The sequence below is a fragment of the Podarcis vaucheri genome (genome assembly GCF_965113315.1).
Source record: "Podarcis vaucheri genome assembly, chromosome: 1".
Taxonomy (NCBI): domain Eukaryota; kingdom Metazoa; phylum Chordata; class Lepidosauria; order Squamata; family Lacertidae; genus Podarcis; species Podarcis vaucheri.
In genome coordinates, this window is record NC_138759.1 from 85,749,405 (window position 1) to 85,971,039 (window position 221,635).

The following is a 221,635-nucleotide window of genomic DNA, read 5'->3' on the forward strand; positions in this document are numbered from 1 at the left end:
GATAGATAGATAGATAGATAGATAGATAGATAGATAGATGATAGATAGATAGATAGATAGATGATAGATAGATAGATAGATAGATGATAGAGATAGATGATAGATGATAGATCGATCGATAGGTAGGTAGATAGATAGATAGATAAATAGGCATGATGATGATAGATGGATGATGATAGATGATGATGATAGATAGATGATAGATAGATAGATGATAGATAGATAGATAGATGATAGATGATAGATAGATAGATGATACATAGATAGATACTGATTTTATATAGTCAAATGTTTTTGCTAACCTATCGATAACCAATCATCAGATACAGATCTCTCACCATTATTCTATTGGAAAATGCACATGAATGGAGCACTGGATAGAGTTCTAGGAACAAGGTATGATATCTCACAGAGAGTCTCTCCAAAAGCCAACATGTGGGGCAGATGGGTTTAAATAATCAGAGGAGGAGTTGATAAAAGTAAGGAATGGAAATCACTGTCACATAATTATTATTATTATTATTATTATTATTATTATTATTTATTTATTTATTTATTTATACCCCACCCATAAAACACCCAGAGTCTTATACAAAGCTTTATTAGAACCGCCCCCCAGAATTATGGAGGCATACTGTGAGTAGAAACGTTGAAAGTGGATTATGTAGGTTGGGTGGGAATTGCACTGGAGGCTTCCTTTCCCCTGCCGAAATGAAGAGTTGTTTGAGTTATAGTTACGTTTCTATGTTTCTTCCACAGAAGATGCACCATGTGGGTGGGGAAAAAAAACCCTGTCCTCAATAGCTGTACTGATGTGAAGAGGCAAACACGGACCTTCATTGATTAACTAGATTGAATTTCCATCAAGCGGCCAACGAGGAGAAGAAGAAAGAGAGAGAGAAAGAGAGCCCACATCTACTCATCACAGATTTTAATTGCCCATAAACCGTATTAGTCAAGTCATTGTAAAAATGCCTGAGGGAAACGATAGCACCATAACTGAATTCATTCTCCTGGGACTAACAGACAGGCCAGAACTCCAAGGTGTTTTGTTTGTGGTGTTCCTGATCCTGTACTTGATCACAGTCATAGGGAATTTGGGCATGATCACGCTGATTAGGGTTGATGCCCGACTGCACACTCCTATGTACTTCTTCCTCAGCCACCTGGCTTTCCTGGACTTCTCTTACTCCTCAGCCATCACCCCAAAGACACTAATAAACCTTTTGGTTGAGAACAAGGCCATCTCACTGAGTGGCTGTGCCGCTCAGATGTATAGCTTCATTGCATTTGGGACTACCGAGTGCTTCCTTCTGGCAGTGATGGCCTACGATCGGTATGTGGCAATCTGTAAACCCTTGCTCTATAGCGTCATCATGTCCCGACAGCTCTGTCTGCAGCTCCTTGTCACTTCTTACCTTTGTGGCTTTGGGATTGCAATGATACACACAAGCTGCGCATTCCGGCTGTCCTTCTGTCACTCCAACGTCATCAAGCACTTCTTCTGTGACGTGATTCCCCTCCTCAACATCTCCTGCACTGACACCAGAGCGAATGAGATCATTCTGTTTGCCTTCTGCATCTTCAACGGGCTCTTCATCACATTGGAGATATGCATTTCCTATATCTACATTGTCTCCGCCATCTTGAAAATCCGCTCCTCCGAAGGGCGGCGCAAAGCCTTCTCTACCTGCGCTTCTCACTTGGCCGTTGTCATAATGTTCTTCGGGACAGCGGTTTTTATGTACATGCGCCCCAGCTCGGACTCCTCGCCAGACGAAGACAGGATTGTGTCAGTGTTTTACACTGTGGTGAATCCCATGCTGAACCCCTTGATCTACAGCCTGAGGAACAAGGAGGTGAAGGATGCCTTGAAAAGGGTGTTAAACAGGAAAAATGTGTTTTTCTCATTGCAGAAAGATAAAAATGCACTTAAAACAACTGCTTAAAATGACCTGACTCCTTTTGGTACATTCTTTTTCACAGCTGTAGAAAAATGTTCGCAATACAAGTATGGTGGTTCTATAATGTTCTTACTAGAATAACTTCAGGCCCTTTTTTCCTTTATTACCTAGAGCCATTTCCTACAGTTATCAAAGATAATTCATGCAAAAGTGAAGCAAATGATGCTTCTGTTGTTAAAATGTGCAGCTGCAGAAGTGACAGATGATGGTATGCATGTTTTAACGGCAAGCATATTTGTTGGAATCAGCCTCTTGACTTCATTCAGGACTCTTACTACTCCTGGCTTGGTCTCTCCACCTTTTTCCCCCTTTCTGCTTCTATCATTTTTACCAGACCAAGTAAGAGCTGTTCCAAATATTGGAAATGACGTGATCGACAACCTGGTGCTGTGCCAAAAAAAATTACTGTTCTGTAAATAAATAAATAAATTGCATTCAAAAATTATCAAAGGGGAAGTTATCAAAGGTTTGGTGTAGGGAACTGTGCTTTCCATCATTTCTTTACTTTCAGTGAAGAACCACAACATTGCCCAATGGTTGAACTGTAAAGAAGAACAGGCTCTCCAGAAACAAATGGCAGGGTTTTGTTTGTTTGTTTGTTTGCTTGCTTGCTTGCTTGCTTGTTTGGCACTTTCCATGGCATCTTCACCTCAGCAGAGATTGTGATCTCCTATGTGTACATCATCTCCACGATCTTGCATATTCGCTCTTCAGAAGGCAGACGCAAAGCCTTCTCTACCTGTGCCTCTCACCTCACAGCTGTCTTGATATTTTATAGAACCACAGTGTTCATGTATGTCCGACCAATTTCAAGCTACTCTCTGGGATGAGACAAAGTGATCTCTGTGTTCTACACAGTGGTGATCCCCATGCTGAATCCCCTGATCTACAGCTTGAGGAATAAGGAGGTGAAGGATGCGCTGATGAGATTCTCAGGAAGGCTGAAGTTTTCTCAGTAAGCAAATGTTGTACATGAACAGAAACCCTGGTTAGAATAGATTGTTTCATGCATCACTGGTACTCCTAACTGTACAAAATTGAAATAAAACAAAAAAAATGTGTTTGTTTTTAACATTGGTATACTGTCCAATAACTAACATTCTCTGGGTGGCAAATATTACAGTTTGAAAAAAATGTAAGATGAGAATCAATGGGGAAAGCAATGAATCCATATTTATAAATAAAAAAATAGAAGAGATAAAATAACCAGCTGAAAACTATATAAAACAGCATTTAAAAGCACTAAAAGATTGTAAGAATTCAAAATACCTGGGAAAATAAAAAGGTATCAGCTGGTGCTGAAAGAGCAGGTGAGCCTTTCTGGAGAGTTCATCCTGTAATTGGGGTACATTGCCAAAAAGACCCTCTATTCAGTAACCACGTACCACAGCTCATTTAGTGGGGGGCAACCAGAAAAGGGTCTCTGAAGATGACTTCAAGTCCAGATAGGCATATATGGATGGTTGTAATAATCAAGTGAGCTGGCCCCAAACCATTTAGGGCTTTAAAGGTTAAAATCAGTAGACCTATTGAAATGAATGGGCATGACTAAGTTAGGTTAATTGCAGTGGTGCGGCTCTGCGTAAAAAATAGTTGAATATCACTTGTTCAGATTTTATCAAATGCTGCATTGTGTAAGAAGGCACTACCAATGGTGACCCACTTCGTTGTGGGCCCTTGTGCAAAATACAGTTTGGACACCCCGTTTAGTTGGATTATACAGAGCAAAGGAAGCAGCAGGATAGGCAAATAGTTCATTTATGAAGCAGAAAACCCATTAAATAATAAAAAATAAAAAACTCACAAAACAGATGTCAAGAAGACCAGGTCTCCAAAACCTGGGATTCAGCCCCTTGTCAGTTTAGCAGGTGCCAATTGGACAGAGATGAAAAAACAACCACTCCTGTAATTCAACTAGCCTAAGCCAGGAGACTCCCAGACTTTACCAAACAACCTCAAGACTCCAAAAAAGCAACAGCTAAGAACCATACTCTCTGCCTTGAGAGCCTTGAGCCCACAAGGTTACTCAGTAGCAGTTTAACCAACAGGTCACTTAACTGGATCCACCACCATGGCTTTTCCCAAGAAACCACACCAGGATTGTAGAAGTAGATTTATTGACATAATTAAAAGTGACAGCAAAAAAGACAGAACCTGTGTGCCAGTGAGAAATATATTGTTAAAAAAATACTGTTTAGAGCCGCGGTTCCCAACGTGGGGCACACACTCCACAGGGGGGCAATATAGAAGCTTGTTTAGACCAGGTTAATGGCTTTTTAGGCTTCCGCCACATGAACAGGAGTTCACTTTTTGAATAATAAGAATTATATATCACAGGGGAGGGCGTCAGAATTTTACAGATGCTTAGGTGGGGCATGGCCAAAAAAAAGGTTGGGAACCACTGGTTTAAAGCATAAAGTACAATTGGGAATTATAATACAGAAATAAAACAATAAAGCTGACTTAACATAGCTCTAATACATACCAAAAGAGCCCTCTCTTAAGAACAAAACACAAAGGTGTCAGTAAAGGTATGAGGCACAAGACAAAGAAATATGGGTAACTTTATACTACAAGGCCTAGCAATGCAAGAAGAGTTTGTCCATACTTCCTCCTGTCACATCCTAGAAAGCATGGGACTAAGTGATTTGCTGCTTGCCCATTGATCCAAGCAGCTTTCCTTTTGCCCCACTGCTTTCCCCTGGAAGACCCACTCTTTAGTGATAAATCAGAACAAATGACAATCTGTGCAAAACCCAATTTCCATTTGTTCCAATTCAGCGCTAAAGATTGGGTTTCCCTGAAGGAAAGCAGCAGGGCAAACAGAGGCATGGATGAGCTTGCAGGCTCTTGAAGTTCTTGAAGTAAGTTCTTGAAGTAAGTTCTTGAAGTAAGTTCTTGAAGTTTCCAGAACTTCCAGAGTGAACGTGTTGTCACAGGGCTCATCCCCACTTCCACTTCCTCCACCACTTTCCCATAGGGAAACCCACAGTTTATCATTGAAATGGAACAAATGGCAATCAAGTTTTCCCCGGATAGTCATTTGCTCCAAATTAGTGCTAAAGAGTGGATTTAACTCTTAATACATAGCATGAGGTAGCATATCTTCATTTCCTTAAATAATGCCACTGTTCTTACTGGGAAGACAGCATGTGAGGAAGTGGAGATTATCTCTTCAAGGGATTTTTTTAAAAAGTTTCTGACTGCACAGGGTGGAAGGGTAGAGTAATCTCCATTTCAACTGAGGTGGGGGAATGAAAAGATAACCCTTCCCTCCCCACACACTGACTTACCTGCCAGAACCTGCTTGTAACTCACACGTCCCTAACATGGTGGAGTTAGAATATTTACAAAGAAAATATACCCAAAGAATCTGCACAGCCAAGACTATCAACCTTATTAAATGTGCATGTGAGCTTCTGTAGACCAAAGGGTATTACCTGCATTGTATAGCTAAAGGGGACACACAGAGAGTTCCCTCCGATCCTCTGTTACTCCAAGTAAGCAGGAAAGGAATTGAATGAGCAATTCAAGAAAATGCTCAGAGTTACTGTGTGTTGTGCTCGCAGTCGTTAGTAATCATTAATATAACTGACAAAGACCTTTTTCTCCCTTCTTGAGCCTTCATACAAAGTAGTGAGGATTGGGTGCCAGTGAGGTTGGAAAATATATCATTTCACCTAACTTCAACCCTGCCAGTTTTGACTGATTTAAGGTGCAATCCAATGTATGTCTATTCAAAATTAAGTCCCACTGACGTACAACACCCCGGTAAGGATATAAAGGGATCAACTTAGATGCTGAGAATGAACTTGATGGGGAACAAAAGACCATCATGAGGAAATTAGGGTTCTCCTTTTGCCCTTTAGCCCAACAACCTTCACCAGGGCCCCCTTTACCTCTTGGTTCCTCAAACTGTAGATCATGGGGTTCAGCATGGGAGTAACAATGCAATAGAACAATGAGGCAGTCTTCCCCTGCTTAGGTGAATAGTGGGACCTAGGTCGCAAGTAGGCAAAGATGGCTGTCCCATAGCACAGGGTCACCACCACTAGGTGGGCTGTACAAGTGGAGAAAGCTTTGCGCCTTCCCTCTGCTGTACGGATCTGGAAGATGGTTGTGACGATGTACACGTAAGACACCAGCACAAGAAAGAAGGGTGTGAGCAGAATGAGGACACCAGCTCCCAGCATCACAGCATCTCCCGCAAAGGTGCTAGAGCAGGCCAGCTGCTGGACGGCTAAGACTTCGCAGCCAAAATGGTTGATGGTCTTCCTTCCGCAGAATGGCAAGTGCAGAGTGAACACCGTCTGCAACAGGGCGTTCACGAAGCCGCAGAGCCAACACCCGACTGCCATCTGCATGCAGAGCCGTTGGTTCATAAGAACATTATAATACAAGGGATGGCAGATTGCCATGTACCGGTCGTACGCCATGACAGCTAGCAGGATGAATTCGATTCCTCCCAGAGACAGGGAGATGTACATCTGTGCCATGCAGCCCACAAAGGAGATGGTTTTGCGCTCTGCCAGGAAGTTGGACAACATCTGAGGAATGATTGTGGTGGTGTAGCACATGTCCAAGAAGGAGAGGTGGCTCAGAAAATAATACATAGGTGTGTGCAAGTGTGGGTCCCCTCTTATCGCCAGCATGATGAGAATATTCCCTGCCAAGGTCACAAGATACATCCCCAGAAAAAGAGCAAAGAGGACTTTCTGAGTTACCGGATTACTGGTCAAGCCCAAAAGGACAAACTCCATGTTCCATGATAGATTACCACTTCTCATATTGTATCCAGATTCACCTATGATTGATGTCATAGCAACAACAAAAAGAGATGACAGTGATTTAGTTTTCCTAATAATTAATATAACAATTGCATGCCTGGAGAAGGACAGAAGTCTATCTCTTTTAGCTTTCTGTGACCAACAATGGCCAGCTTCCCAAGCAAAGCATTATAGGAATTGCTGTCTCCTACAAATGATCCCTCAGTATCTCATAATGACACATGCATTGATTCTGAATAGGGACTCAGCATGGTGCATACAGAAGCAGAGCTTTGCATGAGAAAAAGTAGGGAGGGAAATAACAACACTTTACCTAATTACTTTCTCCAAATAAGATTTTTATATAGATATAGATATCCTGAATTTGATATACATAAGATACCTATGGAACAGCAATTTCTTAATTTTCTTCCCTTTTAATTCAATGCAAAATCGTAAAGGATCACATTGTCTCTGAAATCAACAGAATTCTTGGGATTTAAGCCAGGATTGATGAAATGCTCACCTCGTCTTCATTCATTCAAAAAAACTAACAAAAAACCTCTCAGAAAAGAAAAAAACTACAACATCCCAAGGCAACTTGTGGCATTCTTTGGAATTAAAATTGTAATATAATAAAACACAGCATAAGAAATAAAATAAGCAATTAAAAAATCAATTAAAAGCCACACAGCATCTAGCACAGGGCATTACTGTTGCTCCAACAAGCAGAAAAATCAGTGGTATCTGGGGGTGAAAAGTTTGGGAACCACTGATTTAACCCATGTTATACTATCAAAATACATTTAAAAAAATAATTCCCATAGCCAGATTCGTCTATTATATTTACCTTCCTTTTGCATTCTAATGTTACCCAAAATGTTTCAATAATCATTTAAATAAAGCAATAAATTTATTGATGCCCAGCCCTGTCAGCTTTGTCTGATTCACAAGTCAAAATGAGCAGCGATGGCCAGAAGGTAGATTTGGGTCTACTTATAGAACTCTGGGTTATTTCCAATAGATCAGCAAGGGTTTCTGTCATTATGCCTCCCAATTGTTTAACAACAGCAAACAGCCAAAGAATATTTTGTAGCTAAATTAGGCTGCTGAAATGAAGAAAGCTAATGGGACTAGACTTCTGTCATTAGCGTCAGCACTGTGTGCCATCTTTACAGAGTCAAACAGTGTTCAGGGCAGCTTACAACATGTAAATATTTACATAATTACATGAATATATCAAAATGTAAGTGGTCATAAGCAATACATGAAAACACCACCACATCATTTGTAATAAGGTCAAACAAACAAAATTTACCCATAACAGCAAAAATTAAGCACCTCTAAAATTAAATATCGACCCCCCCCAAAAAAAATAAACCTAAACAATACTTCCATCCCATTAGTCTTTAGCCATCCTGAACATCAGGTCCTATAGGAGTCAAAGGTAAAGTGATTTTATGAAAGGACTTGCAGCCAGTTCTCTTCTGGTACCGAAGACCAAGAGGCAAAGTTGGCTCAGAGTCAGCCTACTCTCTAATTCTAACAGAACATCTTTTGCACATGACTCTAGTTGGTAAATCTTGGGGTAAATCTACTAAAAAAGTAAAGTAGATCCAAGAACCCTGAAATTAGCTCATCTCTGATGCAAACAACACAGTATATGAGCTAGCCCATCCATCCATAGATGGATGGATGAACCTGCCAGTGATTTCCATGGTAAGTGTGGATTTATTCAAGTCGCCATCCATGCTTATAGCAAGTGCTGTGAATTAGATGAGCGAGTATGAATCTGGATTTGGGGTCCCTTCACTGGCAGTGTGTGCTTAAAATATTTTTAAAAAACCACCATGCAGGGTTCTATCCAACAGAATATACTTGGATGGAGTAGACCCACCCAAATTAATAGGTGTAAGTTAGTCATATATACATATATATAAGGTAAAGGACCCCTGGACGGTTAAGTCCAGTCAAAGGTGACTATCGGGTTGCAGCGCTCATCTCGCTTTCAGGCCGAGGGAGCTGGTGTTTGTCCACAGACAGCTTTCTGGGTCATGTGACCAGCATGACTAAACTGCTTCTGGTGCAACAGAACACCGTGACAGAAACCAGAGTTCATGGAAACGCTATTTACCTTCCCATCACAGTGGTACCTATTTATCTACTTGCACTACCATGCTTTTGAACTGCTCGGTTGGCAAGAGCTGGAACAGAGCAACAGGAGCTCACCACCATCACGTGGATTCGAAATGCTGACCTTTCAAATGGCAAGCCCAAGAGGCTTAGTGGTTTAGACCACAATGCCACCTGCGTCTCTAAGCTAGCCATATACAGTCATACCTCATGTTACGTTTGCTTCAGGTTGAGCGTTTTCAGGTTGCGTTCCGTGGCGACCCGGAAGTACCGGAAGTACAAGGGCAGACGCACAAAATGACGTCACATGCATATGCAGAAGCGGCAAATCGCAACATGCGCATGCGCAGGCACAGGTTGCGTTCTTTTCAGGTTGCGAATGGGCCTCCGGAACGGATCCCGTTCACAACCAGAGATACCTTCATTCATTCATCGCAACCACTGTACATTCATTCCAATGGGCCTACTCTTTGATGTACATTCTGCAAGCTTCTATGTTTCTGGTCAGAAATGCAAAAAGCATCTGGGAGTGAGCTCTTCATACCTGCACTTCTGGCTTTCTGGTCTCTAGAATTTCCAGAAAGTGTTCTCAGTTTTTCACCCCATATGAAATCTGTAGGGCCTTTGAGATTGGTTCCCACAAGTCCAATTACAGTATTTTCCCTCTGCACAGCACAGCATATTTCACTTTGACTTTGGTTCTGCTTCTGTGCCAAACATAATAAATTGATTAATGCCTTTTTCATAGTCCTATGCAATGCACCTAGCTCAGTTGCTAGAGCATGAGACTCTTAATCTCAAGGTCATGGGTTCGAACCCAGCGTTGGACAAAGGATTCCTGCAGTGCAGCGGGGTGGACTAGATGACTCTTTTTTTCTAATAAAAATTTATTAGATTTTGCACAATTATAACAAAAACCACAAAGCAGAATGACACACAAAAACAGAAAAAAGAAAAATACATCAATGAACGAAAGAAGAAAAAAGGAACAATAAACAGATAAACAATAACATCAAACTTAATTCTTTACAAATCCAACCTTTTAAACATCTTGGTTGACTTCCTCTAGTCCCTCCCTTCAGAGTTTCCTTGTAGTTAAAAGTAACAGCTTTCCAATATCATTATTAAACTAAAACAATTTCCAATTATAGTCCATCTTACTCACTTTGCTTAATGTTCTAAATCCCGTTTATTTAATTATAACTTAGTTTAATCCAAGGCCTATTTGTTTCTTTCAAGTAATTTCTATTTTTTTATATTACAATATTTATTCAAATAGTCCTTAAATTTCCTCCAGTCCTCTTGAAACTCCTCTTCTTTCTGGTCGCGGATTCTTCCAGTCAGGTCAGCTAGCTCCGAAAAGTCCATCATCTTCCACTGTTGGTAATTCTTGTGTTTTCCAATTTTTAGCAAGTAATATTCGGGCGGCCATTGTGGCATACAAGAATAATTTAACATCTTTTTTGTTATTCCAAGAAGAAAGGTCTCTGGTTTCTTAATAAATCTACCGGTATATTTCAACATTTTTTTCAGTTCATTATAAATCTTCTCCCAGAAGTCTTTCACCTTGGGACCAGTCCACCACATATGGAAAAAAGGACCTTCTTTTTCTTTACATTTCCAACAAAGGTTATCACTATTGTGATAAATCTTTGCTAGTTTTATAGGGGCCAAGTACCATCTATACATCATCTTCATAATATTTTCCTTTAACATCGTACATGCAGTGAACTTAACCCCTTTCTTCCATATCCTTTCCCAATCCTGTCTGAAGCGACATGAATGTCACACCTCTTAGTCTTAACCATGCAGGGGTCTTTTACCTTTTACCATTCCCTTTTCTTTCTATGTGCCAAGGACTATACTGAAGCAAAACCACTTCTATGTGGCCAAGTGCTTTTGTCAGGGCATCCTTCACATCCTTGTTCCTCAGACTGTAGATCAGAGGATTGAGCATAGGGATCACTACTGTATAGAACACCGAAGCCCATTTGTCTTGGTCCAAGGAATAGCTGGAGCTGGGCCGAAAATACATAAAGAGCATTGTCCCATGGAATAGCCCAACGGCCGTAAGGTGAGAGGCGCAGGTAGAAAAGGCTTTCTGCCTGCCTGCAGTGGAGTGCATTTTTGTGATTGTGCCTAAGATATAGATGTAGGAAACAAGAATCATGCCAATGCTGCCTCCTATAATGAAACTAAGGAAGGTAAATATCAGAATCTCATTGATGTATGTGTCAGAACAGGAGAGTGCCAGTAGGGGAGGTATATCACAAAAGAAATGATTGATGATATTAGACCTGCAGAATGGTAGCCGGAATGTACAGCAAGTGTGTATCATTGAATCCACGATGCCCATGAAGTAAGCTACAGCCATCAGCTGTCTGCACACTCTCTTGGACATAAGAACCGAATAGTGAAGGGGCTTGCAGATGGCCACGTACCTGTCATAGGCCATCAAAGCCAGCAAAAAGCATTCTACATCAGCAAATAAGCCAAATAAATATAGCTGTATAGCACAAGAATTATAAGCAATACTTTTACTCTCAGCTAAGAGGTCAGCCAGCATTTTGGGAGCAATGACTGAGGAATAACAGAGGTCAACAAATGAGAGGTTGCCCAGGAAAAAATACATGGGGTTGTGAAGCTGAGGTTCAACACAAATTAAGACAATCATCCCAATGTTCCAGATTACAGTGATGACATAAATCAGTAGGAAGACCATAAAAAGAGGGAGCTGCATTTTTGGATTATCTGTGAATCCCCGAAAAATGAACGCTGTTATCACCGAATGGTTTCCTTTATCCATTATTTTTTGCAATGGATGCTGAGATAAGGACGTTTGCTTTCTCTGAAATTTTCTTTCTGACTTTTCCTAGCAAGGCAAGAAAAAAAAACACAAATGTGCTTTTTAACAGTTTACTTGAGTACAATCCTGGAACGGGGGTTATGGGTTCACATCCTATTGGGTTCACACCATTTTCATATATCAGTCCCATTGTAAAAAAATTTGCAATGTGTTTGAGCTGTGAATGTGGTGGATGTAAATGTACTTTCCATCTCTTGGGAGGCGTGCAATTAGTGCCAGCACCATCCATTAAGAGTTTGGGTGTAATCTTCGACACCTCCCTTTCCATGGAGGCGCAGATTGCAGCTATAACAAAGGTGGCATTTTTTCATGTCCACCAAGCTAAGCAGTTGGCTCCTTACCTCTCTCGCTCTGACTTAGCCACTGTGATCCACGCGACGGTCACCTCCAGACTTAATTATTGTAACTCTCTCTACGTGGGGCTGCCCTTGAGACTGACCCACATACTCCAGGAGGTGCAGAATGCCGTGGTGAGACTCCTTATGGGGTCCTCGCCGTGGGATCACATTCACCCAGTGCTATACCAGCTGCACTGGCTCCCAGTGGAGTACAGGATCAGGTTTAAGGTGCTGGTTTTAACCTTCAAAGCCCTATACGGCCTAGGACCCTCATACCTATGGGACCGCCTCTCCTGGTATGTCCCACGGAGGACCTTACGGTCTTCAAATAAAAACATCTTGGAGATCCCAGGCCACAGGGAGGTTAGGCTGGCCTCAGCCACAGCCAGGGCTTTTTCGGCCATGCCCCCGATCTGGTGGAACGCTCTGTCACAAGAGACTAGGGCCCTGCGGGACTTGACATCTTTCCGCAGGGCCTGCAAGACAGAGCTGTTCCACCAGGCCTTTGGCCAAGGCACAGTCCGACCCCCTCTCTTCTTCTGTAATCCTCATAGAACTCTAGCCCAATGGTTGCCATTAAGTTGATTTTGAATTGATTTTAGAATGAATTGATTTTAGAATGCATTTCAATTAATTGATTGTGATTTTATGTAAACTGTGTTACTTTTATTGTTGTTAGCCGCTCTGAGCCCAGCTTCGGCTGGGGAGGGCGGGATATAAATAAAATTTTATTATTATTTATTATTGTGGTGGGGATCTGTATGCACAATAAACATGTATGCATGTGTCGGTGCACATATACAATGGCCACAACCAACTTTGGCATATTTCCCACAGAGAGATGGCTTACCATCAGTTTGGCCCTCAGGATGAAAGTTAGTCACCCCTGATTTAAATGGTACAAATATATTATTTATTTCATTGCATGTAATTCTCATTATTTTTACTAAACTGAATGATTTTTATAAATGTGTAAAGATAAAAATAAGCACTGTAGAATTTCCCGCAGCTGAAGTGAGGCAATAAACAGTGTGGAGAGTCAGAGTGACATTTAATCACTAGAAGACTCAGTTCTGCTCTTTTAAGTTGTGTACAAGTAACTCAATCATATTTGGCTGTTAGATTGGGCTCAAGATAGATTCATAGGTGTCAAGGTCTTGGGTGTCCAAACACCCACAAAATTCCCCATATAGGAATCAGACACCTACAAAATGCAGCAGTGGGCACATGGGACATCAACTGCACATGCCCCCACAGTGTGCACGGCCCCAGGCACCCATGGTTCCAGAGCCAAGCCAGTGTGCCTGGATGGATTCATGTTTCAGAATAGTCTTCATGAAATAAGATTCTGAGAAGAAGAAAAGGAGGAGGAGGAGTTTGGATTTGATATCCCGCTTTATCACTACCCGAAGGAGTCTCAAAGCGGCTAACATTCTCCTTTCCCTTCCTCCCTCACAACAAACACTCTGTGAGGTGAGTGAGGCTGACAGACTTCAGAGAAGTGTGACTAGCCCAAGGTCACCCAGCAGCTGCATGTGGAGGAGCAGGGAAGCGAACCCGGTTCACCAGATTACGAGTCCACCACTCTTAACCACTACACCACACTGGCTCTCAGAGAATGGTTTGGGAGGATTTTGAACCAGTCTGGATTTGGTAACTCTCAGTAATCAAGCTGGTCTGTGATGTTAATGTTCTCAACATAAAATCCCACATGGTTCACCACGGTCAAATGATTGCAAACAGTTACCTCAAAGTGGCAAAACATGTAAGTCTAGCTTTAGATTTCTGCTCCTCAATTAGCAAACTTACCTGGAGTATACTGTGTGGTTTCTTCTCTGCTTTCAGAATCTGTAAGTAGACCAAGAGGTCTTAAATGCCATTTGGTGGCTTCTGGGATAATGTCCCTGAGGCACCTGAATGCCCCTGATCCTGGGAATTGCATACACTGCTGTGTGAATATCCTAGCAATTAAACTTCCTATTTTGTTTTCATAGATTTTTTAACCTGTGGGTTGCTTGCCTCCCTGATCACTTTATAGTCAGAATCAGCTAACCAGCTCTACTGACAATTTCGCATATATGCCTCTGTAATTTCCATCAACAGTAGTAACTAGCTCCCCAGTCAAGGGCAACTAATGAATGCTACCAAAATGGCAAGGGAGGTGCTTAGCTCATACTATATGGAACACATCCGCAACCAGATCTAGTGAGACAATCCAGGGAAAAGAAGCAGGGTAGAATTTTATTTTATTTTTAATTTCAAATAACAAGATATCTATATCTTCAGGTTACAGACTCCACTAACCCAGAAATAGTACCTCAGGTTAAGAACTTTGCTTCAGGATGAGAACAGAAATTGTGCGGTGGCGGTGCAGGAGGCCCCATTAGCTAAAGTGGTACCTCAGGTTAAGAACAGTTTCAGGTTAAGAACGGACCTCCGGAACAAATTAAGTTCTTAACCCGACGTACCACTGTATAAAAATCTTATTTGGCGAATGTAATTGGGTAAAGTGTTATTATTTCCCTTCCACCTTTTTCTCTCATGCAAAGCTCTGCTTCTGTATGCACCATGCTGGGTCCCAATTCAGAATCAATGCACGAAGAAGAAAAAAGCACGAAGTGTCAGGCATTAGAGAATCCACCAACCCCAACCCCCCACGGCAGGTTGCCAGGAATGGATAAGACAAGGAAAAGTTCTTACCAACTGCTTTTTATTCAATATCCACAAAGATAGGCTTGGAAATGCAGCCTCTTGGAATAATGACATTGTCCCGAGTAATGACCGTGCCTCACTTAAAATGGGGGGCGCCCTTTGCGTGGACGCGTGCAGCCCCTAGATCTGGAGCGGCCCCAACAGCATAGGCTTGGCTTTGCCTTCCCTCAGGTGGGATACCTGGAGGTCTCCGCCTACCTCAGTCAGTTGTCCAATCCCACCTGGGGGAAGCGTTGCCAAGGAGACCAGGCCAGGTAGGGGAGGGATTACCTGCCCACACAATAGAGGGAGGATCCTACCTAGGAATCCACCTCCTCCCTCTCTCTCTTCATGCATCATCACTACAGGTGCTGAGAAGTGTCCTCTGCCTCTGAGCTCTCTGCTCTCCTACTTTCAATGTTCACTGGTTACTGGGAGAGGGGGGGTCTGGAATGCTTCCTATTTTTTTTAAAAAAAAATATTGGATTTTCAAATTATAACAACAATTTTTCCACAAAACTTAACTGAACAATTTATATATCCATATTTCTCTCCCCCCCCCCTTTGGCTTCCCCCATATTTCTGTATTGATTTATTAAACAAATTCTATACCCTGCTGATTTTACCTCTTCTATTGTTGTGAAAGTTTAGTCATAACCTGCCAATGGGTCCAAGTCTTTATATTGTCTTTTTATATAGTTTAAAAATGGTTCCCACTCCTTTTTGAAATCGATGTTGTCTCTCTCATGTATCCTCTCTGTCAGCATAGCCAGTTCCGTGTAGTCTATAAGCTTGGCTTGCCATTCTTCCTACATTGGCGTTTTCTCTGTTTTCCGTACTTGTGCTCATAAGATTCTTGCTGCTTTTGTCACATACATAAATAATCTCCAATTTCCCTCTCTTATATCATGATCTAAAATTCTGAGCAGGAAAGATTGTGGTTTTTTGACAAATTTTTTTAGAATGGAATGCTTTCTAAAGACACTGTGACCGTCAGTTGTCACCCCTCTTCTCCCACTATTTCCCAGCTTTTCCCCTCATCTGCCTCTGAGCTGTCATCTCCCTCAAAACCCTGTTGTAATTCTGAACTGTCTTCTTCATCTCTGGAAGGGTCAGGCTGGGGAGGCAGTCTCCACCATTCCTCCTCTGCCCAGTCCCTGACACGCAGTTTAAAAGTCCAAAGTCCTGGGAGAAAAGGAATGTTTTTGCCTGGCACCTAAAGGTGTATAATGAAGGTGCCAGGCGAGTCTCCCTGGAGAGAGCATTCCACAAACAGGGAGCAACTGCAGAAAAGGCCCGTTCTCATGTTGCCACCCTCCAGACATCTTGTGGAGGAGGCACACAAAGAAGGTGATGAGCCAGTAGATGCTCTTGCATTCACTGAAGGACCATTGCTTTAGCAGATACCTCTGTTAACAGGGAGGGAAGGGAGTTTTGCCAATTTGCTCTCCTCCTTGCAGCCCCTTTCCTCTTCTGGGAGACCACCCCACACTCTGGAGCCAATATTTAGGGGCACTGGGGACTATAGGAAATAGGAGGTGTGTGTGTGTGTGTGTGTGTGTGTGTGTGTGTGTGTGTGTGTTCAATTAAGTTTTACTTAAAGTAGACTCAGGGTTTGTCCACTTTTCCACTTGCCCCATGCCTTGAAAGCAGGGGTTCAATCAGTTTTCTCCTTGCCCTACTCCTTTCCTAGGGGGAAAAATCTCACTCTTTAGTGCTAAATCAGAGCAAACATCCATCTGGAGAAAACCCAAATTGCTGTTTGCTCTGATTGATCGCTAAAGAGTGGTTTTCCCCAGGGGAACAAGAGCAGGACAAGAGGAAGTGTGGCTAAGTCCTCATTGGAATTAATGAGGTGACTTTCAAAGAGGATTAGACAAATTCATGAAAGAGAGGGCTATTGATGGCTACTAGCCTACTAGTCTATAGCTATGCTCTGACTCCACAGTTAGATACAGCATTGCTTCTGAAAACCAGTTGCTGGAAACTACTCTTGTGCTTGACTCCTGCTTGGGAGTTTCCCTCCGGCATCTGGTTGACCACTGTAAATACAGAATGCTGGACTAGATGGGCTATTGTTCTTATGTACACGCACAGAGCCAGTTCTCATCTTCCTCTGAATGTGTGGAGGTTGAAGATGGAACCAGCAGATGTGGTCCCACTCCTCCTCTACACAGACAGACTATGTGAGTTGTGTTGACATTTGTAGCTTAGCCTATAATGTCATAGTGGGTCTCCCCTTGGGATCCCAGTGAACCAAACTTGGGATGATTTTGGAAATACCTCCATGGAATTATTATATGTAAGCCTTGCACAACACAGTGGGGAAGAATCAGAGCTAGGAAGAGTGGAGCACAAACTTTGCTTTCAGGTCTCCAGTTCATTTCCTAGTTTGCTAAGTAGGACTAGGAAGGACCCCTGCTTGAGACAGTGCCAGTCTGAGTAAATCAGGAGTGGTGAACCTGCAATCCTCCAGATATTGTTCTATTATAATTCCCATCCGCTCCTGTCAGCATGTCAGATATTTTCTCTGTATCTGGTGTAACTAATACTTTGTGCTTTTTTCTGGCGGTACACACCAGTACACATTACTGGCACTTTTTTTTCACCTCCTTCCCAGAACCCGGGAAGCTTCTGCCCAGAGCATTCTCTGGCAGGGTCCCTTGTGTGGTGAATACAAGCACCTTTTCTTCTAGAAAAAAAAAGTACTGAGACAAATGAAGCAAGGGCCTGATTCAGCAAATGACAGCTTCCTATATTCCACATTTTGCAAAGAAAATTACCATCTTGGTAACATTCAGTGACCAACATTTATCTGAATCTGTGAAGATTTCATAGAGCATCAGTGCAATAGCCCTTGAGAATCAATTTTATCACTTTGTTTGGTGAACATTAGAAGGAATCAGGAGATTTGATCACAAGGGATATTCCACATGAGAGAGGTCTCTAAGAGCCATTCTATCACTGTGAATGCTGCTTTAATATCAGAAATTTCAAGATCACTTCTACTACGCTCTTGGTGTGGACACAAAATGGTTTCCAGAGATCCCTAGCAAATGAAAAGATTATACCACCAATATCCATGTTGTTTAAAATAATTCAGGAATGCCACAGAACAAAAGTGAGTCAATATTATATTTACTTATGAGCGATAATAAATGTTTTTTGCAATGTGTAAACTGGGCACTACACATGAAAGGATGTGCATATCTCCCTTGCTTTAATCTATTGCAGAAAATGTGCCCTAGAGTAACACATCAAATACAGATTTGCAAATTGTGAAAAGCTGGACTGTATTGAGCAGAGGGGGAAATATTGAGCAGAGGGAAAGATTTTCTCAGACTTCTTTATGTCAGACAATTTTTGATTAAACCTGGAAACAGGACACAGTTTGCAGCTTGCAAGAGAAGTGGCACGAACCTCAGTTATCCACAGTGCATAAAGCTTTTCACAGAATCAGAATTGTAGAGTTGGAAGGAACCAAAAGGGTCATCTAGTCCAGCTCTCTGCAATGCAGGAATCTTTAGTGAGATATAGATTCTCCTTGCAGGCTTCTACTTATATAGGAGAATAGCTGCTTTATACCAAATCAGATTGGTGGTGCATCTAATAGAAGAATGATTCCTGAATCATGAGGCAAAGGGGTGTAAAGCAGGATCTGTACATGGTGGCATAGGTTAAATTGGACACCCCTGATGCATGCTGTGGTGCTTGAGGCATTTAAAAAATGCAGGCAAGTGTCTTCTGAAAGCAATAATGATGTCTCTAAGTATACCACAGTGCCATAACACTAGAGTGGGGCTGTGGAAGAAGGGAGATCATACGCCACTGTGGGAAGAGAGCAGAGAGGAAGCTCCACTATGACTGACATAGCTTGTAATGAGAGGAGATGATTTTACCAGAAAAAATCAATCCCTTTTAGTACTTTCCACCCCAAACTCACATTTAAGGGTACCTAGCACTGTAGCTATCCTTTTGAAATTTGACAGGATTCATGCCCACAGAGCACTTTCCTTCAAACTTAATTTAGTTCTGCCCCCATTTTTTTTTTAAGTTATAGACTTTGCCTGTAATCAGACAGGCTTCATTCACCATGAAGGGAGGCCCAAGTGCCTGCAAATTCTATCCACTTCTGTCTCATCCAGTCAACCTCATGTCTACCTGCATTAGCATTGTGCTTTTCTTTGCCACCTCCAGTAGCAGCCAAAGAATTCTGCTCTCAAAGCTCCAGGCTGCAAGCATGCTTCCTTACCAACTTAAACTTTTTCTGAATTACAGATCCGATTTCATCAGCAAAGTGGATACTATAAACAGATGATAGACATAGCAGAGAAATGGATAGCAAAAACCATACAAAGGTAAATGAGTTTGTCCTCTTGGGATTAGTGAACAGTCGTGAACTGAAGCCACTCTGCTTTATTGTGATATTAATTATTTATTTAGTCACCCTGACCGGGAATGTTGGGATGATCTTCCTAATCAGGATCGACCCTCAACTCCAGAAACCAATGTATTTCTTCCTCAGCCATTTGTCCTTCCTAGATTTTGGATATTCCTCAGCCATTGCCCCTAAAATGCTGGAGAATTTTTTAGCAGGGAAGAAAACCATTTCCTACAAAGGCTGCGCTGTGCAGATGTATTTTTTCGTCTTCTGTGCAAGCACCGAGTGCATCCTCCTGGCAGCAATGGCATATGACCGGTATGTGGCTATCTGCAATCCTCTGCTGTATATGGCTACTATGTCTCCCAATATGTGTTTTCTGATGGTGGCCGGATCCTACCTGGTTGGCTTCATGAATGCAATGACCCAAACGATTTCCACTTTCATGCTATCTTTTTGTGGCTCTGTCATCAACCATTTCTTCTGTGATGTTCCCCCACTATTGGCGCTTTCCTGCACTGACACAAGCATCCATGAAATGGTTCTCTTTGTATTTGCCACAGTCCTGGGCATATTCACTTCAGTGGAAATTGTGGTGTCATATGCCTTCATCCTGTCTGCTATCCTGAGAATCCACTCAACAGATGGGAAGCGAAAGGCTTTTTCAACATGCGCCTCACACCTGGTGGCTGTCACTGTCTTCTATGGAACAACGGTCTTCATGTATCTGCGGCCAAGTTCTAACTATGCCATGGATCAGGACAAATGGGTTTCTGTCTTCTACACTGTGGTGATTCCCATGCTCAACCCCTTGATCTACAGCCTGAGGAATAAAGAAGTGAAAAATGCCTTGAGAAGATTTCAAACACTGAAATTATCTTTCAGGTGGCGCATGAGAAGCTTATAAATACTAAACTCTGACAAACTGAGCCATTTTATTGAAGTGTGTGATCTAATGCACTGTTAAGAGTGTTTAAGATATTGGAGGGATAGAAATAAGTAGTGCTAAATGCAGTGGCTTGTATGCAGGATTGTACCCAAAACACTCATGTGAATAAATTAACCTAGACAAAAATTACTATGTAGCACACTGTAGAATAAGTTATGATTCTGCAACTTCTGTAAAGATACGCATGACATGAAGAACTGGTCACCCTTGATTGCTTGAGCATCTGGGATTCATGAAGGAATGCTTGCTGGACACCTAACACACACAAAGAACACTGTCCTGACCAGCTGAAAATCTAGGTCTTACTTAATGGTTTTCATTTTTAGTGTCATAAAATTATAAAATCCAATAAAATGTTTTTTAAAACAAAATCTGGTTCTTTCTGTACTGAAATATGGCATGAATAAATCTAGGTTTGCCTTTCATACTTTCTTTTAGGAAAATATATTTTAAAATATTACCAAAACCTGAACATTTGGGGGAAGAATGAGAAAAGCTCCCAACCTTATACATCATTATTTAGGGAAGTTTTTAATGTTTGATGTTTTATCATGTTTTTAATATTCTATTGGGAGTCACCCAGAGTGGCTGGGGAAACCCAGCCAGATGGGCAGGGTATAAATAAATTAGTAGTAGTAGTACAGTAGTAGTAGTATCTGGTGATAGCACTTTGAAAGTCAGCCTTATCCTTAAAGCAATACTTGGTTGGTGTATTTTTATTTATTTATTTATTTATTTATGCTTATTGGTTTTAATTCAACACATTTGTCAGGGTGGAACAAATCTCTAGTCCAGCACATTCCCCCCAAAAAATGAGAGGTGCTCAAATGGAGCAATTTAACTTGAGTACTGAGGCTGAGGTGAACTCCACTGCATAGAAGGTGAAGGTAAAGGTAAAGGGACCCCTGACCATTAGGTCCAGTCACGGACGACTCTGGGGTTGCAGCGCACACTTTACTGGACAAGGGAGCTGGCATACAGCTTCCAGGTCATGTGGCCAGCATGACTAAGCCGCTTCTGGAGGACCAGAGCAGCACACAGAAACACCATTTTTACCTTCCCACCAGAGCCGTACCTACTTATCTACTTGCAGTCTGACGTGCTTTCGAACTGCTAGGTTGGCAGGAACTGGGACCAAGAAACGGAAGCTCACCCCATCGCGGGAATTCGAACCACCAACCTTCTGATCAGCAAGCCCTAGGCTCTGCGGTTTAACCCACAGCGCCATCTGCCTCCAAAAACAAGCACAGACCTCACCCAGCCAGCAGAAGGTTGGAACATACTATCATCCTACATATTCAGTGTTGTCACACCCTTGGGGTGCTGTCCAATGAAGAAGTTCCATTTGCTCAATGATTTCCATTGGCACCATAGAACTTTTTCTCCCTCTTCTCTCCCTGCATACCCTTATACTTCCCCCAAATCTGCTCCAGAGGGCTGGAGAACCCCCAGAGCTTATTTACGGGATGGACATGGGAAGTGGAGAGAGAAGTTAAGTTCCATTGCACAGCCAGAAGCCTTTGCAATAACAGAACTATTTTATTGGTTGCCATCCTTTGATCTGGAACTGGCAGCAAGGAACACTGCATTTATCCAAATCATGGACTCAGGTCAAAATTGGCTTTATTGTACTATTTGCTGCTATGTTGGAATACATGACATGAAATGAAATTACTAGTGCGCTCAGCGTTTGGTCAGAGTTTGAGCTCTGAGCTGCTTGAGACAGACTCGGCACCTGGAGAGGCGAAGCAGGAGCAACAGGAGGTGTAAGTTGCCCCTACTCGGGTGGATTTCCCGGGAGCAGATGCTCAGCAGCGCAAAAAGGGGTTTCTCCACACTAGAACTGGACATTAAGATACTTTAAAAAGAAGAAATTTAGGGGTGAACCTCAGCGCAAGGGAGCGAGACTGCCCTCAGGTGCCTTCACCTCCAGACCCCATGAGCTAGCGCTGGACTCTCCAGTAAGATATTGACACAAATTCAAGGAGCGTTTCCCCCCCCCCCCCATATATACAGTGAGAAAGGGGTTATTTAAGCTCCAACAATACATCAGAAACAAAAAAGGGGGAACTAACAAACAGATAAAATTAAGAAGTTGCGAGTGGAATGCTAAAAGGGGGTCATCCCTCACAACAGAAATTAAAACTGCAGAATCGGCAGTGCAGTAGAGATCTTGAGGGGCTTCTGTGTGCTCCCAAAATAACAGTCAACCCAAGAAGTGTCACTGGTGTTTGGAGTGGGGGAACGGTTTAGACCAGCTATACAGACGACAGAAATAAGGAGAGCTCTTTAACAGTGACTTGCAGAGATCTAGAGAGGTGAGGAGAAGGCTGGAGAAGTAAGTCAGCAGATTGAGTGGGGTGGGCGGCGGCCATTACTGAAAGACTACACTGGAAAAGACTTCAATGAGCCGCTTTAACACCAGAGAAAGATAGAGTGAGGAACAGCAGGAAGAGCGACACAGCAGCCACTAGTGGAAGAAAAAGACATAACAGCCAAGAGACATAATACTCAAGAATAGTAGGAAGAGCGACACAGCGGCCACTAATGGAAGGAAAAGATATAACAGCCAAGAGGAAATGTATATAGCCATACCCGCAACACCAATACTTGCTTAGAGGAACTGTAAAGCATAAACATCAGATACAAATAAAGGGAAAAATTAAAATTCCAAATATATCCAGCATAAAGATAAAATTAATTACTCATGAAAATTAGATCTAATTAAATTTCCCACAGGGAAACTCCCAATAGTTTTATCTTTGGAGACTATATAGAATCCGAGCCAGAAAAGCAGAATCGAAAGACAATTGAACTCAATCTCAAAATAACCAGCCATCCAAAAATATCCAAATACCCAAATGGGTTCAAAGAGAACACAATCAGCAATTGGCCAAACTTTAATTGCCAGCCAAGCAAGGAGAACTTTGGTGGTGGAAGGTGAAGCAAGTATGGATGTAAAGGATTTGATTATTGCCATGCAGAAAGACTTAGGAGACAGAATAAACTCAGTAGGCGGAAACATAAAATCACTGGAAGAGAAAGTAGTAACTATGGGCAATAAAATTGAAAAAAAAACCTCAGCTCTTATAATGGACCTTACACATTAAATGAACCAACTGACAACAAAGAATAAAGAAATTGATAAGACAGTGCAAGAAGTGAAGGCAAAGACATTGAAGCAAGAAGAAATAACCAAAAAGATGGAGGCTGAGCAAAAAGAAATGAAAAAAAATCCAAGACAAAAACAAGGGGGAAATAGAGGACCTAAGGAAGATGCAGGAGGAGATTTGGGACGAATTGGCAGTCCTTGAGTTGAGAGAAAAAGAAATGCTTCTCCGTCTGAGAGGAATACCAGAGAGCCAGGATGAGGACATTTTGACAAAATTATTAAAAGTCCTGGCGGACTGGTTGGGGGTCCAGGAGGAGGACTTATCACTAGATATTGATAAAATTTTCAGGATAAAACTACATAAATCAAAAATCAAAAAAGAACCAGGAGACTGCCTGGTCTTCTTGAACTCAAGACTTCTCAAAGAAAAAACATTATTGAAAAGTAGAAGTAATGCCTTATGTATACATGACAAAGTCATGGAAATAATGAAAGAGGTCCTGACCCACCTCCTGAAGAAAAGGGAAAACTACAAACCCCTGACAACTGCTCTAAAGAAAAACAAAATTTTATTTAGATGGTAATTCCCCAAAGAGTTAACTTTTACCTATAAAGACGCAAGACCTTCAGATCGGCAGAAGAAGCAGACTCTTTTCGTAAGAAAAACTGGAAGGACTTGGGGGGGAGAAACCACAAGAAGCTGAAGAAGCAAGATTGTAACAGAACTGGAAAATAGGACTTTATTTTTAAACTTTAATTTTGAAAAGGTGACGTATGAGCATTAAGACTTTATGGCACTAAAGTGCATTTCTTGGAACGTAAATGGGCTAAACAGTAAACTTAAAAGGAATAAAATAAATCACGTATTAAAGAGGAAAAAATGGGTTATCATATGCCTACAAGAGATCCATATCTCCAAAAGTCATACAAGGGTCTTACAGAATAGAAACCTGGGTCTAGAGTTTATTGCATCAGGAACAGAGAGAAAGAGGGGTGTTGTGATTTATGTTAAAGCAAGCCTAGACCCCCAATTACTTTTTATGGCTGAAGAAGGTAGAACTGTAGGAGTGCGGGTTACTATAGAAGGGGGAGGATGAACAATAATAAATCATTTTTTAAGGAGCTGGGAAAGATGTTATGGAACTATATTGAGGAGAATATTGTTCTTATGGGAGATTGGAATGGAGTGGTCTCAGCTGAATGGGATAGAACTTTTAGAGGGAAACTTACCAATGAAGGTAAACTACCGCTCTCCTTTTTCCAGATGGTGAACAATTTTGACCTCTATGACTCATGGAGAATTAAACACCCTAATGGGAAAGATATTACACTTCTCGGAAGCTAAAAAATCAGGGGGGAGGTTAGATGCTATTTGGATTTCTAAAGGGCTGGCCCTCTTCTTAGAAAAAGCAGAAATTGTGGGAAGGACTATATCAGATCGTAATCCAGTAACAATACATATGGAAATTTAAAAGCAAACAAACGGAAGGTGGAGGATGAACAATGAGATATGGAGAGACGAACAATGGGTGACGCAAGCAAAAAACAAGTTAGCGAAATTTTTCGAGATAAACAAAATACAGATATAAATGTAGTTTGGGACGCAAGTAAAGCGTACATGAGGGGTCTTGGAATACAACAAATGGCTAGGCTGAAGAAGAAAAATGGCAATAACATCCATGAGCTAACTAAACAGATAAGAATTAATGAAAAAGAATTGACCAAAAATCCAAAAAGTCATGAAATATTACAAAAAATAGAGATATAGCAATCCCATATCTCTAGAATATTAAATAAGGAAGTAGAAAATAAAATTAAATGGGCAAAACAAAGGTATTTTGAGTCCACCAATAAGCCCGGCAAGTTGTTAGCATGGATGATAAAGGAAAAGCAAACCAAAAAATTATAAATAAAATTCTGGACCAACCCAGTAAAAATAAAACTAATTTTTTTAAACTTTTATAAAGATTTGTATAAACAAGAACAATTAGATGTTAATAAAATGGAAGAGTATTCACAACAAAATAAATTACCAAGAATTGAAAAAGAAGTTGAGGCCCTAAACTCCAATATAGAAATAGATGAAATAGCACAAGTAATAAAGAAAATGAAAAGTGGCAAATCACCAGGTCTTGACGGAATTACATTAATGTACTATAAGAACTTGGAAGAAGTAATCCTCCCTATATTACATAGAATAATGAATAATATATTGGGAGGAAAAGATATACCACAATCATGGAAAGAAGCACTGATCACTCTAATCCCAAAACAGGGAGTGGAGTTGACAGACATGAAAAATTATAGACCAATCTCCCTGTTGAATACAGATTATAAAATCTATACTGGATTGATGACTAATAGACTAAAAAAGATTCTAAACAAAATAATCAGCAGAGATCAGGTGGGTTTCTTACCCGATAGACATTTAAAGACAATACAAGAATAATAATTGACCTTTTGGAGTATGTGGAAATGAAACCAAGTAAAAAGATGGCCATGTTATTGGTCGATGCAGAAAAAGCTTTTGATAGAGTATCATGGAATTTCCTATTGGAAACCTTTAAAGGTCTGGACATAGGAGGGGAAATAATTAATGGAATTAGGGGGATATATGATAACCAAAAAGCAAATTGCTAATAAATAACAAGCTCACCGAAAAGTTCAGCATCGAAAGGGGGACAAGACAGGGGTGCCCTCTTTCCCCACTTCTCTTTATTGCCACCTTGGAACCACATTTAATTGCAATAAGAAAGAATAAAAACATAAGAGGAATTAACCTAGGAACTCTATGTTATAAAATTAAAGCCTTTGCAGATGATGTAAAACCCAGTGGGAAGTATCAAAAAAATGCTTGCACAATTGGAAGAATATGGGAAGGTCTCTGGTGTATAAGATTATGCACCATTTGGAGAAAGTGGATTGAGAGAAGTTTTTCTCCCTCTCTCATAATAGGAGAAGGAGGATATCCTGCTAGAAGATTCAGTACCAACAAAATAATTTCCAACAGCACATAGTTAAACTATGGAATTCACTCCTGTAAGAGGCAGTGATGGGTGCTAACTGGGATGAAAGGGGGTTATAGACAAATTCATAAGATGCCTACTAACCCTGATGTCAACTTTCCCTGTCAAAGGCAGTTGTGCCGCTGAGTACCAGTTGCTGGGGAACACAAGTGGGGAGTGTGCTAGTGCACTCAAGTCCAGCTTGGGAGCCTCCCAAGAGGCCTCTGGTTGACCACTCTAAGAACAGGAGGCTGGGCTAGGTGGACCATTGACCTGATCTGGCAAGATTCTTCTTATGTTCTTAACTGCTACCAGAAGTCACTGGCGGAGGAAGAGACGTGTGGGGGGAGCGCACTGCCCCCGGCAGCACGATCCCGGCAGGGTGTCATCGTGGCTGTCTCCCCCCACTTGCGCTGGGCGCCACGCCCCTATGGGTGGCACTGTTGGCATACAACCAAGGAAGCGGGGGCAATTGGCAGGCCCCCAGCTGGCTCCATCCCACTGGCCAGTGTCCCAGACGAACTCCAATCCTTGGTGCAGCAAGAATCAGCGACCCAAACTTCAAAAGCTGGGCATGCTCTAATCAACAGATATAACGCTACGCAACAGAGGTGGCAGAAGAGTATGTGTGAGCATATTTACAAGCAGTTTATTCAGCATACATCAGGACAAAAGGAAAACATGTCCGATCTTCTTCGTGTCCAAAGCAAGACAGCAAAAGCAAAAGCTATACACAAAATGGAAGTTCCCAGCAAGCTGTGCTGGAGTGTAAACAGACATGTGACATACAACAATTCCACACATCTGTTCTTAAGGTGGAACGGAAAATTCCAACAGGCACGCTGCGCCGCTACGGGTGGAGCGCCACGCCCCCTGGACCGACGCAACGGCCCTATGGGCAGCGCACCACGTCCCCAGGACACACGTCAGCCCCGCCCCTGCCTGCTCTCCACGATGCCAGAGCATGAAGCTCCGCCACTGCCAGAAGTTTGGCTGTTGAATCCCATTGATCTCTCATACCTGCACCCAGGACCTAAGAAAGGGTGAGAGGGAGAAACATGCTTCTCTAGTCCTGCTCAAGCATTCCCCTCATTAGATTAGCATCCCCAAAGTGGAGAAGAGAAGGGTTCCACCTGCTGATCCCATCTCTGCCTTTGCATCCCCATCAGCTGCATCCCTTGTTGTCCCTCTACAGAGGACTATCTGTAGAGGGCAGCGCGATTTCCATGCATAGACTGTGATGTGGAACCCAGTGCAAACAGAAATCCACATCACAGGATGAGCTTAGACCTATAAGGCAGGATCTCTGCTACAGACAAGGTCCATAATGCCTCGAAGCAGAGGATAATATTTACTCTACTCTTCATCCAAAATCAAAGGTTCCCACAGCAGCTCACAAATATCAATAATACAATCTAAAAAGGGATAACACGAAGGAAGAGGGTATGAGAAGAATGGGGGGGGGGACAAACTCAGCACTAGTTTTTAATTGCAGCATTCTTGGAACAACCTGCTAGAAGGGAATGAGCTCAGGAAGCTGAAAGTCACTGATCCCTCTGCTGAGCTTATAGAGAGCTTCTACAATTCCATCTCTCCCCCTGCTGTAGCTTAATGGAAAGGAAGCAGCAGTCTGACTGGGGGAAGGGGGCAGCTGTTTAATAGTCCCACTTCAGAACCTTCTGAATAGCCTCTTGGCAAGCAGGAGAGCTTGACTGTAAGGGGCAGCTGAGCAAATGTGCGGCAAGGAATGCTTGCTTTGTATCAGCAAGTCCAGAGACTATTGATTGATTGTCACAATTCAGCATGGGATCTCAACTGTACAAACTGGAGTTTAAAACAGATTTCATAGCATGATTCATAAGAAGCACTTCATTATCTTTAAAATAACTCTGCAAAATGCACAAAACTGTCATGGTTTAATTACCATGCTCTGCAGACAATACTCCTGAGATCTTATGGTGCCATATCCTTCAGAGGTTATGCCCCAAGGGCTCGAAAAAGGAGCATATATAGCATTTTTTCCAGCTTAGGAGCAAATTGTGAATTCAGAGAAGGAAAATAACGGAGCCAAAGGTATGTTGAATGGGTCTGCATTTTTGTTCAGAAGACTAACTATCACAATTTTATTTTTCAGCATTAGTTAACTAATATTGAGGCCCTATGTGGCAACAGCAACAGACCATATGCACCACCTGATGGCTAACTGAATTTCATGGAGCAATCTGTAAGATTACATTTTTATACATTTTTGCCCATCTACTAGGTCTTAGGTACCATTTATATAGCATTTTCATATAATTCTTTCTTTAAACCATAACATGCTATAAATTTTATATCCGTGTTCCACAGTCATTCCCATGCTTCCATTTCTATATTATGACCGGCATATTTGTGTGTTTTTTAGATTCAAGAAACATAGCCTCTGTGCATACACAGAGTCCTGTCCTTAAGGCGGAGTGGATGTGTGCAGATACCTTGAGAGTACTGAGTTCTTTTTGTTGAAACTAGGAGAGATTCCTTTCACATCCATCCATCCACATCCTGGATGGCTCCTTCATCCAGGCAAAAATGTTACTCTTTAACCAGACCTTTGGCTGATGAACATCCAATGCCATTTTAAAATGTGTTCAGGAGGGAGGGGTCACTGGGTTGTTTTTTGTTTTTGTTATGTATTTTGATATTGTGATTTTATGTTGTAAACACCCTGAGACCTGCACGTACAGGGCAGTATACAAATTTGTTTGTTTGTTTAGAATCCTGACAGAAGCCGAGGCATTCAGCATCAAATAAGGAGGGGGGTAGAGTTCCTTCCCCAGCTGTGTGTTAGTTAGCAGAAGACAACAACAGATGAAAGGAAAGGAGAGAAACAATGGCCCATATTGTTTCCTGATACAGGTCAGTGACTATAACTGATTTTCATCCTCTGAACATTTGTTCCCATGACCACCTAACAGTGTTTCTTTCTAATTATACGGTGCTGCCCATGTGAAATTGACACCTTCCTTTCTTTATTGTCGTAGCTGCTGACCTACTTTTGTGGTGCCTGCTTTATTGAAAAGCCTGTTGCCTTTCTTTCCCTAAGCACACTGAGTTCTGCAATCCAGCTTCTGCCTCCTTCCAGTACCTAACGTATTGCAAAGAGATGTCAGATGGTAATGAAACCACGGTGACCCACTTTGTCCTCTTGGGCTTTGCCAGCAGCCCAGCTATTCAAGTCGTCCTCTTCATGGTATTCCTGATGCTCTACAGCTTGGTTCTGCTGGGGAACATTGGGCTGATGGTTCTGATCAGAACCAGCCCCCAGCTCCAATCCCCTATGTACTTCTTCCTTAGCAATTTGTCATTGGTTGACCTCTGCTATTGCTCTGTGATCGTCCCAAAGATGCTCGTCAATTTCTTGGTAACAAAAAAGGGTATTTCGTACGCCGGCTGCGGACTGCAGTTTTATTTCTTCTGCACTTTTGCTGACACAGAGTCTTTCATCCTCGCTACCATGGCATATGATCGGTACGTAGCCATCTGTAACCCACTTCTTTATACCGTCATCATGTCACCAAGGCTCTGCTTCCTGCTGGTTGCCCTCTCTTACCTTGGTGGTACATTGAGTGCCCTGGTCCACACCTGCTTTGCCTTCAGACTCTCCTTCTGTGGCCCAAATGTCATTAACCACTTCTTCTGTGACCTCCCATTGCTTCTGAAGCTGTCATGCTCAGACACCTCCCTCAATGAGCTCCTGCTCTACACATATGGAAGCTCAGTGGAAATCATGTCCTCCATCATCATCATAATCTCCTACGTCCTCATTGTCATCTCGGTCCTGAAGATGCACTCTGCTACGGCAAGAAGCAAGACGTTCTCCACCTGTGCCTCTCACCTGACCTCCGTCATCATCTATGAAGGGACACTCCTCTTCATCTATTCCCGCCCCAGCTCCTGGTACTCACCCACCTCTGACAAATACATCTCTGTCTTCTACACCATTGTTATCCCTGTACTGAACCCCTTAATCTACAGTCTGAGGAACAAAGATGTGAAGAATGCCATCCGGAGAACAATAGTCACTAAAGTCTTTGTTCGGGAGTCTCATAACTGAGAGACTCTCAAAAGAAGAATCATAGAAATGTATTTAATTATTTATTTGTGGGGAGCAATTGTTCCTTGTTCCTGGAATGGCTTATGCCCAGTCAGTTCTAACAAGACAGTCCATAAAGTCTAAAAGACAAGACACAAAAAGGGAAAGGTGTGGTGCGGTACAGTGTGGGGACAAATTCAGGCACCAATTGTGGGCCCGGGTACAGGGACATTGTGGCCAATGGGAGGGAAATAAAAAGGCATGAGACAACTGGTATTGGGTTCAAAATGGCCACAACTTTATTGATTGCAAATCAAAACTTGATTAAGTAGGTTTTGGAGAAGGCATCAGATATGTATCCTGAATCAACCACCCAGCCTTCTGGTTTATTATTTCATCTGGGTTAAGTGTCACCCTATGACAGACATCAGATCAATCCCTCCAGGACTGCCATTTTGGATGGGTGCTATAGCCCATTGTCCCTCATCTGGGCTCCTGGACAAAGCACTCCTTCCTGGATCCCTTTAGTGGGGTACTGTCAGGGGCTGGTTGGATGCAGAGGAATAGTGGAAGGAAACAACTGGGGAACCCAAAGGGAAGAAGGCTCAGAGCCCAGGCAGACCCTCCAAGTGTCCCTATTTTCCAGGGACATCCCTGACTTAGAAAAGCCATCCCAGTTTCTGATTTGATCCCAGAATGCCCCACTTTTCCTTAGGATGTCCCTATTTTCATTGGAGAAATGTTGGAGGGTATGGAGTTATCAGACGCCCCAAGCCATTTGAAGGCAATCCTGTATAGTTTTTTAATGTTTAATGTTTTTAATGTTTAAATATATGTTGGAAGCTGCCCAAAGTGGCAGGGACAACCCAGTAGTATGTGTGGGGTATAAATAGTAAAATTATTATTGTGGAATGGGACACCCCTATTTTCATCTGAGAAATGTTGGAGGGTATACCCAGGATGTGGTGGTGGGACAACAATGAGTGGTCAGAGGAGACTGGAAGGAGGAGGTGTCAGAAGCTGAAGATGTAACAGGAGTTAGTGAGCTGGGAGAATCTGTGACAGGAGTCCAGAAGTAGAAGCAGGAGAGTGGGATGAGGGAGGCCAAGAGGTAGAGATGAGTCAGGCTGGTGAAGAAACATGGGTGTCTCCCCCTCCTGCTGTGACAGGCTCCCCTTCCCCACCCTCCCTCAGTCTCGCAGGACCAAGAGAGGCAATGCAGACATGCAGGCAGAATCCCAGATTGCTTGGAGAAAACCCTGGTGTAATGATCTCAGTCAGGCAAGCAAGCTCCAATAAGAATTAATGAGTCTCTGGCAGTTTTATGTACATTTATTTACAATTTACACGCAGAAAGCGGCTCCAGGCCTGCTGCCATTAGCTACGAGTTGGTCACCCCCTCCCTGCTATCAAACAAAGATCCCTCTAAACACTGCCCATTTCCTGGATACATAGCAACCCCCTCAATGTCATCTATCTCCTCCCCTCCCTCTGCCTGTGAGCTTTCCCAGCCCTTGGTGAGACAAGAGGACTTAGGCAGCTGTAGGAAGGCAGGTAGCTTCAGTCTCCCCAACTGCCTCATAGGGGTGTTGTAAACAAAATCTGCCCTTATTCCCTTATGGGGTACGCAAGAGCCCTTATAGAGTCCTTTGTAGGTTCTCCATTGGCAGGAGAAAATAACAGAGGCCAACCAGAGAATATTGTGAAGCAAAGCTAGTAAGCCTGATCTTTATTAAAGCTGTTGCAACATGCAGGAGGAGGACCCAGAACAAAGGTATGCCCGCCCTTATATAGACATTTTGAAATTCCCTGCCCTGGAGCTCCAGACCACCCCTCCATACATCATACATACATCACAGAAGGGGCGTAGCCCAAGACCACCCCCCACAAACATCATACCTACATCACAGAAAAGGCGGTCTACAACAAACATTTGAATGTTGTTGTTTTTCCTGTCTGCCATTTTATCTGATAATGCCTTACCTGATTGCCTTTTCTGGTAGTCTGGCCATTCCTTTGAGATGGAAATTACTTAATTCCTGAGACAATAGGAAGGTTCCCTCACCCCCTCTCTCCTTGCAGAGAAACATTTGGTCAGTTTGGGAGTCAAAACGGTATCCTGTGCTGCTTCAGAAATGTGGTGTATATATTTATGTACGTGTTTGCTGGTGTTATGTACTGAGTTGAATAGGATCCAAAATACAGCAGTCTGATTGGTCCACAGTAGCCACCCAATCCAGTTCCAGGTGGAAATGAATCTGCAACCAGATTGGCCTACAGAAGAATCCCGGAATTAGCCATCACGTGGGGCCCATTGTGCAAATAATGTATATAAAGCAGACATTCTGGGGGAACTTCCATTCCTCCTCACCACTATGAGCTGAATAAAGAGCATGAAATCCACTCTTGACTCTGAGTATATTTCACTGGCGATGAAGGTGGGATCCCGCTGAGCTGACCGCCGCACACAACACCGCAGTACCACCACCTGCCGCACCGCTGCCTCGTACCGTGTATCCAGGCTTCAGCTCCAGGCTCCAAGGAACTTAGAATGGCAACCGACAGCAGCTTCTCGCCATTCAACCCAGCATCAGGACACTGGGTAGCGTGCACCTCCCGTTTCATCTTCCTCCTAAAAGCCAAAGGGGTCACCAATGAAGAAGACGCCAAAAAGAGGGCGATATTCTTCAGCATCTGCAGAGAGGAGACATTTGAAATCGCCTGGGTTCTCCTTGCACCTGAAGACGTCGCTACTGTTCCTTACAAAACAATAGTGGAACGGCTGAAGAGGCACTTCTCACCACAGCCCTCAGTGGTGGCGCGACAAAATGTCTTCTACGCAAAGCAGCAAGCCCCTGGAGAAACCAAAACTGGGTTTGTGACTTCCCTCCACCAAACCGCCTGGTTCTGCAACTTCTCAGAGTTGGATAACATGCTTCGTGACCGCCTCATTGGTGGCCTGAAGGATGAGAAGCTTCAACGATGCCTCTACGCCAAGAAGGACCTAACGTTCCAGGTCGCTCTGGAGGAGGCCCTAGCAACTGAAGCTGCCGAGAGGTCGACGCAAGAGGCATGGCCGAGCCTGCTGCCCCAACCGAGGGTCCACCACACCTGCAAAAACAGAGACACTGAGATAACGTGTGCATATTAATATAAAATGCAAATCTTGTTGCCAATGCAAGAGGCATCTGAACCACCATCTTAAAACACCAAGGTAGTGTTTGTTTGTTTGTTTGTTTGTTTGTTTGTTTGTTTGTGTTTGTTTGTTTGTTTGTTTGTTTGTTTGCCCAATTATCACTACTTAGGTTCATGATGTGATATCTTCACAAAGGAAATGATCATCAGAGGGCTGTGAAGCACAAAGAGGACAAACAGAACAAATTTGCTGCTGGTGGGTCCTACATGGTCCAACTGGATTTGATGAGGAAGCTAACAAAGTACAATTTGTTACATGCCATCATGGACTGAAAAAGAGTGCATGCCTTAGTATTTTGGCAGAATCCACGAGCCTTGCCATTGATTGGTGGCGAGGTCTCACTATCATTGACAGGAAGAATCCAGACCAGGGTGTAGAAGTTAAAGTAGACCTAGATAGTTGAAACTGACTATACAAAAATCAGAAGGGAAGTTTTAGAGGTTTCTTGCATGCAAGCAGCCAATTAAAATGTAATTATTAATCAAAACAACCATGGATATCTGGGGTATTCAGTAGCATCAGGGATGATGTCCCAGGTGCCTAGCAGCTAGCATTTAAGGTCTCTCCCCCTACTCAGTTTCTGAAAGCAGAGAAACCTCCCAGTCTGCATCTCAGGTAAGTTCACTAAATCAGAAAGAGATATTTAGCGTATGGTTCTGCTATAGCATCACCAGACCTCTGGTAAAGGGTCTAAAGCCCTCAGTCTGTCCTCCATTGACACTGTTCTTCAAAAGAAAAAAACTCTCTTGCGGACACACTTGAAGAGCCCCACACTCCAATGGATGAAGACAATAGCAAAGGTAGGTGGAACAAACTCAAGAAGACAACTGTTGGGGTTGAAATTTGGCCACAACTTTGTACATTAAAGATATAGATAGGGTTGTCATATGGATGGGACTCTGGCGTGGGCAGCTTGGGCTCGGCAGTGGCTGAGGGATTCTTCGGCAATTGCCCTTAAAAAAGCTCAAGAACTTTTTGCGTATGGATTTTTACCTCTTCAAATATGGCAAACCTAAGGTAGACTTTGCTCAGGCTTTGCGGGTGTATATACATTATCAGCCTCCCAAAGGAAGGCTGAAACAGGGATGTGCCAGGGATGTGGACCACAACTGGTGTTGTGTTGAACTAGTGCAGTTGAGCTTGTGATGGCCATTATCTTGAATCCAGGACTGCTGTTGTTTCTAAACAAAAAGGAAGTTGGAGGAAACTGTCAAAAACACAAATCTTCTTTCTTCCCTTCTCAAGGAAAAGTCAGGGAAAAGAAAAGAATCAACCTGAACCCAGCACTGATTGAGGGAAATGATGGATCAAGGAAATAATTCTATCATAACAGAATTCATTCTTCTGGGATTCACAGATGATCCAAAAATGCAGCTCCCTCTTTTTATGCTCTTCCTACTGATTTATGTCATCACAGTAATCTGGAATGTGGGGATGATTGTCTTAATTTGCACTGAGCCTCAGCTTCACAACCCCATGTACTTCTTCCTGGGCAACCTCTCTTTTGCTGACCTCTGCTACTCCTCAGCCATTGCTCCCAAAATGCTGGCTGACCTCTTAGTTGAGACCAAAAGGATTTCTTTCAATGCCTGTGCTATACAGCTATATATACTTTCCTTTTTTGTAGATGTTGATTGCCTTTTGCTGGCTTTGATGGCCTATGACAGGTACATGGCCATCTGCAATCCCCTTCACTATTCAGTCCTTATGTCCAGAAGAGTCTGTGGACGGTTGATGGGTATGGCTTACTTCATAGGCATGGCGGATGCAATGATACACACTTGCTGTACATTCCAACTACCATTCTGCAAGTCGAATATCATCAATCACTTCTTCTGTGATGAGCCTGCTCTTCTATTGCTCTCTTGCTCTGACACATACAACAATGAGCTCATGTTATTTGTCTTGTTTGGTTGTATTTTAGCCAGCAGCCTTGGCATGGTTCTTGTTTCCTACGTCTACATCTTGGGCACAATCGTGAGAATGCGCTCTGCTGAAGGCAGACGCAAAGCCTTTTCTACCTGCGCCTCCCACCTTACAGCTGTTGGGATATTCCATGGGACAATACTCTTCATGTATTTTCGGCCCAGCTCCACTCTTTCCTTGGACCAAGACAAATGGGCTTCGGTGTTCTATACAGTAGTGATCCCCATGCTCAATCCTCTGATCTACAGTCTGAGGAACAAGGATGTGAAGGCTGCCCTGACAAAAGCACTTGCCAACTTAAGGCTTTTGGAAGGGAGTCTTAAGGCTTGCAAAGCTGTGTTCTGATGACCCCTAGTATTGATAAGTATCTTATCAGGGCTTTATCAGAGACTATATCAGCACTGGAAGAGATACTTCCTCATATCTGACCGCGGATGTTTTAGTATTTCAAGCAAAATGTATGGCCACCCAATGCCACTGGCCCCTCCCCACAGATTTGAACCTGCCCACCGCCACTGCCACTGCCCCCTCATATTGTGCTGCCACCGCTGCCCTCTTGCCAGCACTGCCATAATGCACCTTCAGGCACAACAAGGAGTGTGTAGCAGCAGGGGCACAACCACAGAGGCCCAAGCACAGGCAAGGAGGTAAACAGTGTGCTCTTCGGGCCCAGATCCACTGCCTGAGACAACTGCTTCACCTCACCTCATGAGGAGGCCAAACCTGTGCTTCCTGAAAAGACAACTTTCCTGCTACTTAAAAAAATGAGTAATCTTCCCTTTAAGCACCCCTTCTTTTGTTCTTCGGTTTAAGAATAATGCTTCATCTGTGTGGAGAACTGCAGTGGTGGGCCCATTTTCTTTGAAATGACTGTGCCGACCACTGCCATACTTTCTGTGCTATATGTGGCTGCAAGAGGGCAGTGGGCAAGTCCCTGAGCACACTCAGTTCACCCAGAACAACTTTGAGGCCCAGCAAGCTTGGCCACCACTCACACTAAACGGTATGTTTGCTAAAACACTCCCCAGAATTTTCTACAGCAAGCAGTGGTTCCTTGACAGGTAATGTGGAGACGTCTCCCAGAAGGCAGAAAGGAAAAACCACTGGCTGTACAAACCATACAATTTTTTTTTAAATGCCCATGTCTCTTCTGTCTTTTTCGAACTATCTTGTTAGTATGTTGTAATCCAGCTATTTCCTCAGATTCTGTCTGTCCCCAGGGTTGAGCTGATTTGAATCACTTCATTTCACTGGGATAGACAGGCAAATGCTAAACTGTACCCTGTTGAAATGAGTCAATGAGGCTTAAAAGGTTCTTAACTTTGGCTGGATTGCACTCTATTTTTTAAAGAAACATGCTTTTGCAGTTTGGTATATTTGATTGATTTATCTATTTTTGCACAATATTTGCATGCCATTTGATTGTAATAGAAGTTCAAAGCATTTTACAAAATATAGATCACTGCTGCTCCTTTGCTCTTTAATGGTGCCCCTAATCAGCCATCTCAAACTTGGGGTGGGGGTTTAAATTTCATACTTCAGGAGCCGAATGACTTCGGCTGACCATGTGACTCATTATATTCCAAGGGTTGAAAGAAGATAATAAAATAAAAATAAAAAAGCAAAACAAAAAACAAAAACCCAACAACCCAGAACCCTGTACATATTTGCTTTCTCACACCACCATGTCTCTGTGTACCTAAAGCTAATCTATGCAAATGAACTGACAAAATAAAAGATGCCACTCTACTGTGTTTGTATTTTGATGGGTTTGTGTAGCTTTAGCCTATATACTAATAGCAAACTCATTCTTCAAGTGTGACTCCTTATGAAGTCAAAAGGACCACACCTACCAACAAGGCGGAGGTATCAGCAGCCTTAGGGAAAACCCAAAATTTTAAGATGCCAAAAGGAAATGCGGAGGAGGGAACAGCGCAAAGAAGACTGGGCATGATCACGGAATACTGACTGATTGTTGTGCAGGGGAAATGAAATCTTGGGGGAAATAGAATGGAGTATCCTGGGGAAAGGAATGGCTGGCTGGCTGGCTGGCTGGCTGGCTGCAACACTGAGCACTCCATACTATTCAGACTGCAACATTTTGTTGCAGCTCATACTTGTTCTTCACTATTCGATATCTGGGAGAGGCTAACTAATTTTTGTATGATGTAGTTTGTCATAGTTCACAGTTCATAACAATAAAACAATGATCAGGGTGGCGCTGTGGTGTAAACCACTGAGCCTCTTGGTTTTGCCAATCAGAAGGTTGGCAGTTCAAATTCCTGCAATGAGGTAAGCGCCTGTTGCTTTGTCACAGCTCCTGCCAACCAAGCAGTCCAAAAGCATGCCAGTGCAAGTAAATAAATAGGTACCACTGCGGCAGGAAGGTAAACAGCGTTTCCATGCACTCTGGCTTCCATCACAGTGTCCCATTGCGCCAGAAGCAGTTTAGTCATGAGGCCACATTACCTGGAAAGCTGTCTGTGGACAAATGCTGACTCCCTCGGCCTGAAAGTGAGATGAGTACCACAACCCCATAGTCGCCTTTGACTGGACTTAACCGTCCAGGGGTCCTTTACAATGACTGCTGCAATTGACACAAGATAATATCACTAAGGCAACTATCTGTAAACAAACAATAAACATCCATAAAAATGGCAAAAGTAGTTTATTTCAAAATTAGATTTTATCTTAAACAATTGCAAACACAATAATAAAGAGTCCACTTGTAATATACCAGTGGTTCAGTGCTTGATGTCATTCCGGTAATCGGACATTTCATAACTAAAGAGCTTAGTCATCAAGCTGTCAAAATCAGTTGTAACAGAATTGCACTGAATTAACAAGTACTGTAGAATAAGGAAAATTAAAAATAGTTTGAGAATGCATAATTAAGACATACCTTTGTAGTAAATAATATACAAGTGAAGACATTATGTAAACACTTAAAGCAGGAGTATATCTACAGGAATAAAAGTGAGACAATAACTAGTCTATTTGCACATCTATAGTTAATACCCCCAGTCCCACTAATACAAAAAATCTCTATAGAAACTTAACTATCCTCATCTGCATGTTTCCATTGGGAGGAGCAAAGAAGGAGGACGGTGTCCTTCAGTTTGTTAAACCTCCTTAGGAAACATGGGTGGGGCGGAGCTCTGCTAGGGGCACCACGGAAGATGGCCGACAATACCATCTCTCCAGCTCACATGAGGTAATTAAGAGGCTGAGATGGGAGTAATCAGCCTCCCAGGTTTCTTCCCGGTGGAAGGGAAGATGCAGTTCATCTGCAGCTGCCCACAAACCACCCCCGAGTTCAAAAAGAAGGAGGGGGTGGGGGCACTAGATGGAAAGCCCTCGAGTGAGCTCGGATCTCCTGGACGCTGTCTCTATAAGTGCTCCAAGTTCCATTTCTTAAGATAAAAGATTGGATATAAGATTTATGGACATGCTTCGAGCGAAGAAAGGGTATTTTATCTGCTAATTAAGCCAGCCACTGAGATGCTAAGAGTGACAGATTGGAAGAAAGATAACATCAAAGAACAACAGCTAAGTCAGTATGTTGAAACGGAATGGAAAGGAGGGGGGGATAAAACTTTTTCTTTTCCTACTACGATACTACCTAACACCCCCCCCAGAAGAACCGTCTTTTACTACTTATAGCAAGTGAGATTGGAAAATATAAACTGTATCGAAATAACATTAACTAAAGCCTTTGTTTTTCGAAATATTTGGAAGAAGATAAAAGACTCTCTTGTGACGCACTACTTAATCGGGATCCGCCATTATGAGACAGACTGTGTTGCAGAGATTAATAGTCATAGGGGGAGCGAGCTCTCACTTTATTATTATATCTGCATCTCAAGTTCGCTTTAGCAAACCTCCCCTGGAAAGATTAAAGTTTGGTGCAACCTGTCTGAGAAAATAAATGAGCAAACGCCTAGATTCTATTTCATCGGAACTGAGATAAGATGGCGTCTGCCACCCGAGAAGGACTTTTGGATGAATTTGGCATAAATACCAGCGTGTGAGGACATACTGCAAATAAAAGACTTACCAGCTGCAAAAAGGGGGGGGTCATACAAAGTTCACACAAAAGTATAATATTGTACATTTCAGCTCGCCTGTGGAAACAACTCAGAGGCTATGAAAGAAGAAGGATAATAACAAAGAAGATTTAAAGATGGGACTAGTGGAAGCGCTGCTTTCCCCACCGCCAGCCTCCAAACCAGGTTGGGGAACAACGGGAAGGTGGCGCTCCGCCTCCCTGCTGTCCCCCGAGCTTGTGGGACTGGTGGTGGGGAGAAGCGCTGCTTTCCACATGCCAGCCTCCAAACCAGGTCGAGGAACAACGGGAAGGCGGCGCTCTGCCTCCCCACTGTCCCCTGAGCTTGTAGGGCTGGCGGTGGGGAGAAGTGCTGCTTTCCCCACCGCCAGCCTCCAAACCAGGTCAGGTTTGGAGGCTGCTATCCGCAAGCCTTGGGAGCCCGGCAGCAACTCCCACCAGGCTCCCAAGGCTTGCAGATATCTGCCCGAAGCCTGGGGCGCAATGTGCAGTGCTTCGGGATGCAGGCTGCTGTCCGCAAGCCTTGGGAGCCCGGCGGAAACTCCCGCGGGCTCCCAAGGCTTGCGGATAGCTTCCTGAAGCCTGGAGAGTGAGAGGGGTCGGTGCGCACCGACCCCTCTCGCTCTCCAGGCTTCAGTGAAAGCCTGCATTCACCCCATAGGACGCACACACATTTCCCCTTCATTTTTGGAGGGGGAAAAGTGCGTCCTATAGGGCGAAAATGGTACTTACTTATTTGTCTGACTGTTTGTTTGTTTGTTTGTTTGTTTGTTTGTTTGCCCAAATACCAGTACTTGGGCCCACAATGTCATTTCACAAAGGAAATGATGATCTGAGGACAGTGAAGCACAAAAGGACAAACATAACAATTTTACTTTTGTTCATGCTTCCTCCTGCATTGTTCCACTGGATTTGTAGAGGAAGCAAACAAATTACAATTTGTACCATGCCATCATGGAATGAAAGAGAGTGCATGCCTTAGTATTTTGGCAGAATCTGTCTGAGTTGTCATGGCTTGGTGAGGAGCTCTCAAAACCATTGACAGAAACAATCCAGACCAGTATGTAGAAGTTATACTAGACCTATGTAGTTAAAATTGACTATACAAAAATCAGAAGGGAAGTCTTAAAGGTCTCTTGCATGCAAGCAGCCAATTAAAATGTAATACTCAAAACAACCATGGATATCTGGGGTATTCAGTAGCATCAGGGATGATGTCCCAGGTGCTAGCAGCTAGCATTTAAGGTCTCTCCCCCTACTCAGTTTCTGAAAGCAGGGAAACCTTCCAGACCACACCTTAGGTAAGTTCATTTATTCATAAAGAAATATTTAGCATATGGGTCTGCAATAACATCACCAGACCTCTGGAACATGGGGCTAAAGCCTTGAATCTGTCCTCTATTGTTACTGATTTTTCAAAAAAAAAAAAAAAAGAGAACGGCTGAAACAGGGATGTGCCAGGGATCTGGAGCATAGATGGTGTTGGGTTGAACTAGTGCAGTTCAACTTGGGATGGCCATTATCTTGAATCCAGGACTGCTGTTGTTTCTAAACAAAAAGGAAGTTGGATGGAGCGGTCAAAAACACAAATCTCATTTCTTCCCTTCTCAAGGAAAAGAAAGAATCATCCTGAACCCAGCACTGATTGAGGGAAATGATGGATCAAGGAAATAATTCTATCATAACAGAATTCATTCTTCTGGGATTCACAGATGATCCAAAAATGCAGCTCCCTCTTTTTATGCTCTTCCTACTGATTTATGTCATCACTGTAATCTGGAATGTGGGGGTGATTGTCTTAATTTGCGCTGAGCCTCAGCTTCACAACCCCATGTACTTTTTCCTGGGCAACCTCTCTTTTGCTGACCTCTGCTACTCCTCAGCCATTGCTCCCAAAATGCTGGCTGACCTCTTAGTTGAGACCAAAAGGATTTCATTCAATGCCTGTGCTATACAGCTATATATACTTTCCTTTTTTGTAGATGTTGATTGCCTTTTGCTGGCTTTGATGGCCTATGACTGGTACATGGCCATCTGCAATCCCCTTCACTATTCAGTCCTTATGTCCAAAAGTGTCTGGGGACGGTTGATGGCTATGGCTTACTTCATAGGCATGGCGGATGCAATGATACACACTTGCTGTACATTCCAACTACCATTCTGCAAGTCGAATATCATCAATCACTTCTTCTGTGATGAGCCTCCTCTTCTATTGCTCTCTTGCTCAGACACATACAACAATGAGCTTATGGTATTTATCTTCTTTGGCTGCATTTTAGCCAGCAGCATTGGCATGGTTCTTGTTTCCTACGTCTACATCTTAGGCACAATCGTGAGAATGCGCTCTGCTGAAGGCAGACGCAAAGCCTTTTCTACCTGCGCCTCCCACCTTACAGCCGTTGGGATATTCCATGGGACGATGCTCTTCGTGTATTTTCGGCCCAGCTCCAGCTATTCCTTGGACCAAGACAAATGGGCCTCGGTGTTCTATACAGTAGTGATCCCCATGCTCAATCCTCTGATCTACAGTCTGAGGAACAAGGATGTGAAGGATGCCCTGACAAAAGCACTTGCCAACTTAAGGCTTTTGAAAGGGAATGGTTTTGCCTCAAAGGAATTGTATGCCATGTTTGTAAAACTGTGTTCTGGGAATCCTTAGGATTGCTTACCAGGGCTTTATCAGAGAGGAAATCAGTACGTACTGGCAGAGATACTTCCTCAGGTCTGGCCCCAGATGTTTTGCCACTTCAAGCAAAATACACTGCCACCCAGTGCCGCTGGCCCCTTCCCACATATTTGAACCTGTACCCTGCCCACAGCCACCACCACTACACCAATAGGACATAGCACACATGGCCTCCACCCTGCAGCAGAGGAAGCCACTCAGGTGACTGGGGCAGCGCGCCCAGGGGTGGGGCGAGCCGCACATAGGGGCAGGGCGATAGTGGGGCAAGCCTCACATAGGGGCGGGGTGCACTGCAGGGCCTCCAGAGTCTGCCTGCCTCCTCCCATTCTACCACCCTACAGCTGGGGGGGAAGGCAGCAGGTGGACCGTTTGGGCAGCGCAGAGCCTGTGCACACCCAAGCCACCCCATCTCTCCCACTAGAGACGCATGGCTTGGGCACGCTGCAGGCCCCGCGATGAGTGCCGCCCGGCATTTCGTCATCGTCATCCCCCCCCCCCCAGTGATGACACCCGGGGCAGCCTGCACCCACCGCACCCTCCTTCCTCCACCATCCTGAAAAAAATCCCTTAACCACCTTTTAAAAAATTATTCTTTGGTAGATTTGCAAAAAGAAAAACACACACCAGTAAATAAAGAGAGGGGCAAGATTAGACACAAATGCACAAAGCATAAAAATAAAAAAGTCAAGGCTCCTTGTGCTCCTCTCCACTTCCCCTTTCTTCCCGCCCAGGACTCCCCTGCCCTCTGCCTGACTCTCAGAGCCAGTGCCACCATCAACTACCCAAGGAAGGAGTCCAGCGGCTAAGGAGAAACTGTGGAGAGGCAACAGGATGCTCCCTCATTGCTGCTGCCCAGGACAAGTGCCAGCTCATTCTCCTCACCAACCTTGGTGGGCAACAGCACTGGCAAGGGGAAATAGGGACATTCCGGGATCAAATCAAAAGCCGGGGTGGCTTTCGTGATTCAAGGACTGTCCCAGGACACTTGGAGGGTATGATATCTTCTTTCTCATACCCACCTTTTTCTGTGTACCTAAAGCTAATCTACACAAATGGACTGATCCAATAAAGGATGCCGTTTTAAAGTGTTTGTATTTTTGTGTGTTTGTGAAATTTTATCCTGAATGCTAATAGCAAACTCATTCTCCAAGTGTGGGTCCTTATGAAGCCACCACCTACCAATAAGACGGAGGTATCAGCAGGCTTAGGGGAAACCGAAGATTTTAAGATGCCAAAAGGAAATGCAGAGGAGGAAACAGTGCAAAGAAGACTGAGCATGGTCAGTAGTCATGGAATGCATGGGGAAATGAACTCTCAGGGGAAATGGAATGGAGTATCCTAGGAAAAGGAATGGTTGGTTGGTTGGCTGGCTGTCTGGCTGGAACACTGAGCACTCCATACTATTCACTCCAGACTGCAACATTTTGTTGCAGCTCACACTTCTTCACTATTCTATATCTGGGAGAGGCTAAGTTTTGTATGATGTAGCTTGTCACTGTGTCCATTTGAGATAGTTTACAGTGATGATGAATCCCACTGAACTTCCTTGGGCACTTTTTTCTTTTTCTTTCTTTTCCATTTCTTTCTCTCTCTTTTTCTTTTTGGTTAATCCTAGGTCTTGGTTATAATATATTCACAGCTCATCATAGCTCATCAATTTAGTTATGAAGCTATGAAGAGCTGTCAACATATAACCTACACCAAGACCTTTGGCATAAGATGGCAAAGAAATCTAATGGGAAACAGTCCCACTTGCGTGTTTTTCTTCCCTCTCAATGATTCTTGATCTCTAAAATATTTTCTGTGGAAAACAGTTCCCCTTTGAAACTGGTGTTGTACTATTAACAGCATTGCATTTGCCCTATGGTCCTCTGCCCTGTTGTCTCAAACTCTTAGCAGACCTTGCAGCTTGGTGGACTGGATTAGAATCATCACTTACACTTTCTGGAATTTTAAGGCTTTATTCATGCAGGATCTATTTACAGGATGAGTGGAAATGAGAGGGAGAAAATAACAAACATTTTGGCTCAACAACTTGAGAGAGAACAATAAACAAAATAGCTCAGCTTTTATGGGTGGATTTAACTTTGACAGAGAGCTACAAACAAGTGTTGGCTAGATTGCTTCACAAGCAGTGTCCTCTAGTGGTTTAAAGTAACACATGCATTAAAGACAAACTCAAGAGAAGGAAATGTATTTGCTTTTCTCTAACACAATCCCTGGATTAGAGAAATTTACAAGGGGATACCAAGGGGAAAGAAACTGTTTTGAGCAGGATGTCATGCAAACAACACTACATAAATGGGAATGCAAACACCTTCAAATAAACATTAAAGTCAGGTGTGGATGAAGCAGAGGAACAATTCAAGAGACTAAGGGATTCATGTCTTCCTTGTTCCCTCATCACTATATTTCCTCTCCCAGAGCTCATTCCCACTGACATGTTCATCTCCAGATGACTACAACATCACATGTGTGAATGGGCCATCAACACAGATAGAACTTTCATACCCATTGGGATTGGTGGGGTGGAAGGCAGAAAGGTTAACCACAGGTGAAACCAGAGGCAATAACAGGCAAAGCTAACTCTTCTAGTTTTGCTTCCATTCTGCCCTCTACAATGACAATACTTAGAATAAGGAGGATGAAGTACCTCCTCCTGGGCTGTTGTAAGAAGGCAAGCAGGTGGAGGGCTGGCTGAAGATGGACTGGGGGTTGGTGGGGCAGGGCCCCATTTGCCCAAATAGACCAGCCATTGCTGGTTATGGCTTCTAGCGCTGCAGCCAACCTACGTACATACACAAAACTTAGTTATAGTTACTCAAGTCCACAGTATTAAAATAATCAGTGAGGATTTATATTTTTCCTGATCAGTTTCCTTAGGGCATCCTTCACCTCTGAATTCCTCAGGCTGTAAATCAGGGGGTTCAACACGGGGATGACGAGAGTGTAAAATACAGAGACTCTTTTGTCTGTGTCCATTGAGAAGTTGGAACTGGGCCGGAAGTACATGAAGAGGATGGTGCCATGGAACAGGGCAAAAGTCGTCAAGTGAGAAGCACACGTAGAGAAGGCTTTGAGCCGGCCTCCTGCAGAGTGTATCCTGGTGATAGTTATGATTATAAAGCCATAGGAGGTGAGGATAGTCACAATGTTGGACGCTTCAACCAAGATGCCAAAAGTTAAGAGAAGCCACTCATTGAGGGATGTGTCTGAGCAGGCAAGAGCCATCAGGGCAGCCAGGTCACAGAAGAAATGGTTGACAGAATTCTCCCCACAATAAGACAGTCTTAGAGATGCACACGTGTGTATGAGAGAACTCGTGATCCCCCCAACATATGCCCCAGTGAGCAGCCAGACACAGAGTGCCTTCGACATGATGACTGTGTAGGACAATGGTTTGCAGATGGCCACATAACGATCTATTGCCATGACAGCCAGGATGAAGGACTCCACATCTGTAAAAGTACAAAATGTGAAAAACTGGAGAATGCACCCACTGTAGGAAATGGCTTTCTTCTCCACCAGGAAGTTCAGCAGCATTTTAGGGGCAATGGTTGAAGTTATGCATGCATCCATAAATGAAAAGTGTGTCAGAAATACGTACATGGGGGTATGGAGCTGGGGACTGCTCCTAATCAAGACAACCATCCCTAGATTCCCTATCAAGCTAAAAAGATACATGACAAGAAATACTACAAAAAGTAATGTTGGGTTTCCCATAAATCCTTGGAGAATGAACTCTGTCACAGTGGTGCTATTTCTCTCCATCATTCTTCTGAGCAATCAGAGCTCTGCTGAGTAGGTGAGCCAAATGAGGTGGCATCTTGATGGGCCATCACTGTGTGAATTAGCATTTGAAGAAATCCTTGACGATTGCCCATGTTGTTCTCACTTGATTGTGAAGGGATTTGTCTGAAAGGCCACAGGAATCAATGGCATATGGTTCTTTTTATAGCCCATTATAAACCACATCACAGGAAGCTGCCTGAAACTGAGTCAGCCGATTGGTCCATCAAGCTCAGCATTGCCCACGCTGAAAGACAGGAATGTTCCAAAGTTTCAGGCAGGGGATAATCTCAATCCCACCTGGAAATAAGCCAAAGACCTTATGCAGGGGTAGGCAACCTAAGGCCCATGGGCCACAAGCAGCCCATGGGGGTTGTTTAACCAGCCCACGAGCCACCCCTGAACCAAGCCGCCCACTTGGCGAGTCCCCGCACGCTGCGCTAAACCGGCACAGCTCAGTGCGGGGACTCACTTCCATGGTGCCAGAAATTGCATCTGTGCAGACGCAGGAAATCACGGGCGGGTACACTCACACTCATGCGCAATCCGGCCCACAGAGGGATCTCCGCTGGAGTGAACCAGCCCAGGCGACCCCTGACCTTATGCATGCAAAGCAGATTCTCTATCACTGAGATACAGCCCTCCCCTCATAATGCTTTCTGCTTCTATCACTGCCTGTTGAAAAGGTCCTTTCTGCTGTATGTCTCATTGAAAAGATACAACATGCATGTATATGTCAAAGGGAATATGTGTGCTCAGAAGCATGGGATATTTACCCTCCCACTCAGTATAAACACCTATGTTTTCATTGTGTTTTTTAAAACTATAAATAACTGTTTTTTATCCTTCTGTATTCTATTTTAATAATGATTATTTATTTCATTTATTTATTTATACCCCGCCCATCTGGCTGGATTTCCCCAGCCGCTCTGAGCGACTTCCAACAGAATATTAAAATACAATGATTCATCAAATATTAAAAGCTTCCCTAAACTGGGCTGCCTTCAGATGACTTCTAAAAGTCTGATAGATGTTTATGTCTTTGACATCTGATGGGAGGGCATTCCACAGGCCAGGCACCACTACTGAGAAGGCCCTCTGCCTGGTTCCCTGTAACTTCGCTTCTCGCAGGGAGGGAACCGCCAGAAGGTCCTTGGCACTGGACCTCAGTGTCCGGGCAGAACGATGTGGGTGGAGACGCTCCTTCAGGTATGCTGGGCCAAGGCCATTAGGGCTTTAAAGGTCAGCACCAACACTTTGAATTGTGCCCAGAAACATACTGGGAGCCAATGTAGGTCTTTCAGGACCGGTGTTATGTAGTCTCAGCGGCCGCTCCCAGTCACCAGTCTAGCTGCCGCATTCTGGATTAGTTGTAGTTTCCAGATCACCTTCAAAGGTAGCCCCACATAGAGCACATTGCAGTTTAGCCCAATACATTGTTTTGTGAGCTACCCATGTTATGGGACACTTATATATTATTGTTATTATTATTAGTTAGTTTTTAGTGTTTTTAAGCACTGAAGCACATAACTGTTCAGAATAGTTCCATTTCATTCAGCCAAAGCTCCCTGTTAATAGAGAATGGGCTGCCTGACTCACCAAGTGAAAAGTTTGCAGTTTTATATGCTAATACTCAATCCAAACTGACTTCAGTGGGCTGCTAGCTAGTCAGCTGAGTGTATGCAAAAAGCTTGCTTTTCTTCATGGGGAAAACAGAGCTGCAGAATTGGGCTGGAAACATCTGACCAGTGTAATAACACAAGGATATTACAAGCTCACTCTGTAAAACTAAGTGCCCCAGGGAATTCTGCTACTAACAAGGTAACAGCCAAATATTTCCCCCTCTTTGCCAAATGAGCAGGGCAATGTGGGACAACCATGGTGTCCTGCTTGCAGTTACAGATAAATGGGAAAGAAAGAAGACAGTCTCTGATGTCCTAAGCCTGGGTGACAGCCAGGAGCTCATCCTCCCTGCCACAACCTCACAACTCGGACGTTCACTCGCTTCCAGTGAAGTGCTGAAATGTGAGCTTTCTCTGCATGGGAGTGCTTTAGTCGTGTCCACATTTACTTCTCCGCTGCTTAACTGGCTTTCAGCAGCATTGGATGTTATTCCCTGGTCCTAGCCAAGATTCTGGCATAGCCTGGGTAACTGAAAATCAATTGTTTGTTGGTTTGTTACATCCACATCTCACATTTCCTCCCAGAATCTTAACCCAAATAGTAGGTTAGACATAAGGACAGCAAACTGTTACTTACATGAAAATTTGGATTCCAAATAAATGAAGATTGGTGGAGTTCCTTCCTTAGAAGCTTGGCTAGGCAAGTGTTTATCTAGTACCGCTACAATCTTTAACCATCCATTCTTTCCACTTTCCTACAAAAAGATGGAAGTGTCTGGGTCTGCCACTCCAAACCTCACCAAAAGCACTGGAATGCAGATCAGGTCTTTGTTAGCTCCCAACCAGTGATTAAGAAACATTTTTAATAATTACGGCACTTAATTGTCAAAATCACTAAGCAATTTCAAGATACAGCATGGATAATTATTTCTCAGGCACTTCCAGACAACCTGTTTAATGATCACTCAGCCTGATTTGTTTGTGGAAGGATTCGACAAGATTGCACCAAGCAAGTGCTACCCCACACTTTCCAGTGCATTTTTCCATCACAAAAAGTCTGACCTTTCAGGAAAGTACCGGTAGCTTTGTTGTGCATGAGCTCCAAATCAGTTTTAACTGCACAGCCTGAATTTGCCATGGTGGGACTGAATCCCACCCCAAAAATAGCAGCAGTCTGGAAGCACTCTTAGTTGATGTAGAATCCCATTTCAAAATATGAGAATGCATTGCCTTAATTAACACTGAATGCTTTACTGCTGCTACATCAGAAAGAAGAGGCTTTACAAGCAACTTTTAAATCTGGGGAGCTTTTGAAGGTTTTCTTTCCCCCATTTAATGGCCCTAGAGGAAGCCAATTAAATCATGCTCAAAGTGGTTGCATGTTGCACAAGTCCTTCAGAGAGTTTGTGAATACCAATATTTTTTTTCTCACTTTTCCCACAGGAACATCCATTCATTCTTCCCTGAATTATCACATTTTGTAGTCACCATGTGATAGTTCAACACAGTCCTCAGTAAGTCTTTAACATGGGGAGTATAAAAGCATGTTGAAATCAATCAGAACAGAATTTCAGGGAATTAAAATGAGTCTGATCTTGTGGATAAAAGAAAGCCTGGGGGAAATCTTTACTAGAAGACCTCTGGTGGAGTCTCAGTGTGGGGACCACAATGAGCCAGACCTGGGTTTGAATGTCGCCTCAAGCGAATGTCTCGGAGAGGGCGAGATTTTCTTTCCTCGGTTCTCCTCCTTCCTCCCTGCCCCACATTTTTACAGTATGGTCTGGGATCCTTTCAGCTGCTAATGCTATGTTGAGGATTAAATTTGGGCCCTTATGCCAAGAACGCGAGATGCTGCCTTACATCCCATCAGGCTGTTGGGCTACCTTAGTTCAGTATTGACTACATCTGACTTTGCCAGCATGGTTCTTGCAGGTGTCATGGTGCCCACCATATGCTGCTAAGGTGCCCACCACTCATCAAGTCCCATCACCCATCCAGCAAAGGAATAATGGGGCGCTCACTTTAAACTCCCAATTGTTCCTTTGAAGCGCTACCCTTACCCATCCCACACCTGATGTCAGGTATGGAAAGGGTTGCTGTGGGTTTTCCAAAATGGCCTTGTGAGCCAAATAGGGAGAAAGGGATTTCAGGATTTAATACTGAAATCATCATCATCATCATCATCCTATAAATTGTGTGTCACTGTTTCCCAACTTAACCCTTTTACATGGTTTGTATGTATTGCAGTGTTTTATGCATTGTGACTTGCTTTGTTTTTATTGATTATAGTTTAGTAATTATTTATTGCAATTGTTAAGAGTGAATTTCTGTTTAATCATTGTTTGCTGATATATAATTTCATTGTGCACTGCTATATTCTAATGGATTATTGAATATTACTTTGTTTGATATAAGTTGTATATAAGTTATATTTTTATTATGACTTTTTTGAATTGGATTAGATTGTTATAATGTGTGTGATCTTTGTTGTTTCTTCAGCTTGTAAACTGCCATGCATATAGTAATATAGAAAGGCAGTATACAAATTAAAAGTTAAATGAAATGAGGAAGGCCGGCGAGCTAAGTTTGGCCTGCAAACTGGAGGTTCGCCACCTATGTCTGAAGCATTCGGTATATCTGTAGTGGAGATAGGCTTCCGGCTCACATCCACTCTAGATCCTCATAAAAAATCTGTAATGTGTTCTCTGCTGATGTCCAAAGTATTATCTGAATTTGGAGTGGGGGGCTTCAAAAGGGGGTGTTTCTGAATTATAACTCCTTCTTAAATAATATTTCCACACTAAAGACAGGTTTGATCTTTGTTGAGCATGCCAATCGAAAGGCCAGATGATTACAAATATTCCAAGGACAGGAGAACTAACCCAATTTATTTTGGCTTCCCAAGCCTCTGTGTCTTGCTCCACAGCTTCTTCATGGCATTTTTCATCTCGTCATTCCTCAGCGAGTAAATGATTGGGTTCAACATAGGCGTGGAGGATAGTGTAGAACAGAGCAAACACTTTATCCACTGCTAAGGTAGTAGAAGGGCAGACATAGATGAACAGGCAGGGCACAAACAGAATGAGCACCACAGTGATGTGGGAAGCACAGGTGGAGAGGGCCTTTTGCCTCCCCTCAGAGGACTGTGTGCGGAGGGTGAATAAGATGACACCATAGGACACAACCAGCACCAGGAAACATCCCAAATCAATCATCCCAGTGTTGCCAACAACCAAGGCTCCAACAATGTGGGTGTCACTGCAGGCCAGCTTGAGCAAAGGGTAGATGTCACAGAAATAGTGGTCAATCTCATTAGGCCCACAAAAGGGCAGCTTTATGGTGAGGATAGTCTGCACCACTGAATGCACAAGTCCTCCCAGCCAAGTGGCTACAACCAGCTGATGGCAGACTTGCCTGCTCATGATGGCTGTGTAGTGAAGGGGTTTGCAGATGGTGACATAGCGGTCATAAGCCATCACTGTGAGGATAAGGCTCTCAGTGCAACCAAAGATGTGCACAGAAAAGAGCTGAGCAACACAGCCCACAAATGAAATGGTTTTCTCCTTGGCAAGCAAGTCTGCAATCAGCTAGCTTGGGCACCACAACAGATGAATAGCAGATGTCCACAAATGACAGGACAGAAAGGAAGAAGTACATGGGTGTATGGAGGCGCTGGCTGGACCGCACAGTGACCATGATCAGAAGGTTCCCCAGAACAATCACTAAGTAGCTGAGCAGAAACAGGAGAAAGCAGGCTTGTTGGACCTGCTCATTTTGGGATAGTCCCAAGAGGATGAATTCTGTCACATTATTAGTGTTCTCCATCAGCATAGAGGTGGGGTGCAGTTTCACCCCAAACAGTCCAGAAAAATAATTTGTGATTGTTTCAAACCTATCTGAATGAACCTTCAAGGAAGCTGATCTCTCTCTTTCCCAACTGACCACAATTAGATGAAACATGTTGATTGGCAATGTACTGAGCCAAAAGAATACGAGGCACAAAGTGAGTGAGCTATTTGCTTTGATTTAACCATTTGAGCTTAATGCTGGTACACAGGCTTCCAGAGTTCTTGCTTCTTTTTCTCAAATAAGAAATATGTGAAGGTCAAAATCTTTCATAGGAAGGATTGGCAAAGAAATAATAATATATATTTCCCAGCTTACCCTAAGGCTACAGCCAATGCATACTTACTTGAGAGTAAGTCTCAATGGGGCTTGCTTTTGAGTAGACGTGTATGCTACAATCTGTACTATTTGTTTAATGAGCAAACACACAAGTAAAAATTACTAAAATAGAACCAACACAGCTTAAGGGAAACTGCCTTTCCAGATTTCAGTGTAACAATTAGCCACTTCTGTAAATGCAAGCAGAATATCCCTGTCCCCAGTGTTCATATGAGAGTGATAAACTTGCATCTCTTGTTATTTCTCACTCCATAAATACTTTTTTGCTCCATAATTTTCTCATGGCATTTTTCACCTCTTCATTTCTCAGTGTATAAATTAAGGGATTGAGCATAGGGGTGATAATAGTGTAGAATAAAGCCACACTCTTGTCCTGCGAAAATGTGGTGGGAGGCCTCAGGTAGATGAAGATGCAGGGTCCAAAATATAAGATCACAACAGCGATGTGGGAAGCACAGGTGGAGAGGGCTTTTAGGCGTCCTTCGGAAGAATGAGTTCTCAGCATAACTAGAATGCTGATGTATGAAACTGCCAAGACAAGAAAGCTGGTCAGAGATATCATGCCACTATTGGCAATGACCATGAGTCCAACCATGTAAGTATTGGTACAGGCCAATTTCAGTAAAGGGTGAACATCACAGAAATAGTGGTCAATTTCATTGGGCCCACAGAAGGGCAGCTGTATAGTAAGGAGAGTCTGGACTATTGAATGAAGAAACCCACCTAGGAATGAGCCTGCCACCATTAAACCACATACATTCTTGCTCATAATAGTTGTGTAATGGAGGGGTTTGCAGATGGCTATGTACCGGTCATACGCCATTGATGTGAGAAGGAAGATCTCAGTGCCACCAAAGAAATGGATGAAGAATAGCTGTATTATGCAACCAACAAAGGAGATTGTCTTCTTCTCAACAAGGAAATCTGCAATCAATTTGGGAGCAGTAACAGAGGAGTAGGAGATGTCCACAAAGGAGAGGTAACTAAGGAAGAAATACATAGGAGAGTTCAGACGGGAGCTGCTTTTTATGGTGACTATGATAAGTAGATTCCCCAACACTATTGCTGTGTAGAAGACCAGAAAGAGCCCAAAACAGGCTTTCTGTATGTTTGGATCCGGGGTAAGCCCCAAGAGGATGAATTCAGACACATTGTTTCTGTTCTCCATGAAGTCAGCCAAGAAGATGATTACAATCCAGAATTAAAATAACCTGCCATCAGACAAAATGAAGTATAGAGTCAACTAAAAGTGATATTTTTTATGTAAACCTGAGAAAACTGTAGTTGTTTTTTGTGACAGTTCAGAAATCTTGTGGGATGAACCTTCTTTCATTAATTCTGAACAACTCTGAGAATCCATTGTTGTCTGCAGCTTTGCCGCATACTGCAAAGGGCCAAACTATACATGACACTGCACACACCACTTTGAAGGACACCAAGGTTTTTTTAAAATGTAAGAGCAGGGGCAGTTTTCATTGGGATCACAAAACATTGGGGAGAGGGTAATCCACAAGCCCAATGAAAATCCCACTCCAGGCAGTGCTATTAGTCTTAGTGAGAAAGTTTCCATTAGCATCTATCAGAGCTTTTTTCCTAATACCAGGATGGCTCACAGCTGGGTAGAGAAGGGTTAAACTTCAGCTCCCTATGCATTGTGGTCCCAGTGAAAAATGTGGATTGGGGGCACACATACTATTAAAATGTTCAAATGTCTGATGTGCTTCTGAGTGGTGTTTTTCATCTCACATGCAGTTGGTCCCTAAAATCTCCAGTGTACAATGGACTGTGCACTGTTATGGGGAGTACTGACTAGTTATGGGGAGAATGTGACCAGGGCAACAAACAATCTCTTTGAATGCATTCCGAGGACTTTGCCTAGAATTAACTGGCATTGGAATCATATTTTTATAGATAGAAGCTTTGTGCCTTTAATTAAAAGATCTTTCATGACTAATGTTTGACAAACTTATGCCATCAGAAAGGACATCCCGTTTCTCAAGTTATGAAACCTGCATTACAAGATCAAATTAAAAGTTCTTCTTTGTATCAGGGTCTTATAGTATATAGGAATTTGGGGGCATGCACATCAGTGAAATTTATCATAGGGGCATGTTGTGCATGGTGTGACAGCAATACATAATGTGCTGTATCTAACACTTGATACATCACCAGTTGATACATCACCAGAAAATCCACACCAGTTGCACATTTTTACTGGCATGCAGCTGTTTCAAAGACAGGAACCCTACGAAAGGGTGGAGGGGACATGGATTTAGCATTAATCACATTTGAAGTTTTTGCCCACAACCATCCACAGGCAAAACCCTCCCACCTTTTCCCACAATAGCAAGAGGGCAACACAAAAAAAGCAACATGGCAGCATTCTCACCCCGATGGAATGTCACAGTTTTTCCTAATGGAAGTTCTGTTCCTTCAAAGAGCTGAATGTGTCATCCCAAAATCCAAAAGGTTCATTGTATTGCAGTGACAAGGAAACTACCCCTACTGTATCTTTGAAGAAAAGTAACTTTTAGAGTGCAAGTGGTCGGGGTACTGAAGGGCACGCAGTACCAGCACACACACCCCACCCAATGTTAAAAGTGTAGAACTTACTTTAACAACTTCATGGCGAGTAGCAGCACCTTTTATTCTATTTTTTTAAAAAAAAAAGCACTAGATACAAACATGCCTAACAAAACCTCCAACAGAGAGCCTTGCCTGGGGAGACGGAACCAGTGGAATGTCATTCATACACTCCTTTTACTGGGCCCTATGTTAACTTGGTTCTGTTGGGATGTATAAAAAAATCTGTACTCGCTTTCCACAAGGAAATAAATATTGTCGGCAGTAAAATAGGAATAATAATTTGATCATTTCCCAAATTTATATACTGCTTTTTAGCCTGCTTTCTTCAAAGCAATTAATGAATATTTCTCTTACAGGGATTTTGCGAGAATAAATGAGATGGGGAAATGCTGTTACCTTCCCTTGCCCTTATGGCTAACAAGACAGGCTATATATAAAATTAGAATAACAGGGGGAACAAAACTTTGAGTCCTAACGGGCATTTTATTTTATTTTTTTGCTTTAATCAGCAATCTACACACTTAAATCAATTGTTGCAGCCCTTCATTTATTACCTGGATGGCCTTCCTTAGATGCAATGCAGCAGGAGACCAAGTTTGTACGGGGCCCTCTCTTTCTCTGACTGTCTCTGTCTCTCTGTCTCTTACACATGCACACATGCACACTGTTGTGCTCTAAGAACCTAGAAGCATGTGGCTTTGATCAAGCCCTCTTAGCAAATCACTAAGATGCTTAATAAGCTCCCAGGAGCATTGAGATGCCTTCCAGTGGAAAATGAGTCATTAGAGAAACAACTCAACTTTTTAAATGCATAGGTTTGTATTCAACCAAGCTGTACTCGGAGCAGACCCATTGAAATTAATGGCCCCAAGTTAGGCCCATTAACTTCAATAGGTCTACTCTGAGCCGCACTAGCATGGGATACCATAGGATACAAATTTCAAGGAGGCATTTCGAGTTCTATCAGCCACAATGGCCATGTGTCCTTCATTGCAGAGAATAGCCCTCCATTTGAAGGCATCTTCTCTTTGAAGGGGTGACTTCTTCGAAACATAAAGAACCATAAGATGTGGAAGTGAGGAAGGGAGTGAAGTTACCTATCAACAGTTAGTATTGAACATACTGAACAAATGAAGGAGATCTGTAAAAAAAAAAAAAGTTGGAGGTATGAATGTCTGTATATTTCCAATGTCTTTTAATAAAATGGGGGGAATAGCAATTTTGGGGGGAAATGCATTGATCTTGATTTAGCAAGGCAGTATGTAGGTGTACTGCATTCAAGTTAATGCTGTCCTGAAAGATTTTCCCACTATTGGGTGGCACCAGGTAATGCTTCTCTAGTGGATTAAATATGCCAAAAAGTAGACTTCAGGTGTTTCACCATTAACCTTGAGTCATTAGGTTGTCACACACTTTTTTATTGCAAAAATAAATTAATTTAATTTAATGAACGGGGGGAAATATTTCTACAGCACAGTAAAGATAATATGGGGAGGGGAATTCAGGGCATACTCTAAGTATGAAAACTTTGTACAAAAATGGAAGAAGAAGAAAACAGTAATATCAGTTTCAGCAAGAATTAGGAAAAGTCCATTTAAAGTTTTATATTGGTACCACACACCCAAAATAAGCTGCATATATGCTGCTGTGATCCCTTACTTTTGGAGAAAAAAATGTAAAGGCATAGGCTCTTCCCTGCATACATGGTGAAGTTGAGAGGCGATACACAAACATTAGGAAACATTTTTCTAGAATGTAGCAAAATGGCAGGTCACCACATTGAGACAGAACTGTCCCTGGAACTTTTAACCATCTTTGATGGGGAAAACATGGATCTCCCTCACAAAGTCATGATGTCACTTATTCTGGCAGCAGCCAGACTAGTGGCAACACTAATTGGAAATCAGATGAGTGAGGATCAATAGATACGATTTGGCATATTGATTTGTTAGATAAACTAAACAACATAAATTAAAGCGACTAGACAAGAAAACACTATAGATGGCTTTTAAGGTCAATGGCAGGAATTTTTTCTATGGACAAAATCCCAATAAATCCCAGACTCCTGCCACCCATAGAACTCTCTGAAGTCTCTTGTTGGAATAAGGAAAATTATATTGAATATACTGATAATCATAGAAACTGCTGCTGATTTACAACATAAGCAAAAATGTGCTTCATCATCCTTTGTTGTTATTGATGTCATTTTTATGGAATAAAACTTCAATAAACTGCAGTGAAAAGATTTTAACTATCAAAACATATTCAGATCAATACAACCCTGTAGAAGTCATTCTACAAAGAAGGGTGGACAGACTTAAGGCTGGGGAGATTTACTTTGTTTTTACTTTCTAAAAATTGATTACATTTCTATCCCACCTTTCCAAAGAACTCAAAGTGCTATGTGTGGTTCTTCCCTCCTCCTGATTTTATTCTTACAACCACCCAGGATAGGCTGGTAGACAGTGACCTCGTCTCCCAGGTCCTAGTCCAACACTCTAGCGACTGCACTACAATGGAGCCCAATACAGTGGTGCCTCGCAAGACGAAAATAATCCGTTCTGTGAGTCTCTTCGTCTAGCGTTTTTTTCGTCTTGTGAAGCAAGCCCATTGACGGATTAGCGGATTAGCGCTTTTAGCGGCTTTTAGCGGCTTATCGGCTTAGCAGATAAGCGGATAAGCGGCTTAGTGGCTTAGAAAAAGGGGGGGGAACCCGCAGGAACTCGCAAGACATTTTCGTCTTGCGAAGCAAGCCCATAGGAGATTCGTTTTGCGAAGCACCTCCAAAACGGAAAACTCTTTCGTCGAGTGAGTTTTCCGTCTTGCAAGGCATTCGTCTTGCGGGGCACCACTGTATCTGCAAATGGCTGCTAGATACAAAGCAGCAGCTCAGGGGCCAGCGCTAATTGAGATAATCTGCATATCTAAGCACAAATTGACATCTGAGTTACTTCAATCAGCATCTTTAATATCATAATTTGGGAATAAGAGGGAGCATTTTTGTTGTTGCTATTACTACAAATTTGGGAATCAGAAATTCTTGCTGGTCTACTGCAAAACTATGACTAGATTCCAATCTACCTTCTACTCGGCCCTTCCCTAAAGCACAATATCCACTGCTTATTTTAATCATTGCAACTCACATGGCTTAAATGAAAAAATATATAAATGTCACATTCTTCTTCTCCGTCTTGAAATCGCTTTTTGGCTCCACAATTTTTTCATGGCCTTCTTCATCTCCTCATTTCGTAGTGTGTAGATCAATGGGTTGAGCATTGGTGTGATCACAGTATAAAGCACAGCCACAGTCTTGTCTTCTGAGAAATTACTGGAAGGACGTATGTACATAAAGGTGCATGGGCCAAAAAATAAAATGACTACCGTGACATGGGAAGCACAGGTAGATAGAGCCTTGAGACGCCCTTCAGAAGAGCGATACCTCAAGGAGACCAAGATGGCAATGTATGATGAAACCAAGGTGATAAAGGAGCTCAGAGCAATGACTCCACTATTAGAAACCACAATGACACCAATTATGTAGGTATCTGTGCAAGCCAATCTTACTAAAGGGTGGACATCACAGAAATAATGATCAATCTCATTGGGTCCACAAAACGGAAGTTGATTGGTGGCAATTGTCTCCAGCAATGAGTGCATGAGCCCTCCAACCCACGAGGCTGCCACCAGCTGCCCACAAACCCGCCTGGTCATAATGGTGGTATAGTGGAGAGGTTTGCAGATTGCAATGTACCTGTCGTACGCCATCACTGTGAGGATGAAGCTCTCAGTGCAGCCAAAGAAATGGACCCCAAAAAGCTGTGTCATGCAGCCAATGAAGGAAATGGTTTTCTTTTTGGCAAGGAAGCCCGCAATCATTTTGGGGGCTGTAACAGAAGAGTAACATATGTCTACGAAAGATAAGTAGCTGAGGAAAAAATACATGGGAGAATTCAAGCGGGAGCTGAAGAAGATAGTGACAATGATGAGGAGATTTCCCAACACAATGACCAAATATAAGAAGAGAAAGAGCACAAAACATATTTTCTCAATCTGTTCATTTTGGGTGAGGCCAAAGAAGATGAACTCTGTCACGTTGTTTATGTTCTGCATCACCTGCAATGAGAAGTGATGAGTTTGCTCTGTAACGTCCGGTGTTAATGAGTAGTTGAAATCCAGAAATATATTGCATGGCAAGCCTGACATCAACTATAGTGTGTGTGTGTGTGTGTGTGTGTGTGTGTGTGTGTGTGTCCCCACTCACCCCCAAAACAGCTATTACTAACCCATTTTTTTCTGCTGAGATAATCAGTGGCATTCTGTAGGTGATTTATAGAAAAGCCGGTCAGTTTGCATTTTTTAGTGCAGAAAGTATTGATCTTTCCTATTCTAATTAATTCAAGAGGGTTCTGGAAGCTTCTCTGTGTGAAAGAAACAAGCAGAAGGTTCATGGTGTTTGGGTCGTTCCTTCAGAGAAGCTGAGTACAGCTGGCTTAAATTGGTTCTCTTATCTCTTTCTGTCAAGGTCATGCTGACTATAATAAGAGGCCAGAAGGAGCCTGGGTTTCACTCTCTCCTTCGATCTCTTTTCCGTCTGGTGTGGTGTTCTGTACATAGTATGCTTAGTGTTAAGGTTCAGACTTATTATAAGTTATTGTAAGTTTAAGTTAAGTCTGCTGCAACTGGAATTCTTATGGATGGTGCCAATCCTGAATGTATTGGATTTGTGACCATTATGCTCATTTGCCTTCAATAGCAGTAAAGCTCTGCTAGATGAAATACAATTGCCTCTGGTCTATTTTTGGGGAATCCTGCAACGTGTTTAAGTTATTACTCTGCTAACTATACATTGGAATCTACTCTGGATCAATATTGAGTATAATTCCATGGCAAAGCCTTCTATAAATTCTGGTTCTCTTTGTCTTGGAGTAGAAGAAATGCTTGAAAAAGCTCTCAAATTTATATACAGTTCTGCTTAATGGAGTGCCTTCTAACAAAGCTTTTCTATGAATAAGCTAAGAAACCTTTCCTGCAAGTTGATCTGCAAGGGAGTAAGCACCCCACCCAGCAAGCCGGAGCGCTTACTCAAGAGTAAGTTCTGCGCCTTTCATGAAATCTCTTAAGGGTGCCTCCAGACTGTCAGTATTTTACAGGAAGGATTCAAGTGCATACCCAGAAATTCAGGTTTCCACAATTAAAGCGGATTAAAGTGCTCTGTCACCATTGTGCAATAAATCCAATCTAAACATAGATATAGATTTTTGAGAACTCATCCTGATTTGCTTGTACAAAACTGACACAGAAGTTAGGGCTCATCCACACTTCTGCTTGCTCTGCTGTTTCCCCCCAGGAAAACCTGCTGTTTACTGCCAAATCAGAGAAAACGTAAATCGAGTTTTCTCCAGATTGACATTTGCTCTGATTTAGTGCTAAAGAGTGATTTTTCCAGAGGAAAGTGACAAGGCAAAGGCAAAAGCACTCAGTCCTGTAACTGGAAAGCATGGGACAAGCAGAAAACCACTCAGTCCCTTGCTTTCCAGGCATGGGCAAGCAGAAGTGTGGGCAAGCCCTTAGATTTTGGCAGGGCTTTACTGTGCATCCATCATGATTTGTTTCGACACATCATCTCTTTAGTCATTTGTTCATTCCACACTTTTCAATGGATTTACCCATCACTTTCCATACCACAGAAAGTCTGTTGCTTTTTTAAAAGCAGGTTCATTGCACTAGGGCAACAGAATGTTTAATTCACTTTAATTGCACAAACCTAAATTTCCTGTTTTGTTGTGGGATGCTTCCTGCAAGCTGATGGAGATATGCAGGAAGGGTGTAGAATGAATGAATTAATGGAAAGGCATATAAACACTCCAAAAGCAAATCAGGATAAATGCTCCCTACAAATAAATCAGTATATTTAGGGTTGCCATATTCTGAGGAGCAAAAAAGAGGTCACTGTGACAACTCTCATTTTTAATAATGCTACTATATGTAGGCAATAGAAGCTATAATATATTGCTGAGGGGGGCAGGAGAAGAGAAGAGGAAAGCAAGTCTTCAGCCACCAGTTATGTCTATGTCTCATCAAGAAAGTATAGCCAGAGACATTTTGGTAATTTTTTAAAAAAAATCCACCTGGACAGAAATTTTACTCCTGAAAAAGAGGACGTGTCCTGGAGAAAGAGGACACATGGCAACCCTAGTATGCATCATAAATCGGTCATATGGAGGTACCCTAAGACATGTGAAACCTCACAGACTTCCCCACTTTCCTGTATTCAAACCCAGAAGTGGCTTCCTAACCAGAAACTCTCCCCAATATTTTTTCTGTGTTACCTCCCTGAAAAATTTAAAGGCAAAGATGTGCAAATTCAGCACAACAGTACTCATTAGTTCTCAGATTGATAAGCAAGCAAACAAATATGTTCTGTTTTGAGTCGAGGCTGCAGAAACAGCCTTTATTTTCATTTGTACTGTAATGAGTGCACAACTTGGAAATCAGAGGTGAGAAGCAATTAAGTATGCTTACCCTGTTGATTTCAAGATGAATTCATTTTATTGCTGCAAGCCTGCACTAGAGCAATGGTGAAGTTCATGACATTTACATCATCTACAAGGTTAGAGCTTCTTTACCAACCTTCAGTGCCACAGGATTCTTGAGTTTAAACATTTGTGTTTTCAACCCAAGGAAGAAAAGCTGTGCCACCTAACCATGTATGAAACTCAGCTTCTTCTTGCACCAAACAGGAAGCTGTAAGAAGGAATTACATGTATATTACTGCATCTTACAATCATCTCAAGCATACATACTTGGTTCCAAACACCTGGAGACCAACCACTCCTTTCAGCAACAATTAAGTTCCACCAGCAGTCTTGTCCTGGGAGGCCAAATTATTTCCTCCAAAGGATACATAACTATTAGCTTTGTGGACTTCTTGCCAAAGTTGATGTCATATCACAATGTAACTACTACTTTATCTGCAGCTTTTAATTAGGCCTAAGGGGGATGCATCCACAACTTTTTCTGAATTGTTCCAGGATTGTCTGTGATTCATAAATGAGGTTAAGAACAATGGCTGGCCCCACTCCAACTTTGTAGCCACATAGTGGCCAGGGCTGCATCTATTCAGAGCCTTCTTCAAAAAGCAATGATTCTGCCAAACATCTGTTCAGAGAGGACAGAAGAGTGGGGAATAGTTTAACCCACCAGATGACTTTCTAAACATATGATTGGCCTAATCCAGCATGTACATGCACATGCATTTTCTCATTCTGCTTTGGGTACATACGGGGCATCTGCTTCTCTTTGCATTTGGTCCCTGGCTGGATTGGAGTGACTATGGACTGCATATTTATATAATGCCTCCCTCAACTTCCTGATCTTCTGCTGGGGTAAACTGGAATCACTTTACTAAACACAAGTTTAGGCTGCTATTACTGTATATGTGCTCATTAGCAAGAAGCACCCAAACACACTCCCACATCCAACTTAGAAGCACATATTAGTAGAGTTGGAAGGCACCACAAGGGTCACTTAAGTCCAACCCTCTGCGATGCAGGAATCTCAACACATGGTCCCCCAACGAAGTTGAAACCAGACCTGACCCTGTTTGGCTTTGCAATTGTGCTAGCAGTTTTATTGCTGCATCACTAACCATAACTGGACCTGTCAACTGCCTCTGGCTAGCATGCAAACTCCCTATCCAAACCTCCTCTCCAATCCCCATTTACTTAGTCACCACCTAATGGCCAAGGCACCTCCACAACCAACCTGAAAGTGGGCAGTACAGGAACAGCCGCTCAGTTAACTTGATTGGCTGCTGCTGCTGCTGCTGCTGCTGCTGCCCAGGAGGATTCCCCTGCTAAGTGCCTGAGGGCTCCAGTCCTGCCACTCACCACTTGGTCTAGGGCGGGGCTTGACGGGCTCCATAAAGGACTGCTGCTGCTGGGCAAGGAGGACTCCAGTGTTTTTTTGTTGGTTTTTTTAAAATTGCTGTTATTTTTTACCTATGTCATTTTAAACTGTGATATTAGTGCTGTATTCTTAGTTTTAGATTTTGATTTATGTGGAAATCGATTTCTTTTTGGTTGTGTCTTTTTTTGATGTGGTTTATTTATTGTTTATGACTTTTGTAATTATGACACCTAGGAAATAATACATGGGAGAATTCAGGCAGGAGCTGAAGACGATAGTGACAACTATGAGGAGGTTTCCCAGCATGATGACTAAATAGAGGAAGAGGAAGAGCACAAAACATACTTTCTCCAGGTCTTCATTTTGGGTGAGGCCAAAGAAGATGAACTCTGTCACATTGTTTATATTCTGCATCACCTGAACTCCTCATCTGTGACTAGATCACCTGCAATGAGAATAAATAAATTTGCTCTTCTACTGTTATTGAGTAGTTGAGATCCAGAACATACTGTGGAGGCTGATATCCACTACAGTGAACATAGTATTTATGCATTTTCCCCACTCTCCTGCAACACTACAACCTCTCATGTTCCATTCTGTTCACTTCACTGCATCATAGTTGCAATGCCCTGCAGTGCCCCTTAAGCTTGGCACCCAGGGTGAGAACCAGTCGTGCTGCCCTACATCTGCCTCTGCTTCTAAACAGAGCTTTTCCATGACTAAGCTGAGAAACTTTCCCTGCAAGTAGATCTAGAAATGAAGTAGCACTCCAACCAACTGCTTTGCCCAGCAAGCTGAAGTGCTTACTGAAGAGTAGGTCCCATGTCCTTCATGAAATCTATGACAATTGTCAATATTTTGCAGGAGGAAGCAATTAACTATGCTTATCTTATTGCTTTGAAGCCTAGTTCATTTTATTGTTGCTGGCTGAGCAACTCTGGAGTTCATGGCATTTAAACCACCTGCAACATTAGAGCTTTGTTATCACAGGATGCTTTAAAGTCTAAAAAACACTGATGCTTTCAACCGAAGAATGAAAAGCTGTGCCACCTGACCACATATTATCTTCAGCTTCTTCTTGTACTCAACAGAATGATGTAAGAAGAAATCATCTTATTGCATCTGCCAGTGTTCTCTTCTATGAATCTTCTTGCACTAAACTGTGATTGAAATATTTAAGGTCAAGTATACATAAGGGTTCCAAACACAACTACTCCTTTCATCAACAATTAAGCTCTTCCAGTCTCTTCCTGGGAGGCAAAGTTAGTTCCTCCAAAGGATATATAACTTTTTGCTTTGTGGAACTTTTGCCAAGTCTGATGTCACATCACAGTTTAGCTACTCCTTATCTGCAGCTTTTAATTATGCCCAAGGGGGATGCATCCACAACTTTTCCTGAATTGTTCCAGGATCCTCAACTGCATTCTACTATTCCTCAATTGTCTGTGGTTTCATAAAATCAAGAGGTACAGAGCAATGGCCCCACTCCTATTCTGTAGCGACACAGCAGCCAGGGCTGCATCTATATGGGGCCTTCTGCAAAAGGCAGTGATTCTGCCAAACATCTGTTCAGAGAGAAAGGAAGAGTAGGAAATGTTTTAGCCCACCAGCCCACTTCTTAAACATTTGATTGGCCCAATTGTTACTCTTTGAAGAGTGCACAGCCCCAGCAGTGGATCAGTCTGCATTCACAGCATCTGTTAGCAAATGTGTTTCCTTGTTCAGCTACACATAGGGGCATCTTCTTCTCCTTGCATGTGGCCCCTAGCTGAACTAGAGGGAGTATGGGTTGCATAGGTATCAATTTCCACCCTCAACATCCTGATATTCTGCTGGGCTAAACTGGATCAGGCTAGCTTTTTCCTCAGATGCCCCTGTCTCCTCATGCAAGCCCAGTCAAGCCAATATAGGAACATAGGAACCTGCCTTTTATCGAATCTGACCATTGTTCCATCTAGTTCCGTTTTCTACACTCTTCTTTTTATGGTTGCAGCTATTTTATTTATTTTATAATTGCATATTCTATTGTTGCAAGCTGCCCTGGGACCTTGTGTTAAAGGACAGGTTAAGCAGCTCATAAAATTAATAAGGAATAAATATCACATACTCTGACTTGCAGCTGCTCTCCAGGGCAGGGGCAGACCTTCGTGGTATGCTGTCATGTGCAAGGCCATTTGCACCCACATGACACAGGCTGAAGCCGAGTTTTGAGAAGGAGGAGACCTCCTACTTCCTTCCTGAAGCCAGGCAAGTGCTTACCAGGCTTTGAGAATGCACCCTCCTTGGGTCATGCCTTTTTATAGTAATCTACAGGAATGGTGAGTAATGGGGGATATAGCAGAAGTGTATAACCATATTCATGGTGTGGAGAAGGTTGTTAAGGGAGAATTTCTCCTCTCACAATACTAGAAAGCGGGGGAGATCCATTGAAGCTGGATGTTGGAAGATTCAGGGCAGAAAAAAGGAACTACTTCTTCATACGGCTCATAGTTAAATTCTGGAAATCTCTCACAAGAAGTAATTGTTGTTTAGTCGTTTAGTCGTGTCCGACTCTTCATGACCCCATGGAACAGAGCACGCCAGGCACTCCTGTCTTCCACTGCCTCCCACAGTGGAATCCCGCAGTGGAACCCCTTCATGGATCACTGCCTTGCCATGGCGAAGGAGCTTGCATAACTCAGAGAAGCTATGAACTATGCCAAGCAGGGCACCCAAGATGGACAGGTCATAGTGGAGAGTTTTGACCAAACGTGATCCACCTGGAGCAGGAACCGGCAAGCCACTCCAGTATCCCTGCCAAGAAAACTCCATGGACAAAGACAAGAAGTAATGGTGGTCACCAACTTGGATGTCATTAAAAGAGGAGAAGACAGATTCATGGGTCATAAGGCTATTGATGGCTAGTAGCCATGGTGGTTATGTTCTAGCTCCTCTGTTGGAGGTAGAATGCCTCTGAATACCAGAGAGAGTACTGGCATCTGGATGGCCACTGAGAGACCATAAGGCCAGACTAGATGGGCCTCTTCAGCAGACTTCTTCTTACGTTGTTTTGTTCCTAGTTGACATCCCAAAGTTCACCCTTCATACTCTTCCCTGGTGCCTGGAGAAAAGGGCAATTTAAAACAAAACAGTGCCCTTATTGCAGTGCCCTGCCCTCCTTTCCACCTTCCCCTCCCCACCACCAACCCAAGCAGCTCCTGAGCAAGCATTTTCAAGAAAAGTTCCTTTTAGTTTTTAGGGTTTTTTAATTTAAAAAAATTAACTCTCTGCAAAAGACTGTAGTGTCCTAACATAAAAGTCACTGTCCCTCTGCAGATGAGGCAATAAAGCCTCTTGTCATTTCAACGCCACACCTCTTTCCATGAAAGCATTTAGGTTGGGCTGCCATATGTCCCGGACATTACTGGGATCTCAAAGGCAGAAGTGATGCCTGGGGGGAATTCGCAGAAGGCAGTGGTTTGTCCTGGATCTTCAGTTTTCTTGGTGTTTTCCTTAAAAAAAAAAAAAAAAGTTCAACAGCTTTCAGGTTTTCTTTTATAAAGCTCAACAATTTTGGTGGTTTCCTTTCATTAAAAAAAACTGAACAACTTTCTGGTTTTTACTTTTTGAAATATGCCAACCCTATTTTTACGTACTAACGAATATAATATTTATTTGTTTATTTTATTCCATAAAAATCATATACTGATTGATTGTTTTAAAAAACTCAAAGCGGTTCATAATATACTTTATCCTGGTGGCCTGCTCTGAGTATAATCATATTTATTTGCATAGATAAGAACACTAAGCAAGAACACAAATGTATGAGTCCTTCCTTTACTAAAATATAAAAAATGAAACCATATCAGGAGGGAACCATTCCTCTCCAGATTCAGATCTAATGGCTGAGCCCTGTAAAATCATAATCTTATTTCACGCTTTTTAATTAACCACCCCAAAGTACTTTTTTCTTGCTCCATAATTTTCTCATTGCATTTTTCACCTCTTCATTTCTCAAGGTGTAAATCAAAGGGTTGAGCATAGGGGTGATAATGGTGTAGAACACGGCCACACCCTTGTCCTCTGAGAACGTGGTGGAAGGCCTCAGGTAGATGAAGATGCAAGGCACAAAAAATAAAATCACTACCGTGATGTGAGAGCCACAGGTGGAGAGGGCTTTGAGGCGCCCTTCAGAAGAACGAGTTCTCAGAGTGACTAGGATAATGATATATGAAATTGTCAGGAGAACAAAACTGACTAGAGAAACCATGCCACTATTGACAATGACAACATACGCAACAATATGAGTATCAGTACAGGCCAATTTCAATAGAGGGTGGACATCACAAAAATAATGGTCAATTTCATTGGGCCCACAGAAGGGGAGATGTAAAGTGAGGAGAGTCTGTACCATCGAATGTGCAAATGCTCCCAGCCATAATGCCCTCATCGTCCAATTGCATACACTTTTGCTCATAATAGTTGTGTAATGGAGGGGCTTGCAGATAGCTATGTACCGGTCATACGCCATCACTGTAAGGAGGAAGATTTCAGTGACACCAAAGAAGTGGAACACAAAGAGCTGTGTCATGCAGCCAGCAAAGGAGATGATTTTTTTCTCAACAAGGAAGTCTGCAATCAGTTTGGGGGCAGTAGCAGATGAGTAGCCAATATCTACAAAGGAGAGGTAACTCAGGAAGAAATACATGGGAGAGTTCAGACGGGAGCTGCTCTTGACGGTGGCAATGATAAGTACATTCCCCGTTAATATTGCTGCGTAGAGGACCAGAAAGAGTGCAAAAGAGGCTTTTTGTAAGTCCTGATCTGCGGTGAGTCCCAAGAAGATGAATTCAGACACATTGTTCCTGTTCGCCATGCAGTCAGAGGATACGGTCGATTACAACGCAGAATTAGAACAACCTGCCATTGTACAAAAATAAGGAACAGTGTCAACAATGAGGGTTATTTTCGAATACAGCAATGAAAAAACAACACATCCACAAACTAGATGTTAACATCTGAAGTTTCCCGAGGATTCACATTCTAAAAATATAAAATAAGATATTTCACTCTGCAGTTAATCAATTTGTATTCAGCAATTCAAGAAAGGAAATCTAGGAGGTGTGGTAATTCAGCTGCAGAATGGTTCATTGGGGGAATAGTCCATAACTTGGGATGCAAGCGTGCTATTTACATTTCTAGATTTAATAAAGTCTTACAGTCAGCTATAAAATACATTTGTTGTCAACATCTGTACAGAAATCTGATCCTTTATTCATTCACTTGCTTTCCTTATTCTGAACAGCCCTGTTAACATCGCCATAGAATACTGTCGCTCTCAAATCAGCCACGGAGACTGCCATGAACAACCTAGTAATGCATGTATTTTCAGGTGCCACTGATGTTTCCTTGTTGCTGTGTCACCTCCCTTAATGCAGCTATTGCCAGTGGTATACTAAGGATAGCCCCTACAGTGATGATGGTTATCTATTTTTTAAAAGTTATTTATTCGAACAAAAGCATACACTTCAACAGCATACAAAGAAGAAATCAGCAAAGAAAAGCAACAGAGCAGAATGAAAACTAGAATCAAACATAGACATGCAGACAAAGTACAATTTTGGGTCATTTTATTCACATTCCCTGGAAAATAATTATCGTTACTGGTGATGGGGAGTTGTTTAGGGAAGCTTTTAATATTGGTTAATTGTTGTACAGTATTTTAATATTTTGTTGGAAGCCACCCAGAGTTATTAAATTAATTCCTACGAACACCATCTCCCCAAAAGTGGAAATACGTGTCTTTGGGTTTTTTACATTTTGGAGACATTTTTACATTTTTGCATTTTGGAGACAGACTGGGATTAATGTATGAAAATATTACCAGCGTATAGTTCCACCTAAAGAATATATTGAGTAGAGTCTTGAATCTTTACTGTGATTGATTTCACAGATACCTTGTTCCTTATCATTTCCTATTGGATGATGTCAATATCATAACCCAAATACTTTTCCCAACATTTTTGTGATCCGGTTAGATCAATAAAAGAACAAATGATCAATGCTTTCCACACTAACAGCAATGGTCACATGAGACGAGGGGCTTAGTGTTGGGCTGTGTAACATAGGAAGCTGCCTTAGACTGAGTCAGATCACTGATCCATATAGCTCTACAGCAGGAGTAGGTAACCTAAGGCCTGGGGGCTGGATGTGGCCCAATAGCCTTCTCAATCCGGCCCACAGACAGTACGGGAATAAGCGTGTTTTTACATGAGTAGAATGTGTCATTTTATTTAAAATGCATCTCTGGATTATTTGTGGGGCCTGCCTGGTGTTTTTACATGAGTAGAATGTGTCCTTTTATTTAAAATGCATCTCTGGATTATTTGTGGGGCCTGCTTGCTGTTTTTTACATGAGTAGTATGAGTGCTTTTATTTAAAATGCATCTCTGGGTTATTTGTGGGGTATAGGAATTCATTTTTTTCTTCAAAATATAGTCCAGCCCACCACATGGTCTGAGGTACAGTGGACTGGCCCACAGTTGAAAAAGGTTGCTGACCCCTGCTCTACAGTGACAGATGATGGCTCTCCAAGGTTTCATACAGGGGCCTCTCCCAGCCCTACCTGTAGATGCCAAGGATTGAACCTGGGACCTTCAAAATAGATGCTCAACCATGGAGCTATGTTCCTTACCATGTCCATATGCCCTGTTGCCTTTTAGAGGGGATCATCAATGTCAAGTCTGAAATACTGGATCAGCTGTTAGGCAGCAAATGGGGCTCTGTATGGACAGCTATTGTCCCACAGTCTCTTGTTTAAGTCATTGTTCTTTGCATCAGGGCCAAAGAGTTCCAGTCCAATGCACAATGTATTGGGAATAAGGCCCATTATTGACCCAGCAGAACTTAATTCTGAATAAGCATTGGATTGGGCTGGACAACCGGAAGCAAGCAAGCCCAGTATCATGACCACCTCAACCATGGATGAGGAACCTGTAGCTCTCCAGATATTGTTGGACTCCAACTCCCATCACCCACAGCCACTATGGACAGTGGTTAGGAGTGATGGGAGTTGTAGTCCAACAACATCTGGAGAGCCACAGTTTCCCCGTCCTTGACCTAAGCAAGCCATTCAACATTTTTGTACAACCTTCTTACCATGGTCAGAAAGGAAAGGACACATTTTTAAATGTGGTTTTTATTATCCTCTTTGGGGCACATATCAAGAACCTGCAGTAGCAGAAACATTAGATAACTGTGTGAAGTTATCTGTCAATCAGTGACATTGCCAATATGGGCAGAGAGACTCAAAATATCTCTTTTCTTGCACCTTAGTTGCCTCTTATTGATCATGATTTGAACCTCTCTTCTTCTTTTTAACTTACCCTTGTTGCCCTCACAATTTGCATTTAGTTTACCACTGAACACTCATGCCTGAAATAAGAGACCTGGAATCTGACAAAATGTTAACCATGTGATTATTCCAGTTGCCTCAGGATAAAGGAAAAGAACCCATAAACTTTTACCCCTTCCCACGTGTTCTGAACCCATCGTGACTTTGCCAGAGAGGGGGGTGTAATGTCACATCAAAATAAAATGGAATTTTTAAAATGGCACTTTGAGGAGTGTTTTAAGAATAAATAAGGAAGTGTTGTATGTACCTCGATGCAGCATTAAAGAAAGAAAGAAATGAACCATTTGGAAATCCCAATCAACATTTTCTTTAGTGCAATAATAATCAGTGATCTGTACGCTTCATTACTGTATCTCGCCGTTCTTACCTGGGTAGTCTTGATTGAGGAGTGTCCTTTAAGGGCGCTGCTGGGCTGTCGCTTATCTTCAGGTGGGATTCAACCACATACCAGCAAATTCAGGTTGTGCAATTAAAGTTCGTACACAACAAACCCAACCCCCACCCCACAAATGCAGACTTCTGTGATAAAATGTGCTAGAAAGTATGTGAAAACATTTGCCTGATGCAATGTTATATAAGCACCTCACAAAGAAATCAGCATAACCGTTCCATAGAAGGCAGATGTTGTGTAACTCCCCTGAAAAATTTGTGCAAAAAATAAACTGGTCCTCTGGAAGAGATCCTATTTCACGATCTGCCAGCACTGACAAAGTTTCCTTTATACCTTCTGTGACCAAAGTTGCTGCATCTCTCTACCAAGTTTATCTGTTCTTTGCTTCACTGAACTGCTCTGCAATTCCTCCAACTGACATCTGTCCCAGTGCTGGTGACGCTGGCCAAACCCCCCTCTTGAGAGCAAAAGACCAGCTGAAGCTATTGACTCGATATATTTATCTCAAATCACTGCTGCTTCTACAAAATCTTTGGGAAGGTTGTCACTCCTCTCCTTTTTCTGAACTGAAATATTTGCACGTGATAATGCTCTGCAAGGGCACATCATCGTCATCAATTTAGTTAATAAGCTCTCAAAAGAGTATAGACGTTTCCCAACAGAAAAACGTTCATGAGGAAGCAATGCAAAACTTTTTTTTAAGACACAGGACAGAAATATCAATCAAGGTTTTGTTTTTTTCTATCATTATCCCTTTTTCATTTTTAGAAGTTAGAATAGAAACTCCAGAGTTTAGTTCATTCTCTGATGTTTAAAATCAAGGCAACTTGTGGACTTCCGGGGTGGCGCCACCTGCAATGGTGGACTCCCTCTGAACTGGAGGGACCAGCTCCGCATGAAACGGGTCTTTTCCGCTGCGGCGAAGCAGGGACCCTTCTGGAAATCACAGGCGGATGAAGCCTGTGACCATGGGACTTCTTTTCTTTTCTTTTCTTTTCTTTTTTCTATTTTGTAATTTCTTGAAAATCTTAATAAATATCTTATAAAAAATAAAAATAAAATCAAGGCAACTTGTGACATGATGGACATTTATAAAATGATGCATGGCTTGGAGAAAGTGGGTGGAGAATGACCGCTCCCCGCTTAAAATGGGGGGCGCCCTTTGCGTGGACGCGCGCAGCCCCTAGATCTGGAGCGGCTCCATAAGCATAGGCTTGGCTTTGCCTTCCCTCAGGTGGGATACCTGGAGGTCTCCGCCTACCTCAGTCAGTTGTCCACTCCCACCTGGGGGAAGCGTTGCCAAGGAGACCAGGCCAGGTAGGGGAGGGATTACCTGCCCACACAATAGAGGGAGGATCTTACCTGGGAATCCTCACTTGGCTCCAGAGCTTCTCCCACCCTACGCACCCTCAGTTAATGTCTTATTTTGCAGGTTAACTTTCCTTCACGGGTTTTGCAGGTTAACTTTTCTTCACAGGTATGCGGGCGCTGCTACGTTAAGGTCGCTGTTAAAGGGCTGGAAAGGAATTTCCCTGCATTGGCAGGTTTCGCCTTTCCCATAGCAAAACGTCACAACTTTGGCAGTATCAGGCCTTGGGCGGAATCCTTTAGTCCATCTTCCTCTTTGCTGCGGCGATACCAGGGTTCCCTGTTAAAGGGGTTTCTGAAGGGAGGCTTTGACCGTATGCCGAAAGGTCATCATTGCTCTCCCCTGCGGCAGCGGCGTAACGGGGGCGGCTATCTCTGCTTGAACATATGTTCTCCAGAGCCGGCCCATCCCCCACACACACACTGGATAACCCTGATGCTCCCTAGGTCCCCGGCTGGGGACCGGGGAGGGAGAACGCCCAATGCCTGAGCCAACGTCTACCCACATTTGAAATTTAATAAAGTTTTGGCCAATTTAATCCCATAGCATGTTGTCTTGAGTCGTTATTCCACATGACGGGGAGGACCGCTCGGGATCTGGGGACTCTGCCTGTCCACGCAAAGCTTTTTCTCCCTCTCTTCTAACACTAGAACTCATGCACAACCAATGAAGCTGAATGTTGGAAGATAGGAGAAAGTGCCTGTTTAGACAGGAGCCCACAGGATGCAGTGATGGCCATCAACCTGAATAGCTTCAAAAGAGGATTAGGTAAATTTATGGAGGACATGACTACCAATGGCTACAAGCCATGATGGCTATGTTCCCGCTTCACTGTCAGAGGCAGTATGCCTTTGAATACCCATAACTTGGTTTTACTATGTTTTTATATGTACTGTAAGCCACCCAGAGTGGCTGGGGAAATCCAGCCAGATGGGTGGGGTATAAATAATAAAATTATTATTATTATTATTATTATTAAGCACAGTTCTGTTGCATTTGTGCCCTGTTTGCAGGCTTCCTATATGCATCTGCTTGACCAATGTGACGACTAATTTGGGCTTATAGAACCCACAGCAATACAGGAAGGACGTCATTTCTCTCCAAAACCTGGTAGAGGAGTTGAGTGAGAACACGCATTGAATCCTATCTCAAATGTGTGCAGAAGTTTTCCTTCTGGTGTTTCAGTATCTAATGGAGTTATCCCCTTACAAATGAACACATTTATAGACAGTACACCAAAGTAGCAAGTGAAAACCAAGGTATTTATTTTTGATTTATTCATTCATTCATTCATTCATAGCATTGTTATCCTGCTCTTCAATCAGAAAAGGCTCCCAGAGCAGCTTACAAATGTCAGTGATAAGACAGTCTTGCCCTCAAGTTTACAATCTAAAACACATAACACAAAAGGGATTGGAAGTAGGGGACAAATCCAGGCACTGTTTCTTAATTACAGAGTTCTTGTAAACACCAGCTGGAATGGAAAGAGTTCAAGGAAAGGAGCAGCTCAATTTTGTTGGTCTTTCCATGGAATGGCTGGAAAGCCTTGCAATCCTATCTCTCTTTTCGTCTTGTAGCCTGATGCAGAGAACAGCCAGTTCTACTGCACTGGGCGCCAAGCCTAGGAGGTGCCGCAGGGCATCACAACTATGACGTAGTGAACTGAGCAGAGTGGAGGCAGGGGGTGCCAAATTTTGGGCTCACATAGGACACCACTGACATTTGAAAGACCAAAGTCCGTGCCTGCCTGGTGGAATTTGTTTAGACAAATAATCCTTTCGAACTGGTTCATATTGCTTTTCTATTCCGGTACCCAACCAGACTTAGCTGATGCTCCTGCTCTAATCAACTTAAATCTGCCACTGAGTGTGGCAATAACACTTTGCAGAATGCACCTGGGGAGGGGGGACACCAGAGTCAGTGGAATGAACTGGCAAACAGTATGGTGACATTTTGAATGGCTCACCAAATCAGATTTGGTTCCTTCCATCACTCCACTAATTTTCTTCTTCATTATTTCATAGTACAGTGGTGAGAAACCATCAGGACCTTCTTCTTTCTCCCGTCCTGCACCTCAGTTAGGTTTGGAGAAAATCTGCTATTGGAGGCAATAAGATGCTTTTTTCCCAAACCTAAACACAGCACAGGGAGACATTTTTATAGGGGCTGCTGAGGGAAGAATTAGCGCTTTTTCAATGGTGGGACAGAGAGAGAGAGAGAGAGAGAGAGAGAGAGAGAGAGAGAGAGAGTTACTTGTGCAGCATCTACAACCATTCCTGGACAGGGCTAGTCTTGCCAGGGTGGCACATGAATTGGTAACCTCATGATTAGACTACAGTGGTACCTCGGGTTAAGAACTTAATTCATTCTGGAGGTCAGTTCTTAACCTGAAACTGTTCTTAACTTGAGGTACCACTTTAGCTAATGGGGCCTGCCGCTGTCACCACGCCACTGCCGTGCGATTTCTGTTCTCATCCTGAAGCAAAGTTCTTAACCCCAGGTACTATTTCTGAGTTAGTGGAATCTGTAACCTGAAGTGTCTGTAACCTGAAGTGTCTGTAACCCGAGGTACCACTGTACCCATGTGCCTGGTTCAGAAGCTGCAACTAGTTCAAAGTGCAGCTACCAACGTACTGAGTCACATAGTTGTACACACATTACACCATGTCAGGAACATTCCTTCCCAGAGTGACAGAGAGGGCTCCGAGGACCAAGGAGGGGTGGCAGGCAGAAAGAGACAGAAACTTGCTTTATTCCCATGCGGAGAATGAGATGAGCCCCTCCCGTCCTGGAATGCATGTCGTAAATTCCCAAGACAGTGTAAGGCAGGGAGAGGGGCCACAGCTCTCAAACCCGTTCTCAGGGGAGGAGGGGCAAACTGGGCAAGCTGCTCCTGAGTCTCCTTGTATTAGGAGGAGGAGTAGAGTCCAGGCTTGGCGTCAGGCCAACAGAAGGAGGGCAGCCAATGGAGGATATCCTGTTGGCGAAGAGCCCACCCTTCAGTGGGCTCAACTGACCCATCTAGTGAGGAAGATTGAACTGTGTGCTTGGACTGAAACTACTGTGTAAATACAAATAAATCTTGGTATGAGAGGGAGATCATAAATCCTGACACACCAGAGCTTAGGAAGAACTTCCTGACAGTAAGAGCTGTTCGACAGTGGAATTTGCTGCCAAGGAGTGTGGTGGAGTCTCCTCTTTTGGAGGTCTTTAAGCAGAGGCTTGACAACCATATGTCAGGAGTGCTCTGATAGTGTTTCCTGCTTGGCAGGGGGTTGGACTCGATGGCCCTTGTGGTCTCTTCCAACTCTATGATTCTATGATTCTATGATTCAGAGCTGAAAAATCTGCACCAGCTGCGTTTTTACTACTACAAGCTCATCTACACACCCACTTGTCCCATGCCTAGAAAGCATGGGTCCAGGCAGTTTTTTCGCTTGCCCTGTGCTTTCGGGGCATGGGTCCAAGTGGTTTCGCCCCACTGGATTTCTATGTACCTTATTTAACTAAATTAATGACATAAATGATGCTAAAATTCACATTTTTGCTTTCTCACTTGAAGTCACTTTCCTGCTCCATAGTTTTCTCATGGCATTCTTCATCTCCGCATTTCGTAATGTATAGATCAATGGGTTGAGCATCGGGGTGATCACGGTGTAAAACACAGCCACCGACTTGTCTTCTGCAAAGTCACTGGAAGGGCGTATGTACATAAAGGTGCATGGCCCAAAAAATAAAATGACCACCAAGATGTGGGAAGCGCAGGTAGACAGAGCCTTCTGACGCCCTTCGGAAGAGCGAGACCTCAAGGAGACCAAGATGACAATGTAGGAGATAACCAGGATGATGAAGCAGCCCAATGCAATCATCCCACTATTAGCCACCACAATGATGCCAATAATGTAGGTATCTGTGCAAGCCAGTTTCAATAAAGGGTGGACATCACAGAAATAGTGGTCAATTTCATTGGGTCCACAAAAGGTGACCTGAGTGACGGAAAGGGTCTGCACCAATGAATGCATGAGCCCCCCAACCCATGAGGCTGCTATCATCTGCCCACAAACCCGCTTGGTCATAATGGTGGTATAGTGGAGAGGTTTGCAGATTGCAATGTACCGGTCGTACGCCATCACTGTGAGGATGAAGATTTCTGTGCAGCCAAAGAAATGGACCCCAAAGAGCTGCGCTATGCAGCCAATGAAGGAAATGGTTTTCTTTTCTGCAAGGAAGTCTATAATCATTTTGGGGGCCGTGACAGAGGAGTAGCAGATGTCTACAAAAGATAAGTAGCTGAGGAAAAAATACATGGGAGAATTCAAGCGGGAGCTGAAGAAGATGGTGACTGTGATCAGAGAGTTTCCCAGCACAATGGCTAAATAGAAGAACAGAAAAACCACAAAACAAATTTTCTCCAGCTCCTCATTTTGGGTGAAGCTGAAAAAGATGAACTCTGTCACATTGTTTATGTTCTCAGCTGGAGATTTGAGTTCCATATCTAGATCACCTGCAGAAATAAATAAGGAAGATGCTCAGAAACTGGCATGTCATTTTCAGGATCCCCCTGGTTTTATGACAATCAGATGGTGGAGGTAGCAGAGTGAAGTCAACCATAGCAGTCTCTGGCTATATATATATATATATATCTCAATGCAAGTAAAAAGTGCTAGCATGCCAGGAAGGAAGCCTTGCCATGTAACTCCATATTAAAGGGATGGGGAATCTGTCACCCTCTGTTGGATTCCAACTCCCATCCAGCACGGACATCCCTCAATGGCAATTGTACACAAATTAGTTAACTAGGGTTGTTGTTTTTAAAGGAAAGAGGATTTAAATCAGCAGCTCCTTAACAGTAACTGAACTCAGGAAGGTACCCTATATACTCAAATATAAGTTGACCCGAATATAAGCCGAGGCACCTAATTTTACTACAAAAAACTGGGAAAACTTACTGACTCAAGTATAAGCCGGTTCATCACACCACAAACCTGGTGGTGGTGGCAGCGGTGGAGGAAGAACAAGAAGCCTGAAAGGGCTGCTTTCGGGCTGCTCATTCCTCCGCCACCACCGCAGACAGCAGCAAAGGAGGAGGAGGAGGAGGAAGGAGCGGCCCAAAAGGATCCTCACTTGAGTATAAGCCAAGGGGGGCTTTTTCAGCATAAAAAATGTGCTGAAAAAGTATGCTTATACTTGAGTATATACAGTATTTCAGCTTATTTTTCACTTTCTGAATAAGCAGCTGATTTAAATCCCCTTTTCTTCTCTCTTTTTAAAGTTACCCATTAACTAATGCATCCGTAATAGTCAATTCTGCTCTTCGTTTATTTGCAAATCATACAGTTAGAGCCAGGGCTGTCTTAAGCATATGTGGCGCCGGAATGCAAAGATCCGCCTGGCGCCCCCCCCCTCCAGGTTGCCCAGTCCCAGGCATGCAGGAGGGCAGAGCCGGCTGACCGCCTCAGCATCTCGCTGGCTTGGTCACTCCCGAATTCACAGCACAGAGCTGCCCACAGCAGAAGAGCCCGCGGTGGCAGGCTCTTCCCGGACTTAACTCTCAGGCCCCCTGAGAGCCCGGTGCCCGGCACCCCTGGTGCCTATGGGTAAGACAGCCCTGGTTAGAGCAGAAATCCTCAAATGTACCTGGTGCCTTAAGTTTACAGTATTATTTACTAAAGTGAAATAAAGAGGCAATGGGAAAGAAATAAAGGGCTTGTCCACACTGTAGCAAAATGTGAATTTGCACCTGCTTGTCTTGCCATTAAAACAGTGGTATCCTGGAACTTTTCCCCAACCCTTTAAATGGGGGAGGGGGTAGCAGTCTTAGATGTTTTGGACTTTCCAAGAACAGAAAGACACTGCGTTTAGAGCAGGGCCAGATTTAGGTTTGATGAGGCCCTAAGCTACTGAAGGTAATAGGGCTCTTTATATGTCCAGCTGTCCTTTGTCAACAACAAATTGTCACTGTTTTGTGTTGAATATATGCTACATGGTAATTTATGGACCTAATAGGTATCTAAATCCATTTGCTATCTGTAGATTTTATTTTATTTTATTTTTATCTTATATTTTGGAAATGTACATCCAGGTATTTTTTCTTTAAGTTTTTTGGGGGCACCCAAGAGAGTGGGGCCCTAAGCTATAGCTTGTCTAGCTTATATGTAAATCTGGCAATGGTTTAGAGAGGGAAAGTTCTGAGACAAACACTGGTGTCTTGTGGATGCCCCTACATTAATAGGAAGACAGGCAAGTGTAAATCCATGTTTTGCTCCAGGGTGGGCAAGCCTGAGGAGGAGGAGGAGGTGGGGGAAGAGTTGTCAGAAGAGAACTGGGATAGAACCAGAGCAAGGCATCCACCACCCAATGTCAGAACACATTACCTGGCCATTTTGGGCTTTCCACAGATTAAAAAACCTCTGCATTTAAAGGTAGGGAGGTCCAGGACAACAAATGAGAGGAAGAGGGCATCATGTGCACATACAAAAATTAATGAGGAAACAAACCAGAGAAATAGACATTTTTCTCTAGTGTGAACAAGCCCCTAGAACGTGCTGGTTTTAACCTGGGATTTTTTGCTGTGCTTTTGTGCAACTCGGTGGTGCAGCTAGAAAATTTTAGACACTGAACTTAATAGGCTTCATGGAAGGGAGGGGATCCTTTCGCTAGTGACATTTATTACTTCACTTTCAAAGCACACAATTAACATTTTTCTTTCCTCTACCTCCACTATTGTTATTCCATGCTTGGCAGCTGCTTCTACATTCCTGATATATTAGAGAGAAAATAAAATGTTTGCCCATCTGAGAACAGCAACAAAAAGACTCTGCGCACGTCATTTCACATTTTGAAAACTCAGTTAAATCATAGCACCATCATGAGATTGTGCAATTAGGAATGAAGTGAAGTTTACTTACTGCTGCAAAACAAATAGGACTACTCCAAACTGGAACAAAACGTGGTCCCCATCCCAGAGTTCTTCATGACCTTCCCCACTTTAAAGGCTGGCTTTTTCTGATTCATACTTTCCAAGGATTCTAAAGCCCCACATTTAAAGAGGGAAATGTCCAGGACACCACTGAGATGGGGAGGGCATCATATGGGCCCCCTATATTAATGGGGAGCCAGGCCAGTGCAAGTCCACAATTTGCTCTGATGTGGACAAGCCAGTTTACTTGGGAATTAGCACTATTCTGGATAAAAATTGTAATATGCATGCCTAGCCAGCTACACCCCGATTGTAATTTTAAAAAATAAATATGGGTGGACCACAGCATGCTATTGCAGGGACTGATGCCACTTGCCACTGCTGCCATCATCTGCCACTATCTGGGTGGTCATTTGGGGACCCCTCTGGACTTCACCCCCAAGGTCAGGCATAGCTGCACTCCTGATGTTATTGTTGTATAGACCTGTAAAGCTAATCTTATAGCATGTTCCCTTATATTATTAAGAGCTGTCTGAATAAATAATAAATCTGTTGTGCATTTGGGAATCTAAGAGATGTTGGAAAGAGAAACTGGGCTGAACAGCCAGATTACCAAACAAAGAGTGCACACACACACAGAGTCCCTTTTTCTCCCTTTGAATGTCTTAAAATAGCAGCCAAAGTTAAGCACTTTTAAGTATCATTGAGTATAATAGGCTTGTTTAGGAATTTGTCCACATATACATATACACATACACATACACATATATACAGAGAGCTTAAAAAGAGAGCACATCCCTTCTGCAACAGTATACCTTACTTGTATTTGCAGCTGTTGATAGCCTTGTGTGGTTCTTTCAAGGTTGCCTTTGGAGTTTCTCACTATCTTGACATAGTGAGTTGAAAGCAAAAAACATCTAGACTAGGGGATATGAAGCCTGATTCAGAGCCATTCACTTTTATGGCACTGGATGGTAGATGGGCACAAGAAACAATAATCCTGAAATGCAGAATTCTCTTCTTCATTCAGAAGAGTAGTTCATAGTAAGGAGGACTCTTCTAAACTGAATTCCTTCATTAATAAATTAGCTATTCTGTACCAAAGGGAGGGTGACTGAGCATCTTCAATGATTACATTTTTATATGCAGTCATGGAAAAGCATAATGGTTTCTCAACTTCCCTCTTTTGGGGGGTGGGAGGGGTTGCGTGGAGATGTTCCTTTGCCTTCATGTGGCACTATATCAAATCTACCCACTTTGAATCTCTGGGGAGGTGGAGTGATAGGGCAGAGTGATGCAACTATCCAATTTGCAGAGTATGACGTGAAACACGTCTGATGCTAACAAGATAGCCTGGATAATAAGATCCCAGGGGCCACGAGAAGCGCAAGAGGGACACCAGCCAAAGAAGGACTAAACTTTGTGCATCACTTTTCAAAAGTATTTGTAGCAGCAGGCTTTGCTTCTCTCTTTAACTCCTGGTGCCCAGCCTTGAATGTGCTTGTGGAAAGTTATTCTATCAGTGTACTTCCCAAAGCCAGACCACAAAAAAAAGTCATGTGGTGTAGATTCTATGTGCCTAACAGTTGTAAGTCAACTCCATACCATCCAACATTTCTCTGATGAAAATAGGGATGTCAATAATAATATTAACAATGATCTTATTATTTATACCTTGTACGTCTGACTGGGTTGCCCCAGCCACTCTAAGTGGCTTCCAACATCTATTAAAAAAACAATAAACATTAAAAAGCTTCCCTATACAGGGCTGCCTTCAGATGCCTTCTAAAAGTTGTATAATTCCTTATGTCCTTGGCTCGGGGGTCACCTAACATACCCGCCAACATTTCTCTGATAAAAATAGGGACAACCTAAGGAAAAGCAAGACGTTCCAGGATCAAATCAGAAACCAGGACAGCTTCTGTAAGTCCAGGACTGTCCTTGGAAAAGTTAGTAGGAAGAGAAACTGGGGAGATAACGGAGGTCTAAGTAGCTATGAGAGCAGGATAGACAAGATGGCAGGAGGGCTGAGATTCATTTTTTGATTCTAAATGAACAAATATTTGGCTTTAATACCAGAAAAGGAGGTGAGGTTTCTCAGGTCCTGCAGCTATCTTCAATACCACCTTGTTTGTGGCATCAGCTTTTGCCAAAGGATCAAAGGTGTATAGTTTCCTCTATTGATTCTAAGCAATCAGCCATTGCCATAAGCAAAGCCTAAATTCTTCAGTCAAGGACTAGGAATCTGAAGTTACAACAACCAGGTCCACCTGAAGCTATAAGTGCCCACTCCAGTTTCTTGCCCCAAAACAGAAAAATGGAAATGGAGAGGCGTTAGCCAACATTTGTCAGCTAACATAGACCCTCCAAGGGTCCCTATTTCCCAGAGACGTCCCTGATTTAGAGAAGCCATCCTGCTTTCTTTTTTTTATATATAAAATATTTATTGCAAATTTTAAACAAAAAACAAACCACCAAACATATACAATACCACCACCATACAACAAAACAAAAAAAGCAGAAAAAATTTAGAGAATAGACATAGAACGGAAAAAAAGTACAACAAAATCAATTATCCATAAATCATATTTTCATAATCTTTGGACTTCCTCACATCACCCTTTCCTGCATTCTCAGTCATATAATTATAAGCAGCAATTTATTACCTTATTTCAATTCTTATTTTGTAGTTCTCGAATATTATGTCCCAAACTTTGAATATTTTTATCATATACTGAACTGCTTAACTTAAACATAATATTACTTCAGATTTCATCATTTTCTTAAACATCACTTATTCTCATATATCTTACAACTAAATTACTGATGCCGTGTTGTTTTCTATCATGCATTCTCTTAGCATTCATACAGCTTATAATGTTTTTGTAAATAGTCTTTAAATTTTTTCCAGTCCTCTTCCACCGTCTCTTCTCCCAGGTCTCAAATTCTGCCAGTCATTTCAGCCAGTTCCATGTAGTCTATCAGTTGCGTCTGCCATTCTTCCAGAGTGGGCAAATCCTGTGTCTTCCAGTACTTTGTGATGAGTATTCTTGCTGCTGTTGTTGCATACATAAAGAAAGTTTTATCCTTCTTTAACACCCCTTGGCCGACAATGCCCAAAAGGAAGGCCTCTGGTTTCTTAAGGAAGGTATACTTAAATACCTTTTTTAATTCATTATAGATCATTTCCCAGAAAGCCTTAACCCTTGGGCATGTCCACCAGAGGTGAAAGAATGTTCCTTCAGTTCCTTTGCATTTCCAACATTTATTGTCGGGCAGATGATATATTTTTGCAAGCTTGACTGGGGTCATGTACCACCTGTATATCATTTTCATAATGTTTTCTTTCAAGGCATTGCATGCCATGAACCTCACTCCGGTGGTCCATAACTTTTCCCAGTCAGCAAACATAATATTGTGCCCAATGTCCTGTGCCCATTTTATCATAGCTGATTTGACCGTTTCATCCTGAGTATTCCATTTCAACAGCAAGTTATACATTTTTGAAAGTACCTTGGTCTTAGATTCTAACAGTTCTGTTTCTAATTTCGATTTTTCCACCTGGAAACCTGTTTTTTTATCCAAATTAAAGACCTCCCTGATCTGAGCATAATGTAACCAATCTCGCACTTTATCCTTTAATTTCTCAAAACTCTGCAGTCTCCAAGTATCTCCTTCTTTTTCTAGTATCTCCCAATATTTTGGCCATATGGCCTCCATATTGAGTCTTTTCTGAGCCTTGGCTTCCATTGGTGACAACCACCTTGGGGTCTTGTTTTCTAATAAGTCTTTGTATTTTATCCAGACATTAAACACTGCCTTTCTGACAATATGGTTCTTAAAAGCCTTATGATTTTTTACCTTGTCATACCACAAATATGCATGCCATCCAAAAGCATTGTTAAACCCTTCCAGATCCAGGACATCAGTGTTCTCAAGAAGAAGCCAATCTTTCAGCCAGCAGAAAGCTGCAGATTCATAATATAGCCTCAAATCTGGCAGGGCAAACCCCCCTCTCTCCTTAGCATCAGTTAGTATTTTGAATTTTATTCGGGGCTTTTTGCCCTGCCAGACAAATTTAGAGATATCTCTCTGCCACTTTCTAAAACATTCCACTCTGTCCACAATCTGTAGGGTCTGAAACAAAAACAGCATTTTTGGCAATACATTCATCTTTATCGCAGCAATTCGGCCCGACAAGGAAAGTTTCAATCTTGACCAGCTTTCTAAATCCTTTTTGATTTCTGACCAGCACTTTTCATAATTATCCTTAAATAGATTCAAATTTTTAGCAGTCAAATTGACCCCTAGGTATTTCACCTTCTTAACCACATTTAAATCTGTCTCTTTCTGAAACCTTTCTGATTCCAAAGTTGTCAATTTTTTTCCAAAACCTTAATCTTTTGCTTGTTTAATTTGAATCCCGCCACCCGACCAAACTCATGAATCAGTTCTAAAACCCTTTTTGTACTAGATTCTGGCTCCTGTAATGTCAAAACCAAGTCATCTGCAAAAGCTTTAAGTTTGTACTGTTTGGCTCCGACCTGAATCCCTTCAACCAACCGGTCCCCTCTAATCATATTCAAGAGCACCTCCAGGACTGAAATAAATAACAAAGGGGAAATAGGGCAACCTTGTCGTGTTCCTTTCTCAATCTTAAACTCATCTGTCACCACATTGTTAACTATCAATTTAGCTTTTTGTTCTGAATAGATTGCCTCTATACCATTCTCAAACCCCCGTCCCACTCCCATCCCTTCCAAATTTTTCTTCATGAACTTCCATGAAATATTGTCAAAGGCCTTCTCCGCATCTATAAAAATCAACACTGCTTTTGTATTAATGTTTGTTTGCAAAAGTTCCAAAATATCAATAATGTTCCTAGTGTTGTCAAACAAATGTCTACCAGGGAGAAAACCTGCCTGATCTTTGTGAATTACTTCATTTAACACTTTTTTGAGTCTACTTGCCAAAATATCTGCAAAAATTTTGTAATCCACATTCAGGAGAGAGATGGGACAGTAGTTCTTAAGTTGTGTCTTTTCAGTTTCCGATTTGGGTATCAATGTGATGAAAGCTTCTTTCCACGATTCCGGTGCCTTCTTCCCCTCCATAATCTCATTGCAAACCTCCATTAATGGTTGTGTCAAATAGTCTTTCAGTATCTTATAGTACTTGGAGGTAAGCCCGTCTGGCCCTGGAGATTTGCCCAATTGCATATTCTGAATGGCACCTTCAATTTCTTGTTGTGTTATTTTGTAGTTCAAGGTTGTCCTATTTTCTTGAGACAGTTTTGGTAATCCATTTCTTCTAAAAAATTGATCTATCTCAGTCTCTTTTTGCGGCCCTTGCGTATATAGTTGTTTAAAGTATCTCTGGAAGCACTTTCTAATTTCCTCGGGGTTCTGAATGTTTCCCTCTTCAATCTCTAGATTTGTGACCGTGTTCAATTTTTGTCTCTTTTTCAACTGCCAAGCTAGCAGTTTCCCACATTTATTTGCTGATTCAAATGTCCTTTGTTTCATCAATTTAATTTTCCATTCAACTTCCTGATTTATCAATTTGGAATATTGTGATTGATAAAGTTTAATTTCTCTCAGAATCTCCAGTGATTTTGGTTTCAATCTTAACTTTTTCTCACCTTCCTTTATTTTCTCCAAAATCTTGTCCTTTTTCTCATTCTGTGCTCTTTTCTTTATCATGTTCTGTTGTATCAGAAACCCCCTCATAACGGCTTTACTTGCATCCCAGATTACTCTTTTTTCCACTGTGGTGTTCAAATTTATTTCAAAATAGTCCTTCAAAGTGTTTTGGGCCTTCTGAATAATCTCTTTGTCTCTTAACAAGGTGTCATTCATCTTCCATCTGAAGGAGCCGGTTGGAGTTAGTCTCATATCCATCTTTATTGCGTTATGGTCGGAGCAGGTTTTTGGGCAGATTTCCACCTTTCTAGTCTTAGGAGCCAGGCCTCTAGTTATCCATATTTGGTCGATTCTTGTCAATGTCAGTTGGGCTTCAGAAAAGAATGTTCCTTCTCTTCCTAGGGGGTTCTTTGTCCTCCAAATATCAATCAAGTCCATATTGTCGGTTAGTTCAAAAAAGGTTTTAGGTAGTCTGCCATCTTTTGTCAAGCTTTGGCTTTGTGACTTATCCATGTTTGTGGACACCACCCCATTCATATCTCCCATCATAATGATGTTACTATAGTCCAGATAGTCCAGCATTGTCTCATGCAGCTTCTTGTAAAATTCCGATTTCCCCTCATTTGGTGCATAGATTCCCAGTATCAAGAACTTTTCCCCTTGTGTTTGTATTTCAATTGCCAAAATTCTTCCTTGCTCATCTTTAAAAAGGAATTTTGGTGACAGGCTCTCCTTTGCATATATCACCACTCCTCTCTTCTTCACTCGATCCGATGAAATAAATTCTTGGCCTAGTCTCTTGTTAATTAGCACTTTTCTGTGGAGCCTAGTCACATGTGTTTCCTGCAAGCAAATAATGTCCAATTGTTCTTTCTTTAATAAGTGGAATATCCTTCTCCTTTTTTCCGGGGAGTTACAGCCATTAATCTTTTACCCAAAGGTTGCCAAGCAGGTCACAGTGCCATATACAATATTAGATGCATAACTTAATAAAATACACAAGCAAGCTTTTTAAAAAAATAAAACACCTTGGTTCACAGCAATACTTCAACCAGAACAAAATTACTTCTCACATCTCAGAATAAAGCAGCAATGATACTCTCCTGTCACTCAAAAGCCCAGCAGAATGAACCCATGGAATATAGATCCATGCAAACTCTGAGTTTGTTGGTGGCAAATTCATTGCAACAAGCACTGCATGAGCCTTAAAAACAAAGCATTAGCACATGGTGGGCTTATCCACACTTACCTTTTTCCCCGTGCTTTCCAGGCACAGGTCCTCACTTAAAAGCTCCATTTCCCCCATCCCCAGGACAGAGAAAGCTTGTCTCTTTTTTTTCTTTTTTTTTAGAAGAAGAGTTTGGATTTGATATCCCGCTTTATCACTACCCTAAGGAGTCTCAAAGCGGCTAACAATCTCCTTTTCTCTTCCTCCCCCACAACAAACACTCTGTGAGGTGAGTGGGGCTGAGAGACTTCAAAGAAGTGTGACTAGCCCAAGGTCACCCAGCAGCTGCATGTGGAGGAGCAGGGAAGCGAACCCGGTTCACCAGATTACGAGTCCACTGCTCTTAAGCACTACACCACACTGGCTCTCAGAAAGCATGTCGTTTAACCAATGCTTTTTTTCTAGAAAAAGAGGTGCTGAAACTCACCATGAATGTCTCCCTTGTTCTCATATAATGCCAATGGTGCCCATCTGAGTGGTGCCAGAACTAAATTCTGAAGAGCTCTGGCTGAAAAAAAGCCTTGTTCCTCTCTTCTGTTTTTCCTCAATATGGCAGCAAAAAACATTTTTTAGATCCTCTAGCTGGCTGAGAGCAGATCTATTTATTGTAGTTGCTATAACCTCCTCCAGCAGAATGTGCCGGAGAAAGATTTTCTTTAATTAAGGCGGCACGGATTGTTGCTCTGACTCTTAAAGGCATCCACTTTTCAAATGCTTTCTATGATGGGCATGGCAACTCAACAAGTCCCTCTTGAGCAAGGCTTGACGTTATACCTTGATGTGTCATCTGGAGACTCTGGGTACTCTCACACTAGTCATTTTCTCAAGAAGCAACTTCATTCACCTGGAAAAATTGAAATGAGATCACAGATAAAATGTTCCATTCCAATATCTCTATGTTCTCCTCCCATCTTTTAAATTATTGGATAGTGCTCACCTTTATGACTTTCTGTTCCTTGGCAGCGCCCACCTTTTACAGGTCAACTGGCAAAGTGCTGTTGATTCACCTGGCATGGAAGAGTGAAGCACTTTGGGCAAAAGTACTTTGGGCCAAAGCACTTCTAGCAAACTTTAAACCAGACACTTGTATTTTGAGAGGAAAGGGATCTGCAGAACTCCCACTTAGAATGCACTCCTGATCTAAGGGAGCTGGACCAGTTTCCTACTGAAAATCCTTGCCTAAGTTCCTACTATTTGCCCCTGAAAATGCTTGTCACAATAAATGTCTCTTTGGGGGGCGATTAGGGGGTTCAGCATGAGACCAACATGGGGCCCTGATCTGGAGACATTCTAGTTTTGAGCCACATTGTTGCTGGAAGTGGCCAGTTACACACACCTTATTAAAAGTGTACTGATTGCACTGTGTAATTTGGCTCTTAAAATAAGAGTTAGTTACAGTGTGAGTCTATACCTGTCTATTCAGAATTAAGACACATTGAGTCTAATGCGGGTTATTTACATGTAAGTGAGTACAGGATGGCAGCCTTTGTTAGTTACTGCTTTTTAATTGTTTTATTTGTAATTTTGATATTTCATGCAAACTGCTTATACGTTTTGTTACATTCAAGCAGTATATAAATGTTGTTCAATAAAGAGCAGATCAGCAGTGCCAGGGCATGCGTGGCAAGCGCCAAGCATCCCGGGGGTGCACGTCAAGCACCGAGCGTCCAGGGGGCAGGGGCGGGGGGGGCGGCTGCGATGTCACCCCCCCCCCCGGGATGGCAGCTTGGGTGGACCGCTCCCCCTGCCCCGCCTTCATCCATCAGTGCAGATCAGAATGATTTTAACCAGCATTGGTTTCTTGTGCCTCTGCCATTATATATCTGCAGTGGGATCCCAACCCCCATGCAAATGTGTATATTTAGTTTGCACTAAAATGCAAATGAATATTCATGAGGATTTTTTAAAAAAAAAATGCAAACTGATGTCAGAATGTGGAAAACTGAATAGGAAAAATGAGAAATTGAGAGAAACGAAGATTGACAGATTAACCCATAACTTAACAGTGAGCAGTGACTGATTACTTCTAGACATTTCTGAATTAGGCTTTCTGGACCTATTCCAAACAGATTTCCTGCCTGGTTTCGGGACTGAGACCGTTTGAACAATCTGTGTCTGGAAAGAAACAGGGGAGGTGTGGGCTTGTTGATTCATCTGGGGTTACTTATGAAGAAAATGAAAATTGGAACTGGGTGTTGTCAGAATAAAAACAACACCACACACCAACCCCCGCATTCCCTCTCCAAGCAGTTTCACGTCAAGCAAGAAAGGGAGGTTACAAGTTGGAACACTCTGACAGACAGAAAGAAAGGAGAAATCTCGTAAGACAGCTCTGTAAAATAGGAGTAGGACCAGTGAAAACCTGCCCACCAGTGGAGTGCGGCCAGTGGACTAGGAGGACTAGGCTAATCCCCTAAACCAGTGGGGTGCCTTGAACAATGGTCTGGCGTGCCACGGGCAACACTGGCCTCTGTCCCTCTTTCCTTCCCTCCTTGCATCTCTGCCTCCCAAAGGCTTGCACAGCTGTTTGTTGCAGCAGTCCTGGCTACAAGCTCCTCAGGCAAATGGTGCCTCTGGTGCTTCCCAGGCCCCTGTGGGGCAGTGTGAGGAGGCACCTACAAGTCTGGCTTTGGGAAGGAGGCAGAAGGGCTACAGCATCCTGTTAGAGCCCTGGAAGCTTGTGCCTGGCTTTGGGAGGGAGGCACAATGATCATGCACATGATGTTGACCTCCTTCCCAACAGCCATCGCAAGCTGGCGCCTCTGGCCCTAACTGTTCCCCTATGAAAAATTTCACTGCCTGCCACTCTTGCCCACATAGATTGTCCAGAAGCATCTGGTAATAAATGGGACCAAAAGCCACTGAGGTCACTGCAGAGATTCTCTATCTGTCCATCTATTTATCTGTCTGCCAATAAACTACTTCCTGGAATACCTTCATTATTACTTCCTGGAGTATTTTTAAGTATTTTAATTTGCATAGTTTCTGCAGGTAACAGTGTTCAGCTTTTGTTGTGCAAGGGCATGGGATTATGGCATTTCCCTTCCCACTCTTATTTCAAAGCTATTTTTGTCTTTGTATCAGAAAGGCACCTGACCAATTTGGTTGCCAATAAATATTGCTGCGAACATTTCAGAGATCATGGTCTTTCCAACGAGTGGCTCCTGTCCAGGTTTGTTACTTGTCTTACTTTAAATGTTGTGATGATCCTATGCCCTTTTAAAATGTGGTTTGGGGTGTGTATTATTGGGTTGTTGTTTTTATTTTAATTATGTAATTTGTGGTTTTATATTTTGATTTTATTCTGTGAACCACCCTGAGACCTCAGGGTATAGGGTGGTATATAAATTCAGTAAATAATAAATAATAATGGCAGAGTGCTCATAGTCCAGAAAATATTGCAATTTCACTGCTGAGAAAATGGGATACCTCTGCAGCAGAAGTGTTGCCTTCAGGAGAGATGTCTAGATCCCCTACAACTGATGACTGCCAGCTGGGTATTTGAAAGCAACATCTGGAAAGCTCCCTGCAGAGGAAAAGGGACTATGATACCCCATAGTATGCCTAGAGCTCTGGTGAAATCAGTCATGCTCAAGCCTTTGCTGCCATCATGTGGCTCTGTTTTATACAGTTTCCAGGGGAAAATCTGTGTTCGTCAGGTACAGCAGTTGAAGCACTTTAAATGTGGTCGTAGTTATTGCTGCAGAGCTTTTATTTTGTTTATCTAAAAATATGTATGAACAACTTTTATGAGCAGAACTCTTCAAAGTGGCTTACTTGATGTAACAGATCTGTAGAAAACGCAACCTAAGAACGAGACAATGGGGACTTCTGGCGAGGCAAGATGGCCAACGCCACGGCTGCACAGAGCTCCTGAGAATGACCTGCACCAACAGCATTGGCTGGCTGGTCCCCACACTGCCAACACTGCTACCACCGCAATTGGGGGGGAACCAGGGGTGCCCAACGCAACAACCAGGGAGGCTGTGGGGAGCCCCTAGCTCCCCCCCAGTGGCCTTGAATGCGCTGGGACCGAGAGCACCCCACTGACAGCCCAGCAGAGCTCTGAGGCCTCTGGAACCAAACAGAAAACAGAAAGCAAAAAGGAGTCGTCCACACACAGCCAAGCACCAGCTTGCTGACACCAAGAGAGAGAGGTAGGAAGGTACCGGGAAACTACTGTCTAAAAGACTTCTACAAAAACAACAAACCCACACCAACACAAGAAATACAAGACAAATTAGGGACACCCAAATCTCTTGGCTAACACACCATCAACTACACGCCTTCTTAAACAATCCAGCAGTAAAATCAGCAGCCACTAGGCCCTTGACCACCTTCGAAAAACTTCTCCTGACAGCAGAGGAACACGGCAAAGGGATGGTATTCACAATATACAAAATACTGCTCCAAAATCCCACAACTCCCCATGATGCAATCAAAGAACAATGGGAGCATGACATAAGCTATGAAATCAACCCCACCCAATGAACTAGAATGTGGTCTAAACCTCCCTTTAAGTCCATATTAGCCAAAAGAAGGAAACTCACTCTGAAGTAAACTGGTCCCAAGCTGTTAAGGGCTATTTTATTTTATTTTATTTTATTTTATTTTATTTTATTATTATTTTAGAAAGCACATACACTTCAATAACATATAAGAAAAAAGGAAGAAAATACAACTGAATTAAAATTAAACATACATACAAAACAAATTTGAGTTGTTATGTTCACGGTCCCTAAAAATAATTATTAGTATTGGGAGAGGGAGGGTAGTAACATTATTTTGCTAACTTTTAAGTATTTTATTACATATAAAATATGAATATTTGAAAGATACAGAAACAAAAAATGACTAGCCCTTTCAACATCAGATGGTTTAAATTATGGGCTTTAGATAACAAAAAAGATAACAAAAAGCACAAGGAATTTTATGACCACATGATGGCAGCAACATCCCAGAGAAAGAATCTCTTAAGGATCTTCAGCTTGGTTGGGATCTATGAGTAAAACTTTTTAGGACTGTGTTGCCTCAATGTCTCCAGAGTGCACAGCCATTCAACTGAAGGTTTCATTTGCCACTCTGAAGAGCAGCTTAGTATTCTCCCCATTCTGAAGCTGATGAGTAGAGAGGAAATATTGGTCTTGCCGTTCAATATGTGGTGAGTGGGCAGGACTCATAGTCTTGGTATCAGATAAGTTACACTGAGCTAGTGTGAGTCACTGCACATTCTACCTTGGACTTTGGCTGTCCTGATTGTTTTGGGTGACTATAAAGGAACTGTTGGTATGAATCGATTTTATGTTTGGCAAGTTGCAACCAGGAGATATTGTGTTGCTGTTTCAAAGGCTAGAGGCTGCAAGATTGTCCAGGTTCACCATTGTTCCCCTCGATCATATTCCTCTCCTACGAACTGCATTCCAATTCTGTCCCACTTAAGGCAAGGGAGGAGGGTGGACAAAAATACTGGTGGAGGATCAAGGCAAGAGAAGCTCCATCTGCAGGATCTCCTGCTATCTCAACCCTTCTTGATTCTGAATAATCTGTCCTCCCAGGGAATACATAACTGCATAAGAAAGATGGTTTCTGGGCAGACCATCCATCCCTGACCATTGGCTATGCTGGAAAAGGTGTGGAGAACCTAATCAAAGGGGAGGGGGTTCAAATGTATATCAAGTGGATGTGCTGTGGTCATGAGCCTATTTTGCCCACCCCTTAGGAGTACAGTGGTGCCCCGCAAGACGAATGCCTCGCAAGACGAAAAACTCGCTAGACGAAAGGGTCTTGCTGTTTTTCGATGCGCTTCGCAAGACAAATTTCCTTATGGGCTTGCTTCGCAAGACGAAAACGTCTTGCAAGTTTGTTTCCTTTTTCTTAACACCGTTAATACAGTTGTGACTTGACTTCGAGGAGCAACTCATAGAACACGGTGTGGTAGCCTTTTTTGAGGTTTTTTGTGATTTTTGAAGCTTTTCCAAAACTTTTCCGACACCATGCTTCGCAAGATGAAAAATTCGCTAGACGAAAAAACTCGCGGAACAAATTAATTTCGTCTTGCGAGGCACCACTGTACCATGCTGTTACTTTAATTCCTTCCCCCCCCCCTTGCGTGCACACTTAACAGTCTGACACACAGCAACATAGCAAGTGAAGGTATATCTGCCATGGATATGAATGGAGGGAGCTTCCTCAGCTGCATTTCTGTGCACTTAAGCTGGTGTTCAAGGGTCAATAAAAATGTCTCTCTTGTTGTTCTAGTCTTCAAAGAATACCTATGATTTGAAGAATTTGCAGCAAAGGCAAAATTTCACCAGACACAACTATTTCCATGCACCTATAAAGCTATAGAACAGTGGTCCCCAAACTAAGGTCCATGGGCCGGATAAGGCCCGAGGGACTCGTTTATCTGGCCCGCAGCGCCCCCCACCGCCCGCTGCTGCCACCTGCTATTACCGGTACTGCGCTGCATGGCTGCCCACTTCCGGGTCGGAGGAGCACCAGAAATAGCTATTGTGCATGCACAAGCATTATTTGTGCATGTGCAAGCATTATTTCCGGTGCGCCTCCAACCCGGGAGTGCACCGGAAATAGCGTGTGTGCACACGTATGGGCACGCGCTCCCCCACCCTCCAGCCCGCAGCATGATCAGCGCTGGAGACACCAGCCTGAGGTGCAGTAAGTTTGCTGACCCCTGCTATAGAAGCCCACATTCAGCAACCCTTATTTCATCGGTGAATAAGTAATTGTGTTCATAGACAGGTGTCAATTTACAAAGCTTTACCTTTGTAAAGCTTCTTATGGCTGGAAAGTAGGGTGCAATCTGACTGGTGGCCTTTTCTTTTGAAGTCCTCCTTCCCTCTGAAACCCTGGTGATATTCTGTGCTACTCCCAGTCAGAAGAGCGCCACTAAAATCAACAGGCTCGAGGAACTGACGTGCATTAATTTCAGTGGGTCTACTCTGAATACAACTTAGTTAGTGATCACCCTTTGGCTGTGACTTTTAAACAGAGCAGTATTTTATTCCATTTCTTCAAGGGAAGAGGTTGGAGGATCAGAGCCTCTGTGCTTAGAGAGAAATAAAACACTGCTTGAGAGCAACAAAGAGCAGGGAAGGTGAGTGGTTAATGGCCCATTAATTTGAACAAAGCAGTTCATTCATATTCAACTCAAAGTAGTAGGCAAGGGCTGAGCAGGTATAAACCAGAAGCCAATCTTATCTGGCCACAGTCTTCATCATACAGAGGAAGGAGCTCTTTGGAAATGGGCACACCACCATTCCCATAGACTCCTTCATAGGTCTCGCCTGCTGCCCAGCCTGCCAAAGTAAGTTCCCTCCTAGGGAAATAGAAAGCAACCAGATGCTCCCTCAAATTTATAGCAGATAAAAAGACTTATGTGGCATCAAAGCGCTGGTGAAGATTTAAGTTTGAATATTCAATTAGCTCTGTGCAGGTGGCACATGTGTCTGTATATAAATTTGCACATGTACTGTTCGCTGTGTTTGTGTGTCCATAACAGAGTATGCATGCATTTTTACACTGGCATCAGAACAAGGATCAAATGTGATGGTACACAACTACACAAAGTGCATGCTTTTATCTATATCACTTCTGTTCCTCTGTGGATTTTGTTGAGGATACCATTGTGTGCTACACCTGTGCACATGTGTAGTCCTGAGTGTATGCAAGATATGGGCATGAACAGGATTTAACAGTGTTTAATCGATACATGGGTGATGCCCCCATCTTCTTTGCTTGGTGAACTGTTTGAAAAGCACTTTGCCGATATGTGAATTTCCCTATCTTCCATTCTATTCGTCATCACCCTGAGGGTGGATGCTTCTGGGAAAGTGTCCCTGTTTACAATCTCCACCCTCTGCCAACCAATCCTTTCACATTCCAGCCACACCTGCTGTTCCACATTCACCCTTGGCCACTCTCTCCCACTGACCTTGTGCTGTGAGCCTTGATTTTTAAATCTACAGCAAAGAAAAGAGTCAAGCTGCAGATCTCGGCGTGGAAGAGCCCTGTTGGAGAAAACTTGTTGGAGAAAAGAAGTTATCTCATCTGCCGTTTCCTTGGGTCGTTGCAAAAGATACCCCTTTGTAGGGCCCTGGGGGCTGGTAGAGATGCAAAGAGGCTTAGAGACTCCAGACCAGTTAGGTGCCAACCGGGAGACTCCAGGAATCCCTGAGATCAAAGTTGTTGTCGTAGGAGATGGAGGCTGCGGAAAGACATCGCTGCTCATGGTCTTTGCAAAAGGAGACTTCCCCAAGGTAAGCCCTGTCTATCCACAGGATTGCTACCACCAATAATATGCTTGTTATTTGCCATACTATATCCTGTCCAAGGAAAACTGTCCAACTTTCAAAGTGGGTTTGGGTTGTTGCTCTTTTTACTGCCCTGAGGTTATCGTTCTGGGAACCTCTAAGATAGGGGTGGTGGGGAAACCTTTTTCAACTCAAGGGTTATATTCCATTCTAGGTAAGGTAAAGGACCCCTGGACGGTTAAGTCCAGTCAAAGGTGGCTATGGAGTTGCGAAGCTCATCTCACTTTCAGGTCAAGGGAGCCGGCATTGGTCCACAGACAGCTTTCCAGGTCATGTGGCCAGCATGACTAAACCGCTTCTGGTGGAACGGGACACGGACAGAAACCAGAGCACATGGAAACACCATTTACCTTCCCTCCATAGTAGTACCTATTTATCTACTTGCACTGGTGTGCTTTCAAACTGCTAGGTTGGCAGGAGCCAGGACAGAGCAACCGGAGCTCACCCCATCACAGGGATTCGAACCGCAAGCCCAAGAGGCTCAGTGGTTTACGCTACAGCACCACCCGCATCCCTTTACCATTCTAGGTAACCTTCCAGGGGTCACATGTAAGAGTGGGTATCAGGGTCAGGTCAGCAATGACTCACAAGATGTCTGTGAAGCCTTTATTCAAAGAAACAAAAATGGCTCAGCCCTAGTGAGCACAGCTACCCTTCCCACCAGGTCTTGCCCTGATGAGGCAGTTGCGAGGACTAAAGGTCCCTGCCTTCCCATCGCTCTTTAAGGCTCCTCCTCCCCAGGTTCATTCCCAAGCTATCTGAAGCTCGTTTCTCTTGTCTCTCATTGCTCCACCCTCTTCATCCCTCTGTGGGTTCTGGAAGTCCGGGGTGGAGGGGAGATTGTCGCAATAGGAGGGGGAGACCCCATGGCTTCTTCAGCAGCCTGCCTCCACTCAGCCTCTTGCCTCCCCTCCTCTCCTGCCTCCGCTTCTGCCTCTAGACTGCTCTCTGCCACAGCGTCTTCCTGCTCACTAAAGCCTGTTACCACTTCAACTTCTGGCACCTCCTCCTTCCAGTCTGCTCCCTCTTCTTCCTCTGACTACTAATCATGCTCCCAGCACCAATTCCCTGGCTCTGAACCTTCGTCCTTTGGGAATTCCCTTGGGGGTTCCCCAGCTGGAGCCTCCCACCACTCCTCTGCGTCCAACCGGTCCATGACACCACATGACAGAAATGGGCAGGGCCAGAGGCAATTGTGGGTGGAGCAATTAATGTAAATACTAGCTTTGTGCAGGAGGCTACACTCACCCATCCCTCTCTGTCAACCACCCAGGCAAGGAAAAGGCATCACCAGGGCTTAAGGACACATTCCAGTCTGGCAAAACTACCCAAGGAAAGTATGACTGGTGACAGGGTGGGGTCTGGGGAAAGGGTGTGTTTAATTAATTATATTTATTAGTTTTATACATTTATGTATGGGCTGGGGAGAGTCCTAAGGGGCAGATAGAGAGGCTGGGGGTGTCACCTTTGGTCTCAGGCCTGAGTTTCCCCAACCCTGATCTAACATGGTAAATTCTACCAACAAAAACAAGGCAAACAAGCTTCTCTCACCATCTCCTTGGAGTCATGGGTAATGGGACCCTTGGTACTTCTCTGGAACAAGTTCAGTAGGGAAAACTTAAGCTGTGGCTAAGAGTACTACTGGTCAGTGTCACCAAACTTCCTTTCACAAAAAAACCCCCATTTATTTAGTTGCCAATACTGTTGCTATACAAAAGAAGAATTTGTCTGGTGTGCATTCTCCAGTGGTGCCCACTAGGGGTGGTTGAGCGGGAGGCAGGAGCCAGAATCAAGGACAGGGAGACCCGACTGATTCTAGTTCTGCACCCATCCTCCTCTTTGCTGAGTTGCACCTGAGCAACCCTGAGGCTAAGGAGGAGGAACCTGATAACCAGGTCCCCACCGATGGCTCTTTGTAAGCACAGGTGGGAACTGACTGAGAGCAGACTGAGGGTGATGGGTCACTGCCACATTCTTCCTAATGGAGCAGTCACCTCTGGTGTTCTCAAAAGGTAAGCCCACCTGGCAGCAAACACAGTACATGGATCGGTAGCAGATGGTGGGGTGGGATGGCTGTGCTCACCTGACCACCAGACTTTTCATGCTGCTTACTGGGAAGGAGAAAGGGAGGAGTGAGGCCAGTGTAGTGCAAACACAGAAGCAGAGACAATCTCATGCTCCTGCCAGCACATTTGCACTGCACCAACCTCACCCCTTCACCTCCCAGTGAGCAGCAACAATGTGGCTGGCCAGAGGTCAGGTGAGTGGCAGTGCCCCACCAGGCCATCTGCTCCTGACATTGAGCGAAGGCTCGTTTGAGCGAAATGTTGAGGAAAGGGATGCATGATAGTATCTTGAAGAAAAAATGTTGGAATGGAGATAGAATACAAAACGGTCCTTTCTCACAGACAAGGCAAAAACATCTCTTTCTCACCTTCCTCTTCTTCTAGGTTTACATCCCAACAGTATTTGAGAAATATTCAGCCCCCTTCCACATCAACGACAAGCAAGTGAATATCAGTCTCTGGGATACAGCAGGTGTGTGCGTCAGGGTAGCTGAAGGGGAGGGTTATGGACAATCACATTGGAAGGTGACATATTATCAGGTCATATTATGGTGAGAATGGGTGTGCTGTCAAGTCGTAGAGGCATCATCAACCAGAAGAAAGCTGGGTGTGACACAGATTTCTGCATATTCATTGTGGCCACTGAGATCTGTCGGTTGGAAAGTAGGGTTGCACTTTCAGAAGGACAATTGATTTCACTATGTCAACTATACAATTATATCAAAATGTGCTTTCCCTTTTGCAATAGTACATTTCTTACCATGGGCTAGCCGGGGGGGCAGGGCTTAGGGCAGAAGCCCTAGACCCCGACTTAGGAGCATACCAAGGTGCCAAGCGAGCACCTTGACTTGTGTTGTGTTGTGTTGTGTTGACTTGTGTCAACAGCCCAAGCCATTTGGATATTCCAGTGATTGGCCAGGGCTTTAATAGGAGCGCCAGTCATAGCAGCCAAAAAATCCCCGCTTTCAGTGTATTTGCATTATTTTAAATGATCATACGCTACATTTTCTGTGTTGCTGATGAGACTCCTTTTGGTTGTGTGAAGTGATACATACATCAAACAAACTAAACCTAAATTAAACTTGAGTGAGGTGTTATAGATGCTACAACCTCCCTGACAGAGATTTTTGTTCAAAGAGGCAGTATCAATAGATTGTTAAAATGCTTGGGTGGAACCCCCTTCCCCAAAATGTCACACAGGTAGTAAGTATTACTCACTTAGGTGGAAACTGCATTGGGAAAATAAGGATGAAAACTCTGGTTAAAGAATACAGTATGTGGAATATTTTTTCAAAAGAAATTCTCTTTTAATGTAGAGTAGAAAACAGAACAGAAGTTGAACTTAAACATGTAAATAAAACATATCTTAATATTTGGAGGGCTGGCTTATTTATTTACTTACTTACTTACTTACTTACTTACTTAATTGCTTACTTACTTACCTCCAAAAGTCCATATTTTCATGGTACAACTTCCTGGAAACCTTACTGAGCATTTTCTTGATTTGTTGCAGGGAGGTTAGATGACCTTGGCTATTTAAAGAGCCTTCAACCCTCCATTGTCTCCGGAGGTAGATGGATGCCAACCAGTTCTGATTCTTTTGTAGGGAGGTTAAATGATATTGCATCAAAGCAGGTGTCACCCACCCCCACTTTCCAGTGCATTTTCTGATCACTTTTCTTCTCGCAAAAATGTCAATCTTTTGGGGAAGTTGGTTTCTTGAGCAAGAGCTCCTAATCAGCTGTAACTGCACAACCTGAATGTACCGATACTGTGTATATGACTGGATCCTGGTTTGTGACTAAAATGTTTCCTTCCAGTAGGTGGCAGCCCAACCAAATTTGCACACACAATACCTCTCCTGTTAATTGAAAGCACATTCCCCCCCCCCCGCAAAGAATTCTAGGTATTGTAGTTGGTTTAGAGCTGCTGGAAATTGTAGTTCTGTGAGGGGTAAACTACAGCGGCTGAAACTTTTTGAAAGAAATAATGTGCTTCGGCTGTGCTTTAAAAGTATAGTGCGTACACAGCCCCAATATGAGGAAGAGAACTTTCCTGTAAATACTGGAAATCTGTTCTGTTAGAAGTCGTATTTTAAAATTTCTGAATTTCCAGAGTTGCTAAGCAGGGTCCTGATAGTGCTTAAGTGGATCATCTGAGACAGGTTTCTGAGGGAAGACAAAAGGGAAAGCCTCCCTCACTCCCCTCCCTGCCCTCAGGCACATGTTCTTATTATGAAGGTATCTTTTAAGTGATAAGGATGATAAGATTAACAAGTTAGAATGCAATGCAGCAATATTCCCCTAAGGAAATGCAAGTGGTGGCATTTTTGGCTTGCTTAAGTATAAATTAATCAGATGTTAATGGCTCAAACATTCCATTTAAAATTTCGTTTTCAGTAGGAACCTGTCTCCGTGCTAACCATGCAATCTTGCAGTAGAAAGGCTGAATTGAAATCCTCTGATTAAAAAAGGTCTAGCCTGATGGACTTGTAGAAGCCAGTTGGCCCTTAACCTGTTAGACTCAGGTCCAACCATCTGTTGTTGATACAACACCACACTTTGACTAGTGTGATCGGCAGAGTATGCGCAGCTCCAGCAGATTCTTCCAGCACAACATGCAGAGTCTTCCTGCTTTCCAGTAGACTGCCATGTCCAGAGTTCCTGGTTAAGACAACTCCTTTCTCACTCAGTTCAGTTCAAAGTACAGTGGTACCTCAGGTTAAGTACTTAATTCGTTCCAGAGGTCTGTACTTAACCTGAAACTGTTCTTAACCTGAAGCACCACTTTAGCTAATGGGCCTCCTGCTGCCGCCACGCCGCCGGAGCACGATTTCTGTTCTCATCCTGAAGCAAAGTTCTTAACCTGAAGCACTATTTCTGGGTTAGCGGAGTCTGTAACCTGAAGCGTATGTAACCTGAAGCGTATGTAACCCGAGGTACCACCGTATAAAACGTTTATTGTCTCATGGCACAAGACAAGCATAAACATGCTAGCTACGTTAACTGATGCTGGTACATCATGAACTAATCTACTATAAAATACAATTATTCTGGTCTTAGAAATAAACATTTCAAAGATACAAATGGACAGAGAGATCCACTAGCACTTTGCCATGCTAGCTCACCATGCTATAGCATGTAACCTTCAGTTTCACAACACTGATGCTTTGCACTGAGTAGTGAACACCTCACACTGCTAGCAAAAGCAGTCCTGGCTTTATACCACCAACACCACCCCACTGCACATTCACACAATCCTTAGAGAAAGGGACGGTGGGTGAGTTGTGCTTTAGGCATTTATCCCTGGACTGTTTCTAACCACCTGGCTCCTTCTCTAAGCAGAACCCAGTCACAGAGAATGTGCAGTTCAGAACACGGCCCAAGCATTTAGTGCCATTTCACCCATATTTTTTTCCAAATTACACCAGCATAGTTGTTAATATTTTGGACAGTGAAATGCAACATGGAAGGGGGATATTTATCAAAAGCATTTGTCCTCGGCAAGTAGCATTTGCATATTGCACTATAGAGGTGAAAGCAATGCGTACAACTTTGTCTCCACTCCACCTAGGGCAGGACGATTACGACAGGCTCCGCCCCCTCTCCTATAATGGGGCTCATGCAGTTATCATGTGCTATGATGTCACCAGCCCTGCCAGCTTCAACAACATCCTCACAAAGGTAAAAAGGCCATGCAATAACTAAGCCAAGGCTATCTATGAACTCAGTAAGAACAGCTGCCTCTGGAGTCTATGGAATAGGTGATATAAGAATAATGTGATATGATAGATAGATGTAGATATAATCTGCAGATTTGCACCCAACATTGCTCAGGAATTTTAAGATACCCAAAAAATCAGTGTCGTCTTGAAAGCTCCAGTCCACCATCTTGATTCAAAATGGCGTCCAGTTGTACCCTAGCATCGATTAAGCACACAAATTTCCTGTGTGTGTGTGTGGTATAATCAAATTGGTATGCCAAGTTGGCATGCACACACACTACAGCATTCCTGAAGCATTGAAAGAGGGGAAGTAGTTAATAGGAAAGGCATCATTTAGCAGATATGGGTGCCTTATTTAAGGAAACAATTCATTTTCATATTAATATAGTGAACAAACTAAACATTTTAAGTTGTGGTTCTTCAGAAAAACCTCTATTAATTTCTCTGCTCATTTATATATCAGGATCCAGCCCCTCACCACCATGTTACTTTCTCTCTCTCTCTCTCTTTCTCTCTCTCTCTCTCTCTCTCTCTCTCTCTCTCTCTCTGTGTGTCCCCTTTTAGTGGTACCCTGAAGTGAACCATTTCTGCAGAGGGATTCCACTCCTGCTTGTTGGATGCAAGACAGACCTAAGAAAGGACAAGGTTCTGCTAAGGAGGTTGCATCAGGACCATCTGGAGCCCATCACATATCAGAAGGTAATACAATCAGCAGATAGCTCCTCTGCACCAGCCTCACACTGGCAAGAGTCAGCACCAATGGACTTCCACACTAAACAATATGAATCCCACAGACATGTCTCTGGGACACAGCAGACATGTTGTTGTTTTTACTTCTGCCCATATGGTCATTCTTGCCAGAGCCCCATCCTTGCCAGGTGCTGGTAATGGGGAGTGAAGCTACAGGGAACCAGGCAGAGGGCCTTCTGGGTAGTGACACCTGCCCTGTGGAAAGCTCTCCCATCAGATGTCAAGGGAAAAAGCAACTATCTGACTTTTAGAAGATATCTGAAGGCAGCCCTATTTAAGGAAGTTTTTAATGTTTGATGTTTTATCGTAGTAATAATAATAATAATAATAATAATAATAATAATAATATTCTGTTGGGAGCCACCCAGAGTGGCTGGAGTATAAATATAAATTATTATTATTATTATTATTATTATTATTATTATTATTATTATTATTATCATTTATTATGACATTCTCTTCTTCTCCTCTTTCCCCCTCCACACACACCTTTATAGGGAGAGTCTTTGGCCCGGAATCTCCATGCAGTTGCCTACCTTGAGTGCTCAGCTCGTTTCCATGAGAACATCATCGACGTATTCACAGAGGCTTCCAGAGCAGCCTTGAGTACCATGAAGAAGAAGAAACGCAGGTGCAAACCCAAAAGGACTTGCCTGCTTTCCTGATAGCCAGAGTAGATCAACATGTCAGCAGATGGATGGAACCAACAGTGGAGGATTGGTGGGGTGTTTGGCAACTGCCCAGCACCCCACACTTTAGGGAGCCCCCAAGTCTTGTACAAAATCCTGCTTGCCTCCTTTATGGTCAGTCATTCTCAGCAGGATTTCAGTTGAACATAAACTTGGGAGAGGCTGCAATTACAGTGGATTGATTGAGGACTTTGCTTCCAAGGAGGCTCAAAACAGTTCATTTCATTAAACAGGGTACTAGAGAGTTTACTTTTAAGTGATCAATCATTATACCATTATTTATCAGTGATCTGACTACCATATGTTCCTCCTACCATGATATTATATGAAAACTTTTATATTTTTTTAGATTTTTAGGGTTTCCTCGACATAACAATTTGTTTCTTTTTGTTTATGACTTGTATCTGTGTATTTACAATGTAGTGTTAGATAATGTATTCTTGCACACAGTCTCCCTCCATTTTGATTCAGGCATACCTCACTCAAGGGCCCTCTTCCAGAAAACACGAATCCCGAGTTCTGACACCAGTGTTGCACACCACCCCAATCTCTGAGCTGTGCAAAATTCCAGGGGTTCCAGGTGCTTTGTCCAGGGTCCATGTTTCATTTTGGGAATGAGGCACATAAGAGACTGTGGTGGCTTTATGATATATAGTATATGTATACAAACTGAGCCTACGATGGAGGGGTTCACAGCATTAACACTCCAAGAGGGTCTTGCTTCTCCCATAGGTGCAGCCTTGGATCCAAACAGACATCAGACATCATGCCCTGCCTGCTACTTCACTTCTCCTGGTCACATAACTCCCAACACTGCCACTCCAAGTTTTGGCTTTATCTGTTGGGGGAAAGGTCCCACTCATTTGCCATCTCACCCAAGCACCTTTTGATCCTTTGTCGTATTAATGGTTCATCCACCATGCTACCACCTCCACACAGGAGAATAGCTTGGCTTAATTAGCTTTGGACACTTGCTAATTCTAGGGGAATTAGAAATATCTCGTACACAACTTCATACGTGTCTGGCATCTAGTTTTAACACCCTAGCTTTAATTAAATTCTAACAGCTACTAGACCCAGCAAATTACAGATGTCTAGCATCCACAAACTCATAATATTCTCCACTCCAGTTGTATTAAAAATTGACCACAATGAATGTATTATGATACAATTGTATTTCCACTGCAGTTTCATGTAAAGAATCAAGTGAAATTTTATGCCTGACTTGCTTTCATTCCTTTAAGGGGCCCCAAATGACTTTCTTGCCCAGGTTCCCCCAAACCTTAGGGGCACCAGAATGTACCAGCTTAAAATCAAGCCTCCAAGATCTAGTGACTCGATATCTGCTTGCTTTTAGCAGCTGGCTTAAGTGAAGAAGATTAGTAGATGGTCTTAGCTTCTGGATCTAAATGTCATGGGAATCAGGTAAAGACCTCCCTCCACATATTCCATTTGTGTTTATACCAGGCCTAAAATATGTAAACCCCACCAGCCAAATGCAGCCTACCAGCCACTCAATATGCCTCCTGTTTTTGCTGTCTGCCTAAGATTGCAAATGGAGGAGTTGTCAAGTGCCTGGCATGCCACAGGTAGCAAGCAGGCTGCAACCAGCTTCTTTAGGACAGGTTTACACCAAACCTTAAAAGAAGAAGAGGAGTTTGGATTTGATATCCCGCTTTATCACTACCCGAAGGAGTCTCAAAGCGGCTAATGTTCTCCTTTCCCTTCCTCCCCGACAACAAACACTCTGTGAGGTAAGCAGGGCTGAGAGACTTCAAAGAAGTGTGACTAGCCCAAGGTCACCCAGCAGCTGCATGTGGAGGAGCGGAGATGTGAACCCGATTCCACAGATTATGAATCTACTGCTCTTAACCACTGCACCACACTGGCTCCCACCTTCTAAATTTGTTGTCCACTATATCCACCCAAGTGCTTATGTCTTCCATGTTGTTGATTGTCAACACTGTCATTTCCAGAAAATTATGTTTCCTGAGAAGCTGCAGTAGAGGTTGTTAATTTCACACATTTTTTTTCATCCTTTCTGGGACCTGATTTTGCCTTTAGTCAATTTAGGGATCTATAATCCTCAGACAGAGTAGCTGGCAACAACTACAAGCACCTGGCCACAATGAGTGATAGTATTCCAAGTCACCCAAAGAACAGGTTTTCTCTGCTACTTATAAAGTTTCACTAGATATTGACCAAAAAGTATGTCTGTTCTGAGTTACTGTTTTTTAAAGTCACTACTTTGTTTTTGTACACTGCTTTGTTTTTGCCCTGGGGATTATCTAATACTTATTTCCCCTAAATTGATTTCTGAATTTTGAATTTTATTGTTATTAATGTTTTTATACTGTATTTTATGCTACTTTTACAATTAAGTGTTTTAAATTTGTTGTTAGCCGCCCTGAGCCCAGTTTTGGAACTGGGAAGGGTGGGGTATAAATTATTATTATTATATTATTATTATTATTATTCGTCCCTGAGCTTTCCGATCAGTTTTGCCATTTCAGCTTGATTTGCCATTCCTCTCTGGTAGGGGCTTTGTCTTATTCCATCTCTGGGCTAATAGCATCTGTGTCATTTCTGTTCCTTTGGGATGTCGGTACCTACCATTCCTAATAAAAAGTCTTCTGGTTATTTTACAAAAGTTATTTTAAACATTTTTTTTTCAATTCATTATATATCATTTCCCAGAAAGTCTTTATAACTTTGCATGATCACTGCAGATGATAAAAGGTAACTTTTTTTCTTTACATTTCCAGCAGGTATTTTTACTTGTTCTATACATTTTTGCTAGCTTACTAGGAGTCAAATACCACCGGTACATCATTTTCATGTAATTTTCTTTTAGCGTAGAACATGCCATGAATTTCAAATCCGTTTTCCATAACCATTCCCAGTCTGAATGTTGTGCTCCAAATCCTTTGCCCAGTGTATCATTACAGATTTAGCCTGTTCATCTTTTGTATGCCATTCCAAGAGTCACTACTTTGGAGAACATTCTGGGCTCCAGAATGATTGAAGAATGGAGAAGGATGTTTATATGCTCTCAGCCCAACATTTGTTCAATGGTATGCACTGGATTGGGGTGGGATAAGAGTTGAATATAAATTTAACAGAAAAATCCATAGCATCTAGGGCTAGAACTTTGGAAACAGTTACTGTACTGGACAGCACATTCCAACAATATGACCTTGAGGTGGAAATAAGTCAAAGCTCATTGCATGGCAGCTGAAATCATGTGATGAGGCAGCCATGCAAAGCCTCCAGTCATAAGACAAACTCATCACAATAACCACCCATAGCCACACACACACACAAACCCAGGGGAGAGAGGATGGAATACCACTGAGTTGGAGGCTATAGACATCAATGAAATGGAAAAGATCTCAGTTCAAATCTTCAGTTAGGCACAACGCTCTTTGGATGACATAGGACAAATCATAATTTGTCAAATGAGGCTATTTCATAGGATTTATCTGAAAATAAAACGGGATAGCCCCCAAGCAGGCCATTCTGAACTCCTTGGAAGAAGGGCATGTCATATAAGGTGCATTTTAAATTAACTTCTATCCCTGATTTTTAAATTAAATAAAAGTATTTAACTCTTTTCTCTGTTTGTTATGCTTCTGAAGCTAATAGGTTGGGCAGATGCAGAAAAGGACAGAGCTCCACCATCTTTAACATATATCCTGGATCCAAACCACTTAGGACTTTATGGATACTAATCTACTACTGGAACCCAGTGCAGATTCAACAAAAACAGATGAATATGTTCCCAAAAGCAAACCCCAGGCAACACTCTGGCTGCATCATTTTGCACCAACTGAAGTTTCAAACACTTTTCAGGGGCAGCCCCACCTAAAGCACATTGCATGAATCTAATCTGAATATGATCACGACATGAGGCGCAATGAGGCAGTGTGTCTGGCTGTTAACCAGAAGGTTAGTGGGCAGTTGTGGGCAGAATTCCTGCCTTGCAGGGGGTTGGACTAGATGACTCTCGGGGTCCCTTCTAACTCTGGAATTCTATGATTCTATGGCTCTATAAGTCACAGTGGTGAAGCCTGCTTTTTTGCAGGAAAGAGCACAGTTGGCACACTCACTTAAACTGGGCAAAAGTAGTGCTGGCCACAGCCCACACCCAACAGTCCAGGAGTATACAATAAAGGGGCACATTCAAACTGCAAATGTCATTCAGTGTGAATACTTTGCAACTCCATCTGCTGCACATGTAACCTTGCACTGATTTCCCTGTTGACCAACAGCACCTCACCATGCTCAGACATTGGTTTCCACAGCATCTCTAGAATGACATAGAAAAGAGAGATAGGCCTGAGTGTCTCCTGCATATTATTGATAGCACCCCATGCCAAACAGGTGTCCCCCAAAATCACCTTCTGGGCCCTGCCCACCTAGGTAGGACTGCAGTCATCACAAAACAGTGCATCCAAGCCCCATCCTGTCCAAACAGCACAGGAGTCATCAATTAGTCCCATGGATTTAAAAAGCGTGCCTGCAGGGGCGTCTTACCCATAGAGGCTAGTGGTGCAGGGCGCCAGGGCACCAAGTTCTGGAGGGTGCCAGGGAAGAGGTGGAGGCTGGACGCGGCGCGTCCCGGCATCAGCTCGCCGCCCTTGCCTGCCTCCGCCATACTGCGTCGAAGCAGCACTGCGCTCGGAGCCTCCGTCTGCCGTGGCCACCATGGCACGAAGCAGCCAGTTGAGCTAGGACGCACCACATCCAGCCTCCACCTGTTCCCCGCCAGAGGAGCCGCCCTCCAGCTGCTGCCTGCCTCCTCCAGCCCCACCGGCAGCATCATCCTTCCTAAAAAAACTCTGGGAAACGGCGGGGGGGGGCACCGGAGGGAGCTTTGCACCACAGCGCCAGATATGCTTAAGACGGTCCTGCATGCCTGGAACTGCTGTCTTAAGTATATATTTTGTTAGCCTGCAATCATTTCTAATTGACAGAGAGAATAGAACCATACGCAAACCACATGGAAAGTGCTTCCATTCATGCAAACACCTCCATTTCTGGGATTCACTTCCAGGTTCCCGGCACTGCACGTGTGTGTGTTGTTGTGCACAAATAGAGCACATGTAAATGGAGAGTTGCCTGAAGATGTGTTTCAAGGTAAAAAAAAGGCATCAGTGAGGGAAACAGCTTTATCTTCATGGGGAACAAATTCCACAAGCAGGAAGCCACCACAGACGAAGCCCTATGCCCACATCACCACATACCAAGCCATACACATTGATGGGACTGCGAAATGCGGCTCCTCTGCATTCACATGCACAAATACATAGGCACATTTTATACAGACACACATAAAAGAGTAATACTAGTAATAATAATAATGATGATAATAATTTATTATTTATACCCTGTGGCAGGGACGCGGGTGGCGCTGTGGATAAAACCTCAGCACCTAGGACTTGCCGATCGCATGGTCGGCGGTTCGAATCCCCGCGGCGGGGTGCGCTCCCGTCGTTCGGTCCCAGCGCCTGCCAACCTAGGAGTTCGAAAGCACCTCCGGGTGCAAGTAGATAAGTAGGGACCGCTTACCAGCGGGAAGGTAAACGGCGTTCCGTGTGCTGCGCTGGCTCGGCAGATGCAGCTTGTCACGCTGGCCACGTGACCCGGAAGTGTCTGCGGACAGCGCTGGCTCCCGGCCTATAGAGTGAGATGAGCGCACAACCCTAGAGTCTGTCAAGACTGGCCTGTAAGGGGTACCTTTACCTTTTACCTATACCCTGTGGCTTCTAACTGAATATTAAAAACACAATAAAACATCAAACATTAAAAACTTCCCTAAACAGGACTGCCTTCAGAAGTCTTCTAAAAGTCAGATGGTTGCTTATTTCCTTGATATCTGATGGGAGGGTGTTCCACAGGGCGAGTGCCACCACCGAGAAGGCCCTCTGCCTGGTTCCCTGTAACTTCGCAATGAGGGAACTGCCAGAAGGCTCTCGAAGCTGGACCTCAGTGTCCGGGTTGAACGATGCGGCTGGAGACGCTCCTTCAGGTATACTGGGCTGAGGCCGTTTAGGACTTTAAAGGTCAGCACCAGCACTTTGCATTGTGCTTGGAAACATAATACTAGTCCTGGGAATAGGTAGAAACAGTGATGTTAATTGGATTGGCATTGCTACAGGCCACCCCAATCTTTGCTAAGCAGGAGCAAGTTTCCCAGGGTCTTGGCACTTCAGCAGGGTTTTTGTTGCTTTGGAGCAAGGCAAGGTGGAGTCTGTTGTGTCTTTAAGAAATATGGTTTATTCACAAATATGTACACCTAAGTTTTATAAAGGGAGTGCAGAACAATATACTCCAAGGATGTCTCTTGTCGCTCCCTTCATACCTTACGCAAGCTTGGTTGCAGAGCAGAAGCCAGCCATGCTCCCCAGACTCTGGGTGCAGCCTCTCCCAGCAGCGCCAGACCAAGGACATTGCTTTGCACGCAGTTCCCCTGCACAAGGCGCTGAGCTGAGGGAGTGCAAAACTGAGAAGATCCATAACAGAGAAGTTCTCTGTTACAGATAGGTAGCCGTGTTGGTCTGCCATAGTCAAAATAAAAAAATTCCTTCCAGTAGCACCTTAAAGACCAACTAAGTTAGTTCTTGGTATGAGCTTTTGTGTGCATGCACACTTCTTCAGATACACAGAAGTTCTCTATCACCATATTACAAATGATCACCAAAGTCCGCTCATGTTTTCAGCCAGTGCTTCATGGAATTTCTGGCCCTCTCTTCCTCTTCCCCAAAAAGTTTCGCTCCAAATACAACTCAAGCCTCCTGTAAAAAGGGCATATTTTCTGCTATTGTCCTTTACAGTACTTGCTAACACATAGCTGGAGGACGAACTCCACTCCCCTTTGTCTGACGCTGAATAGCTCACCCTTTGTCAGGGTAATGACCCCGCCATCACCTGTCTTTGTTCTTTGATAGCACCTCTCTCAGCCAATCTCCTGAGGAAGCCGGCTTAATTTATGTTAATCTTTTAGGCCTTTCTAAATCCATTGATCAAACCCCACATTTACTTAATGCCATAAATTATGGGGAGGACCTGGCACCCAGGAATTTTAGGGGATCCTTGTCCCCTGGAGACCCATAACATTATATTTGAGCATGTGCCCAATGTCCACAATGTTTCTGGGTAAACTGACCTAGTCATCCCCACATTCCTGTGGAATAAGGCAGATAAATTTTTAAATGAAACAGCACTACAGCTTGGGAAGGTCCAGAGCTCAGTGGCTAAGATTCTGTGTAGCTTGCAGAAGGTCCCCATTTCACTCACCTGCATCTCCAGGTGGGGCTAGAAGAGATCTCTGTTTGAAACCCTGGAGAGTCACTGCTAGTCAGTGTAGACAATACTGAACTGGATGGCCCAGTGTACGAGATAGGCAGTCTTAAAACCCAGCATTATTTACTCTTTTTTAAAAGAGAAAAACCTAAGCACTATAGATGCAATATGTTAACTTGAAGCAACATCCATCTAAAACACTGCCAGATGGGCTTTTAAAAAAGGCATAGGTATTGGAGACAAAATGGGAAACAGAAAGATGGATCAGGTTTTTACATAACCTGTCAGACTGGAGAACCAAGGAGTGCCTCCTTTGATGCATTTAAAGCTCATTTGGCTGTAGCCACACCTAAGAGCTGAATTCGCCTTTCAAAGTCAAGCAGTGGCAAAGAAATGTAGAATCTGAAAACAAAAATTACCAAAAACTGTTTAAGGGAATCTTAAAAATTAGTACATTGATTGCAGTATAAACGTTTTTTTAAAAAAAAAGTTAACCTCTTCTCTATCTCCAGTTTCTTACAAGTTTCACTGAACCCAAGATACTGAAGAGATAAGGCAAAAGCAAAAATGGCTTTATACTACTCTGGCAATTGTTTCGCAGAATACGAACTGTAAGGAGAGTCAAATTAAACATTCTTGTGATGCTAAGAGCCCTTCTCATCAACCTGAAATTCTACACAAATAGGGCACTGTTGAGATCTGTCCCTTTAATTTCTTTATTTGTGAATTGCACAGACAACCAAATGTCGTTAGACATACATTCCAGGTTAATTTTAAACAATTCTGATATATGATCAACCTAAACAATGTTTCAACGAACGAGGACCCTCGTTTTCTTAAGTGGGCATGAGATTTGATTGATTATATCACAGTCCTAAACGCATTGGTTGGTTTCGACAGAAAGTTTTTTCGACAGAAAGTTTTTGTTGCGGTTGGGAGGGAGGTGTTAATTCTATATTACCGCAGGCATCGTCTGTCAATTCATGCATTTCAACCACACTGAAACCCCCAGCCGTCATGTTTTTCACAAAAGTCTACGGATTGCGATCAAAATCGGGATACTAAACAATAGAGCGTATCATAGTTTAAGTAGGGTGCAATCTGCACATGTCTAAAAGTTTTGGGGGTTTTTTAAAAAAATACTTTACTCCAGAGCAAGTTCCACCGGGACGTGCTTCTACTTAGATACACATAGGATGTGGTTTGCTCCGTACAAAATAGGTCGTCATAATTTGCTGTTTTACCGAACTCTATTTATTGTATAAACTAATGTATACTCAGTCTTCTTCAAAATTTAGATCCACGCCCCTGTGCTTTTCAACATATTTTACGTTTCGTAAACGTAATCTAATCAAACTAACAAAAGCCTGATTTAATCCAAACTGAACAGCCCCTCCCCTGACTTCTGCCGGGGGGAAAAAACCTCCAAAAGATTAGGTTAACTCCACACCTTTGAGGAAATTTATCTCAACATTACCGTAACTGACGCTGAAGTAATTATATACTGACAACAGCCAGCTGCCAGGATGCATTTGGTTTCTGATATTTAGTTGACAGTGTGCACGGCCCTTTGATACAGTTTTTTAAGGGGCTTTCCGCGCGGTTTCTGGAAAATAAGAGTACTGTATCCCTTTTCTGCACCACTTTACTGTTTACCACCGCGGCGTGACGCCGAAAAAGAATATTATCACGGCAGGTTATGTTAGATACAACAGAGTGAGCTCGGAGGAAGGCGGGGAAGGTTTTTTTTACTATCCTGTCCTAAACATACCTACACGTGGTCAGCCCAACTGAACTGCTGCGAGATTCGTTTAAAAACTTCAGTCTCAGCAAACCGGACAGGTCTCCAAACCAGATACCCAATTTTTTTAAGTCACTCACTCCCTTGTCCGAAACAGAGGCATAAACATAGCCTCTGGCAATTGTGGGCTTGGTGGGTGGGGATGCCGTTTCCAGAAAAGATAAGAGGACATTCCACCCCCTGCAAAAAAAATAAAAAGATAAAGCAACAATTCTTGCAGCCGATCTGCTATTTGTTCTCTCTGCAAGGCAATGCCTTGGGATGTTTGATGCCCGCCGTTACCTGCAGAGCCACTCTGAGCAGGGCATGTCCCCCCAAAAGCCTCGTATCGCTAAATGGGCCTAGAACTGGGAACTCCCTGTGTCCCCTTTAAAACAAAACAGAGTGTGGAGGCCTCTTTATCTACACACTTTCAGGAAATCCGGCCCTTAAACTTCTTACTCTGGATTAGTTCCATTGAGAGCAATAGCCCTAATCCAGTCTGACTCTCAGCACATGAAGAGGGACCGCTGCCTACAGTCGCTAGCGCCGGGCAGACAGCTGCCGTTACTGCGCACGCGCCAGAAACCGTATTAGTATTTCCAATAGGCAAAGCAACAGAAAACTACAGTTTTACGTAAGACTCCGGTCAAGCCAGAAGGGTGACCAAAAAAAAACAAACCCCCACACAAAGGCGCATGCGCCTCCGCTGCCTGACTCTAGGCCAAAAAGAGGTAGTCTGCGCTCTCGCGCTTGCGCAGTTAGGCTGCTCTTGTTTCTGGGTGGGGAAAATTACGCCTGCGCATGGTAGGCCCCTGCCCGTAGGGAGGGGGGTCAGCGAGAGAAGGATATGTCGCGCAGGCGCAGTATGGCGGCCTTGTATGTGTGTATGTGAGAGTCTGACGGGTTCAAAATGGCGGCGGCTGCTTCTATGTGAGGGGAAGAGTCTGGGGGTTGTGGGGAGGGAACGGGTGGCGGTGTCGGACGGGCGCCGGTGGGTTGGGGCCCCCAGCTGCGCGGTGCTGGGTCGCAGCTCCTTGGCCCCAAGAGGCGGCGCGGCGGTGCTTGCTGGCCCAGCGCCTTGAGAGGCTGCGGTCGCGTCCCAGGGGGGTGTTAGGGCTTGGGCTCGGGTTCGAGTTAGGGGAATGCGCGTGGGGCCGGCGTTGCTGAGCCCGGGTGGAGCGGGGGGCTGGGCTGGGCTGGGTGGGGGCATCTGAGGTGAGCCGAGTGGGCTGAGCTGAGGGGTGTGTGGATGCCCTAGAAAGGCAAGTTGTGGGACTGGGAAGGCTGGACGTGTAGGTGAGAATGGTCTGGATTTGGGGCACAGGGGTCCAGGACCTGCAGCCCAAGAACAGCGACTGAGAGCTGATTTGTTTCATGACTGGATGGAGGTGGGGAAGACTTTCTGTAAGGGCAGGAGCTGGAGAGAGAGTTGCTTTCCCTCCTGAGGAGTTATGGCTCTGGGTTCCCAACTTGGAGGGTAGGGTGAAGAGAGAGTGTAGTTCTCAGGGCAACCCCCTCCCGCCCAAGGCTGGCCTCGCTGAGAGGAGCTGAGGAACTGAGCGCCCTCCAGAGCCTACCTGATGACGCCCCCTTTCCCCAACAGTGGGATCGGGGTCCCTTCTTTCTGAGGGGCTTATAGCCCATTTTGGATGCTAACGTTCTCCAGCCTTCAGGGTCGAAGAGTAATTCACTTGGGAATTAATTGACTTTCCGGCTTTTCTCCTGCCCTAGGAAGGGGCAAAGGAAAACCAGAGACCTGGTAAGATATAGCGATATTTCTGTTATTTAGTTTTGCAAACAGTCCTATACAGTATCTCGTTCTTTCCCTTTTGCCCTGTGGGAGTCAGGGTGCCTCATTGCGTTTATGCCACTACAAACAATGAGTGATATTCTACTGCTTAAAATGCAGACAAAGTTTCTGCTTGCGCTGATTTGTGTCTCTCTTCTGCTGGAATGGAATTGAACTGGCATGTGGGGTGTTGATCCTCTGCGTTTTACTGACTTTGGGACTTTTGAGGCTGTTTGGAAAGAGAGAGGCACACACAAGGCTGATTTGGAATAGGAGGTGGCAAGTAGGAGCTTCTGAGTTTCACTTACCCCACCCAAAACCCTCCTGCTACTGTATACAGGAAGCCCACAACTTACGCGCATTTAACTTGTGCACATTCAGCTTTATGCGTGTGGCAAAAAAATTAAATAAAAATTAAAAGGGGGCCGGGTTCCAGGAAATTGACTTTGGCAGTCCCACATGCCATTGAACTCAGTGTGATTTGACTATACTGTACATGATTTTGGCTTTAGGCATAATTCCCAGAATGTAACCCCTCGTAAGTTGCAGGCTTACTGTACTTGAAAATGTAAACAGAGACCATTTAGGCAATTTTGTATTGGCTTTAAATCGAGTTATGTTGTGGTCTGTATCTTATACTACTTGCTTAACCCATGCAAATGTTAAGCGGGTGCTGAAATGACTGTTTTCTGGTGATTGACTGCTGACCCAGTCTTGTAATGTGTCTACCACTAAAACAGTACCACCATAACTTATATACACCATTTTGGGGTATGCCCAGGATCCATATTATTTTTTATTTGCTTGATGCATAAAGTACCTTTACACTGGCTTCTCTAAAATTAAATGTTCCATTCACTAACTTCTCCTTAACTGAGCAATAAAATAGTTGTGACACACATGTCCTGACTGAGATACAGTGGTAGTAAAGGTGTGAATGGACTACAGCACATATGATGGTCTTCTGTCATATATTGTGCCTACACTAGCCAATTAAAACATTATGCTGTTGAACGTAAAATTCTGCTGTAGTTGGTGTCTGACTGCATTTGGTCAGACTAGATCTAGGTTATGCCATAATCAGTAGCAGAATTCTGCCTCTATAATGGTGGGTAACTCTTACAGTATTCAAATGAACAATGGATTGCATACTTTTGTCTTCTCCGCATAGAGTCAAACTGCAGTTTCAACAAATGCTGAGAGGGGTCCTTGGTTGCGGGGTGCAGTAATATAGTAAACTGAGCCCTCTGTATTGATTCCATTGTGTTTAATCATGGTATCTCTGTTGTTTTGAAACATTTCCTGGGAAAATTCCTATAGGTATTTCCTGACCAAACTGAGCATGTTTGTTCTTTAACTGACTTTTCAATTCATTTAAAAAGCAGACACCGCATAGAATACTCTGTCGCCACCTAGCATGTATATTTACTTGGGTACTTGACAAAACTATGAAAGTATTGCTTGATGTTAAAGTGTGGATACTATGAGACTGATTCCATTGTGGAATAGCCATATCACCACTTGGGATTTTTGTTTTATTTGAATTGACCCTAGTTTTTAAAAATGGCCATGGCTTAATCAGGTCCTAAAAATTAAGTCATCCTGTTACTTCATAGTCATTGTTAATTTTCCATTCTTGATTCATGACATTTCATATTGTTGATAAAACCAAGGCAATGAAGAGTTAAAGTGGAATTTCTAATCTGTTCTGCTTCCTTATTCTGGTATCTTTAGGAGGAAGAAGAGGAAGACAGCAGTTCTGATATCTCATTCTCGCTCTCATCAGAAGAGTCTGAGATGGAACCTGAAGAAGAGCGGGTCCGTTATAGCAAAAGGCTGGTCAGTATATACTCTTATGCATAGTGTTTCTACCCATAACTTTTTAGATCCACTCTAACTAAAAGAAACAAAAAAAAAATTGTAAATAATTCCCCAGTAGTGTTAATAGGCTCGATTTCAAAGTTTGTGATTTAGTAGCCACTTCAAGCTCGTCATAAATTTTAAAATTGTGCTTCCAGAGGAAGAGGAGTGTAGTAAGGCTACTAAAAGTTTCCTACAGTTGAATACAGCAAAGGCTGACTGAGGTGATGATGGTTAGCAAAGCTGGAGGTGACTGAGCAAGAATGTGGACACACATGTTTGGCCTCCATTGTGCTTTCAGTTTTGCAGTCTTGGATTATCACAGGTGTGCTATCTTGAATTTAATACTGTGTCCAGAAGCTCAGGTTGTGGTGGTGTCAGAGTGCTTTAATTGACTACATCTGGTGTGAAAGCTTGGGTATTTTGTCCAATTTGGACCTGGTGAGTTGTTCATGTTTGTACCCTTAAGGCTAGTTCACCATAATATATTTTGTGGAGCTTACCTTGAGGATGAGTCAGAAGCTTCTCAAATGGTATACTGTGCTGCAGCTCATTTCCTGAGAAGAGTAGGTTTTATAGAGCATAGTATACCTAATGCTCCAGTGCTTGTTACTGCAGAATCTATTAGTGTCCAACATACCATATGAGGGGTTTTATGGGATCAGTTTCAGTTATGACAGCCTGATGATATGAACAAAGTGTTTGAAGCAGTGCATCCAAACAGGGCTGGTTTCTGAAGTGCAGACAGTCACCTGGTCAGCAGGAGTTCAAAGCAGGGCCCTTCACAAGGCCCTTGCAAAGAGCTCTGTATTGTGCTTTGAAGTACAGGATTAGCTGACCAGCAGTGCTCCAGAAGCAATTGTGAAGGATTACTGGCAGGTGGACATCCTCACCCACCTGACAGATTTGGACTGTGGGGGTGAAGGTAAGGATCTGGCCTGTCAGCTGGATCCAGTCCCCCACCCCTGGAGTAATCCGTAGTTATGTGATATGGTCTGCCCGGCTACTTGAAGGTGGTGGTGGTGGTGTGATCTTTCCTGAAAAATCTTGCCTTGGATCCAATGGTATGTGGCAGCTTGGGCCTAATTGCAAAATACCCTATTTCAGAGGAAGGTGCTTGCTTGAGAGGGTAGTAGTGGTTTAAATACAGGTGTTTCTGTGTGAAATATATTTAGCCTTACCAGTCTGGGTTCCAACCTGGCTTAGGGATTGAGTTGGCCTTAATTGCACTGATGGGTGACCTTTATAAGGTGAGGGAAAGGAGGGTTGCAACCCAGTTAATCTTTCTTGATCTCAGCAGCTTTTGATATTAAGCTTAGTATCTTTCTGGATCAGCTCTATGGTTTGGGGGTTGGAGTGTTGTTCAGCATATCTGCCCAGCTTGATTGCAGAGTAGTACTGGGTGACTGTGTCTGCCCCCTAGCAGTTATTCTCTTGGATACCACTGTAAAGTACTTTGTCCTCAGTGCTATTTAACATCTAAGTAAAGCCATTGGGATTTAGAGCACAATGTCTTCAGTATTATTATATTTATCATCATCATCATTAATTATTAAATTTATATACTACCCTTTATCAAAAGGTCCCAGGGCAGTGTACAACATTACAAACCTATTTTATGGAGCATAAGATTGAAAACATAAAACAAAGCATAGTTATAGGCAGCATCATAATAAAATAATAATAACAGTCCCTCTGTCCCCACAACTTTAACAGGCCATAGATTATTTAATGGCCTAAGGTCTTGGTAAAGACGAATGTTTTAGGCTGGTACCTAAAGACATGTAGTGATAACAGCAGGTGAGCCATTCTGGGGAGAGCATTCCACAGATGGGGAGCCACCACAGAAAAGGTCAGTTCTTGTGTTGTCATCCTCCAAACCTCTCGTGGAGAGGGCCATAGAGAAGGGCCTCTGATGACAAATGCAGAATCCAGATCAGTTCATATGGGGAAAGGTGGTCCTTAAGATACACTCAACGACTGATTTAGGCATGTCCAAATGATGCGTGGTTGTACACAGAACCTGGAAGTAGCCCCCAAATGTCATAAAGATGACACAAAAAGGGGGCAGGGTAGAACAGATTTACACATGTTCCGGTGTATGCAGGGGTCTGGAATGTAACCCCCATGCAAAATGAAGATTGCCTGTATTGCAGTCTTGAGCTGTGTAAGGCTCATGACAATTGACTCTCCTTCTCTCTTACATCTGAATCTGGTGGCAAGTTCTGAGCTGATATCTAAATGCAGTTGTGTGCTGAATGGATGCCAGTAGACCTTGACTGAATCCTGACAAGGTTATGGATGTTTCCCTGCCTTTGAAGATTTGTAGTCTGGAAGTACTCATCTTTGTCACAAGAATCCTCATTGGCTAAGAGTACATTCTACCAGCTTTGGTAGGCTAGATAAGGACGTCCCTGTTAGGGGTTATAGGTTCACATTGGTCCATGCATGCATTGGTAATCTCAGGACTTGGTTATTGTAATGCACTCTATGCAGGGTTGCACCATACCAAACTCTACATAATCTGTTACTTCAAGAACATGGGATGACCGTCCCCATGCAGTATAAATAGGAAGGAAGAAGTGTAAATGGAGAATAATTGAATTGGAAGTACTTGGTGCTTGGCTGAAACCAACACATCATAGTTATTATTGAAATTACAGAACTGGAATTTGACCTAATTACTTCCAAGAGATATTCAAAGACACTCTTAGTTTACTGATGTGTAACATATTTAAGTCTGTCTTGATTGTTTAAGCTTACAAATGTAATCAGGCATTTTGTTTCTTGGCATCTTTCATTGTTTGTGTATAGGCAAATTGTATTGCCTTCAACACCCATATTTGTGATTATGATATGTGTGTAGTGGTGGGAAGCTATATGTGCTCAGTCTTTATGGGTTTGTAAAGCTGGGTTTGTATAGGCTGGAGGAGTGGAATTAAGAAATGGAAGTGTTAATTGTACAAGTTATGGGAGGTGGGTTCATATTAGGAAAGAAGAAATGAGAATAAGATCTGGTAGCAAACATTTCCTTTTTAAAAAAAGAGTGGACGGGATGGCTGTACAGCAGTTTTGAAACATTCTAACTTCAGAGAATCCTTTTTATATTGGTTTGTCTGCTGAGGTGCCCTGTAGCAATGCCACAAAGCATATGCATGGCAAAGGACTCCTGAATATGTTTAGTGTGCTCAGCTTAGTTCACTTGATATACAGGTTTCTCCTGTTAGCCCTAGTGGTCAAACCACACCAATTGTACTGTAGAATGAATTTGACATTGCTGCATAAACCTGCACCATGGCATTAAAGAAGTACATTGATAGTACTGAGCAAGCTTTTCTTTTGGTGACTGTTGTCCTTTGGTAATCTAGTTGTCCTTTAGTAAGAATCCTTAGCATGTATCTAGGAACTACAAGATTTCATAGGACTGCATTTGAAAACCATTCAAGAAAGTATTGTGGTAAAATAAGAAAAAGGAAATTAAGTTGCCCTGAACCTTCAAGATAGGCTAGAGAAAGCAAATTAAAATATATTGATTGTATCTGTCAAAATACTTGTATCTGTAGACGATTGATGGGATAAGATTTTATACTTGTTGTTGACGAGTTTTCCATATAACTTTCAAGAAGGGTTTATTTCAGCATTCAGTTGTGCCTGAAACTAAAAACTGTCTTCCACAAATACCAAGTGGAGCTATCCTTTTATGTGTGCATTAGGAATATTGTTAAGTGGTTAGCCAGCAGAGATAAAATTGTTTTAATGGACATAGTTGAACTATTGTAAAGTTGAGGTTTGTTTGTTGAGTTCTTTGTAACTGTAGCTAGCTGATGGTTTCTAATATGTCGATAAATTTTGAGTTTCTGCAAAATTGGACTCTCATTTTTAATACTTACCTGCTTTCAAATAGAAAAGTATGTACCTAGTTAGCTACATACAATAATGTTGTGCCTAGCTCTTCAGATAATACAGTGGTACCTCGTATTACGTACCATCCCCCTTACGAATGCTGCGGGTTACACGCCCCTTGTTGAGAATTTGCCCCGGAATGTGAGCGGAAGTCACGCTCCAGCTGCACAGCAGCAGCAGGAGGCGCCATTAGAGAAAGTGCGCCTCATGTTACGAGCAGTTTCCTGTTACGAACGGACGTCCAGAACAGAGTAAGTATGTAACACGAGGTACCACTGTAGAAGAAAGAAACCTATATAATCCAACTTTGGTTTGCTCAACATGTTTGGCCTTGGAACCAATTTTGTTTCGGGTATGTGAAATTGGTTTTTATATGGAATGGATTATAGTATTCTTACTAAATGCCTCTACTTTATTTTCTGATCAGGTGTCCATGCCTCCCCACCAACCTTGTGATTTTTCTTCCCCTCCCCCCCTCCCCCCAAAAGCTCTTGCTTTTTATCCCTCCAAACCAGGTTAAGGATAATCTTTGGCACATGGACCATATCTGACCCAACACAGTTCCTACCAGTGATGCCGTTATCCACAAACAACACCCATCTGCCATTGAATGTGGCATCAGTTATGGGGCAGGTAGAGATGCAGCTGGACTAGCATAGCTGATGTCTGCAGAAAGCAGCTTTGACAGGTCAATGCTCAATGCATGGGAAGCAGTGCACAAAACACTTTGCAAGCTTTGTGCTCAATGGATCCCAAGTGCTTGCCAACCAGCTGGCTGTTGGGTGCTTGGGAAGCACTATGTGAGGTTGGGGGACAACCCCACCTGTCAACCACTTGGTTTCACAATGGGTTGTCCTGTTGACATGTCAAAGTTGGCCCATAAGGCTCTAGCTTGCTGGATCAAAAAGGTTCCCCTCCCCTACTCCAGATTCTCTGAACTGCTACCAAACATATTCTCTTGAATCTTTGGGACTGCAAAAGTATAACATTATATATGTGCTTTTTATTGGACCAACCTGAAAAAGGGTAATTACAACTTTCAAACTGGCCAATTTGACTGGAATTGTGGACTAAGAGATAAAATTGTGCAAGTAAAAGAAAGAAAGATAAAGAATGTATTTTAATTTTTCCAACAATATATGCATAAGAGATATAAATGAAGTTACTAGAATGCAGTAATAATGGACACAACCATATAAAGTGATGTCTGCACTTCAACTTCATGTGACCAGCAATAATACTGAAGGCCAGACACATTTCAATCCACAAGGGGTCTTTCTTAATGGTCAATAAATGTACAAATTTCAGTGTTGTCACCAGAAAGAAATCATATGGCTGATTTATATAAATAGTTGACCTACCTCATCCTTAGAATTTTTATACAATTAAGTCGCAAGCTGTATAGCAAGGATGTCCAACCGGTCGACCACCAGGTAGGTTTGGGTCGACCATGGGCGATTTTTTCCCTTATCCCCCAAAAGTAAACTCAATATTTTTGACTTGCCCCTCTAAAAAAAGGCTAATAACTCTTTTACTTTCCTCCCTTAAAAAGCTCAACAATTTTGACTTTCCTCCCCCCAAAAACATCAACAACTTTGACCTGACCCCCCATAAAGGGGTAGATCACTGCCAGTTTTTTATTTTGTGAGTAGATCGCAGTCTCTTGGGAGTTGGACGTCCCTGCTGCATCTTCTTCTTCTTTGACGATCACTCGTAGCCGAGTAAGATTGTCTTCCATAAACACAGTTTGAACAATGAGTTTGTAAGTGACTGTGGAGGCCGATTCTGGATCCACACATCCTTCCACAGTGGGGACATTGGTTTCTGGGCGGGAGTTGATCACGGTGTGGATTTGCCAAGCATGCCTTCCTCTTAGAACATTTCTCCCTTGTGTCCTGCGTTCGAGTGTCTTCAAACCCCATGACACCTTTGGTAAAGGCTGTTCTCCAACTGGAGCGCTCGTAGGCCAGTGTTTCCCATTTGTCAGTGTTTATACTACATTTTTTTAGATTTGTCTTGAGACAGTCTTTAAACCTCTTTTGTTGACTACCAGCATTACGCTTTTACATTTTTAAGTTCGGAATAGAGTAGTTGCTTTGGAAGACGATCATCAGGCATCTGAACAACATGACCACTCCAATGAAGTTGATGTTGAAGAATCATTGCTTCAACACTGGTGATATTCACTTCTTCCAGTACACTGATATTAATTCGCCTGTCTTCCCAAGTGATGTGTAAATTTTTTTGGAGACACTGTTGTTGGAATCTTTCAAGGAGTTGGAGATGGTGTTTATAAGTGGTCCATGTTTCACAAGCATATAGTAAGGTTGGTAGTACAATAGCTTTGTAAACAAGCATTTTGGTTTCCCTGTGAATGTCCTGGTCCTCAAAACACTCTGCACTTCAATCGGGAGAAAGCTGCACTCGCAGAGTTCAGGCAATCCTGGATTTCAGCATCAATGTTGGCCCTTGTGGAAAGATAATTGCCTAGGTTGGAGAAGTGATCAGCATTTTCCAACGTTACACCATTGAGTTGGATTTGTGGTGCTGCAGAGGGGTTATTTTGTACTTGTTGGTGCAGCACTTTGGTTTTTTGGATGTTGAGTGATAGGCCAAGCTTTTCGTAAGCTTCTGCAAAGATATTTAGGATGGTTTGGAGGTCATCCTCTGAGCGTGCACACACTACATTGTCATCAGCATACTGAAGCTCTATGACGGACCCCGCTGTATAGTTTAGTATAGAAGGTGGTATATTTCTAGTGCTCAGTCATATATATTTCTAGGGCTTTCAACAGGATCTCTACTTGGCAAATGTCAGCCATCCAGTCCATCTGGCAATTCACTCCCCACCCCCCCTTTTAAAAAAAACTTCATACCCAATTTTGTGCCTAAGTTACACTTTTGAGGTTGGGTTTTCTGTTTTCTTTTCTTTGGATCTTCTTTACTGGGAATGTATGCATTAATCAGGTTACAGTACTAATTTTCTGAAACAGTGCTGTTTAGAAATAGAAAATTTTGCACTCAACATCACTGAGACATGCCACACACACACACACACATTGCAATTGTCAGAGTTCTGAGCTTACTAAGATGAGAAATAGTGAATACATGTATGGGATAATAGGCAGACATCTTGAAGAATTGGTTTTGAGACCCAACTGCCAGTCAAGTTTAAAAGTACTGAGCTAAATAGAGCTATGGCCTTTCCATTATACACAATAGATTTTTGTGTGGAATAGAAGAAGCAGGAGACTGCATTGTCTTGTATTTCTTTCACATTTCTACTTGATAACTGAATTGGAAATTCTCTTTCACTGGTGAAGTGAATGTATTCATTTTTAATTACTGATACAGTCTCTTATTAATCATTGGTGGACCTTGCAGAGCTTCCTACGTCACAAGTACTGGTCTTACATGTCTTTAACTTTGATCATAGGCATTTCCATCTGAAAGATTCAGCTGCCCTGATTGAGGACCCCCACCCTTTTTCTTCTTCTGTTGGTGTAAATGTAGCTAATTTAGTTTACATTCACATATTGATGTCCTTCAATTTTTTTGGGAAAACCCTAATCACTGCTGTTAAAAGAAAGATGTGTCTTTAGATTTTAGAATAAAAAACTACTAATGCATTGGGGGACGTGGGTGGCGCTGTGGGTAAAACCTCAGCGCCTAGGACTTGCCGATTGCATGGTCGGCGGTTCGAATCCCCGCGGTGGGGTGAGCTCCCATCGTTCGGTCCCAGCTCCTGCCCACCTAGCAGTTCGAAAGCACAATTAAGTGCAAGTAGATAAATAGGTACCGCTTTCTAGCGGGAAGGTAAACGGCGTTCCGTGTGCTGCTCTGGTGCCAGTTCGCCAGAGCAGCTTCGTCACGCTGACCACGTGACCCGGCAGTGTCTGCGGACAGCGCTGGCTCCCAGCCTCTAGAGTGAGATGAGCGCACAACCGTAGAGTCTGTCAAGACTGGCCCGTACAGGCAGGGGTACCTTTACCTTTAATGCAGAATATTTTCTGTTCAGTAACACAACCAATGAACAGAACTCCACGCATAGGACATTCCTGCTGGAGGAAGAGGAAATGTGATTTTTGCTTCATGCTCCCTGAAAAGTTTGGTTGAAGGAACCTCAAAAGAACAGTGTGAGTGAGTGGTGGTACAACAATCTGAAGAGCAAAGGGGAATTAGTTTAAGTCACCCTCTCTCCCTCAGCAGAAGCCTCTCCTGAATCTCAGTCTCTTTCACAAATGGGACACTCTGGATGCAACCCATTGACTTTCTATCAGCTGAGGAGTGCTAGTTTCATTTGCCTGAAGCTTTTAGTATGGAAACAATAGAACTTTTGTGTTTAAACAAAGATTATGTGCTAGCATCAAATACAAAATATAAGAGAAACCACCTAAAGGTTTCTTTTCCATAACGTTTTTCTCAAACAGCTGGTCAAAGTGGTGGAGACTTTTCAAGAGTTTCAAGTCCTAAATACTTCCTTTGCTGTTCTTTCATTTAATCGGTGGGTAAACGATAATCTGAGATTAAATGAGGAGTTGAATATTTGCATTTATTAATCAATTAAAGGCATAATCCAAGCTGACAGCTTAATGAACCAACATTACCTACCACTGGTGCATTTGAATCGCTGTTGCACACACCAGCCATGGCAGAAGGTGGGAACAAGGCAAATCAATGGGCCAGCATGGAACTGGTGCAGCAGTTGGGCCTGGTGTCAGCAGTGTGGCTGTCTTGGTAGGCTCATTTTGGAGCTTTCTGCTGGCTGCTGTTGATGGGGATCCCAGCAGCAGCAGTTCTGTCTACCTACAAAGCCGGAAACTTTACATCATCAAAGTGATGCTGGCAGCACTTTGCAGGCAAAGACTGGCAGGTCTCGGCAGAGGGACACCACCTAATTCGCTTACCTCCAGTCCAGTTCAAATGGGGTTTAGATTGCCCCCTAAAGTTTATGGCACTAAAAAACATCTAGTCTTCTTGCTGAATGTAATCTTTTATACTCGGGGTTCATAATTAGCAGGGCACCAGGTGCATTTTGCACCTAAAGAATCTCCATTTGCGATCCCCTCCACAAGTCTGGGTGTCATTTGTACAAGGCTGGCACTCAAAGATTACTGAAACGTATGTGCTTTGAAGCCTCAACGCATGTGTTAAGGATAGACAATAAAGGAGGTAAGGAGTTTGTTAAGGAGTTTAATAATGAAGAGTAGAGTGTGTTGAAAACTGAAGTTTGGTACAAATATTTTTATTGTAAAAACCAAATTAAACATGTATTAACAATTTCTGCTAAAATGTGATATTAACAATGAGTCACTTATGTGAACTGCATATTAGTTTACACTTATCAAAATAATAACTAAAAAGGGTTGCTGACACACACACCCAGTGGCAACTAGACATTGTTTTGGCACCCACAACCCAGGTCCCAGGAGCCATTTGGCTCCTAGCTTTTCTATGCCAGTTTATACTGCCATAAAAAGCTCAAATTGCTAGGCACAAGAATTGTAGAAATAGGAGTTCAGAAACAGAATCTAGAAGTCTGGAAGCATAGACGATTTGAGTGCTTAATGTGTGTATTCCTGTTTACTTTTAATTTGGGGAAATTTCTCAAAGGACGAAACCTTCTCAAAGGTGTCCCCTGCCTTTTGGACCTCCTTGTAAAACTTTCTCAGGTGTGATGCTGAAAGTAGATCTTAGTTAAAGGTCTCTTGTTTACATCCAGCTATGTTTCTACAGCAACAACATGCACCCACATAGCAAAAAAGGAAATGTTCCCTATCCAGGGATTCTTTGAATCTCTAAGGAATCTGCAAGATCTTGACAAAAACAAGATGACTTTGAAATTCTTGATTAAAAGCTTGGGCTTAAAGGATGCAAAAAACATACTAATGTAATGAAATACGTTTGTGGGCTTTCTGGAAGCAGAACACAATTGGAAAACTTTACTGATCTTATCTTAACCTAAAGATTTGGGGGAGGAAGGTTCAATAGAAAATGGAGTGAACAGAAAAGTGCTGAGGAATATTGTTTGAATCATCCAAGCAGAGTTCTGAACTCTTCATGTATGCTAGGCAGTGTGATGTGGTGTCTACAACAAAGATTTGTACTTCCATAAATAGGTAAAAAAAATGATATTTACCTTGACCAATGCCAGGACACGGTGCTAGTCTCACTTACAGAGGATTTCATACATTGGTCACTTTGCAAAATCAAAGTATGTCTCATGTCTTATTTGAAAGCATTGAACTGTCATGGGGAAATGTCATGGGTTTTGATTTCCTTTTTAAGATGGGCCTGTCAATTCCATGCTATTCTGGTGCACTTGATAGTTTTTGGAATGAACAATTTTGTCAGTAGAAGCATTCATTTTTCGGGTCATGCTGTCTGTCTTGAAGCCCTAGACAGTATTCAAGCTTAGTTAATTACTGATGGTTATTGTATACTAAACAGGTCTGCTCAATTAGCCACCTGTTATTTTATCTAGGTGTGAAAGCTGGCAGCTAAGATGATAGTCTGACCCAAGAATGTGGCATGCATCCTAATTAAACTGTATCAGACCTAATCAGGAACAGGTCTTGAATGCAGAAATGACATGCAGGTGTTTCTTAAAGTCAAGACAAGCAGTGAAAATGATTGGTAATCCTTCAGTTAACTTCTCTTAGGAAAACTGCTTCCTTACTAGTGTCTTAATATAGGCGTGTAATTTCTAGCTTTAGGTTGCGTGTGCCATATTACTCTCTATGTCAAGAGTAATATAGGTATATAACATGGATATATTTGTGTGTGTGCGCACACACACAGAGAGAGATTATATGTTATTTATCCTGGTAATCCTGACATAGGTTCTGAAGTAACTGAAGCATGTGTGAGGGGTCATTTGGGTTAGTATGTACAACTCTTACAGATACAGTGAACGCTCGGGTTGCGAACGTGATCCGTGTGGGATGCATGTTTGTAACCTGCAGAGTTCGCAACCCGCAGCAGCACATCTACACACGCGTGGGTTGCGATTCGGTGCTTTTGCGCATGTGCAAAGCACGATTTAGCGCTTCTGCTCATGCGCAACCGCGAAACCCGGAAGTAACCCTTTCCGGTACTTCCAGGTTTCGGCAGTCCGTAACCCAAAAAAAAACAACGCAACTTGAAGCGTCTGTAACCCGAGGTATGACTGTATGTTGTTTCGAATGCTATAGATTGCAGGGGATTGGACTAGAGGAGCCTTGGGGTCTCTTCCAGCCCTACAGTTCTAGATTCTATGTATACAGAGGTCTATTTATGCAACAGGACTTCCTCTCCTTTCCCTGCAATGCTCTCAAAAATTGCTCTGGAGGGTCCTCCTACCCTCTGGAGCAGATTTTGAGGTTGCACAGGGGGTTGCCTAAGCAAGATTGTGCAAGCAAGATTGTGCTAACAGGACAGCAGCATCGGATGTGAACCTGAGGTCTTTTCACTTCATTCTATTCTTTAAGAGTACTTTGCTTGTTTGGGTCTCAAGAAGGCAGAGAAGTTGTAAAAGCATTTTGATCATAAGGAATGTACCCTTCAGTAGAATGGGGCAAGTCAGTTGATCTTCTGACTGTCCCACTTTGTGTATATTCAAAGCACTGTAGAAGGTGAAGCATTTGATGGCATACCAAGAGGTCTGCAGGCAAACAAGTATATCCTTTGCCTCATTTAGTATGGAGAATCCATAAATAGGATAAACTTGAAATTAAGCGTGTAGTGTAGTTTGTCAGCTTTTTGCGATGGGCGATGCTCTTAATAGCAGAAAACTACATCTCAGTGCCACAATAAGCTAAGCTGATGCTATCAGTGACAGTGTGCAACACAGGAGACAGGCGATACTGGGACCTGTAGTCTCTTTAAAATTAAACTGTTAATATTTCTGCAGTTCACAAGTCAGTTTTTAAATGGCCATGTCATTTCCTGCGTAGCTTCTAAGCAAGGGTGTGACTGCTTATTTGGCTTTGTAACTTGTTTTGTTTTTTTGTTTCCACATTGTTTGCTTTGTTAAAATTACTGCATGTATGTGAAACCAGTAAATGTCTGACTATGCAAAACAGAATATAACAATTTGCAAAAGATCTTTTGCATCCAATCTTGTATTTAGTGGATTTTTTGGAGCAATTTTTTCCCTGACTGAATAATGGTCATTCACCACAGTGACTTGCAGAGACGTGAAGCTGGATGGGCTGGTCAGCTTTGAGTTGCTAACCTTCCATTTCCAGCTCTTTCAAAATAGCCTAGCAAGTTTATAATTGAACTGATGATGCAACAGAGGAGTTAGTTAGTTTTCCCCTGCAGGAGAAATTTAGCTCAGCAGTATACTAGATAGACACAGTTACCGTATTTTTCGCTCTATAACACGCACCCGACCATAACACGCATGTAGTTTTTAGAGGAGGAAAATCCGTAGGCATGCCACCCATAGGCATTCCCTCCATAACACGCACAGACATTTCCCCTTACTTTTTAGAAGGAAAAAAGTGAGTGTTATGGTGCAAAAAATACAGTAATTCTGTCAAAATAGAATGAGCTGACCAATTCTTTTCTGGGCCAGAATTGCTAAATACCTCAGTACCTGGTTCAGTCTTAGCATCTTCAGATATGTCTGTGTGAGTGTTTGAAACTCCCATTGTTCTAGGTGCATTTTGCGACAGGGAATCATTAATGGTGAACAGCTTCTGAGCTCCGGGTGCAGTACTGTGCCCAAGATTTCAGATTAAAACTGCAGAGTGGAAGGAAAGGAGGACCCTTTTCTGCCTCCTCACGTCTAGCTACTCTCTGAAGACTGGAGAAGAAACCCTCTTAAGAATATTATGGGGGAGGGGAGGGGAAGGACTAGACCATGTGAAAAATGAACATAATATTTTAGCTGCAGTTCATTCATTTTCAGCTTGTATTCTTGTTATAAAAAGGCACGCCTAGACATTCCATTGTTGCACCCATAACCTAGCTGTTTCTAGCACTGGTCTGTGTAGATTTTCAAACTTCCCCATCCTGTAAGAAAGTGGGGGGGGGGGCTTACATGTATCCCACTCATGTGTGACTGTGCTTACGCAGGTCATAAATAAATAAATAAATAAATAGACCTGCCCTTGCTTGGGACTACTGCCCGGAAGTCACTTGGGGCTGCCGCCCAAATGAGGGAAGGCAGCCTTTAAGTGACCAGCAGTGCGGGGTGAGAGATGCCTTCTCTCCACCTCTGCCGCTCCACCACGTGTCTGCACCCCCATCTAGACCATCACAGCTACTTTTGCTTTTTATGCACAGAAGTAGCTTCACCCTCTTTATCTCTTGCCATGTGAAATTACTAATCCTGGTTTTATCTGGAAAACGTCCAAAAACTGTAGTAAAACTTGCATTTCAAGGTGTATATCATGAGAACCAGTGAAGTGTAAGTGTTAGTTTTGGACTATGCCCATTGTCCTAGGAGATCAGGGTTTGAATCCCTACTTAACCATGAATCTCATTGAGATCTACCGCCAGTCACTGTCCCTCAGCCTAACCTATCTCAAAGAGTTGTGATGATAAAATGGGGAGAACCATGTACACCACCTTGAACTGCTTGGAGGGAAAGGTGGTATATAATAAATATAATAAATAAAATTTGTGTGTGGTAATATTAGAAACATGATTTAACAAGCTGATAAATCCTGCAGGAGACATAAATTCATATTTAAATAGATCCATGCTCATTTAAACACAAGTGTGCAAATAACCAGTTGCCCAGGATGGCTACATTTTCCCATTAATTTGGACTTTAGAATCCAAGGAATATTAGCCTTTTGGTTAATATATAATATGTTGAGCTTTTATAGTTTCAGGGGAAACTAGGTAACTGCAATGTGAAATACAGTGGTACCTTGAGTTACAAACGCTTCAGGTTACAAACGCCGCTAACCTGGAAGAGTTACCTGGAGTTGAGAACTTTGCCCCAGGATGAGAACGGAAATTGTGTGCCAGCGGCAGCAAGAGGCCCCATTAGCAAAAGCACGCCTCTAGTTAAGAACGGTTTCATGTTAAGAATAGACCTCCGGAACGAATTAAGTTCGTAACTAGAGGTACCACTGTACAGCCACTGTGGATAAATGTGGCCACTAGGGGGTCCAGTAGCAACATAATACCGTACTGAGCAAATCCTTTTACAGCCCAACTTGAAAAAAAGAGAGAAATAAGGAAACATACCTATATGGACAAGGCTAACATAGTAAAGTATCTGTCTAGCACTGCTGGAAGGAAGGTAGTGCCTAAGGCAGTGTTTCAGCGGGAGTATGGCTTAGGCTGGGTATATCAGAAAGAGGAGCTATGACTTAACTTAATTAGTCACTTGTTTTTTAATATTACAGAGTTGAGTCCAGACTGAGTATTTGCAGGAAATAAACGGCTTCAGTCGAAGTGTTTGTACCTTCACACAAATGAGGCCCTCTTCAGGAAACCCTCATCCAAAAATTGCTCAAATTATTTTAGTGTCTCAAATCTTCCTAAGACAATAGACTTGGGTGGAGAAGCTGTGGCCCTCCAGATTTTGTTGGACTCAACTTCCATCAGTCCCTGCCAGCATGACCAAGGATCAGGGATGATGGGAGTTGTAATCCATCATAACCTAAAGATCCATCCCTGCAACAGACTGACTTCATCGCAAACGTAGGCATTTCTGGATTATAGTTAATTTTCGTTTTACTACATTCTCAGGTCCGAGCTTGATTTGGTACACTTAGCTAATGATGTGCTTCCAGAAATGCAATTGGTTAATACAGGGTGAGTCCTTTAAAAGAGGCCCCATGAATACAGAGTACACATGTTCCACAGGGCCTCTTTTAAAAGACTCACCCTGTACATCTTAGGGGGCCACCAGATTCTGGTACAGTGTTTGCAGAATTTAAGGGAAATAAAGAAAGAATCCAATTTCTTTGGAACTATCAAAAATCTGTCGATATGAGCAGGAAGTATAATACCAGGATGTTACCATCTTGTGTTGCCATTAGCCCCCATCATGCTTTCCTGGAAGAGGCATTGTGTGAATAAAAGGGCTGTGCCACCTTTCCTCTGGGCCTACCCTGATGACACATGGCTTTTTTTGACCCTACCTTCTCTGTCCACACATTAGCATGGACATCTGAGGCAGGGAACACAATGTATGTAGACTTCCCATTTCAGGCCTCCACATTAATATGTATAGTGGTACTACAGAGAGCCATGCATCAGGGTGGAACTTGAGACATAGCCATTGGCTCACTCTAGTAGTGGGAAAGGACTATCATTCAACATCAATATGAAGTCACACGGAAAGAGCATTCAGATAAGTAATTGCACGTTTTTTAAAACTGATATAATTGTAAACAGGATCTCTTTACGGAAGGTTGTATTGATTTAATCACCTATGCTCAAGAAGAACATGCAAGCACATGTTGTGCATGTACATTGCATATCTCAAGAAACTTGCTGTCATCTAGCTGTTGGGTTCAAGACAATGGCTCCTCCAGTTCTCACCTGTCACTATTTCCACAGCGTGGTGCTATGAGACGACGTTATGAGGATGATGGCATCTCAGATGATGAAATTGAGGGGAAACGAACATTTGACCTCGAAGAGAAACTTACCACCAACAAATTTAATGCCGATTTTGTGGTCTTCATGGAAGGCAAAGGTAAGCATCATGCCAAGCTACCTTTCTAAGATTCAGATATCTGTGAGCTCTTTTTCCTATTGCAGTAATAAGCAACAAGTGTGTTTTGACTCTCTAGATGTGCTTAAGCACCGTGTGTATTGGAACTCCAGCTTCCTATTTTAAAAGAACCAAATTGATATGCATCATGATTGCATAGAGTATTTGAAAATAAATTGTTCTACCTCTCACGTTTTACACTAAAGCATGGCAATATGGTGAGGTGGACTTCCCTTAGGCTTGTGTAATCTTGTTTTTAAGCAGAACTCCATGGCCTGCCCAGCGTGAAGAACAATTACAAAAATGTATTTTAAGAACTTTTATTGTAGTTTCATTTCATTATTTGAAATATAAGAGTGCCTTGTGAAATAAATCACAATTTTTAGGGTTCCAGGTAGGAAACAGGAGCCACATATATATATTCAAGATTATATTGTAAAAAGATAGTGCCCTTTAAGAAACATTTATTTTATTGTGGTCACTTATTCTCACAGTAACCAGAAATATAGGTACTTCTGAAACGCACTATCCATACTAAATGGTGATCCTGATTATTATGTGATATTAATAAGGCGGCTTGGGGAAAATCTGCTAGCTATTTATCATCTAAATGAAAAGTTATAGATATAGTTCGGATTCTAGGAGCAGGAAGCTGGTGGTCTCCTAGAGGTCTGTCAGTAGTATACCTTGTGATCCTTATTGACATTGTGCCCACCAGTGCAGTGTAGTGTACAGATGTTATTTTCACAAGGAACTGTGGCCAGCCAAAGGCAATGATACCATTTTTTATGCATCTTTCTGTGACGGACCCATTGTGATCCTTTCTAATATTGGGCTTAGTCATGGGACCTCTATCCAGACAGCAAAATGGGGCCACCCACAGACAAGACAGTTCTGCATACAAGGTGGATTCCCCTGGGGTTGAGGAACATTTGATTCATGTGAGTGTTTTAAACTTTTTGCGTTCAGTAGGTTACCTGTGAATGGGCTGCATAGTGAATACTGCTGTTGTGAATGTAGAAGGGAAGGATGGCATATAGAAGGAAAAGCTTTTTAGAACTAGAAATGTCCCTTTCTGAACTCAAGAGGACTTAACTCTGGGAAAATTCATTGCACCTAATTTTGCATTTTTACTACTTGTGCATCTCCTTTGTTGTCCCTTCTTGAGGCACCTGCTGGACAATGTTGTCCTTGAAAAATAGCATCAGCTATCACTTAATGACTTGCATTACTGTGGGAAATTCTGTATGAAAATGTTTTTGTTTTTTTTTAATTGGTCAGTTCCTCAGCTGTAGATAGGAGCCAAGATTTGGAATAGTTCTGAATCTGCTCCTTGGAAAGTGTACCACTTTGGAACGCAGCTGATTGAAATGTCTTTAAGTGAATGAGCAAGGGAATAGAGAAGGATTGGAATACTGTTTTGCCTTTCAGCCTTGAAGTAGCAATTGGCTGAAATCCTTGCATAAGACCATCTGAAAGCTAGAGTGGATAATTTGGGTGGAGAATCAACATAAAGGTTTTGTGTCAATGTCAACCCTTTGATTAACCAGTATTATATATGTATGCATGAATCTGAATACTCATAGATGTCTGCCAAATTAAGGGTCATGTGGTTGCAAGTGAATAATCTATTGCTCTGGACAGTGCCACTAGCATCCTTTATACTTTTTCTCCCTTTTTAAAATACAGCTTTTCCCCGGTACCTTCTTGTCAGCTGCTAGCCTCTCTTAACAAATGTTGTCTTCTCTCCTCCCGACAGACTTCAATGTGGAATATATTCAGCGTGGTGGCTTAAGAGATCCATTGATCTTCAAAAATTGTGATGGACTTGGAATAAAGTGAGTATTGATGCAAAGTGTTTGCCATTAGTTAAGTTGTTCACTGATGCTAGTAAAGTAACCCTAATCAGGACTGGTGAAATGATGGGATATAATGGGACAATTGCCTCAGGCAGTGGGCACAAGGGATAGCTAATTGGCATCTCACAGGCCCCTTATTTGATTAATTATTGGCTTGGGCAGCCAGCTGTCAACCCGGCATGGCTCTTTACCACCCCTTCTGCCACATCTTCCCTGCCTTGCTCTGAGAAAGGATGAAGGTGTGAGGCCTTCTGGGTGTTGTGGCCAGAAGAATGCCTGACACCCAGATCAGTTGGCGGCAGTGGCTGTTTTAAAATGGGGGGGGGGGATGTAAAGTTGCTTGTAACTTTAGAACAAAAATCAAAACCTAAGTTTAAAACTGTCTTTCTAGATGACAACACAAACTCCTGGCAATCTTGCTCAGAAGGCCTCACTGTGAAAAAGCCCCCTCCCCCCCAAAAAACCCCCCACAGCTCTTCTTCTGAACAAGATAGGAAGGGGGTGGAGAAACTGCTGGCACTGCAAATGCAGCAGCAAAAAAAAAAAAAATTAAAAATGTATGAGAAGGCAGGGAGGAGGAAAGTGAGAGGGAAGAAGCCAGCACAACCAGCACTGCAAAAAGCAGTGGAGTACCAGCCTACCTCAGAGCAGTCCCTTGTGTGCAGAGCTTGACCTCAGTATGCAGCAAATTTCCCAGAATGTGTCTCCTATATAGCTGTACAGAAGCTTCTAATTCAAATTCAGGATTCCATCCCAGCCAGTGGGTTAAATATTGAATCTCAGAAGCTGCAGTCATATTGTATCCAGTCCTGTTTGCTGGCATTTTCATCCTTGTTTAATCCCCACTATAGTAATAATCTTCTGACTCACTGAAAGATAGTGCGGCAAGGTCCTTGACTCGCAGCATGTGTAGTGAGCCTTCTGAAGTTGTACCTTCCATAAGGACCTAAGCCGGAGGTTTTCAACCTTTTTCGGTCCATGGCTCCCTTGACCAGCTACATTCTTTCTGCGGCACCCCTGTGGGGCTCAGGAACCTAGTTATGTCACCCCTTGCCTGCGGAGCTGGGAGCCTCTCACCCTTTTTCGAACACCCTCCCTTGTGGAATGTTCCCTCAGCCTTCTCTCCCGTCTCCTTGGGAGTTATAGGGGCAGCTGCTGCTGCTGCCTCTGGTCTCTGAGCTGCCGCCCCCACTTCCCCAAAGAGAGGTGTCTCCTCACACAGCCCCACAGGGGCCTGTGAAGCACCCCCTGGCCAGCCCCAGAGGCCCCATTTGCCAGAGGAGCTTGTAGCCAGGGAAGCTGCAACAAACAGCTATGCAAGCTTTTGAGAGGCAGAGACGCAAGGAGGGAAGGAAAGAGGGACAGAGGCCAGTGTTGCCCACTGACTATCATTCAAGGTACCCCAGGGTGCCACAGCACACTGGTTGAAAACCATTGACTTAAGCTGTGGGCCCAAAATGTTCCCTCTTGCTGCTTTAATCATGGGACAGAATACAGCCATGGTTTGTTCTGCTTTCAAAGAACATTCATTCATTCATTAGATTTATATCCTACTTCTCAACTAGAGTCCTCAAAGTGGCTAAAAGCATTTCTAAAACACAACAGATACCAAGAACCACAAGCACCTTCCTTGCTTCATTTTCCTCCCAGGATAATCTGGCACAAGTAATTGGTACAAACATGCCAGCCTGCCTTGCACTGATGCTACATGGCTGCAGCAATTTTCCATCTGCAAAGGTGTTTTTTAATTACATATCTACACACTGCTGTCCAATATAAAATATTACTGCTACTTACTACAGCGGCTAACTACAAGGAGTTAAAACAATAAAATGCACACAGTGGTGTGGGGAAAGTCCAGATAAAATACTGAGTAAAGATGGCGGAAAAGCCTGGGGAAAATAAAAAGTTCTGGTGTCTGAACAACAGCAAAATACGCACCAGGCAAACCTACTTGGTGATAATTCCACAGCTTGGGTGCCACAACTGAGAAGGTCCTCTCAGATACCACTTGCCTTGCCTCTTTAGGAGAGCCAGACAGCAGTTCTGGGGCAGGTTTTGTGAAGGTATGTGTATCTAGGGAACGAACCCATGTGGGGCTTTAAAGGTATGTTCTAGTACTCTAAATTCTGCTTGGAAATGGACCAATAACCAGCAAAGATGTTTAATCACCTGTGAGAGATGTTCCCAGCCAGAGGTCCAGCCCAGTAGTCTAATCTGTAGGTTGCTAGCCAGTGGACAGATTGAGGACAGGCTATCAGGGAGGGGCTGCAGCTGGCACATTTTTTTCAGTTTAGAGCAGTACCGAAACAGATGCACCTATAGTTGGAGAAAAGAAGCTCTAGAACTGGCTAAGACCATGTTAGGCAGTAAGTATAGCGCTCTCTCCCATCTGTATTCTTGAGAATTATTGCCCTTTCGAAAGTGAGCCACACTTGCAGTGACAGCAAACAAAGATGGGGGCACAGGATTTGTATGTTTCCACATTTACTCTTTGAAGGCTGAAGCAAACCAATGAAGTTTTTATAGTTCGTGTCTGAAGTGCCCAGGATAAAATTGCATGGTGAAGGGCTATTGGGTGATTATTGCATTAATATTTTTTTTTTCATTTTACAGGATGCCAGATCCAGACTTCAGTGTGAATGATGTACGACTCTACGTAGGTAATTATGCACTCCTGTTTTTTATAGCTCAGAGTATCCGCTGTGTGTATGAACAATCTGAAATCTGACATGGAATTTGGTTTTCGTTACACAGAATTTTTTTTATTTAAAAAAACCTGACTTTGTGGGAAAATAGCTGAAACTTCTTCAAAATCAGGGGGTTTTGAGCGGATAACCTATACCCTGTCCTCCCATACATTCTTTAATCCTTTTTCTATACTCTGGTGTCCCTCCCACCTTTCCTACTACAATTTCTAGCCAAAGTAGCCACATATTTCTGTGTCCTGATAGGGAGTCGAAGGATGGTGGACGTCATGGATGTAAACACACAAAGGGATATTGAGATGACCATGGCACAGTGGGCACGCTATTATGAAACTCGAGAGGAGGAGCGAGAGAAGCTGTATAATGTCATCAGCCTGGAATTCAGCCACACACGGCTCGAGAACCTGGTGCAGAGGCCAAATACAGTAAGCAGAGACCCTTGCCCTGCCAACATCACCCTGCTTTTTCCATTTCATTTGAATAGATATGGGGCTTCATAAGTTTTAATTTGAATTGTTTGAAGAAGGGAATTATTTCACATCCATCTGGGTAAATTCCAGTCAGCTGATTGATGCCAATTAGTTTTTACAGATACCTTCTGGTTCCTAACTAAATGCACCTGTAACACTACACTTCAAATACTCATAATCATGTAGGGTGACTTAGATTCTCATATTTACCAATAGCCATCAATGTAAGAGAGGAATCCAAGATGTAACACATACTTTCAATAAAATCATTAGTGCTAATGAGAAATAAAGACGCTGTTTACAGTGGTGAGTGAAGTTAAGTTTGTGTAGTATGAATCATCTATGTGGCAGCGTAAGTTAACTTTTAAGGATGATACTTTATAGTACTGTGAATTTTGTGAGAAGAATTCAAGTAGTGCTGGCTAATTTCTAGCCAAGCCTTAATTACTTGAATCTTGTCCCTTCATTAGCTCAGTAGCAAAGTTCTGTATACATTGGCTAATGTAGTTCTGCGTAGTCATTTTGAACATTTTAAAGCTGCATGCTGTCAGTGCACAGGTTCTTGCAAGAGCTTACACATTTAAATACAAATTAGTGTTCAGCAGTATCTCAGCTAGCTGCCCTAATTGAGTATAAATGTTGCAGGTTTTGTGATGTGAAGAAGGGAGAGCAAACCAATCTCCTTGAGTAAGTCATAGTTATGCAGTTAGCAAATGTGAGGGAAATGGCTTATTATTTTTAGAATGGTATGGATTCTTACAAACATGTAAACATTAAGGGCAGCTAGAGCAGAACTTTTCATTCCTGAATAATTACTTAGATGCAAGGCCATTCACCATGATTCCATCTTCTAGTCATGGTTGTAGTCTAGACTTTGTAATAAACTTTCATAGGAACTTGGGTGACATAGAATACACTGCTTGTAATGAAACATTGGATAGACATTGTACACAAGTGGAAATAAATCTGCAGAAGCCGTTTTACAAAATGGCCACAAGCCATGCTCTTGCAGCACCACTCCATCATGCAAAGATGCATTTACCACACCTATGACCCATTCACTCACCCCAGCTCGGCTAGCTTTAATAAACCAAGATGGACAAGGAGCTAATGAGCATGTGGTCAGCACATCACTGCAAGCATCCTGTCCACATCCTCTGACTGCATTTACTAGACCTGATACCAAAAGACTGGGCTGGACATTACATTGGACATCTCAGTAGGCATCTAAATTGCTACGTAGTCAAGTGACTTTATCCTCAAAGTGTGCAGCCATCCAGTTATAGCTAGACACCATGTACCCCAGAGGTGTACTCTCTGTTCGGAAGTAAGTAGCCTCCAGACCACATGGAACAACTCTGCCAGACAGTTCCTTAACGATGCAATGGGGGCAGTGGAGTAGGATGTCTTTGCTGCCCTCACTGCCTCATGGTAGACCAGTTAGGAGCCCAAACCAGTTAGGAGCCCTCCAAAGCGAGATTTATTTCACTTACGCTCCAGTCCTTGCCCAGTCCATTTCATCATCCACAGCTCCTTAGTATATCAAGGAGCAAAACAGACTCCACTGCACCAGAGTAATTGTGTCAATGGCTGTATGAGTCTCTGTTTCCTAGTGAAACTAGGACATAAACAGGATCACGCACTTTATCCACTGGAAAACCCGCAAAGCAGTGAGGAATTCAACAGATTCCATTCATATCGGGGAGCAGACTACCCTAACTGGTCCCCCACCCTTGCAGGGGAGAATCATTGCTGCAAGTCCAAATCTCACCAGGAAGTGGTCTGAGAATGACATGCCCCACCCCCTTTTCCAGACTACCCCGTTCAGCATGAAGCAAAGACTAAATCAAGGGTATGTCCTTCTCTGTGCATTGCACCAATGATCATTTGAGACAGGCCCATGGTTGCCATGAAGGCCATGCACTCCCAAGCAAGACTTGAGGCATCCTCAGCATGAATGTTGAAGTCACCCAAAACCATAGTTCTGGGTTCCTCCAACATCATGCCCAAGACACCACTGGCCAGCTCAGCTATGGAGGCTGATGAGCAGCATCCCTAGCCTTTGGCCCAACACCAGATTGCAGGCCCTCCAGTCCCACTCCAAGAAAGAAGGCTTTCCCAGTAGTGGTAAGTGAATTCCTGTGGACTACAGCAACAGCTCCGCACCCACTATGCCTGTCTGGGCTGATGTTGCCCCAAGTACCCAGGTGGCCAAAGCTGAGTCAACTCTGGCCCACCCAGGTGTTGGTGATGCATCCATGGTCAGCCTGTTCCTCCACAGTAAGATGATGAATTAGCATGATGTATCCTCACCTCCAGGAGAGTGTCCACTATAACATAGGAACATAGAAAGTTGTCTTCTACAAAGTCAGACCTTGTCATGCTTGGTATTTGCTATGCTGACTGACAACAGTTCTCCAGGGTTTGAGAGAGGGAACTCTCCCAGCCATACCTGGCAGATATAGAACCTGGCACCTTCTGTATGCCAAGCAGATGCTCTACCACTGAACTACACTCCTCCAATTGTCATCTTGTAGAGAACCCTCATTTGGAGATGTTGGCATATAATTTGTGTTGGCCCAACGCTTATTTTGAGATGCACAATCCTAATTCTTTATTCTTGCTTTCCCCTCTACTATTGGCATTATAATATAATAAAACTAATGTACATATAACTTGTGAAGAACTGAGACATCTCAAAACATGTAGCTTGACAAATTTTATGGATGTAGATGTCATAATTCATGAGAGAAAGATTGCTGGAGGATGGCTGGCAGCCACTTTGGGAAATGGCTTTCACAGACTTACGTCGACCAGCATATGATGTCTACTCAATTTTCTTCATTCCAAACTGTCATCTTGGTCATCCAACTGGAAATTTCTGTCAGTAACAACTTTGCTATGGAAAGCTATTACAGAATCAGGGCCATGGTTGCATAATTAATTGAGACATTAATAAGCTGAGTACTCATTTCATCTAGGGGACGCGGGTGGCGCTGTGGGCTAAAGCCTCAGCGCCTAGGGCTTGCCGATCGAAAGGTCGGCGGTTCGAATCCCCGCGGCGGGGTGTGCTCCCGCTGCTCGGTCCCAGCGCCTGCCCACCTAGCAGTTCGAAAGCACCCCCGGGGGCAAGTAGATAAATAGGTACCGTTTACCAGCGGGAAGGTAAACGGCGTTCCGTGTGCGGCTCTGGCTCGCCAGAGCAGCGTTGTCACGCTGGCCACGTGACCCGGAAGTGTCTGCGGACAGCGCTGGCCCCCGGCCAATAGATGTGAGATGGGCGCACAAACCCCAGAGTCTGTCAAGACTGGCCCGTTCGGGCAGGGGTACCTTTACCTTTACCTTTACTCATTTCATATCTGATACTTCAGGAATTTAAAATATATGGAGATCATAGTGCAATACTGTATTTGTAGCTAGAGAGTATGAGGTAAGTATTACTGATAATGTACCTCAAAGTAAGTATAGCATTTTATATTCAGTTCATTAAGTTATTTTGACTGCCATTAGCAATTATGTTCTGTAGCAATGAATCCTCCTAGTATTTCTGCTGTCTAAACTTTGCTCTAATACCTGTATGGTTTCAGGTGGATTTGATTGATTGGGTTGATAATATGTGGCCAAGGCATCTGAAGGAAAGTCAGACAGAATCAACAAACGCTATTCTGGATATGCAGTATCCCAAGGTGCAGAAGTAAGTAGTTTCAGATGTTGTGTGTAACCACCTATCCACCAGGGCGAGATTTCAGAATGAGGTCTCTGCTAAAGCTGCCTCTCCTTAATATAATGCCCAAACTCTTTCAGTCATCCAAGCCAGAAACGTAAAGGTTGTTTTTCCTAACATGACAGTGATACAGAACAGCCCTGCACACTATATTGTCGAAAGGTTATCTTTATTTGATTGAAAATATCAGGAATTGCAATAATAAAGTGGAGGTGGTTCCTGTTACAACATTGTTGGGATGTAGTTCCCTGTTGCCCCTGTTCTGATGCAATAGTAGCTGTGCCCCATGGTGGTCATTTAGATCAACAGCAATTGGCATGGGGGTCAGCATCCTGAATGTGTAAATTCTGGGTGATTAGTGCTTTGATTCAAAGTGCCAGTCACCCATAAAATACTGTCAGCAAGCACTCTAATACCAAGCATTTATTCCATCTGCATAGAAATGCAAGATTGATTGGACTTGAGTTGCAGTTTCATATTGCTGATTTCATTTCAGGTACTGTCTGATGAGTGTCAAGGGCTGCTATACAGACTTCCATGTAGACTTCGGTGGCACTTCAGTGTGGTATCACATCCACAGAGGGGGGAAGGTATTGTGACAATCCCAGCAAGTTGCTCTGTTTTGTGTGGGAGATTGTGCAGAAGGATATATTTTTTAAATGCTTAACTAAGTAAAATTGGAATTCCGTTTCTCATTTGCCTGCTGAGGTATCCCAAAACACTGGACCCTGTGAATCATGAAGCTGTGTCTGCTTTGTTCAGAAATCCTTCAGTCTGGCTTCTGACTAAAAAAAAAAAGGAAGGGCAGGGAGGGTGAAGGAGACATGGGAAAGGTTCTGTTGTGCTTCTAGAACACTTGCCCACTGCAGAGCTGCTGTATCATTAATTGCTTCACTTTCATGAACCACCCAGGGAGCCACATGCAGCTCATTAGCTTGTGTTTGGGCACTGTGCTTTAGAATCAGGACAACTAAGCTTATTGTACTGTTGAGTAAGATTCCCAGGTGGATACAGTGTGTAACTAACGGAACATGAGCAAATTGAAAGGGAGATGTATGAGTGATTAGTGAAACAGATGTATATTAAATCATTTGCGCTGCTAAACAAACTTGAAATCATTATACTGGAAAAGCAGGATATACATACTTTGAATCAAATAACATCCAATCTTTTTTTAAAAAAATAACATTGAAAATATAAGAGCTCACTGTATTCGCTGGTATGCTTTAAAATTTGGGAGGTTGTGTCCAACTAAATCACTGCATGCACATAACAATTGCTGTGTAGGCAACTGAACTTCCTCTCCCTTTCATCTCCTTGTGTACCCTCCAATCTGCTCTAGGGGTTTCCAAACCCTTAGAGCAAATTTAGGGATCTTGAAGGGGAAGGAGAGCTTGCAAGATTCCTAGTCCATCTAGTCTTTTCTTCCTATTTCTCTTCCATTAGTGGTCACAGGCCTTTCATCCAGCCTTGGTCTGAGGAATTAATTAACATTTGTGTGCATGGACACATACACACACACACACACACACACACACACACACACACACAGTATTACAAGCTTGTCTGTGAAAACATTCAAAAGCTGTGAACATTTAAACACACATTTCTAGACAATCCATGTTATCCAAACTTTTGTTTCCACCCACCCACCCTTTTCTCCCCCTAGTCAGAAATATAATTTTTGGCACCTCTGCTTCTTTGTAGACAACAGGTACTTGTTTCTCTAGCTTCACCAGTTTAGAGAAGTATTCCTTGGTTTTTGTTGCAAATAAGGCATAGAGATAAATTATCAGTAGCTTAATCTGGTCTCTCTCACAAACTGAGGCATTTCTGAGGATTACACATACGGATTACTTTTAGAAACAACAAAGTGGTTTAGGTACCATATATCTCATAATATTTGGTAGGGCATGTTCTGTGTACTTGAGTGGTTAGTGTTTGTGTGCATACAACTTCCTACTTTTTAAAGAAATTTGAGGAAAACTACAACGCTGAGCTCTCCAATAATTCTAATTCTGTTAGTGTGACTACTAAATATTCCTCATTCACTTTATATAAACAAACCTTTGCTTTGATGGAAATAAGTACAAAAGGCAGGTAATTTGTTAAAACTCTTGAACGCTGAAGTAGAAATTGTCTCTGTAGGCATGAAAATAAATTACTTGATTCTGAATTGTAATTGCAACTTCCTGTTCTATTCATTTAATACTGAAAGCATAGTGTGGTTACTGCTACAAAATGCAAGCCATAAAGATTCACCAACTCACAGCCTTCATTATGATTTGGGGTTTTTAACCTTCTGATTTGTGCACTGCCTGCTCTTGGCACATCTTATTGCTGCAATGACTCTCATTTTTCTGAGCAGTGTTGGCTGTGCACTGTTTGTGCAATTGAAGTTTCATTTTAGTTTGTGTGTTAATACTAACCACTCAATCCAGGCGTACTATACTACACTTGAAAAGCAATTTCCACATAACGCAAAATATTGAGGCTGCCTCTTACGGTAATGAATACTGCTGGCCATTAAACAGTTAGCATTCGCAGCAAGGAAGGCACATATAGAAAATAAACGATGTGTTCTGCGCTATAGAGTGGAGATGTAGGGGGAGGTTAGTCTGTGGTACATACGAGACAGATAGTGCTGAAAGATTTTGCCAGAAACCTAACCTTAAGGATTCACTACTTGGAGGAAGAGTGCTGAAAAATTAGGGAGGGAAGGTTTTTAGGTAGAGTAGTCAGCATGCAACAAGGCACCGATGAAAGGTAGGATGAGACAGCTCTGGGACAAGTAGTTTTAATATACCTCTTCAGTTATTTTTGTCCATGTTGCTCCAGCAACATTTGCTGCAGTCTCAAGGAGTGACCCATACTTTCCCCCATTTCCCACCCCTGCCAAGAACTGAACTTAAAATCAGGGATCCATGGTTAGCCTCCACTGCATGTTTGGATATACGCCAGATAGTGCTGAATTTCCCCCATCACAACTGATATATTTATCAGGGTAAGCACCAGTGCACCTAAGCTACTGAGTAAAGTGCTTTTATTTGGGAAGGTGGGCTTTGTCGGCCAATTGTTGCATGGTTTATATAGCACTGCTCTTGAGTTTCTTTTAAGTCTGGCTCATATAACAAAGCAACAAATGGATCTCAGCAAACAGTAGGTTTTCAAAAGAGAAGGTTTGTTAAATCTATCTTTTTCCACTTGTAGGTCTTTTGGTTAATTCCACCCACTCCCCAGAACCTGGAGTTGTATGAAAACTGGCTGCTGTCGGGAAAACAAGGGGATATCTTTCTTGGTGACAGGGTGTCAAATTGTCAGCGTATTGAGCTCAAACAAGGCTATACCTTTGTCATACCCTCAGGTAGGGTAATGCAAACAGAGCTTAAACTAATTTTCTGTTGCCAAAAATAAATGTGTCCATTGAAGCATTAGAAGAGTTATTTCTTGCAGTTTGTTTGTTAGCCATGTGGTTTTGAGCTTTAACTATTGTTGCTCCTTAGACCCAATGAGGCTGTTAACTACATGGGCAAATCTTATGTATGGGAGAGGACTTGAGAAGAATAAACAGTAGATCAGAGACCCCAAAAACAGTATTCCCTTTTCCAAGATCATTGGAATCAATTCCTTCTTGATCCTGCCTTTGAAAATAAGATGGCACGCATTGCTGAAAAGGAGGAAGAATCTTGTAGCTTTTAGTAGCAGGAGCTGAGATTAAGAGTAGGCCTGTTTTTCAGAAAGCACAACTCTTAGGATACTACAGAAATCAGCTTTAGTGGCACAAGGTTCTCCATTATGCAACATCAGAAAATCTTAACCTATGGGCTTTTTGCTATCAGGTTGGATCCATGCGGTGTACACTCCTATGGACACCCTGGTCTTTGGGGGTAACTTTCTGCACAGCTTCAACATCCCTATGCAGCTGCGGATCTACAGCATTGAAGACCGCACACGGGTAAGCGGTTTCCAAAAGTTTTCAAACCTGGATAACATAGGAATTTCAGTAGCAATACTACTAGCTCCCCGCAGAATTTTCTTTGCTCACTGGTAAATGAAATAGACAATTTTTATCTCTGGGGAGCATATGCAGTATTTTTTCCCCCTCTGCTGTGAAAACTGGCAGTTTATTCTGACACTGCTATCTTGTTCAATCCATAAGAGGACCCATCTTTGTAATTCCATGACTGCTAAATTTTCTTAGGAGCCTTGGTGAGGAAAGATTTTTGACAACATATATAGGCTTGGATCCTGAATCTCCTTTCACTGGCAGAGTGTCCTGCGAGCAGAGTTCCATTTATGGGATGCTCTCGCCAACAGAAAGAGCAGGGTCTGAGCTGGTACTGTTACAGGTGGCACATAATATTTGTTCCACAGTTGTAAGAATTCTATCTTTTAGTGTGGTGGCATCGACACTTTGGAATTCCGTGCCTACTGACATCAGGTGGGGGCTTCACTGTACTCTTGTCGGTACCTGCTTTAAGGAAATTGTTTAGGAAAGCCTATCCAGACACGTAGATGTGGACATGTTTAAACCTCTTTTATTTTGCTGTTAATTTTAAATGTTTTGGCTGCTTTTATTGATAATTTTAATATTTCTTGCAAACCACTGAGAAGTTTAACTGCAATCAAGCAGTATATACATTTTGGTAAATAAAGAATAAATAAAGGCTCTTCTGTTTGTAGAAGGGAAGGGAAGATCTAAATGAGTGTCTGTAGCAGGGATAATAAACGCATGGACCACATATTGCCCCTGTAAAGTTTTTTGTGGCCTACAGAGACCCCCCACCTTGATTTGTTGGTTGTATCACCAATGTAATAGGCTGAAAATTCCACCATATTCCACCTTTTGTGTTTCTGGCATTTGAGTGCCCCACAGTTAGTCTCTGGTGTTTGAGTCCAATCCTCACTCCCCAAATCAGCAGGTTTCTACAGCTGCTTTTGCCACTGTTCTTTGCCATGTAGCTATAGAGTATCAGGCTGTGATGCTTGCAAGATCAGCCCATAAAGCTATAGTAAGCCTTGTAGCCAGCAGCAGTTTGGACAATCAGGAGAGAACGTATTTCTCTGTCAGGCATCTGAGGAAGCCGAAGCAATCCGTGGCAGATGATAGAGAGGCAACATAAACAGATAACTTAATTGAAGGTTGGCAACTTTGAGAAATTGATTAGCTTTTCTGGTTGGAATGGGGGTGCTTTGCTCAGCAGTAAATAACAAACTAACTGATGAACTTCATTATTGAGAGGGGAGAAGTGGTATTTTTATTTCCCTAAAAGGGAGTGAATGGTAATGGGATGGTTTACAAGGGTGTGCAACTAGTAGCATTTTCTAGACTCAGCCTTCTCACTTCTTACACACTGACAGGTTCCAAATAAATTTCGCTATCCCTTTTATTATGAAATGTGCTGGTACGTACTAGAACGCTATGTCTTCTGCATCACCAACCGTTCCCACCTAACCAAGGACTTTCAGAAGGAGTCACTCAGCATGGGTAAGAGTTATTTTCCTGTTATTTGGCTGTCATTCTTCTGTCAGTTTCTAAAAACACTTTGCTTCCAAGCTAAACTCTCATCTGGGTTGACATTAGAATAAAAAGAATCACTTGTTTTGATGCCTTCTGACTTCAGCAAAAGTAACCTCTTAATTAAGCATTTTCTCCAAGATTGGTGGAATATGCCAGAATACAGATTACATATTTCTACAGTTTGTAGTGGTTTGTGTTCCCCATTGATAGGCAAGTGGCAAATGGGTCACAGCTGCTGTGTGCTGTATTTTCCCAACTTTGAAACGCAGCAGAGTATTGGCTGATACACTTGCATGCTCACTCTTTCCAAGAGTGTGTGCACAACAGCTAAGGAGCTGTACTCCATATCCCCCACTGTGGTGGCTGAGTGAATAGTACAAATACTGAAACACCTTAATTCTCCCCAAAGCTGTTCCACAGGCAGATCTGCTCAATTATCACTGTTCTACCCTTTACATACAGATATGGAGTTATGCGGCTTGGAGTCAGGCACTGTGGAGGAAGATGATGCAGCAGCAGAAAAGGAATCGCGCCGCCCTGTCACTAGGCGGTCGGTCCTCACTAGCCCTGTAGCCAATGGTGCTAATCTAGACTATGAAGAACTAAATAAAGGCTGCCGGAGTTTGCCAGATCTCAAGAGAACTCTCTCCATGGACTCAGAGTCCAGTCGAGGCTCTCACAATGGCCAAGCCTGGGACACTCATAGCAACAGCCCTCATAAGGGCAACAAGGTGCATCTGACCCAATTTGAGCTTGAAGGTCTGCGTTGTCTTGTAGACAAGCTGGAGTCTTTACCCCTACACAAGAAGTGTGTACCCACAGGCATAGAGGATGAGGACGCCCTTATTGCAGATGTTAAGGTATGTTGTAAAGTCAAGAGTTATCTCATTTTTGTGTGTAGCACTTTTTCCCCAGCACCTGTGACAACCCACCAATGTTTGTTTACATGGGCCGTGTGCAAGCCTAAGTGATTTGTTGCTGTGGCCAGTTTCTCTATTGGAGTTGATCAGCTGCTTATGCATCTGTTAATATTGTAAAGTTATCTAGCATGGCTCTGTGGGTGTGTTGGGCTCTGCCACCTCCGTAGTGTGTGAGCACAGTCATCAACTGGATTACATTTTTTACTAGTGCTTCACTTCTGGTCCTGGGCCATACGAAGTTGTTTCATGCCATTGGGAGTTGAAGAAAGACTTGCCCTCCCAAGCTTTATCCATATGAAACAATGCACGTTGATCAGCAGTGTAATTATATAGCCTCTTGTCGCTTTCTCTGTGTGAATCCCTGAATGGTAATGAGGTGCTTTGAAAATGGCTCTGAAAATCTCTCTTGAAACTTGGCCCTCTTGTTATGGCTTCTTTGGCTATGATTTGTTCCTGACCTTGTTTGTTTCCATGTTACCAGAAAGGTGTACACACACCTAACACACTTGCATAAACATCTCACTAAATCAAAATTTCCAAAAGTATGCACAAAAGAACTTGACAGATGAAGTGGCAGTAATCACTATCTGTCCAAGGGTTTGTTTATTCTTCAAGAAAGCAGAAGGCAAGCAGTGTATCCACAGCTTCATTTTTTAATAAGTATCTTCTTCCTTTGGTCTGCTTACACACTCTTCTTTCTCCTTGCGCTTCTCTATCAGGTGTGGTGGCATTGAGGAAAAGATGGGCTTACTTGGCCAAATGGGCTAGCAAAACAGCTTTATCCAACTCAAAAGGCATCAGGATTGAATGCTGTTCTCTTTATTGGAGACTTGCTGGAAGAAATAGATAAGGCTAAAAATGGTAGAACCATGAGCTACTTACCTCCCTGGAGGGAATAAAAGCTGTCACTTATTCACCTTTCGTTTCACTATAGTACATGCAATGTTGTCTGACCTGTCTGTAGAAAAAAGGTGATTAACCCCAAGGTTTCCAATGGAAAGGGAGCACTCAAACTTGACTGGGGTCATAAAAAGCCTAGCACAGATAGCTTGTGTGCTCACATGGCAGCACTGTTTCACTTCTGTTCACTTTGCTACAGCTTGCTTTGTTATAGAAACCCATCCACCTGTTTCAAAATGCCAACAGAAGTAAGAAAATTGAGACCTGGCTGTAAAAAAAAAAATGCTTTCTTGATCTTGTGCATTTATGACAATTCTCTAGCATGCTAAAGCAATGTCCAGACTAGAGCAGGAAAAGTGTTGAACATTTTCATTGGCAATACTATGTACAGGCATTTCACTTCTCCATAGCTTCTATAGGATGTCCCCTTGAATTCAGTCAATTACTGATATTTATGAGACTTGGGGCCGCTTCATACATTACCCTTTGTAGGTAAGGTACCCTTTGTACTTGGGTACTTAATTCCAAAGTATAAATACATGCAGATATCATCACATATAAGCAGTGCACACATGTATAAACTTCATATCTTGCCAGCAAATTACACAGGAGCTGGACTCTGATTCTGAATGTAGATATACTTGAACACCATTTTGAAAATAAATGCACTTGGACACCATTTTATAGATTCACAGAATCATAACATTGTAGAGCGGGAAGGGCCCCTGAGGGCATCTAGTCCAACCCCTTGCCGTGCAGGAATCTCAACTAGATCATATATAACAGATGTCTATCCAACTTCTGCTTAAAAACCTCTAAGAAAGGAGAGCCTATCACCTCTCATGTAAGTCTGTTCCACTGTTCCAAAGCTATTCCTGTCATACATTTCATTTATGTAGGTTCTGAAATCTGCTCCAAACAGGCCTTAAGGATAAAATGGAGGAAAAAGGTTGATAAAAGGCATATCAAAGAATATAGGTATATTTCATATTGGCATGGTGCAAGGTGATGTGCCATTTGGCAGCTGTGACACACAGAAGATTGCAGCTGTGAATGTGAGCACTTTTAATGTCTGAGACTGGCACTTTTTTAAGACCCAGAGAGCTTGTAACCTAGTGCATATTTGCTCTACCATTTGTGGTAGAAGCTTTACAAATACTTGACATCTAGCTTAACTACTTTTATTTCAGCTTTTAATGTGTAGGCGGAGGTTATAACCAGATAGTACTCAACTAGTCAGTTATGCCAGTTCACCTAGTAATACCTGTTTGACTGGTCTAGCACCTGCTTATCGTTGCTAGTTGCCGTCTCAAGTTTGCTAACACATTGAATTCTGAAACCTACAAAAATGTTGGGTGTGTGTGTGTGTGTGTGTGTGTGTGTGTGTGTGTTAGAGAGAGATCTTGCAGCATTGAAGAGGGTAATTCAGACGTCTTGCTTAAATAGAACGTTGCGGTGTCTAGGTTGGAGGAGGCGGTCTTAAGATTTCAAATAGATTGAATAGCTAGGGGGTTAATATGTTGCAACAAAGTATCTATTTCCACCTCTCTGATGAGGAACGGCATGGACACCTTGGGCATGTGCCTTCTTCTGAGTTAAAACGTCATTGTGGGTGTTGAGAGGGCGTCGTCGTTAAGCGGCAGTTGCTTCTGGGGGCTTAGCGAGGTAGGGGGGCATGGAAAACGGGGACGTAGCTGCAGCGCACCGGGCGGGTGAAAAGCTTTCTGTGCTGTTCTCTATGAAGTCTGCCCCAGCCAGCCCTCGGGTGCTGGCCCCGGATTCTCCAATTGCAGTAGTGGTGGGGGAGGGGGGGAGAGGCTGCCTCGGCTGCCGCCACGACCAATCAGCAAGCAGCCAGCGGCTTGGCCCGGCCCCCTCCCAACTCTGCAGCAGAACGGCTTTGCCGTCCTGTTCCTGGCTTGGTTTTCTCGGTCTCCTTTCTCTTCTGCCATCTTCCGTTGCAAAGCATTGCTGGGAACTGCATGTGGGTGACGCAGCAGCATTGTTTGCGGGCGCAGGAAGCTTCCGCTGAAGGGTTCTGGAAGGAACATGCTGCTGGCGCCGGGCAGCCGCTGGTGCTGGCGGAGTTGGGATCGCGCTTCCTGAGCCGCTCGTGTGAAGGAGGAGGATTGTGCTGGAGTTAAAATTACATAGTGGGGGGAGGATCGAAACCGAAGCCCTGCAACTTGGCAGAATAGAAAACAAAGGGACTCGGAAACTTCCTCCGAGACTCTCGGCACCTTCCGTGGAACGAAGCACGCAAGGTCAGGCAGACACGAACCTGGGGGGGGGGGGTTCAGCAGGGTTCCGCCGGCGGGTGGGGGAGGGAGAGAGCTGCTTCCCACGTCCGTGCAGGATAGGATCACCCGGGACTCCCCTCCCACGGTTCCCCTCTGCGTTTGTTTGAAGGGTACTTTCCATGGGAGGAGTTCGTAAGCTTGGAATGCAAGGACTCCCTTATATCGGTTGTTACAGGGTCGGAGCCCGCGTCTTCCCTTCCCAAGTTGGTTTGCATTCTTTGGGTGTTTGGGAACGGCACGTTTTCTACTTCAGATCAGTGATAGACTTTCGGGGCGGGGTGGGGGCTACTCTTTCCTAACATCCGCGTGAGTCGGTGAAGTTGGGTGTTCCCACCCCCGGAGTTTGCACGTCTGTGCAGCCACCCCTAAAGTGCCCCAGGCTGGTGCATATAGTGCGTTTCCCCTTCTGCCCCGTGAAGCATGTGTCTTCATGCCCTCAAATGCCGACCTTTCCTCATAAGTAGACGCTGTAAGGGAGAGGGTGGGGCTTGGGGACTGCACATTCTGCTGGGCTAGCCGAACAGCCACTTCCTTCCACCCACAACCTTCTCTTGAAGGGTGGAGAAGCAGCTGTAAAGCGGGGTGGATACAAACTGATGGTGCTTCTTTTTAAATTAAACCGGATTTAAGTTTTTTATTTTTTTGAAAAATCCAGTTACTTTACAAACATTTAAACTGCAATCCCACACCCATTTACTTGAGAGTAGACCCCATTGCATTTTGTGGACTTGCTTTTCAGTAGGTAGATAAATATTATATTAGCATCTATCCTGAGTCAAACACATTGAGTTGCTTTCTTCCCTCCCCCGTTACTTAAATTGAGGTGCTGTTCTATTTAAAATAATGATCCAGTTAAAAAATGTGGGGGGAAAGTCAGGCATTAATAAACATTCTGGCTGATTAATTACTAGCCCTTGATTATGGAAAGCTCTGGACATTTAATCTTAAATGCTTTTGCTTGGTGTTGTTACATGCTGGTAGAGAGCCAAACATTCTTTATCATAATGCATTTCTTTAAGCAGATACAGTTTGCAGCAGAAAAAGCATGTATGCTGCATGACCAGGTATTTTGGACTGTGTTCCCTGGGTAATAAGAAGACTTGCTCTATTTAGTTGTAGACAGATGTTTTAATTGTTTGCAGCAACCAATTAACATTGCTTATTTAGGAACCATTAATTGGACAGTTGGAAACTTCATTTTAAATTGTCGTTGTGAATTGGACACCTATCTTGGTGACTTTAAATTAATCTGTCCTACTGGAAAGCAACTTGCCTGTATAGGCAGCTTCAGATGGGAATATGAATCCCCTTTCTCTGGTAAGTGCCAGGGAGAGTGAGCCCAGCCCATGCAGTGTTCTTTGCCTCTTGGCAGCTAGAGACACTGCACTCCCTGCACACGGGGATGCCAGCAACGTAACCATAGTAACCTCAAGTAAATAAAGCACATCTGAAATGGCAGTCAAGAGTGGGTGGGTAAGGTGGACGACAGAATCAGGAACAAGGCTAAAAGAGCCAGGCGGGAGGAGATGCTGTCTCAGGATGGCAACCACATTTGCTAGAACCTGGTCATTGGTTGGTGGCATAGAAATTATCTAGCCCATGTGTGAGATAGAAAATAGTATGGCTGAGAATACTGTGTTTCTGTGCTGTTTTGAGAAGTGTAACTTCTGGGATAAACATGGGCATACTGGTTGGGTGGAGGGCTTTGCTCCATTGTGGAAGAGACCACACTTAACCCAGACCTTCATTTCTGATCATGTTTCATCATATTATTTTCCCTAACACAATGACTTTAAGTGTGTGAGTCATGAGGCAAGGGATCACTGGTCAAATCTAATCTTTGTTAGGTATCCTTAGGCAAACCACATCTCTTGACCCTCATCAGTAACATGGGGACAAGAACACTGATCTGCCTTCCAGAATTGTTGTTAGGATTACTAAGAAAATGTACTGAATTATTCTGAAATACCATATAAGTATAAAAACTGATTTTTATTTTCTTAACCCTGCTATAGCTGCTGCTGGAGGAGTACGCAAACAGCGATCCCAAACTGGCACTTACTGGAATTCCTATTGTCCAGTGGCCAAAGAGGGATAAGGTAAATAATGGATCCATGACTTAACTCAAATAGCTTGGAGACTTGGTGGAGGGAACAGGAGTTCTGTGCTGGAAAGTGTTGTCAGTTGACAATAATAGCCTCATAATTTAAACCAAAGAACCTTACACCAGTATAAGGTATAAGGGCAGTAGCAGAGTAGGTCTGGGCACAAATCACAGGTATTAAAATGAAGTGCAGTATAAATATGAGGATAAAGAAATCAGGAGGATCATGATCATGGCTTCACTTTCTAGGAGACGTGATTGCCCAAATCCAGAATTGGTTAATGATAAAACACAAGTTCATTATTTAGACATTGTGCCTCTGAGATCAAAGTCCTAATTCTTTCCATACACAATCTTTTCTGTTCCAAATTCCTGACTTTAAACTTCATGCATCTGTCATCTGAATCTCTTCTGACAGATTATTGTTTCCTTGGTTGATTATATGAGCCTCCTAATTTTTTGCTGTCTTCCCTCCCCCACCAATGACAGCTCAAGCTTCAGGCTCGGCCAAAGTTAAGATTACCTACCATCCCGATCACCAAGCCACACACCATGAAACCCGCGCCACGGCCAGCAACTGTGAGACCTACAGTCTCTCCTATAGTGTCTGGTGCCCGCAGAAGACGGGTGCGATGTCGTAAATGCAAGGCCTGTTTGCAAGGCGAATGTGGCATGTGCCACTACTGCAGGGATATGAAGAAGTTTGGGGGGCCTGGTCGTATGAAGCAGTCCTGTGTACTACGGCAGTGCTTGGCGGTGAGTCCTGTGGTATATTGGGTGGGGAAATTGCTTATCTCTGTGGAAGGCTCTAACAGTAGGGGGTGAAACCTGTCAAACGTCTCGAAAGGCAAAAGAGCAACTAATGAGGTTGATTGAAAAGCCTTGGGAACAAATGTGGTTGGCACTGGAAAGTAGTTAATGTCCTTCAGTGCATTCTATAGAGGCAAATGGGGTTGGGGAAGTGGGATAACCATCCCCTGAAGCTTAGAAGCAAGCCTGTGGTATAACTTCCTGTTTCACTCTTCGTTTGCTTTGTAGCCCAGACTGCCTCACTCTGTTACATGTTCACTTTGTGGGGAGGTAGATAAGAATGAGGATTCACAGGACTTTGAGAAGAAGCTAATGGAGTGCTGCATCTGCAATGAGATTGTTCACCCAGGTTGTCTACAGGTAAGAAGGTTTACTTGACTCATCTCGATACAGGAGTGTCAAGAACAGATGCATTCCTGGAAATCACCTTTGTGTGTTTTTCCTCTGCAGATGGATGGGGAAGGGCTACTGAACGATGAATTGCCCAACTGCTGGGAGTGTCCGAAGTGCTACAAGGGAGATGAGTCGGAAAAAGGCCAGGTAAGAAATGGATTATCAAACATTGGCACATGCCTTCTGTGTTGCATGCTACTCTTGGGTAATGAAGAAGCACACTGTTTGCACCTAGCCTGTACCTAAGGCATTGGGGAGAGAAGGTTCTTTGGGTATCCTGGGTGTTTATCCTTGTGCACTTTGGGAAGGCTTAGTAGGAGCCACACGAGTGTGAGGTGAGCACTAGGAGAGCCTCTTCTGTTGAGTAAAAGAGTTCCACCTGGAAATGAGCACTGGTGACACCATACAATGTTAACTACATGATGGAGCCACTTTACAGCTTTTCCACCGCCACCTTCTTGGCATCTACAGAGAGCTCATCAGCACATGAACTGTAACATCCTGCTGGAGAAACAGTTCCTGGAAGGGCAGCAAAATCAACTTCCATCAACCAAGCAGTGGACATGTTATCAATGGCAGAAACTGACAAGACTGCCCTGGGAGAAATACAATTGCAAGATCCTGCGTAGAGTTGTGCCTGCTGCCCCAGCAAAGAGCATCCCAGTGAAGGCAAGAAGGGGTGGGGGTAAGGGACTGGTAATCTCTTATTACCATCACAGGAGTTATTATGATCTGGCATTCTGTTAGAATAGTGCCCTGCAGCACTTCATTCCAGCCTTGGGGAACTTGGACCATGGCAGTCAGGGGCCTGTTTCTCCTACATGTTTAGTGATGGAGATCTGCTAAATAAATAAATAAGCCATAGCTTAGCAGAGTGAAGAAATTGGCTGAACCCTTCCCTTAACATCTGTTTGAAAATTGAATCTAACAGCACATTCTTGAATAGGTAAATTAAGATGGTGATACAAATAAACACTGCATGGTTCAAGTCTAGTATAACAATTGACTCGTTCCTCACATCAGCTACTTATCTTCAAAGTTGGGTGCATGTGTGCATCTAGTGTTCTCACATGTATTCTGCAGCTTGGTGACATTTTATTAGATCTACATAACCCTTCAGCTTTCACTAAGTGACAAAGTCCAATTTCTTCAACCTTAATGTAGCTAACGTGAGGGCAGTTTGGAACAGAGTTCATACTATAGCCAAATGAATGGATTCAAATGGTATGGGTCCAGCATGTCCTTCAAGGAAGTCATCTGGGAAGAGAGACGGTACTTCCAGTAACTTCACTTGCAGGTGCTCTGGAATGCCAATAGGATTTTCTGGGCCCAGTACACTCACTTTATGTAGGTTGGGACCTTTTGCCTACCCATAAGCTGACAAACTGCTACCTATATACGTACTCTAAGTAATTGTAGAATTGCAAGCTTTCATGTAGTATATTGCTACCTAATTATTTTCTAGACTAAATTTTTTGTTTGACTACTAGCCGGGCATAGTTTCTACTGAGAGGTCCCATTAAGTTCAATGGGACTTACTCCCAGATAAATGGCTATAAGTTTATAGCCTAGTTAGGTAAGGAAGAGGAAGGAGACTCTCCCCACACGCCATTCTTTTTAATGGACCCTAATTAAATCATCCAAAAATATACTCATATCACCTCTCTACTTTGCTGGCACCATTATTGAAAATGGTTGTGTGTTTTTTTACTGGTGGGAAGCGAGGAAAATTAAGTAAGATGGATTCAATTTACCGTATTTTTCCATATATAAGTCCATCCTTTTTTGCTAATTGTTTTGAGTCAAAAACTGGGGGTCGTATTATACACGGATGGTGAATGCGCTCTGGCTCCGATGGGGTGGCCTAGGATCAGGATCGGGCTCTGGTGCAGGTGGCCTGGGATCAAGCCCAATTTCTTAATTTTGTGTTAAAGAAAATGGGTTGTTTTATACATGTCGGCGTCTTACACTGTATTGGCCCGAATATAAGCCGCACCCTAATATAAGCTGCACCTTTAAAATTCAGGGGGGGGCGGCGGAGAAAAAAGAATATCCGAATATAAGCCACTCCCTTAAAATTTCACAGGCACTTACACCCATTCCATTTTACTGTATGTCTGTTTCAATAGCGATATCGTAAAAGCCAATTTTTGTAAGGTCACATACTTATGCCGCACTTTAACTTTTCACAGTCGGAATTTGGAAACAAAAGGGCAGCTTATATTCAGGCCAATATGGTACATGGAAAAATACGATACTAACAAAGGGCCAAAGACAGCCTTTAACTACCTAACCACAACATCACCACTTATCTCGTCTCATGTAACCTTGTTGCAATAATCTGTCCCTTCAAAAACACTACACTGTTCACTTTTTTTTACTGATACAGAAAACAAAGTAGTTCTTCTGTCATTTTGGTTTTAGGAGACCAGTGTGGGGAGGAACTCCGTCATGATTAAGACTGGTGTCCTATTTTTAATTGCCTGGGAGTGAACCCCATTGAACTCGGTGGAGTTTACTTTTGAGTCATCATCTGTAGAATTGTACAGTAATATGGCTACCCTGATATATTGCTTTCAGAAAACTTTGCTTTGAGACTGTAGGTGCCATACATAGAGCATACTTCCTCCAAGGACTTGAGACTCCCTGGGGATGATGATCGTTTCCATTCATGTCAATGCAGGCTCCCATTGGCTTTCAACAATTATTTTAGGAATTCAGCTTAACTATAAATGCCAGAAAATCTGTGTTCATATGTCGTGACAAGAATGTGTTTGCATTACATACGTAGACCCTGATGTCAATAGATTGTGTGCAGCTGCTGCATTTTATGTAAATTTTGCTTCAAAGGGAAAAGGATAAGCCTGAGGTTTACAAAGGGATACAACTTGGAAAGAGCCGCAATTTTAATAATGCATTAAGCATTTCTTTCAGACATCTTCTGCAGTGGTAGAGAAACATTGTCTTTGATCTGTATCATTGTAAACTTTGTTTCCTGTCCCTCTGGTGTAGCTAATCCATAAACTAAAGTACAACAATGGTATCATCCTAAAGAGTTTTCTTAAGAGAAAAGTGGCATGTAGGTTAGCCCAGTTTGTGTTCTTCCTTGGCTTCTGCAAGTTCATTTGTCTACAGGAGTGGTGAAAATTTACAATTCTTGTATCTGATCTTTTAACATACCAACTAGATCAGGCATATGATCCATATGTTTTTGAACATCCATGAACCCCAGTCAGCGTGGCCAGTGGTCAAGGATGCTGGGAACTGTAGTCAAACACCAGCAGGACACTGTGCTGACTAGTGGGTGGCATTCAACTAAGTTTTACTCAGAATAGACTTGGTGAAATTAACGGACCTGACTTAGTCATGTTCATTAATTTCAAAGTTAGGTTTGTTAATTTCAATAGATCTGTTCAGGGTGAAACTTAGCTGAATTACTCTCCACCCCAATGTTTCTAACCTAAAATCTCTGAAGTAGGAAAATTAGTAAAGCCATTGCCACCACTATTTTAGAAGAGCTTATTTACGTTAGGACTGTAATAGTGTTTATTAACTAAGAAAATAAAGACATGCTAAATTTATTTTAAAGTTTTGTCTTGCTTTCCTTTAAATCAACCCCATAAATATTTTTATCAGCCCTAAAGATACTGAAGCACTGTTCATTTTTTGTTTGGTTGGTTTTGTTTTTAAGCTTGCCTTCTAAATGCCAATAAAGCTGGATGCACTGTTCTCTTTGTATCGTTTTTTGGAGATGAGATTGAGAGCAGGGCTGTCCATGTTCATCTCAGTAGTGGGTCTGGGGAAGCTGGCTTCTCTGTGAAGTATACTTAAGCAACCCAAGCTACTTAGAGCTTTATAGGCCAAAACGAGCACTTCACATTGTGCCCAGAAGCAAATGGAGAGCAAGCACAGTTTTAAATTCTGGTGTCCTGCACTTTAATAGAGTTGGCTATTGGAAAAATGGAATGACAGCAAAGAGTGTAAATTTCACTTCCTTCACTGACACTAGTGTGAAAGTAAAAGAGCTTATAATAATGAGCATCACCCACTCTGATGCATTTTACTTTTAAATGGAATGCATTCTACCATATAAATTTCAAAATTTAACTCCCTCCTGTGTTGGTCTTTACAATGGTAACTTGTTGCCACTCGCTTTGCAGAAGCGGAAAATGGATGATGGCGATGATGACACAGTCCAAGCCAAAGTTCTGCGTCCTTTGCGAAGCTGTGAGGAACCTTTGACTCCACCACCACATTCGCCTACCCCAATGCTGCAGCTAATACATGACCCTGTGTCACCACGAAGCATAGTGACACGGTCCTCTCCGGGGGCCGGTCCTAGTGACCATCACGGGCCCAGCCGGGATGAACGCTTTAAGAGACGCCAGCTACTTCGGCTGCAAGGCACAGAGCGCACAGTGGTGCGGGAAAAAGAGAACAACCCTAGTGGCAAGAAAGAGCTGTCAGAAGTAGAAAAGGCTAAGCTCCATGGTTCCTATCTTACAGTCACGTTACAAAGACCTACCAAAGACATGCATGGCCCCTCCATTGTGCCCAAGCTGCAGGCAATCACTGCCTCCTCCACTAATCTGCGGCACTCTCCTCGTGTGGTCATGCGCCAAAGTTCAGCCAGAGCACCCCAGCGGGGTGGAGATGAAGAAGCAGCTGAGGATGAAGAGGAGGAGGAAAGTGCAGAGGAGGAAGAGGAAAGTGCAGAGGAGAGTGGGGCAGCCAGACTGAATGGCCAAGGAGGCAGGGCTCCAGATAGTGAGGAAATCTGGATGCAAAAAGAGGTGTGGATGTCTGTCTTCCGTTATCTCACTCGCAAGGAGCTTTGTGAATGTATGCGTGTATGCAAAACCTGGTACAAATGGTAAGTGACTGCAGAACTGGATGCACTGCCTATTTTAATAGTAGTTCTCTCTTTTTCAGAATGTTTTTATTGAACCCCTAAGCCTCTTGGATCCAATTTTGTGTGCTGTACTACATCTTGCAAATTTATGTGTAATATGCAAATGTAAAAGGGGCAATTTGGGCAGAAGGCGGAAAGCAACTGTATTTAATAATACAGTGCATAAACTTGTGGAATTCATGTCACAGGATGTAGTGTTAGTTGCAAGCTCAGGTGGCTTTTAAAGAGGATTACACAAGGCTGTTGGTGGATTGTAACAGTTACTAAAAATTGAATCTCCACCTTCAGCACCAGTATAATGTCTAAGTACCAGGAAAATGTTGTAGACAAAGAAGCTTTTGATTTCTCATTCTTATCTTGCTTTTGAGTTCCCATGCCTAGTCACTTCTGAAAACAAAATGGGGTAGAGGGATCTTGATCTGATCTAGTGCAGCCATTCTTAGATAATTATCCTACTAGTCTTTCCTTTCATCATTTGGGTATCGTCTGACCAAACTCCATGTGTTGCTCCTTTCTGGTAAAGCTGTGTGTAACCAATAGGAATCAAAATGATGTATTGGGGCTATTAAATCCTAAGGACTTGCTTAAGCAACTCTATGCACTTGAGTTGCTAGTTCTATACAACCATTGGACCTAGATTAGATGTAAAATCCTCAGATGGAGGACATGCCATATTTTACAATTGGGGAGAATTATACTTTCTCCCTTCGTGTCTTAAGAAGCCCATCTCTGAAAAAGGGAGAGAAGCTGGGAGTTGAACTCCCAGCTTCAGTTTCCCTAAATGCTTCCATCTTTAAGGAGGACCTGTCTTCAAGCATGAGCAGAAAACCTCAGATTCCTTGCCTCCCCACCCCCCAAAAACTTTCTAAGATGAAGAGTGATTCAAAGGCTAAAAGTCTGAAAAATGAAGCATGCCCAATTCAAAAAATTCCACAGTGGCAAGGTAGAGCAGATAAGATATAGCTATTCTCAGTCAGCCAGTATACACAAATGTAACTCTTAGCCTTAAGAGTTACCAGTGTAGTATCCCGCCTCAGCCAATTAATTGTATTAGAAAAGACATGTTACCTGCAATGAACACAGAATCAAAGCTGAAAGCTTCAAGGATATTCTGCTGATAGACCAGAGGCATCCTAAATCTGATACAGAAAAACTTAGATGGCAACCTCATAATTCAGGAAGCCTTTTACGAGCCAGATTATATTTTTTTTGCCAATATTAATATGCAAATGTCATATCTGGATATAACTTAAGAGGAATATTCCAGCCCTCGAGGGTCGGCAAGAGCCCTACTACTATGAGGAGTAGATATTTAACTCAGTAGTTGAGCCCCTCAGATTTCAAAGTATGAAACAATGTTGCCACCCTGGGATCATTTGGAAGGAAGGGTGAGGTATAAATGTAATAAATAGGATAGCATCTCAGGTGTTTCAGAATTAGAAGCTTATGACTCCAAGGAGAATACATGGGCATTGCTTACCTCTACAGCAAGACAGTCTTACCCCATGTGTATTCCGACCAGCAGTGTGAGAGTCAGAGAAACATACATATCAGAAAGACATTACTTTATTCATTCATCAACAACTTCTCAAAAGCACACATTTTTTTAAAGGTGATGATGTAGAATCCCTTAATATAAATTCTCTGTCAAAAAGGAATGCAATAATTTTTGTCTTGGATCAATTAGAAAATATTGTAAGTTTTTTATTATCAACAAAAGTTTTATTTTCCACCCGATTTTCGTTTGTGACTGCGAATAATGAATTAGCTTTAAAGTGTCTTACAAGTTTTTTCATTTCACAAATAAGATTTTGCGGGTTACCTCTACCTTGAATATGTTTACACAGAGAATATCTAGGATGAGGATGTTAGGAAGGTGAACATATATCCATCCTACTACATTAATTCCGATTTTCTTTGTTAGATATATAATGTGTAGTTTTCTTGCAGTTAAAGTGTTCTTTGGTTCTATAAAGCTTCATAGATGGAAAATAATAGACTTGAAGGTGTGTCTAGCAGTAGCCTTCATAGTCAGTTACCTTACTATTTTTCAGTGATCTTCAAGAACCATATTTCTATTATCCCTGTGGAAAGAATAAATTTAAGTGACTCAAAAGAAACACAATATTGTACCAGATACACCTGTTGAAGGGCTGAGGGGAGTTGACTAAGTCCAAGAGAAAAGAATTGGGGTTACCTACCCATCACAGACAGGGGGGGGGGGCTTTTCTGTTCTCCTTGGTTTCAAAAGACATAAGTACTACTGCTCAGTAAAAGATCCTGTCACAAATAATTGGTCAGAAACCAATAAGTATAAAGAGTTTGTGGAAAGGTGTATTTCTAGTCTAATACAGTGTGTTTCAATTAGGTGTGGTGACAGGAGATTGTGGACGAAGATTGACTTAAGCAGGTACAAGTCCATCACACCTCTGGCACTGGGTGGCATAATCAGGAGGCAGCCAGTCAGCCTTGACCTCAGCTGGACCAATATTTCCAGAAAACAGCTCACCTGGCTCATCAACAGACTACCAGGTTTGTGTTTTAGGCAGCTGGGTGGGTACATCTTCACTATTTGCTTTAGTTTCAACATTATTGAGTTAAACTGAACATTCCACTATACAGGTCAACCTTGTGGTGCCTGTGAGTGCAGTGGTACCCTTGAAGTTTCCCCCTGGCACCCACTACCTGAACCCCAGCTTACTGGTAGTGAAAGTGGTTATATTCCCCCCTCCAAAAAGTGCATAAAGACAGAAGTTGGCAGAGTGACTCCCACTTCAACTTCCAGCTGTGTGCTTTTCAATGCACAGATTAGTTCTGTTGCAGGCATATCCAACTCCCAAGAAACTGCGATCTACTCCCAGTATAAAAAAACTGGCAGTGATCTACCCATTGTCATTGGAGGGAGGAGGAGCATGTGTGGGGTGGGTGGATTGCCCAGAGTTGTTGAGCTTTTTGGGGGGAGGATTGCACAGAGTTTTTTTGCTTTTCCCTTGCAACTTTTTGTACGTGATAAGGATCCCACGATCTACCAGGATCAGCCGGGGATCTACCGGTAGATCACAATCTACTCGTTAGACACCCGTGTTCTATTGAAACAGACTTTTTATGCAGGTTCCTTGGAAAAGCAAATAGTACATACTTATACTCTCCTGGGTCCACTTGCCTGTAGTGGGTATAGTTACTCACATACTTGCCACACACAGGAGAAACCACAATGCCCTCTTAAGCTAACCCGTTGCAGGTCAGCTGAGGAAGGGGGTTATCACTCCTCTCAGTTCATCAGATGATGACTGAGGTGGAAACAATTTCCATCCTTGTAAGAGCAATGGACACCACTCCCACCCCACCCCCAGTGCTGTGTCTACTCTTTAAATTTCTTTTTCCTGCTGCCAGCAGAATTAGTAAAACAGAGCTTTCCAAACTGTGTTGCAACACGTTAGTGTGTTGGTGTGTTGTGCGAATGCTCCCCACGCTTCTCCCAGGGCAGGAAAGGGGTTAGTTTAACCTCAGGTTTGCTAGTAAAACTGAATTACTGTGTCACAAAATGAAGCATGTCTAAAAAGTTTGTCACCAACATGAAAAGTTTGGAAGCTCTGCAGTGGAGTCTTGACGAGCCTCAAAAATTGGCTCGGGGGCCAAATACATCTCCTAAACTTAGGGTGGGGAAGTCATTCCTACTTAACCTGAAATGAGGGCTCAAAATAGATCATTGGTTTTGTTTTACTCTCTGATGGATTGAAAGTAGTGCCATGCTGTTAACTCTGCGTGAAACATAACTGTTCTGAAGTAGAAGGCACTAATATTTTCCATCTTTTGCTGTGCTACAGGCCTCAAAGACCTCATCTTGGCAGGCTGCTCCTGGTCAGCAGTGTCTGCTCTCAGTACCTCCACCTGCCCCCTTCTCAGGACACTTGATCTTCGGTGGGCAGTAGGAATCAAGGACCCTCAGATTCGGGACTTGCTCACACCTCCATCAGATAAACCCAGTATGTTTTGCCTTCTGGATATACCAGTATGTTGTGCTTGCTAGTGAGGTGGGGAAGGGTGAAAGCTGACAAGAGTTGGATGCAATGCAGGTCTTAAAAGGGAAAAATTCTGACCAGACGGTGTAATTTCTACTTGCATGCTCTAGAGAAACAAGAGACTGTGCCTTCCAACTTACTTGCATATCTTCCTACAGGCCAAGACAATCGCAGCAAACTCCGTAACATGATAGACTTCCGGTTGGCTGGGCTGGACATAACTGATGCCACACTCCGGCTCATCATTCGCCACATGCCTCTGCTCTCACGACTTGATCTTAGTCACTGCAATCACCTTACGGACCAGTCAACCAACCTATTAACAGCTGTGGGGTCTTCCACGCGAAACTCGCTCACTGAAATCAACATGGCAGGTTTGTGCATCTTTGACCGTTCCCCCCACATACTAAGGGCTATGGACCATGTAAAATGGGTGGGAAACCTCTGATCTGTTGGCCGCATTTGATCCATCAGCGGTTCAGCTGTGAAGGAGGTAAAGATGTGGCTCCCAATTGTGCATTTGCAAGGGAAAGTGGGCTTTGACTCGACCACCCCTCAGCTGGAGCTTTGGAAGCCCTGTGCAGTGATCCAGCAGGCAGCTGTCTGTCTGTTCCATCACTGTGAGAGGCTTGCAAAGCTCTTGGTGCAGAGGTCCTCACCCCACCCCACCCAACAGCCAGCTGGCTATTGGGCGCAGCTGCACAAGGGATTTTGACAGGTGGGCAATTCCGCCCACCTTACAAGTTTACCCCTAATGTAAAGGCTGTATGCCCTCTTGCCTCACCGAGGTTTCTCTTTTGCTGGAAGAAGTTTTTGCTCCAGACCAGAGGGATAAATGAAGGATTTAGTCCCAGCAGCCTCATGATGAGGCAAGTGTTATTTCCCTTTTTTACAGGCCTCCCCCACCCTGCAGCCCTCATTGTTTGTGGGGTTAACAAAATAGTAATCTGAGGCTGCACTTAATCTTCAAGTATTCAGATCTGGATATACTGCAATACTGTCTTCTTTAAAAGCATTTGTAGTGACATATTTTAAGCTTGTATCCCTATGTAGCAGAAACACATACCACCTCAATATGCAGTGCAGGCTGACAGATCATGCCAGATGGAAAAGGAGCCTTAAGGGAAATAATCATGTTCCAGCTTTTCTCTCTCCCTCTAGCATAAGAAACTGCTACTAAGGGTCTCATGGTTCACTGTTGCCTGATTCACAAAGAGTGGCTGCCTATGTGTGTCTTGTCAATACAAAAGTCAGACTTGTTCATATTAAGCTGTCAAAAGTTGTGAGGCTTATCAGGTTGAGGTGTGTTGGTATTCAAACAAGCAAGTGCTCTTAAGAGTTTGAATAGAAGAATCACACTTGCAAACCAGAAGAATCATTTGTGTCATGTAAGAGTCTGGACACTTCGTATTTTCTGAGTATTTATACCAGTGCATTTGTTCTCTGAACACCTTTGTGGCGCTAGCCATTATGCAAATAATGGCACTTGTCATCTTCTCCACAGGCTGCAATAAGCTCACAGACCAGTCCCTGCTGTACCTGCGGCGCATCTCTAACGTCACCCTGATAGACCTGCGTGGTTGCAAGCAGATCACCCGCAAGGCCTGTGAGCACTTCATCTCAGACCTGTCAATCAACAGCCTCTATTGCCTGTCTGATGAAAAGCTGATCCAGAAAATCAGCTAGAGATTTGCCACACACAGACTGAAGAGAAGGAAAGATCCCAGACAAACCCCTCTTGGAGAGCAGACCCTTTCCTCCCCTCCCCCGTTTCCCCCACATCCACAGGCAGGGAAGATGCCTGTCTGACTGTGACTGTAATGTCCCTCCTCTCCTTGGGACTTCTGCAGACCAGAAAATCTCACCAGGCATTTGAGGAAGTGGCGAGATTGCTGGACGGGTGCTCTTGTGGGGTGCTTGCTCATCAGCTACATGCTCTAACTTGATGTTTTGTAGCAGCATTTTCAAGGGGGACGTGCCCCTTTCCTTTCTTCTCAACCCTTCCCCCTCTACCATTATATCCCACAAAAAAACAACTATACTTACCCATCAGATTGTGGGGGGAGGATCAGACCTGGATGGTGTAGAGCAGGTGCACTTTTGCACCCTGTTTCCCTGCTGTCTTGGTATGCAATTTCTTAATATGTCATTGGGCTTGGGAGTCACTTCTGCTGCCCTTCCACACTCTGCTAAGCTTTCTTTCCTTGCCCTTCAGCAGCTGAACGGGCAGCAACTGCTCTGGGCTGATTACGCAGAGCAGTAGTGTAATGTCTACAGCAGCAGTGCCTCTTGTCTGGTAAGGGACTCTCCATGTGCCCCCAGGTCAGCCTGCAGGCACCTTCCAACATGAGACTAGAGCGGGGGTGGCTAAGTGTTCATATGGAGGGAACCATGTTCTTGCCGTCAACTTTCCCAAGAAGGGGAGTTAAGCGAGCATGCTCCTCCTCTGAAAAGATGGCGTTTGTAGAGGGAAAGCTGCAACAGAGCTTGGAGGCTTGGGAGGCACCTAGTGGGATTTCTTACACCAGCGGAAGTGGTCTCTGTCCCATAGTCTGTGGAAATGAGCATTCTTGGGAGATGCTGGCCGACGAAGAAATGCCTCCATCTTGAGGTGCATAGCTGTTTGCTCTTGAGCTGGGAGACGGGTCAATGCCCCATTAGCTGCCTCTCTTTCTTTGCAATGAATGGCCGGTCCAAAGAACTTCTCTCTTGGGCAGCAGAGAGCTTTTTGCACTTTAGAAAGAAAGGTAATATTTTGGAACCCTATTTTATTTCCCCCTGCCCGAGTGACTGGACACTCCTTCCAGCTGTCTGAGCTTGTCAGGGTTTGAATGCACACTTTGCACTCTGCTCTCTTCCCCATAGCGATAGCACAAATTAGACTGCCCTTCACCCCGCCTCCCCCTCTGAGCCTCGCATGGCAAAAAAGAGCTCTCCAGTGTCTGCGCAGCAAGGGAAAGGAGGAATCTGGAGGAAAGCCCAATCCACCCTCGCTGCTTCTGAAGCAATAAGGGAGGGGGAGGAATCCACCCCATAGCTCTCTCAATTGCCCAGCCCGATTGCATTGAATGCTGCGGCACCTGAGCCTCAGGGAAGAGCAGCTTCCCCTGCACTGATGGGGGTGGGGGATAAATATCTAGATCTACTGAATCCCAGAGGTTCCCCCTCACTTCCACATGAGGAGCAGGCTTCTTTGCCGAGAGGACAATGCTAGTGTGATGAGTTCCAGAGTGCCTCAGTACACAGGAGCTTTGCTGCAAATTGATTTTTTCTACAGAAAACGCCCACTGATCTTCTTCTAGAAGTGGAAACCTTCTGCCTTGTTGTGTTGGCTCCTGTGGAAAAAAAAATTGTAGAATCAATCTCTTGCTTTTGTTTTCTTTCAAAAGAGGAAGGTGAGAATAGCCATAAATAGGAGGTTCAAGTGCATCAGCCCAGATAACTCCCACGGAGATCTCTAGGCTCTGGATATTTTGTGTTTTGTTTTGTTTTTCCAAAGTGGGAGCACCTTCACAACTCTCCATATGCATTGGTCAGCCGGAGAAGTGCTGAAATGCAGCAAGTTGGCATGTCAGGAGCATTTGTCTGGGAAGAATCTCGTCCTGCGGCAAGAGGGATAAAACAAGTAGCAGACTGATCGGGTGGGGTATTGGCTTCGCTGTCCTACAGCCTTCTCAAATGTGGCCCTCAAATGACTGTGGCTTAAACTTCAAAGCAAATTGTGATACTTCAATGCCTAAACTGGCCCCCACCTCAGAGGGCAAGTGATGACATAAAGGAAAGAGAAATTATATATGAAATCACTTAGTGATTTAAAACAAAAACATGCTCCCTAAATAAATCTCCCTAAAGAAAGTCACTATTGTCTAAAAGGGTTTGGTTGTTCTTTTGTGTTCTTTTGTTTTTGTTTTTTTTTTTTGAAGAAATTGTAAATATATATTTTTTGTTGCTAACTTAGAGTCAATCTCCAATGTTGTGCTTTAAAATTAAATGTAAACATTAAGGGTAAAAGAAACCAAGTCTTGCGCTCTCTCGGTTGACATGTTTAGGGTTGGGGGATATTTGGGGCTAAAGGGAGGGGAGCTAGTTGGGATTTTTTCATTTTCTAATCATTTGCCAATATTGGTTTTAGAGAATCTTTCCTCAAACATATTACCACAGGAATGAGAGACAAGTGAAAGGGGGAAGACAAGATACCAGCCTCTGAAGGGAGACCTTGTTTCATGGGGTGGATTTTGGAATAAAAATTTCAAGAAAAAACATGCGGGTCTGCATATTGATTGCAATGTGAGCTCAAATTCAAGGGCAACTACAGTCTGAATGAGAGAACCCAGTGGGTAATTTATCCTCCCTATATATAGGGACTTGTGTATCCCATGCTATTAAAATTTTGTACTCAGGCAATCCAAATTCTGTGTCCAGAAAAACTGAATTCTCTTAACTTGCATCAGTTACACAACCTTGTTCATTCTGCATAGCTTTGTATTTTTTAAAAAAATATATAATTATGCCAACTTAGCTAGACATGGGAGGTGGACATTGAACTAAACTGGGTACTTGAAGCCCTATTCTCAACCCTTGGAAATACTGCTTTAAGATTTTAGCAAGCATTACTCCTACATTTTCAAGCATACCTTAAAAGTCACGAGGACTAAGAAGTTTTCTTTAAAAATGATGCTAAATTCTGCATTGTGTACCATTTTCTGCATGCCAAGAGTATTGCAGCATATAAATAGCCCTGCTTATATCAAATAGAGGAGTGTTTCCAGGACCACCACACAATTCTAGGTCAAAGGACCCATTACTATAGTTGAAGCCCTTAAGCTTGTTTGGTCTTAGATGGAACATTGTAATGACATTGTGGGCTGTAAGCTCATTGGTAATTTGTAAAAGATAGTGATATTGTTGCACTTCAAGATGGTAATTGAGTTTCAAGATACGTTTATGAGATAACCAAGGTGTGAAACTTTATTTCCTTGTAGAGCAGAATAACAAAAACTGAGCAAAATAACATTGAGATAGAATTCCATTGCAATAGCCGCATGATTCAAACTCCCAACGCCATCTTCCAGGAATCATGTGTTTTGCTATTAGTTTTGCACTCTTTACCTAGCACATTGGGTTAGCAAATTTGTAAGGCACAGCCACCTCCCAAATACTGATATTCATCCCAATCTTCTGGCATTCTTTTGCATTCACAATTTGTTACATTTTCCTTTCATGCCCAATTAGTACTTTATTTTCTCCAATCCCTTTCCCTGTCAGCTTTTTAATTTTACTGGCTTCTTGCATTGCTCCTACCTGAGATACAACGTAATCCTTTCCTAAACGAGAATATGTTTTTATCATAATTTAATGTAAAAGTAACACATAAATTTCTTATCTGTTTTGTGTGCAAGGTACAGGTGTATCAAGGGCATTTAAGTTGGCTGTTCTTGTTAGTTAATTCTATTTGTAGACCACCCTGTACCTGTAGATCTCAGGGCTGTTGTGAGGGACTATCCAATTAAAAAAAAAAAATCAGACATTTATTTTTAACAGGCTATAGCATCTATATCTGGCCTTATACTTTCTTAATATTACTAAATATATTGGTACTCTTCAAACTATATGAATATCAACAATGAGAGGTGGTGGACTCTCCTTCCTTGGAGGTTTTTAAACAGGTTGGGTGGCTATCTGTCATGGATGCTATAGCTGAGATTCCTGCATTGCAGGGGGTTAGACTAGATGACCCTTGGATCCCTTCCAACTCCAAGATTCTATGATAATATCTGAACTATTTATCCAGTCCTTTCTGGCTCACATGCTACAACCTGTTGATATAAATGTAACTTCAGGGCACTGTGGCCAAAATTGCTGGACTCAATTTTTAAAACATATTGGAAAAATCGGAAAAGGCTCGGGAAAATGAGTACTGTAGATACCTGGGGGATAGGGGAAAGATCTCTATATAAGCTGCCCTGGGAACACTGTAGTGTTGAGGATACAGGATAAAGCTGTCAAATAAAAACAGAAGTTGGCTTCTGATAGGAGCAAGTGCTAATCTAGCAGAAGTATATGACAGCTGCTAGCTGAAAACAAATCAGGTAAATCTAGTTCATGAAGACAAAAAGTTCATAATAGCAAGGCCAACTCTTTGGAGCCCTTTACTGAATAGCCTTTGGGGCACTTATTGAAGATGCCCTGACTTAACAAGTGACTGAGAAAGTGCAGCATGAAATATGCTGGCCTATAAGGAAAGCAAAGACCATGTGAGCTCATACTCTCAGATCTGTAAAAGAGTGTTAAACATGTCACTTCCTTAGCATATGTATATGAAAGCCATCAAAAGAATCTTTGTAAGAAATGGAATTAACGAAGTGTCTTCTGCAGGTTGGTTTGCAAGCTTCTCTTAGGAAATGAGGTATACCGTACTTTGCATTCTGTCAAAAGCTAATGCTGATGGTATATCCTTTATAACTGAAACCGAATGAAATGTTAGAAGGTGGAAGCAAACCTCAAAGACTGCAGCTGTCATGCAGTGATGCATTTGGACTGTCTTGAGCAGCCCCAGGTTTAATCCCTGGCATCTCCCAATTAAAAGGATCTCTAGAAGTAAGACATCTGTGTGTGGCCTAGCAGATCCACCACCAGCTCTGGCCTAAATTGACCAGTTTTCCGACTCCATATAAGGCAATATTTTATATGCACCAGCATCTTTGCTACTTTGGAAACACTGTCTCTCATTGGTTGCACAATTGTCAGATAATAGAGCACAAATAGTCGAGATTAATAGCAAATTAATTTCCTTTGATTTTTTTTTAAATTATATTTCTGTTTGTGAAAATATTAATTTCTCTCTCTTTGGCAGCATTGAAGCTGTGCTTTCTATTGTCCCAGCTCCCACCACCCCAACCACCACCCTTCAAAAGCAAGCATTGGTATATGTTGCCACCGTTTAACTTGAAGCCTCAAATTTGGGCAATGTTTGTGGCTACAAATTGCTTCCTCCCTCTTGGAGGAAAAGTACCATCTGCTGAGCTTAATTTATAATCTCCATATTTGGGGCCTTTAAACATCTCCCTAGAGTCCAATTTCCTAAATCCATACCACCCTCTTCCTCATCATGGATTGATTAAAACCAGAAAATTGCTACTTGAGCCAACAGCAGCTTTCGGATGTTCTGATACTCTGCAGACAATTTCTTTGTGTATATCCACAAACCATGAGGTGGGCAAAATATTTTTGATTTAGATTAATTGATGTTTGGGGTCTCCGTATCACAAGAGAAGGATATGTGCTGTGTACCTCTTAATCTGTGTGCTTGGTCTGGAAGAAGTTGAGTGTTCTCTGAGGAAGTTTTTCAGGAAAGATCAGATCATAAGATTCGCACTTAAATGCCCACAAGGTTCTAGATTTTGAATTTTGAAGCATCCTGATGTAAAATACAGAAGGCTCCTGCACCCTCGCTCATGGATATGTTTTGGTGTATCTGCAAAATAGCAATGCATTTTAAAAACCAACATGAGTACAGTCTTTCATACAAGCAATTCTACACATGTATAGACAACATGTAAGCACATTCAGTGCAAGAGGTGAACAACCCTGCAGACACTGGCACAACCAGGTCACTGGAGGATGAAAAATAAATCCATATACCAGGGGGCTGTGCTTGGCCAGATGTCTCTACATATTTATTTGCAAATGTGCATCTCCCCTTCAAATATTCATGCTGTTCACCATGTAGTTATTGGTACCAGTTGGCCAGTATTTTCCTGGCCTAATTAGTAAAGCCATAATATCAAAAGTTGGCCACCCTGTGTGAGCACACCAGGAACATCTTACCGGGGTCAGGTGTAGAATGGTATTGAGGTTCTATATTAAAACAATGTTAATTTGCTCTATTTACTTTATTACCTTATTTATGTATTTACTTACTAGTCATTTGTTAGCTTTGTTTTGTTCTTCCACCAAAGTATCCTAAGATGCCTGAATCAAGCCAGTGAGGGAAAATAATTAAGTCTACAATCCTTTCTACCTGGGAGCAAATTCAATGGGACTTACCTTGTGTGTGCATGGCAAATAGCTTGGGATCTAAGTTAGTAGATAGTATAGACATACGCCATCTGTTAGATTTCTATCCACAAAGATTTACTACTCAAACTTGAACCTTGTTGTAGGTAGCTAAGAGAATATTTTAGTTGCTCAAACTGTAGAGTGAGTTGGTACAAGGCTTTACAGGCAGAGAGGCGATTGTTGCATAATTTTACATTTACAAATGCCCTGCGATGTAACATACATAACATGAGAAAGCTTGAAATCTGTGGGATGGGGGAAATTAAATTGTGGTGGGGGAAATTAAATAGTGGAAAAAGGGGGCCAGATCTTGAAATGGCTTTCCAGAGTATGTTTGTAGTATTAGTATTGTCTCTTACTTTTCCATAAGGTTGTCAGCTTTGAGTCCCCATTTCTGCAAAAACCATTTTTCAGATGAGGTTTAACCCAATATTACTTCTCTAATTGTTACAAAGCAGAGAAAGCCCCTTGGGAGAATTTGGAAACCCTTCAGCAAAGGCTGTTTTCTATTGGTCTAAGCCAGGGTCGGCAAACTACAGTCCAGGGCCCGGATACGGCCCACCAGGCTCATAAATCCAGCCCGCAGAACCTGCCGCCCGCTCGGTCAGGCCCTGTGCTGAGCTAAACCAGCACAGCATGGCATTTCCTTGAAAAGAAGCTGCAGACGCCTCACCGCACTGGGACTGACTTCCGCAACGCTGGCACAGCTTCAGATTGGCTGCGGGAAGCTCCTGCAGCCAATCCGAAGCCTCGCCACCCGCATGCTGAGGTAAACCCGGCTCAGCCATGGACGGAGAGCCATGGGCATCATGACGGGCAAGTCGTGGGCTTCAGCCAGAGCTTGGCATGCCTGTTGGCCCCGCGCCTGGCGCTCGGCTCAGCACACCTGCTGGTGGCGCACTCAGCAGCCGCGCTGGAACAGCTGGAGGGTGAGCTGCATGTGCGGCCTGCCTGCCAATCTGGCCTCAAACGATCAGCCGCAGCACATGGTGCACACCACTTGAGGGGTGCTCTGCAGGGAAAGGCTGTGGAGAGGCTGCTGCTCGTCAACAACGCCAGTGAGCGGGGGGCACCGAAACGCACTCCTGAGCACGTGCAGAGTACATTCCTCCAGGTCTGGAGGCAGCTGCAGGACTGGCTTGCAGGGTATTTATATTTTTCAAAATATAGTCCATCCGTCCCCACAAGGTCTGAGGGACAGTGGACCGGCCCCCTGATGAAAAAGTTTGCTGACCCTTGATCTAAGCTCATATATCTAACCAGACTAAAGTTCTAATGTGCACTGGAGGCCTGAATATCCTAGCTGCCATTTAGAGAGAGAGAGAGAGAGAGAGAGAGAGAGAGAGTGTTTTCTACCTAGATACAGAGGGATGATTTAAAATGATACCGCATCTATAAAAGCATCCAGGACAAGAGAATTTAAGAAGGACCTCACTGGGACTTGGTCACAATCCCATGGCCCTCCTTATAAAATGCAGTCTCTGATTCCTGACCTAGAGCCCACTATCCTAAAGGACTGTTCTGTTCAGTGAGCTGTAAAAGTTGTTTCATTTTCCTTACTGTCGTGGTGGCTTTCCTCATCCCTTAACCTCCTACAACTTTGCCTTGACTTCTACTTGCCCCACCTGTTGATGACTTTAACAGAGGTGCTCTGAAGACAGGGCAGCCCCTCTTCCTGCCATTGGCTTAGCTGCTGTGATGTCACAAGAAGGCCCCTGGCCTACGTATAGTAGAGTCACGGGCCACATTAGAAGCTAAACACCAAAGTCTTCCATTATTACTTTGTTCCTGTCGTTGAATTCATCTGTAATTACACTGCAGGTTTTGAATGGCACTTCGTTGGTAAAGATTAATCTGTTATGTGCATGCGCAGAAACACACACATTGAGAGTCTGATAAAAGGCTTGAAAACCAGTCATATACCTGACTCACTATGGATGGCATGAGTCAAACTTACAGCTCCTGATATTGACTGCTATTTTGGTTGTAAGAAATTAAATATGAGTTATTACTAGTGGGCTTCATCTAATAATCTGTGAAACACTTCTGCTTGTCGAATTTGGCTGACCAATCTGGATTTTGACTTGCACATTTTGACTTGAGTGTCAGAGACGGGATTGAATTTTGCTGTTTTACTCTGTTGTTGGCTTCCAACTTAACATATGGAAATGGTCACAAAATCTTGGGCATTCGTATTATGTTGATGACTCACAAGTTAAACTGAAGCTAAGCAGCAATTTTCCAACCTGAACCCAATAGTCTTTATTGGAACTAAGCCTGAAATCCTGAACCAGCTTGGTTCTAATTTTTAATAAGCTGTTTCAAAAGATCTCTATTCTGTGTTTTCTCCATTCGTAGCCCTCCTATGTGGTGTTACAATGTAATAATAAACCACCTAATTCAAGTGATCTTGAATAGCTATTCTAGGAGGTTCCAGAGGGTTTTTTTCATCCACAATGCTGCTTTTCAAAAGTGTAAGCTACAGTCACCAAATGTTTTCCTTGCCAAGTAAGGTCATAGTGATCCCATTAATAAAAGCTGAGTGGAGTGTGTCAAGCCATCTATCCATGCAAACATCCTCAAGCATGCAGGGGACTGAAGGCTTTAAGCTATCTTCTCTCAAAGAGGTACCTGGTGTTCAACAAGCAGCTGTGTGACTGGGGAGATGGGTTTTTGATCCAGAGAAGGGCAGCTAGCCATTTTCTATAAAAAGTCAGAATGGCAGCTTCAGAAATAACCCAATCAAGTTGTCATAAAAATCCTAGTTCTATCTTCCACTGATTTCTCAGTCAAGCTTATCTTCTGCCCCACAGAGCTGAAGTGAAGTAACAGTGCACACGTTGTCTGCAGGGCCAAAGAACTGATTCCAAGAAAGGTTGCAGCTTAAAAAGTTGTCCAGTCATTTCCTTGCCAAGGAACAGTGTTCAAAACCAAAACATTTGTTTTTGTTGTTGTTGTTGTTAGTCGTTTAGTCGTGTCCGACTCTTCGTGACCCCATGGACCAGAGCACGCCAGGCACTCCTATCTTCCACAAAACATTTATTTCATTAAAAAAAAAGCACCTTATCTACGTCACCTTTGCTTCAGACTTGTTTCTTCTTTTGTCAATAGTATGTAAAATGCTTCAAAGATTTGTCAGATTTTATCTGTTGCTCGTAATGAATTTTGCCTCTACAACTCTGAAGACCCAAAGTAATTTGTATCTCACAGTAAGATAATAGCTTTAACAGTGTAGACCAGAATTGAGGGGAAGTTGCTACATGATTACAGTATAGGGCTTACTCCCCTATACTATCTCCCCTACTCAGATCCCTTCTATTTCTGCCTAGCAGGTAATATTCCTTTCCAGTTCAGGATACTTTAAATATACAGCAAGGGGATACATACAGCAAGACAGAAATTCCACTCCCTGCCTTCCACTGTCATTTGGTTAGTTCATAACCTCTGGTTCAGAGATTTTCTAGCAAGACTTCTCAAGAAACTGTTCAGAAGCTTCCTCCATGAGATCAATACCAACAGACAAATTTAACTGAAAGTGAAAAGGCCATAGAGTTCAGTAGGTGATACAGCACATGCCGTGCAGGCAAGAGTCCCAGGTTCAGTTCTTGGACCTTCTCCAAAAGCAGGCATGGGGAACCCTTGGCCCTCCAGATGCTGCTGAACTACAATGCCCAGCAACCCTGGCCATTGGCCAGCTTGCTGGGGCTGATGGGATTTGTAGTGCAGCAACATCTGGAGGACCAAAGGTTCCTTGCTGCTGTCCTGAAAATATCAGGCAATGGGTGATGGGGGAAGAGCCTCTTGCAAAGCGCTAGTGCTTAGTCAGTGTAGTGGATTGTGCTAGGTGGCTGGAGAGTCTGACTTGGTAGAAAGCAGATTCCTATCTTCTGAAATGCAGCTTTCCCATCGCTCCCAACTTCCCTACCCCAAAGCTAATTTGGGAGGAGTGGCATCATCTGAACCAAAAGGGTCCCGCTAGTGCTCAGCATATGTATGAGCACACCCTATAATATCCTCTGCAACACACAGGGTGTCCATGATGGCCTGGCTGAATTCTACAGTAGTCTTTTGATATGGAAAGTCAAGGCAGAAAGTTTGAAAACCACTGTCCTAGTTATGCAGGGCCTAATAAGGAAATGTGTGTTGGCTTCCCCTGGAGCCCTACAGTACTTTCATCACTTTAAACATATTATTTCCTGGCCACATATATGGCATTTTGCCGGCTTCTCCTCCGCAGGAAAAATTGGTCTCCTGCCCCAGGGTGGAGAGCGGTTTCTGTTGTATGGCGGCGCTGGTCTCACTTGGGCGAGGATGATAAACAGTAGTTGCTCTTCCTCCTCCTGGCCCTAGGTGAATGAGCTGGTGTGAACAATTCTGAATTATAGTGAATTCGGATCTGGAGTAGGAGTGGGTAGACTTTGTTAACTTTGTGGCCCCTTTCTGTCGCTTAGTCTGTGCATATATGGGTGTAGGATCAGAAGCCTAACTACATTAGGACTGCCATATTTCAAACAGTGAAAATCCGGACAGAAAAGTTGTTGAGCTTTTGTTGCTGTTTGGCCAAAGTTGTTGAGCTTTTTGGGCTGCTACCAAACATCCGGATTTTCCTGGACATTTACCCAATTTCCATCTCGACACTGCTGCCGACTGCAGTATTTCGTATATCTTCAGGAAAATCCAGATATATGGCAACTCTAAACTGCATTAAACTTTTCTTGTTGCATTCAGATAAAATGTTCGTTGAAGCAATGTTATTTTTAGGTTTTCCTGCTGGAGCAACAGACATTTACTATACTGTGTAGTGGCCTGCTGATGAAAAACAGAGCTGCAAGAGCAAAGGTAGGGGAGAGTAATAATTCCAAGGACTGGAATGTAAATGCCTCACAGAATCCTCCTTGGAAACGTACCCTGGAATTATCCATGCTAAGTCTCCCAAATGTGTGTGCTGCTCTGATCTCAAAGTCTGAATGGCTCAGAAATCGGCCTCTATTTTATTTATTTTCAGTATTATTGATATAAACAAAAGCAGGGGAAATACATGCACTTGGAAGATGTGAAGCAGTAGGTCACAGTGGAGTCCTGTGGTACCTTTCAGGTTAATTTATTAGTGCAGGATTTTTTATAAGGCAGCAAAAAGGCTTGCATCTGCTGAAAGGGTAAGGTCTGGCTTACCAGAAGTAATGATGCCATTCATGAAGTACTGTGAAATCCTATGCATGTTTACTTGAAAGTAAATCCCACTGTTCTGGTCTGCTCTGGTCCATAGGGTCACGAAGAGTTGGACACGACTAAACGACTAAACAACAACAACAAATCCCACTGTATCTCATGTAAATGGGTGCACAGAATTGCTGTTTTACTCTTTTAAGGCACCTGAGAATACTCTTTTGGCTTTGAAACTGAACAGTGTTTTAAAATGAAACCCTCTTGCAATGTGTATCTTGTGGTTGGGGAGTTAGAAAACAGTTCAGAAATCTTTAAGATGACTTTAAGGACACTGCCATAACTGCAGCTTTCAAAGCTAGATTCAGGTAGTTGTTGGTCTGACGCAGTCGAAATATATATTAAAAAAAATAAAGAAATTGTTCAGTAGTACCTTAGAGACCAACTAAGTTTGTTCTTGGTACAGTATAAGCTTTTGTGTGCATGCACGGTATCTGAAGAAGTGTGCATGCACACGAAAGCTTATACCAAGAACAAACTTAGTTGGTCTCTGAGGTGCTACTGGACAATTTCTTAATTTTTTTAATATATTTTGAGCTTTCAAAGCATTTTATATTATTCTTGAACAAAACAAGGTGCTGACGGTTTGTATCACCTTTCCTGAATACAAAATGACCTCATCTGATTATATTCACAAGTGTTTCTCCCTTACTATAAGGATTTTAAAAACTGCTCTTTAAAGGAAAAATAGTGACTTAAAATCACAAAGAATCACCCAGCCTTGCTCCAGGAAGCTTCTGCAGCTGTTTTAAGTAGAGACCTTTGTATGCAGGTGTACATTGGGTTTGAATCTCATTCCATTCAAAGTACAGGCAATGATGAGACAAACAAATAGGAAAGATGATTTCATAGGACAGTGTTATGGGTTCACTCTGTGGTAGAGGTTCTTTACCTTTTTTGGGATCACAGACCCCTTCAAGAATCTGAAGAAAGCTGTGCACATAAACACACACAAAGCTTTGCATACAATTTATGTATGCATCGGAAAAATCTTGTATGTGTGTGCCGAGTTTATGGATCCTCTGAAGCCCATTAATGGATCCCAGATTAATAAACCCTCATTTTATGGCCAAAAACAGGGACTGCAACACCAGATTCACAAGAACCTTCCTGGAGAGACTTGACTGGTTGAGATGGAGCAATGCATCACTCTTTACATTCTTTTGATGAATATAGTAACACCAAACAAACAGGGCTTCTATAGATTGTAATTTTTATATTGTTATACAGTACAGGAAAAATGAAAAGGGATTTAAAAAATAGCTCTTATGGTATTTACTTCCAATATGCATATTTTATTTTTTTTTTGTAGATATTAGAATTCAGATGCTAATGTCTCTAGGGATCTTCTTAGCTAGAATTGAGCTTTGCAGCAGCACAGCACCTAAGTTGATTAGTAGCTAAAGGGGCCATGACTCTTGTTAATACAGAGCCATTGTGACATCAGAGTAGATCAGCCAATGACACTGAGAGGGAGGCAACCTTTGAGGGGAGCAGCAGAGAGAAAGGGGGGGGGAGCACAATTTGGAAGAAGATCCAGCAACTCTAAGGCTCAGTACAAAAGTTAAAAGACTGGTGGTTTTTTGAGCCTTGTGATGAGAGGGTCTTTTTATGCTTGAGTGCAGAATGCTAGGAACAAAGACACATTTATAGACCTCTGTGAGAGGAAAGCCTTGTTACTAGGCCCTCTAGTTAAAAAAAAATGAGAAGATTGTATGCTTACTGAGACAGAGGTAGAGCATAACAAACAATAAATATTGCGCAAAGAAAAATTGCTCTCAATCATTAACCTCACAGGTGATGGTATGGGAGTTATTTGCGAGCAGAAGCTATAATGATGATGATGATGATGATGGCGGCTTTCCAAAAAACAATTTATTCCAAAAGGAGGGAGAAAGAGATGTTTAAAAAAAAAACACCAGTTGCATGCATGTGAAGTTAAGATTGGAGCCTAGCATTTCAGCCAGTTCAAAACTTCAGAAGCAGATGTACAAAACTGTACCATTAGCTCCATAAGTGTACAGAATTATGCAATAGAAGACATCCACTATATTCTGTGGCACCATGGAGAATGGGCAATGAGGACCTTGCTGACTTTTCAAAGGCACACGCTCCTGTGTAAACCTACAGGTGAGGATAGTTTGTCTTAGGTTACATCCACACTGTACATTTAAAGCGCTCTTATACCACTATAACAGTCATGGCTTTCTGCAAAGAATCCTGGGAACTGTAGTTAGTTAAGGGTGCAGAGAATTGTATCTCTCGGGGGGGGGGGAGCGTCTCTTAACAACTCTCAGCACCCTAAACAAACTACAGATCCTAAGGTTCTTTGCAGGAAGCCATGAGTGAGTGACGTTACTGAATGGGCCACTAATTTCTTTGTTTCTCTCTATGGACTAATAACAGCGCTCCTTAGTAGAAAAAGATAAAAGAGAAGCCAGAGATACTATGTAGATCAGTGATGGCCAAACTTGGCACTCCAGCTGTTTTGGGACTACAACTCCCATCATCCCTAGCTAACAGGACCAGTGGTCAGGGATGATGGGAACTGTATTCCCAAAACAGCTGGAGGGCCAAGTTTGGTCATCACTGATGTAGATCCTAGTGTTTCATATGCTGCTTATTTCTGCACATCATATCTGAAAAGAAAATTGTTGTTCAAGGCAATCTTGAATAACTAGCAACTTTTCTCTAGAGTTGCTCTCTGGAGAGTATTACAACAGTGCCTTGGACCCAAGTCCTGGGTGGAATCTACACACACATAAAAAATGCTGTGAAAATGTTGTTGTTTTTTTAAATGTTTTGGGGAAATATTTTGAATTTTTCATAGCTCATCACCGCCATCTATTGTGACATTTGTATATTGTACTTTACAACACACTTAAAACATTTTATTTGCAGCTATATAGCGGAGTCTCTGGTCTTGTTCTGCCAACCCCTAAAACTTAGTGATGATTTACTATACAAGAACAAGAATAAGCTAGCCCATTTTCATACTGGCACTTTATTCATTGTGGTTCTTACTATTTTATAAAATATTTCAGGAACATAACAGTTGCACTCAGAAATGTATTATTTCTGCTATTATTTTGTAGTACAAGATAACAAAGGCCTTTCTGCAACTATTTTATCAAATATTTCAGGAACATAACAGTTGCACTCAGAAATGTATTATTTCTGCTATTATTTTGTAGTGCAAGATAACAAAGGCCTTTCTGCAGAAGGCAATTTCTGTTCGTGACATACATTTTTAGTTCACTTCAGCAGCACTGACAAAAGGTGAACTGCCATTCTTGCAGTTAATGCAAGAACTTCCCTATTTGCAAGTTCAAATATTACCCAGTTACAGAAGGAGGGCCTTGGCTGCAACTTCTGAATCCCCAGAGAAACATTGGAAACGTTTTTAACTGAGATAAGGTTTATTCAAGAAAGAACAGGACCTCCTTTTTCCCAGAATAAACATAAGATGCATTTTCATTAATGAACTCACCACTTAAATGTTGAGGGTGCTAGTTGACTAAAGTTATACTCTGAATAGACATTCACTGAAATCAATGGGCAAGTATCTACACTACAACTTCATTGGATATCATCCTGAAGGCTAAAACAAAAGGACAAGATTTATGGGTTCTAAAAAAATACTGATATTACTAGGTACCATTTAAAACTAGATTGTCAGCTTTCAGAAGGGGACATGGCTTAGCAAGGCAGAAAATGGCTGTTTGACTTCAGTGCCTGGAACCATTTTCATCATTCAGGAGCTTCAGGGAATTACCATAATCTCCCCAGGGCATGTGTCTCTGAAATTAAGGAATGACAGTAAACCAAACCTGTCAAAAACGGGTGGATTTCTCCTATTTTTTCCACCTGCAGAAGAAAGACAGGCTGAACACCGAGTCTTTGTCTAAGGCCAAGTCCAATAAGTTGCCTGCTCAAGCTGCTGTTGCTCAGAGATAGAAGGAAGGAGACTACAACTTGCAGCTTGGTTGTTCTTCATGAGGGAAATAGTAAAAGAAACATGAAAGCAATTAATGACTCCAATGGAAGGGACAGCTGACAGAGATTAATGTGCATCTGAAACTTTGACTGAGACTGCAAAAGAAATAGGGCAGATGCATGCAAAGCAAATTTGTTGATTGCAAGGAGATTACAAAAAGAAAAGGGAGAGGAGGCCGAAAAATCAGGAGAGACGTGTGAATCTTATATTTATGTGGCTTTCAGGAAAATGTGGAGCATGAGAATATGTTTACTTTGCCCAAGCCCAAGAAGGGTTCCTTTCCCCAGAATGTGGTATCGTGTTTTGGCAGACACCATAACAAAATAATATGGAAGAAGCTAAGGGACACTCAAGACATATCCCATTACAGATGGCCTATCATGGTGCTATAAGATCCAGTCCCCCCAAAACTTAGAAAGTATCACTGTCTAAAACCTTTTTACAAGAAAGCTGCAGGAGGCAGGGATCCACCACAGATTGGGGTTCCCAATCAAACTGGTTCTCATGAGGGTTGTAACGTCATTAATCGCAAGGAATCACTGCAAAACTATAGAGTTGCTGGAAACGCTGTACAGTATCTGGAACTCCCTGCAGAAATAACTATGGATGACCCCTAGGATCAGGAAATAAGGAATTAGAAGAACCCAGATGCTGTATGGGAAGAAGTGTCTGGAAACTGGCATTCCAGGAGAATGGCTCCATATATACCCCAGCATTTATTCCTGGTCAATCCGTGTTCACACTTATCAAGGTTTCACTGAGCACCTGTGGAAATCTATAGCAGTGACTCCATTTTACCACCTACACACTATTTCTGCTAAATGTCTCTGCTGTTTTATTTAGTAATGGTGCTTTGCCACCGTCGCTTCCCCTTCAGAGTGAGTGCATTAATAAGAAGGGCACATGTTTCAGTTGACTAGACATGTGCCTTGTCTCTCTCCTTGTAGGCACTCAGCTATGCAAAGCTGAAAACAAAAAGGTAGCTAGAGAGGTAGGGTTGTTTAAGGAAATAACATTGCAACCTGTGTGCCTCAAACTAATAATGTGGAAACGGTATTAATCACAACAAGGAAAACAGTTCATATAGAAGAACTGGATGAACCACTTTCTGGAGATGTCTGCCTAACAGCAGGATTTAATGGCTATGAGAAAACCCTATAATAGGTGTGCAGGGAGAGGGAGGCAGGACAAGGTAGGCCTGGTTTACTCAGGCATCTCCATCAACTGATTTCTGTACATTTGACTGGCCACTGACCAGGTGAATTAACTCCATGGAAAATAACTGCATTTAAGGGTATGAACATTCTCTTGTGTAAGTGTATGACAGCCCATTTCCACCCAACAGTCAAGTCTGTTCCTTGCTTTTGCAGTCATGGTGATGAACCTCACGTATTATTCAACCCCTAGTCACGTCAGGCAAACTGAAACCACATATTTTGAATAAAGTCAACCTAACTTCCCAATAGAGATAGCAATACTAATAGAATAAGAACAGCTTGATTTTTCACCCGGGAGGTTTTTAAATAAACATTTGGCAGGAGAATGTTTTGTGTAATTTGTTCTACTGTATCTACCTTCCAGACAGGTGTCAAAGCAAGGCTCAATGAAAGGATGTAGGCCTTGGTTGAATCTTAAGGAAAGCTTCTTAAGTGTTCAAGTAAAGCAGTAGCCACCTAGAAGGGAACCAGTGGCCTTCTAGATGTTGAACTCCTAACTCCCATCAGTTTCAGCCAGCATGGCCATTGATCAGGGATGGTGGGAGCTGAACTTCAGCACCATCTGAAAGGACACAATTTGGGCACACGCCGGGCATGGAAAATCTTTGCCGCAGGCCAAGGCAAAAATCTATACGGTCACAGAATCTGGTGCTTCTACTTCACAGCATGAAGAAAACTGAAGAAAACTCTTCTTGTGGAAATTTTAAGAGAGTAGAACTCTGACCATTCCTTAGCCTTCTGGCTGGGATTAACTACATATTGTATTTTTAATGTGTACTCTTCTCTCTAGCCTACAGTGCACACACAAGAACTTACTTATTGTAGGTCTTTATCTCCCAAATTTGTACCCCTCAGAAAAGCAAAGGACAGTCTTTTGGTCTTGAGAATGTCTGCTCCTGAATTTTAATCCTGAATATTTTCAGAAGGGTAGCCACGTCAGTCTCTTGCAGCAAAAGCAACCAGAAGTCTTGTAGCGCCTTAAATACTGTACTAATTTCTTCGTTAGCCTTCAAGGGGTCACACTGCTCCTTTGTCGTGCAGACCTTCAGGATGTCCTTGAGAGACCAGAGGCCAAACGTGGATGTCAAAATTATGCGAAACGGGTTGCAAGGAATTATAGTTGTGGCCAATATTTTATGCGGGATGCTACCGGACGTGCTAAGGCAACGGCCGGGTAAAATCATGGCCCGTTAGGCCTCCGAGCGCTCCTCGATTTGAGCGCCCGCCGCAGCGTATTGCCTGGGGCCGCGCTTGAATCGAAAGGGTCTGAAAGACACCCGGCCTGCGCCAAGCCAGCTGCAAGTCTCCCCTGGGCCTCCAGAGGGCGGCCTCGGGCGACTAACTTTCTTCTCTCTGTGTGTGTCTATGTACAAAGCAGGCTTCCCTCGAGGGGCGGCTGTTGCTTTAAGCTGGCCCTGGAGCGAGCGGAGAGGGGAAGCCAGAAGCTGCGCGGCGGGCCCCGGAGGTCCTTTCCCCCTGCGGAGAAACAAAACCACCTACGGGCGGCAACAGCAGCAGGAGGAAGAAGGAGGAGGAGAGCGTGTGCGAGTTTCGGATCCGCTCGGCTCCCGCCTTAAGCGCCCCGCATTGAATCAGCGCGTGGAGCTCGAGAGCTCCTCGGCTGCGCTTGCCTCGGGCACTTGCGCGACGCTGCTTCTCCGCCTTGGATCGCAAGCAGAGGAAGAAGAAAAGCGCTGACAGATAAAGGCAGCAAGCCGCCGCCGCCACCCCCCACCCCTGCGCCGCCGCCGCCGCTCCGCGTTGACAGGCAGCGGGAGCAACAGCAGCGGCCGCGGCAGCCCTCCCTGCACGCGCGCGCGCAACACACACAAGACACACACACACACACTCACTCAGGACACACACCGAGAGAGCCCGCCAGCCCTGGAGGAGGAAGGCAAGCCAGGAGCGGAGGGCAGCGGGGCCAAGCCGCAGCCCATGAACTAAGGAAGGGCCGCCGCTTCTCTGCACGGGCAATCATGTGGGTCTGTTTGTAAGAGGGGTTGGGGGGCCAGATCCCCTCTCTTCGCCTCCCCCCCTCGCTCTCCCTCCCCTCCCCCTAGCACAGGCGGCCACACACACACACACACCCCGACCGGGAGGAGGAGGCGGCGGCGAGGGAGCCGCAGAGGCCGCTGGAATAATAAGAGAATTGATTGTGAAAAAGGAAAGCAGAAGAAATATTTCCTGGCAAGATGGCCGACTTGGAGGCTGTGCTCGCCGATGTGAGCTACTTGATGGCTATGGAGAAAAGTAAATCCACTCCGGCAGCCCGGGCCAGCAAGAAGATCGTGCTACCTGAGCCGAGGTGAGCCCGGCAAGGGGGGCAGGCGGAGGGGGCAGGTGCGGCGCCGGGGCCCCGCGCGAGGCGCGCCGGGCTTAGGATGGGCGCTGGGCGTTTGTGTACGCGAGCGAGCGCATAAATGGGTCTGTATATGACTGAGCTTCGCTCTTCTGAAATGCACCGAGCCGACTTGCCCTTGGCCCAAGCAGCAGGGTCCGTGATCTACCCCGTCCATGTAGCGGGGTGGAGTGGGGTGGAAAGAGGGCTCGCTAAAGCGGCGTCTTTCCGTGTACGTGGTTGTGTTGATATAGTGTGGGCATGATGATGGATTGTCAGGGTGTCCTGTCTCTGCTTCCTAATTCTTCATTCGGCTGCTCAGATCCTTGGAGATCATTCCCCCAGCACCTCTCGCAGTAGCAAACCCCCTCCTTCTGTCTTTTTCCCTACCCACACGTCACAATTCCACCCACCCCAACACAAACACACATAGTGATTCTCTCTGTGTATGTGTAATATGCAATTGTGTTAACCACAGCAGAAAAGCAGGCTAGTAAATCAGGCTGTATATATGCCTATATAGTGCTTTTTTCTGAGCAGTCCAGCAACTGTCTTGCTGGGTGTTATGAGGAGCATACAGCTTGGCTCTGGCCGTGCCTGGAGTCGGCCTCAAGATGCCCTAACCACTGTCTTCTCTTTTGGGTGGGTGGTTTGTTTGTTTTTGTTTTTGAAAATCTGTCTGTACAGACCTGTTCAGTCCAGCGCTGTGTCTTGGTAATGTGCTGTTAGATAGCGACCAGGCCTTTGCCCACCTTGCAGCTGCTCTGAGTTGAAGCAGGAACTGGGGCTGCACAAACAACGTTGCAAGCGTGCGCAAATGCAGTGCAAGGTCACCATCGTGCAGATAAGGGGAAATGTCTTGGGCAGGGGCTCTGCTTCATGTAAGGGCATTTTCTTGCTGGGAGACACAAGTGGGAGCATTAAGTCAAAAAATCTGACTGGTCATCCAGGTGGGTCAAAGGTGCTATGGTTTTGGCCAACCAACCCTTAACTCTGCTTCCTGGCAGCAGTTACCAAGGGCAACAGGGTGGGGCCTGACAAGCATCCTGCACCTTCAGCACATGGGCAAATGGAGGCCTTCCTCGCTCTCCTTTCTTCCCTTCCACCTCCCATGTGACATCTGGCTTACCCTACCCTTCCCTGTTCTAGCCAATAACCTTGGGTTGTCCCCATTGTAGGAGAAGTCTCTTCAAGCAGAACTGCTCCCCTGCCACTGAAGGCAGGGCGGAGGGTCTCTGAGAAAGCTCCAATGGGCCCCTTTCCGCAAGAAATGGCAAGCGGCCCTTTCAGAGGATGATGCAGATGTGTTACCATGGCGATGCCTGAAAGCCTCAGCAGCCTCTGTGCTCTTTCCCCCCCCCCACAGGGTTGCTGGTTTCGGTATGGAAGTGCCCACATGGGAACTTTGGGTGAAGTTCCATAGCCTTTGGAGGAAATAATTTTGGGATGCATAGTGACGGTCCAGAGAGCAGCCCCTTCACTTGCATCACATCTCAGCTAATAGTTGCTCACTGGCAACCCCCTGCCTGCCTGAGTCACATCCCTGAGTCCAGTTTAAGATAACTGTCTTGGGGTGGCAGAATTTAAGCCATCGTTTGCCCTTCTGCCCCTCCCTCATCACTTTCTGCACTACTTGTAATGACAGTGTAACTGCTGCTGCCTTCTCCTCCTTTCCTCTTCCTCAAAGTACACCAGGGAGGCCTTCAATTCTCCCAGCTCAATAGCCATCTATTTTGGGGGCAGGAGAGGGAGTAGAGGAGTGAAAGGCAATATTGACAATATATCTACACGTAGGAGGTACTTGTGAAATTTGGCTTTTAGGAAATTGAGCATTTTATCTGTTAAAGAGCTGGGGAGAGCTAAGGGGTCAGATTACCAATTAGGGAAGCAAGACTATGCCCTAGAAGAAGACTAAGGATTAAGAGGCGTACATGGAGGTCTTGCTGTGATCACAGCACAGGGGTCTTATCGATAGCTTACTGATAGGCAGAAATAAGGTAGCTGGAATGGTAAGGAAAGCATGGGGAGGAGTGTCAAGGATATGTACAGAATTGCATTTGTTTTGGATTCAAGACACCTGCTGAAAACAAGCATTAGAGACTGCTTCTTCCCATTAGCTAGGGAGGATCAGATACATCTCTTCTGCACATCTCACTGTGGGAACTTTGCTGGGGGACTTCTAAAGTGTGGCCCCATAAATTTTGCCCGGGAAGCTGATTTGGAGCAGGAGGAGAACAGGGTAATTCCAGAACAGGTTAATTCAGGCAGAAGCTGAAGAAATTCTTAGTTCCCCTAATCTGAATGCGTAATAACATGTAGACCTTTTGGTACAGCCCAATAGAAATCACATGGAGGAGGAAACTGGGTTTGGGTGATGAGCAGAGTGTGTGTTTTACATTAAAATATGTAAGTCAATATATTTGCATATTTATTTTTTGCATAATTTGCTCTGTTCCTAGCAGTCATGCGAGGCGGTGCAGGGAAGCAGTGCAGGGCACAGAATCCCCACCTCTTGACCACTAGAAATTTGACTCGTCCTCCCTCTGGCCTTGCACACATATACTGTTGTAGATCAAAAATACAAGAAACTTGCTTTTTTTTAATGAAAAGCAAGATTTGGGGGACCAAGTATAATTTATTTCCTTGCCTTGCATGATACCATCTTGGCACAGCATGCATAGTCGTGTTCACAAATCACATTACCTTGCTTCTCAGAGACAGAGCATTCACTCTCAGACACTCCATAGGAAGGTGAGGCTTAACAGAAACCACAAGCAGTGTGGCCCTAGCATACGTTATCTTTCATCATTGTTGCTTTGCTGGTGGTTGACCTAACAGCTTCCGTGTGTGTGTCTGTCTTGAAACATAAGGGACATATAAATCACACCCTTGGAGCCTAGGTGGTGCCTCCATTTTTTTTTCATGGGCTATCTATTGGAATTGGGACAAAAATGCAGATACATCCTCAGGAAGTTGTCCAGGATTGGAACAATAGAAGGATGGAGATTCTAAAGCAGTGGTGAGGAACCTAGCGCCCCCCAGATGTTGATGTACTCCAAATCCCATCAATTCCAGCTGGCACAGCCAATGGTCTGGGAGTTGTAGTCCAGCAACATCTGGAGGAGCACACCACCCCATCCCTGTTGTAAAGAGAGGAACATCAGCAAAATTGCCAAGGGTGCTGTTGGGTACTTAAAGAACTTGAGGCACAAACCCATGGCCCAAATTTCCATAGCCATTTGCATTGGCTAGTTTATATGTATTTAAGATGGTGGGTTTCTGCATTTTGCAGTGTGCACAGCAAGTCAGTAAGAAGGGGTGGATGAATTTTTTAAAAGGAAGAAAAGGGCAGGAGATGCAGGCCAAGTGCAAACCTGGGTTTTGCCACCCCACCACATCTGGAACAGCACCCCTGAAAGTTGCTGAAGGGGCTGCATCCTCGTTCATTACTGCAAAAGCAGGAACATTCTGTTACATTAATTTATGGAATTTATATGCCACTTCATCAGTAGCATTTCTAGGAGGCGTACATAAAAATAAACCATACAGAGAATAAAACAGTAAAAGAAAAATCACCATAAAACCAAACATAAATCCAAACCCTACCTTAAAATGCTTGCTAAAATAAGAAAGTCTGAGTCACATGCCTGAAGTCCAGCAATTTGTGTCTTACCTGTCCTGTACATAGTTCAGAGGCAGCATTTTATCTTCACAACCACCCTTTGAAGGTAGATTAAATTTGAGATACAGCGACTTGCCCAGAGAGCTATCCGACGAGATTTGAGTCTCTGCTTCCCACCAACCAAGCTCACTGTGCAGGGTACAGGAGACGTGATCCTGAAGATCTGGAGGACTCTGTCTGCTCCCTCCTGGAATGTCTTTTATAGATTCTACACAGACATTCCAAGAGGGAGTGGAGGTAATGAAACTCGGAACTGCTGCCCATTCAAGATCTTGGGGGAATAAGATGTCTAAGGTTTTGTTTATTATATTGCGTCATACTTCTCTCCAAAGGAGCTGAGGGCCACACACATTGTATGCGGGATAGTTTAGGTTGTGTGCGTGTTTGACTAACCACCGCCACTCTTCGAACTTCATGCCAAAGTGGAGAGTTGAGCTGAGGTTGCTCAGGGGTCGCTAATCTGTCACTCTCCACACATCGTTGGACTCCTATTGGCCCTAGCCAGCATGGCCAATGGCCTGGGGTGTTGACAGTTGTACTCCATCCACATCTGGAGGACCACAGGTCCCCCCATTCCTCTTCCATATCATGCAGAGCAGAATTGTGGGACAGTGAAAGGAGGCCTCCCACAACCCCTATTATGGAGCACCCTGACTTTAAATCACTCCCATCGGTTTTCTCCGATAGGCTTCAACACACTAAACTTCCTGCCCGAGCAACCTCCTTGCCGGTGCAGCCTCTCATGTCCCTCCTCCTGCCAAAGTCAAGGCCCAGCTTCAAAGAAGAGCTGTCTCTCTGGTTTGTCTGCCAGGAAATGACGTCACCTTTGGTCGCAATAGGCTATTTGGGTCTGCTGCAAAGTAAGAAACTGCAGCACATAGGAGAATCAGGGTGACCTGCGTCCTGCTGACCCGCCACGGCACCCACTGCAAGCTCTGCCTTTTTGTGCAGGTTTTATAGCGGAACTAGGAATGTGTTGGAGCCAAGGTGGTTGTGACATTTGTGAGAGGGGAGAATTCAACTTTGGTAAAAGGGCAGGGGATTAAAAAAGGGGGGTGGGGAGGAAGTTTCTCCTTTGCTGGTTGCTGCACTACAGTGTTGTTTTTCCTGTTAAGGGAACCAAACTGTTTTTTTTCTGTGCATTCATTTCCTTTTTCTGTGCTTGGATATGAAGCCAGTCAGTGTTCCCTGAAGTCAGGCTCTCTCTAGCCTGACAATCTACAAGAGCATAAAGAAAAAAATAATAATAAACCAGCTCAGATGCCCAGGGATACTAGCAGGCAACTTCCCACTTCCTCCCCAATGGCCTTTAAGCGAACAAGAGCATTGTCAACAGCTGGCTGATTATTTATAGTACTAACTGCCTCTCATTAAGTCTCTGTGCAAGAGGAACTCGAGGGAGCTGACATTCTCCATAGGCCTTCCCGGTTGTTAACTAATGCTCTCTTTTTTTTCCTAAGGGGGAAAACCGAGGCAGGAAAAAGAGGGCACTAGGACCAGTTCTCTCAGACCTTATCTGACCGAGGTTAACTTCAGTGACTGAATTTTTGGAATTGGTCTTGTAAACAACACAAAATTTACAAGCTCAGGATTGTCCCTCCCCCCCCCCCCTGCAGACTGATATGCACATACAGGCTTGTGGCTTAAACCCCTTTTTTTTTTTAACCTTCCTTTCCTGGTTGCCTAGAACAGATGCTTGTTTGCCACAAGTGACCATGCTAGTTGCTTTTTAGAAGCCTGGCCTATATAGCTGTGCTGCTTTTCCATGGAGCAAAGGTAGTCAAAGGTAGCCCTCCAGATTGTGATAAGGCTATAAGTCCCATCATTTGTGGCCATGCTGGCTGGGGCTGGTGGGAGTTGGAGTCAGGGCAACTTCCAGAGGGGATGATGTTGGGCTACTTGGTTTGATGCTATGAGTCCCAAATTCAAGTCTCCGCTTAGCTGCTGCTATAAAAGGAATGACTTGCCTCCCTTACCAGAACACTGTGAGAATAACCAGATAATGAGTGTGAATTCCTTTTCTGCACAAGGCATTTTATGTAATGATATTAATGCTATCATTCAACTGGACCTGCCCCCTGGAGATGGTTGTTATGGAGATGCTTGAGACACATTATCCCAGGCCCATAACAGCAGCAGGCACCAGCAAACACAGCCATCCATCATCCTTCCAAGACGCGTCTGTCTCAGGCATGGGGCTCTCTCCCCTGCCCCCTGCCCCCCATCCCCCATGGCTCACTAGTTTCAGGAGCAGGAGTTTCTGGGGGGTGGGGGGAAAGACGCATTCAGTCTAAATGGTTGAAGTAGGTCCTGTTTCTCAGTGCCCTGATATTTACTGCGCAGAATCCAAGAAAAAAAAATCTGCCCTCCACAATGGGAAAGTGTCTCTTCAGCCTGATCACACTCTCCCCTTCAGAGGCACCCCTTACATTAAGCTCTCATAGCTCCTATAATACTGCTAATCCCCAGAAGCCCCATTCAGAGACAGCCCAGCACCCCATTTAATCCATGGACTGCAACAGCAGCAACTATGGTTGTTCCTGCTGCAGACCACATTGGGCACCTTTCCATTGCCATTCAGGGAGGATGCAGTGGCCTCTCTAGGCTAAGCATCCTGATCTCTTTGTCCTCCATTCAGATATTTAAAAGGTACCCAGATGAAGGGCTGTTTATTCAGTCAGCACACTCAAGCAATGTCACCCCCCCCCCGTTCTCTCTCCTCCCCCCCCCCCCGCACTGCAGACGGTAACACTTCCAGGCGGGCCAGGAGTGAGTTGCGTGTCTGAATAATGTTCCACATGTAAAACTAGAAAAGCAGTGTGCATGTCATGGCGAAAGGATTCAGTCTTATTGGGCTCGGTATTCTTTGAGGAGTTTTTCATTCCCATCTGGGAGCATTCAAAATGTCACCCACCCCCACCCTCTCACCTGCAACCTGAAATGGAATAGTCCAAGATAGCCTTCCGCAGCCTATACAAAGTGGAAGGGCTGCATAAGTGGGGGTAGTGGGGGGGCAGGTTTCTGTGGAAAAACAGTGGACAGGAAAAGGGTTAAGCAGTAATTCCAGTTCTCTAAACCTTCTCTTCTTCCCAAAGTTACTTTTTCATAAGAAAGGGGTGGGGGACCTGTGACCCTTCAGACCCTGAGGTCCAAACTCCCATCATCTCTGCCCCTTGGCCATGCTGGTTGAGGATGATGGGAGTTTGCAAGTCCAGCATCACCAGGAGGGCAGCAGGTTGAGGAATGCTAGTCTAAGGAAAGCTTTACCAATTGACCGATTCAGTGTTTCTCAGACTTGGGACCTCAGCCATTATTGGACTACAGCTCCCATCATCCCTGACCACTTGTCCTGCTAGCTAGGGATGATGGAAGTTGTAGTCCAACTGCAGCTGAGGACCCAAGTTTGAGAGACACTGCATTAATTGGTCCTGTCTGACTTACCAAGTATCTCATGCAAGTGGTGCAAACTATCACAGAATGTTGGTGCCACAGTCACAGCATTTTCACCATTATTGTGCCACCCGCACTGTTTCTCATTCATTCCAACCTGCAGTGAGGATCTGTACAGTCAGTATGTGGATTGTGGGTGTTGGGAATGCTGACTCAGTACACTTGTCAAGTGATACGGTAATCTGCGTCTTCCATCATCTGACAAGTACTTCTTACACAAGCTTCCATCTCAAAAGGTACCCGTGCTGCAAACTGAAGCATGCTTTCTGGGGAGCAAACCCCCTTGAAGTCAATGGGGCTTCTTCCTTCCAGGTGAACATGGTCGGGAGAAAATGGTTGAAAGTGATTCGGTGGCATTTCCAAATAAATGCATTTAGGATTAGGATTTCTGCCTCCGTTGTCAGAGGCAGTGTGCTTGGAATCCCACGTGGAAAGAATGCTCTTGTGCCCAGGACCTTCTTGAGGTGTTCCTACGGGCATCTGGCTGGCCACTGTGACAACAGAATGCTGGGCTAGAGGGGGACTGCTGCCCTTACCCTGCAATGGCCCTCATACTCAGGAGCTTCCTCTTGGCTGCTTACGCTGAGTCAATTAAAATTTTCTCCGTAGAAGGGCTATGTGTGCTGCTTAACCAGCTAAATATCCACAGGAGAAGCCAGGTCATAGCCCAGCTCTGAAAGATGGCACACGACTCCAAAAGAGAGTTCCAGTTCTTTGTAATACATTAACCCAGCATGAACCCCTGTCTCATGGCCAGACCGTCTATAGCATTTTCCAGGCTGCCAGCTACCAGGTCTTGCCAACTCATCTTTGAGATTAGTCATTGTACTTTGGGACCTTGGAATTTCAGGTTCATTTTCAACCCAAAAGGTGCTCTTTCCTAATTATTTGCCTTGCATTCTCTCTCTCTCTCTCTCTCTCTCTCTCTCTCTGTGTGTGTGTGTCTTTCTTGGTCACTTTTTAAAATTAACCACCCAGAAGGACAAAACAAACACAGCGACTAAAAATCCAGAATGTATTCAGAACAATGCTTCCAAGATCCAATGTATTATTTCCTCTGCTTCTCTAGCTAGGAGCCTGTCCGTCCACACTCAGACCACCATCCTCCTGTCCCTCCCGCTTTTTGATGAACCTTCATTTTCTGTTTAGACTTTTAAATTGGCTTCTCTTCCAAATTGCCCAGATGCAGATGCCATTCTAAGAGCACTAGCTCTTCTTTAAGACAAGAAACAAACCTCTGTTCGTTCACCTGCTAGAATGACTGCCTGCCTTTGTAATCTTCCTGTACCTGGCTCCACTTAGCCCCAGATAAAAACACAGTCGCCTTTAAACAGCTGGTTGGTCTTAATTCATGAATGAAATGTCAGCTATCCAGTGCTGGATCCTTACTGACCCAAAATCTCTTGAGATAAGTGTCTTTTATCTGCAGGCTTCCTGTGATAATAATGGGGGGGAGGGGGTTGCAGCAAAAACAACAAAGGGTATTGTAGCACCTTAAATGCTACATTTGCTATCCTTTAAGGTACTACAAAACTGCTCATATAATAAGACTTTACCCCCTCTCCCCACACACCCCACACTTTCTAAACATGTTCTTGGTTCCATGTTCTTGGTTTAGGGGACACAGCAGGAAGAGAGGAGGGGGAAGTCCTGCTGCACGAGTGGACCTCATTCTGCACATGCAACAGCTTAGCTGGATCCTGCCCTTGTTGTTGTTTTCGGAGCAGGGACAGCAAACCTTTGTCCCTCCACATGTGGTTGGACTCCTATCAGGCCCAGACAGCATAGCCAGTGGTCAAGGATGATGGGAACGGGAGTCCAGCAGCATATGGAGGGTCACAATCTCCCCACCCCCTGCTTTGAGGGAATAGGCCGAGCTGAGAAGCTTCACCCCTGCTAACTTCCCTCACGTGCCTTTTCTCTTGGCAGTATCCGCAGTGTTATGCAGAAATACTTGGAAGACCGGGGTGAGGTGACCTTTGACAAGATATTTTCTCAGAAGATTGGTGAGTAGCAGAGCCTCTGCAGGGGTCATGAGTTCAGGCAAGACCAGCTTGCCTGTGCTCCGGTTAGCCAGGAGTCAACGCCAGTGAGAAGAAATAGGGGGGCAGAAGGAGGAACTCCTTTTTAAAAAGGCTGTGGTGGGATTGGATATCTACGGAGTTGTGATGGAAGCTGCTTGCTGCATACTCAGTCTCGTCCTTCCCCTTAGGAATCCAGCTTCTGGCCTGAAAAGTGCTGCTGTGTTTTGGCTGCAGGGGCCGGTGCTGCAGGTGCAACGTCTTTTGTCACTTGCTCCTTCGCTGGAGTTGGAGAACGCTTGGCCCCCGAATTTGTCCTGACCGTCCAGCCCTTGGAAAGGCCAGTCGCCCACCTTCTTCATTCAGATTAGGAGTTAACAAGTCTTCTCCTTCTCTAGGGCGGCCCAATGCAAAGAAAGCCAGTGACCCTGTATCTATTAATGAGGATTTTTTTTGGAAAGCGCATAGCTCTGCAAGGGCGGCGGAAGCTGTGCCAGCTCAAATGATCTTGTCCAAATTATCCAAAGATAATAAGTCCCTGTCCTGCCTTGGGTCTGGTCAACTCTGAATCCCAGGCTGGTGCTGTAGAGCAGGGGTGGGCAGACTTTGGCCAATCCACTTTCGCCTTTTACCAGAACTTCCAAGATTGACCAACCCAGGCCAGGTGCAAGAGACCAGAGTTAGAATTAATGAACAAAGGGTGCCACTGAGCACATTGGGAGCCCAGGAATTTGTTTTCAGCACCATTTTGGGCAAATGTCCAGTCTCAGTTAGCTTTCTACATTTCAGCAGCCTAATTTTGATTTTGGGGGGTGGGCGGGTCATTTTGTTCTTGCTAGTTGCTCAAGAATTGGGAGTCAGAACCCCTGAGGATCTACTGCAGGTCACCCAGAGATCTCCCAGTAGATTGTAATCTACTGTCTCTTCCCCCCTCCCTCGCCTTGTTCTCAAGTCTGAGCTGAGATCCGTGAGCAGCTGAGCTGAGATCTGTACAAATGAATTGGGGAAGGGGGTATTGCTGAGGTCGATGAGGAAATTCTGCTTCCTCTTGTGCGGCCTGCGACGGTTCCCCGTTCCAGCTTCCATTAGTTGTTTGCAGGACAATTGCTTCACTTGAGGGATATTGGAAGAGAAGAGGGTTCAAAGCTTCTGGACTGGCTCACATGTGAGAAGGTTCTGCCTCCAGGAAGGGGGTGGAGCTGCAGACCTTGCAATTGAATGTGGCCCTGTAGGCCCATCTTTCTGGCCCTCAGGCTTCTTCCTAGGCCACAGTATATCGCTAGGCCACCCCTCACAGGCCCTGCTGCCCCCACCCTTGACAATGCCTCTCTTGAGTGTCTGAATGAAGAAGTGTAATTACTCCAGCAGAGAATCTGGACCTGGTGGAATTCCCCTTCCATGCAGCTCTTCAAGAAGCCCTTTAGAAAGTAAGAGTGTCAGCTTTTTCTGGCAAGGCTCCTGCGCTGTTAGCAGCTGTGTGAGAAGTAAAAATGCAGTTCATGTAGCTTTTTCTCCCTCATAGATTGAAATGTACAGGCTGGTGGGGAGAGGGGGCAACAAGACACTTTCGCTGCTGAATTTCTGCCTGTCATCTTGCTGAAGGCACAGAGGCCTGCCAGGAAGAAGGAAAATAAAATTCCACACCCTGCCACTTACTCCTTAAAAACCCCCAAAACAAAACAGAATATTCTAGAGCACTGGTTCCCAATTAGCTAATTACAGAGGACCCCCTGTTTTTCAAAAGCCAAGCCACGGACCCCTTACTTTTGACAATTTTGATGACTCCATGGTAGTTACCTCTGCAAAGCAATTTTTTGAACAAAATGTGGTGTAGCCCCTCATAAGCAAAGGACTTTAGGTATAATTTTTAAAAAAACAGACTATAAAATTTGTGATACTACCATGCAAAAATGACCCAAAAAAATAGTTGAGGTGGGGAGGCAAGGGATGGGGCCGCGGACCCCCTGGGGATGCCCAGACCTCTAACTGGGAACCACTGCTCTAGAGGCACTGATGAGGTACATCTGGATAAATTAGGAGGAGAACACAGGTTGGGAAGGGCTGTGTGACTGCTGGCTTAGGACAGGCTGGGTGATGCTGGGCTGTTGTTGTCCATACCGAGCCCCGGAGGCATCTGCTTGCAAGGCTGTTTCTCCTTTTCAGTTACTACACCCCGCCCCAACAGGAAACACTCTTGCTTCCTCCCACACCCACAGCCACTTGTGGTTTCCTCATAATATCTCCCGCTTTCATCCCCTCTCTGCTCCCACCCCTCCTGGCTCTCCCTCCGCTCCTGGCTCCCCTGCTGCCTTCCCCACAGCCTCTTGCCTCTGCCTCTCACCTGGGGATGGCGCACAAGTAGGTTGGGGAAGCAGGTTTAGCACCAAGGAGCCGTTTAGCCACAGGCTGAAGTGGATCTTGATCCGTGTGCCCCTCCACTGTGTGTGTGTGTGGACTGGGGAGCAGAGTTGAGGCGGAAACTGGTGCACAGTATGCTTGAGAAATCTTCTCCAGGTGTGGGGATTGCCACCCTCCAACTGCCCCTTTTCAGTTAGCTGAGGGAACCTGCGTCTCTGCAGGTTTTGTTGCTCTCCCAGCTCCCATCAGCCCCCCAGCCAGGGTGGCAAGTGGTAAGGGATCATGGAGTTTGTAGTCAAGAACGTCCAGAGGCAGACAGGTTATCCACCCCCTGCTATAGCTGGTACAGATGAGACTCATGCCTGCTTTTAATATATATTGAAGGTTACTGAAGGGGCCGCTTCACCCTGTATAAAATTTGCAAAGAATTTGCACACAGGCACAGTTCCGTGTAGCTTCCGTTATGCGTCCAGAGGGAAGCTCTTCTCGGTTGCTTATTATGAGTGACATGTAGGTCTCCTTCATGTTCCAAGGTGGAAGTGCCTTTGGTTTGGGGACTTTAACATACAACTCAGACATGAGTTATGACTAGTTTTCCCAGGGGGACCACGTGACTTAAGGCAAGCATGCGCAAAACAGTTATTTTTCTTCTTCTTCTTTTAAAAAAGTGACCCTGCTCCTGTGCATTTAACAGCAGCCTGACATGCAGAAATTAAGAATGTGAACCCTTTTGAAGTTTGTGGGGCTTACTTCTGAGTAGGCATGCATGGGATTGCACTGGGAATGGTGGGAGAAGCTTCTCCTGTATAAACCTACTGGGCATATTGCAACTTCCAGGGATATTGAACGTAGCTTATGAAACTGAAATGGTTATGCTTGCTTTCTTTTTTTTGCAAGATGAAAAGATTGAGATGTGCCTTCTTAGAAATATCAGAATCCCAGCTTGTTTTCTAGAAGTTTTCTGTAAAAAATAAATTGGATGACTATACCTGCTAGTTTTGTGTAAGGAGAGACTCTTTGTCTCTGACAGTGGTGTAATGGGCAGAAATCACCAGGTGAAGATTTGTTTGGTATGAAGATGCATGATGTTAAAAGCTTCAAACTTGTTGATTTCGTTCTCTTATGTTTGCTGTTAAAATCATAAAGCCCTTGTCCATAAAAAACAGGGTTTGGTATTAATGGGCACTGGAATAGATGACTTTAAAAGCCAACTTAGATAAATTTGCATAGATATTTGAAAGAAGATAGAAGAATGATAGAAGAATGACCATGATAGAAGAATGAAACCTCTATATTTGGAGTCAGTGTACTAAGTTTGGGGAATGTTTTTGGACTACAGCTCCCATCATTCCCGATCATTGGCCATGGTGGCTTAGTCTGATGGAAATTATGTCCCACAATATACAGAGGGCGAGAGGTTCCCTACCCTAGCAATATACCTGTGTACATATACAATGAATTTCTCTTCCCACCATTGCTGATTAGTCAGGGTTGGAATGCAGGGCCCTGGCTTTCTAAGGGTGCTAATTCAGGTGGGACCAACTGGCTGGCTTTGAAAAAGGGAAGCAGGAGCACACCTGGTCATTGCAGCTGACAGTTGTGTGTTTTTCTTAGGTTTCCTGCTGTTCCGAGACTTCTGCTTAAACCAGGTGGAGGAAGCCAAACCACTGGTGGAATTCTATGAAGAGGTGAGGCCCTGATTGTGCGTTGAGGGTGGTGGGAGAAAATGCTCTATTTCCTTCCGTGCCGTCAAACCAGTTTCCTTCCTTGGCCTGGCACACAGACTCCCCTCTGACATTGGTTCCCAAACTTGTCTTGAGCTGAGGAGTTGACTTTTCAAAGACCTGTTCAGAGGCCCCTTCAGGCCTTTTGACCCTCCTCTCAAAAAGCATATCTGAATTCTTGTTCACGGCAGCATGACTGGAAGCGGTCAGGGGGAAAGGAGCCGGGGGGGGGGTGACAGAAGGCAAGGCTACTGCATCTCCTATTTCAGGTTGGAAAACAAATACATGGAACCCCTGCGTTGCCTCTTCGGGGCAGAGTGTGGTAGTTTCATTTTGCCAGGGGTGCGGTGGGTATCTGGGGAACTTAGAAGCTTAAAAATGGGCAAAATATTTTATTAGAGAAGGCAAGACCCAGAACGTTTTGCTGTTCTTTATGCTTTCTTATAGTATTATCCCTTCTATGTGTATGGTTTATGTCGTTTGCCCTCTCATAATTTAAAATAAAACTAGATTTAAAGGAGAACAATAATAATAAGGAGGAAAAGAAAAATGCTTGCTGTGAGATTTCAGCGCACTGCTCTCCCTGTATCTCAGAGGTCGCCCATAGGGTGCCCCCCAGATTTAGTTGGGCTCCATCTCCTATCCGCCTCAGCCAGCATGGCCAGTGGGCAGAGATAATGGGAGTTGTAGTCCAGCAGCTTCGGGGGGGGGGCTACAGGTTCCCCAGCTCAGGTGTAAGCTCAGCTTTTGTCTCTTTGACCTTGCATATGCATTCTATGGCACATTTTGTCAGCTGCCACCCAGCCCCTGTGGAAAATAATTAAGGTGGCAACAAGAGACTGCGAGCGCTCTCTCCAAGCACAGCCATTATTTGAGTTCTTTGGGTGCAAAACATGGTCCACGTCAACCATGTGTCTGTGTATGCCTTCTGAAGGGCCTTACAGAGTCTGTAGTCGGTGGGTAGGTTGCTGAGCCTTGTTACCTCTCCCCTTGCCCCATTCTTCATAGATCAAAAAGTATGAGAAGATGGACTCCGAAGAGGATCGAGCTATTAAGAGCCGCCAGATCTTTGACACATACATCATGAAGGAACTGCTGTCCTGTTCTCACGTGAGTGGCCCAAATGCTTGCTGTCACATGAGAGAGTCTGAAAAAACCCCTTGGCAAGAAGCATCATGTTTGCTTTGCAATCCCATTGATCAAGATTCTTTAAAAGATAATACTCCTCACAATGGGAGGAGCCAGACTCCCAGCATTGTCCATTGTCTCACAGGCTGTGTACTCTCCCTGTCTCAATAAATGTCACATACAACTCCCTTAGAACTACCCACCCCAGCTCTTAATCTCCTTTTCACGACCTCACTTTCCTCTACCATGCATGGGAAATGGCTCTTTCCTGTTCTGGGATGACCTTCCCATGAATGAATTGCAGGCAGCCGCTTAAGGCACCACCTTGTGAAATGCACCAGCGCCTTTGCTTCTTCCATTACAGTGGCAGCAAACAAACCATGGATTCTTCCACCATCAACCACGGTTTCCCGTTTTATCGGAACCAGGAGACCATAGTTAACAGCTTCAGAACAAGCTAGTATATCAAGCCAGTTTCAAAACATGGTTTTATATGGGGGGAAGGAGATCACACTTCAGGCCAAGGGCCACATTCCCTTGTGGGTAGCCTTCCAAGGGCCATATGCCGGTTGGTGGGCAGGGCCAGAGGTAAAATGTGGGCAGACTAGATGGCCCTTGGGGGTCTCTTCCAACTCAATAATTCTATTATTCTAGGTTGCTGGGGAACAATGGGTTTAGTGGGAGGTAGGGGCAGTGCATGTGAGCCTTTCAGTATAGCAGGAGGGAGGCCTTCAGGAAGTCCCAGGGGGACATGATGAGAGATGAAACCAAGAAGCCACAGAGTCACACTTATTGGTGTAAAGTGCTGGGCCAACTATTGACACTTTTCAAGTTGTGCGAAGAGCAGGCAGACACTGATGCCCCCAGTGCCGCATGTCAAACTGCGAAGAGGAGTGATTCAAAATGAGAACGAAAATCTCCTTCATTAAGTGACGCTCGGAAACCAAGAAAGTTAACAAAACGTATAAATGGAACAATTTTATTCTGAATGGCCGACAGTCATAATTGTACTGTGTCAGTGGTTCCCACAGACGGCTTCAAAATCACTGAGAGTCCTGGCACAACACTTTTCTTGTCAATTGTAGCAACTGTCATGCTAGATGCTGTATGATTTTTTAATTGCACTTTTATTGCTGCTTTTATTTCTTGCTTTGTATTTTGCTCTAGCATTCCATTAACATGGTCAGATAAAGACATGAAAGAATGGCAACAGGTTATTAATTAATTTATCTGACACAATAAAAAAATCCACAGCTGAGTGCTGTGGCAGCGTACAGACAGGGGTTCTGGCTGCCCTGTTTCAGTTGCCTCCTCCCCCTCCCACGTCAGGATTTTCCTGCTCACCTTCATTCCCACGTTTTGACTGTCTCTTTCTCTTTTTTTGCTGCTTCCTCTTCCTCTCACTCTTGTCTTTCATGCTGCTAATCCTCTCTACTCCTTTCAAGTGCCTTCTCCTCCCATCACTTAAGCTCCTTCCCACTCAACTTTTGGTTGGACCACCAGTTCCTCAGAAGGATGGAGCAGCTGCTGAGCCCGCCTTTCACAGCTGCCACGCCCGCCATTCTTTGGACTACCTGTTCAAAGCTTGCTGACCATGATGGTCTACAGACCGCAGTTTGGGAACCTTTGTCTGTGTGTTTACTGGTAGTTTGAATTGCTTCTTGTTGTTAAAACAGGGGAAATTTTTTTTTTTTAAAAAAAAAACCTGATAGGTGAAAAGTGTTTGCCAAGCCCAAGAGCAACAGGCTTGTGCATCGGACAAAGGAGATAATTTATTCTGTTTTCCTGACATTTCCATAATTGTTTTATTTCTGCATTGTATTTCTGCCTTCAAGTGACGTAAACGAGCAAGTAACATGGAAATGAGTGCCGGACTTGTGCTATATTCCGCTATATTTCTAGAAGCAGCTAGCTAGGGAAATGCTGGGAAAGTGGAATACAGTGATATCTTGGTTTACGAACTTAATCTGTTCCGGAAGTCCGTTCTTAAACGAAAGCATTCTTAAACCAAGGCGTGCTTTTCCATAGCAGCGGGGGACTCAATTTACAAACGGAACACACTTAGCAGGAAGCGAAACATGTTCTTATTCCAAGGCAAAGTTCACAAACCAAAACACCTACTTCCAGGTTTGCAGCGGTCTTAACCCAAGTCGTTCATAAACTAAGCTGGTCTTAAATCAAGGTACCACTGTAAACTGCTGTGTGAATGCAGCCAGTGCCTCTCTTTAACATGTCCAAGATTTGCTAGCCCTATTCCTGACCCAGCTTGTAAGCCTTCCCCAAGCTTTGTGCCCCAGTCCTGTTGATTTCCTTGTCACTGGGCTTCTTCAGTGGTCTCAGCATTAGAGCTGGAAGTCAGCCCAAGCTTTGTGCCCCGGGCAGGCACTATATCTTGATGGAATGTCTCTTTGGACAGCGATGCATCCAGACTCATTGCCTTTTTCTTGTGTCCTCTCACAGCCCTTCTCCAAGACTGCCACAGAATATGTGCAGAGCCGCCTCAGCAAGAAGCAAGTGCCGCCTGACCTGTTCCAGGTAAATCCCTCCCCATCGACTAGACCCTTGGGCTCATCCAATCTCGAATCTCATTTGCCCCAAGACTGGATGCACTTGCATTGGTAGACAGGGGCTGATGGAGCATGAACTCTGGCCCATTGCAACCAATTTCTTCTTAGCCTGTACAAGTGTCCCCACAGCAGGGGGGGGGGGACCTCTTTTCCTATAACATTGCCAAACCCAAAGAAATGCAGACTCCATTTCCTTACAGCACTTGCTGTTGAGAATCTTATGGGGATTTCCACATCACTGAGTCCCGCAGGGGCCATGCGGATGAGAACGGGGACCAGTGGGTGGAAAGCTTTAATGGGTAGGTTTTTGGCATTCATTCCTCTCTGTCCACTCTTCTGCCAGCCATACATTGAGGAGATCTGCGAGTGTCTGCGTGGGACTATCTTCCAGAGGTTCATTGAGAGGTGAGTGCTGAGGACTACAGGCTGTCCACAAGCAGAACCTGCAGCACCATGTTGCAGCATGGTATGCTCCTGTTTAAGGGGCCAGCCACACCTTTTCCAATACACTCCATTCCATTCCCCTTCCCCCTTGTGCATGGCGAAGCTTGAAAGAAGACGGGACAGTGCCTTTGAAGTTTGCAGATTTTCTTGGAAGTAAGCCCCTTTGAGCACCATGGAATTTCCTTCTGAGCAAAAAAGCCTAGAATCAAGCGAAGCAGGAGCGAGTTCTGTAGATGGAAAGAAGGCTCACTTCTGAGTTAAGCCTGCGTAGGGTTGTCTTGAAGGCAGGATGGAAGTTATATGTATGTGAATGTTCCCTGTATTTTCCCTTTCCCCTCCCTACACCGAGTGCTTCCTTCCCATAATACTGGGGTATAGGAGTCTCTGTTAAGGGGGCGGGGGGGTGTTATTAGACTTGGAAGAGTTCTGGCACAGGGATTTGAGGAGGGGTCCTTTGAAAGTGGTGATACCCAGGGTTTGTGTTCCATGGCCTGTGTGTTCTTTCTCTCATTTCTTCTCCCGTCTGTTCTGTTTTAGTGACAAGTTCACACGCTTCTCCCAGTGGAAGAATGTGGAGCTCAACATCCATGTGAGTGCCTGAGGAGGGAGGGCATTCCTGAGAGCTGCAGCGATAAAAAAAGAGCTGTCAAAAGACACTAAGCATGGACCTGCCTGCAGCCACATTGTTGCAGAATGGCAAAGTGTATAGGATTTGCAAAGTTGCTGGTTGTGTAGTTGGTGGGAGGTTGGTGGTGTGTGGGGGACTAATCCCTGCCTCAGGAAGTTCACCGATTTAGTAGCTTCAGGGAAAACCAGGATTACGATCATCTTCACTGGGTAAATGAAATGGGAGAATTTGAGGGTTTTTTTGTCCATCATGAGAGCTTGAGAAGCAAGCCCAGTTTTGGCTCCCCAATAATCCGAGAGCAACTACCCCTAACATGGGATCCTCTGTACAATTCCCATCAGCCTCAGCCGGCACAGCCCCATCTGCAGAACCTCAGGCTGGCGAAAGCTTTCCTAGTGCTACCCACATGTGACACAAAATAACCTTGGATCATAATTTGAAAGCAGGATGTGAGGAAAGGTCACTGTGGGTGAGAGGAGTGCCTGTGGAAGGCTATTCCTTTCTATGATGGGTAGACCCAGACTCCTGAAAGGGTAAAGGTGTTGCCAGCAACATGTTAACACTCTTGGTCTTGCTCTCCTCCCCCCCCCCCATCATGTTTGTTCATGCTCTCTGCCTTGTGGGACCCAGCTGACCATGAATGACTTCAGCGTCCACCGGATCATCGGGCGTGGCGGCTTTGGCGAGGTCTACGGCTGCCGGAAAGCAGACACGGGCAAAATGTAACGTTTCAAGTTTGGTTTGTCAAATTAGTATTCCAACAATTATCTAGGAGCCCAAGGTTGGTTAAGGAGACAGAGGAGGTTGCCATGTGGCCTTTGGCCACTGTCTTTTAGCCTAGCTTTGCTCCACATCATTGCTATGAAGCTATATGAAGTATTTACACATGGAAATGAAAAATGATATTATCCATCATTCTCTTTTGGTTTGTAATGGCCGTGTTGGTCCTGGAGAACCAGGATGGTACCCTCTGATATCTCAGCTCCCAGCCAGCCCTGCTGCTCCCTGTAACCAGCCTAAGTAGGCTTCTACTCACTGCCTGAGCCTCAAATGCAAACATAGCTTCCCAAGGGCCTTTCCCCAACTTGACTTTATTTTCTGGGGTACCAGATTGGTGCCTGCGCTAAACTCAGATTCTTCCAATGCACGTATGAAATGTTAGGAAACACAGTTTCTGCCTTCGTAGAGTCAGTGTCTCAGATTTTATTCTTTATTTACTGAGGTTTTGAGGTAGCTAACAGCAAAATGGAGCAAAGCCATTGAGTGTCATCTTAAAACAATATAATGAAAACAGCAGCAGCATTCATAAAGCAAAACTAGCACCCAGTCAAACAAGAGGGGAAGCAGATATCATTAAAAAGTGGGTCAGATACAATAAGGACGGCTTTAATCCAGGTGTTTATTGCTTAGGGGGTGGCAGGTTCAGAGAATCATAGGGCTAGATCCAGAGTAAGTCAATTACATTGAAGCCCCATTGACATAAATGTGAAAAAATTAGTCATGACTTAGGGCTCATCCAGACTTTGCTTGTCCCGCTGCTTTCACCCAGGAAAACCTGATCTTATTTCTGAATTGGAGCAAACGCCAAAAAAACCTGGATGAATCAGGTTTTCTGCGGATTAATGTTTGCTCCAATTCAGTGCTAAAGAACCAAGTTTTCCTGGGCAAATGGAAAATTGCTCAGACCTGTGCTTTATAGGCAGGGAAGTGTGGACAAGCCCTGGGTGAAGTCCCACTGATTCCAATGGGAACTGGGCTTGTCTGTCTTGTTCTGGATCCAGCCCATCAAATGTTAGTGTTGAAAAGAGGCCATCTCACCAAGGTCCCCAGCTCAACCCAAGAACCTTACAATGCAGAATCTACTAACTGGCATACTTGGCAGTTCAGCCTTTGTTTCAATACCCCAAGTGCAGGAGAGTCCACCCACCTTCTCATATAGGGGGAGCACAGTGAACATTAGCAGACATCCCAGGGACATCTGTGGTAAATCTCCTCTGTGGGAAACCAAAGAAGTGTTGGGGGGAGTTTAGTCATAGCAGGTGACTCAGGACTCAGATGGGGGTCGTGATGAGTGTAATTAAGGAAGTGCCAAGTGGAATGAGTTGGGTAGGTTTCCACAAAGGAGGCGCACAGGCTGTTCTGCGTGCAGGGATATTGGCAGGGGCGATTCCCTGGGAAGCAGCAAGACCTGGCGAGAGCAACACCGCAGGGTTGCAGCCTCTTCTTTCTCCTTTTGCAGGTATGCCATGAAATGTCTGGATAAGAAGCGCATTAAGATGAAGCAGGGGGAGACATTGGCCCTGAACGAGCGCATCATGCTCTCGCTTGTCAGCACCGGGGTGAGTCTGGCTACATTGAGCAGTTGGGGGTTGGGAGGCAGAGAGTAGGCCAGACCCGGAGTCTGCCCAGTCCAACAGGGAGGGGAAAGAGATCTGTCAAGTGGGCAGATGCGAATGCTTGGGCTCCTGTATTGTGCTTGCAATCAAAGCTATGATAATGCCGGTATAGACATGGCAGGTATTTTGAAGCACACACTGGTAATTAAAGGCAGGGGGGAGGGATGACGGTGATGAAGTGTGCTGGAGGTGGCATTGAGCATGTGGCTGGGAGTGTGATGCCTGCAGTAAACTAGCAGCAGGGCTGGGATGTGTGTAGGCAGCGCAGCGAATTATTATGCGCACAGAAGGGGAGGGGAGGCAGTTCAATGTGCGCAACGGCAGGAGGAGGGCAGGAGGGGAAGAGAGAGGGGCAGGGCGGGGGCTCCGTGCGCAAGGGGCATGGGGGAAGACGGGAGACCACCATAGGGTTTGCGTGGGTGGGGGAGGTGGGGCAAAGGCGCCAACAGGCGACGTGATGGCTGTGTAGGAGTCGGTGCAAAACCCACGGCAGAAAATGGGGGGCGGGAGCGAGGGGTTAATGGAAGAGCTGGCAGAGGGAAGGAGGCAGTGGCGACGTGTGAGGCAAGAGGCCGAGGGCCCTGTTGAGCAATCAGTTCCCCCACGGTTATCAGATGCAAGCGTGCTCCTGTGTGTAGGGGAACTGTGGTAGGAAGCATGCATGTGCGAGGCATGATTCTGAGAGCGCAGAAGGGAAATGTGGAGCTTTCAGGAAGGCCTGTGGATTCCGGGTGTGAGCAGAACGTAGAGCGAGGGAACTCGTTCACGCACATGTGCATGCAGACTTGGTGATTCATTTATGTATTTTCCCCCCTCTCTTTTTTCCCTGCTGTGACTTGGTTCCTCGTGTCTCTGCCAGGATTGCCCCTTCATCGTGTGCATGTCGTATGCCTTCCAAACACCTGACAAGCTCAGCTTCATCCTGGACCTCATGAATGGTGAGAGCCAGAACCCAGCCTGTAGAGAGCCTCTGCCTCCCCCCTCCCCTCCCCTCACATGCTTCTCAAAGGGATCCACACACAGAGGCGTCCCTGCCTCACCACTACTCCCCTCTGCCGATACTCAGGTTGTGTGCCTCACATGGCTGTCTGCTCCGTTTCCTGCAGGGGGTGACCTACATTACCACCTCTCCCAGCATGGGGTCTTCTCCGAGGCAGAGATGCGCTTCTACGCAGCAGAGATCATCCTGGGGCTGGAACACATGCACAACCGCTTCGTGGTGTATCGCGACCTCAAGGTGAGCACACGCCCCGCCCCCCCCGAGTGCTGCATCGTTCAGCATCCTTTATCTAGATGTTTGTATGTCGCCTGTCAGGGCTATGCAGCCCTTTTGAGGCCATGGGTGTCGTCGAACAATTAATTAATTAATTGCAGCATTTATTCCCTGCCTTCCCTCCAATGAGTTCTAGGGGACTTACATGCTTCCTCCCCCCCCCCCCGCTCCCCATTTTACCCTCGCAGCAACCCTGTGAGGTAGGAGAGAGAGAGAGAGAGACTGACTGGCCCAAGGTCACCCAGCAAGCTTCATGGCTGTGTGGGTTGGGATTTGAACTTTCCCCCCCACCTTTTGACAACTATGCCAAGCCAAGCTACACCAGGTTAAAAGAATAAAATTCAAAGAAGTCTAAAAACCTGGTTTTAAAATGGAGAGAGAAAAACCTCACCATAGGCTTCTCTTTCCACAAAGAGAGGCAATTTCTGCCTTCAGCGTGGGGTCCCTCGGTGTTGCACCCGCACCCACTGAAAAGAGAGTTCTCTAGTGCACTCTGACTTCGTGGCAACTGCCTCTTACCCAGAGCCGTGCTTCCTCCTCCTCCGCCTTAGAAGCCAGTGCTGTGCTGTGTGCCATGAGTCGTTCAGGGTGGCAGCATTCCTCACTGGGGAATATCGGGATCTCAAGTTCTAACATCTATTTCAGAAAATGTGAGGCTTGAAAGTGTTTTTTATTTTACTGAAGGAGATTGTTGCCTTGATGGAAGTGCACTCCCACTCAAAATGCCTTGGGATTTGGCACTGTGGGTTATCAAAGCTACTTTTGACAACCCACTCGTCACCGTTGCAGGGCGGGATCTTGCGAGGTTGCTTGTCTTTTCCGTATCATGACCTTACTATGCCGCTCTTCAAAATTAAGCATACCCGCTGTAGGAATTGCTCCCTCTGTTTCATCGGTGCTGCTTCAGAGGCCCAGGCCAAAGGATGAAGGAGGAGGGTTTATTCTCTCCCCTACTTTCCCCAGCAAATCCTCTCTCCCCCCTAGCTGCCATTCATTGCTGCTCTTGTTCCCCCTACAGCCAGCCAACATCTTGCTAGATGAGTTTGGCCATGTGCGCATCTCGGATCTGGGGCTCGCCTGTGATTTCTCCAAGAAGAAGCCTCATGCCAGCGTGTGAGTATCAGACAGGAATCTAATCCTCGGCCAGCAGCTCCGTTCTCTGTATGTAGACCTAAAGCTGCTCTCATCCAAGGGTCTTGATAAATGTCAGAACACCTTTTCCCCTTCTCCCTCAGCTGCAGGGTGAGCTACTGGAAGTTCCTCCACTGTTGCTTCGTCTAGCTTTTTATAGGTGTTAATTCCTGTATCACAATATCACTTGTTCAACATCCACTCATTGGGACATTTGCCCTAAGGCCTCTGTCCAGTAATGGAGACCCAAAATATGGACCGCAAAACTGGAACCTACAGATTACAGGCCTCAGATTCCGGTAGTGGATTCATCTGCAAAGGGGCTTTCTGATTCTGGGGTGTGTGAGATAGAACAAGCTAGTTCAGTCCCAATGCCCAGCTTGCACAGGAGCGAATGTCTTTATGTGATCACTTGTTCTTGGGAGATGCCGGTGTTGCAAGGAAAATGGCCCCTCTCTAACTTTTTCTGCTTGGAACCATTCGTATTTTGTGGGGAGGCAATTCCTACAGGCCACAACTGTGGTTTAAAGGGGCATTGTAAGGAGGAATTAGTACCTGCCTCCATTTGCAAGCACATGCGTACCCATATTCATAAGCGAATGCTTCTCCCACGTGAATGTGTGTATTTCGTAAGTGTACATAGATCTATTTGCCACTGGCCTGGGTGTTTATTTTTCCTGTATGTTTATTTTTCGAAAAGGATTCCTTACCCATTGACCTGTCCCTGCTGAGCCGCCCCCCCTCCCGACAGGTGCTGTGCTGTCTTTTGTAACTCTCAGTTTCCCTCCATCCCTGCAGTGGCACACATGGGTACATGGCGCCAGAGGTGCTGCAGAAGGGCGTTGCCTATGACAGCAGTGCTGACTGGTTCTCTCTAGGCTGCATGCTCTTCAAACTACTGAGGGGGTAAGTGGGGGAGAGCCAAGGTGGAGAAGAGTTTGCAGGGATGGGGATGAGAAGGAGGTCTAGCTGGCAGAGGGAGCCGTGGTTGAATTCAGAGGGTGCTGGGTTGGATTGATTGCAATGGGAATGGCAAGAATTGGGGGGGAAACGCCCTGAGATCTACAGGCATTGGGCGCTATACAAATTTAATTAATTAATTATAATCATAATAAAGAAGTGTTAGGGGGTGCCTGTGAGGCCTGAGTCTCCTTCTGACGCTCTCCTGGCTCTTCTTCTCAGGCATAGCCCCTTTCGGCAACACAAGACTAAAGACAAGCATGAGATTGACCGCATGACGCTCACTATGGTAAGGAAATGTTGTCAAGCTCAGTCAGGGATCAGCCTGGATCCCAAAGCTTCCAGGTGCTGAATTGTTCGCCTCTTGCCCCTTGGGTCTCCGAAATTTCAGATCTTCCCTTTGCCAGTCATCAGAGTTATACCCACGCTTTGCAGAGCCTGGCTGACCTATACTACATGTCAACTTGCCAGTTTCATGTGGACTTAGTACATATTCCCAAATAGATTCAGCATTTTGACATGAGGTTTTTCCTGTGCTGAACCCCCATTATTCTCCCTCGAAGTCAAATATCCCTACACTTCAGACCGGGTCCGTTTCCGTGAGTTCCAGCACCCTCTGTTTGGTTAGCTGGGTGGCTCAGTGTGCGCATTTGTGTGAGGGAAGGAGGGAAATGGGTACGCAGAATTAAATTTCCCACTATTACTGTAAGTTATGCTACTGCCTGAAGAACATGAATAGATCAGGGACCTTCTATTTTTAGCACCGCACAGACAAATCACAAAGAAATTCCCTTCCCTAGAGAACGTGCAGAGACTGTAAGCAGATGCAGTTTGGTTGAACTCAACAATTACTGTTTGGCAAGGCAAGCAGCACAACTCTTGCCAAGGTGTCAGGCTGCTAAGCAGTGTCAGGCAAAGGTGCCATTAGAAATTTCTGGGCTGGGCATAAAAATGCTTTGTGCCAGTCCGGGGTGCGGCTGTCGGGAAAAGGCCCTTCCTCCATGCCTTTGGTGTACAGCTGTGGCGTGGCTGCAACTATTTGCTGTTGAGGTTAATTCAGGGCATGACTTATACAAAGTGTGTGGCAGGGGTGGGGTTCTCTCTTCATTTAGCAAAAGTTTATGGGTGGTTCTGAGGACTGCTGCTGCAGCTGCTGTTTCTAGAAAGTCCTAGATTTCGATTCTTCTTCCAGCAGAGCTCATGTGTATCACCCTAGATTTCCGTGAGGGTGTAGGATCCCTCCCACAGCCCTTTTTGCACACACTAGAACCGGGTAGTGCCGACAGCGAGGGGAAGAGGGAGACAATACTGATCATCATGACAGACTCGGGTTTCGATGCATCCGCTGCCTAACTGTTTGACAGGCTTTTTGAGGCCTCATGGTGAGATGGGAGGGAGCTGAATGGGGTTTAAGGTGCATAAGAGGCAGCTTTGGATGTTTGCAATAGCCAAGCCACTTTTATCGTGCAAGGCAAGTTGTGGAGAAATTGTGCTTGTGGGCAAACTTAAAATAGGTGGGCAATTAAGATAGCTATTTTCAGATCCGTGCATGCAGTGATGGAGGAAGGGGGCGCAGGGAGTGCGGTTCACCCTGGGTGTCATCGGGGTGTGTGTGTGTGTGACAAAACAGGTTTTTTAAAAAATTGGGCTCATGAAACTTTTTAGGAGTGACGTGGTGGCTTAGGCGCCTGCAGGTTCTGCGCTGCGTGAAACGGCAGCGTGGGACTTGCCTCTGCCTACTGCCTTTCCCTCAGCCGCCCTACAGCTGAGGGGGAGGTGGTGGAGAGGTTCCAAGCGTTGGAGATGCTTGTCCCGCCCCCGGCTGCAGAACACGCCCCCACACCAGGCACCCGAGCAGCTAGCTATGCCGCTGTATGTGTGTGTGTGTGTGTGTGTGTGTGTGTGACACACACACACACAGAGAGAGAGAGAATGTTTCACAGCTGGGTTGGCATTTGATATTAAAACACCTTTTCTTCTGATGACAACTGAGGAGTCCTTTAGCCCACTGCCTCTCTCTCCTACACCTCTTGCCAGGAGTGTGATTCCGTTGCCACTGGATGAAAGTTGTCTTTCCTGAGGATTCTCTGTGGGCTCCAGGAATAGGAGGGCCCGTCCCTTCTGTCATAATGAATGAAATAAACCGACCCAATCGTTCTGCACAGCTTTGAGCCATGGGGACAGATTAGTGGGAGTAATGCCCCTACATACCAAAGGACATTTGTCTCTTCGTCTTGCAGTCTTTTTCGTCTTGCGAAGCAAGCCCATTAGCAGCTTAGCGGATTAGCGCTATTAGCGGCTTAGCGGTCTTAGCGGATCAGCTGATAAGCGGTTTAGCGGCTTAGCGTATCAGCTGATAAGCGGCCTAGCGGATCAGCGGTTAAGCGGCTTAGCGGATCAGCTGTTAAGCGGCTTAGCACCTTAGGATCAGCTGATAAGCAGCTTAGCGGCTTGGGAAAAAGGGGGGGGACCCCCGCAGGAACTCGCAAGACATTTTCGTCTTGCGAAGCAAGCCCATAGGAAATTCGTTTTGCGAAGCACCTCCAAAACGGAAAACCCTTTCGTCTAGCGGGTTTTCCGTCTTGCGAGGCATTCGTCTTGCGGGGCACCATGGTATGTTGTAACCGCCCTGAGACCTGCGGGTGTAGGGCGGTGTGCAAATGTAAGAATTAATAATGAGAATAATTCTGCCCTTCTCGTTCCCACAGGCTGTGGAGCTCCCAGACTCCTTCTCACCTGAGCTGCGCTCTCTGCTGGAGGGGCTGCTGCAGAGAGATGTGAACCGTCGGCTGGGTTGTATGGGCCGCGGGTGAGTCTTCGGGGGGAACAGCTGAAGCGCCTGGATGGGCAGGGATGTTGGTGGGGAGTGAGATTCCTGTGGCCCTCCAGTTGTTGCTGGACTGGTTGGTCAGCAGAAACTGTAGCCCAAGCGCATCTGGGAGGCCATTGGTTGGCTGAGGGGATTAAGTTGCCCAACCTTCTTATACAAAGAATGCTTTCAGAATTATCAGTGGAGTGGAGTTTTGTTGTTTGGAACTCAGCTAAGAATAGTTCTTAGCTGGGGAAATGGACAAGCATGCTATTTCCAGGTGCTCTGGTTGCCACAACAAGGGCAGGTTTAAAATACATATATATCACACTACAGGACCAAGAAGTGCCTTCCATTTTTAAAAAGTATTTATGGGACAGGCTTAACATCCTGCTGTTAGCTTAGCTTTCCCAGGCTCCCTGCTTGCCCTGTTCCTCAGGTTCAGATTGAAGCCACAATCTGATAACTCAAATTTAGATGACCTTGAAGCAGAGGATGTACTGCGGGAGCTAAGGAATGCTCCGACAACGTTATTCCTTCGTCGGCAAGGCTCTGGGCTTTCCATGTAGTACCCTGTTCAGCGCAAGACCTAAGATAGGATCTGGAATTCAAAGAATCACAGAGTTTGCTTGCTTAAAAAAATCCAGTTTATGGCTTTTAATGGTTGCAGAGAAGCAATCTTGGACTAAATTGGCTGCTGTGTGCAAAATGTGCGCCTCATGTTACCCTGCACCTCAGCAGTCTGTCTCTTCCCCCTGCTGTCTTTTATTCTCCATTATTTCTGATTTTGTTAGCCTAGTTTTGATTTTTCTCAAAACATAAAATTTTCTATCACAACACTTTTCAGGTCTTTTCAGAGCTATGAATCGTTATTACTCACTTGCATATACAATATCTGTTGTAGGGAGAATGGCAGATGGGAGTCCCTGCCTAGGTACTTGCTGATTCACCCTTTCATAAAATAATAATGGAGCAAATTAAACAATCCTGCCCCAGAATAGGCTATTCTCAACTCTTGCGACGAATATATATAACCCAGAAACTGACGTGTCTCATGTAGGGACAAATCAGCTTTGTTTACATCCTGCATCTGATGAAGTCGGCTCTTTCCTATAAACGTTTGTGCTACGATGAGTCACTTAGCCTCCAGTTAAGGTGTGATGTGCAGACTTCGTGTTAACAGCGTTCTGTGGCTAGGCAATCCAAAATCTGTGTCAACAAGAGCTGTGTTCTTTGACTTGTATATAAGAGGTTTGCACATTTTCTGAAGCTGCCCGCCCCTGAATCTCTGATCATCTTTCTCTAGGTTCTGAGTTTTTAGTAAGCATAGCTCACATACTTTCAAATATATATTCAAAACCATAAGGACTACAGACTTGCCTGCCTTAAAAATGAGACCTGAACTTTTCAGAAAGCCGGATTCTGGGTGCAGAATCCAGCTTTCTGAGAAGTTCAGATCTGCCCTTCTTCTGAGCACCTGCAGAATTGCAGTATTTGCACAGCCCTACCTTTAAGTTGCTCCACGTCTCTCTTGTCCTTTGTTTGCTACAGAACAGCTCAGGGTTGTTGGGTTTTTTGGCGGAGGGCAAAGAAGGCACACCAGGCTGAGTTAATCTAGGTGGTAAAAGTCAAGAGCTGCAGATGTGGTTAGGCCAAGCTAAATCCTGATGTCCTTTTAAACAAAACAAGTTTTCCTTCAAAGGAAATTGCTCAGCTGTTAGATGAACACAAAGACAGCATTCCAGTTCTGTGTGGCTGTTCATGACGAAGCTGCTGTTCCCAAGCTTTTCTCTAGCCCCTAACTCAGGTAGCTGACAAGAGATAGTAATGAACAACACCCAGCCTCCCTCCCCATTGACCAAAGGGTGTAATAGTTCATACCGTCTGGTGGACACTGCATTGGCTACCCCTGCCCTAACTATTCAGTGCTCAAAGGGAGGAGGGAACTCTATGTAATCTGCAACCGTCTTTCCAACAGGGCGCTTGAGGTGAAGGAGAGTCCCTTCTTCCAGGGTCTAGACTGGCAGATGGTTTTCCTCCAAAAGGTGAGCAGGGCAGTTGGGAAGACAGTGGAGTTGCTGGGGATAAAGACTCTGCTCGGTCATCATGAATCATAGGGTTGGAAGGGACCCCAGGGGTCATCTAGTCCAACACCCTGCAATACAGGGAATCACCACTAAAGCATCCATGACAGATAGCCACCCAACCTCTGCTTAAAAACTTCCAATGAAGGAGAGTCCACAACCTCCCATGAGAGTCTGTTCCGCTGTTGAACAGCTCTTACTGTCATAAAGCTCTTCCGGAAGTTTAGTCGGCGTCTCCTTTCTTGTAACTGAATCCACTGGTTCAGGACCTAGTCTTGAGAACAGAAGAGAACAAGCTTGTTCCCTCTTCAGTGTGACAGCCCTTTAGGTAGTTGAAAATGGCCATCAGGGAAGGAAGGAATTGTAAGGGATAAGCGACTCTCCTCTGCTCCTTGGTTGACTTTCCCCCCCATCATGTCTTCACAGTATCCGCCCCCCTTGATCCCACCACGCGGGGAGGTGAATGCAGCTGATGCTTTTGACATTGGCTCCTTTGATGAAGAGGACACCAAAGGCATCAAGGTATGTGGGGGGGGGGGCAGCCCTTAACCTACTCTCTGCTAGGGCAGCTGCAGCTTCCTCCTCTGCTCTTTGGTTTGAACATACCTCTACTTTAATTAATTAATTAATTAATTATAATAAATGCATCTCCCATTTTTCTTCCAAACGCAGCACTCAGAGCAGGTTTGATTACAGATACACGGTGTGGGCTTCAGCAGCAAAGTGGAAGCAGCAGCGCTAATGGGTGGAACTGCACTGTAGGCTGCAATACTATGTTCTGCTACTAGGGAATAGGATAACGCAGACAAATGAATGTTACTGGACTGATTTGACAAATGAATGTTACTGGACTGATATGTTGGCTTCAGTCCATCTAGTTCAGCACTTTGTCTCCGACACTAAGGCCAGCCACAGACCACTGGGAAACTCACAAGCAGAGCATGATGGAGATAGATACCCCTTCTCTCTCTCTCTCTCTCTCTCTCTCTCTGTCGCCTTCAGTAGTTGGAGCTATACTGCCTCTGAACATAGAGGTTTCATTTATCCTGGCGAACAGCCATGCGTGTGTTTAAACCTTTGAAGAGCTACTTGGGTAGTGGCCAGCATGTCATCTTTGGTAATGAAGTCCACAAAGTAAATAGCACATAAGACGGGGATGTTCAGCCTTAGCCAAACTATTCCTTATATGTGGAAGAAGTTTGTCATACGATTGCTGCATCCCCTAGAACCTAAATCTACTGTTCTGAACAGCAAACCTTGGGAGTGTTTTGAGACGTGTCTAACAATCCAGCGGTTCTCCAAATGCCTTAGGTACCAGGGCAAGCAGAATTTTGTGTAGAGGGGTTTACCGGACTGAGAAAAGTTACTTGACTTTAAGCCAAAGCGAGTTGCAAAGTAAAGAACAGAAATCTCTCTCTCTCTCTCTCTCTCTCTCTCTCTCTCTCTCACACACACACACACACACACACACACACACGGCAATAAAGAACTTTACAATGTGCATTCATAGATAAATATACGAAGCATGTACCCCACTAAAAGGAAGACCAAAAAAAGAGGCAACAGACATAACTAAATAACCTCCAAATTAAGGTTCAAGGGGCTGGGTAAATAAAATTGGCACCTAAAGGCAAACAATGATGGTGCCAAGCTTGCTTCCCTTGGGAAGCCACCATTGAAAAGGCCCGTTCTTGTGTCACCACCCTCTCTGCCTCTTTTGGAGAGAGCACACACAGAATGGCCTCAGATGATGAGTGCAGGACCTGGGTTTGTTCTGGAGGGGAGAACTCCTTTAGGTGGTGGGATCCTGAGCTGCATAATGGTTCCCCCCACCTCTGCAGGCAGGATAGGAGAGGTGTTGTGTCTGAGTTGGTTGGGAGAGAACTGGAGAGAGCTGGGAAGTGATTAGGGAAAACCTGGTGGGTTTCGGTTTTAGTGCCTAGAAGAGGCGGTGTAAGTCTGGGAAGGTGGAGAAGTGCAGAAGGCAGAGCCAGAGAGAATATCCATGTCAAATACTTAAGATAGAAAGGAAGAAATGGGACTCACCCCAAACCTCCACAGTAGAAGAATGCTGCTGGATCAGACCAAAGGCCTATAGTTCTGCATGCTACTTCCCAGTCTGATAGGCCTCTTAGAAGCCCACAAGGGGCACGAGGGCAGTAGCCCTCTCTTGCTGTGGTTTCCCTGGCAGCTGATAGTCAGAGCAGGGGGACTGTGCCTGTTACCCTGGAAACAAGGGCAACGTGGCTCACTTCTCATTCCAGCTGTTGGACAGTGACCAGGAGCTCTATCGCAACTTTCCACTCACCATCTCAGAGCGTTGGCAGCAGGAGGTGACAGAGACCGTCTTTGACACAGTCAACGCAGAGACTGACAAGCTGGAGGCTCGCAAAAGAGCCAAGAACAAGCAGTTGGGCCATGAGGAAGGTGAGACCCAAGGCTGGTAGGACAAGTGGCAGTGGGTTTCCTCATTCAGGCTAGCTCTGCTCCATGACCCAGTCCTCCTCAGCCACCATTGCCACCCAGCTCTGCCTGCCAGTTTGCAGGGCACCTGCTTTTGGACACTCTTCGCTGCAACACCCACTATGGAGAGAAGACATGGCTGGATGACTTGGGTTGTTTCCCCCTGAACTGTTCCCTTTGGTGTCTCCTTGTTTTGTTTCTTGTGGGGGTCTTTGTTTTGCTTTGGCCTGTCCTTGATGCTCTTCTCTTTGCCATTCCCGTACACAGATTATGCCCTGGGCAAGGACTGCATCATGCACGGCTACATGTCAAAACTGGGGAACCCTTTCCTCACACAGTGGCAGAGGCGGTACTTCTACCTCTTCCCAAATCGGTTGGAGTGGCGTGGAGAAGGAGAATCCCCGGTAAGAGGAGATCTTTCCTCTAAGGAAGGAGGGGAGGGCGAAATGGCAGGTTTGGGGTAAGGGTGGAGAGTCTTGTGACATACAAGTGGGAGAGCCTAGGTTTGTCTCATATGGGTTTGGGGCGGGCAGGATTAGGCATTGATTGCAGTGCCTGGAGGATGGGATTATGTGGAGGTGGGCAAGGGATGTAGAATGCATGTTTAACCTGGGGTTATATAAGTGGCTCTTTCTTTGACCAAAGATGTTTTGGACCCTACAACAGCAGTCGCTGCTCACCATGGAAGAGATCCAGACTGTTGAGGAGACACAGATAAAGGATCGAAAGTGCATCCTCCTAAAGATCCGGGGTGGCAAGCAGTTTGTCCTGCAGTGTGACGTGAGTTTTTCCTCACATTGCCTCTCCTAGAAGAAAGTCCAGAGGTTGCCAAAAATTGGTGATGGGCAGCCCCCAGTTTCCCTTGGCATGGTTTGATGACTGGACAGGACTTAGGATAATATAGCACATCTTGACTGTTTGAAGTGTTTCACGTACATTATCTCAGTGATTCTTACAAGGCCTTTGTAAGACTGGGGACCATTGTTGTCCCCATAGTGCAAATGGGGGGCGGGGGCTGAAGCTGAGAGAGAACTTTGCTTGCAAAACCCCACCCAGTGAATACATGGCGGAGGCAAGATTACAACCTGAGGCTTCCTGATTTCACGGCACTGTGGTCTAACTCACTGAGCCTAGGGCTTGCCAATTGGAAGGTCAGCGGTTCGAATCCCCACAACGGGCTGAGCTTCCATTGCTTGGTCCCAGCTCCTGCCAACCCAGCAGTTCGAAAGCACGTCAAAGTGCAAGTAGATAAATAGGTACCGCTCCGGTGGGAAGGTAAACGGCGTTTCTGTGCACTGTTGTGGTTTCACCAGAAGCAGCTTAGTCATGCTGGCCACATGACCCGGAAAAACTGTCTGCGGACAAATGTCGGCTCCCTCGGCCAGTAAAGCGAGATGAGCACCACAACCCCAGAGTTGTTCGCGACTGGACTTAACTGTCGGGGTCCTTTACCTTTACCTTTTTATGCTACACTAGTTCATGGTCTTATTTCTGTACCTGAGATTAATAAAAATCCTGCTGAGGTCACATTCTGCATGTTTGGCTGGGCTTGCCTAAACAAAACTATGTTAAGCAGGTGCTGAAAAGCATGCAGGCTGATATCAATAAGCAGGGAGTTCCAAAGGGTTGAGTGCTGCCACACTGAAAGAGCAATTTCTTACAAAGGGCTTTTTGTGACACCTGTAATGGTGCCAGTTCCACAGATTGAAGCAAAGTAGACTACAGTGGTACCTCAGGTTACAGACACCTCAGGTTACAAACACTTCAGGTTACAGACTCCACTAACCCGGAAGTAGTACCTTGGGTTAAGAACTTTACCTCAGGATGAGAACAGAAATCACATGGCGGCAGTGGGAGGCCCCATTAGCTAATGTGGTACCTCAGGTTAAGAACGGTTTCAGGTTAAGAACGGACCTGCAGAACGAATTAAGTTCGTAACCAGAGGTACCACTGTATTCCCAAGCTTTTAAAGGCTTTATATATAAATAGTAACACCTTGAATGGTAACAAATCAGCAACCAGTGCAGATCTCAGAACAGAGGTGTAATATGATGGCATGATCTCTCTCCAGTCAGCAGTCATGCTGCAGCATTCTGCACTAACTGCAATTTCTGGATCAAGCACATGGGAAGGTCCACATAGAGTACATTGCAGCAGTAATTCAGCCTTGAAGTCAACAGTGCCTGTGATTAAGCTCTCCTGGTCAAGGAACAACCATATCTGTTATACCATGTGCAGCTGGTAAAAGGTGCTTCTAGCTGCTTAGGGTACCAGAAGCACTCAAAAATTGTGTGCCTGCCCCTTCAAGAAGAGAGCAACTCCATTCAAGGTGGACAAATGACAAATTTCTCTGACACAGGAAACACCCACGGTGCCTTCATCCTGCCAGGATAGATCGATAGTGGAGGGGGCTTGCTTGCATTCCTGAAGTTTGCAGCTTGTTTTAGTCACTTGGAGGTATTAGGCCAACACCTTTCTGAAGTTGTGTTCTTGATTTGGTAGGTTGTTCTGGTCAGATGAGATCAGGGGAAGGGTTGATAGTCCTTTCTTGCAGCTGAATCAAATTTGAACCCTCAGGTGTAGGATGAATCAGAGGCACAAGTATCTTGCAGCTCTTTGTGTTTGTTTCTCATTCAAATCTGAAACAGATCTTTTCAAGTCTACCCTCACAAGGGGGTGAGCAAGTGTGGGGAGCTTAGGAGAGCCAGAAGAGGAGATAAGAGTGAGATGACAGAGCAGAAACAGGAAGTGTAAAACAGTTGTGCTTCCTGTTCTCCCTATTTAACTCGATGGCCTGTGTTCCCTTCCTGTTCTGTGATTTCTTGAATTCTATGGTCACGAGGTCCCCTACAGGCTACTGGAGGAGGGGGAGCCCCTTCTCAATCTATGGGGAGGGCGAATGTCCTGTTCAGTTAAGAAAGCTAGTTCACATTTTAGAAGACTATAAATAGGGCGGTGTGTGCTTTGCATCAAAAGGAGAAGAGATTTCTCTACAACCAGAATAATTATATGTATTCATCAGATGTACAGAATATAGCTGAAGCTGCATAATTCTCTTAGAACTTGTTCAAGCCTAGAGGAGTTGGAGTAGCGTGTGTTATTGTATTGGGAGGCAAGGACTTTGCGTGGGTGCAAGAGGTTTATCCCTTTGCTGGAAAACCCATCTGCAGTGCAATCCTAAACTTGCCTACTCTGAAGTAGGCCCCACTAATTCAGTGGGGTTTTCTTTTCCCCAGGCAAGTTTGTGTAGCAGGGATAGCTAACCCACGGGCCAAATCCATCCTCAAGAGTGGATACACACACATACCTAGCCCCGAAATAAATTGACGATTGAATCTGTGCTATTTTTTAAAGCCTGCATTTTTGCTGAGGTGTCCCTCACTGTCACTGTGATGGTCCTACTGCAGGCAGCCTAGCCAGCATCCACAAAATTGGGTGCCTCTGCCTTGACCTTCCAAAGGCACCTCTTCTCCCTCTCCCATGCTGCACTGTTGATAGGTCTATAGTACTCAGGAATCTATATGTTTTTAACAAAGGCCATACCTTGAATTAAGGGAAGGTTAATCATTGGCTGCGTCCATTGTCTCACTCCCACATGACCCCATATACAGGCAAGCACCTCTTTAAGCTCTCTCTGGTCCAGTATGAGTAGTCATAGGGGCTTGGGCAGTCTGCCCTATATTGTTCCCCTGAGATCTGGCTTTTATGCGCAAGCCAAGCGACAGGCAAATGTGACTGAGCAGTTGTGATGCATAAGAGGAAATCAACACAAGTAATATGTGTGGGGATTAAACAGCCTTTTGCCTGAGTGTTGGTCCATGCAGGAGAAGAGCATCCTAGGTGAACAGCAAGATGCTCCTTATGATCAGGAGCTGTGCCGAGAAACTCTTTACCTCTGGCTTCCTATTCCTTCTCTACAGAGAGAAAGTATTGGTGCTAATGGGCTGGCACAGAGAGGTGCCATTAGGAAATAATTCCTGAAAGCATTAACCATTTGTACACAGCTTCCAGAATTTTAGTCTGGTGGTTGTTTTCTGACAACATTTAGAACATTTAAAAACAATCACATGCTTGCACAGCTAATGATAGAATCATAGAATCATAGAGTTGGAAGAGACCACAAGGGCCATCGAGTCCAATCCCCTGCCAAGCAGGAAACACCATCAGAGCACTCCTGACATATGGTTGTCAAGCCTCTGCTTAAAGACCTCCAAAGTAGGAGACTCCACCACACTCCTTGGCAGCAAATTCCACTGTCGAACAGCTCTTACTGTCAGGAAGTTCTTCCTAATGTTTAGGTGGAATCTTCTTTCTTGTAGTTTGGATCCATTGCTCCGTGTCCGCTTCTCCGGAGCAGCAGAAAACAACCTTTCTCCCTCCTCTATGTGACATCCTTTTATATATTTGAACATGGCTATCATATCACCCCTTAACCTCCTCTTCTCCAGGCTAAACATGCCCAGCTCCCTTAGCCGTTCCTCATAAGGCATCGTTTCCAGGCCTTTGACCATTTTGGTTGCCCTCCTCTGGACACGTTCCAGTTTGTCAGTGTCCTTCTTGAATTGTGGTGCCCAGAACTGGACACAGTACTCCAGGTGTGGTCTGACCAGAGCAGAATACAGTGGCACTATTACTTCCCTTGATCTAGATGCTATACTCCTATTGATGCAGCCCAGAATTGCATTGGCTTTTTTAGCTGCCGCGTCACACTGTTGGCTCATGTCAAGTTTGTGGTCAACCAAGACTCCTAGATCCTGATGTCAAGGGGTTGCCAAGAACAGTATCTTCCAGCCGTCATAGGCCTGGTTAAACATGAATGTTTTTAAGTTGCTCCCAAACCTTAATAATGAGGGAGATGGATGCATCTCACCAGGGAGGGTATTCCATAAACCCAGAGCCACCACTCAGAAGGCCCTGCTTGAGTAAGTGCCAACTGGGCACCAACCAGTTATGGCAGCACCACTCCCAAGCCGATTGTAAGGTCCAAGGCGATTGATACCCTCTCCTGCCCTGAGCAAAATAATGGCTGCTGCCTTGAGAGCTGTCTCCTTTGTATTCTAGGGGGCCCTCATGCTAATCCTTTGCCTTTCCTCCTCCAGAGCGATCCGGAGTTGGTGCAATGGAAGAAGGAGCTGCGCGAAGCCTACCAGGAAGCCCAGCAGCTGCTGCAGAGGGTGCCCAAAATGAAACACAAGCCGCGCTCTCCGGTGGTGGAGCTCAGCAAGGTCGCTCTGCTCCAGCGCAGCAGCAGCAGCACCAACGGCCTCTGACCCTCCTTGACTTCCTCTCCCATCCTTAATTTATTTGGCTGGGTTTGTCCACCATCCCCACCCTCTCTCCTGTCTCCTTTCGCTGATCATTGTGATGTCCACCCCAGCCCCCTGGGGTATTATAGTGAGGGGGTGGGGCATCCAGAAGGTGTGGGACAGACTTCCCTCTCCCCATCCCCCAGCACAGGGGGACCAATACCCATTTGAGGGGAAGGAGCCTGGTTGGCAAGGTGGATGAGCGTCTACCCCACCCCCCCTGCCCCCCACGAAGGAAAGCTGGGATTAAAGCCCTGCCTCTAAATAGGACCAATGGAAGGAGATGCCCTGAGGTGTGCCACACATCTTGTGTCCTCCCTGCTTCCTCCCCTGTGGCTGCCAGACATGCGCTAGCGCACTCACGAGAGAGCCTGCTAGCTTAGGCCTTGCTCCCCATGGAGTGGCTGGCAGGGCATGTCCTCTCAGGTGAGTGAGTCCCTTCACACCAGCTTCAGGTGAAGAGACGCATCGGCACAACAACCCGTGTCCCCAGCCCCTTTTCTTTCCAGCGCCAGGCTCTGGCATACGGTTCCACAGCAGGCCCCCTGCAGAAAGGGCGCCCTGGTTCTGGCATAGATGGGATAGCTCAAAAGAGTGTATTTCCCGCCGCCCGTCACTCACAGAATATCGGCTAGGCAGCCACTGTGCCATAAGCAATCCCCTTCAGCATTGGCTGGGTTTGCACTCTAGAGTGTGATAAGGAATTGCCTTGAAACTCTTACACTGTAACGAAAATGTCTAACAAAAAAATGAAGGCTTGCTCCTGTTCTGTTCTCTTCCCTTCGTCCCTGAGTTCACGTCCTGAATCCTTCCCTACCACCCTCTTCTGGTCCCGCCAGTTGCCATCCCAAATCCTGAATTCCTGACCTGGGGCAGCGGCTGCTGCTGCTGCTCTTGCTGCCGCCTCAGAGTTGTGGCCTGCCCTCTGCCTTTTGCCCCCCTGCTCTCCCAGGCATTCTCTTATCAACTGTGCCAAATTTCAAGATTATTGTTGTGCCCTTCCCAGTTGGCCCCGTGGAGTCTGCAAAAAGTCGTACTCCCTGGGGCCGAATCTGGACAAGCTCCTTGCGTTTGGCTTGCCCAGTCTCTGTACTATTGCCTCTGAATCTTCTCCTTGGAGTGGGATGAGAACTGCCTCTTGCTCTGCTGTCTCTACTGCCAAATGCCCATCTTGCTTTGCTGTGGAAAGAGGGGAGGGGCAGCAGGTTTCATGCCAAAAGAGATTTCTGAGCTGCCTGGCCCCTCTGCTCTCAGGGCCTCTCTGGGCTGAGCCTGGAGTGGGGGGAGTGGGGGGGGTGCGGTCACTGGAAGCTCGGCCTGGATGAGGCCCTGTGCCAAGTCCCAAGTGTCTGAAGGATTCTGTAAATATCTTTGTGCCAAGGGGGGGCCTGGCTGGGTGTGGAAAAACTAGGCCCATTCTGCCCCTCCCTTCCAGTATCCCTCTGTATTAACAGCTCCCCCCACCTACCACCTCCCCTTCCCCTAGCAGTGTTACGGTTTCTCCCACAGGATGGGGAGAAATATCAGGTTGAATTGACCCTGTACCCCTCCTCCTCCTCTTCCCTCCACCTGTGGTTTAACAGAGGGGTTAAGGGTAGGTGGCTTTCGGTTGGGGATCAGGTCTCTCATCCCCATGGTGTCATGCCCCAAGCGCATGCGATTGCCTCTGCTGCATGCCCCCCCCCCACTCCGCCTCATGTGATGAGTTTTTGCCTGTTCTGCTACATGGCTCCCACATTCCTCCCAAGGCGATTGGCCCTGGGAGGGGGAGGGGTAGAGCGGGAGCCCCCCCCCCTTTCCCTGCAGTGTTTGTAAATATTGATCTCTGGTTTGTCTCTCTGGGTTATTATTATGGATTTTTTGCCGATTTTTGAATGTGATTTTAATGAGTGGGATAAAAAGACTGTTTTTATAATAAAAAAAATCCAAAACCCACAAAGCTTAGAAAAACGCAGGCTCTTCTGTGGCTCTCGGCACCAGAATGCGTAAAACGTGTCGCTGACGTAGATTGAGTTGGGCTGTCGGCTCTGGGTTGTCAACTCCAGCTTTTCCAAAGCTGGTATCCAATTCAGGTGTTTTAAAGAATACAGCCTCCATTAGCCCCACTCAACAAGACCAGTTGTCACAGATAGTGGGAGCTGTAGCCCACCAGGTTGGGGAAGGCTGGTCTAGGGCAGAATCCAGCCCCAAGACCATGGAGACTGAAGCTGGGACCATAGGCATGCAGATTGTGTGTTTTCCATGGTGATATGGGTGCTCCGTTTCCTTTCTCTGGAGCAAGGATGAGAAATTTTTGGTCTTCCAGGTGTTGCTAAACTACATCTCCCATCAGCCCCTGTCAGCATGGCCATTAGTCAAGGCTGATGGGAACTATAGTTCAGTAACATCTGGCGGAGCAAAGTTTCCTCACCCCTGCTCTAAATTGAAGCATCCATTTAGGAATCTATGGTAGGAAGCACACAAATATGTCAAGAAATTTTTGCATTATAATAGGTGACCAACCAACTCTCTCCCAAGGGTCTCAAGCTCCAACGTAATATAGTGCATCACTAACAAACCAAGTCCTTCTGCTGTCCCCATAGCATAAACAAAGTGGTGGGAGAACATTTCTGATATCCTCAATATTGCCATGCTTCACAAAAAAAAAAAAAAGGTTTCTAAGGAATACTCCAGCATAAAATAGCTAAATTAGAATTTATCATCAAATTCAGTTCTGTTCAATTTGGACCTAATGGGGACTGTGGTTCTCCCCTGCAAACATGGTATGGAAGTGCTGAATTAGCATTGCATAGTAAATGATTCATGCCCCACTCTTCCCATAGAACCCATATGGGGGGTTTCATGAACTACAAAAACTCTCAAAAAGGAAAAAAACACACACCTTAAAACACTAGCATCAATAAACAGCAAAGAAAGATCAATAGGATTATAGTGACTGCAGCTGAGAGTACACCAGTGCTTATCTTGTATACATTTGAGCTCTGCACAAAAAACATCACAGACCTGCTGCAACCCTTTGCATTTTATAGCCTCTTGGACCCGCTGTTTACATTTCCCCCTCTACAGCTATGTGCATGTATATATTATCTGTCAACTGAGGATAACACTTCATGCATCTGATGTCGTGCGTGCTAGTTCATGAAAGCTTCTGCCACAACAAATCATTCTTGAAGGTGCCACAAGACTTGCTTGTTTCTGATACAAGAGTCTCAATGAACTTACCAAAACAAACTGAGCACAGCTGGGCTGGAGCTTAACACAACAGCTGGAATACTTTTCTCTCCATAAAAGACCTTCATGGCCCAGTGGAACTCCATTTCCCCATCCCTCTTAACAACATTTGATAATAATTTAATAGCATGTGTTTGAGGCAGAAGTGTAATGGGGAGCTTTTCACAATCTAAAGGAAGCCATGTTGGAGTAAGCTGCCCTGCTGAATTTCTGCCCATCACAGAACTCTTAAAAGCCAATGGAACGCCTCTCTGTCAAAAATGGAGAGAAAGACAGGCTGGGGGTGTATGACTGGAGGTGTTGGGTTTATGATTCACAGAGCACGTTTCTTGACTCTTGAGAAGGAATAGTAACCTTTCCAAAGGAAAGGTTGCCTTGCTGTTTTAAAGGTGCCTCCTCTACACTTCCTGTACTGCATTTTTCTAGGCCTAGTCATGGAAGGCATGTTTACTCCATGACAGGTGAAAACAACTTCAGGTTTAACTGGGTGCCAACTACTTTGTTATTTCAACCACTGAACAAGTCTGCAACAAGGCAACACTTCCCCAAGCAGGTAGAGAGCAGGTCCTGCATGTGAAAACCCGAGGGAGCCATTACTGAAAGACTGTTAGTACAATAATCATATCCATGTCTACTCAGAATAAAGCGTCACTGAGCTGAATAAGATTTATTCCCAGGGGGTATATTGGATGACCAATACCTGTGACCTAATACCCACTAAACACAGAGGGACTCATTTCTGAATGCACATGTCTAGCAATGTGTTTTTAGAAATTATTTCCCAGTCCTATATCCTTCTGGCTTGAAAGATGCATACACAAAACAACTTTAAATAAAAAGCAGTGGATAGTCCATATTTAGGATTGGAAGGATAGAGTTTAATTTCTAGAATGAGTTGTGTGAGGTTCAAGAAGCTTGGCTAGAGTCCTGGTTGTTCCTACTCAGTAGAGAAAGGTGCACTCTGCATATGCTTAGGTGCACTAGTTTATTGAACCACATTTCACAGCTGAGCCCTGGCAAGGCAAACAGCCTAGAAGGCGGCTCCAGGTTTCAGTTCGCCTCTAACCAGAAGCCACACGCAACCCCTCCTGGTGCGATTCTTATTTCCCTGAATAATAAAAGATGCAAGGGGAAGAAGGCTCTCTAGCTGAACATGATCCTACATGTATCTCTACTCAGAAGTAAACTCGGCAGAGCTTAATAGGCCCCAAACCAATGGATTCAAGTCGCAAGAAATGAGATTTTGACCAAACTAGGAAGAACTTCCGGAGAGGAAAAGCTGTTCGGACTCCAGGTGAGGTGGTAGACTCGCCTTCCTCGGGAGGTTTTTAAGCAGAGCTTAGATGGCCACCTGTCACGTATGATCTAGCTGAGATTCCTGCACTGCAGGGGGCTGGACTAGATGACCCTTGGGATCCCTTCCCGTCCGCCCCCAGCAAGCAAGCGGAGCC

The 221,635-nt window shown here is 44.0% G+C and overlaps 12 protein-coding genes, 2 long non-coding RNA genes and 1 pseudogene across 19 annotated transcripts in view; 7 read left to right on the forward strand and 8 right to left on the reverse strand.

Moving 5' to 3' along the window:
- LOC309517280 (uncharacterized protein) overlaps positions 1-20,059 on the forward strand; it is a gene marked incomplete at its 5' end in the record, with an annotated part of 34,648 nt that extends 14,589 nt beyond the window's left edge. Inside the window, 3 exons of the mRNA XM_082196421.1 lie at positions 956-1,859; positions 2,076-2,172; positions 19,073-20,059. Of these exons, the coding sequence (XP_082052547.1) occupies positions 956-1,859; positions 2,076-2,172; positions 19,073-20,046 (1,975 nt within the window). The 3' untranslated portion in view covers positions 20,047-20,059. The remainder of the gene's footprint in view (positions 1-955; positions 1,860-2,075; positions 2,173-19,072) is intronic.
- Positions 20,060-28,921: 8,862 nt separating this feature from the next.
- LOC309526089 (olfactory receptor 5I1-like) lies at positions 28,922-30,670 on the forward strand. Of its 2 annotated transcripts, none has more exons than XM_082212016.1 (2): positions 28,922-29,100; positions 29,288-30,670. In XM_082212016.1, the coding sequence occupies exons 1-2, from the start codon at positions 29,053-29,055 to the stop codon at positions 30,296-30,298; spliced, it is 1,059 nt and encodes a 352-aa protein (XP_082068142.1). In that variant the 5' UTR covers positions 28,922-29,052; the 3' UTR covers positions 30,299-30,670. The 2 variants fall into 2 exon arrangements, with proteins under 2 accessions (XP_082068142.1, XP_082068143.1); XM_082212017.1 differs by having other exon boundaries at positions 28,973-29,100; positions 29,226-30,670.
- Positions 30,671-34,772: 4,102 nt separating this feature from the next.
- Positions 34,773-35,744, forward strand: LOC309517291 (olfactory receptor 5AR1-like; the record flags this gene model as incomplete). Its single annotated transcript, XM_082196433.1, has 1 exon — positions 34,773-35,744. The coding sequence occupies one exon, from the start codon at positions 34,773-34,775 to the stop codon at positions 35,742-35,744; it is 972 nt and encodes a 323-aa protein (XP_082052559.1).
- Positions 35,745-41,119: 5,375 nt separating this feature from the next.
- On the forward strand, positions 41,120-42,124 carry LOC309517301 (olfactory receptor 5AR1-like; the record flags this gene model as incomplete). Its single annotated transcript, XM_082196443.1, has 1 exon — positions 41,120-42,124. The coding sequence occupies one exon, from the start codon at positions 41,120-41,122 to the stop codon at positions 42,122-42,124; it is 1,005 nt and encodes a 334-aa protein (XP_082052569.1).
- Positions 42,125-44,995: 2,871 nt separating this feature from the next.
- On the reverse strand, positions 44,996-45,802 carry LOC309517310 (olfactory receptor-like protein OLF1; the record flags this gene model as incomplete). Its single annotated transcript, XM_082196455.1, has 1 exon — positions 44,996-45,802. One exon carries the CDS (start codon positions 45,800-45,802, stop codon positions 44,996-44,998), a length of 807 nt encoding a protein of 268 aa, XP_082052581.1.
- Positions 45,803-50,449: 4,647 nt separating this feature from the next.
- LOC309517316 (olfactory receptor 4S2-like) lies at positions 50,450-51,393 on the reverse strand (annotated as a pseudogene). Its single transcript has one exon. The product of its transcript is annotated as an olfactory receptor 4S2-like (transcript).
- Positions 51,394-51,991: 598 nt separating this feature from the next.
- On the reverse strand, positions 51,992-52,915 carry LOC309526526 (olfactory receptor 4S2-like; the record flags this gene model as incomplete). The annotated part of the gene is made up of 1 exon (XM_082212736.1): positions 51,992-52,915. One exon carries the CDS (start codon positions 52,913-52,915, stop codon positions 51,992-51,994), a length of 924 nt encoding a protein of 307 aa, XP_082068862.1.
- A 4,589-nt stretch (positions 52,916-57,504) lies between these two features.
- Positions 57,505-58,443, reverse strand: LOC309517332 (olfactory receptor 4S2-like; the record flags this gene model as incomplete). Its single annotated transcript, XM_082196467.1, has 1 exon — positions 57,505-58,443. One exon carries the CDS (start codon positions 58,441-58,443, stop codon positions 57,505-57,507), a length of 939 nt encoding a protein of 312 aa, XP_082052593.1.
- Positions 58,444-66,166: 7,723 nt separating this feature from the next.
- LOC309526487 (olfactory receptor 4S2-like) lies at positions 66,167-70,049 on the reverse strand (the record flags this gene model as incomplete). The annotated part of the gene is made up of 2 exons (XM_082212666.1): positions 70,002-70,049; positions 66,167-67,140 (listed from the first exon to the last, which is right to left on the reverse strand). Exon 2 carries the CDS (start codon positions 67,094-67,096, stop codon positions 66,167-66,169), a length of 930 nt encoding a protein of 309 aa, XP_082068792.1. The 5' UTR covers positions 67,097-67,140; positions 70,002-70,049.
- A 4,881-nt stretch (positions 70,050-74,930) lies between these two features.
- LOC309526183 (olfactory receptor 4S2-like) lies at positions 74,931-79,195 on the reverse strand (the record flags this gene model as incomplete). Its single annotated transcript, XM_082212098.1, has 2 exons — positions 79,134-79,195; positions 74,931-75,898 (listed from the first exon to the last, which is right to left on the reverse strand). Exon 2 carries the CDS (start codon positions 75,885-75,887, stop codon positions 74,931-74,933), a length of 957 nt encoding a protein of 318 aa, XP_082068224.1. The 5' UTR covers positions 75,888-75,898; positions 79,134-79,195.
- Positions 79,196-93,096: 13,901 nt separating this feature from the next.
- LOC309520669 (rho-related GTP-binding protein RhoF-like) lies at positions 93,097-103,392 on the forward strand. The gene is made up of 5 exons (XM_082202675.1): positions 93,097-93,459; positions 95,964-96,051; positions 99,153-99,262; positions 99,868-100,002; positions 100,551-103,392. The coding sequence occupies exons 1-5, from the start codon at positions 93,313-93,315 to the stop codon at positions 100,716-100,718; spliced, it is 648 nt and encodes a 215-aa protein (XP_082058801.1). The 5' UTR covers positions 93,097-93,312; the 3' UTR covers positions 100,719-103,392.
- Positions 103,393-110,658: 7,266 nt separating this feature from the next.
- Positions 110,659-163,552, forward strand: KDM2A (lysine demethylase 2A). 3 transcript variants are annotated; one of them, XM_082211246.1, is made up of 22 exons: positions 110,659-110,760; positions 111,562-111,589; positions 113,354-113,458; positions 128,894-129,032; positions 130,810-130,888; positions 133,526-133,572; positions 133,864-134,042; positions 137,675-137,781; positions 138,308-138,401; positions 141,022-141,175; positions 141,651-141,766; positions 143,173-143,299; positions 143,795-144,192; positions 149,468-149,551; positions 150,046-150,312; positions 150,595-150,726; positions 150,817-150,906; positions 154,920-155,632; positions 158,040-158,203; positions 159,499-159,657; positions 159,852-160,067; positions 161,198-163,552. In XM_082211246.1, exons 1-22 carry the CDS (start codon positions 110,741-110,743, stop codon positions 161,377-161,379), a joined length of 3,600 nt encoding a protein of 1,199 aa, XP_082067372.1. In that variant the 5' UTR covers positions 110,659-110,740; the 3' UTR covers positions 161,380-163,552. The 3 variants fall into 3 exon arrangements, with proteins under 3 accessions (XP_082067372.1, XP_082067373.1, XP_082067371.1); XM_082211247.1 differs by having other exon boundaries at positions 110,662-110,714; XM_082211245.1 differs by having other exon boundaries at positions 110,683-110,706.
- LOC309526852 lies at positions 144,890-147,411 on the reverse strand. The gene is made up of 2 exons (XR_014216982.1): positions 146,417-147,411; positions 144,890-145,085 (listed from the first exon to the last, which is right to left on the reverse strand). It is a non-coding gene; the product is annotated as an uncharacterized lncRNA (long non-coding RNA).
- Positions 163,553-163,589: 37 nt separating the features above from the next.
- On the reverse strand, positions 163,590-173,325 carry LOC309526847. The gene is made up of 3 exons (XR_014216981.1): positions 172,924-173,325; positions 166,984-167,167; positions 163,590-165,692 (listed from the first exon to the last, which is right to left on the reverse strand). It is a non-coding gene; the product is annotated as an uncharacterized lncRNA (long non-coding RNA).
- A 6,685-nt stretch (positions 173,326-180,010) lies between these two features.
- GRK2 (G protein-coupled receptor kinase 2) lies at positions 180,011-218,903 on the forward strand. 2 transcript variants are annotated; one of them, XM_082211543.1, is made up of 21 exons: positions 180,011-180,496; positions 189,591-189,667; positions 193,655-193,728; positions 194,773-194,874; positions 197,353-197,427; positions 197,803-197,864; positions 198,441-198,492; positions 199,162-199,253; positions 200,771-200,870; positions 201,787-201,865; positions 202,034-202,164; positions 203,219-203,313; positions 204,130-204,237; positions 204,514-204,580; positions 207,000-207,100; positions 209,079-209,145; positions 209,611-209,706; positions 211,449-211,611; positions 211,915-212,051; positions 212,293-212,427; positions 216,747-218,903. In XM_082211543.1, the coding sequence occupies exons 1-21, from the start codon at positions 180,384-180,386 to the stop codon at positions 216,915-216,917; spliced, it is 2,097 nt and encodes a 698-aa protein (XP_082067669.1). In that variant the 5' UTR covers positions 180,011-180,383; the 3' UTR covers positions 216,918-218,903. The 2 variants fall into 2 exon arrangements, with proteins under 2 accessions (XP_082067669.1, XP_082067670.1); XM_082211544.1 differs by having other exon boundaries at positions 180,016-180,496; positions 212,314-212,427.
- The last annotated feature ends 2,732 nt before the right edge of the window (positions 218,904-221,635 follow it).

Excerpts from the sequence above, each read along its gene's own strand:
- KDM2A (XM_082211246.1), top strand. The coding sequence starts at position 110,741 with ATGGCGGCGGCTGCTTCTAT. Across the intron at positions 137,782-138,307 it reads CAGTATCCCAAGGTGCAGAA|GTACTGTCTGATGAGTGTCA; the intron begins GTAAGTAGTTTC and ends ATTTCATTTCAG. Across the intron at positions 150,313-150,594 it reads TACTACGGCAGTGCTTGGCG|CCCAGACTGCCTCACTCTGT; the intron begins GTGAGTCCTGTG and ends TTTGCTTTGTAG.
- LOC309526089 (XM_082212016.1), top strand. The coding sequence starts at position 29,053 with ATGAAAGGAAAGGAGAGAAACAATGGCCCATATTGTTTCCTGATACAG. Across the intron at positions 29,101-29,287 it reads CATATTGTTTCCTGATACAG|CACACTGAGTTCTGCAATCC; the intron begins GTCAGTGACTAT and ends TCTTTCCCTAAG.
- GRK2 (XM_082211543.1), top strand. The coding sequence starts at position 180,384 with ATGGCCGACTTGGAGGCTGTGCTCGCCGATGTGAGCTACTTGATGGCT. Across the intron at positions 197,428-197,802 it reads TGCCGCCTGACCTGTTCCAG|CCATACATTGAGGAGATCTG; the intron begins GTAAATCCCTCC and ends CTCTTCTGCCAG. Across the intron at positions 204,238-204,513 it reads CTCTTCAAACTACTGAGGGG|GCATAGCCCCTTTCGGCAAC; the intron begins GTAAGTGGGGGA and ends TCTTCTTCTCAG.
- LOC309520669 (XM_082202675.1), top strand. The coding sequence starts at position 93,313 with ATGCAAAGAGGCTTAGAGACTCCAGACCAGTTAGGTGCCAACCGGGAG. Across the intron at positions 96,052-99,152 it reads CAGTCTCTGGGATACAGCAG|GGCAGGACGATTACGACAGG; the intron begins GTGTGTGCGTCA and ends CACTCCACCTAG. Across the intron at positions 100,003-100,550 it reads AGCCCATCACATATCAGAAG|GGAGAGTCTTTGGCCCGGAA; the intron begins GTAATACAATCA and ends ACACCTTTATAG.